Source organism: Phyllostomus discolor, chromosome 5 (assembly GCF_004126475.2).
Source record: "Phyllostomus discolor isolate MPI-MPIP mPhyDis1 chromosome 5, mPhyDis1.pri.v3, whole genome shotgun sequence".
NCBI classification, from domain to species: Eukaryota; Metazoa; Chordata; class Mammalia; order Chiroptera; family Phyllostomidae; genus Phyllostomus; species Phyllostomus discolor.
Genome location: NC_040907.2, coordinates 19853943 through 20139094, shown reverse-complemented (window position 1 = coordinate 20139094; position 285152 = coordinate 19853943). Strand labels below are relative to the sequence as shown.

The 285152-nt window shown below is 48.5% G+C and overlaps 6 protein-coding genes and 1 long non-coding RNA gene across 9 annotated transcripts; 3 read left to right on the top strand and 4 right to left on the bottom strand.

The window, feature by feature from the left end:
- Window positions 1–1499: 1499 nt before the first annotated feature.
- On the bottom strand, window positions 1500–19168 carry LOC118500555. Its single transcript, XR_004903121.1, has 3 exons — window positions 18479–19168; window positions 14637–14640; window positions 1500–1511 (listed from the first exon to the last, which is right to left on the bottom strand). It is a non-coding gene; the product is annotated as an uncharacterized LOC118500555 (long non-coding RNA).
- LOC114496890 (antizyme inhibitor 2-like) lies at window positions 4389–14940 on the bottom strand. Its single transcript, XM_036025671.1, has 10 exons — window positions 14849–14940; window positions 13776–13959; window positions 13096–13269; window positions 12442–12614; window positions 11715–11849; window positions 10913–11078; window positions 10257–10404; window positions 6045–6145; window positions 4934–5151; window positions 4389–4455 (listed from the first exon to the last, which is right to left on the bottom strand). The coding sequence occupies exons 2-10, from the start codon at window positions 13911–13913 to the stop codon at window positions 4431–4433; spliced, it is 1278 nt and encodes a 425-aa protein (XP_035881564.1). The 5' UTR covers window positions 13914–13959; window positions 14849–14940; the 3' UTR covers window positions 4389–4430.
- A 15227-nt stretch (window positions 19169–34395) lies between the features above and the next one.
- Window positions 34396–52327, bottom strand: SERINC2 (serine incorporator 2). The gene is made up of 10 exons (XM_028512124.2): window positions 52187–52327; window positions 43842–44003; window positions 42868–43058; window positions 42349–42428; window positions 41741–41878; window positions 40420–40589; window positions 38669–38759; window positions 38220–38349; window positions 35903–36109; window positions 34396–34971 (listed from the first exon to the last, which is right to left on the bottom strand). Exons 1-10 carry the CDS (start codon window positions 52223–52225, stop codon window positions 34836–34838), a joined length of 1344 nt encoding a protein of 447 aa, XP_028367925.1. The 5' UTR covers window positions 52226–52327; the 3' UTR covers window positions 34396–34835.
- Window positions 52328–78034: 25707 nt separating this feature from the next.
- Window positions 78035–84895, top strand: FABP3 (fatty acid binding protein 3). The gene is made up of 4 exons (XM_028511990.2): window positions 78035–78198; window positions 81066–81238; window positions 83118–83219; window positions 84615–84895. The coding sequence occupies exons 1-4, from the start codon at window positions 78126–78128 to the stop codon at window positions 84666–84668; spliced, it is 402 nt and encodes a 133-aa protein (XP_028367791.1). The 5' UTR covers window positions 78035–78125; the 3' UTR covers window positions 84669–84895.
- A 680-nt stretch (window positions 84896–85575) lies between these two features.
- Window positions 85576–139228, bottom strand: ZCCHC17 (zinc finger CCHC-type containing 17). 2 transcript variants are annotated; one of them, XM_028511988.2, is made up of 8 exons: window positions 139112–139228; window positions 128327–128447; window positions 120862–120919; window positions 109429–109529; window positions 107916–108007; window positions 100880–100980; window positions 98885–99027; window positions 85576–86537 (listed from the first exon to the last, which is right to left on the bottom strand). In XM_028511988.2, exons 2-8 carry the CDS (start codon window positions 128390–128392, stop codon window positions 86376–86378), a joined length of 723 nt encoding a protein of 240 aa, XP_028367789.1. In that variant the 5' UTR covers window positions 128393–128447; window positions 139112–139228; the 3' UTR covers window positions 85576–86375. The 2 variants fall into 2 exon arrangements, with proteins under 2 accessions (XP_028367789.1, XP_035881563.1); XM_036025670.1 differs by lacking the exon at window positions 128327–128447 and having other exon boundaries at window positions 139112–139193.
- Window positions 139229–139387: 159 nt separating this feature from the next.
- Window positions 139388–166824, top strand: SNRNP40 (small nuclear ribonucleoprotein U5 subunit 40). The gene is made up of 10 exons (XM_028513973.2): window positions 139388–139576; window positions 141739–141868; window positions 143188–143281; window positions 144459–144624; window positions 151229–151351; window positions 157855–157975; window positions 159914–159996; window positions 161601–161662; window positions 165499–165602; window positions 166327–166824. The coding sequence occupies exons 1-10, from the start codon at window positions 139433–139435 to the stop codon at window positions 166374–166376; spliced, it is 1077 nt and encodes a 358-aa protein (XP_028369774.1). The 5' UTR covers window positions 139388–139432; the 3' UTR covers window positions 166377–166824.
- A 9499-nt stretch (window positions 166825–176323) lies between these two features.
- Window positions 176324–219003, top strand: NKAIN1 (sodium/potassium transporting ATPase interacting 1). 2 transcript variants are annotated; one of them, XM_036025668.1, is made up of 7 exons: window positions 176334–176709; window positions 211511–211648; window positions 213470–213550; window positions 215052–215249; window positions 216155–216215; window positions 216809–216890; window positions 217035–219003. In XM_036025668.1, the coding sequence occupies exons 1-7, from the start codon at window positions 176656–176658 to the stop codon at window positions 217042–217044; spliced, it is 624 nt and encodes a 207-aa protein (XP_035881561.1). In that variant the 5' UTR covers window positions 176334–176655; the 3' UTR covers window positions 217045–219003. The 2 variants fall into 2 exon arrangements, with proteins under 2 accessions (XP_035881562.1, XP_035881561.1); XM_036025669.1 differs by lacking the exon at window positions 216155–216215 and having other exon boundaries at window positions 176324–176709.
- The last annotated feature ends 66149 nt before the right edge of the window (window positions 219004–285152 follow it).

The window sequence follows — 285152 nt, the reverse complement described above, 5'->3', positions numbered from 1 at the left end:
CGCCTCCCAGCCGTTGGGCCCCAACTCAAACGTCATCTCCCCGCCGACCCACCGCTCTCCCCACTCGCTCTCTGTTCTAGTTCCTTCACAGCGTCTCTCACCTTTACCGTTATGTGGCTTATTGTTTCGTATCTGTCCCCTCCGCCTCTCCCCCAGAGCAATGGCAGCTCTGGAAGAGCCAGGGTCTCCTCGGTCTTATTCTGAGTGTCTACAACAGTGTCCACACGGCACCGGCTTCCCGTGAATATTTATTGAATGACTGGACAATTGAATGGGTAGAGCAGGCAAGTGCAGGTGGAGTTTTGGAGTCTCCTCTCTGGAATTCCATCTCCTCATTTGTCAAAAGGGGCGAGAAGACTGGCCCTTTTCAACCGTGCGTCGTGGGCCCCAGGCAGTATTCTTAGCTAAGCAAAACCAAGTTCTTTTGGGGTGCAATACTTATAGTGACCAGTAGGTGGCAGCAAGACACTATGGTTGAATCATGACAAAGCCTGGGCCACAGGGGTCACAAAACACCTGAAGTTTAATCTCCCAACAGCGGAGCTTGTTTATTTTCGACATCTGAAATGCAAGACTTTCTTAAACACAGTGCCCAGTGGCCCTGCTGCCCAGAAAGGAGAACAATGAACTGACGTTTGAGTTTGAATCCCATCTTGGCCTCTTACTGGCTAGTGACCCGGGTAATTCACTTCTATGAGGGGAGGCCATCAGGATCTCACAGGGTGATTTATGAAGACCCAGCAGGTAAAGAATATGGCAGGACAGCTTGCGGGTCAAGAAAAGGCCTTCAGGACTGCAGGGAGCTCAGAGCCTTGGGGGGGGGGAGCCACAGGTGGAGCTTTGGCCCCAGGAGCTCTTCACTGGAAGCAGCCTCCTCCTCCCTCGACTCTCCCCACCCCCACCCACCCCCACCCATTCTGCACCTGCACCCAGCAGCTGTACGTTGAGCAGACTCACGCTAAACTGACATCGCAAACCTCAAGAGGGCACCTGGGCAGGCAATGGGACCCCATTTACCTGGTCTGTTCAGTCTCCCAACCTTGTGATTTTCCCTCTAGGGAAACAGGCCTCTCCTCGAAACACTGAGAACGCCTCCTGCCTCCTTCCACTTGGCCCTGTTTCCCCTTCCACTGAGAAGAGAAACGACTGGGAGAGGACCCCACATTCTCCCCCCAGCCTGTGCCTGTGTGCCCTGCCTCCCTCCGCGCCCCCCCTCCCCCCCGCCCAGTGTCTGCAGGCACTGCCCCAGCTCCCGTCTGTGGCACGGCCTCCCCTCGCACACAGGACACGGACCCCTCCCACTCACCCAAGGATTTTTCTCTTAGGACTCTCTCCTCTCTCATCTGCGTGGTAATTATCTCCTCTGTTACTCAGCCCCATGATCTACAAACAAGACCTAATATTTCTTCTCTCAAACCCTGGTGACCCTACAAAAACACCTTCCACCACCCTCTCATTTCCTGTTCCCCCCACAGCACAGCTCCCAGGGAGAGGAGCCCACCCTCCACCGCCTCCCCTCCCCACCATCCTCTCCGGACCCTGCTTCCAGCAGCCCTCCCCCGCAATGAAGCCCCATGGGGAGGATTGCCAGTGGCCACAATTTTCCCAGCTCTGTTCTCAACCTTGACCTCCACACACACACACAGTTGAAGGTTTCCTCCTCCCTGAAACATTTCTTCTCTTAGTTTCTGTGAGTGGTATCATTTCTGTAGACTCTCGTGCCCTGACTAGGTTGGGCTGGGCAGCCCTGGAAATGTAATGTCCATCCAGTGGGATGACCCGCAGGTTCACACCTCCCTCCCATGTTCATACATCTCTCCCATGTTCACAACTGTCCTTAATGATCATGCCTCTCCCCCGTGTTCACGCCTCTCCCCCATGATCATGCCTCTCCATGTTCATGCCTCTCCATGTTCATGCCTCTCCCCCGTGTTCATGCCTCTCCCCTGTGTTCATGCCTCCCCCGTGTTCCTATCCAACACTTGCCCTGGAACCCGGAAGAGTTCACATCTGACTCCATCTGGCAGTCAGACAGGCTTGTCAAACCTGCCTCGTCTAAACCGAGCTCTCAATTTGAACCCCCTAACCTGCTCCCCCCCACAGCGTCCCCACTTGTGGGCTGCTCTGACCAAAAGCCCTGGAGTCGTCCCTGACTCCTCTCCGCCCATACCCCACAGCCACCCCCTCAGCGAATTCACTTGACCTAATCCTTATAGCCTTTCTTGAGCCTCAGCCTCTTACCACCCACACCATGACCACCCAGCATTCACGGGGGCTGGCAGGAGCCCCTCAGGTTCTCCGGGCATCCTCTCATTCACTCACCTGTTCAAACTCACCTGTTCAAACCCTTTCAGACCCTCCTGCTCCCTCGGAAGAGTCCAGGCCCTGACTCACCGGGAGGCTGGAGAACACCAGCCCCCGGACCCGCTCCTCCCTCATCTCTAAAGCCTCCTCGCCCTCACGCCGCTCACCGCACGGTGGTGCCCTTGCATTTTCTGAAACACTCTCCATCCCTGACCTTTGGGCCGGCGGTTTCCAGTGCTGGAACTCTGCCTCAGCTGACCACACAGCTCCCTTCCAGCCTCTGCTCACCCCCCAACTTCTTGGGGAGGGCCCCACCCCGTCCCTCTGCCAAAAATAGCACCTTCCTCTATTCTTTCCTATCCCCTTGCTGTGTTTTAGTTTTTCTTCACAACACTTGTTGCTTCCACTTTATTTTATCACTTATGTTCACTTCTGCTCTGATTTTCACTACTGGAAGCTAAGCTCCGTGAGTGTGGGCTCTGCACATCTTACTCATCGCGTGTCGCCTTGCCTAGAATAATGCCATCACAGACTAGGCTCTCACATCTGACCGTATGAATGGAAGAAAGGTTAGATGAATGGATGAATGGATCAACTGATGGGTCGGTGGATGGATGGATGGGTGCGTGGGTGGATGGGCGGATCACAGAAGGATGGAAAGGTTGATGAATAGAGGGATGGATGGGTATTGACAATTCTACAGGACAGCACCCGTAGAGCACAACAAAACACTCCAATGACTCTTGCATATGAACATAACTTTATGTTTCCCTAAAGCCCATGCGTATTTGTGCTTCCAGAGACCTCTGAGGGGGCAGGAGTGGCTGTTGTTTCCACCCCAGCGTTTCTGGATGCGGGAGCAGAGGAGTGAGTCACACAGGATCCGATGGCCGTCGGAGCCCTCTGGCTTCCTCAGGGGGCGTCTGGAGCTCACCCCTTCTCGGCACGAGGATGCTGGAAACACCTCTGATCGTGGCTGAGTTGTGGAGGCAGCATTCAGATTGGGGGTGCTGGCTGGTGGATGGCGGGGACCATTTGCAGAAGGAGGTGATTGGACGGGTGAAATCCGGTGAAGTCTGAGAAGGACGCGGGACGCGGGACTCGGGACGAGAGTGGCTTTGGCCGCTGGGCCCGCTCCACCCCTGCTCGCTGCAGAAACATGGCTAGTGGTATAGTGTGTCCCTACCCCCCTCTGCCAGTGTCCCTGCCTGTAGAGCACATTCTCTTCCTCCAGCTCAGAATTCCCCACACACCGTTTCTGTGGGTGTAGTGTCCTTGGGCAACAGACACACAGTAGCATCTGCCTCATTTGGGAGTTGGGTGTTTCTACTCCTCATCCTCCCACCTCCCCAACTGGGGGTTTGCTAAGGCCAAGGCCAGGGCAGACACCCACACGCCTGGCCTGTTAGCTGCGTGGCCAGATGTGACGCATGCTCCCCGAGGATGCTCAGACTGAGGGGTCAGCGGGCGGTCTCTGAGCAGGAGGGGCCCAGGGCCAGGCCAGCCTGGGGCAGGCGGGGTTCTGGACACGAGCATTTTCATGACCTGACTGAAGCCCCCCAACAGTCTGCCAGGACGGCACCAAGGTCATTCTCATGGCTGACTGACAGCGTCCGTCAACCGTTGATGGAGACACCGAGGCTTTCCCCACACTGTCCATTGGTGGCAGAGCCTGGATTCGCTCTGGACCAGACCTCAAAGCCAGTACCACTAGAACGGGGGCCTCTGGTTCACATAAACCTTTCTGGAATGACACAGGGTCACTAACTGGATAAAAGGAAGGATGAAAAAATCTCAAGGCAGTGGCCAAGGCAGGTTGCTTGGCATTCTGGGATACGGTCTTCACAGGGCATGTGTCCTCACGAGACTGGTTTCTCAGCTCTCCCCCACCCCAGGGCCTGGGGGTGGGAGCAGCGAGGGAGGGAGGGGGGCTGCCCTGAAGAGCTAGCCTATGCTTCAGACCGACTTTGGGAGAAAAAGCCGTTTTGAATCTGAAACATTGTCTCATTATTTCAGAAGCACCCGAACCTTTGCTCCCCACATGTTACTCTTCCCACCCCCCACCCCACCCCCAGGCTGTCCCACACGGGTGCACCTGGAGCAGGTCTGTTCCGCCACGTCCCAGTTTAAGGTGCTGTCTCCAGCAGGCTCCTGTGGAAAGGTTGTACCAGTGAAGGGGTGTTCTAGAGCCCTCCCCACAACCTGGGGGGCGTGAGCCTACGTAGGGTCCCCTACGGTGGCTGACAGGGACCCTTGGGCAGAGGCCGTGAGGGAGTCTGAGGCTGGTAGGGAAGGGACGCCTGAGGAGGGAACTGGGGAACAGCCACAAACGCCAGAGCAGAGCAGGGGCGTGGCCAAGAGCTGAGCCATAGCTCTGCCTGCTCCGGGCACAGAGGGGCCTCTTCTTCAGAGCTGTCAGAGCCACCCAGGTGGGCTGCCGTGGACTTATCTGGGTGGTGGGTGTAACGGGGTCAGCCCCATAGTCAGTGTCAGTGTCAGTCAGGCCTTTACTGGGGCCAGTGGGGGGAGCCAGGTATTTCGTGGACCTGGGAACCCAGAGCACAGCCACCAGATCCCCGCGCCCAGCTCAGGTCCTGGTGAGAGCCTCCTTCCCCCTGCGCCCAGACACCTGAACTCGGGTCCCATGGCGTAGCAGATGGAGGCGGGCAGGAAGCCATTGAAGGTAGAGCTCATGACCCAAGTGTAGGCGCCCATGGAGGGGAAGATGAGCCAGTCGCCCACATCCAGTTCGGGCAGCTGCACCTCCTGCTTGGAGAGCTTGTCAAAGGCATCGCACGTGGGGCCATAGAGGATGCAGGGGAAGAGGGGCGGCTTCGAGCCGAGCTCCTGCAGGGACACGTGGATGGGGGACCAGAGAACGGAGAGCTCCTCCCCCCAGCCCATCCTCCAAGAGCATGCCCTAGGCCAGCAGAGCACCCCAAGGCAGAAGTGGGAAGGCACCAGCAAGGACGCTGTCAGTCACCATCCCAACAACTAGTGAGCAGTCCCTGCGAGCCAGCCTCTGTTCTTGACCCTTCCCTCCCTCATGGAGCTTGTTCGTGACATCCCTTCGAGTGACACATTCTAGCCTTGCCAAGTTACATGGCAGACACAGACGGGGCCTCAGCTTCCCATCTATAAAACTGAAAGATTTTAGTCAACAATCACTCCAAACACTGGGCCCCAAACTCAGCTGCACGCTGGAGTCACACTGGAGGAGTTTTAACACAGGACTGATGTCACGTCCCAACCCATGAGAATGTGAGGTGTTGACGGTCCGGGGCATGGCCTAGGCTCAGGGTCTTTGAAGACTTCCCAGATGAATCTACTGGGAAGCACTGTTGGAGAATCTCTGTTTCCCAGGTCTTCTGCATCTCCTACATCCCAGGATGCTGCTAAACACCCACGCACAGAGTGGGTACGGAGAGATCACACGGGAGCCCAGAGGCAAACAGTTGGCACGCACACCTGCATAGAACCATGTACCTGTCCCCACACCCACCTGCACAGGTGCAAATCAGCGTGCTCACACACAAAAGAGATATACATGCAAATGCAAACAGGCACACCCATGCACAACCTTGTACAAGCACGTGGTGTGACCATCTGCAGAGCAATTTGTAAATGAAGACCCTGCGCCTCTCTGCCTCACAGAGGGATCCCTGCCTCATGGGGAAGCGGGCTGAACTCGGTGCTCTCAGGGTCTGAGGGGTGCCAGAGCCACACAAGGGCCCCCTTACCTTCACCACTATTGGTGTCCTGGGGACCGGCTCCCTGATGCAGGCTCGGAAGATGCCGTAGTGGCCATCGTTGAGATAATACAACAGTTTCCGGCGGCCTCCTGGGAGCGGGGAGAGGGCAGGGCTGAGGAGTGCTCAGTGGGGTCTCAACACTGACCATCAACACTGAGCCCAGCACCCTTGGGAGCAGCCCAGACACCCTTCCTGGCACCAGGTAACCTGTGTGCCCTGATCTGGGACCCTTTCCTGATCCTGTGCAAGGCTGGGGCCTGGTCCCTGGGCTCTCAGTGCCTCGCTGCCTCCCACCCCACCCCACCCCACAGGGGTGCTGCCGCTGCGGCAGCTACCACTACTGATAGAGCTAATGTGCCACGAACTACAGCTGGGCATTGTTCCGGCCTGGCTGCGCGTGTTAAATTATTTAATCCTCCAAACCACACTCTGAGTAAGGACAATGAACACCACTGTATCAGTGGGGAAACTGAGTCTTGCCAGAAGTCACACAGGAGAATTCAGCAGGCGGGAATTGGTCCCTGGTCTAGTCCCAGGTCCTCTGTCCTCACTTTCGACTGGGTTCTGTGTAGGGCAAAATCAGGAGCAAAATGCCTTTTTGTGGTATATTTCCATTATGGGTGCCCCTTAGAGATGTGCTAATTTATCCGTTTTTTTCCTCAAAGGGCTGCCTGGTTACCCATATTGTTTGTTTTCTTCATCCTGATGCTCTGGCATCTGGGGCCTCGCTGACCCTGGACACTCTGCTCCTCCCAGTAAGAGACACGCCTGCAGGTGTCCCTCCACATGCAAACCAGCTAATCCAGAGTCCGTTCCTGCCAACCACCCCCTTTACAGCACTCTCATGGGGTCAACCACACTCACCCTCCCCTAGTTATCCCAGGGCCAGGGACCAGGCACCCACGGCGGTCCTTACGGCCCAGAACCCACCATGATTGCTCAAACCAGCCAACCCCAAACCTGCCTACGTGGTTTTCCCTGCCTCACTCATTCCTTTCCTTAAACCCACAGTGCGGCCTCTCGCCCACCCAGCCCCTTGTCCTGCCTCCTGACCCACCCTGGTGCTTCCCCATGAGGCCTGTGTAGCATGCCATAACTCCTGTTCCCAGGGAAATCTTCTTTTAAGGCAGTAGTTTCTGTGTCTGCCTGTCTCATGTGACCTGAGCAAAGTGAATCCAGTTGCACTGAACACAGTGCCCAACTCTAACAAGCAGCATAGAGCATGGGTGTCACCTCCTTCCTTCTAAATGCTCTGCCTCTGTTGATGCTGCCGCGGTGAATGCGTGGCGGCTCCTCCCAAGCTCCGTCACACTCCTGACGCACACTGAGCCGAGGCTTGCCTGCGACCCCAGGTTCTTCGGACACAGACTACCACCAAGGCAATTTCTAAACAACCACTCTTAGTCTGTCCTTAGAACATTGATTTCTTCCAGCCAAGACGGAGGCATAAGTAGATACACTTTGCTTCCTTGCACAACCAGCGGAAGGACAACAACAAATTGAAAAAACAAGAAATAACCAGAACTGCCAGAAAACCGAACTGTATGGAAATCCGGCAACAAAGAGTTAAAGAAGAAATATTCATCCAGACCAGTGGGAGGGGCAGAGACGGGCAGCCAGGGCAGAGAGGACATGCGGCAAGGCAGCGGCTGGTGATCGGGGTGGTCCCACAATCACATGCGGATTAACTGGGAGGAACAACTGGGGAGTGAGACAGCTTATGCAACCCAGGGTTCCAGTGTGGGGAAATAAAGCCTCAAAACCTCTGACTGCAAAAACCAGTGGAGGTTATGGCAGCAGGAGAAACTCCCAGCCTCACAGGAGAGTTCATTGGAGAGACCCACCAGGTACATAGAACGTACACAAACCCACCCACCCGAGAAACAGCACTAGAAGGGCCCAGTTTGCTTGTGGGTAGCAGGGGAAGTGAATGAATGTCTGCCAAGAGCTGAGCAAACAGCACCGTTCCCTCTTGGGCCCATCCCCCACTTATAGACCCACAATGTAGCCACATGGTTTGCCCCACCCTGGTGAATACCTAAGGCTCCACACCTTACTACAGAACAAGTGCGCCAAGACCAAAATATATGGCACAAATGAAAGAACAGATCAAAGCTCCAAAAACAGAACTAAGTGATGAAGAAATGGCCAACCTATCAGATGCAGAGTTCAAAACACTAGTAATCAGGATGCTCACAGAAATGGTTGAGTATGGTCGCAGAATAGAGGGAAAAGTGAAGGCATTGCAAAGTGAAATAAAAAAAAGTATACAGGGAAGCAACAGCGAAGGGAAGGGAACCAGGGCTCAAACCAATGATTTGGAACAAAAGGAAGAAATAAACATTCAACCAGAAAAGAATGAAGAAACAAGAATTCAGAAAAATGAGGAGAGGCTTAGGAACCTCCAGGACAACTTTAGATGTTTCAACATCCAAATCATAGAGGTGCCAGAAGGGGAAGAGGAAGAGCAAGAAATTGAAAACTTATTTGAAAAAATAATGAAGGAAAACTTCCCCAATCTGACCAAGGAAACAGACTTCTAGGAAGTCCAGGGAGCTCAGAGAGTCCCCAAAAAGTTAGACCCAAGGAAGCACACACCAAGGCACATCATAATTACATTACCCAAGATGAAAGAGAAGGAGAGAATCTTAAAAGCAGCAGGAGAAAAGGAGAGAGATACCTACAAAGGAGTTTCCATTTAGATGCCCAGATCGTTCTGAATATTCATCTTCTCTTCTTGGGTCTCCCCGCACCATCCTCTCCCTGGTGCTGGTCACCCCCGTCCTCGGCTCTCTCAACAGCTGTCACTGGTCCTGCTTCTTGCGCCCCCAGCCCCCGTTGTCCCTCAGCCAGCTGGCCGTGGGTGTTAGTCACACCGGCCGAGGCTGGGCGCTCAGCTCCGCCTGGCACGTCAGCCGACATGAGGGCACCAGCCCTGCAGTCAAACCGACCTGCGCTCAGTGGCGCCACCAGCCGGCGCTGCTGCCTCGAACAAGTCACTGCCTCCCCCCCAGCGTCAGAATCTCCGCCCCTGAAATGGGCACGGCACAGACCCCTCCAAGATTGCTGAGCGGAAAGGGCGTTAGATAGTAATTTCTCACCCAATAGATCCTTCATCATAGGCAGCTCTTGTTATTATGAAAATAAAAATGATAAGGCCCAAACACCTATGAATTAGACTTTTGTTAAGTGATGACTGAAATCCTATGGCCCACATCACAATACTCTCCAGTGGGACGCTTTGTGAGGAAAGGACATTCGTGAGCCCACGTGCCTTTAGGATTAGAAAGGTATGGGACGGGCACTTGTCAAAAGGACAAGGAAGCAGATTGAAAGGATTCGGAAGTCCTTACATGTCTGTCATCACAAAGCTGCAAAGAGTAAAGAGCGCTAACCCAGAGGGCGGGTCTCTCCGTGTTTTCCATCTCACCACGGCCTGGAGTTTCTGGCTGGCTCCCTTGGTGAGACCCGCAGCCCCCACAGCACAACAGCACGACAGCACACAACCAACATACTCTCCTGCCATGGCTCACCTCGATGGTCAAAATGTTTCCTGTTACCTACAAGTGTCCCCCTTAACCTCCAGGCCATGACACAGACAATAACGCCTTCATACATCTGTTGTACGGTTAGTATCTGCCCACTACATTTTTGGTTATAAAAGTTTGCTCCTGCCCTGGCTGGCGTGGCTCAGTGGACTGAGCACCGGATTGTGAAGCAAAGGGTCGCTGCCGGTTCCATTCCCAGGCACATGCCTGGGTTGTGGGCCAGGTACCCAGTAGGGGGCGCATGAGGGGCAACCACACATTGATGTTTCTCTCTCTCTCTTCCTTTCACCCTTCCATATACATACATGCATACATACAAAACATCTTTAAAGAAAGGTTACTGCTGTTAGAAATGCGAGCCTGGGGAAATCCGGGCTCACGCCTGCGCAGTGGCATCTGTGCCCCTGTGAGCTGTGCCCGAGACTCCCCCTTCACACTCCAGTTGTGAAGTCTTTGTCCCTCATTGTCCCCCTTCTGGTCTGAGAACAACAAAATACTAGCAATGACCAGTTCTTGTCTGTAGCGAATTCGAAGCTTGTTTCTCCGCCAGTGAGGAGCCCAGGGGTGGGATCCGGACCCTCTGCCCACGCTCCACCCTGGGGCCTGGGAACCCTGGACAGGGCCCTCCCCGCCCTGGCCCGGCCCCGCCCACCGGCCTCCAGCACGGCCTTCTTGCCGACGATGTTGACTGCTGCCGTGCACACAGACGCTGCGTAGAAGCGGCCGGGCTCCGCGATGACCTCAACGCCGGTCCCCTCGGGGAAGTCCCGGGCCAGGGCGGCACGGATCACTCCCGCCATCTACAGAGACAGACCCAGACTGTGTGAGGCCGGTTCCTATGCAGGTTCTTTACCCGCCTCATCTCCTGGCACTCCTGTGGGAAGGTACCATCACCCCCATTTTACTGGAGGGAAACAGGTGGAAAGGGCAGCCCAGAGGGATGCTGCCCGAGGGCACACGGCAAGTGCGTGGGCTGCAGTGCCCTGGGAGTTTGAACTTGGAGCCGTCCACATCAACACATGGTCGGCAAGAGGGACTGTGCCCTGGGCGTGGGGGCCACAGTGAGTGAACGTCTCTCTGAGGGCGGCTCTAGCGAAGACAGTAACCAGCAGGTCTAGGGAAAGGCACAGAGCCACCACGCCCGCCCCCCCCCCCCATGCCCATATGTGCGCACAGGCCCTGTACAGAGTGAGAGACCGCTCAGCAAAACCAGCCCCAGCTACCTGCAGGCACACGACTCGGTTACAAGAGCTCCCTGTACACAAACCCCACTCTGTCCCTAGACTCCCTCTCCTCCTCCCCTCTTACCTCCTCAAACACAGGCTCCAAGCCCTCTGCTCCTGGGAACCCCCCTCCAATATCCAAGAGGTTCATTTCGTGCCCGACCCCACGGCCCATCTCGAAGATGCGCCGGCAGTCGGCAATGGCCTTTTCGAAGACAAGGGCGTTCTGGCAGCTTGAGCCCACGTGGAAGCTGAACACATGTCGAGTGAGCGGTGGGAAACACACAAGGAGACGCAAGGTCAGGAGGGAGGGACGCGCATTCAGGAACACCCACACGGGGACAGTGAGGAGCCTGCACGGGTAGGGAGGCTGCGACACCAGTGACTGCCCTGGAGCTCGTGGACACCCAAGGAAACTGCAACCGTGGCTACGCACGTGGGGCCCCAGCGACACCCCCACACGACAGTTCTTGAGTTGGGGCTCTTGTGCCTGTGCGGTGGTCACCACTCTTAGCTGCCCCCTCCCAAAGCCTTAAGGCTGGGGATCCCTGCCTTAATTAAAAATCATGACATTCTCTCATCATGGGCTTTTTCTGCATTAATCTTTTCAAAATACTGTATTAAAATGTTATTCACCTTGAGTGTGAAGTTCTTTTGCATCCCATTAAATTTTGCACCCACAGCCAGCAGGGCTCACCCGCCCCACCCTCATAGCAGGTGACGGCCCCCTCCTTTGCTGAGGACACAGGAGGAAGCAACAGAAGCAACAGGAGGCCTGGTCAGAGAGGCCTCGCTGGCCGAGGGCCCAGAGTGAGTCAAAGGCGTGGACAGGAGGTGCAGTGCAGACCAAGACCCGCCTCCCAGGCGGAGAAGGCCAGTGCTCTTACCTGGCTCCGACCACAGCCAACCCCAGGTCTCGGGCCACCTTGAGCAAATGTTCACACATGTCCAGCCTGGCCCCAAACTTGGTGCTCAGAGGGAAGATGCTGCTGCTGTCCTCAGTCCAGAGCCGGAGGACCAGCCTGGGAGAGGGGCATTCTTAGACATGAGCCCCGAAGCCTGGGTGCTTTGCTGTCCCCCAACCAAACGCCCTCCACCCTCCCACCCACCCCTGTCTAGTTCCTCTGGACACTCCAGCCGCCGACCCCAAGGAGGAAACACACCACTACTTAGAGACTTCAGCCCACACAAGAAGGAGCAGGAAAATGATGTAATTATGAGCATCCCTTCGGCGGATCTGCTGTTAGGGGATCGGAAATGTTAGACAGCTTCCCCAAGGACATGCCGAAGTGACAGACAGGTCAGAAACGTGAGCCCCGGTCTCCCTGCCCCCGGCCTCTCCAATGAGGTTGCCTGACCCCAGACCTCCTAACGCCAGGCTCCGCTCAGTGTCTGTGCAGACACAGGCCATGTTTACTTGACACCAATGGGCAGCAGGGAAGGCATTGGCCACCTAACCCAAATTCCGGTACTTCGCCACTTGGGCCTCTCCTGGCCACTGCCCCTAACGGCCTTCATCTCGTTGGTGAGGCCAGGTCAGTTGCCAGAGCCCCAGGCTTGCTGTCCCTTGCTCCACCTATCCCCTCCTGCCTGTGGCGACCCTGCCGGTCTCACCTGGCCCCGGGGTGGTGCTGGGCCACCTTGGCCAGCTCCTCCTCACTGTCGAAGGTCAGGAGCTGCACCCCGTGGCAGGCAGCATACTGGAGGCTGGAGATGGACTTGCAGGGGTTGGCGTAGATGATGCGTGAGGGGGCCACACCCAGGCCCAGAACCTGCTCCAGCTCCACCTGGCACGGCGACAGCCACAGTGAGCCACTGCCTTCCTGCTCCCCCGTACTTTGCATACAGGAGCCGAGGCATGAGGGGCGGTCTTTGACGGAGCCCCTGCTATGCCCCTGGCACAGCGCTGGGCACACCCTGTGCTATTTAAGCTTCTAGACAGCTCTAAGGAACATCGAGTTGACCCCTTTTAGAGACAAAGAAACTGAGGTGCAGGTGAAACGACTGGACCAGTGGGGTCTGTAGCTGAAAACACGTGTTCCTTCCACTCACGAGCTCACACTGACTGCCCATGCCACCTAGACCCGTGGACGGTTGACCACTGTTAGTTCATTCATTTATTCTTTTGCCAACAACTGAGCACCATGCACATCTACCATGGTTTCGGGGCAGTGGTCTCCACTCCAGGACCCCTGGCAATCGGCCTTTCTTCCCCCCAAGAAGCATCAGGCCTTTGAATGAGGCTAGTGGCAGTGGGCCCAGGCTCACCTGGCTGGCACAGTCGAAGCCGGTGCCCAGGGCAGCCAGGACGCGCAGCACCCAGGGGCTGCTGTTGCACTTCATGGCGTAGAAGGGCAAGACCCTCGGCAGGGCCTGGCAGAAGGTCTGATGGCGGCCGGCCAGCACACCCAGGTCGGCCACCATGAAGGGGTCCCTGTGGTGCTGCCGAGGCAGGGAGAGAAGGAGGGAAGGCTGGGCACTGCGTCATCTCACTGAATCCTCACAGAGTCCCCCCGCGGTAAGCGCTATTATTGCCAGTGTAGGAAAAAGGAAGCTAGGGTTCTGAAATATGATTCATTTCTTCAGGTACATGGCAAAGGTAGGGTGTGAGCCCTAATCTTCTGACAACAGGGAGACCAGCGGGCAACAATCTTTGTGGACCGAAACGGCGGCCAGGACAGCGTCCACCCTCCTCCGGGTAGCCTGGCATGGGGTGAAACCCTAAGTGGCGACTGGGGCCTAGAACGGGACGTAAGAACTGTTCCACGATTCCCAGAGAACGGAGCCTTGGAGTAGGACCTAGCAAGCTGACTTATAACACCACAAACAGAAGGCCTTACTTTGTGTTCACGTAAGTGGCCACTGAGACACACCCTCTCCACTCTCTACTGCCCCACCCCCTTCCCTCCCCGGCCCTCCACTCCCCTCCCCTCCCCTGCACTCCATACCGAATCGGAGAGCTCCCGGATCTTCTTGCAGACCACCTCCCGGGCGGACTCCCCAGGCCCCAGCTGGATGATCTCTGTCGGCCAGGTGCTTCCGGCAGGCCCTGCACTCTCCTGCGGGTCCACGGGCAGGGCACTCATCTCGGACACTCCACCAGAGCCCTCTGCCAGGCGCAGTACCAGCTTTCTGGAAAGGACTTGCCTTGAGGACCAGCACACCCCCTCCCCCATTTCCTCGCTGTCCCCCGAGCCAGTGTTCCCAGGCCAGTAAGTCCATTTGGCCACCTAGAGCCCTATAGAGCCCTCGCAAACCTTCCCGTCTGTAGGATGGGCCGCCTGGGCCAGCCAGCATCAGCGACCTAACGCGGGACCAAGCAAGATGCTCAAAAGGTGCACACATAATAGATGGTTCACATCCTTTTCCAGGCTGCTTCACGCACGCGTGCCCATTGACAGATGAGAAAAGTGGCCCTTGAGGGCAGAGTGCAAGATCTTTACATCAGAGGGCTGGCTGGGATCTGGGGGATAATCTAATCCAACATCCCCCTTTTCTCACGGGGACAAATGACCCAGAGAGAAGAAAGACTTGCCCAAGGTCGCCAAGGGGTTGGTGGCAGAGCTAGAACTGGTGCCTGGGCTCTGTAGAGCAGCCGCTGGACCTAAGCAAGGCTGGCCCCCATCCCTGAGACTGAAGTGAGGGCAGCCTGCCGCCGGAGTCCTTCTGCTTCAGCAGCTGGGGGCGTCCGTGGCCTCCACTCCACACCCAGGCTACCTGGTGCCGATGGTGACCTGCTTCCACAGGCACAGCTCAGAACGCCGGGACCTATGGCATCCTGGGCTTCCAGTGAACCCCTGTGTTAGAACAGAACTCAGCCCAGATCTCAGGCCCAGAGAAAGGACCTCTGGAGTTTGCTCCCCCAAACCTTGGTCAACCCTGACCGCTCAGCCCAAACCTCCCAGGCCCTTGGTGGCCCACACAGTAGGCCCAAGGGTGAAGTCAGACTCCTGTTGTAAGAGAACACCAGCCACAACCAGAGTAGAGGGACACCAGAAACCCTGTCACCCACCCATCTCACCTCAAAGATATAACAGCCCTGGGGCTCACAGATCTTCAGACAGTTCCGCAAAGCAGGAGTGGAGCTGTGAGTGGAACCCAACCTCCGACTGCAGCCGCCCCGAGCAGGAGATGGTGTCCCCTGTGGCGTGTCTCTGCCTCCACCGCACTTTTAATGCCTGGCTGGGAGTTTCTCTGATTGGGAAAGTGAGCCTTTTGCGTCATCACTTGGTGCTCAGTAACACCCCCCACCATCCCTCCCCACAGGGGAGGCCATCCCCTATGACCTGCTGGCCCATCCAGGATCAAGCCACCACCTCGGGGCACCCCACCTCTGGGGTGACACTGTGGCGACACTGTGGCTACTGTAGGCTCGAACCCCACCCAGAGCCTCCTGTTCCTGTTTCTGGAAGGGAGATCAGCAGGCATGTGCGGCTGTCCTGGCCCTGCTTCTCGGTCAGCCCTGCCCCGTGTCTTCCTGCCTGGGGCCTCCAGCCTGATCCCCTCCCAGCAGGGGCCAGTGTTGCACCCACCACCATCCTCAGGCTCTGGGGGCTTGAAAGGGAGTGGCAGCAGGAAGGGCCTGGATTGGAGGGAGGGGCTCGAGAAACCTGGTGCAAATCCCGTAACCTTCGGGGGCCTCATAAATCCCATCTGAGAATGATGGGAGGGGGGAAGCATGAGCAAGGGAAGGCCTTCCGGTCTACGATCCCAAACAAAATGGTAAAGTCCACGACTGTCATGGACCCACGCCAACACCTGTCCACGGTGGTTCACGCAGCCTGACTTCTCTAGCTCTGTCTCGTAGGTGTGTAAGATTTTGGGTAGATGGTCTCCTGGGCCTCCATTTCATCATCTGCCAGATGGGGACAGCGTCCACAACACCTCACAGGTGGTGGTGAGGACAACATAAGATGAAACAAGATAGCACCTGTGAAGAACTTAGCCACGGGCCAGCATGTGCTAGCAGTCACACGGAGACAGCGGCAGCCGCCGTGACCGAGCCCTGAGTAAGCGCAGGCACGATGCTCTGTGCTTCACGTGGGCAACTCAGTTTGTCCTCGCAACAGCGGTGGTGATCAGGGAGGCTCTACCAGGGCCAGGCGCACGGTCTGTGGGAGTCAGGACGGAATGATTGATTCTACGTTAGACAGGCAGCCTGCAAGGAATTGCTACACTAGCCCCAGGACAAGCACGGTGTCGGGATTAAGGGTGGACAAGAAGCTTCGGCTGAGTCACTGGCCCAGCGGGGGAGCTGCTGCCAACCGGCCCTGCCCCAAGAAGCTGCGGGGCCCCGTGTCTGACCCCAACTTCTTGAGTCCAGGCAAATCCGTGCACCCAGCAGCAGTGGGGTCCCAACCAGACCCCACCCCCTGAAGCCCCAAGCCAGGGCAAGTCACCTACCCCAGGGCTTCCCACAACGATGGGCACACAGGGGAGGCTCAGACTCCGCGGATGTGTGACCGTCAGAGCCTTATCCGAGCCAGAAGGCACCTGGACTCCTGCTCATCCTCCCCTCCCACCCAGCAGACGGGAGAGCTGACAGGTGCGGAGAGGAGAACAGGGCTGCGGCTCCTCCAGCAAGTCGGTGGTGGGCCTGGCCGTTGCCCACCCCAGCACACGGCAGATCCTGAGTCAGTTCTGGTTCTGGTCCTGCTGTCCTGGAGCAGGGATTGGCCTTTCCCCATATGGAAGTTTAAATATTTCTATGGGTTTAAGTATTTCATTAGAAGCCTCCCAAATGGGAAAGTCACCTGTACCCTATTAGTCCGTGGGGCTGGGCTGCACCCTCCCCTCTTCCTGTGCCCCTCCCCCCACCTGTGCTCCCCTCTTATAGTCACTCCTTCTCTGTGCCAGCTGTCAGGGGTCACCCTGTTACCTGCTGACCCCTCCTAACTGCCTTTACCAAACCGGGAAGCCCTCCGCCTTCAGGCTGGCCCCCTCCCTGTGGGCCCCCAGCTGTCCTGGCCTTGCCTGGGGAGGGGGTGTCAGAAAACTGCAGGCGGAGTCTCTGGGCCTGCCCAGGCCAGGGTGGGGAGGGCCTAAAAGTTTCAGGGACAGAGCCCAGGTGCTCAGCCCTTCCACCCTGGGGCAGCTTGAGGAAGAAGACACTGTGTCCCTTGAATTCAAAAAGGCATTTGGGGGTACAAATTAGCTTAGGAGGGATATCGGTTAGGGTGGTGATGAATACAGTGTCATTATTGAATGCTTACTCACTACCAAGTACCATGCTAGGTATCAAAACACTCACAAAACCTGTGGGTGTAGTTAAAGTATCTTACAGGTAATGAAATCACAATGCTGAGAGGCAGGTAATAATAGAATCTACTTAAAAGGATCGTGGAGAATGAATGAGATAATGTGTGTAGAGCCCATATCTAATACCGTCATGTCACTGGTTAAGAACTCATTAAACTAGTTCCTGATAATAAGGGCATTATAAGGGACTTAGATTTTTAAACTTTTGTCTTAAACCAGGGATTTTTAAACATTTTGTCTTAAAAACTAAAATGCAGACTTATAGGAAATATGTGTCATATGTTATGGATACCTAGCATCTCTGAACACCCCTCCTCTAAGTCCCTCCCCCCAGCCCCTGCCACGGCGTGGAAGCAACACACCAGCCTTCCCAGACTGCTTTGCAGCCAGCATGTGTGAGAAGGTGGCCCGGGCTCCATCGGAGTCATCTGAAGGCATGAGCACCAGCTGATACTATAAAAGTGACTGTAGCAGGCGTGTGGGTAGTGGTGAAATAGTAGTTAATAAAGTTCTTGCATGTTCTCATCTCGAATGAACTTCTCATCGGAAGGAAGGCTTTTGAGACCAAATGTTTGCTGCCATAGCATGGCACGAAAGGCAAGGACTGGGGGCAGAGCGACTGCTAACTGTCCTGCAGGATTTAGAGACATAAAAAGGTAAGCTCAGAGCCATATGTTATTGGCACAAGATAGAGCCAAAGAATCAGGAACTTTCTACGGCTGAACTATGAAGAATCTGTCATCTCTTGCCACTGAAGAGATAAAGAAGCCAATAACTAAAACTAAAATCAAACTTTAAGAATACAAGTTGCCACACCTTACTTTGCATGCACACAAACACACACGACATCAAATGGTCAACAAGCACATGAAAATATACTCAACGTCATTAGTCATCAGAGAAATGCACAATAAAACCACAGTGAGACACCGCGCACCCTCACCAGCACGGGGAACGGTAAAGAGGTGGGCAATGCCGAGTGTGTTGGCGGAAGCAGAGCAGCTGGAATCCCCATCCCTTCTGCTGGCGGTGTAAGTGGTAAGGCCACTTGGGGAACCTCTTTGGCAATATTTACTAAAGCGGAACATATCCTTAACCTATGCTCAGCAATTCCACTTCTGAGTCTTGAAGTTCTGTCCGGAAGAAGTCCAGCCACTATTATCAATAACGAGAACGGCTTGCACGACATCAGTGTAACCTGGCAGCCAAGGAGAGTGGACTGGAATGTACAGGTATGAACAGTGATGACTTCACTGTGCTAGTCAGTGGGGGACGGTAGATGTCATTGAGTGAGCATGTGTGCTGTGTGGCCGTCACATTCAAAATGACTGAGTGAGTAGAGCAATGAATCCACATCAAATTTTGTGTTATGCTTAAGCATTCCTCCGAGGACACTACTTGGATGATTTAGAAGGCTTTTGGAGATAATGCAATGAGTGCAGGGCAAATACAAGTGTGGCGCAAATGCTTCAACTGTGGTCAAGAATCTGTTGAAAGTGATCCATATTCTGGAAGGCCTGTGACAAGCAAAATGCCTGAGAATGTTGAATGTATACTGGCTGCCATCCACAAATATCGGCAACTGACAGCCCAAGAACTAGGAGCTGATCTGGGGACTCCAAAGTCTGCTGTGCCTGAGATTTTGAGGCAGGATCTTGGCATGAAACATGTCGTGGCAAAATTCATCCCGCGTCTTCTGCTACCAGAGCAGAAGGAACATCGTGCTGCAGTTGGGAGAACTGTGTGAGGTCCCAAGGTGCTGACTTTGAAGGAGACTGAGGCGTCATTGTTCTATGTATCTTCTTCAGTGTCTCTATTTTTCATATTACGTGGCTGAATACGTCCTGGACAGACCTCGTATACCCAAGAGAAGTAAGAAAGACCCAACAGAAATATGTCCACCAAAGACAGGTGCAAATGTTCATAGCAACTTTATTTACCATATCCCCAAAGTGGGCACAATCCAAAAGTCCATCAATCATGGAATTAATAAAAAAATTCAGCCCTGGCCATTGTAGCTCAGTGGAATGAGAGCAAGCCTGCAAACCAAAAGATTGCTGGTTTGATTCCCAGTCAGGGCACGTGCCTGGCTTGTGGGCCAGGTCCCCAGTAAGGAGTGCATAAGAGACAACCACACATTGATATTTCCTCCCCCTCTCTTTCTCCCGTCCTTTTCCTCTCTCTAAAAATAAATAAATAAAATCTTTAATAATAATAAGGCGGACTTCCAGCCAAGACGGAGGCATTGGTAGATACATCGTGCCTCCTCGCATAACCAAAATAAGGACAACAATAATTTAGAAACAAAAAACAACCAGTACTGACAGAAAATTGAACTGTATGGAAGTCCGACAACCAAGGAGTTAAAGTAGACACATGCATCCAGACTGGTAGGAGGGGCAGAGACGGGTGGCCAGGCAGAGAGGGGTTGAGGCAAAGTGGTGGCTGGCAGACCAGGTGGTCCCACATTCATGCACAGAGAAACCAGGCAAAACTGGGAAGCAAGACAGGCTGCTCAACCCAGGATCCCAGTGCAGGAAAATAAAGCCTCAAAACACCGATTGAAAACTCCTGTGGGGGTTGAGATGCCAGGAGGAACTCCCAGCCTCACAGGAGAGTTCGTTGGAGAGACCCACAGGGTCCTAGAATGGGTACAAACCCACCCACCCAGGAATCAGCACCAGAAGGGCCCAGTTTGCTTGGGGGAGACGGGAAGTGACTGAAATCTGGCAAAGAGCAGAGCAATCACCATTGTTCCCTTTTAGACCCCTCCCCCACATACTGTGTCACAACCCAGTGACTGGGTTGCCCTGCCCTGGTGAACACCTAAGGCTCTGCCCCTCACTATGTAACAGGTGCGTCAAGACAAAAAAAAAAAGGGACCCAAATGAAAGAACAGATCAAAACTCCAGAAACAGAACTAAGTGATGAAGAGATAGCTGACTTATCAGATGCGCAGTTGAAAGCACTGGTGGTCAGGATGCTCACAGAATTGGTTGAACTTGGCCACAAATTAGATGAAAAAATGAAGGCTACGCTAAGTGAAATAAAGGAAAATGTACAGGGAACCAATAGTGATGGGAAGGAAACTGGGACTCAAATCAATGAAGTGGACCAGAAGGAAGAAAGAAACATCCAACCAGAAAAGAATGAAGAAACAAGAATTCAAAAAAAAAAATGAGGAGAGCTTAGGAACCTCCAGGACATCTTCAAACATTCCAACATCTGAATTATGGGGGCACCAGAAGGAGAAGAGGAAGAGCAACAAGTGGAAAAGGTATATGAACAAATAATAAAGGAGAACTTCCCCAATCTGACAAAGGAAATAGACTTCTAGGAAGTCCAGAGAGCTCAGAGAGTTCCAAAGAAGTTGGACCCAAGGAGGAACACACCAAGGCACATCATAATTACATTACCCAAGATTAAAATGAAGGAGAGAGGGGGGTGGGCTGGGATGGGAGTAAAAGACAGAAAACTGTACTTGAACAACAATTTAAAATTTAAAAAAATGAACATGAAAAAAAAATGAAAAAGAGAATCCTAGAAGCAGCAAGAGATAAGGAGCAAGCAAGTAACCTACAAAGGAGTTCCCATCAGACTGTCAGCTGATTTCTCAAAAGAGACCTTACAGGCAAGTAGAAGCTGGAAAGAAGTATTGTGAGACATGAAAGGCAAGGACCTACATCCAAGATTGCTCTATCCAGCAAAGCTTTCATTTAGAATGGAAGGGCAGATAAAGTACTTCCCAAATAAGGTCAAGTTAAAGGAATTCATCATTACCAAGCCCTTATTATATGAAATGTTAAAGGGACTTATCTAAGAAAAAGAAAATAAAAAACATGTACAGTAAAATGACAGCAAACTCACAGTTACTAACAAGCACACCTAAAACAAAAAACAACTAGAACAGGAACCGAACCACAGAAATGGAGATCACATGGAGGGTTAGCAACAGGAGAGTGGGAGGAGCAGAGAGGGGGGAAAGGTAGCATAGATGGTAGGTAGAAAATAGACAGGGGAAAATAGACTATGGGAAATGTAGAAGCTAAAGAACTTATAAGTATGACACATGGACATGAACTAAAGTGGGGGAATGTGGGTGGGAGAGGGGGTGCAGGGTGGAGGGGAGTAAAGGGGGGAATGGGACAACTGCAGTAACATAATCAATAAAATATATTTTAATAATAATAATAATACTATCAGAGCTGGGAAGAGCTCAAAGATAGTGAAAATCAGGGGTCCTTAAAACTGTTTGAGGTCAGAGCTTTGAGGACCCAACAAAGTGTGTGAACCCTTACTCCAGAAGAACACATCTCTAAATGACAGATCAAGGTTAAGAACCACTCATAGAGCCTAGATCCTCTCATTTATCAATGGAACTTGAATGAGATGTAGACAAAAGGGCACAAGGAAGACCTGCCACTTGGTTAATCTGCTCATCAAGCGTGAGGGAGGCACCTGCCACCTTCCACGTACAGGACATGGAACGGTTAACGGCTCCTCCTTGGTGGTATTCCAGGCGCCCATGGCCTCCAGGATGGCTGGTTGAAGAGCCGAAGGCCTCCGAACACGAAGGGGTAAGTGGGACACTGAGCCTTTCAGCAAAGGGCTGAGAAGGGAGGGCAGACTGCTGGGGCCATAGGAGAAGTCTGGGACAGGGCAGCAAGCACAGCGCTTCTGAGGTGGGGAGACGAACACAGAGAGGCGGAGGCCGCGTGCCGAGGAAGGGCCCTGGCAGTGTGGAGAGACGGTGAAGCTTCAGTGACATTCGGGAACCAGCCCCGGGTGGGTCTGCAGTCATTACGTGTCTCATCGTTCAGGTCACTGCTGGTGCGGGTCATGCTTCCTGCAGTTGAAGTCTTCTTATCTAATGTACTCAGCGAACTTAACAAGAAGTCAACTCATAATGATGTGTAAGGGGATTAGTCAAAACAGAACGGCACAAAGGTATATTTCGTAAATACGGAGGAAGCTCAAGAAGCAGCTTGCCTCTGGGTAGAGAGCGTGGGTGAAGGTTCTCAATCTTGACCGCACTCTAGAATCACCCCAGGCGCTATTAACCATCCTAATGCCCGGCCCCTCTCCAACCCAGTTACATCAGCACCTATGGGTGGGAGGGAGGGTGTTTTTTAAAATGTCCCACAGTGTGCAGGCAAGTTTAAAAACCGTCACCCCAGGGAATGAGGACTGTGAGGCAGTTATCCATTGATTTCATTAGGTCTTTCAGTACAATTTCTTTTTAGTTGTATATCTGTATTACTTTCATTTAAATTTTTTGAAAAAGCAAAGAAAAGTAAAAATGAGTGTACTGCAAAGAGTAAAAATTCCCCTTCCCCACGGCAGCCCTTTGGAAATCTGCAGATGGACTCACATCACCCCAGCCAGCTGTCCCCTAGGTCAAACGCCCCCAAGCCCCACCACCCCGCCTCCTCCTTCTCCCCTGGAAGGATATGAATCATGCCCAAGGTCATGAAGAAAGGTGGTGTCGCAACCCTGAGTCACACTCCTTTGACACACAACAGAACAGGGACGCCCTCAGGGTGAGGCCTGTACCCCTGAAAACACTGTGACTCCAGTTACAGGACCGGCCTTTCAAGGGGGCTGGAGACAAAGTCACCCCAGAGGGGACACACCACACTCACCCCTGCCTGGGCGTCCCACTGGAACAGAGTCGCTCACCCAACCCCACCCCGAGCGGGACTCGTGTCCTGGCCTTGCTGGGGCCTGGTGCTGCTGACTTCCGCGTCAGCAAACATGAGACATTACAGCTTTGTGCCAGGGCCTGGGGTGCAGGGTCAGGTGGCGAGGAATGAATGGAATTGGCTGAAGCAGACCCAAGTCAAAGATGTCCACGTTTGCCCTGGCCAGGCAGTTCACCTGGTTAGAGCGTCGGCCCGATACGCCAAGGTTGCAGGCTTGATCCCCACATACAGGAATCGACCAATGAGTGCATAAATAAGTGGATCAACACATCAATGTTTCTCTCTCTCTCTTTTCAATCAATAAATTTTAAACTTTTTTTAAAAAAGATGAACACACTCATTGAGCAGTGGGGGGCAGGGGATTATTGTCTCTATTTTAGGAATCAGCATATTGAAGTTCAAAAATGTAGATGAGTTGCCCGTGGTGCCACAGCTGCGGTGGAGTGTGGCGGTGAAGTTCATCGACTCTGCAGCCAAGGTTTGTGCCAGCTCTGCTGCCAATCTGAGCAAGTACCTGACCTTTCTGTGCCGCTGTCAAATGGGGGTACTTACAGATGCTACCTCTTAAGGCTGTGGAGAGGACTGAATGAGCCGGCACACATGAAGGACCAAGGACGGGACCTGGCTTCACTGCCGTCTCCCCGTAACTCCCTCCCAGCCCAGGGTGCCTCTGACACGGGTGTTCGGACACAGCAAGAGAGGTCCAGATACAGGGAAGCAGAAGCAGCCCTCGTTCACAGTCTGGAAAGAACAGAGAAGGGTTCTGCCTCCACCTGATCTGCTGACACAGCAAGATCCAGTCAGCTACGCAGCTCACAGAGAAGGCAGACCATCAACCCCAGATCGCTCTTCTGAAACAGCGTGGACTGAAATGGGCTGAAACGTTTGTTTGGGTTTTTTTTGAGACCTCTTTGGTGCAAAGTCCAAACAGGCAGCCTCCAGGTCAGGGCCCCTTGGCCAGACGGGGCTCACGTCTCAAAAGGAGGTCAGGAAGGAGGAAGTCTGGCAGCGGGCAATGCTCTTACGACCTGGCCACGGGTCAAGACCATGAAAAGTTACAGTCACTCTCATCCTGCGACAACTATGGCCCACCCGTGTGACAACCAAATGACACAGCTGCAAATGGCAACGCCAGCATTTAACCCAGGCTTGCCTGACACCAGAACTTACCCTGTTAGGAGGCAGAGAGCAGGTGTGGCCTGGCCTTCAGTGTGGGGCCCTGGGCTGGAGTCCCTCCACGCCCCTCAGCTGTGTGCTCTTGGCCCTCCCACTCCTGCCTGCTCATCTCCAGAGAGGAGAGGAGAGCAAGAGCCTTGAAGACAGTCTCTGGGTTTAAAACTAGAGCATCTCTTTTCCTCCCACAGTAAAGTAGCTCGCCACTATTTTGGCTCGTGCAAAGAGTGCATGCCCATTGTGATCAATTTAAACAATATGGAACGTTAAAGGAAAGCAAGTAAAAAACACCTGAAATCTCTTCCCCCATGAAAACTCTTTATGTTTTGGGAGCAGCCCTACATATATCTATTTATGAATGTAACAAACCCAGGTACTTAATATTTCATCACTAGAACTGAATGCATTCTGCATCATGATTATATGTGTATACAAATTTTGCCTTTTGTTTAATAAAAACAGGATCATATTTAAAATATACATTTCTCTGCGTCTTGCTAGTCTCGCAATACAGCATGGAAATTCCTCCCAATCAACAGATCTAGCTCTGACTTAATTGTTTTTTAACTCCTGCTTAATGTTCCACGGTAAGGAGAGGCCATCGTTCAGCTCCGCTCATCTCTCTGGATGAGCACGTGTCTTGTTTCTAGCTGTACTGCCATGAGCAGCGCTGCCAACAATGACTTTTTGTACTTAATTCCTTACTGTTCTTTTTTCAATATATGTTATTGATTATGCTATTACAGTTGTGCCATGTTTTCTCCCCTCCACTCCCCTCCACCCTGCACCGCCCCTCCCACCAGCATTTCCCCCTTAGTTCATGTCCCCGGGTTGTGCATATAAGTTCTTTGGCTTCTCTATTTCCTATTTTTAACCTCCCCCTGTCTACTTTGTATCTACCACTTATGCTTCTTATTCCCTGTACCTTTCCCCTCATTCTCCCCCTTTCTCCTCCCTGCTGATAACCCTCCACGTGATTCTGTGGAGGGATTTCTGTGATTCTGTTCCTGTTTGCATTGTTGGCTTAGTTTGTTTTGTTTTTGTTTTTGTTTTGGGGTTCAGTTGTTGATAGTTCTGAGTTTGTTGTCATCTTACTATTCATAGTTTTGGTCATTTTCTTTTTCTTAGATTAGCATTTCATACAATAAGGGCTTGGTGATGATGAACTCCTTGAACTTGACCTTATCTGGGAAACACTTTCCCTGCCCTTCCATTCTAAATGAAAGCTTTGCTGGATAGAGTCATCTTGGATGCAGGTTCTTGCCTTTCATGACTTGGAATACTTCTTTCCAGCCCCTTCTTGCCTGTAAGGTTTCTTTTGAGAAATAAGCTGATACTCTTATGGGAACTCCTTTGTAGATAACTCTCTCCTTTGCTCTTGCTGCTTTGAAGATTCTGTCCTTCTCTTTCATCTTGGGTAATGTACTTATGATGTGCCTTGGTGTATCCTTCCTTGGGTCTAACTTCTTTGGGACTCTCAAAGCTTCCCAGATTTCCTGGAAGTCTATTTTCTTTGCCAGATTGGGGAAGTTCTCCTTCATTACTTTTCAAATAAGTGTTCAATTTCTTGCTCGTCCTCTTAACTTTCTGGCACCCCTGTGATTCAGATGTTGGAACGTTTAAAGTTGTCCTGCAGGTTCCTAAGCCTCCTCATTTTTTTTGAATTCTTGTTTCTTCATTCTGTTCTGGTTGAATGTTTATTTCATCCTTTTGTTGCAAATCGTTGACTTGAGTCCTGGTTTCCCTCCCTTCACTGTTGCTTCCCTGTATACTTTTCTTTATTTCACTTTGCAATGCCTTCACTTTTTCCTCTATTCTGTGACTATACTCAACCATTTCTGTGAGCATCCTGATTACCAGTGTTTTAAATTCTGCATCTGATAGGTTGGCTATCTCTTCATTGCTTAGTTCTGTTTTTGGAGCTTTGATCTGTTCTTTCATTAGGGCCATATTTTTTTTGTCTCCTCACAGCTGTTATGTTGTTAGGGGCAGAGCCTTAGGTATTCACCAGGGTGGGGCAAACCATGTGGCTACATTGCGGGTCTATATGTGGGGGAGGGGTCCAAGAGGGAACAGTGCCGCTTGCTCGGCTCTCAGCTGGCTTTAGTCACTTCCCCCACTACCTATAAGCAAATTGGGCCCTTCTGGTGCTGATTCCCAGTGGGTGGGTTTGTGTATATTCTAGGACCCTGTGGGTCTCTCCAATGAACTCTCTTGTGAGGCTGGTAGTTTCTCCTACTGCCATAACTCACAGGTTTTTACAGTCAGAGGTTTTGAGGCTTTATTTCCTCATGCTGGAACCCTGGGCTATGCAGTCTATCTCACTGCCCACTTGTTCTTTCTGGTTATTCACACGCAAATGTGGGACCACCTGGTCCGCCAGCCGCCGCCTTGACCACCCAGTCCTCCAGCCACTGCCTTGCTGTGGGTCCTCTCCACCCTGTCTGTCCATCTCTGCCCCTCTTACCTATCTGAATGAATATTTCTTCTTTAATTCCTCAGTTGTCAGACTTCCCTACAGTTCAAATTTCTGTCAGTTCTGATTATTTTTGTTTGTTTGTTTTTAAATTTGTTGTTTTCCTTCTTTTGGTTGTGCAAGGAGGCAAAGTGTATCTACCCATGCCTCCATCTTGGCTGGAAGTCCCATTCTGAGCTCCTTGGGTTGTAAGGAAACCACCTCCATGCTAACAGACTCAAAGGGGATTTCTTGGCAGAAAGTGAGGCACCTCAAGGTGCCTCAAGAGCAACTAAGAACTGGAAGGCTGACAGGAGCTGAGGTGGCTACCTCTCTCATTTGTATCTTCATTCTGGCTTCACTTTGAAGTGGAAGCCAAGGCCCAGGTGGAGCATGGCTTGTTTAGGGCCAGCAGGCCATTAGGAGCAGCGCCACATCGGGGACAGGGGGCCCTCAGTGCCGGGGCTCCCGAGGTTGGAAGCTGATGTTGGCTGCTGGGCTCTGGCTGTGACGTGTGCCCTGACCAACCAGGAAGCCCTCAGGCTGTCAGTGGCTCAACTCAGGCCCACAGTGGCATCCGGTTCCTCCCCAGTCCCTGAGAGCCCTGAGAGGTTTTGTGGAATCTACAGCTATACAGCTTGGGGGACTTCTTTAAGGTTTAAAGAAAGAAACACAAAATTGCTCTGAGGGCCATCCCCAGGCCTGGAAAGGGGCTTAACAGACTGAAAGGCCTGGCGGTTAGGGTTTCATTGCCCCTGGTCTATGAGCAGCCAGAAGCAGAGCTCCCCGGAGCATTCTCTGCACGCTGCTGCCCCCTTGAGGCCATCTGTGGTTTTAGGGCGGGATCCTCAGGCCCCAGGATGAGAACCCGGAGCTAAGTGGGAGGGAGGCTAGGAGAATGTGAGACAGTGGAGGCAGAAAGCCTTGAGGGTAGACTGCCTCCGACTGTGTGACCAGAGCTCGAGAGAGGAGTCGGAGTCACTGGGGGAGAGGCCATTCCTGCAGAGCAGGAGCAGACGCCAGACAGCCCTGGTCTGAGAAGTCAGCTCCAGCCCCACAGGCTTCCTTCCCGTTCTAGAATATTCTAAACCTCTCCACACCTCAGGGCCCATGCAGTAGCTCTCCTCTGTGTCTTGAATGCCTTCTCCAGCCCTTCCCATGGATGGTTTCTCATCTTTCAGGTCCCAAGACACTGGGGGCCTGATTTAACGCCCCCCCCCCAAGGGACCAAGTCCACAAATAGCTCTCAATGTGCAGGGCTGCCACCCTTGGCGGGCTGCAGATGAAGCTGGTGATCAGCACATCTGGAGGGTGGCTTCCCTTTTTCCATCCAGATGTTCGGGGCCCTGACAGTCCACCTGCCACCTGACTTCTGGGCCACAGGAAAGCCCCCGGCCCCTGCCCTCTCTGTGAAGGATCAGAGGCCTGTCGCAGAGGGGCCAGGGGGACGGGCCCCCGCGGGAATCAGCTGAGGAGCCCGACCACGAAGGGACTGCCTGAGCCAGCTGCACGGCTTCCAGGCCTCTCCCTTCCTCCGGGGCCTTCTCCTCAGGACATCCCGCCTGCGGTGCCCCATCACTCACTCAGAGAGCACTTCTCGGCTGAGGGCGATTTTGCCCCCGGGGGACATCAGGCAGCGTCTGGGAATACTCTCGGTCATCACAACGGGAGGGAGCTGCCGGCATCTTGTGGAAAGTGGGCCCGGATGCTGCCAAACATCTTACAGTGCACAGTTCGGTCCCCAAACCAAGAATTCTCAACGGTGGAGGTCCGGGCTCTTTCACGTGTCACTCCAAGCCCTTCCCACCTCCTGCTCCCCACCTGAAGCCTCCAGGTTGGTCTGGGTGGGGTCCCCTGCACAAGCCACTGTCCTTCAGCCTCTGCAGCTCTGCACGCCTATTCCACCCCCATCCATACTCCCCACAACCCAGCTCTATGCCTCTGCCAATGGCACCACCTCCAAGAAGTCTTCCCTGATCACTTGCCCACAGATTCTCCAGCTCTGTGGGCAGGCACCGATGTCACTGATGTCATGTGCAGGTGAGACTGAGAGGCACCCTTGAGAGTCACAGAGTCTGGAGTTTGCAGGGCAGCTTCCTGGCCCGGGCAGCCTGCAAACAGGTTCTACTCGGCCTGCACAGGGATTTTTCTTTTTAACCTTGAATCAGTCTCCAACATGGAAACATCAAAGCCCGTGTTCCCTGCTTCTCTAAACATCCGAAGAGCCGCTGCCAGAGCCCACGTTCCTTCAAGGCAACAATCAGCGGAAATGGAGAGCAGTCACCAGAGTGGACCCGGCACGGACTCCCCAGGCCATTGTGGGTCCGGCCTCCCACCACCCACACTCACAGGACCCGTCTGGGCCCTGGAGGCCCTGGAGTTTGAGATGTCCAAGTCAGTCCACACCCCCTACACACCCTTCAGCTTATAAAGGGAAACTGAGGCCCAAGAGAGAAGAAGCCTGTCCAAGGTCACACAGCCAGTTCGTGGCTGCGCATGCATGAGGGTCCAGGGGCCTGCTTCCCACGGGGCCACTTCTGTGTACCACACTGACCTTCCAGGAATGTTGCATCATCTCAGAGCTTGAAGGGGCCCTAAGGATGCGGTGTGGGGACAGCCAAGGTGCCATTCGCTTCCCTCAGAACCACTCCTGCATTGGCACAAGCCAGGCAGGGCACCTCTGAGCTCCTCCCCAAACCGGCATTCCGGGCTCCGACAGCTGGACTCCGCCTGTGCTGGCAGCAAGCTCCACGTCCGATGCACAGCTGGTAAGAAGGCACTCGGCTGTGGGCCGGACAGTGTCTGTAGATATCAACGCCCTTGATCCCTCAACCAGCCTGTCAGAGGTGGCCGTGGGGCCCATTTATTAGAGGAGGAAACTGAGGTTCGAAGAGGTTAAGCAAGTAGCCCAAGGTTGCTGAGCTGGTAACTGTGAGGCCAGGATTCGCACACGGGGTCTGGGTCGAGGCTGTGTGCACCGAATAGCAACTCCCCTCTGGAGGCTGAGCTCTTGCCACAGCCCCGCCTGCCCGCCTGCGGCAGGAAGCAGGTGCAGCCAGGTCTAGGCACTTGCAGCAGCCCACCACGGCATGTGGATTTAGGCTCTTTTTGAGGAAGCCCTTCCAGGCTCCTGAGAGAAGTGTTAACCACAGCCCATGAGTCACCCTGGGAGGAAGGCGCCTGGGCCCGGGGGAGCTGGGTATGGCTTGGAGTTGTGGGGTGGGGCCCGGGGCTTGAGACCCCAGCCTTCAGCCACTGAGACAGGGTGACCTCTGGCCCTGGGGGCAGAAGGGGCCTGTCACTCACCCAGAGTCAAGGCTGCACACCGAGGGGGTGCATACCAGCCTCCAAAGTGGAGCCACTGGGCCTGCTCCCCTCGGGCTGCCCCACAAGAGACTGGACCAGACAATCCCCGCTATTCATTAGCACAAAGCCTCAGGTTTTCCCAGTGGGGAGAGGCAGTGGTTCCCCAGAACTGTCAACTAAGAGGACTCCCTCTGTTGCGCGTGGGTCACTGGCCAGCAGTGACCACGGAACACTGTGGATGGCTCGCCGAAAAACACGCGAGAAAAAACAACATGCACAGAGACAAACTAGTTTCTATGGGGAAGTAGGGACAAAATGGCCACCCCCCTAGTGGGGAGCGCCCCAATTTACCGTCCATACCTGCTTTTATTGGGCTCATTTTGCATAATAATTCAGGTAAAGCACAGTACTTATCAGGGGGGAGTAAGGAACTATAGAAAACAAGGAACTCTGCTGGTCTATTGAGTCGGGGTCAAAGAGCTGTAAGACTTTGAGGAACAAACTTCCTCCTTGGACCCCTCTCATTCAACTGAGAGCATTCTAAACAAAGAAGGTTTCACAGTAATTTACATGTTCTTTCTTAGGCCTGATCACCCGGGGAATCCGCCCTTTTCAGCACAGAGCTGCACCACCCTGTCATTGTTTCAGGCTTAGCACAGGAACTAAGGCAATAAGGAGATTTTCTCCCAGACGATGAGAACTCAGGCTATGTCAAAGCTGGGGAGTGAGGGTCCGTCACCCTCTTTTGCTGCAGCCCCCCAAGTCCTTCTTTTGGGGGGCCTCCCAAAGTGATCGTGCCTGGCTTAGGTTGTTCCCCCCCATGGGGAATCTTACCCATCTTTGGCTAACCGACCAAGCTTTTTGGGGTTCAGTTATGAATAAAGCAGCAGAAGCAGCATTCCTGCCAGGGAGATAAGCTTTTGTCTCCTTGCTGGCTTATGGTTCCAAGGGCGTTCCCTTAGCCTTAGCCTAGGCGGGGGTTTCAGCTTCTGATACCAGTCAGGGCGGTTCCCAACATCCCTCCACCCTCCTCCCTCCCATTGGAGGCACGAAGGGAGATTCCCACTTGTGAGCCCGGCCCCACGGTGGGAAGAGCTGGAGCTGTGCCTGCAGCCCGGCCCCGGTCCCGGCAGCGTCCCGGTCCCATGTCTCCCGAGATTCCTGGCTCCCAAAGCACTTTCCCACCTGGGGTTCCATTTGTACTGGTTGACCTTGTAGCTGCTATTTTGTCCCATTTTTCAGAGGCAGAAACTAAGCTTCCGAGAGGATGAGAGTTACGTTCTCTTGCAACAAGAACCCCTGCTTCCACCTCTGCTCCCCCATGGAGGCTGCTACTGGTCCCCTCCCCGCAGTCAGCAGAGCAGGAGGCTGAGACCCAACACGCAGGATCCCACAGAAAGGTGGCGAGCAGTGGCCGTCTAGTTGGAGGGGGCTCAGGAGATCAGGGGCCACTCACGCACACTCATGCACACTCATGCACACTCACAGGCGCACGGTCTCCCTGGGCCTGCCTCGCATTCACCACATGGTAGATAGCCAGGGCGGTGGTGGCGATGCGCATGTTGAAGCAGCAGCAAGTCTAGTGGGTGGCCATACTGGGGGCCATGGTGCCACTGTCCCCTCCTCCGAGGCACTGAGGGAGAAGAAGCCCGGCTCCTGGAGCAGGATGGAAAAGGGGAAGCTGCCCTCCTCACTTCCTTCCTGCCCCTCAGACAGACAGCGGCAAGGCTGTCACAAGTGGGGCAGGGCTGCTGGGATGGGCCACGGCCTGCCTGGGAGCACCGCAGCTGGCCCTCTGCCACTGCCAGCAGGGGCTTCCCAGGGAGACAGACCCGTGCACCATCCTCGCCTGCCTCCCGTGTGCCGGGGCTGGGGGCTAAGCAGTTCCTGGATGCTCACCGCCACCCTTGGGAGCAGGGATTGTTACCAAACCCACTTCCACACAGAGAAACAGAGGTCCAGAAAGATCAAGGTGTTCACCCAAAATCACACAGTAGTTAGTGCTGGTGGCAGCATTCAAACCCAGGAGGGATTCTTCTGGAAGAAAATCCATTGAGGAAAAGCGAGAGTTCAGGGACGTGAAGGTTTCTCATTGGCTGAGTTGCTAGGATAGTCAAATTATTGTTGGAGATACAATGTACATCTATTCCTGTTGGGATCTGTAACTGATAATTCTTTGCTACTGACCATTCTATTGGGGTAATTGACAAAAATTTTCCTGCAATTGACATGCAGTGGTACTGTGTGAGAGCTCCCCCTGCTGGCCTTCCAACTCCACTGTGGTGAGGTTTCCCTTTATTAATTTTCACACCCTACGAGATACAACCCAGCTTATGTCTCCCCCTTCCCCTGTTAAGCTGTCCTGTCCACTCTTCCTCAAACATTCCAAGCCCCTTCCGGTGTCAGGGCCTCTGCACTTGCTTGGACTCCTTTTCCCCAAGCTGTCCTATGGCTGGTTCCTCCCTCAGGTCTCAGCTCAAACGTCCCATCAAAGAGGCTTCCCCTAACCACCCCGTGCCCACAGAAACCTTCCCAATGCTCCATCCCTTTGTGTCCTATTGCCACAATGCTTTTCATGACCTGAAATTACCTTATTTATTATTCTGTTGACCTGCTTAATGTGTCTCTCCTTAATATTTACTGAGCTCCTACTCCAACCCATCACGTGAATGGCTGTTATCTCCAGCACTGAGAGCTCACGCATGTCCACCAAATATTTGTTGAGAGGATGTGAATAGAATCCAGACTTTGAGAGAACAAACATTGATCAGATGTCAAGTGCCGGGGTCACAGGAAAAACACGCTCATAACAGAGGACTCAGTCCAGCTTAGGGGTCAGGAATCTGAGCTAAGATCTGAAGGGTGTAGGTGCAGAGGACAGAACACACTGCTCTACTGGTTTAAGCAGGAGGAAATGTGTTGTTGCATGTTACATGTTATAAACAATCGGAAGACCTGAAAGAAACAAATTTAAGGTTGAGCTCTCAGGAGCATCTCCCAATACCACACCGCAGACGAGGGCTGCCCAGGGAGCTGCCCGCTGACGCCGCCAGGAGCAGGGAGAGCCCCACCCGCCACAACCGAGGGACACCACCAGCCCTGCCTCTTATCCTCCCGAGCCTGGTGCCCATTCCCTGGAATTGGCGGCAGAAAAACACAAGCGTCAGCACACAGTCCTTGTCTGCAGAATCTCGCCCCTTCCAAAGGTCGTGGAAGTTTCTCCAATTGGCTGAACCTCACACCCAGAACTGAAAGGGAGTCTGGGAACTACGGTTTCTGCTTTCTAACCCCCGCAGGCAGGCGCCGAGAGGAGGGGTGAGTGGGTATCGACTGGCAGCCCATTGCATGCGTCCTCATGTGCCTGCATGTATGTGCTTGCACACGTGTGCCTATGCGTGTGTTCTGTACATATTTGCACGTCTGCATTTGTGCTCACCTGTGTACATGCTAGTGTACATGTGTGTACATGTGTGAAGGGGGGTAGCTGGGGGAGTAGTGGGCCATCAAGACTAGAGAGAAGGCCTTATCACAAAGACCATCATGGACTCGTCCTCTGTGACGACCTGGACCAGAGCGCTGAAGGCCGTGCAACCAAGGTGGGCAAACAGGCTTTAACTGTCGGACAGTCTAATCCTACTGCCTTCGTTTCCCAATACACAAAACAAGGCCAGTGGAGGTATGTCCCTTGCCCGAGGTCACATTGCAAGTGATGGCATCGTCCTAAATCCCAGCCAGGTCCCCCGGGGCGAGGTTCATGTTTTCCTCTTGATACGTGACCAGGCTCCCAGGGAGAGTTTTACAGGAGGGATCCTCCCACTCTGGGCAACCAGCCCGCTGCCTGCTTTACAGGACTTGTCTCTGGGCATTCGGCAACGTGTGCCCACGTGCTTGAATAACGGCAAACATTTATAGACGCCTGCCCCATGCCAGGCAGTATGGCCTGCGGTCAGTCATCACAACATCAGGACCAGGCTCGGGGCCCTAGCCAGGGGCCCGTGCGCCCCCCACCCCCACATCGCTGTGTCCCTTCAGAGATGGGGAAGCTGCTTCCTCTGAGCCCATGGCACTCTGGGAGGGGTGACATTTTTCCCATCTGACGAATGGGGAGCCAGGGCCCAGGGGCAGGGGGCACTTGCCAGAGCCCCACCGGAGCACCCCCAACCCCCACCTCGGCCTCGCAGGTGGATCCAGGCCAACTTGGCCCCTCCCCAGCTGGCTCTCCCCCTTTCCCCAAGGCACCTGGCCCAGAGCAGGCACTAATGTCTGTGACGGGAAGAAGAGGAGAACGGTGACAAGCTCCTAGGCAGGACCCTGGAGGCAAGTCGGAGGTGGGCAGGACCTCAGGGCAGACGCTGGGAAGATGGCTCTGAAGACGCGGCCCCCCCCGCTCCGCTCTGGCTCCGGCCTCCCCGCCGTTCACGTGGCCACGGATCCAGGTCCCCCTTTCCCGACCCCTTGAGTCTCTTTATTCAGAGACCCCCCCCTTCCTCTACGGGCTCTATAGTCCCCGTCCCCAGGCCCCCAGGACCCAGAGGACACAGCCCAGGCCTCTCTGCCTGGCCCTCGAGGCCCCTGGTGGTCTGGCCCCTCAGCCCTGACATTCCGTCCCCAGCCAGCCGCCACACCGGCCCCACGTCGGCAGGGACCGCACTGAGGGTGAGGGGCAGAGGACGTGAGGCACACGCTGCGGCTTCTTTATTGGGCAAAGTCTCAGAGACTCTGTAAGGCACGGACTCGAGGAAGGCGAGGGGCGCTCTGGGGACGTGGTCGGAACGCCAGTGCCCGGAGCTGGGCGTCCGCTGCGGGGAGTGCTCCTGAAGCATCTCCTTCGGGTCCCTCTCCTGGGGCGCCGGGAACAAGGGGCCTTGTCCCCCAAGAAGGTGAGCGTAGGTAGGTGACGGGGGCAAAGGGAAGGAAGAGGAAGCCCCGCAGTCTGGGGGCAGCAGAGGGTGAGGCTCGGGCATGGGCCTGAGGCTCCCACCCCTGAAGGCACTAAGAAGGTGGCGCCCAGCTGAAGCGCAAGTGCTGGCGGTGGGCGGGACGGGGCGGGGCAGCCCGGCCGACTGTCCCCGGTCCCCGAGGCACCAGGTGGGCAGGCGGCAGGGGCCGCCGTCTCAGCTGAAGTCACGGTTGGGCAGGAGGAGGGGGGCGACCAGGGTCCACAGGTAGAGGAGCAGCCCGGCCCAGCTGGCACAGATCTTCACCCACACGGCCGTCCAGGTGCTGATCATCCTCCGCGCCTCGCCGGGTCTGGAACGAACCACCGTCCCGGTGAGCCCGGTCCCCCAACCTGACCTCCGCCCTGGCCCTGACTTTATGGTCCAGCCGTGACCCCGACTTCAACTTTGGTTCTCATCCTGTAACTCCAGTCCCCGTCTCTGGTGGTTTTGACACTTGACCTTAAGACTCTAAACATAACTCTTGACCTTGTACCACAGACCTGACCCTGCCTGACCTCAGTTCCAACCTTGACCTCAGTCCTTGACTCTACTATTGTGACCTGACTCTGGTCCCTGACTTTGGAACCCTAGGGCTCTCGGCCTTACACCTGACCTCTGATCTGGACTCTGACCCTCAACGCTCTAACCCCGTTTCTGACCCTTGATCTTAGGACTACAGTTTTGATATCTGACCTCAATTCTGACCCTTAACCCTGTGACCCCAGTCCTGGCCCCTGGCCTTGTTCTTAGCCCCTTGACTTGGCCATTTCAATCCTGGCTTTCTGGCCTCCTAACCCCAATTTTAATTACGTGATCAAATTTGTGACTTTATATCTGGCCCAATTCCAACTCTTGGCTTCATTATTCCTATTCTTAGCCCTGTGGCTTTGACTCTGACCTCTGCACCCTGATCCTAACCCGCCAACCATGAATCCCAGAGCTAACCCCACAAGCCACATCGCCACGCCTGCTCTGCAAACCCGGTCTGCCCTGCACAGGCCCAGCCCCACCTCCTGTGATCCCCACTCTTCTGGAACTTCTGAAGGTGCCAGGAGCTGAGCTGTCACTGGCAAGGAAACCGGGTCATGCATGGGGCAGGTGCCACGGAGGGTCCTAGATAGGCTCCTCCATGCCCAAGCCGTGAGTGGGCATCAGGAAAACCCCAGTGAGGAGCCAGAAGAGAGGAGATGTGCGCCCCCCTGCCCCCCGCCAAGGCACCTGCCCAGCCAGGCTGCACGCACCTGTACCAGTTGGTGAGCGTCATCATGGTGTGCAGGGAGGCCAGCACCAGGCAGAAGTGGAAGAAGGAGTAGCTGTAGGTGACGCCGTCCTGCTCATTGTCATAGGCCCGGCCCGCCTCCTCCTGCTGCTGCGTGGCCTCTGCTATAGGCGGGCACTCCTCAGTCCGCATCAGGCTGTTCACCTGCCAGTGGTCCGAGGAGCGAACACTGCGGGGGGGGGAGGGGGACAGTCAGGGCTGTAGCCTCCGAGACGGGAGGCATGCAGCGCCAGGGGGCCTCCTGAGCCAGGCCCTGGAGGTGACAACAGTGGGCACAACGGTCCAGAGCCCTGGGGACCCGTGACCCGGTGGCTGGTCCTGTGCCCAGGAGCTAACGAACTGCTTTGGTGCTCAGCTCTACCCCTGCTCCCGTTATGAACTTGGGCACGACATGCAACCTCTCCGAGCCTCTGATTCCTTGTCTCTGCAAACCAGGTACAAGAGCTCCTCCCTTACAGGGCTGCTGGGAAGACTAACGGAATAATGATGTAAAGTCCCTAGCACGGTGCCTGGTACCGAGTACAAATAAATAAATAAACCACCACTGTTACTCTGGTTGTTCATTTGCCAGGACTGCAAAGCACCATGCCAGGTACTACAATTATTAATAATGTTAATAATTAACACTACTCGTTTGCTGTTAAGTTTGTTTTCCTTTTATTAGTTTTAGGTAAGTTGTTTTACCAGTTACCTCCCCTCCGTGTCTATAATTTTTAAAAGAATAAGAGTAATGACTTTTCAGTCACTGCTCTTCTATAATGAGGTCTGACGTTGGGAACAGTTAACAGTCTGAGGCACACATACAATTTGAAGGTCAAACTTGCTGAGCTGCAGTTGACCCCACTCACCAAAAAACTGTGTACGTGTGAGCTCACACCTGGGCGATCTCACTGGGTGAAAGTTGCTCATGCTCCTTTGCCTGCTGTGTTTTAAGAGCTAGGAACGCACAGGCCCCCACCCCCACCCCCGCCCCCGCCAGGCTCCCAGAGGTGCTGGCCGGTGACCTCAGGCCAGAGAGGTGTGAGTATGAGAAGCATCAGGAAGCTCAGGAAGCCTGGGGGGGCAGGGGCTGGGGCGGGACGGCATGCTCCAGCCCATGGCCACTGGGTGCTCGCAGCCTCAGACAGTGGCCCCTCAACACTGAGCCTCATTTCCTGCTGGGATCCAGGTGATGGGGCCTTTCCAGACTGAAAATGGAATCAAATGAGGAGACGAAGGCCAAAGATGTTTGTAAACTGCCCAGACTTGACTTGGAGAAAATGTTCTTAAAAAGACCCAAACAAAACAAAACGTGAAACAGCCTCAGAACGTTCCAGCCCCGGGCCTGGAGGCGGGGGTGGTGCCCCTGGAGGAGCTGGGCAGAGGCGCCCTCCGGGGAGCGAGGGGCAGACAGCGGAAGCAGCCCTGGAGAAGGGCTGGGCCCCGGGGAGGCAGCGCGGCGTCTGCCCGATTCGGGATAAACAGAGCGGCACCGGAGAGTTCCACGGAGCGACGCTCACAAAACAGCCGCTCCCACCCAGCCGTGCAGAGGTTCACAGTGATTTGCAATAACAGCAGACAACTTATTTGGTGCCTGCTACTCGTCAAGCTCTCTCTAAGTCCCTTCTACCACATTCTAACTCACCCATAACCCTACAACAATCCAATGAAGTAGGTGCTATTTTTATCCCTATTTTACAGACAAGGAAACTGAGGCACAGGAAAGTTAAGTGGCTTTTACAAGGTCACTCGGCTAGTAAGTGGCAGTGCCGGGTTCATGCGCAGGCAGCCAGGTTCCAGAGTTCACGCCGATAGGCACTTGCTGAGATGCCCCTTGAAAACAAGTTGTCACGTGATCTTAACAATGAGCGGCTCTCTCTCGGGTGAGATCGTGGGGTTCCAGCCACCTTGGACATTGGAGGTTATCATCCTCCTTTTACTAAGGAGGAAACTGAAGCTCAGAAAGGTGAAGCCACTTAGCCCAAGGCCGCACAGCAGGTGAGTGACAGAGCCTGGACCCACTGGCCCCAGTCCAGCTCTGTCCCTGACCCCACGACTGCTGGCACCCAACTGAGCTGAGGCATATAGCAGCAGCCCAGTGTGCAGGAAAGGGCCCTGGGTCAGCAGGCAGGGCTCCGCCCTGCCCCGGCCACCCAGTCACACTGCGTCCTCTGAGGGGCTTCCTTTCCCCTCCAGCACAACACAAGGGCTGGGCACGCTGCTTCCAGCCTGGTGTCTGGGCTCCCGCATCCTCCCCTCACCCCCAGCTCTGGGTCCCCAGCAGCCAGACCCCCGCATACCTGATGAATAAGGTGCACAGGATGAAGACGATGAGACCCACGATGCTTGGCGCATCCCACCACTGGGTCACGTAGCCCTCGGGGCCTGTCAGGGCCGTCCCATTGTCAAAGTGGGGGTTGCATTTCTGGTCTGGGGATAGGAGCACAGTCACCGTCAGGCCACGCGGGCCAGGTCTGAGGGCCAGTTAGCCCCGAGGAGGGCCAGCCCGAATGGACAGGCGGACAGACACACAGCCCACCACCCCAGTCCCAGCAACAGATAGTGTTCGGCAGACACAATGAGACACAGCTCCAGAGACAGACGGGGTCCTCCCGCATCCCTGACAGACTAAGCCTCAGCGTGGGCTGGGCTGGGGTGTCCCCGTCACCGGTGAGGCCCCCAGCCCCCTAGAGGGCTGTTCTAGCCCAAGAACAAGGCCAGGCCTCCTCAAGCCCGGGCCCGTACTCACCAGGGACGTTGGACAGGGCCAGCCAGGTGACGAACATGGTGTAGAGCGTGACAGCGGAGGCCTGCAGCAGGCCCGAGTTGGGCTGGGCTTCCTGGTGAGAGCAGTCCCTCAGTAGGAGCCCTGCCAGGCTCGGGGACACCCCCACTCAGCCAGTGAGGGGACCTCAGAAGCCCCCACCTCCCTAGGGCCAGGCATGCCGCAGCCTTTGGGAAGACGCACCACCCAGGCCACCCACTGTCCACCTCGCCTACCCAGAGGTGGAGTCCTAATTCTTTCTCCTAACAGGTCACCCCCTTGCTTCTCTGCTGAGAACCCTGCAAGGGGGGCACCCCTCCACCCTCTGAACTAAAGCCCTCCCTGACTTGTCCCACCTTCATCTCCACCTGACCCCCACCCACCTGTGCTCCTCCCTGCTGACAACACCCGGCCTCAGTGGTCTCCCTGCCGTCTGTGGAATGTGCTGCACCCTCTCCCACCTCGGGGCCCTTGTTCTCACCGCGCCCTCTGCCTGACACGCTCCATCCCATATCTCTGCACGGGCAGCCCCTCTTTGGCTTTCAGGCCTCAGCGCAAACAGGACCCCCACAAGGCCCTGAAAACCCTGCCCAGGGCAGCCCCGGTGCCGCCTGCCTTCGAACCCACCCCCTCTTTGTTTCCCGCACAACACTCATCCCAAGCCACCTTCCTCTGCCTTCCTCTGCCTGGTCTACTGATTATTCTCCCCCACCCTTCGCCACACGCACACTTGAAAATACGGATCTAAACTCTGCAACGGCCCAGGCTCTGGAGCCAGTCTGCCTGGGTTCGGTCCTGGCTCCCCCCACCCCTACAGCCGTGTGACCTTGGGCAAGTCTCCTTCCTCCCCTAAGCCTCCGTCTCCTTGTCGGTAAAGTGGGGCCAATGACGGTGCGAGGACCACACGACACGACAGAGGCTATTAACTGGTAGCTGGTATGCTTACTCTTCCTCCTCTTCCTCACAGCTGTATCCCCAATATCGGAAAGGGCGCTCGGCATGCAGTAAGTGCTCACGAGGTACTTGCTGCACGAATACTGATTGCTGTGTGACCTGAAACGGAGGCATCACCCTCTCTGGACTCCAACTTTCTTGATGGGAAATGAAGGCTCTGAGCAGACAGAAGGTTCCAAAACTTTCTGCTAAAGACCCCCCCCAAAGACTTCCTAAGCTGCCTTTGAAACCCCTGGTGGGCTGAGATCCCGAACTGAAAAGAACCACTGATCTGAAGGCTTTCTTTCTGAAGAAAACAATTACTTGGGAACCCCAGACAGTCTGCAAGTGGAAACTGTGGAATTACACTGCCTAACGCCACCTCTTCAGGTGTCTAGGAATCATTGCTCAGTGACCCTCCCTAACATTCTCCCAATTTGCATAAAAATAACAATAAGGATAACAATAGCCAATGTCTGGTGGGTATGGATAGGACAGGCACTGTTCTGGGTGTTCACAAATATGATCTCAATCCTGAGAGCAAGTCCACACAGCAGGTGTTATGATCCCCATTTTACATCCCGGAAGAGAGAGGCACAAAGGGATTGAAGCCCTTCCCCCCAAGCCACCTCGCATGTGGACGTGAGAGCCAAGGCTGCACCCCGGGGAGGCTGATGGGGGAGTCCACACCCTCAGCAAAGCCTCTGTGACCAGCAGCTCTGCCCCGGGACTCCAGGTTCCCGCAGGACGTCCGCCCACCCCAGCGGGCCTGGTTCCAGGCCCTGCAGAGACCGGGAGCTCACCTGGACCTTGGGCAGGACGGAGATGATGGAGACGCAGACACAGAGGGTGAGGTTGAGGCTGATGAAGGCCTTGCCCTCGGAGCAGGCGCCGGGCTGGGTGTAGTAAATGAAGAGCAGGGTCACGGCCGCGATAGACAGCGAGTAGAAGAGCAGGGTGAAGGAGAAGAGGCCTGGCAGGAGGGCGGCAAGCGGGGCGGTCAGGAGGCACAGGGACACCCGCTCCCTCCGGGGCGCTTGTCGGGCAACCCTGTCTTGAGCCTCAGCTTTGTCGTCCAAGGAGTGACACCCGTGTCTCCTGAACTTGCATTACCCACCGACACCTTTGCGAGTTTTTGCCCCATCCGGAACTAAAATGATTCACTCTTCATAAATAGAGTAACTGTGCAAATAAAAGCCATGAAAACAAAACAGCCCAAACTGAACTGGAGGGGTGGTGGTCTGCTGTCGGAGACCGTCCGGAGGCGGGAAAACCAACCGGCGCCTCGGTGAGCCTTTCTTTTTGCAGGACCGAGAAGAAGGGAGAGAGAATTGGGCAGGGCCCCTTTCTGCCAGTGGCGTTTCTTTCCTTTCAGATTACAGAGGTAACTCTTTTCTAATATTTTTTTTATTCTTAGAGAGGGGGAAGGGAGAAAGAGAGGGAGAGCAACATCAGTGTGTGAGAAACATCGGTTGCCTCTTGCACGCCCCCTACTGGGGGCCTGGCCCATAACCCAGGCGTATGCCCTGACTGGGAATCAAACTGTTGACCTTTAGCTCCCCAGGCTGGTGCTCAATCCACTGAGCCACACCAGCCAGTGCTGCCACTGGGGTTTCAATGACCAAGCGTCATTTGAAGTTTGGTCTAGGCTGGCTGTGCAGGGCATATTCTGCAGGAACTGCTGAACCAGACTCCTCCGAGGCCTCTCCAGTTTCTCTCTCCTCTGACCCCCAGAAGTCACCCCGGAATCAGCTGCCCCTGCTCACACCCACCCCCTCCCTCCCGGTTCAATGTCTGCACTGAGGCGGGGGCTGCTTGAGATGTGCTCCAGGATTTCATCAAGATTCAAAGATCAGCCCTGGCTGGCGTAGCTCAGTGGATTGAGCGCGGGCTGCGAACCAAGGCATTGCAGGTTCGACTCCCAGTCAGGGCACATGCCTGGGCTGTGGGCCAAGTCCCCAGTGGGGGCCACATGAGAGGCAGCCACACATTGATGTTTCTCTCTCTTTCTCCCTCCCTTCCAGTCTCTAAGAATAAATAAATAAAATATTTTTTAAAAAAGATTCAAAGATCCCCGATTCCTCCAGTAGCTCAGGCCCGCCCGAGGCCGGCGGCGGCACTGACCTGCATACCAGGCGCGGGAGTCGCGCTCCTCGGCATTGCCCAGCCAGTGCTGGTTCCAGGAGTGCGCAAAGTCGATGAGCAGCGTCAGCTGGATGAGGATGAAGATGAAGGAGCCCACGACGCCGAAGTAGAACCAGACTGGACGGGGAGAGAGGGGGAGAGAAGGGGAGAGAGGCGAGCTGGTCCGGCCATGGGGCAAAGCCTGAGCTCCAGGGCTCCAGACCCACCAGGCTCCCTGGGATTCCCGGGGCAGGCCCCTCCCACACACATCGACCAATCAGTGTTCGTGTGTGCCACGCCCTGCACCGGGACCGAGAAAAAGCAAAGTCCTTGCTCTCAGAGAGCCCCTAGCCCTGCACCGAGACAGAGTGTGGCAGGGAATGGCTCAGGGGAGAAGCAGGTCCCCTCGAGCCCCTCCCCACCCCGAAGTTGCCCAAAGGCCATACGGCCAAGCACCAGAGCACCGTGTCCTGACTCGGCACTGAGGACCCAGTCAACAGCCTGGGGTCTGGGTCCAGGGGCCAAGGGCAGCCCCCACCAGTTCTCCTCCCTCAGGAAGCCCACATGCCTCCTGGCAGCCTCCAGCCCTCCCCCCCAAGACCACCTACTGTTGGAGAAGGAGCCGTCGGGGATGTAGAAGGCGCCAACGGTGATGCCCACAAAGATCAGGAACTTAAAGAACCAAAACCTGTGGGGCAGGGTGAGGACAGGCGGGAGCTGAGCAGGGCTGGAGGGACAGGCCCGACCCCGAGAACCTCACCCCGCAAAGAGCAAGAACTGGGAGAGGCAAAGAGGGACTTTTCTGATGGTCTGCTCGGCACAGGAAGTCTGTCCCGGCCTTAGAAAAAGCCCCAAAGGGCAGAGGGAAGGACCTAGTAAGGCCAAGGGTGGTCACCAGGGTTCTGGCCCCTACTGTGTCCCTAAATGCTGTGTGGCCATGGCTTGTTGTTGCCCTTTCTGAGCTTTACTTCCTCATCTGGGAATTGGAAAAAGCTAAAGGAGCTGACCGCCGTGCTGCGCCTTCCTGCCTCCTGAGTGTGAGGGGAGGATCTGGAGGTGTCTGAGAACCGGCAGGGGGCGGATGAGACACCGCTGCGGGAGGGCCGGAGGCAGGCGGCCGCCCTCACCCGTTCTGGATGGCGGCCCTGGGGTCGCGGCTGCTGCGCACGAAGAGCATGAGCAGCGTGAAGAGGAAGAAGAAGGCTGCTGTGGCGAAGCACATGCGGTAGACAGCGCGCTGGCCCAGCAGGGAGCTGCAGTCGATGTGGCTCAGCCGGACGAGGGGGGTCCGGGCCCCCTCCTCACACGCCCAGGGCAGCTGCGGAGACAGACACAGCAGCTTGATGGCCCCGCCCCACCCCCGGAGGCCCGATGCTGCCCAGGCCTGCCCGGAGGGAGGCTCCCCAGCAGGGCCTGGGGCTGGACGGAGCCGGCCTCCCACTTCTGGGGCTGAAGTCCTAGGGGTGCCCTCCTCACCCCCTGAGCAGACAGCCGGTCCAGTTACATCTTGTCACTATTGGTCTAGTCCCTTGTCATCACGCCCACGGCCCCAGGAATGCATGGCAGTGTCTAACGCATGATTTCCCAAAGGGCCCTCCACCCCACACCTACACCAGAAGCCCCTGAGACTCTGGGGAAAACCAAGACTCTGAGGCCCCTCTCCTACAGAACCAGTCTCTAAGGCAGGTCTGAGACTCTGCATTTCCACACCGCCCCCCCCAGGGGACCCATACCTTCATGCACCCTAAAATGTCACAGCCCCTGGCCTCAGTGTTCCACCGGATCTCTGCTGGGCCATCTGTGACCCCCCACACTGGGCGTGGGCATTAAAGAGGGGAGAGCTTGCCCGGGCCAGTGTCTTAGGGCAGTAATGGTTAACGTGATTTTCCAAGGGGACCATGGCTTACAGGAACCAGGAATCCCATGTGAGGCTCAAACCCTCCTTCCCGTGTGAAGAAACGCACGGGAACCCTCCCACCCACCTCTTCTTGACCCACTGGGCCCCCAAGCCTGGGCCCCCCAGCAGCGGAGCCTTCACCAGAGGCCAGGTCCCACGGGCTGCTCCCCCAGCACACCCTACCCCCACCGCTGGGCTACGCACCTTGTGGAGCTGACTCTCCACGCCGGGACTCAGCATGATGATGGACACCAGCACGCCCAGGAAGAGGAAGAATGTGAAGATGAGGCGGCTGACGGTGGAGTTGCGGCTGGAGGGGCAGCAGCCACACAGGATGCAGGGGGCAGAGCCGCAGAGGCAGGACGCCTGTGGGGAGGGCAGGGACAGCACCCTTACTCTCTGCCTCCTTTCCCCATCCTCGCCCAGGCTCACAGCACCCACCGATGCCCATGCGACGCCTCCAGATGTGCACCAAGCCCGCCTGTCCGGCAGCAGGCAAGTGTGATCCCGCTTAACGCTCCAGCCTGAGGGGGAGGCTGAGGAAACCAAGCTGGGAAGAAGCTGGGTCACACGCGGTCATGCAGCCAGCAGGAGAAGAACCCAGATTCAGACCTGGACCTATCTCGGGCGTCACCGTGGCTCCAGAGAGAAAGGGTTGGGCCACACCGTTGGTCACTTACAGGGAATCAGAGCAGTAAAAAAATAAAAATAAATGTTTAGAAATCCAGAAGGCTAACTCCATCACTGATTAGCTGTGTGAGCTTTCACAGCGCAGTCAACCTCTCTGAACCTCAGTTTCCTCTTCTACAAAACAGGAAGCAGAAGGGGACCTACTTCCCACACGGCAGTTGTGAGAATGAAATAGAAGTTTTAACTGGTCACCTCCTCTGCTCCCTTTCCCTTCCTCGCTTCGTTTTTCTCCACAGAACTTACCTGACTACCATCTGTTAAGATTCACATTTTACTTGTGTGTGTCTGCCTCCTGTTTCTGGCAGGTAAGCGCCCCCCAAGGAGGGATTTTTGTCTCTTCTGCTCACTGGGGTATTCCCAGAAATCGGAACAGTGTCCAGCACAGAGTAGGGGCTCAGTGACTATCTAAAGTGTTTGGTGTAGCACCAGACACGTGTTAAGGCCTCGGGAAAGAGCAGGAAAGTGCACGATGAACACCTGTGCAATGAATGAATGAATGAAATAAAGAATTGTGAGCAGCTGGGGTTTCCCGCTCTGGGCCTGGACTGGTTTGGGACTGCGGTGGTGGCGGTCTAACCCTTTCCCTGTCCGGGCTCCGCTGCCCAAGCTGGCAGCTGCCCCTTCCCAGCCTGGGGCTGACGGACACCATTCAGGGGCTGGGGATGCCACAGCATCCATAGCCGGCACCCCGACAAGAGCCTCACCTCTCTGGGAGCTGGGTCACCAGCCCAGCCTTTGAGGAAAAGGGCCCACTTCCAGTTACACCTGCTAAACTGTTTACCTTCCCACAAACAGCGCCAACTCCTCACCCAGGTATTTAGGAGCCTAGACAGCAAAGAGTCTAGAAAGGCACAAGCCCCGCCCTCGGGGAGTCTCCTAGGGCAGGAGCGACACTAACAAAGCATCACACCCGTCACGGTAAGTGCTAGGAAGAGAACCTGTGTGCTGCCAGGAGTGGCTGATGTGGGGGCCTTGTTTAGGTTGGGGGTGGCGTCACTTCCATGAAGAAGTGACAGTTTAGCTGAGCGCTGAAGGACGAGGATGCACTCTCCTGACCGAGGCGAAGAAAGAGGGCCCCGGACAGAGGGGACAGAGCCTGAGGTGGCTCTGGGGCAGGCAGGAATGAAAAGAAGGACCTTGTGGCTAAAGCTTCACGACAGGCAGCGAGCAGTGAGGGGCGAGGGCAGCCAGGCTGGCAGGACCTGGCAGCCACGCGCTAAACCCCAGTGTTCACCCGAACAGCAGGGAGAACCGCTCAGCGGTTTGAAGCCAGGACGGACCGGAACAGCCTTATGCTGAACCATCAGGTTTGTGGAAAATGGGCTGAAAGGGGACCTTGCCCTTCTGAGACCCAGCACCCTGCTCTCTGGGCTGGTCACAAGGCGTAAGGCACACACACTCTGCTTGAGAGGTATCCCTCCGCCTTCCTGTTCCCCCCTCCCGCCCCCCGAGTGGGAAGGCCCCTGCAACTGCTCCTTCTCACCAGCTCTCAGCTGCAACACCAAGGACATGAATGCTACATGAAATGTTTGCAAAAAGAAATCCTCCCTCATGGGCCAAATGGTAACGGTTCACCCACCCAGCACCTTGCAGCCCCCACCCTGAGCCCTGGCTCCTGTCACGGCCACTGTTTGGAGGTGAGGACACAAGCAAATGCCATGAAAGAGTTTTATAAACCGCGCAGAGCATTCCGGTTATCAGACAGGGCTGGCTCTCAGTTCCCACTTTACAGATGAGGAAACTGAGATCGGAGAGGTTACAAAACTCACCACACAGCAAGGGGACAGCGGTGCTGAGAGCCCAGTCATGACCGCGAGTGACAGCTTCCCTGGGTGACAGCTGCTCGGTCCCAGGCACCGTGGTGAGCACCCTAGCTACACAGAGCCTCGCCGACACTAGGGTGCAAGGGCGTTGGAACCTCCCATTTACAGATGGGGAAACTGAGGCTCAGAGGTAACGTGACCGAGGTCACACGGGAAGGAAGCCGAGGAGCTGGGATTCAGCTCAGGTCTACCTGCACCAAGGGCTCACTAATGCCCTGATTTAACTGAACGGTCTGGTTTGATTTTAAAAGATTCCAGTCAGGAAAACAGCACCGCCGACGCCAGAGAAAACCAAGGGAGGTGGACGGGCGCTGACCTCAGGAGCCAGCTGCCCACGTGCCCGGGGCAGGGCCCAGCTCCGGCTTGTTACTATTTCAACTGAGGACATTTGAGATGCAAGAAAAATGCCCTGCTGCAGTCAGGGAGCCTGGCCTTTCAATGCACTCTGCTTTTTAGAGATCAAAATCCAGGTGTTCCTGACACCCGAAACCTCCAGATTTGCAAGGGCCCAGCCAGTAGCCAGACAGACCAGGTCCAGAGGAGAACACACGGCAGCTCCCAGCTGCTTCCGGAGCCGCCTAGGAGCACTCACGCACCCTGACAGTCCTCCACCTCTGTCTGGAGCGGCTCCTCCAAGAGCCTCTTCCCACAGAAGTACCGGCGGTGGGAGGAAGGGCAGACGCGGGCACGCCGGTACACCCCGAGGCCACTGCGGCACTGTTCACACCAGGAAAATAAAAGGGGGAAACTGGAAACAGATGCCCAGCAATGCACTGTGGTGCTCCCTAAGAGGGACACGTCTGCTAAATGGAGCAGAGAGGGGAGTAACACTTAAGTGGGTGCACGTAACTCAATGTAATGAAATTACACCCCAATACAGTTGGTTTTATTATTTAAAAATAAAAGTGTTCAATTAAGGAAGAAACAGTAAGATAGACACAAAGCTCTAGATGTTAGGAGCTTATTAGAATCTCAAGAATCTGCGGATGCCCGAAATGCCCAGGGACCAGTGGTGGCCCATGTACTCCATGGATGTCACAGAGGCGGGAAAGATGAAGGTCACCAGGCTGCAGAGCAACCTAGACTAATGCTTACGATGCTACGTGCAAGGCTGCGGCCGAATGTAACACTTCCCCCACCAAACGCACTCAGGGGAAAGGCAGCAATGCAAAAGCACCAGAACAATGCTAGCCTTAGCACCAGCCAGACTCTCTGAATGGAGAACTGAGAACTGAGGAAGCTCTGGGTCTTAGAGTCTTCCAGCTGCAAGGCTGCTTGGTCTCAACCAGTCCGGCCTCTCTCTAATGCAGGATCACCAGTAAGGCAGCTAGCCAGCTCTCCTCCGCTGCTTGCCTACTGTCAACGACAGGGAGCTCACTACCTTCCAAGCCAAGGAAGACAGCTCTGGAGCCATGCTTGGTTTGGTATGGTGGAAACAGGCTGTCACTGAGTCATTCCCCCTCTCCTCGTTGTTGCCAGAGCCAGGGACATAGAACCACTTCTGGGGCACTGGGTGGGTGGGGTAGGCAGCTGAGGGCTGGGGCCACAGTTTAAAGCTGTTTTGTCTAAAACGAACTGGCCCTCCATTCCTGGGTCACACTCAAGAGAACCGAAGGCGGGGACTCGTCGGACAGATATCCGTGCCCCATGTTCACAGCAGCACGATTCACAAAAACCGAACGGTGGAAGCAAGCCAAGTGTCCACTGGGCGCTGGATGCGGTAGATACATACAATGGAATATTATTCAGCCTTAACAAGGAACAAAATTCTCACAACCTGCTACAACATGGACGAACCTTGAGGGCATTATGCTAAGTCAAATAAGCCAATCGCAAAAATATAAATACCGTGTGACTCCACTTACGTGAGGTACCTAGAGCCGTCAGACTCATAAGACAGAAAGTGGAGAGGCGGTTACCAGGGCGGGAAGGAGGAATCCTTACTTAAAGCGTCGGGAGTCTCGCTTCGGGGGGAGGTGAGAAGGTGCTGGAGGGGAAGGCCGCGAGGGCTGCACGGCAGCGCGCCGTGCACCTGAGGCTCCCAAGCTGCGCGCTCATGGCGCTGACAACGGCGCCCTTTGGGTTATGTGCGTTTTACTACAGCAAAAGAATAAAAGGAGGGGGCAGAGAGCTTTCGAAGGAAGACTAGTGAGTGAGCCAAGTGAGGAAGGGAAGGGTATTCCTACAAAGGGAACAATGCAAGCAAAGCTGAGAGGAACCTTGTATTTTCCGGGTAGCAATAAAAGTAACTGGAAGAGTGAGGCCCAGGGCCCCCACAGGCCAGGCCGAGGAGTCTGAGTTTCCTCCCGAAGGCGAGGGGGGAGCGCTGCTGAAGAGGTACAACATCCGATTTGCATTTTGGAAATATCACTGGGCCGCAGGATGGAGGACAGATCAAGGCAGTGGGGCGAGGTGTGTTTGGGAACTGGGTGGGGTGTGGGGGGGGGGGCGGGAGCCAGGGCTTGTTTTCGGTAACCCAGAGAACTGACACCGAGGAGGGGGTCAGATTCCAGAATTCTCCCTGTGTGCCCTAGCCGATAATATCTGCCCCTTCTGACAGTGCCACTCACTGAGACTGATGTCACTAGGCTGGATTTTTGTCAGATATCTGTTTTCATATATATCCTGCTTCTTAAAATCACAAGCTCCTTGAAGACTAAAAAAAAAGGCAAAGTAGCAAATTTTAGGTTATGTCTATTTTGCCATAATTAAACAAAAATCGGGTCCCAGCCAGGGCGGAGTGCACTGCGGAGACTTTGAGAACTGCCCCATCGTCATTGGCCGGGCCAGCCCAGACCCGCACAAAACGCAGGGAGGAGAACTCGGCCCCAAACGACTCCAGCACAGTTACTTTTTCGCTAAGAATGGAGAGAGGGCCTAGAGTCTTGGCTCTGCCACCAAGGTGCAATGTGACCTCAGACAAGTCTCCTTTCTCCTCCGTGGGACTCGGTCTCTCCATTCATCACATGGGCTCCTGGGCAGAGCAGGAAAGTGGTTCAGAGCCCAGGCTGGACTTCCGCAGCCTTGGTTGCACGGGCTTCACTGCTTCCTTAAACGTCCTCTAGAGAAATCTACCACGCGGAGGTGTCGCAGAGCGGCTGCTGTGTGCCAGCTTCACGCTAACGACGTTGGCATGTTCGTCTCGGTCCCACTGGATCCCCACCATGTGCTGAGAGGCAGGTGCCATTGTTCTCTCCATTTTACAAACAAGGGGGGAGGAAGTGCCCGCCCACGTCCTGGAGCTGAGAGGAGGCCAAGCCAGGACCTGAGTCCAGCCAGTCTGACCCAAAGGTCTTCCACACTCCGGTACACAGGGCAGGCCTCACTAAACACATATTTGCTCACCATCTGCTGTGCCGTGTGCCGGCTTGCCTGGTGATTCCCACTCGCTGTGGGGCCCATCCATCTTACCTCGTCCAGGCCAGGACTCACCTTCGGCCCAGTACAAATGCCGGTGCAAATGCCTCCTGCTGGAAGGGTACAAAAGTCTCCCCCCACCCCACTAAGGACGCCTGAAAACCCCGTACCGGAGCTCCCCTCCTGTCTGGCAAACCTCCATCGAAACAGGTTGTGATGGGTGTCCGGTGTGTGGCAGAATAGACATAACGTAAAATTTACTATTTTAACTTTTTTTCTTCAAGGATCTCATAGTATATTTCAAGAACCACGATAGATATGAAAATGGATGGCTAACAAACACAGCCCTGATGGCATCAATTGCAACGAGTGGCACTGTCAGAGGGAATAAATACCGGCCAGCACACACAATGAGAAGTCTAGAATCTGACTTTCCCCTGGTCCCAGTTCCTTGGATCTAGCTTCCTCGTCTGTGGAATGGGCACAGTATGAACTGCCTCACTGGGGTCCTTGGAAGGTTTAGGTGCAGAGATACATATAAAGCACTTGCTGCGGTGCTGGGCCTGTGCCGCCCCTGGACAGCTCTGGGCAGTGGGCGCGGGGCACACAGAGAGGATGCCATGAGCGGTGGCCTCCGTTGGCAATGCCACTTGTCGAATGGGATAACCACCTCACAGGGCTGAGGGGACCGCAGGTGTGAGGAGCTCAGCACAGTGCCTGGTGTGTGGGAAGAGCACAGGAAATGTCCGAGGCCACTGAAAGGAGGTCGCTGGCCGACAGCAGACAGTCGCTAAGTGAAACCCTGTTCTTCCCAGGGCCAGCCCTCTCTCCCAGGCACCTGGGGTGGGGGAAGAAGCGTGGGTTACAAATCGGATTTTAACCCTGACTGCAGTGCTCCGTCCTGTCGCTGTGCACCCTTCGGTGGTCGGCTGCCCTCTCTGTACTTCAATCTCCTCCTCCGTGAACTGAGGTTTGCGACAGGCCTGTCAGGTGCCTTCTGGCCTCAGCACGGTAAGATTCGATGAGTCAGAAGCACTTGGCTCCAGAGGAAATTCTCCACCCACATTTCCAAGATGATAATAACCATAGCTCCCATTTAGAGAGCGTGCCATTATTTGGGCGGGGCACTTTTTAATCTTCCCAACAGCAGCATGACGGAGGCAGGTGGGGAGACAGAGGCACAGGGCATGGACGGGCCTCCCCTCAACGCCCCTGCCCCCAGGCCAGCCCAGCCAGATGGCTATCTGGTCCACTCCAGGGAAACTCTCCCTCCCCAACCAGGAAGCAAATTCTTCCTGGCCAGAGACCCAGCCCAAACCTTCACTTCACTGGACAGGGAGGCATCTCAGGGACCAGCTCTTGATTTCTCCTCCACATGAGCACACACACACACACACACACACACACACTTCACAGATGGGGAAACAGAGGGCCAGAGAGGACAAGGGACTGTCCAGAGACCCAGTCTGCAGCCTCTCTGTTCACATATCATTCTCAAGAAATGGCTGTGAAGTAAATCTCTACATCCCCCAGCTCTCGCCCCTACCCACCCCCCATCCTAACACACACAAAGGAAAGCAAGTTCTAAGACTCGGCGGCCACAGACCCCCCTCTTCCTCTCCGCTCCTCTTTGTGTGGGGCAGAGGGGGAGGGGCTGCCTGAATGAGCCTCGGATTTAATGAGGGGAAAAGGAAAAGAAGGGGCCTCTCATCTGGGGTCTGGCTGAAGCTCCGCCCCTATGCTGGCTGTGGCCCCAAAACGGAGACTGACTGCCCACCGGGCCCCGAGCCTGGCGACCAGGTACTCCCTCCTCCACAGCCCCCAACCTCCCTCAACTCTCGGGCCTTCCAACCCTGAACTGGCCCAGGTGGCGGCGGCAACCCTAACAGAACTCACTCAGGGGCGTTTTAGGGAGGCGGGCAGGGGCTTCCTCCCCACTCCCCACTCCCCACTCCGCACTGCCCATTTCGGCCAGGGGCCCAGAAGGGAAGGGTCTGGAGAAGCGCCCAGGAGTTAGCCAATGGGATGAGGCAGAGACCAGGACGCAAAGAGACCGATGGGACGGGCGGACAAATGGACAGACACCGAACTGTGGACAATGACAGATGGAGAAGCTACGGAGGGACAAAGACAGCCAGACAAATGAACGGACAGAGACAGATATCAAGCGAATACAAATGGACAAACTGAGGCAGACGGGATGGGGCAGACAGACTGACGGAGAGATTGCCAGAGACAGGGACAGAGAAGGACCCGCGACAGGGAGGTCCAGGGACCAGACAGGCCACGCACACAAAGAGCGTCTGGGAGAGGGACCAGAAAACGCGCACTTCGAGGACGTCTCGAAGTTGCGCGCGGTGGGGCCACAACGCCCACCCCGGGCTTTGGGCCTCAGTCTCCCCAGTTCCTGGGAGGAGCGCCCGCAGAGGGCACTCCCCTCCCCCGCCCCGGCATTCCCCAAACCCTCCCCCGCGGTAACCGGAGCCTGGGACAGCAGCTGTCCCCGGCGCCTGCGGCCAAGGGCTGGGGTTGGGGGTGAGAGTGGGGGAATCGAGGGGCGCGGAGGCAGGGTGCGGGTCCACAAAGACTAGTTTGGAGGAAGGAAAACGAAGAAACTGGAGGAAGAAGACAGGACGAAAGTGAGCAGGCGGAGCGCGGCGGGTGCGGGTGGGGACTCACGCAGCTGAGCACGGAGCAGGCGCCCAGGCAGGCCCCCATGACGGCGGCGGCGGCTCGGGCGCGGGGCGCGGGGCGTGGGGCGCGGTGGAGGGGTGCGGGCCGCGGGATCCGGTCGGACTTCGGGAGTCCCGGCCTGGCCCCGCCCCCGCCCCATGGCCCCGCCCCGGCCCCGCCCCACCTGCCAAAGCCGCTCACCGTTTTCCGGCGGCGCTTGGGGCCTCCAGAGACTTACCTAGGTCAGGTGCACTGGGCGGGACCTGCGGGGAAAGTGGGTGGAGCGGCTGTGCGAGCCGCGCTACCGAACCAGATTCTGTCGGGGGCTCGTGTCCTGGTCCCAAGTGAAGGTTTGGGACCTGGGTTCGAGCCTCACGAGGCCACAGTGTGAACTCACAACACTGTCCCCCCTGCAGGGGTCAGAGGCCGAGAGGTGGTCACCCCTGACTCCTCCGCACTTGGCGCAGAGCCTCTGCCCAATGCATCGGAGTCGGAAGATAAATGATTGGATGGAGAAACAAAGTCACTTCACCTCTCTGAGCCCGGTTCTCCATCTGTAAAGTTAGGATACCTGTCACAGGGCCGTTACAACACAGAGCAGATGCTTGACAAATGTGAGCTCCCCGCCGTTCCGGTTTCATCTAAGACCCTTGGCCTTGCACACTTCCAGCTGCCCTCCCCTCCGCCCACCTGTACAGCAAGCTCTGCTGACTCCTGGAAGCCGCGGGTCGCACATGCGCCCCAGGCCACCCTGTTCAGTGGCTAGCCCTCCGCAGGACGCCCAAACCCTGGCCCCCAGCTAAGAAGGTCAGAAAGGGCGAGTGGGTCACATTCCTGGCAGACCATCCAGCCCCGAAGGGACAGGTGGCAGGGACCCAGAAACTCGTGCGGTAATGACTCAAGGCTGGCCCTGCAGCCCTCTCCTCGCTGGACTCCACACGAGATATGTTAGGAAAGGAAATCTGGACTCTGCACAGATGGCCCCAGGACTGAAGACCCAGGGGACGCCAGGTTTAACCATCAGCTGTGCCAGGACTTGCCCGCAAGTGCTCCCCACGCCTCTGCTCCCCCAGCCTGTGCCCACGTGATGTCCTTCTCCCGGAAAGTTCTTTTCCTCCTCATCCCCGTGTCTGCCCTCTGAAGCCTTGCTCACATATCCGGTACCTTCCCGGTGACGAGAACCACCGGCGCCACCTCCAAAACTCTATCTGGCCCTGTGAGGAATGCGCATTCCTCCCACTGCCCCACGTTTCCGCAACATGAGCCGCAGGGGTGGCCTCACGAGGAATGCAAGTTACCACAAAGCTGCACCACGTACCGAACTCTTTCTCCGACACGGTCCCACTCCACCCCGCGGTAGCCCTGAAAGCAGGCTCATTGCCCATCTGACTCCGGGTTACAGGCGAGGAAACTGGGGCCCCAGGAAGTGAAGCGGCATGGCCGTGCGCCAGCGGAGCGCCGGGGGAACACTGCCCGTGAGGCTGCTGTTGTCGTCGTGTGGTTGCTCAAGGCCACACTGCTCAGACAGCCAGAGCTAGAAGACCCCCAGCCACCTGGATCTCACACCCGAGGCCTGTCCCCGACATCTCGCTGCCTGGCTTGGAAAGCGGAGGTGACAATAGCCAGTCCACCTCTTTTTCTGTCCAGTGGCACGTGCGGCCCTTCCCTGGTCCGAGGCCCTTCGGAGGCTCTGAGCCGCCCGGGTCTGTCGGGTTCACCTCTGACACTGAGGCAGTACACGCTTGCTGAGTAAGTGAACATCTGAACTTTTACCTTAAGCCCAGTCTCCTCATCCTGCCGGACTGACCGACCCAGAAACAGCCCATGCAAGGTCTCCTCCCACCTAGCAGTCTCCTGTGCCCGGAATGCCACCAAGCAGGCTCCTCACAGCCTCGCCCCAGAGTCAACTCCTTCTGACACTTCTGTCCTAAGGGCCGAATTTTCCGTCCCTCAGCCCCTCCCTTTCCCATGAGCTGGTCAAGTAGAAAGCGCCCGAGACCGAAGCAGGGCAGCACCAGAGACTCCTGTTCCGTCACAGCCTCCGGTGACCTCGGGCCACTTCACCTCCTTGTGCCTCCGCCCCCTCCCCTGGCCCGGGGTGGTTATCCTGCTCACCCTCGCAGAGCAGCCGTGAGCACCGCCAGCGCATCCTAAGGAGTAGGCAGTTATGTGACACGGGCGAGGGACTGGCTCAAGTGCAGAGAAGACAGCCCTCTCTGGTTTCAGGTGGGAACTCTCCAGGGCAGGGTGACGGACTGCCACTGTCCTGGCCCCACCCTGCCCAGGACGAGGTGACAGAGACTCTCACATCCCCCACCTTGTGTCGCCCCACGTGCAGGGGCAGGCCTGCTCCGCGGATACTCACTGTGTGGCCTTGTCCCGGCGGCTCACCCTCTTTCAGCCTCATGTTTCTCATCTGGAAAATGGAGATAATCATTTTTGCTCTGGGTATGTCAGGGGACCTTTGAGGAGATGAAGTGAGGTGCTAGGCAAAGAAGGGTCATTTCCCTGTGTCCTGAGCAGCCTTCCTCCCAGACTTGAACCTCCCGCCTGGGGCCGCAATCGCTGCCTCTCACCCCTCCAAAGGCAAGATCGCCATCAGTGACTGTGTGTTCCCGGAAAGTCACCCAGCCTCTCTGAGCCTCACTGAGGGTCGAGACTCACTGCGGTTCTTCCAGCCGTGCATCGCCTTGCAAACTACATCCGGTGAGAGCAACATGCAGGGGCCCCTTGGTCCATACCCCGGTGCCTATTGCCCAGCCCTTACAGAGGCTCAGCTCTCCAGGGCCCAAAGGAAGCAGGCTCTGGCTTCTTAGGCCAGTCACTCCAAGGGTTCTTTATTTAATCTGTTCTCACTGGGCCTCAGTTTTCAAATCTGTAATATGGGTGCAACCCCCTCCTCCAGCCCCCAGTGACCCTCAGTAGTCGCAACCCATTCTTGCCCCATCCCTTCTCACCATCCTCCCATCCATGGGGACTCAGATGGACTCTGGCTCTGAGGCTCCTGTGCCCTGGGCTCCACTCTCCGCACTGGCCTCCACTTCCCACTTCTGACACATTTACCGAGCAGGGCTGAAATTATCCCTTATGAATATGCATGTGGGATAATGAGGGCTTGGGATAGGGGGAGGATCTGGGAGAGGCGGTCACAGAAGCACCATCCACCCCCACCCGCTCTCTCCATACACAGCCCCCCACCGAGTCTGCCCCCCCTCCGAAAGGGTGCATGGGAGTCTGAGGCAAAGATGATAAGACATCCACAGCAACCACTTTTAAGTGCACACAACATGCCAGGCACAACCAAGAGCATCTCCTGAAAGGTGCTTTAAAGGTGGGGACTGTTTGCCCCACTTAACAGATGAGAAAACTGATGCTCCGGGGAGTGGACTGGCCCACACGTAAATCACGTGTGGAATGTGCACAGCGGTGACGCGCAGAGCGAGGATGGAGCGCGGTGCTGTCAGACTCCAAAGCTGGCCCTGCACCCCCACTGCCCAGACGCACAGGGCCTGGCTGGGGGCCCTGAGCACACGGTCACGGGCCACACTTGAACCTCGCCGTCCAGCAGATGAGCTCACTGTGGTCTCAGGTGACATAGGCTTTGGGAAAGGACCGGGGTCCTGGAATTGACTTCATCTGGAGAGTAGGGAGAGAGGCAGACGGGTGTGCGCACAGAGTGAGTGTCCACTCGTGTGTGGACGCACACCTGGTGCGTGTGTGATGAGCGTGTCCCTGAGGCTGCCCGGTGTGTGAACCATGGTGTGGCTTTTGTTCCTTTTACACTCAACACAGAGAGGCCCACTGTGTGCCGGATGCTGGGGACACAGTGAGCAGGGCCAACACAGCCCCTGCCCGCCGGGAGGAGTGACAGTTTGGTGGGCTTTGTACCCACATGCAGGAACACTCTAGAAGGAGCCTTTGTGGGAAATTTTCTCGGTGGGACATGCTAGGAGGTGAGCAGACTGTGGTAGAGAGGAAAAAGGTGGGACAAGTGGGGTGAGGAACTGCAGGGGAGCCCCTGACATCTGCCCAGGAATGCGGGATGCAGAGTAAGGTAGGACCTGGCCCGGGCTCCCCTGGGAGGGACAGGTCTGAGGCTTCTGAAAGGACTCTGGATGCTTCCCTCACAGACGTCGAGGGTCTGCTGTGGATGCACAGGTGGGCACCGTGTGTGTGTGTGTGTGTGTGTGGCATGTGCATGTGTGCATGAATGAGCATGTGCGGTGTTTGCATACAGCTGTGCAGGGGGAGTGGACGTGTGTGAACTGGGGGACATGGGTGAGTCATACGTGGTATGCACCCCTGGGGGTTTGGCGTGTGAGTGTGTGCAGCGGAGTTTGTCGCACAGGGGAGAAGGTTGAGGGGAGGGACTGTAATACAGCCCAGGCCTCACATTCATAAGCCTCCAAAATGCAGCAAAAATGAGATGGATGGATGGATGGAAGGAAAGAAGAATGGGGAGAGGGACAGCAATGCGATACCGCAAACCCTGTACTGCAAGGTGTTCACTGTAGGTACCAGGGTTGCGGTATGGGTGTTCACCGGGCCATTCTTGCAACCTTTCTGGACGCGTGAAATTTTCCACAGCACAATGTTAAGAAATGATGTAGGGGAGGGTTGGGTGGGTGAGCTGGAATGGGAGTAGGGGGGAGAAAACTGTACTTGAACAATGATTAAAATAAAATTTAAAAAAAAACATTGAAAAGAAAAGAAATGATGTAAACTCAGGGGAGGCTAGGAGCCTAGCCCCAAAAGTCATGCACCAGACGGGAAGAATAGAAAGTTCTTCTCACAATTGTAAACTTCTACCCCATCACTGACCACACCGCACTATGAATTCACGTTTTTTTATCATTCCTCAAATCATCCTTTGAAGCCCTGAATTGCATTGCTTTTGTTTGTGAGTGTGTGTGTTAGAAGACTTTCATTTTTAAATAAAAACGTGTAAAAATACCACGATTGTGACATCTCTTCATTTTTAACCACTGGGAGCCTCAAAAACCAGAACTGGCTGTGCCTCTCTGGGCCTGTGTGAGGCCCTACTGCATGAGGTATGCGTGTGAGCGTGCACGTACCCACATGAGTACACGAGGCTGACACTCGTGCGTGAGCCACCCCAGGAGCTCCGCCTCTTCCAAGCGCCCAGTGGCCAGCACCGTTGCTGGGGTGGGAGGATGTCTCAGGGCTGAGGAAGGGTGGCCGCCAGCCCCAGGGCAGCCTTGGGGACCAAGAACTCTGTTATCTAAGGCGTGGACAAGCTCAATCAGCCAAGCAGCGTCCCTGCGTCCCTGGGCCAGCAGCGGAAGTGTAGGCGGCTGAAACTGAGGTGTTTCCTGGAGGGAGGTGAGGTGAGGCAAAGGCAGGATGTCCAGAGCCCTCCTGCAGCCCAGCAGCTCCTCCCTCCCCTCCCTTACGTGCATTACTGCCTGTCTTGTCCTGGGCATTCCTCCCCCGCCCCCACGCCCCATGCCTTTAGGCCCAACCCGTCAGTACCTGCTCATTGTACAGATGGGGAAACTGAGGTCTAGAGAGAATGGAGCTGCCCAAGCCACACAGCTAGTCAGCAGCAGAGTCACCACTGAGACCCAGCCCAGGTTCTGTCCTCCTTTCCCACTGCCCGCCATGTCTGCCCCTCCCCCCTTCAGTCACGGCAGGGGGTCCGTGCCCAGCAGGCCCGGAGGTGAGGCCCAAGGTGGCTCTCCTGCCCATGTGGGTTACACACAGGGCCCAGGGGGCCAGGTGGGCACCAGAAACAGCCCATGATTTGGGGGCAGGACCTGGCTTCTCCTCCCGGCTCTGCCCCGGATCTGGTCCAAGAGCCCCTGGCCAGCTCCCTGCCCCGCTTAGGGCCTCAGCCTCTCCATCTATAAAACATATGAGGTGAAATACAGCTGCAGCTTTCACACATTTTGAGACAGAACCCCCAAGCGACTACAAGAATTGCCGCCCTGGTCGATGCAGGAGAGGCAGGTAATCTCTGCCCACTGCCCCCTCATCTGCCCACCACCCAGAAGCTCCCCAAAGAGACTCGCACCCAACTGCAGAGCTGTGGATGAGTACCAGGCTTCAGCACAGAACTGGGGCCCACGCCTGGCTGCATGGTCCCAGGCGAGGCTCTCCAAGCCTCAGTTTACTCCCCTGTAACATGGGGGTAATACTACCAACCTCGCAGGGCTGCAAGAGGTTAAATCAGAGAACTCATGTCCAATGCTTGCCACATGGTAAGTGTATTAAAACTCCAAGGAACAGTGGCTCTTATAGCCGCAGAGAAGAACCTCCCATGAGCCCGCTGGCTTCACTGTGACTCACATCTGTTATTTCAGACCCCAGAGCCAAAGCGTTTCGGCAGCTGCTACCCCGGGTTCCACAGTCTGTCTCAGCAGGGGCTCTGGAACAGCTGGGTGTGCGCAGGCTGCTTCCAGGCCAGTTCAGGCAGGGAAGGGCAGGGCTCCCTGTAATCAGAGCAGGCCCCCCGCGGGCCCCCAGCAGGCCATCATTAGCTCCCCACACCTGCCCCGCCCCAGGCCCTGCCCGGCTGCTGAAGCCCCAGAGAGAAGGCGGCAGGTGTTTAGCCAAAGCCCTTCATTTCCGGGGCTGCTGGCTATGGGGCGACAGGAGAGGAGGGGAAGTCTGTGGGAAGCCAGGGCCACCCCCACACTGGGCAGCAATCAGCCCCGCAGAGGACAGAGACATGGGCATTGAGAGCCCTACACTGTCCCAGACACCTAACATATATCCATATGGTGGAATATTACTCAGTCTTTAAAAGGAAAGCGATTCTGACACCTGCCACACAGGGGTGACAGCCTGCGCAGGCAGATTGGCCAGACACAAAAGGACAAATACTGCGAGATTCACTCAGATGAGGTCCCACAGCAGCAAAACCCGTCGGGACAGAGTGGCAGTTCCGGGGCCTGGGGTGAACGGAAAGTGGGAAGTTACAAAAAACCAGCAAAACCCACAACCAGTATCTCCTTTCATTTCAGAGATGGGGAAACTGAGGCCGAGACAGGGGAAGGGACTGACCCTGGTATGCACGGTCGGTATTGAGAGGTGTTCCCTGGCTTTTGGCTCCTTCCCAAGCAAGCCTCACCCCAGCCCCAGCCCCCGGCCGCCGGCCACTGCAACCACCTCCTAACAGGACTGAGGCCTCCTGCCTGTTTTTTGGCATATCTACCAAAATAATTTCATTCATCTTTTGAAAAAATAACTTTACTCTGGATTTCATGTCTCCCAATTATTGTATGTGTCCCACGAGTTGGTTCAGCACAGGATCCAGCTCCCAGATTTGCACGTGGTGGGGCCTCACATGGTGGAATACACGACCTTCAGGGAATTGGGAAAGTACAGGAACACTTAAAAAGAGTAAAAAGAAATCATTGATGGATTCTGCCCCGCAACACGCTGAGATATATCTCATTCTAATCTATTTAACATTGCACATTTCCCAGAAAACAATCTACACTCGAGATAGTTCTGTGTCCCTGTCCTTTTTGGGGGGGTGGAGGGAGAGGGGGAGAGAGAGCTAGAAACAGCAATCCCTTGCCTCCCACATGTGGCCCGACCGGGAGTCAGACCCCAACCCAGTACACGTCCTGACTGGAACATCAAAATGGCAGCCTTTTGGTGGACGGGAGGACGCTGCAGCCAGCTGGGCCACCGGCCAGGGCTGTGGCCTGTGTTTTCATGTAACGTGCCACCAGGAGCATTTTTCACACCATTAAAATGTTTTCTTAATTCTGTCAGTGGACATCCTCCATTCAGAAGTCAACTTCTGCACTGGCCGGGTGGCTCAGTGGATTGAGCACTGGCCTGTGAACCAAAGGGTCCCTGGTTCAATTCCCAGTCAGGGCACGTGCCTGGGTTGCGGGCCAGGTCCCCAGGAGGGAGTATATGAGGTGCAACTACACATTAATGGATGTTTCTCTCCCTCCCTTTCTCTAAAAGTAAATAAATACTATCTTAAAAAAAGAAGAAGTCAGCTTCTTAGTAAGGCTCCTGGGACCATTGAAGCTAAATTAGCCCTCATCCCCCATCACTTTATTTTCTTCATGACATTTATCACCACCTGAAAGTGTCTTACTCCTTTACCCTCTCACTAATGTAGTGTCTGTCTGCTTATTCAACTGCCCATGTCGGGGGTTGAGCTCTGGAACCACAGCACCCCATGCAGGGCTCACTGGCACCTAGCACATGCCTCCCCCGATGAGAAACGTGTATGCACAGGGTGCAGGTGGGGTCCTAGGACCTGGGGGCACAGCAGGGAGTACAACAGACAGAGCCCTGGCCCTGCCTGGGCAGGTGCATCCCAGAGCTTCTCTCTCACACCCCCTACTAGGGGCCTGGCCCACAGCCCAGGCATGTGCCCTGACTGGGGATTGAACCAGCCACCTTTAGGTTCACAGGCTGGCGCTCAATCTACTGAGCCACACCAGCCAGGGCAAATCCACCTATTTTGAAGCGTACAATCCAGTGGTTTTTAGCACACTCACAGGGCTGAGCGACCACCACCACCACCAACTCCAGGTCGTTTTCAGCACCCCCAAAAGAGACTTTGCACCCATTAGGCAGTCACTCCTCTCCTCTCCCTCCACGGCCTGGCAACCACTAATCTACTCCTGTCTCTATGAATTAGCCTGTTCTGCACATTTCATATAATGTAATTGTACGGTGTGACATTTTTTGCCATCTTTCACTTAACATATTTTTAAGGCTCATCCATGGCATAGTATGTATCAGTGTTTCATTCCTTTTTATTATCAAGTAATATTTTATTATATAAATATAGCACATTTTGCTTCTTCATTCACCAGTTGATGGACATTCAGGTTGGCAGTGTGTGGACATCACCTCCTCCTGGATGCCTCCCAGGCTCACCCGCCACCACACAGGTCTGATGGAATCACTCGTTTACAGGGACAGTGTCATGGGCATGCGACCTCTGCAGAAGGGCCCCCGTACTCAGGAAGTGCCCTCGACTGGTAAGATCCTCTGCTGTTGCTCTGTTGTTTCGAAATGCTTAATAATTTTTCACAGGGGCCTTGCATTTTTATTTTGCACTGGGACCTGCCAATTATGTAGTTAGTCCTGCTTTTTTACTTTCTGCCTCTCACACAGGACAACGCTCTCCTTGACCCAGGGTCTGTCTTCCCCCCACCCCTACCCTGTGCTCCCAGTGCCTGGCAGAAGCACTGAATGAATGAATGAATGACCAAAATGTATGAATGAAATTAATGAATAGGTAAAAAGGAAGAAAGGGAGGGACAGAGGGAGAAAGAAAGGGAGAGAAAAAGCAAAATGGAAAGGAATCAATCTGCTCCACCTTGAAGCAGGACGTAGGAGGAACTTCCAACGCCAAGGAAAGTTGGAAGGCCAGCCCGAGCAGAGCGAGCGGTGCGGGCGAAGGCATCCATCTGTGCAAATTGCTCATGGGCTGGACCAGGAAGCCGGGCACTGCGGCTGCACTGGCCTCCGCCGAACCCCCAGGATCTGGGGGAAGGGTAGGCGTAGGGGCAATGTCTGGTCTCCGGAAAGAGCCGGGGGCAGGGAGAAAGCCCTGGCATCCAGAGAGGGGGTGCTTATTAGTGTCTTCAGAGGGGCCTTTCCTGTCAGAGGTCGCGAGAGGTTAGGCCAGGAAGTTAAGGGGAGCCAATGGGACAGCTTGGCACAGAGCCAGGCCATCAAGGTTGGGTGACCTCAACGACGCCAATCAAAGTGCCTTTGCCACCGCTGGGCCAGATCTCAGGACCTCTGACTCAGGGGTCAGCCCTTCCTGTCTTCCACCCCACCCAGCACTCCCCCCCCCGCCCCCCCCCCCCCCCCCCCGCCACCCCGTGGCCCCATTTTTCCCGGAAGCTGGGTGGTCCTCAGGGCACCAGGCGCAATGAGAGGTTACAAGAGGCCCCAGCAGTGGGCGCCCCAGCTGCCCGCAGGGGCGGAGAGATAATGACCTCTTTGGGTTTACGGGCATAGGGCTCAGCCCTACCCAGCTCAGGGAAGGAGACCCAGAGGTCTGCCCGCCGCGCCGCCCTCGGAGTTTTACACCGCCGGTCGGGTGCCTGGGCTCCTTTGCTCACCTCCTACCCGTCTCCCTCCTTCATTTCCTGCCCCCTCCCCACGGCAGCTCTCTTTCCAGTCCCGGGAGAATCGAGTCCACTCTTACCTCGGGGCCTCCTCATCGCTGCCCTCTCTGCCTGCCCTGCTCATCCCGCAGAACTGGGCACAGGGCCTTCTGATCCCTGGGCCTGTCTCCGCTCACAAGCGGCGGGCACCGCCTCCTCCTCCTCCAGGAAACGCTCTGCACACTCCTCAGCGGGACGCAGGGCCGGCCCTTCTCTACCCGATGACCGTGTTTCAGGTTCAGACCACCGGGGGCAGAATCCCACCCCTACTATCTACCAGCCTGGGCAAGTCGCCGCACCTCTCTGTGCCTCTACTTCCTCGCCTGTACAATGGGGATAATAGCAGCACTCGCATCATCGCGTTGTTGGAAGGTGTGAATGAAATGACCCAGGACCTGGCGCGGAGTAGAGCTCCCTCCACCGTAGCCATTACAACCAGCCCAAGTGCCGCTCCAGCTCCCCCCCCCCCCCCCCCCCCCCCGCCCCCAGGGGAGCGACTGCGTCAGCTGGCTCACAGCTGCAACCTGAAGGCCCGGAGCAGTGCTTGGTGCACAGAAGGCGCCCAGAAACACTACTGATGCAGCTGATCTGCTCCTGTCTCTCCTGGGGTTTTGACCTTTTGCTTCTCTCCCCCCTCCCAATACAAGCGGATGGGCAGACCAGAGGCCTCCCCAGGCTGGAGGGGGAAGATGGATGGAGCTGGTGGTAAGGGTCCTGTGGACAGCAGCCAGAGCCCAGAGGGGGCCCATTAGAATGACCCCAAACCACAGTGGGACCCCCCAGTTCAGCAGAAAGGTACCTGGTCCTGCAGGGTAACCCGGAAGTGGAGAACAGTGGCCACGAGGGCCATTCAAAGCAAAAGGAAGAGGGGAGGGTGGGGTGGAAGTGGAAGAGGATATGGGGGATAAATGGTAATGGAAAATGCAATAAAAATGAACTATTAAAAAAAGCAAAAGGAACAATAGTGTCACCAAAGCGACCCATATGGACACATGACTGGGAAAACATGGGCCCACCCGAGCCCTCGAGCTACATAAAGCCATCTGCTCCCCAACCCACACACACCCTGGCCTGGAGACAAAGAAGGCTGTTTGTTACCCCCGCAGGTTGTGGTGCGGTGCGCACACACCAGGTTTGCTCACCTGAGTGGGGCCTCTCTGAGCCTCAGTTCTGCCCCCAGGAGGCTGGCGCGGGCTTCCGTCCTAATAAAAAGCTCCCAGTGACTTGATTGGCCATCTCATTTAACCCTCTCAGCAACCCCCTGAGAGAAGTGTCCGCCTTACAGGTAAGGAGAGGAGCCACGGAGGGATGTGAACCGGGTCTGAGGCTGAGTAGCTGACTGGAGCCCCCTCGTCTAACCCAGGCCCACCCTCTTCTCCACACAAACAAAGCCAGAGCCCAGAGGAGTAAGCACAAACAAAGCCGGTGAGCAGACAGCACAGAAATGTTTCCTAAGCCTCAAAGACCTGTGATGACAGGGGGCAGCAGGGAAGGGGGGGCGCTGGACAGAACAGGGAGAGGCAGGGTGCGGCTCCGCACTGTTGGGTGTCCCAGGCTGAGGTGCAACGTCGCCCCAGCCAGGGTGTACGGGTCAAGTGCCAGATCTGCCTCTGGCTCTCAGGGTGATCTCGGCAAGGCCCCCTCCTCCCAGCGCCTGGTCTGTCCTGTCTGGCCCACGTATAGCTAAACCAAGGCTGGCAGGCAGTTCAGCGAGCTGACCGCTCTCCTATGTGGGCTCCGAAGTGCCCCCTCGTGGACAAATCGGTGCATTCCTCCATCAGTTCTGAGACAGGAGACCCCTCCTGAGTCCGGACCCCTGACCCTGAGGGCAAGTCTCATTGCCAAGCCCCAAGAGGAAGGGGAAGGTCGTGAGGAGATCTGGGTTTGCCGGGAGAATTCCCAGGCCCCTCACCTGCTGAGCTTGCGCCCACCTTCCTCTCTAGGCCCGTTTCCCTGTCTCTGCGAAGGGACTTTACTAACTCCCTTATTGGAGGCGTCAAGCTTGGTTTCCATCCTATTCATAAGCGGCGGGAGCTTAGGCAAGTGCTCGCCCTTCCCTGGGCCTCAGTTAGTATCTGATGGGACCCAATGGGCTCAGACTCTTCTGGCTCTGACCGTCAGGCGTCCCAGTGGGAACTGTGTCTCCAGGGAGATCAAGAGGAGAAGGTAGGGGCCTTGAGGGAAGGACTGGGTCAAACTCATCGCATGGAGTTGAACATACATTCGGGATTTTTAACCTGACATATGTACTGAGAAAACACTCGGTGCCAGGAAGTGACCTGCGAGGAGGATGAGGAGTATGAGCACTGCGTTTGTTAAAGCTGAGCAGTTTTTCCTACCGCATCGACTTAAGCAACAGTGTTGCTCTCAGTGGCAATTCGACCTCTCCCTGGAAAAGAGGACAAGCCCGTTGTAATGTGGATAGAAAAGTCTAGCGAACCAGAAGGGCTGCCCCTTCCTGCTTGGGTGCCTGAGGTGAACACAGGTAACTAACTACTGGCCGTGATGAGTGGGGTGAGTCTTGGCCACAGAGGGAGGCCAAGGGTCAGGATGTCCGCTGAGCGCTTCATCATAGAAGACAACAATCTCACATTCGGTGCGGAGGAACCAACACGGCCATGCCAAAATACCAGGGTGATGTGTCCTGACCTTGAAGTTGATAGAGTCACTGCTTCAGGTTCCTTCCTCTGCTCCCAGGCACAGACCAGCTCAAACTTTTCCAGGAAAATGGTTTCGCCGCTGTCTTTCCGGTCTCGGGGCTTCTGGTTGACAAGAGGTCCACGAGACAACTCGGGGTGGGGACAAGCCCGACAGTGCGCAGAGCCGGCTCTCACCGGCTCACACCGGCTCCCCAGAGCCGGTTGCAGAAGTTTCAGAAACTTCGCACACCCATCATTGGATAGTCATTCTTAGAGATGAAATTGCGTTAATCCACAATTAAATAAATTATAGTAACACAAAGATACTACTCAACACTCCTCGCTTCCTGGAGGTTTTACTGCTCCCTATTCTTCTGAGGTCGCGTGCATCTGTTGTGCCTGCACAGTGGGACCTCGACACACCGCGGGCTCCGCGCGGGTCTTCCCAGCTCCGTGTTCAGAGCTTGATGTGTTTGGTTGACTTTGCAGGCTAAAGGAAGTGATGGATTAAAAAAAAAACAACAACATAAAAAAAGAAAGTGATGGATGAAAGTTAGTAGTGCAGACTGAATTGAGGAGCTGAAACCGAAAGCGGCTGCAATTGAATGCGCACGCGGGGAGGAAAGCGAGAAACAGCGCGGCGGGAGAGCGAGCCGAGGCCAGAACCCGGAGGCGCGCACTGGGGAAGCAGTCAGCAGACTGGAATGCGGCTCCATTTCAAACTGTTGTCGACTTACAACCCGAGGTTAACTGCAGATACAAGAATTTGGCAAATTGTGTGCTCCACATCCTTTAATTATGTCAGTACAGTTTATAATAAACATGTGCACATCTGTAATGTATGCATCTGGATTTCTGAAGAACCAGCGGCCAAACATCTGCCAGCATACCACAGGACAAATGAAAGTGGGTGTTTTTTTTTTTTTAGATTTTATTTTTTTTATTTTTAGAGAGAAAGGAAGGGAGGGAAAAAGAGAGGGAGAGAAACATTAATATACATTGATTGGTTGCCTCTCACACGTCCCCTATTGGGGACCCAGCTCGCAACCCAGGCACGTGCCCTGACTGGGAATTGAACCAGTGACCCTTTGGTTCACAGGCCGGCACTCAATCCACACTAAGCTGCACCAGCCAGGGCTGAAAGTTTAATAAAGTCCTTTTCAAAGCATTTTTTTTCTTGGAAAAGCCCTCTTCCCCGGGTGAAGTGTTTTCAGGACAAAGTGACAGAGGACTTCATGCTTCCATCGGGGACATTCCCAGGACACAGCTCCGTGCTTTGGGGTACCTCACTGTCAGCAATGCCAATAAAACCAACACACTCAGGGGCTTTGTGGTGCTTTCTTTCCTTTGACATTTTCCAGTGTGACTGCCTTACAGAAGGCTATGGACTGCAAGTAGTAGCAATGTATCAGACCACCTGAAACAGAAGCAGGACTTATCGGAAGGGTGAATGAAGGATGCCCAAGGAAAAGCAACCATGACCGTAGCCCAGAGCACAAGCAACTCCCCACTCCCTCTGTAGTGCCAATAGCAGTGAAAGTGAAGGCAGCAGCTTACAGTCAACAAGTTGACCTGGGACTAGCCAGACCCACAATCCCCAGACAAAGGATCTGGTTGGCCCGCTTGGGTCAGGTGGGCATTTCTCGACCAAATCTCGTGGTTCCCCTCAGCCCCCTACTCCAAGCTCTGCTAAGCACCCAGAGGACCTGGAATCTGAAGACCTGGGGTGGGACCTCTGTGTCTTCCTGGGTAGGTTGTGGTGCCCCTTCCCAGGAATAGAAGGGCACCTGGAGGGGGACCCTGCCTACACTTTGCCAAAGCTGCTTTGACACCCAAGCCCCCCATCACCTTGTCCCTGCCCCTAGGCTGCAGGACGACCAGGCAGGGGCGGGTCAACCGGGGGCGGGGCGGAGCCTGGCCCAGAGAGCCATTCAAGCCGCAGGACCACACAAGCAGGTTCCAGGCCTGGCTTCCATTAGTACAGCTCCCTTTTATTTGTTTCGTCCCCTGGACTTTCACCTAAGAATTTGTTTGAAGACAGAATTCTCTGGTGCAAATATAGTTCTCAAACCACAACCCTCCCACCCCCCACCCACACACACACAATACTTCAGTGGGGAGACCTCTCCAGAGGGCTAGTGGTTTGCCCCAGGTCAGAGAGCAAGGCAATGAGAAAGGCCTGCCTGGGGCCCGGTCTCCAGCCGCCCAGATGCATTCCCTTTTCCCCAAAGCTGCCTTTCAGATCTTTCCCTAAGCAGGACCTGGATGGGGGGCTTCAGGAAGGCCCAGGCAGGTGGCGACCCTGGGGTTCAACCAACAAACTCTGACAGCCAACCTGGGGGCTTATGCCGTGCCCAGCGAAGGGAACAAAGGGGTGAATGATGCACAGCACCTGCCCTCAGCAAGCTCCCCATCTGGGCCTGACTATGAGAAAAATGGATTCGATCAAATCTAACTCTAAACACCTCCTTTCTCACATTAACTTGGTATTTTCCCTGTCCGTGAGCCCTGTCTTACAGCTCTGCCTTTTTCCTGAAGTTGCTTTCTCTTCCTCCCCACTCCTCCCTCCCACCCTAGTCCTCTAGGCCCTTCCCCTCTCCTTCCCGTATTAGCCGTCTTATCTCACCCTGTTTCAAAGCCAGTAGGCTGGGAAAAGGCCAAATGAAGAAGATAGGATAGAGCAAGTCGCTTAGCAGGACGGAGCTGCGATGCTCTCCCTCCCCACGAGGGGGCGCGCTGTCATCTGCTGCGACCCAGCTCCTGCCGGCGCTCAACTCTACAGTCGTCGCAACCCAATTCCAGGGCCGGGACTAACATCTAATCTCTGTGATCACGTCGCGGAAGGCAGGATAAACGGTCCCCAGCTTCCAGATAGGAAGGCCCAGGTTCAGAGACAGGCAGTGGTGTCTGGAGGCCTGGGGTCACACAGCAGCCAGTTTGTGCCTGGCTTCAAGTGCTCTTGACTCAGAACTGACCTCCTCCTCCTGGTCCTGGGAGAGGGGTTGTCCTGGGAGAGGAGGGGCTATGGGCGGGGCTGCCTCTGAAACGCCAGGCCCAGGGGTATTTTTCTTGGGCCGCTTATTCTTGCACTCCTTCCAAAATCGACCTTTCTTCTCCTAGGACCAACTCTCCCCGCCCCAGTCCCCCATGCCCTACTCCCAGCGTCCTTTGCCTCAGCTAAACCCTCGGTTTAAGGGATGGGCTAAGTAGTCCTGGCTGCCGTAGCCGCACCCAACCCTCATACGGGCGCCTCAGCTCCGCCAGGGACTCAGGTAGAAAGTGCCCCAGAACAGCCCCTTCTTTCCGAGGGTAAAGACAGCCCTGAGACTCAGTACATGCCAGGCCCTCCCCTACGTCTTGGTGTGTCAGCTCACCGTACTGTCAGACGAGGCACCGAGGCACAGGGAGAGTGAGTGACCTCATATAGCTGGTGAGTGTGGTAAGGCAGGACTTAAACTCAGGAAATCGGATTTCAGAGAGACTTGTAACCACTGTGTTAGAGACTTCCATTCTCTCCATTTTCCTAGGCTAACAGCCAGTCCAGAATAATGACCATGTTTCCCAATCTCGCTTGCAGCTAGATGTGGCCGTACACCTAATTTCTGGCCAAGGGAAAGACCTGTGCAGCTGCCAGGTCATGCCTTTAATTAGGACAGGTGTGCCCCTCCCCGCTGCCGTTCCTGCTGGCTGCAGGCTTGGGCGCGCGGACTGGGACAGCTGCCACGGCCTCCTAACCAGCCTCCTCCGCACGACAGCCCGAGAGCTCCTACCAGAATGCAAGTCAGATCAGGTCACTGCCCTGCCCTCAGCCCTCAGTGACTCCGCAGACTCCGCATTGCCTCCGGGAGACAGGCAAGGTCTTCTCCTGTCTGATCTTAAACTGTCTTCCCAGTCCCATCCCTTGCCACTTTCATCCTCTGCCTTCATCATAGGTCAATCATCAGGAAAACCGCTTCCACCCTGGAGGTTGTGGCTCAGTAAACAGAGTGCTGGCCTGCAACTCGAAAGGTCGCAGGTTCAATTCCCAGTCAGGGCACGTGCCTGGGTTGCGGGTCAGGTCCCCAGTTGGGAGCATGTGAAAGGCAGCTGACCTACTGATGTTTCTGTCTCTCTCTTTCTAACCCCCTTCTCCTCTTTCTCTAAAAATAAATAAATAAAATCTAAAAAGCAATTTAGAAAATTTCTTCTTTCCTTAACAATGCTTTCCCCCTCTGCCTTCCCAATTTCTCTTCCCAAATCGGGAGGACTCCTATGTGTCCTTCAAGCCCCAGGCCAAAAGCATATCTACTGTGTGAAGTCTTTCCTGACTCTCCTTGCAGGCCCAGCAGCACCCTCCTCTGGTCTTCTATGGTCTGCACACAGCCCTCTGGGGTAGTGATAGCCTTTCTGTATTGACATGGTCTGGAGACGCACGCACCTCCCCCATCTCTGTAAGGGTGGGAACCAAGTCTGGGTCATCTGTGGGTTATCAGTACCCTGTACGGGGCCAGGCACCAAGCCAGGGGCAGTCAAGTTCAATGAGTGATAGGGAATGTGTGTGTATGTGTGCGTGCGTGCGCATGTTTCCTGACTTGGCTGGAGTTTCAGGCCAAGGAGACAGAGAGGACATCTAGAAATAACCTCATTCTGGGCCCTAGACCAGGCCTGCTGCCCAGGTAGACTGACCCTGAGCGAGAGGGCAGGAGCCCAGGACGGGTGGCTGGACACGAAGAGGTGTGGCTCAGGCCGGCTGTGGCCCTGCTGCCCTCTGGGGTCTGCGAGCCAGACTGCTGGCAGTCAGTCCTGGCGCTCAAACCTCGATGACCTCAGTGACCAGTGAGTATTTCAGGCCGGGGCTGAGTGTCACCTGCTCCCTTGGCCCCACAGCTTATAGGGCAAAGGGGAGGCTGCCAGTCTACCCATTTGAGGAGGGGGCAGGGCTGGGGCAGGGGCACTGGAAAAGTTTGTTCTTTCTCCGTTCCGGCCCCACCTCACCCTCTTCCCCACTTGGAAGTTCTTTTCCTGAGTCACCAACTGCCAAAGCTTAAAGGATTAAAGAGACCATCTGGCCAACCCCCTACCAGGCCAATGGAAACACTGGAGTGAAGAGATAGCCCCAAGGTCACGGAGCAAGGCAGGGTGAAGACTCTCGCGGGGAAAGGCAACGTGGAACAGTGGTGAGCCGCACAAGGTCTAGAGATGCTGGGTCGAAAGCCCGGCTCTCACCTATCCACTGGGGATGGGGACAATAGTACCTGCCCCGCTGGGCTATTTTCAGGGTTAGATGAGGATGATGAGACAGAAAGCTGCTGAGTCCGGCCTGGCACTTGACAAGTGCCGTACTGAAGTCAGCGATCATTTTCTGTGCCACGCTTCGCGGCATACAAGGCTTCTCCACACCTGCCATCTCTTTTGGTCCTTCCGACAACCCTGAGAGGTGGGCATCACTATCCCCTTCACACAGAGGAGGAGACGGGCACAGAGAGCTTGACTGGCCAAGTTCACACAGCTGCCACCGTGTCTCCCAACTGCCCTGCCGGTGGTCTCCCCACCTGCTCTCCTCTGCCGCCACTGACGGCTCCTACACCGGCTCATCAAACGGGGAGGGGACCTGAGCGCACACAGCCAGCCAGCCCTCGGGTCCTGAGGCCGCCCCGAGCCCTTCTTACCCCCGCACTGATGGCCCCATTGCCGAGAGGGTAGTTTTATCCCGCTGACACCATCCCTTCTGGACTCTGATTCCGTTCTTCAGTATCTTGATCTCCCCACCTCCCACCCCCAGGGGGGAGATCTCCCAGCATAGGTTCCCGTCCGGGTCCGCCCCCAGCCCACCCAGTCCTTCCTGCACATGACTCCTTCCTTTTCCTGTCCAGTGTCTCTGTTCACTGGAGAGCCCAGGGGTGCTGCTCCCAACCAACCCACAGGCGGCCCCCAAATCCCAGGCCCCTGAAACAGATCAAGCCAGGCTAACAGCTTTGGCTCTGTACCTGCTTCCTGGAACACACCTGGCCCCAGACTCCTGAGGCCGAGGTCCGCTCCCTGCCAGGCCCCCTGTCGTCGCTTGCCAACTTCCCTCACCTAAGGACCCGGAGTGGTCACCTGTCCACAGCCAACCTGGCTCATTAGGCCTCCTGGAAGTCTTCCCAGAATCTTCAGCAGGCTGTTCCTGAATGAAGTGTACTCTGGGGAGTGACTGTTGAATCATTGGTTCTAATTATACTTTACTTAATCTAATATTATTTGTATTCTTGCACAGGCAAATTTTTCATTTGATAGAGCAGTAGTTCGGGGAACACACCGGAAGCAGCTCCAAGTCTGGGATCTGGTTTGATGGCTTCCTGGGAAACAGCCCTGCCCCCAGAGAGAGCTGCCACAGAGAGCTGGAGGCGGCTGTCCCCACAGAGCGCCTGTGTGGGGGTCTAGCAGCAGCTACTCATATGCCTTTGACCGCAGAGCAGTCCTCTCCTCTGTCCTGGCGGGGCGTCCTCTTCACACATGGAGTGGTGAGGGAGGAAGGGGACACCCCCGTAGCGGGTCAGCCCAGCCAAATGAACCCTGGCCGTCAGTGGGGTGACACTGTCTCAGCCGGGTCGCCCTCACGCCCTCAGAGCACCCACTGAGATGCATGCTACACCCACTGCTGGGAAGGCAGCTCCGCCTGGGGCCGCTGGGGCCCCACTGCACGCCGGAAGTGGCCCCGTCCACGGCCCACGTGGATGGAGTGGAAAGGAGGCCGTGAGACAGGATACTTAGGCCGGAGGAAAGCTGAGAATAGGTGGCAGAATTTTCAAACAGAGAGAACACTGAGAGGACCAGTGGCTTTCTTTGCTCCAGAGAGACTGCCCGTCCTCTCCCCAGATCCGTGCCAGGCCCTGTGGACACAGCACAGAGTCGCAGGGACTGGGTCCTGGTATGATAGGAAAGACAGACTCTGAGACCAAAGGACCGCAGGAGAGCAGGGGAAGTGCTGTGATAAGGAAGGTGGGGCTTGCAGGAGGAAGGAGTCGGGGCTGGGGTGGAAGAGTATTTATTCTAAGCAAACAGGGAGTGAGAAATACCGTGCTCCTCCATGGCACTAAGAGGGGGGCGAGTGCAGTGTGGAGAGCTTAGAGAGGGGAGGGGGACCAGAACTGGAGGGCCATGAGGCAAGGGATGGGGGTCTTGCTCTTGTGCTGAGGACCACCGGCAGCCAGGGAAGGAGGCTGAGGAGAGAAACAATCAACCTTTGTACTGCACTCCTAGGCTTATCCTACTTTATCTTCCCAGAGTCCTTGGGCAGCTGGCTGGGTTTTTTGCAGGAAAAGAAACTGAGATCCATCCTGGCTGGTGTGGGTCAGTGGACTGAGTGCCAGCCTGCAAACCAAAGGGTTGCAGGTTCAATTCCCAGTCAGGACACACGGCTGGGTTGATAGCTAGGCCCCCAGCAGGGTGTGTGTGAGAAGCAACCACACATTGATGTTTCTCTTCCTCTCTCTCTCTCTCCCTTACCCTCTCTCTAAAAACAGATAAAATTTTTAGGAAAAGAAATTGAGATCCAGAGAGGTCCTGACTTGCCCAAGGACACCACTGGTATATAAGTAACAGAGGCAGGATTTGGAACCCAGGTACGTCTTGTTCCAGAGGCCCACACACTACAGATGTGGAGAGATTCATTCATTCATTCATTCAACACTCATTCACGCCTACTATCTGCCAGGTACTCTTCCAGGAGGCATGTTCCGGTAATAAAGCAGACTGACACAACAGATAAGCCAAGGCTAAAGAGTTTGGGCTTTCTTCTTTCAGCAGCAGGTAGGACAGCTGGTTTCCGGAAGGCAGAGGAGGCTGCCCCTCCACTCCGAGCTGCACCCCCACCTCCCGTCCAGGGAGGGCCATTGTTGTCCTTCCAGGGAGCGTTCTGTTCTCCCACCGTCAGCAGCTTCTTGGAAGCAAACCCGTGTTGAATACACCTCTGTCTTTTGCCATCCTCTGTCCTCTCAGACCCAGGGTATCTGGAACTCTTGGGGAACAAGGAAGCGGTTTCCGAGTGGCAGAAAGAACACTCCATTCCCCCCGCCGTGGCTGCGGCCTCCCGCGCTGTGAGCTCAGGGGGGTTCTGCCAGGAAAGGGGTTCTCTGGAAAGTCATCTCACAGGGCCATCTGGGCGTACATTCCAAACTGGCCAAGTCACGGGGTGGTCGGGCCCCAGGCCTACGCCTTCTGTAGTAAACGGTTTATCTTCTTCGCCTTAAGCAAGCCTTCTCCTTTGTTGCGGCGTCTAGACCAATGAATGCCTCCTTGAAATGCCCCCTTTCAGGCCCTCAGTCTAATGCAGGACCACCCTCCAGACCCCTACTTCTATTGCATGACCACCTTCAAGAAATCACATAATCTTTTTTTAAAAGATTTTATTTATTTATTTTTAGAGCGAGGGGAAGGGAGGGAGAGAGAGAGGGAAAACAACATCAATGTGTGGTTGCCTCTCACGTAGGCCCCACCGGGGACCTGGCCTGCAACCCGGGCACGTGCCCTGACTGGGAATTGAACTGGGAACCCTTTGGCTCACAGCCCACACTCAATCCACTGAGCTACACCAGCCAGGGCAGCAATCACATAATCTTAACTATTTTGCAATCCCATCCCCGTCTTGGTTTCTCCCACCTTCATGTAATCTTCCTTATGTTCCTTCCTTAACCTCAAACGCACAGAAGAAAGTGCAAATTTATTCTCAAAAGCACTTAGTCTGTGGAAATCTTGCTCCCAGGTCATAGCACATAAGCCCCTTTTTCAGGCCCTCTCTCTCAGGGCTATAAAGCATGACTAACCCTAACTGTTTTATCCTCAGAACTAGGAAATTACTGAAAATTCCCTGAAGGCGCAGAGGCTCTGGGAACTTATGAAACAGGACACACCAGACCACAAGAACCACTGGACCCTGCACCCAGAGATAACGTGGAAACAGGCTGCAGCCCAACTGAAACACCCTGCTCCACGCCCAGCCCTCGAACTGATTGAAAACTCCCAGCCCCGGCGCCTCACCGTGCCTGTCCGTGCACGTCTCCGCACCAGCCCTTTCCCTCCCTTGGGAAAGTGAAAATAAAAAAACTTTGCTCTTGGCACTTTCCTCTCTTTGTGAATTCTTTCACAGCCCGCATCACCGACCACCCTAACACCAGGCGTATCCTCTGTTTGGCTCAAATAAATGTTTGTAAAAACTCTCTACAGGTTTGGCCGGTTCTCACGTTGAGGGAGGGCGGGGGCCCCAGCTCCCCCACTTGCACTGGGTCCCCTCAGAGCCCAGTGCAGTGCCTGGGCACAGGAGGCGCTCTGCTGAGATTGGTGGAAGTGAAGAATTATTTAAAATTATTGAGCGGGAGAGGAAGGGAGCGATGAGGACACTTCTCTGCAGTATCTGAAGGCACTCAGGGACCTCAGTGAGGAGGAGGAATACGTGGCTCATTCTCGCGCACCTCTGGGACGAATGCCCTGGGAAGGAGACCCAAAAGGGAGAAGGGGAGCTCCATTCGTTGAGCTTTAGTGTATGTTAGACTTTCCACGGTATCTCTCTTCATTGTCATACCAGCCCGGGGAAGAAGATGGCCTTCCTCCCTCTGGGGGGAGAGGAGACTCAGGAGGGGGAAGGGACTTGCGTGGGTCTCTAGCTAGTAAGTGGGGGACTTGGGACTCAGAACCAGGCCTCTTTCCAAAGATACCGCTTCTGGGTACACCACGAACCAAGGGAGGGTTTAAAGGGTGACGGTTCCGTGGCAGGCAGAGACACAGAGCCCCCACCACCATTAGCAGCCAAAGAGAAAAATCCCCGGTTTCAGGCACTCAGGGGTGGGGTGCGATGGCCAGCATTCACAGGCTTCGGCCCTGAAGAGGCAAAGGGTGTCTCCACGTCCCTGGGTCCCTGGGTCGGTGCAGCCTCCAGCTCAGCTTCTCGAGCCTTCTGGCATCTTTCCCTGCGCCAGCAGCACATTCCACAGTGGAGGTGTCCGGATGGCAGGGAGGATCCAGGGAACAGCGGAAGGTGCTGAGTAGGCCTCCCTCTCCTCCCTCCTATGGCCCCATGGATCACCCGGTGCTGCCAGCCCTTCTCATTGGCTCTCTCCTGGCTACTCATCTCTCCTCCTCCCCATCTTTGCAGCCTGTGGTTGCCTCGGAAACAGAGAACAGTGACATCACCATAGGGCGAGGGCTGGGGAAATGCTGCTCTTTCTTGTTAGGGGTTGGTCCTGCTGCCTGCCAGATGTTATATGCACGTTTGGACCTGTCAGGGCAAGAGAGAGGAGCTGGAAATGGGACAGGGTTCGTGTGCCCTCTCTTTGCCTCTCTCACCCCAGATGAAGTGAGCACAACAGGGCAAGGAGGATACAGGTAATCAGAGGGATGAGCAGAAGACTGTACATACTTAAGCAGGAAGATGAGAGCCAGGTGGAAAGGCGATAGGGTGCAGCTGAGGAGTCAGCTTTGGTGACTCAGGTCTGAGCGCGGTGGGGAGACGGGTGCAGGGCAGCGAGAACAGTGGGTCTCGGATTTGTCTTGAGTTCCTCAAAGCACCATGCCTTCAACATAAGCGGGGCCCAAAAGAGGGAGCAAAGGGGCTTTCTGGCAGTGTCCCCCTCAACCTATCTCGAAGACCTCTCTCGCCCCTTCCTCACAGCTGCAGCATTTTCTAATCCTGTCTCAGAAATAAGAAAATTGAGGATTAGAGAAGCAAAGCAATCTGCCTTGGGTGGAGTCGCAGGTGAGGGACAGAGCTGTGACCAGGTCCTAGGACCCCTGTACTATCCATGGAGATAATAATAACGGCAGCAGCCCTGGACAGTGTGGCTCAGTGGATTGAGCACCAGCCTGCGGACCAAAGGGTCTCCGGTTTGATGCCCAGTCAGAGCCCATGCCAGGGCTGCATGAGGGTCAGGTCTCCGGTGTGTGTGTTGGGCGGGGGGGGGGGGGTGAGAGGCAACCACACATTGATGTTTCTCTCCCTCTTTCTCCTTCCCCATCTCTAAAAATAAATAAATGAAATCTTAAAAAAATAATAGCAGCAGCAGCAGCTGCAGGAGTGAACCTAATTTATGAAGTCTACCACGCTCAACATTTTAAACACTTTATCTCATGTGATCTCCAAATACCTTTGTGGGGTCAATACTGTCACCACCTCCGTTTTCAAGGTGAAACAAAGACTTGGGGCGGCCTAAGTGAACTGCCCGCAGCCACACGGCTGGGACCCAATGGGACCGGAGCTGGAACACAAGTTTGCCTGCCTGCCCCAGCTCGCCACCTCTGCAGCAGAAGGACCTTGCAGGGAGGCAGCTCTGGGCCCCTGTCTCCAGCCACCCAGTCTTGGAAAGAGGAGGCCCTGTGTCTACAGGCTGTGACCTTGAGTTAGAAACCATCCCACATCCCCACCCCCACCCGGCAACTGCTCTGGCAGTTAGGTCCCCAGGGCTCCATGCCCAGCCCTGAGGCCTGTCCCTGCAGTTTTGGCAGAAATAGGCCCCTCAGTCTTCTGGCAGGGGGACTTATCCAAAATAACCAAGACCTTGGGAGAGAGAGGGCTCTTCCTCCGTGGCCTCCTTCCCGGACAGAGGAAAAAGAGGTGAGGGCAGATGCTCTCTATTTCCACATGGAGGAACAGAGGTCCAGCGTGGGGGGTGGAGGGGGGGTTCGGGGGGGGGCTGCCACACTGTAAATGTGTGGCAGAGGGGGCAGGAGCCCAGGGCTGCAGGACCTGCAGCTCCTGCCTGTCCCCCTGGGCGGACTCCTACTGGCTGAAGTTCAGCTGGGCACCACTCCCTTGCGCAGGGCCACCTGTGGGGAATTTGCTTACACTCACTTCCTCTGGGAAGTCTCCCCTGAGCCCCTGGATCAGGCGAGGCCTCCCCCGAAAGCCACCACGGTAGTTTTGTGTCTGCCCACCCGAAGGTGAGCTCTGTGGGTGTGTCTTATTTATGGCTGTCTCTCCAGAGCCTGGCTCAGGGCCCGGCACAAGGCGGGTGCTTTCATAACTGAAATGAATGGCTCCCCTAAGCTTTGGTTTGCAAATCTGTAAAGCAGGGTTAATGATAACACCTACATCATGGATTTTGTTGTTAAAGTTCAACAAGAGAATGTAGTTAATGCCCTCAGCAGGCAGTAAATGTCAATTACGAGGTGAACGTTATTATTGACAGTGCTTTGTGAATTGTAATGAGTCAAACACTGAGCCATCTCCTTAAAGGAGGTGACTGACCGCTTGCTGGTGTGCGGAAGTCGGAGAAAGGGCAGCGGGTGGGGGCTGCAGCAGCCAGGCAGGTGAGGGACAGAACTTCTGAAGGAGGATGAGGGGGAAGGACCGCAGCAAATGCCCAGAGCTGTGCATGGAGATCAGAGAAGCCTGGAGCATTGGCAGGGTGTGTGGGGAGCTGGACTGCTGGGCAGACAGGCGCGCAGCAGACATTCCTCCGGGAGGGGCCAGCACATGTGGGGAGGGCGTGCTGGGTAGGGTCACACTTTCCTGGGAGCAGACAGAAGGCACAGGGGCGGTTTAGCCACCGAGGGTGCCCCTGGTAACCTCCCGGCCAGTGGTCCTTGGGTAGTGGCCAAAGAACCAGCTAGACCAGGTTTGCAATCTGGGTTCCAATTCACCCTCTCTCTTCGTGCGACCTTGTCAGTTCCCCTCTTAGTTACTCTCCTGTAAAAGCGGGGCCAAGACGCCTGCTCCGTGAAGAGTCAGCCAGAGGTGTGCCGGCGTGGTCATCAGACCAAGGGCAAGTTTCCCTTCTGCTCTAGGGTCTCTCATCTCTGCTCTAACCCCAAGCTAGGGAGAGACTGGGGGATGGAAGACGGCCGTGGCGTGCGCCACAGCTCGCCGGCTCAGAGCCCCCAGCAGCTTCCTTCTCGGATTCCGAAGAAGGCCTGGAGGCCAAGGAAGGGAGCCGCTCCTGCCAGCCCGGAGCAAGGGCCTCGTAGGCCAGGCACCACGCTGACGCAGGATAGCCTGGCACCACTTGCTGTCCCCTCCACCTCGGCGGGCTGGGGGATGGGCAGCCACCCTCTGGAGGGTGAGTAGCAAGCTCGGGGCTTCCTATTTCGGAAGCGGAAGGCGGGGAGGTGTGGGCCACGCCTCCTCACGTGATGCGTGAGCTATTTAAAGCCGCCGCGGGCTGGGAGGCGCGGATCGCGGAGTCCTCCCTTGCTAGCTTAGTCGCTTCTTCTTTCTTAGCTTAGCCCAGCCTCATCATGGTGGACGCCTTTGCAGGCACCTGGAAGCTAGTGGACAGCAAGAATTTCGATGACTACATGAAGTCACTCGGTGAGCAGGGCTTGGGATGCTAGGCGGCGGTGGGGCTGGCCGCGTGCCTAGCTGGCGCGGCGCTCCCTCTCTGGCTGGTACCCTGCACGCTTGCAGCATCCCTCCCGATCAAGGTTGGGGATAAGGGTTGCGGGAAAGGCGGCAGCCTGGGCTAGGCATCCGCGGCCTGTTGGGAGGGGTCTTTCATGGCCTGAACCTGGCAAGAAGGATTCTCAGATGGGGAGGCTTAAGGAGGTAGATGTGCTGGTCCTGTGGGGGTTGAGAGGTGCTTTCCAGGAAGAGGGGTGTATGTTCTGGAGGGTTTGGGTAAAAAGAGAGCATTGATCCAAGAAGGTGGGAGGCTAGCCAGGGGAGGACGAGAGCAGCAGCACCCGTGGTTTAGGAATTGAAAATTGTGAACACAGGGAGGAATGGGCTGTATGGGGAGTGTACTCTGGCTTACAGAATTGGGGGATTCCCAGCAGGAGCCAGATGGAAGAGTGGGTGACCCCAGCGATGGGATATTATGAGGAGGTGAGTTAGGAGTCCACACAGTTAGCAACAACCTCTGCTTCTCTGTGTTGGGTTAGGGGAAGGGATTTCCCCTGGAGGACACCCTCGTTCTCACCAGCCAGTCTCTGACCTTGTCCTGCAGTGGTTTGTAATGAGCCTTTAATCACAGTGGTAAGGTGGGACAAGAGGCCCCGACATCAGCTACAGCCCAAGGCATAGCTACTCACTAGGGAAGGGTGCAGTGGAAACTGGGCGTCCAGGGCGCAACAAAGGGGCCCAGAGCAAGGCCAAGACTTGTTAAGAGCAGGGAGGGTCTTTGGTCGAGGAGGGTGTGGTGTTGGGATGCAGAAGGATAAAAACTCAAAGAATCTTATAGGTGAAGTCCTTGGAGATCCCCATACCTTGCTTAGTTCAACAGATGGGGAAACTGAGACCCAAAGAAAGTAGAAACTTGTCATAAAAATTCCACAGCAGAACAGAAAACCTAGATTTCTCAATCTGCAACCCAGATCGGTTTCCATACGGGCGCTGTGGGTGGGAGTTATTGGAACTGCTTATCTAATGAGTGTCCTCAGCCCTTCCCCTCTTGGTACGAGCTCTGTGCTTGGATGGAGAGGGTGGTAGCCTGGCTTGGAACCCCCAGCTCCGGGATTACCCTGGATCTCCTGGCTGGCACAGGGAAAGCGTTCCCTTCCTTCCTCCCAGGGAAGGCGGGCTGGATTGCGGCAGATATCCGAAGGAGGGGGGAAGATCCACTCCAGGCACCTCTCACCTCTATTCCTAACCCTTTCCTGAAATAGGGACCACAAGCATTGGCTCTTGAGGTCTTAGGCTGGGCACTATGTCCAGCGACTCCTGGGCAGCTGTTGGGAAAGGTGGAATGCCCAGGGCTAGTTGTGCCTCTCACAGCAGACATTCCAACTCAAGACTGGTTCCCTGAATGAGCTGCAACGTCCTCACCACCCTTGCTTCCTTGTCTTGCCCCAACTTGGGCTAGGGGGCTGAGAGGCCACCCAACCTGCTTTTCTGGTCCAACAGAAGGGGTGAGGCCCACGGGGAAGAAAGCCCCTCCTCAGCTCTCAGTAAACAGCTTCGACTTCATTTCCAAGTAGAACCCACGTCTCCTCAAGCCCCCTAAATTCTGTCAGCCCAGTTTCATTCTCAGCTTCTCCCTCACTCTCCAGAGAATTCCTTCCTCAAACACTCCACCCCTCCAGGTGGGTCCTAAGCAAACAGAACTCCCGGTGCCAGATCTCTGCTGGCAGATCTCTGCTGGTGTGTGGGGTGGAACTGGCCGCACTCACTCTGACAGTTGAGGGGTAAGGCCAAAGTCCTTCACTGGCCAGGCGGGATGGGCCAGCTGCTTGTGCCCTTCGTTTTAGGTCAACAGGTCTCAGGGGGGAAAGGCAGTACCAGTGAGCACAGGCACACATCACAGGAGGCAGGATGGCCCAGTGGAAACAGCAAAGAGTTTTGGAGCCTAGGTTCAAATCTAGGCCAATCACTTACTCTCTGACTTTGGGAAAGTTGCTTTACCTTCTGAGCCCCTGTAAAATGGGGATAATAAAAACCGCCACCGTTAACGGCTTTTATGAGCATTTCAAGTACAATAACCCATGGAGGGCATGGGCTGGCTGCCAACAAGCACTATGGGGACGTTATGCACACCACCTCACTCCACTGGGCCGTTCCTGCTTCACCTCTGCCCTGGAGGGTAGCTCAGCATAGGCTCCTGGGGGCAGAGGGGCCAGGCAGTCTTGGGAGGTTGGAAGCAGAGGGGCAGACCACAGGGACACGCCTGAGACTGCCTAAGAGCTCCTCGTTCCCCACCCTTGCAGGACACTTCGGGCTGTGCCCAGCACCCAGGCAAGCCATGTTTGGGTTGGGAGTCCCCATGGGCCTTAGACTAGGAGCCAGCAGACCTGGATTCGAGTCCTGACCGCACCACCACTGTGGGCCTCTCCTGTATCTGTGCAGTGAGGCAGACACGCCCTTCTGCCCACCTCCTAAGTCTGCGATAAGCACCAGTGTGTCTTGGGGTAAAATTTCCAAAGTGGAACACTCTTCTCCCAAGGCCTTGTAAGGCAAAACCCACATTTCTTTACTTAGCCTGTGGTTGAAAACTGCCCAGGTGTCCTGGGAGGGAGCCCTGTGCTCCAGCCATGAGACAAGATAGCTGAGCAGTTAAGTGAGCTCTGCAGTCAGCCAATTCAGATTTGGGACCCTGGCTTCAACTCTTATCTCAACTTTTGCATCTGTCCCCTTGCATGTGGTCTCGTCCTCTTCTCCCCTTTCCCACAGCCAGCCTGAGTTGTCCATTGAGCTCCTTGTACCCTGCCTCTGCTCCATACTCATAACCTTCCCTCTGCCCTCAGGTGTGGGTTTTGCTACCAGGCAGGTGGCCAATATGACCAAGCCTACGACAGTCATCGAAATAAATGGGGACACTATCACCATAAAAACCCAAAGCACCTTCAAGACTACAGAGGTCAGCTTCAAGCTGGGCGTGGAGTTTGATGAGACAACAGCCGATGACAGGAAGGTCAAGGTGAGTAAAGGGGACATGGGTGATCGAGGATGTTGAGACTCTGAAGGGGAATAAACTGGCAGTCTTACATCCTATTATTGCACCCTGAGGGGCAGGCGATTATGGGGGATTGAAATAAAATAAGGGCCATAGCAGGAACAGTGCTGAAATGCCCCAGTGCTAAACGCACGTTGGTCCTGTCCTCTCGTTTTCCTCCTCCTTTCTTGAGAAGCATGTACCAGCTGCCCCTGGGAGTGGCCTGCAGAGAGCCGGGATGTTCTGACTTGTGTCTACGCCAGTTCTGGCTGGAGGGTCACTGCATGGCATGCAGTAACTCTGGGTTTCTTCCCCCTACCATAGATGGGGAACTGGTACCGGCCATGGCCATTACCTCAGGTGTTTCAGGAACACCTGAAGGCCCAGAAGTCCGGGCCCTCCACTGAGTGAGCAGGTCATCCTGGCCTCCAGCAACAAAGGATGCAACTGGGGATAAGGAGCTGAGACCCACTCAGATGCCTCCTCTTCTCCAGTTTCCACCTCCCAGACGTGGCCAGTGACCCTGAGGAAGTGTTCCCAGTGCTGCCAGTCCACAGGCAGGATAAGCTGTGGTCTGCACAGGACTTTGTCTTGGGTGTGTTTGTAGAGTCTTCCAACCAAGCCTTAGTCCACCTCCTTCCAGGGATGAAGAGGGCGCCTACCTCCAGCTCAGGGCTTGTCACCCTGCAGTGGCTTTCTTGGCAACTTGCTCTGGCCTCCCTGGGCAAGGAACGTGAGAACAAAGGGGATTTGATCTCTACAGGATGCCCCACCGGACCCTACCCTTCAGTGCTTCAGCTGTTTCCTCCTCCTCGCAGCTGCCCCTAGGAAGGACAGGGAGTGTCTGGGCTCTTCTTTGTGGAGGAAACCGATGCCCAGCCCAGGAGCACACGGGAGGCTGGCAGCAGACAGCTTGGCTGGTGCCCAAAGATGGCAGCCTACCTGGGAAAGAAACAGCTGCCCCGAACACATGCTTGTACCTCCTTGAACTAGCCCACCCTTCTTGAGGGGCAAAACTCCCAACTAAACAAGTTTCCTGGGATGCCAGGCTAAAAATAATTTGCTGCGAGTGGGCAAAAACTAAGGGACTAGGAGTAAGGTGGCGCTAAGGATACATCACCTCCCAGCCCCAAACACATGTATACAACTGCCTCAGATTCTTCCACTGAACTCTGCTGTCAGGGCCCCTTAGAGCCCCCAGATTCCTAGAGGAGGGACCTGGGAGAGCTGCCAGGTGAGAACCAGCTGATACAGGCTGGCAGCACCCAGAAGACTAAATGGGCATTTGGCCAGAGCCATGGAACAATCCAAGGGCACCCCGACCCAGGACCTGGCAGTTGCTGCCCACTTGTCAGCTGAAGGGGTCATATGATGTGACCAAGAGCGGTAGGAACACAGGGAGGGAAGTCTAATTTTCCAACACCCCCTCCATCATCCTCATGGGTCTTTCAGACATCATGTGTGATCACCACTAGACAGGAGCCTCAGGACTCCTCACCAGTCTGTCCCAGGGATATAGGTAGGCACATGCCCCTTGTATCTTAGGGGCACCGAGGCTGTGGCATCACTCAACTCGAGTACAGGTTAAATGTCCATCTTGAAGGCTGGTGGTGCTTCTGAGAGCCAGGCTGCCTGTCTCTTCCTACTTGTCTAACACCTGAAGGCCCCTACCCCAGACAGGTAGCGGTGGAGCAGAGGCTGGAAGTGATCTGGACATCGTGCAGGGCTAGGCTGGAGGTGGGCTGCCTGAGCTCGGGGCCTAGCACCATCATTAGTTTGGGCCAGAGGCCCAGGGACCAGACCCCATCATGCTGTCTCAATCCTGGCTCAGATCACATCTCTGGCCTCCACCCTCTTTCCACAGTCGACTGTGACACTGGATGGAGGCAAACTTATCCACGTGCAGAAATGGGATGGGCAAGAAACAACACTTGTACGGGAGCTCGTTGATGGAAAACTCATCCTGGTAAGACGGACAGATTTGGAGCTTCACCCAGTTGATTACTACTGCTGCGCCTTCAGCCAAGCTTGTTGTAAAAAGCCGAAGTTTTCCCCTGGCCATGCTGGGAGCTGGGACAGTGGGGAGTGGAGGACAGGCGGGGGTGGCGTTAGGTGGGAACTTTCTGTGTAGGGCTTTGGACTCACATCTCAGGCCTAGGTTTCAATCTGAACTTACAGGCCGTGTGACTTTGGACAAGTCACCTTCAAGTCCTCCAAGTCAAAACAGGTCCCAGAAACCACCTCTGCAGGGCTGCTGGGACGTCTGAAGGACAGTGGGTGAAAAGCATACATAAGGCGTCACTGACATGGGAGGAAGACAGCAGGCGCTCCACAGCCTTAGTCTCCTCCTGTGCTGCCACCTTGCCTCACCCCAGAGGGGAAAACAGGCCCGGGTCTGATCCCGAGTCCCTAAGAAAGGCTCCCACCTTCCACAGCATCCCCTTTTCCCTCCTCCCTGGGCACTGCCACCACGTGTGAAGCCCATAGACAGTGACGGGCTGGGGCACCGACGTGACTGCACAGTCCTTTCCTCATTCCAGCCCCAGCTGCTCTGAGTGCCTTTCACGCCTGGCCTACCGCAGTGCCTGGATAGAGCTGGACAGGAAGTGACGACCGTGCTGGCAGATCTGTTTAGGGACAAACCTGGGGACTCCACTCAGAGAATGTAGGCTTGACTGAACACCCCCAGGCCCAGGGGGAAGACGGCAGCCATCTACCCCCTAATTCCGCAGGGCCTCAGGTTTCCACTCCAGCATCTCCACGGCAGACCTTCTTGGGTCAGTGTGACCTGCTCGCTGCATTCTTGCACTCACAGAGCAGAGGTCCCTGCAGAGTTAGGGACAAGGTGACTGCTTTCAGTAGAAATGAGATATGCAGGGCCAAATACTCACTGGGCGATCGGCTGTGGCAAGACCATGGGGCTGGCTCTATGTCACCAGGCTGGATGCTCTGGGCCTACCCCAAGTAAGGGAAGGAAAGGAGAGTTGGTGGCCTAGCACAGTCCTTCCCTGGGAGTCTCTGGATATTTGTATTCAGCTACATGTCTACTACATGCTAGGTGCATCTCAGGCATTAGGGGTGAAGGGAGAAGAATGGTGCATGGGAAAGAGAAACACTCAGATCTTGACCAAGTTACTTCCTCTCTCAAGGCTCATTTTCCTCAGTATCTAAAAAGGGATTACATGCATAACTTAAAAGACCTGGTACAAGTATTGGAAAGAACAATACATGTAAAGTGCCTGGCACATAGCCAATAACTGAGGATTATTAGGATGGAGGTAGAAGGCTCCCGCCGTCAGGATGGAGAGCGGTCCCATTTGTGCCCTCAGCCCTGCCCTAACTGGACTCTCTCCCCTTCCAGACACTCACCCACGGCAACGTAGTCTGTACTCGCACCTACGAGAAAGATGCGTGACCTGCCCGCTCCTTCACTGACTGCTCCTCTGCCAACTGCCCACTGGACTCAGCACCAGATTGCCTCATTTTTTCCTCTGGCATTTTGTATAAATTCACCTCGGTTGGGGAAATTCTCCCAGGGTCAGGTGCACCATCCTGGATCCGGTTCCAGTACCATTGTGTTTGTTTTTCTAACTGCATCCAAAGAGTGTTCTAAGGTCAATAAAGCAGGGACAAGACAGCCCAGTTGCCTGTTTGCCTTTGGCGACGTGATGCCGGGAGTCTCGGTGTCCCCGTGTCAGAGTGGGCAGACACATCTGCCTGAAGGTCATGCAGGAAGAAGCACTGGAGGAGACTGAAGTGGACAGTCTCGGGGACAGTGGTAGCTGTGGCCCTGCACCACCTTACACGTACAGTAATGTAACAGCTGTACCTATACCTTGCCTTTACTTCCTCTCCAAATGGCCAAATGAGCTGGGCCAGCCTGGAATAATCAATCAGTGGCAGGGCTTCCCCAGGCCTGGCTGCTGAACTGTCGCCTCAGGCCCGGCTGTACTGAATGCCCTTGGGTCTGGATAGTCGCTCCTCTCTGTGCAATGCTGTGGTCTCCTTCCAGAACGCAGGCTCAGGACAAAGGACCCAGGCTTGCGCCATGATGGTGGGAGAAATGCCCACTGGCCAAGATGACTGCTGAGCTCCCACTCACACCCCAGGCCATTGCTCAGTTATAAATTCTCGCTGGTCCTCGAGCAGCTCTGGGAGAAGAGGTCATCTGGGCATTAAAGAAGGGGGCTTGTGAGTGATCTAAGTACCCGCTAGTACACCTGGCTCTGCACCTCAGCTGGGCCTCTCCCCACAGTCTAAGGTAACTTATTAAATGGTTTCCTGTCAATTCATGTAGACTCAGTGACTTTTAAGTCTGTAAGTTCAGTCTGGGAAGAGGCATTTTAGCAATAAGAACTTTCAGTAAGTCTAAAACCAAACACACTTCCATTTAGTGCCAGGAATTTAAGCAGAACCCAAAGTAGAACCAATTGACTCATACAGTGGTAAACACAAAGTGAAGCAATGATCTTGGCTTGAGTTCTCTGGTTTGGTGGTCTGGCAGAATGTCACACACAAGCTCAGTCACTGAACGATGGTTTTGTGGCTGCAACCACTGGCTGTCACTTCTAGCATAGTAAAATTATTACATTAGGGACATGGAAAAAGTGAACACCACTTCTTACCATATTCTCAGACTGCCAGTCTCCTACCTGCCCCAGTGCTGGTTGGGTGCAGCAGAGATCACCCACCAATCAGCCCAGGGCAAACCAACAGGGAGGGGCCAATCACTCTGTCCTCCAACTACAGCCAGACTCACCTCCACAGCTGTAACTGTGGCTCTAGCCTGGACTCCTGCACAGGAATCAGGCTCTGGCAGTGGCAGCTGGAGAGGATAATAGGACCTCCTGCTGAATAAAAGATGTTGGGTGAATGGATGGGTAAGCTGCAGGTGTCACTTGCAAATGGACCAGGAATGACAAGGAAACAACTCATTGAGGCAGATGCTTCTGACGTGTAACTCCCAAACCTGCCTGCTACTTGAGGGGAAGCCAACTCCCACGGGAGGGAAGTCATGGGGTGGGAGGCCACATTCTCACTACTGGGTCTTTTAGGAGCCAGGGCTGCAAGGCACAAGGCTCCTGGTTCCTTCTCTCAACCACCCCCTCTACTCTCTGCACCCTCACTCCTTGTGCTTCTTCTTGTGTTTCTTCTTCTTTTTCTTCTTCTTTGCTGCCTTGCTGTCTTTTGATGTGCGCCTTGCCCTCTTGCCTGTATCACTCTCAGAGTCTGAGCTGTCGGAGTCAGATGACTTCTTGTCTCTATGTTTCTTTTTCTTCTTCTCCTGGAAAGAAAATTAAACTCAACGTGGTATGTGTGTATTTGCTTTAAAAAATCATGACGTAATCCATAGGTGACCACTTAATAAATTATAAAATATTAATTAAAAATAAATTAAACCTTCAATTATCAAGAAAATGCTCAAAGCAAGTAAAAGATCAAGTCATAATACAGTGTACACTCTAGATTCTAGTGTATTTAACATACAGGTATTCATACACACATGTACACATGTGTATATATACGCCTAACACACAATGTGTATATATACGCTTATTTACGTATACCTGTATGTATTTACAATATACAGAAAACAACAGAGTATACAAAGTGGTAAGCAATATCTCAGGAATGTATTGAATAGGGAAAGATAGGATTCTTTCACTTTTTATTTCATATAATTCTGTCCACCCTGATTTTTAAAAAAGATTTTATTTATTTATTTTTAGAGAGGGAAAGGAGGGAGAAAGAGAGAGAGAGAAACATCAATGTGCGGATGCTGGGGGCTGTGGCCTGCAACCCAAGCATGTGCCCTGACTGGGAATTGAACCTGCAATGCTTTGGTTTGCAGCCTGCACTCAATCCACTGAGCTACGCCAGCCAAGTTCCAGCCTGATTTTTTAAACAAACATTTATTTTCATTTTTAAAAGCACAGATAATTAAAGCTGCAAAGAGTCCTTAAGAGATCACCTAGTCTATCCGGAGACAGCGCTTCACACGCCCAAGGTCACAGAATAAGAGTAAGAGATTTAGGACTCCTGACGCCCACTCTGGTTTCTATTAGACCCTGCTGCCAGGGTAAATGACCGCCATGAATTAATAAGACTCTACCTGCTGCCCCTGAATATTTATCATTTCTAATCTTCGCAACAACCTTACACAATTATATGATAAAGTAAAAAAGTTCAGAAAGGATTTTCTGAAAACTCCCCACACCACCTTGCTGCCAGAGTAGCAGGCACAAACTCTGGAAGGCAGATTCCCAGGCTCTGGGCAGTTTTTAAGCTTTGCATAAACCTTCTCCTTGAATTACAAATGTTTATACTGCCTTAGTGAAGTTTCTGAGAAGAAAGAGAGACTATGGGAAGAGAAAGAAACAGAGCAGAAGAGGGTGAGGCTCCTGCTCCTACAGGCTTTCAACCAGCATCCCGCAAGCTGTAAGGCTGCCAGAGTGACACACCAGGTCTTAGAAGCTGGCCGTGACAAATGGTGGACGCAACGCCGAACCAGGTATCAGACAGACCAGAGCTCTAGCTTTGCCATTTACTATTCTGTAACCCTAGGCACTTTATTTCACCATACTAAGTTTCCTCAAATGTGAAACAGAGTGACAAATAGCGCGCGCGCACGAGAGAGAGAGAGAGAGAGAGAGAGAGAGAGAGAAAGGGGGGGGGGGGGGAGGGAGAGAGAGAGAGAGAGAGAGAAGTCACACGGCTGTGGTTAAGATTTAATGAGACAACATCTGTGGCCAGAGAAGCTGACAGCCACTTGCCACAGGCAGGGCTGGGATCTGCACGTGGATCACGGGACTGGGAATCCCCTGAATCTCCCTCTGTAGCACACAGCCTCTCTATACAGTGCTGGGAGGCCTCGTGGCATGATGACCAGAACTACAATTTTGTAATAAGATAGAGGGAAGTTCAAATTCCAATTTTATCACTTAGTACCAGTGTGACTTGGAACAAGAGGCTTAACTTTTTTGAACCTTAGTGTTCTTTTCAGCAAATCGCAAATAATAACTAGCTATTTCAAAGGATGCTACGAGCATTAAACCTGAGTTCTAACTATAGTGCTTGATATATGGTAGACACTCAAGGGTCGCTATAAGTAATGTATTGTTCTCTCATTTCAGAGAACTCCAGAATGTTCTCACAACCTGGCCACACACCTATGGCAGATAAGTCAAAGTTCTGAGAGACAATTAAACCAGATATTTTTTCTTGGAGTCTTCAGTGGAGTGGAGAGAGGGGAAGCTTCCTAGGCCCACATTACCAAGCTATAGAGACCACGGCTGGGAGGAGCTGACAGTTGGCAAATTAATGGTCTGGTTAAGGTACTGCAGTTTCCTGTGGGGCAAGATCATGGAAGCCCATCACAGGCTATATGGGCTCGGGGGTCTCCCCAGGTTCTGCCCCTTAGACAAGGCAGGCTCCTGGGGAAGAAAATACACATAAATGCAGAGTCTGGCACCCATTCCCCTTAAGCCTGGCCCAGCCTGAGAAAATGAGGAAGGAAAGTAATAACACTCCTTACATCCAAGTAGCACTCCAGTTTATCAAGCTTTCTGCCTCCCTTACCTTATTATAACAATCTGGTAAGGCCAAAATTCAGGAATTTTTAGTCCCATTTTACAAATGAGAAAACGGCAACTCAGAGAAAGTACGTCAAATCAGTCAAAGCACACTACAGTGATGGCAATGTGGTCCTTTCTTACTCAGAGTTTGGCATTATTTCCATTTTGCTCTTTCTCAAAGATGCAGGCTCAGGAGAAGAAAAGAGAAAAGCAAATCACTTGAGAACCCTAGCATGCCACGATGTGTACTCTACTTAATAAGGAGACTCTTAAACCTCAATCTTGATGCAAAAGCTCTTTTGCAACCCAACCAAAGAAAATCGAGTCCTCTAGCAGATAACATCATTTTCACTGTGTGTCAAACTTTTCAGCTACAGAACCAACAACAATCACTTCAGAAGTTGTAGTTCAAAAAGAAAGTTGGGAGCTGGGGTGGAAAACAATGGACAGCCAAAGGTGAGACTACCTTCTGGTCGCCCAACTGCATTCCAGGGAGAAGAGAAGATAAAGGGGAAAGGAGTGACCGGGGTGCGAGCCCTAGGCAGACAGGCCGGGAGGGACCCAGCAAAGAAGCCATGGCTCAAAACTGCTCTCTAGGAAAAGCACACACCCCGTGCCACACCAGCCAGCCCACCGAGTTCTCTGCAGTTCTGGAACAGGAAGGCGGCAAACCGGCGTAAGAGAAAAAATCAGAAACTGAGGAAGGGGAATGACAGCAACTAACGTGTACTGAGTACATACTTTGGATGCCGAGCTAGGCACTTCTGACACGCCCCTCATCTAACCTTCACAGCAAACCTACTATGTGGGTATTACTACCCCTATACTTTCAGAAAAGAAAATTATAACTTCAGAGAGGCTGACTGAGATAAAGAGACTTGCCCGAGTCGTAGAACCTGTATTCGACTCAGGCTGGGTCCCAATGTGGATGTTCTTTTTAGCCCCGTCTGGATTACAGGTAGTATCTAACTTAGTACCTCCCAACCAAAAGGCACTGATTTGGTCAAAAAGCAATCAAGCAAACACTTACTATTTTTATTTATTCTTAAGAATTATTCTTTTTTAACTAGTTTTTTTATTTATTGATTTTAGAGAGAGAGAGAGAAACACTGACTTGTTATTCTACTTATTTATGTATTCATCAGTGCTTCTTGTATGTGCCCTGACCAGGGATTGAACCCACAACCTTGACATATCTGGGTGACGCTTTAACCAACTGAGCTATACAGCCAGGGCTAAGAATTATTTTTGAGAAATGATTGATTCTCAAGAGGTAATTTGATTCTCTAGGGTGAATTTTTAGGAAACAGGAGAGAGGGTAATTCCTGGCTAGAAGTTCCTATAGGGCACCAGTTTATCACAGATTGGAAAAGGTAAGACCACAACAAAAAAGTGTTATTAATCAACTCACAAATATTTACTGAACTTTACCACCTACAAAGCACTTTAGAGACCCATCGTTACATACAGTGTTGCTTAGGAGTGACAACACTAGGATTTCTTAATAGAATTCACACAAATAGAGAGTAGTATTGGCACTAGGAGGAGATAACATAGCAAACACACTCAGTGAGTGGAGCCTGGCACCATTCTTCCAAACCTAAGTCAAACTCATTGCAAAAGGGAGTAATAACTCCGCACAATGGCACAGTACGTTTATTCAACAAATATTTGGTGAGTACCTTCCATGAGCCAGATATATCTACTAATTAATTTGGTTTTGATAATAGCTGGATGAGGTCAGAAATTAGGGACTAGGACCCTAGGAGGAACAAACTATCTAAGCAAGGAAAAAGAGTAATTAATTAAGATACTAGACAGGCCATGGAAATGATGTAAGAACAGTACAAAAGACAGGCTATGGACATACAGGGGAAAGAAATCAGCCATGGCCGGGGAGTCTGAGGACGCTGTGTGAAGGGCATGGACGTGCTGTGGACGCCGGCTTAGCGGGTGAGCGGTGGCGGCAGTGCTGATGGGAGAAGCGGGGCGAGGCCCTTCCCGCACAGGGAGGGCAGACCGAGACAAATGCTTGACAGACCTTTCAAGAGTGACAAATTATCCCGTGTGGCTTAATCACGCACGGGATCTCATCCCTTCTCTCCTACGCAACACTGGCCCAGGAACTGTCCCTTCTCTTTTGCACCAATTCCCCCCTCTTTAACTGGCTTGTTCCTAAACAGATAAACAAACAAAAACTCTCCCGAACACTTTTAACCAGGCTGTTACCCCACCACTCTACTGAAATAGCTCTTGTCCAAGCGGCCAATGAACTCCACACGGCCAAGTCTGTGGTCAGTTCTTGGACCTCGTTTACTTATCAGCTGTATTCAACACAATCCATTTTCCTTGCAACACACTCCTCACTTCACTTCCACCACATGCTCTTACTTTTCTGCCGACTTTCCTGGCTGTTCCTTTCCAGTCTTCTTTGCTGGTTCGATCTCTAAAAGTTGGAACACTCTAGGGCTCACGTCCTTAAACCCCTTCTCTTCCCTGTATTTACTCTCCAGGTGATCTCATATATGAACTTAAATACCATCTATATGTAGATGGCTCCCAAATTTATGTCTTTTTTAGTGAAGTATACTTGACTTACAGTATTGTATTAGGTTGAGATGTACAATACAGTGATTCAATATTTATATACATTACAAAGTGATAACCATGATAAGCCCAGTTACTGTGACATGTTACATTATTATTGACTATATTCTCTCTAAATTTCTCTCTTACCCGCACTTCTTTACCTCTGAACTGTACATCCCACTGCTTCCTCGACACCTCCATGTGGATAAGCTGACAGGCTCCCAACTTCTACGCCTTGCCCCCTCCCAAACCTACTCCCCTCCAGCTTTCTTGCCCATCTTCATAGACAGCAACTCAAAACTCAGCCCCACTTCCACACTTCTGCATTCCTTCTCCTCTTAGCTCAAATCTTCCTGTTAGTCATCTTTAACTGTTCTTTTCTACTTCATGCCCAGCCACTCAACAATCACTGTCGGCTCTACCTGCAAAACAGCCACACTTCACCTCACTTCTCTGCGCTCCCTCCACTCTCACTCCAGCCTAAGCCACTGCCATCTCACCTGGATTATTAACATTGGCCACTAGCTGCTGCCACCCTTGCTTTCTAACCATCTAGTTTACAAATAGCAGCCAAAATAATTCTCTTAAACGGTAATTTAGAACATGTCATCCCTCTAGTCAAAGCCTCTAATGACATCTGTCTTGCTCTAAGTGAAAGCTGAGGTCTTCATATTCTCCTAGACAGCCCTGGGTTCCCCACACTTCCCTTCTCATTTACTTCTCTCCAGCTACACCGGCCTCCTTACCATTCCTTGAACATGCCAAGGTCACTCCCAACAGCCGGCTATTATAACCGCTGAAATGCTTTCTCTCCACTTATGAGTAGCTTGTTTTCTCACTTCCTTCAAACATTCACTCAAATGATGCTTTATGAGAAAGGCCTGCCCTTACCACCCTATCTAAAATGCCAAGTCACTTATCCCACCTGTCTCCAAACCAGTTCTCCCTGTGTCTCTACCCAAATTAATTTTCCTCCATAAAACTTGCTTTGTATTTGCTTACCAGTTTATTGTCTGTGACCCCATTAGAATGTAGGTACATGACGACATGTACCTGTCTTGTTCACTATTGTACCTGCGATGACCAGAACAGAGCTTGGCGCACAGCAGGTGCTTTTAATGAATCAGAGTGGAAGACAGTGTGTGTGCGAAGGGACTGTGAAAGATGATGCTGGGAAGTTGGACAGATTGTGAAGAGTCTTTTTTTTTTTTTTTTTGCTTAGATTGTGAAAAGTCTTAAAGGGACTTAGACTTTATTCCACAGAAGGGGAATCACCAAATGAAGGCTTCTGCACAGACTATGCTGGGCTACTCTCTGTGCTCGAGCACATGGGCCCAGGGCTGGCAATCAGAGTCTCTCTCAGATGGGCTCCAAAAGTTCTCTGGACGACAGGACAGAGCCAGCCCTGCAGCCACGGGATGACATTCCTATTTCTGTTCTCCTATATATAGTCCAGCAGAGAGTAATTATAGTAGCCATATCAAAAGGAGAAAATTACATTCTGGATCAAATATAGCTAAACTTCACTATAATCAGTGGACAGCCTGATCCTGAGGCACATGCTTCCTCATAATATAACAGTGACTCAGAAAGACCCATGATGGCACATGACTTAAGTGGAAGAGGCCAGCAAAGCACAGACCACAGGTTCACAGGAAAATTATCCAGGACTTCGTGACAAAAATCTCTATTCCTATTTTGGCCAACCACTTCATATCCCATTTCCATTTGCAACACAGTTTCTTCTTGTTCTAATTATGCCCAACAAAAATGACTTACAATCTTCAGACGAAAACTGTCACGGTACCAAATGGGTATATAGAACTAAACCAAGGCACACTCGGTTTTTGGACAAGGGCAGACATTCAGTACATGCATACTCGATAAAAAGAGTTGGGGGCTCAGGGCCAGAAGACCTCTTATTCCTGCCTCTGCTCCCTTCGTTGTTACCTACCAGCAGCAGGAGTCAGTCCCTATTACTCTCCAAACTGAGGGCAGGTCTCACTGAGCAATGGAACCCGAGGAGCTACAGACAGCAGAGATTACAGAGTCTATCTATTCAAAGGTAGCTCGTGCATGCCTATTATGTGCCAGGCATTATTTGGAACAGGTAACATCCTTTTTTTTTTTTTTAAGGATTTCATTTATTTATTTTTAAAGAGAGGGGAAGGGAGGGAGAGGGAAACATCAATGAGTGGTTGCCTCTCTAATGCCCCCTACTGAGGACCTGGCTCTAGCCCAGGCATGTGCCCTGACTGGGAATCAAACTGGCAACCCTCTGGTTCGCAGGCTGGCACACAATCCACTGAGCCACACCAGCCAGGACTGGTAACATCCTTTCTTTATCCTAGGCCATTTCTCAGTTCCCCATCATGCCTAGAATCTTCTTCTTCCTTAAAGGCTTTACATTAGGCATTCCTCCCACCAGACTGCAGAAATAAGTGGGACAAGGAAACAGTCACATGAGGAAGCAGAGATGAGACCCCAATAGTCTGTTCCTTTCTGATTCCAGTTCTGGGTGGCCCAGCCATACTTCACTTCCTATCACTGGATTTCTATGAGATCCAATAACCCTCTTGAAGTAAGTTTCTGCCCTTTACCACCATACTTTGGATGCTTATTATTCCCCTTATACTATTAGCTGCTTGAGTGCAGATGCTACATATGATCTTTATTTCATTGTGAGTTATTCATCATATACGCTTTCCACACAGTAGGCACTCCTGCTACCCACAACCCTATTCAGCAACATGGACTGTGGAAGGCATTTCCCTTCAGATGAACCTACTCGGTTCCATATTTGGCTCTCACAGTCAATTCATGCTAGAATGAGCAACTGAATCTGCCACTCTTACTCTAAAATATCCATCTCAGGTAGAAGTTTTTAGTATAGGAAAGCCAATCTCCCTTTAGAATAAAAAATTTAGAGTGTAAAGGAAACAGATAGGAGGCCTAGAATCTTGATTTATGGTTATAAACAGAAATAGATCAAAGGTAACATCAGCCCTGACTGGTTGGCTCAGTTGGTTGGAGCACCAAAAGGTTGCAGGTTCAATTCAAGGTCACGGCACATACCTAGGTTGTGGGTTTGATCCCCAGTCAGGGCAAGTACGGGAGGCAGCCAATCGATTTTTCTCTCTCACATCAATGTTTCTCTGTTTCTCTTTCTCCCTCTCTCCTTCCCCCTCCCTCTGAAAACAATAAACATATCCTTGGGTGAGAATTTAAAAAAAAAAAAAAAAAAAGATAACATCCAATGGTTGCTAAAGGTAGATGGTGACAGGGCAAAAAAAGTGCCCTATGAGTCCTGATACTCGAGCACCTAACACAATACACAACAGACCTATATGAGACACTCAATACATATTTGTTGAGTAAATAAGTAATTGAAGAGCTAGATGGATTGATGGCTGAAATGTGGTATAATGAAAAGAATACTGGGGCCCTGGCTGGGTAGCTCAGTTGCTTAGAGTATTGTCTCTGATATGCAAGGTTGCAGGTTCAATCCCCGGTCAGGGCACATACAAGAAGCAACCAGTGAATGCATAAATAAGTAGTAAAACAAATCGATGTTTCTCTTTCTCCTCTTCTCTCTTTAAAAATCAATTTAAAACAAAATAAGACAAAAAGAATATTGGGCTAGTAACCTAAAGACCTGAGTTCCTATTTCTGCGCTCTCTTAGAGTTGTATGACGTCTGGTGAGACATTTCTCTTAATCTCCACTTTCCTATATGTAAAACTGTGGGATAATAATACCCACTCTGACTACGTCATAGAATTGCATAAGGATAAAACAAAATAAAAATAGAAAAACAGTTTATAAGCTGTAAGTGCTAAACAAATATAAGACATAAAAGATAATAAAGGAATTTATAATGAATTAAAAAGATAATGAAGCTAGATTATATCTTGGGAGAAACAGTGGACACCAAGGGGGAAGTTTTAATGGTTCCAACTCCCTAGAACACTTTTTAAACAAAGAAGATTCATGAGTTATATGTTCATATACACACAAGTATTTAAAAAAATAACTAAGGTCTGATGATTGTTACTGCCACTGTTCACAGACCATTTCTCTACTAGGTGAACAGTGACAGAGAGTAGGAGAATGAGCAGGGTAATGACCAAGAAGGTCATACCTAGAAGAGCTACATATCCAGCAAATGCTTAATAAATATTTTGATAAAATGAAATATGTATGTCAAAGCAGCTTCAGAAACAAAGCAATAACTAATTGCAATAAGTGTATTAAACAATGGAAAAAACAACCTTACTACGGAAGTGAGTAGTGAGATAACTACAGAACCACTTTAGGAATATGACAAATATCATTTAGACCCTTAAAAGGTTAGAAGAAAGCTCTGGCTGGTATGGCTCAGTGGACTGAGCACCAGACTGCAAATTGAAAGGTAACAGGTTCGATTCCCAGTCAAGGCACATGCCTGGGTTGTGGGCCAGATACCTGGTTGGGGTGTGCGAGAGACAACCAACTGATGTTTCTCTGCCTCTCTTTCTCTCTCCCTCTCTTTCTCTCTCCCTTTCCCACTCTCTAAAAAATAAATAAAATAAAACAAAGTAAAAGGTTGAAAGAGGCAAGAAAAAAAAATCCCTGAAACAAACAGAATCACAGTTAAAAATCTAGCTTTACTAAAAAAGTAAAGTTACCTGTGTGCAGATATGATCTTATACACAGAAAATCCTAAAGACTCCACAAAAAAACCTGTTAGAACTATTAAATGAATTCAGCAAAGCTGCAGGACAAAAATCAGTATCCCCAAATCAGCTGTATTTCTACTATACACTAACAATGAGAAATCAAAAAATTTTTTAAGAAAACAATTCCAGTTACATCAAAGAGAACAAAACAGTTATTAGGACTAAACTTAAGCAAGGAGGCAAAAATGCTTGTATTCTGAAAACTACAAAACTGCTGAAAGAAATTAAAGACAATACAAATAAGTGGAAAAACATCTGTATTCATGGGTTGGTTAATATGTCAATAATGCACGAAGCAATCTATGGATTTGATATGACCTTATCAAAATTCCAATCACATTTTTGCAGAAATAAAAAATACGTCCTAAAATTCATATGAAATTTCAAGGGACCCCAAATACCCAAAATCATTTCTAAAAAGACCAAAGCTGAAGAAACCACATTTCCTGATTTCAAAACTTACTACAAGGTAAAAATAACCAAAATAGCGTTGTGCTAGCATAAAGACAGACATAGAGATCAACGGTATAGAGCAGAGAGCCAGAAATAAAGCCTCAGGTACATGGTCAAATGATTTGCAACAAGGGTGCCAAGACCATTCAATAGGAAAGAACAGTCTTTTCAACAAAGAGTGCTACAAAAACAGGATAGCCACATGTAAAAAAAATGAAGTTGGACCCTTACTTTACTACACACAAAAAAACAAAACAAAAATGCAATTCCTCAGCACCCACCTGATGTGATACGGTGCTGTCACTACAAATGAGCAGCGCCAAGACTATGTGACAAAAATGGAGAGATGCTTCTGACAAAGTAAACCAGCAGGAAACAAAACTGTACATATGTTTTTATTACACCTAGGTGAAGCATTTAAAACGGCTGGTAGAAAATATGCGCCACAATAATAAAAACTCTGGGAAGTAGTCAGATTATGGACTGCCTTTCCTTTGTTTTATATTTCAATAATGAGGTTACACAGTGGAAACGTCCCTTTTCCCTCTTTAAATCAACTCCTCAGATCTCTACCAGGAAGCTTCTGGAAACACTAACATCAAGAAATAAAGGCATGATAAACAAACAAAAAAAAAAGAAAGAAAGGAAAACCAACAAAAGGCAGGAGCCCTGGCCACGTGGCTCAGCCGGCTGGCGCATCATTCTGTGCACCGGGAGGCTGCGGGTTTGGCCCCCAGTCGGGGTGTGCGCAGGAGGCAGCCAGTTGATGTTCCTCTCTCACATCAGTATCTTTCTCTCTCCCTCCCTTCCCCTCTCTCTAAAATCAGTGGAAACATGTTCTTGAGTGAAGATTAAAAAAAAGAAGAAGAAATAATAAAGGTTTGTAAGGCTAAGTCCTATGTTTGGAATAAAGCAATACAGCCCTGGATGGTGTGGTTCAGTGGACTGAGCACTGGCCTGCAGACCAAAAGGTTGCCAGTTCAATTTCAGGTCAGGGCACATGCCTAGGTTGCAGGCCAGGTCCCCAGTTGGGGACATGCGAGAGGCTACTAATAGATGTTTCTCTCCCTCCTTCTCCTATCTCTAAAAATAAAAATCTTAAGAAAATAAATAAATAATTAAAGCACCGGTGTGGCCTGCAGTTGGGTGGACGTTATCCAGCAAAGCAAAAGGGTCATGGATCCTGTCCCAGGGCACATGAGAGACACAGTCATCAAAGATCAGAACGATCCCATTTTGAGCTTAGCCCAAAGTCACATAGCTAGTAAGTAGCACAGAAGGGCCTCAAACCTAAGTCCAATGGACTCCAGGCCAAAGTGTGAGGTAGCTGTGGGATATTAGTTAGGGATGCGGAAGGCACCAAGGCAGCCAAAGTCCTAGAAAGGATGTGATCTCCCAGGGAGAGAACACGCAGACCAATAAATTGTTATTCATATACTTGGCTAATTCTTACAGTGTTAAAATAGGCCTTTTCACCCATAAAACGGAGATAGTATGTAATCTGTAGATAGTGCCCACTGAGGGCAAGGACTTTATCACAATTTTTGTATTGCCAGGTTTGCAGTGCCTAGGACAAGTAGACTGCAACAAAGGTTTGCTGAAGCTTTAAATAAAACAAAACCAAACCTCAAAAATTAACTGGCCACAATTAGAAAAATACTACACAACATGAGAACCACGATTTTCTGACCAAAGTATAGCATAAATTTTTCCCATGTTCTCCGTGTAGTGTGTGACAAAGAACAAATGCACTGTTTTTCTGCACCAGTGTGTTTCACGAATTCTTCTGCTGTGAGTAGTACTAGGTAAGAGACAGAACTCGGTGAGACAAGACACTCTTATCCAAAGAAAACAATAAGATACGTGGCCAAAATTGAGGATGGAAGTAATCAAAACTAATAGAAAAAATATTAAATAAAACATCATACAGCCATAGGGCACAATACCATATGTTGCTCTTAAATCAAGTTTCTGAAGAACACTTAAGGATACTAGAAAATGCTTTTGATAAATATAATGAAAAGAATAGGATATAAACCATACCTAGTATGACCATAATTTTGTGTTTATATGTATATGTAGTATCATTTGTGTGTGTGTGTGTGTGTGTGTGTAAATTGTTACCTAGAAAAAAGATTAGAATATACCAAAAATACTATAAGAGTTTCCCTGGGTAGAAAGATTACAGGAGATGCTAATATTCTTTAGGTTTTTCAGTATTTCTAACATATCTGGAAAGAGTACATTTTCATTTTAAAACAAAAAACATCTGATAAACAAAAGAAAGATAGCACTCACTTTCTTTCTTTTTCTAGAATTCTTTGTGGGGTCAGGCTTCTCAAACTCTGCCGACTTTGCTTCTTCCTTCTCCTCATCTTCATCAGGTATCAGAGAGTATTTGGTCCCACCTGGCTGCATGAAACAATCCTTTGCAAAGTGGCCTGCAGAAGGGAAGCAGGAAAGGTAGAGAGGGAAGAATCAGTCTTCCTCTCAGCAGGTGGATCTTCCCCAGAGGCTCCTGGAAGGGGCTAGCTGGTTCGGCAGCTGTTACTCAGTTCGTTCAGGGCAGCTTTTGGAATCAGAGCAGATTTTCTGTCACCTCAAGAAAGCATTGCTCACTCAACCAGAGCCTGAGTAGCAGCTGGTCCTGAAGCTGTGAGAAACACTGGTGCTGCTTTGGAAATGGCAAGGATATGAGGATGCAGGCTGGTGCTGCCCTCTATTAGCAGTGGAGCTTAGCAATTTTTAAAGATGTGTTTGGAACTTACTCCTGACAACAATAGGCTGCTCCAGAGAGCAGAATGCTTAGTAGAGGGAGCCAAGTGGCAGGCCAGGGCCCTAAAGGAAGACAGCTCTAGGGCAGCTGGCAGGAAGGCAGCATCCAAGCTAGCACACAGAGACACAGGCAGTCACTAGGGGCACTCAGCATTCACAGACTGTCAGGTCTGGCAAGAGCCCTAGAGATCATCAAATCCAACACTGCATTTGCAGAGAATATGAAGGTCCAGAGTAGAGAAGTAGCTCAAGGTCACACAGCAGCAGAGCTAAAACTTACCTGGGGTCTTGTGCCTCCCTGCCCTACGCTCTTTCTATTGTGCCAAAACCAACCACCTTTGGCCCAGCCTTTGCTGACTGGGCCTAAAGTGCTATCAAAGGCCCCTTTACCAGATGCTACACAGCTGGTTTTGTCTAAGCTTGTTGTGGATCCTATCTCAGTGACACAGAGAACTGGATAAGATCATCAAAAACATACATAAACTACTCTGTAACTGAATCCAGAAGCTGGATGGTGCCTGGAAGAGGAGTACAGCATAAAATTTTCCAAATGCATGGAATGCTCCCACAACTGCCCTGAGGAGGTATTTTTTTTCTCTCAATTTTACTTTCCCTTCCTCCCTCTAGATGAATGATAAGTAGGGGCTTAAACCCCACAACCTCACCCAGGGCACAAAGGATGCTACCAGTCATTGTAGAACTATCACAAGGCTAGGTAGATGGAAGGCCAGGGAGAAGCGGTGACAAATTGAGGTCACTCTGAAAACGAGAAGTTGGCAATCCCTCTCATTATAGCTCCAGCAAGGAAGTCAGGCTGAAAGAGCTCTTTAATATTTGAGTAAGACTGGAGGAAACCTGAGGAAACAGAGCTAAAAGTAAATGACTAGCGTGTGTTCTTTATTACTACAAGGATGTTGTATTCAAAACTCTGAAGTTAAAGAGATGAACAAGAAAGGGTTTAACTTGGATCCTTAAAGAATATATTTTTAAGTGTCCCAGGTTTGATTCCCAGCCAGGGTACATGCCTGGGTTGCAGGCCATAACCCCCAGCAACCGCACACTGATGTCTGTCTGTCTGTCTGTCTGTCTCTCTCTCTCCCTTCCCTCTCTAAAAATAAATAAATAAAATCTTAAAAAAAAACACATTGTGTATAAAAAAAAAAGAGTATAGTTTTAGCTACTTAATTCTTGCAGCCGAACAACAATGGTCCTTGGAGATAACATTTAGAGCGTTAATCATAATCCAACACTCTTACCTCCCTGGCATAGCACCTGGGGCATTGCCCAGGTAGGGAGGCATCAGCTGCAGAAGGTGGGGAGAGGTGGTGATAACATAACCAGGGCCAGCAGCAGAGTTAGCATTCAGAAAAAGAAAGGAAAAGTAGCAAGCCGCGGACTCTGATGTAAGACCATCACCTGGATTAAAAACAGGGTGAATTAAACTCACTAGGCTGCTCATCCAGTAAAGGGTCTGTCTATATGGAGAGAAAGACTGAAACGGCAGAGCCTTCACCTTACCTTTACAGCCACACTTCTTGCAGGTAGTGTTCAGGACAGCCTCAAGGGTGATCTTCTGCCCAGTGTAATCCTGGAAGGACCGTCTCCGCCTCTCTTCTTGCCTGTAACGAAAAGGATACTGTGTCTGTTGGCTCTCTTAAGAGTAGTGGCCAGAGATACTACAAGGTCATGCTGTGTGTTGGTTTTTTGTCTTGCTTTTGGCAGGCAGAAGGAAGAAAGAAGGAAAGGCATTGGGCATAAGAAGATATGTGGTAAAAGCAATGGCATGACATAAGAGTTTTTTCATTCAAGACAGGCTCTGAATTGATAATTATGAATGGACTAGACTTCATCCCACTGATGAATAGAGGATAGAGACATAATTTACTCACCTCACTAAGTCTCCTACAACCGTTACAACAGGGGTATCAACTTCATTTTCACCGAGGGCCACAACAGCCTCGCAGTTGCCTTCAAAGGGCCAAATGTAATTTCAACTCCTTCACCATTAAGGAGTAGTTACATGTATATAGTCCTAAAATTATTTTGGCCCTTTGAAGGCAACCAGGAGGCTGATGTAGCCCCAGGTGAAAAAGAACATCCCTGCCTTACAAGGTCACTCGTGGGTTGAAAAGATCTTCAAAGACTTCCCAGAAAATCAAGTCCAAATTCCTTACCTTGACATTCTGCCTTTAGCCTACTTTTCCCGCCTTATTTTTACCTGTGCAATATGCTCTAGCCAAACCAGACTATTTTACGTTCTTCAGATGGTTCACTGCTTCTGCTTGCGCAGTTCTCTCTGAAACGCTCTGCCTCTCCTCCTTACTCCCACCTCCCCACACCAAACACGGTAAGGCTCAGCTGAAGTACCCCCTCTCCTGCTACCAAGTATTCTTCCCTGAGCCAGAATTCCTCTCTTTGTTCACATTCCCATAGCACATCTAAAAGTCCTAAGCTTTTGACCAAGGAATAATATACATAAAGGAAAGTGTTCCCAGCACACAGCTTGTGATTTTCACAATGTGAGCATATCCTAGTCACCAGTACTCGGATGGAGACAGAACACTCCTAGCACCTCAGAAGCCCCTCTGGTTACCGTGCCTCCCCCGGTGGTAACCACTGCTCTGATTCTACCAGCGCAGATTAGTTTTACTTATTTTTGTAAATTATATAAATGGAATCATAGGATATGGACCCTTCTGTGTCTGTTTTTTTCTTTTTCCCACTTATTTGTGAGACCCATCCACATTGTTGTATGTAGTTTTTTCTAATTTGCTATATTTTGCTGTTGATGTAAAGTACTTGAGTAATTTCTATTCTGAACAGTGCTTCTATGGACTTTCTTGCACATCTTTTGGTGAACATATATATACTACATGCATTTCTACTGGGAAATACCCAGCTCCAGGCAGCAGTGGAACTATTAGGTTATGGGCATCCGCTTTAGCAGACACTGCCAGACAGTCTTCCACAGTGTGCTTAACAACAGGCCCCCACCAGCAGAGCCTAAGCACCCCCATTATCTTAGCTCTTATTGTTTACCTTTACTGTAACACACGATACCTGCACAGAGGAGGTACTCAGAAAATGTTTCACTGAAGACTGCCGCCTTAGTCACTCTCTTTCAAACTCTACCTGTACCCTGTACCCACTTCAGTCTTAGCACATATCACACTTTATTGCACCATGTATTTACGTTTCTTCTCTAGATTATAAGCACTTTCTGCAATATTTTACTTCTTTGTTTTCCTGGCACCTTGGCCCAAGGCAAGGCAAGCAATGACTATAAATGTTGAAATTCATTTGCTCTTCACCTAAAATATTTTTTTCTTTACCTGAATCTCTTTAACTTTAAACTCTGACTTTACCTAAGATTTTTCCAACCATTCTCTGGGTCAGTACGGAGTTCAACAAAAACAGAAATATTCTGTTGAAAGAATCACATTACCTAGAGAAATGCAGGATGACAATGTCAAGGCAGAACAAAGCTTAGCCAGCATTTCCTGGGATGTGCAGGCTCCAGAGAGGCAATGGGGAGGGCAAAGCCATTCCATGTTCTTGTCCCAGTCACTATCGAAAGTTCAGCTAAAATATTATGTCTTTTATAATTCACTTTATTTTGTTAGATCTTTACACTTTTCCTCACCTTCTATACCATGTATAGGACTTCAAAGTTAAAGGTTATGCCTTATTCGTCTCTATATCTAGGCAGGCAGCAAGCATACTCCCTAGCACACCATATCCAATGGAAGGAAGTAATGGCAATGTTCTATAAAGTTATGTTTGTACTATTTACTGCTTATGTCTGCAACCAATAGCTGCCCTTCTAATGTGGCTACTGACTGAGGAACTGGATATTAAATTTTATTTACTTTTAATTAATTTATACTTACATAGCCATATGCAACTAGCTGCTACCTAGTCAGACGATACAGACAAGCATATGATTTACGTTCTGAAAATGTCTGCTCAGACCCCTAGCTTTTACCCTAGAAGAACCTTACTCAAGTGACAGGGGTCTGAGGAGTCATGTGAGAGGACCCGTTCCAAGAGTGAGGCTTGAGTACCAAAAACGAAGGCAAGGGGAGTGGACAGAGAAACAGGGAGTTACGTATCAAGAGACATAAAGTTTAATCAAGATCAGTAAGTTCTATAGGTCTAATGTATAACACTGTATCTATAGTCAACAGGACTCTATCATACACTTAAAAAGCTGTTAAACACATAGATCTGATGTTGTATTCTCACCACAATAAAATAAAATTTAAAAAATAGGGCAGGATCTTTGAAGACAGAACTTGAGCAGCCACCAATGCCATGGCTTTCAGATGTCCTTATTTGTAGAGCTGCGTTTCAAGTGGCTGTCAGTTGAAAATTAAGCCAACCCTCATTATAATCGATTCCAATATTCTGTGGATTCTAACATACTACAAACAAAATCATACCTCCTACCTAACACTCAATTCAACAAATGTGTCACTCACACATGTCTCCCTTTCTGTCCTTATTGCCATCATGCTAGTTTAAGTTTCATTACATTTTTTCTTAACATTTTTAAAATTTATTGATTTTAGAGAGGGAAGAAAAGAGAGAGCACGTGTGAACACATGAAGAGAGAGGGAGAAAGAGAAGAGAGAGAAACATTGATTTGTTGTTCCACTTATTGTTGCATTCTTTGGTTGCTTTTTGTATGTGCCCTGACCGGGGATCGAACCCGCAAACTTTGTGTATTGGAATGATGCTCTAACCCACTGAGCTACCCGGCCAGGGCTTAGGCTTCATTACATTTCAGGTAAACTGTAATAATACCTAGTCCTGGCTGTTGTGGCTCAGTGTATTGAGATCCAGCCTGAGAACCAAAGGGTGACCAGTTCGATTCCCAGTCAGGACAACACATGGCTGGGTTGTGGTATAGGTCCCCAGTAGGGGGCAACCACACACTGATGTTTCCCCCTCTTTCTCCTTCCCCTCTCTCTAAAAATAAACAAATAAAATCTTTAACAAAATGTAATAATACTTTCAATGGTCTCTCTGTGTCCAATTTTCCTCCTCCAATCCCTCCAACACAAGTAGTTGGATTAATCTTTTTTTTTCCAGCTCAATTAATAAGTGTCAAGCACCAGGGCTAGTAGTAATGATATGAGTAAGTATATTAAAATGATGGGACCTAGTCCTTTTCCTCAAGGAGCTGATAGTCTAGCAGCAGAGAGAGAGATATAAACAGATAATAATATTGCGGGGAATCATAAATGGTCTTTCTAAAGACTATACTATGCTGTCTTACCTAATTGGAAACTGACTTTAGCCCCGTTCCATTTGCAGACTCATTTATTAGATGACCTTGGTAAGTCCTTGGGGCCCGAGGAAATGAAATCTAAGATAGCTAGGCTTTGGTGGAAAATGAAAGCCAGCTGACAAACTCCGTGGCTAAAGGCAACTCGAAGATACTGAGCATAACAGGGCAAAGCCAGAGAATGGGAGACCTGGAGAGAATAGTCTGATCAGGAGTCTTTCCCATTTAAAGGCTTAAAAAAAATCCACATTCTTTGTCTGGTATCCAAAGCTCTTCACGATCTGAACCCAACATATCTTTCAAGGTTTACACTCTAGTACTTGATCAAACCCTCTCCTTTCCTTAAACAAGACTCCTGAATGTGTCATGTGCTTCTCTGCCTCACGTCTTTCCTCAAACTATTTCTTCTGCCCGGAATACCATTCCTGCCCCTCCTGCCTGACAAAATCTTATCCTTTCCTAGCAAAGGTGCCAGGAAAACAAACATAAGTAAAATGTTGCAAAAAGGGCTCATGATCTAGAGAAGAAACAAATATATGGAACAATAAAGTGTGATATGTGCTAAGACTGAAATGTGTATAGGATACAGTCAGGGAAAGAAATACAGAATGGTTAAGACCTTGGTTATTACTAGGTCTTCAAGACCTAGTTCAAATGCTACTTTTCTGATCACTGGGGCCTTAAATCAACTCTTCCTCTTCAAACTAACTCCTAGAATCCTTTTAAAAAATGTAAAAGATTTTATTAATTTTAGCGAGAGAGGGAAGAGAGAGGGAGAGCAACATCAATGTGTGGTTCCTCTCACACGTAGGGGTACTGGGGACCTGGCCCGCAACCCAGGCATGTGCCCCCGCCTGGGAATCAAACTAGCGACCTTTTGGTTTGCAGGCTGGCACGCAATCCACTGAGTCACCAGCCAGGGTGTAGAATCCTTCCTTTAAACTACTCTTTTAGCATTTATTACGTGTTGCCCTATATTAAAGTTATCTGCATAATTATTTCATTATACTAGGCAGTGAGGTCCTTACAGAAAACTTGGTATTGCCACTGTATCTCAAGTAGAATATGAACCCAGTGAGTACTTGCTGAACGAAGGAATAAATGGATGCACTAAATGGCTGCTACACATCAGGCACTACAGGAAATAAGAAAGATAAGATCCAGCTCCCATTCTCACGGCTTTATTCATTCAGAAGAAAAGGTATGATAATCACGGATATTAGAAGAAAAACAAAGAATCATAAAACAGTAACTACAAGTAGCTATTATAAATTAAGTTCTATTATAGGCTAGACAATAAGCTAGGCTCTTTACAAACAAGATTTTATTTAAATCATTCCATCATTTCTGAGATGTAGGTGTCATTACCTCCATTTTAGAGTGAAGAAGTTAGGAGTCAGAGAGACTAGGTAATCTGCTCAAGGTCATATACTACTTGGGGCAGAATTAGGACTCTTTCTGATTCAAGTCTAACTCTAAAACCTGTCATCATTCCATTATGCCATGCTTCTTTCCTGGGTGCAGCTCTAGAAATAGTTACAATAAAAGTTACTGATCAGCCCCTTGGTTATCGCTAGAAATAGCGTATATGTGGAAATATGCCCAGCATAAACCCAAGGAGCCCTTTCCCTTTCCTACTCTTATTGTTTTGAGAAAGAGAAGTAGCTCTTTTTATCTTACTTGTTTTTGTATTTTACCCTTATAGGGGTGGCTTTGAGAAATTTCATTGTTTCTTAATGAATCTTTTTAGCATAGAATTATTCAGAGCAGAAGCAATTTATTACAATGCAATCAGTAAAGGCAAGAATTAAAGAATATTTCTGAGCTGAATTATAAAAGATTTCTACGGCAAATGGAAAGTGTTTTGTCAATAACAGCCCTACAAACATGTCAATATTTACAGACCAAACTACAGAAATGTGAAAAACTCTCTAAGTCACATGCAACAGCTAGAAGCATCATGTGGTGAAAAGGGCATTAGCTTTAATGTCAGAGAAACTGAGATTAAAGATCCTAAACTGTGATAATTTGCCATATAATCACAGGCAAGTAATTACCAAGCATCAGGCTAGAAACTAGAGAGAATACTCAGTCTTTGCAGGTTGTTATGCATATTAGGTGCACTACTAATGTATAGAAACTGACTTGCATAACACCTAGCACACAGTATATATCTAATAAATATCACTTCCCTTCCTTTTAGGTAAAATTCCTTCATATCCAAAGTGATTTCACTGAGAACAATAAAGACAGGGTTTCCAAACTTTTCATCACCAAGATCCCACTCAAATAACATTTTTTTCTTGTTTTTTTTTTTAAATTAATCTGTAACATAACTGCCACTGAGAGCACCTGATTAGCACAACATAAATAATGTGGTATTTTATCATTAAAAGCAACAAAATAATACCATGGTTAACCCGAGGATAAATGTATGCTTTTGGCTGGCTTCCTCAAATACTGGAGGCAGTTCATAAACCCCCAAGACTCCTTTTCAAGGGATTGTAAGGATTGAGGGACCCCTGGTTAGAAATCACTGGCATATATATTCAAGAAATAGTTTGAGACAGATGGTAAATTCTCCATATCACCGGACATCATTCTACATAAACAGAAAATCTTCCACACCTACATTAAAGGTCAGAAGAGCCAACGAAAGTGGCTATGCTCAGAGTGCAGGGCACCCTAAGAGACAGGCATCTAAGCCCCCCTGGGTGGCTCCTAGATTGCCCTACCTTCCTCTTTGGTCTCTACCTTTCTCAGTCCCAGTGCCAGGAGAGAAGCAAATAACAGGTACTTCAGGAATGCTCGCTGGCTAACTGGTTAAAGAGCAGAAACACCTAGCTGGCGTAGCTCAGTGGATTGAGCACGGGCTGTGAACCAAAGTGTCGCAGGTTCGATTCCCAGTCAGGGTACATGCCTGGGTTGCAGGCCATGACTCCCAGCAACCGCACATTGATGTTTCTCTCTCTCTTTCTCCCTCCCTTCCCTCTCTAATAAATAAATAAAATCTTTAAAAAAAAAAAGAGCAGAAACAGAAAGAATAAGAAGACAAAACCAACAACGGAGCACTTCTGCGCTGGGAGCTCTGCATGTTAGAAGTGTCATCTATAACACTTTATACCTCTAAACACCAAGAATCATAAAGGTTATATTGCTCATCACAGTCTATAAATGGCAGGGTTCCCAGTTAGCCTGATTCACTACAGCATTCTATGGTTTGAGAGGCAGAAGAATTTTAGCCTTTCCAAACCTTTTACCTACTCAATGATAACGTTGTTGGGGTCGAGGTCTTTTCCAGTCCCTTGGTTGACAACTTTCATGGAGAGGGATACTTTTATCCTATCATTTTTCATCTGAAAAAGACAAAAGCAAAGTCACCAAAAGCTCACAGTATATTATTTAGACTTCTGATCTAGAATGATCTAAGAAACAAAGCTGCTGTCATCATAACAAACAACTCCTCTAATGGCCATGGTCCTATGCTAAAAGCGCTGGTGGCACTAATAAGCATAATAGGCAGATCCTGTGGCAGAAGAATTTTAAGAAACGTTTTTTATCTCATTCTTGTCCCTCTTGCAGGGGGGGGTGGGGGGGGACACAAAAATAGTTGCTCGGAAATCCAAGGCCTGTCGAGGTAACCCAGCGGCAAAGGAAAGCTGTTTCTTCTAGGTGAGTTCAGCGACATGATCAATGCAGAGATCCATGAACCCAGAATGGGTCTCAGAACACCCCAGGAGACCAGCTCTCCTTTTGGACTTAGTCTAGAGCTTCTGTAAACATGAACACAATCGTTAGCCACACTGGCCTTTTTTTGCTTCCTCAAGCACTTGAAGCCCTTCACTTGAGGGTTTTGCACCAGCTATGTTCTTTCCCTAGAATATTCTTACCCAACTTCTCATGACTACCTCCTTTTACTCTGGGTCTCGGCTCATATACCATCTGCTCATAAAGCCTGTTCCTGACCACTTGATCTAAATCTACCTCTCATATTGTTTGGACCCATTATAGCACTTATCGTGATTGTAATCATTTTTAATTTGTTTACTTTTTTTTGGTCTCCTCCAGTTATATTCTATGTAAGTTCTATAACAGCTGGAGTCACTTATGTCTGGTTCACTCTTGAATCCCTCAGACCGAGCACATAGTAAACACTCAAGTACTGTTGAATAACCTCTCTCGGGCCTGTCTCCCCTGCCATTCTCTGGGAGAAGAGCAGGCCTCGTGGACGTTCGTATTTCCGCTCTGCTCTACCCACCCACACACAGCCCACATGCTCTCATGTGAGCTGCTAACAGGCTCCTTCAGAGCGTTCTCACTTCCCTCGTGTTGCACGGAGCCAGGTATTAGGAAAAATGACTGTAAACTCTATGTCCTTTTTGTTTTGGTTCACACGTGGCAAGTGTGAAGTGTACGTGGCAAGAATTCTTTAAAGTTTGTGAGACAGACTATTAAAGCCTAGACCCATAGATTGACTAAGTTTCCTTCTTTCCTTTTAGTTCTTCACATCCACCATTTGGGCAAACTTCAGGGAAAGAAGTTTTATAAACGTGCACTTGTTGTACCACACTTACTGTAGTTCACACCATTCCTTCTGAGTTTGCAGAAGCGCCAGACAGAAGGTTTAAATTCAGGTCAGATTATGGTGGCAGGATTCAAAATGAGATTCTCAGCCATAGTTAACAACATATATACACTCACTATCATGAAATACCAGGAAAATCCAAGCCTTTCTTAATCCTTTCTAACCAGATGAAAAAGTTACATAGAACTTTACCTCTCGGCCAATAAGCTTCACCCATACTTTGTCTCCAACATCTACTATCTCAGAAGGCTTATCCACACGGCAGGATGACATGTGAGTTCGATGGACCAGACCTGGGCACAAGAAAAAGAAATCAAATAAAACACAAGGTACGTCTGGTGTTGTACTCTATGTCTAGATACTCTGAATAACAAAGTTAACAGTAAGATGGCAGCTGGGTCCCTGGCTGGTGTGGCTCAGTGGGCTGAGCACTGGCCTGCAAACAGAAAGGTCACCAGTTCAATTCCCCATCAGGGCACCTGCCTGGGTTGTGGGCCAGGTCCCCACTTGGGGACGTGCGAGAGGAAACCTAAAGATGCTTCTTTTTACACGTCAATATTTCTCTCCCTCTTTCTTCCTCCCTTCACCTCTCTCTAAAAAAATAAATAAAATCTTTTAAATAAAAAGAGAGATGGGAGTTGGGGATTCACTAAAAAAATGTTCATTGATTTAAAATTGCAAATTAAAACAACTTGAAATCATTTTTTATACATACTCAACTAACAAATATTCTCTAAAATAGTGCTCAATATTAGTAAAATGTAATACAATAACTATACTTGTATAATATGGTAAAAATACCAATTGGTAAAATTCTTTAAAGCACAGGGCATAGAGATGTTATACTTGTGATGCAAAAATATCATCACTGAAATTTTCCCAAAAGAAAAACCTCACAAAAATGTATGGGCATATAAAAAATACTTGCAATAGTATTACCTACAAATGTTAAAAATAAAAAAAACAACAACATTAAAATAGCCTAAGTAACCAATAATTGAAAAATAGCTTGGTAAACTATGGTAAATCTATCAAAAGCAAGAGTTAGCAGCTATTCAAATTATAGTTACAGAAGATATTTATGTAGCTGTTAAATGAAAAAGGGAAATATAAACAAAGTATAATCTTTAATCTATTAAATTAGCAAAATGTTTAGAAAATAATAATACCTTAAGTTGATGAGAATATAGTACAATAAGAAATATTGCTAGGGCTGGCATAAATTTTTAGAAATCATCTAGCAAAGGCTATCAAGAGTGATAAAATATTTAATAAAACTAATTTTTCCTGGCTGACGTAGCTCAGTGGATTGAGCGCAGGCTGCGAACCAAAGTGTCGCAGGTTTGATTCCCAGCCAGGGTACATGCCTGGGTTGCAGTCCATAACCCCAGCAACCACACATTGATGTTTCTCTCTCTCTATCTCCCTCCCTTCCCTCTCTAAAAATAAATAAATAAAATATATATAAAAAAGAGGTAGAATTGTTACTTTAAAAAAACAACTAATTTTAAAATAAGTAATAATTATTAAATAACTTAATAATGACACAATCACATATTTACTACAGATGCTCTTTTTCTGTCTGCCCAAGGTCCTTCCCTTGGAGAACACCTTCATTACACTCTCAAGTCCATGTAATTTGGTTGGAGCCGACCTGAGCCCCAACTGTGGGCCCACGCACAGGCTTAGTTAGTCAAGGTATTTCACCCTGCTGGCTACAGTAATTGATTGGTTCATGGACAGACACAAGACACTAGCTAAATTAAAACATCTTTTCCAAGACTTCTGTCAGGATTGTAAACTACAAAAAGTTAGTAATGCCCATCTTTACCACCAGGTGGCGAAAGTCAGCAAGAGGGAAGCAAAGAATATCAGGTAAACGAGACAAATCCCTGAAGATGTAAACTAATCATTGATACAGCCGTGGTGGAAGCTCGATTTATCCTGCACTCCCGGGCAAAATTAACAAAATGTTTCTCAATTGTGCTTCTGCCCTTGCACCAAGAGTTCTGGCTAATAATTAATTTGACATATAATCACTTCGGGGGCTCTATCCTAAGAAAATAATCTTGTATGTAAGAAAGCTGTATGAATCTGGGAAAACTATCAACATCAAAATATGCAATGTATTTTTAAGAGAAAAAAATTATAAACAACCTAATGTCCAACAACAGGGTAAGGATAAATGAACTATAGTATAGCCACTTGACAGCCCATTAAAAACAATGTTAAAAAATTACATTAAAACATCAATAATTCATTTTTAGTAAATATTTATTGAGTGTCTACTATGTGCCAGGTACTATGGGCAACTAGCATTTTTCCAGGTAAATAACAAAATACAATGCAAAATTGTATAATGTGATTACAAATGCTTAAAGTAGATTTTAAAAATTACAAAGAAATGATCCAAAATGCTATTAACAATGGTTAAACTAGGGCATAAAATCACAGGTTTTCTCTTTTGTTTTCAATTTTTTAAAAAATATGGCTCACTTTCCTCATTGCCTTTTTTTATGTTTTTAGATTTTATGTATTTTTAGAAAGAAGGGAAAGGAGAAAGAGAGAGGGAGAAACATCACATCAATCCACTGCCTCTCTCCTTCACCCCCAACTGGGGACCTGGCCCACAACCCAGACATGTGCCCTGAATGGGAATCAAACCTGTGACCCTTCAGTTACCATGGTTACTGGACCTCACATACCTACTTCAGCTGATTCTGGAGGTTGATGGCCTACCTCTCTGAATGACTCTGGTGCCTCCAAAGTGTTTTATACACCCCGCATTTTTAATTTTAGACCATCACACAATCTCCAAATTGGGTAAATTCCAAGGACCTGGGTTTCCTCCCACCCCCATGCTGTGATGGTGAAATGAGCAGACCAGCCTAACTGGAATGCCTGGAGAGGAAATTCAGGCGTCCTAGGGGAAAGGGAAACCTTTCACTTTGACACTTTTGGCTGCAACAGTCTTCTCATTCTAAAATTCACTTCTTTCTTCAATTGCAAATGGAAGTGGTGAAGGAAATTAATGTTGAACCTAATATACTTCCGTGAACATTTTTTTTTCTCTCCTGAAACAGAAGGTCTACTTATTGGAGTACCAAAAACAAAGAAATAATGGCCGTTACCATTTTTTGTCCTCTAGCCTGATCTCAAAGCAGGTTATTTTTTGGTCTGGTCACCTCCCTTGGTTAAACACTTCTTAAAGTATTGAATAGTTTAAAATTGGAAACAAAAGATCATGTGGTACATGTGAATGACAGAATAATGCCATTGCAATATTTACTAAAAGTATTTTAAAAATCAGAGAAATGGTTATGGTTCAATAAATATAAAAAGCTACAAAATGAATATGTAGAATATAATTTTAATCTCAATGTTTAATTTTATGTACATATGCAACTATAAAGAAACACACCAAATGTTAACAGTGCCCATCTCTGTGTGGTAGTAATATCATACAATGATCATTTTCTTTTGTATTTTTCTATAATAAGCATGCAATCATAAAATATTTTAAATGCAAAATGTAAAATGACATACACTGTAATTGAAATTATATAAAACTATGTCTCATATGGACACAAAAGGAAATATCAAAATAGTTATACTAGGATGTAGGATTTTTATAGTTGAGACATAAAGCTTATTACCAAAACGCCTTAGTTTATAGGGTGACTTAAACAAGGGAAATGGTCTAGCCCTCAGTTTTGAATGCAAATGTCAGGTACGCACTCATAAATCTAAGCCTGCTGCTCAGAGGAATGGTATGAATTAGAGATATAAATGTAGGAGTCTTCAGCATACAGATGCTTATATACTAAAATATATTAACCAGATTGTTAATTTAGTGATTGGTTCAGGGCTTGACACAATTCACTGATTTACTAACTTGTAATAGAGGATATTCTTTCCTTATACCTGGAAGATTCACAGTTCTTTTTTTCTTTCTGGCATAGCATTTTCCTTTATTTAGATTTTTACTTACGTATTTTTAAAGAGGGTAAAAGAAGGAGGAAGAGAGGGAGAGAGACAGTAATGTGTGGTTGCCTATCCTGAGTCCCGTGATGGGGACCTGGCCAGCAACCCAGGCATGTGCCCTGACTAGGAATTGAACCGAGGACCTGTCAGTTCGAAGGCCAGCACTCAATCTACTGACCACACCAGCCAGGGGTGAGATTCACAGTCTTTACCTAGGTAAACGACCCATTGCCCCAGTATCAAATACCTGAAAAATTAGACCTGTGATCAGAAACCGCTTCAACATGAAATCAGAACAGAAGTGTGACAAATATCTTGAGATATTTTTCCAGTAAGTTTAATGGACTATCACTTCCTCATAAAAGAATCCATCTCTCTAGCTCCTGTCATCGGATTCATTTCTCTCTAAATAAGACAGACAATACCAAGTTCAGATTCCGGGGCTTTCTTTTACTATGTTGTGGATGACAGCCCCTCACCTGTTCATATAATCTCCTCCTAGACAAACCATGAGACATCAATTGGATGCCAGTCTCCTAAATTACAAGTTCATTCCAGTCCCTTCTACCTGTATTTACACCCAGACTGTCCTGTTGAACTCTTGAGTGCTCCCATCTCTTCAGCCACAATTTACAGGCAATCACCCAGTGTATTTCTATCTATGGCTAATCCTATACTCTGTATGGGCGAATTATCATCATTAGTTTCATTTTTCAGAAGACAGAATTCAGAATTCTCTGAATTCTTGGTAGATAGTTCATTGTTACCCACACACCCCAACAGCTGCATTAAGCATATATGGTACAGAGCACCAAATACAACATTTGAGGTTCCCTCACTGTGCTTGGCACCTCACTAGAAACAATGTATCAACCCATTCATGTAATCTTCGCATCAACCCTGTGACCCAGGTTCACACCAGGAAATAGTCCAGAAATTGAGTAAACTGCCCAGGGTCACAGCTGATAGAGAAAGAACTACAATTCAAACACAAGTCTGTCAGGTCTCCTAAATCATACTGGTATCGCTCCATTTTTTAAATCACTGATCTGTATCATCTTTTCAATGCAAAAAGGAGAAAGATGATCTCATCTACAAACAACACAAAGGCACCTGATTCTGTTCTGGCATATGCTCCAAACAAAACAGAAACAAAAACACTTGGCTTGTCGTGCCACAGGGTAGGGAGTGCTTCAGGGTAGTTTGTGTCTGGATTTCTGACATTAAGCCATAAATGCCCAAAGGGCATATCAAGTCCATCATCATGTTCAAAAAACCCAACATGACACTTAAACAGAACAAGTCCCATCTGAGTGTCTGCTGGCAAAAGAAAAAAAAAATTCTGACAACTTGGAAAGGGCTAGCAACTCAATCACCATGGAAGAAACACAGAATTAGCCTATTACACTACCTGTAAAATTCATGTCCCAACTATATTAGCTTTAACAATTTCCTTCACAGCTTCCACTGGTAATAAAGGAAAGAGGTGAAAATTACAAACCATCAGAGGACAACTGCAGCCTAAACTGTCAAAATAAAGGACTCCCTTTACCTTTGGGGGACCTGAATTCCCTCTCCAGCCTTTGCAAGTGTTATCATCAACCAGTGGTATACGACAATGATGTATGCACAGAAGTTAAAGTGCTTTCACACCCTTTATCTTGTGGGACTAGGGATTCATCCAAACATTTACTGAACATCCACCCTATTGTAAGCAAAAATGAACCCAAGGATGAATAAAACATGATCCTGCTAGTTAAGAAGCTCTAAAATACATAGATCATTCCCATTTCACAGAAAAGGAAAATAAGGACTAAGCAATTTACTGAAGTCAAGAAGCTAGGAAATGGTGGAACTGGGACTAGAATTCAGTTATTCATTTAATGAAATTTACTAAATGCTCACCAGACCTCAGATACTATATGAGGACCTTACTCATCATTGAAGAGCTCAGTGGACTAACTACACCCTCTCATTTCATCGCACTACCTTGTCATTTGTTTACATCTCTGGATTGTGAAGAGTCTGAGAACAGCGGGCTGTGTTTTCTTATCTGTGTTCCCACCTACAGTGACTGAAAAATGGAACTCAATAATGATTTGCTAAACGGAATTTAATGTTAGATTATTTGAGCTTCTACCATAAGCAAGGCACCTTAAAAGTATGACACCAAACAATCCTTGCTGTCAAAATTTCATAGTTTAATGCTGGTAGGCAAAGGATATTAGAGGAAAAAAAGAACTTGATAAATGTATAGGGCTGCATTGCCCACTACTGTAGTCACAAGCCACATAACTGTTTTAAGTTTATATTTAAATTTAAATAACCAACATGTAAAGTCAGTAGCTACTGTACTACACAGTACAGATGTGGTATAACATAAATATATTTGGTTTTTGCCTCTAGTCCCTGCACGAAATTTCCCCAGTGATAGGAGTCTTTTTGTTTTCATGAAGAGCTCCTTCTGATCACAGCAGAACTTAAAGTAATAGGTAACTTTCGGGGGGGCCCTAGACCGTCTCTGGATGGGGCCAGTCAGCAGAACGACCAAGGGATCAGAGTCGGAACTTTCAGCCCCACAGCCCCCAGAACAGAGGGAGAGAGGCTAGAGACTGAGCTCTATAAAGTTCTTGAACAATGAAATTCAGAGAGCTTCAGTGTAGTGAACATGTCAGATTGCTGGAGGGTGGTGTGCCAGAGGGCATGGCATGGAAGCTGAGTGTGCCCCCCTCCCATAACCTGCCCTATGCATCTCTTCCATTTGACTGCTCCTGATTGTATCCTTTATAATAAACCAGCAAACGTAAGACAAATGTTTTCCTGAGTTCTGTGAGCTGCTGTATCAAATTATCAAACTCGTGGAGAGGATGGTGGGACCCCTTGATTCACAGCCAGTCTAAATTAGAAGTACCAGTGGCTTAGAATTTGCGACTGGTGTCTGTGAGTGAGAACGGCCCCCTTTACCTGTGGGATCTGACACTAACTCCAGGTAGGCAGTGTCAGAATTGAACAGTACTGTCAGACACCCGGTTGGTGTCTGGAGAACTGGTTGGTGTCAGGACACACATCAGGACAGAAACAGAACATTTCCATTAATCACAGAAAGTTCTATTTGGACAATATCATGATAGGGGAAAGAAAATCTAGTTTAGATCTTAATACTGGGAACGGAATTTCAACTCAGTAGTAAACAATTCTGAGACTAGAAGTCTGAGAAAAATAACTCAGATTAGAGTCTACCTTTCTGAACCAAAATGTTAAAATCTGGAGACCCGAGTTATTTCATAGCTCAGTCCTTTCAGGGTGGGACTTAATAATCTTCCCCTTTAAGAGCGGAGGATCTAAAATTCACTGCAGGAAAGTCAGCTGCTCAACTTATCCAATAATCCTGTAAAAGAACCAGGATTTGAACTCAGTTTCCACCTAATTATTTGGCTCCCTGAGCTCTCCCTCCGTGGCTGGTCCCACTCAGCACAGCGGGCAAACCGACAGATTCACGTGTAAGCTGGCAGCCACCTTTGGAGGTACCATCTGACAGGGCATGCACACCAGTGAGCTGACTGACTGCTGGACCTTGGTAGGCCTTTCATCCCCACGTAGTCCCCAAATTGTCACATAGATGCTCAAGTAAGGATGGGACTTTCAGATTCTGGCAGCTATGGCAAGTACACAAAGAAAATCTGTCTTCAGACCAAAAGAGGTGTATGCCCTATAGGCACCGGGATGAGTTTCCACCTCATTAAATCCCAGTCACCATAAAATGAGAAACTATTACAGATTGCTTACCGCTAGCTTGGAAACTGCTGGTAAGCCGTTTATAATGCCAAAATGCAATTTGCAGCATAGTAGTCTCCAAGGCTAGAGCATGGTTTTATTATCCAAAGATCAGCTATTGGACTTTATTTAAAATTTTTTTGTTTTAAAAATAGCAGGAAGTGTAAGTCCTTCTCCCATGCCTTCCTAAGCAAGTCGACCTCCCCAGAGGTAACTACTGTTAACGCTTTGTTGGACATTCTTTCAGACTCTCCCAAACACACAGGGGGTGGGCAAAAGTAGGCTTATAGTTGTGAGTACATGAAACTGAGTTTATTCTTATTTTATTCATTTGTATTAAAACTGTAAACCTACTATTGCCCATCCCTGTAGGCAATGATTTCTAAAATACACTGGCACATGTACACATACATTAAAAGGGGAGGGGGGGTCATGCTATACAGACTCTTTTGCAATATGCTTTTTCATTTTATTATCTTGGACATCTTTCCATTTCAGTACATTGAAAGCTACCTTGTCTCATGGATTCTGAGAAGCACTTCCCACATACACACTTTACCATCTCTGAAATTAGAATGTTTCTTATAATCCATAGTGTTTTACAACTGCCATCAGCTGGGTATCACTGTGGTAGAATTGTAGGAAAACTTTCCATTGACCTTTTCTGGTAAAATGAGGATGGCATTGGCATCCCAAGATCTTAGAATACAGTTACCATTCATTTGCACTGTCCACTGTATAGATGTATGTAATTAATTTAACACTGTATTAAAAACTAAATTCTCTGAATAATTGCTAAATTAAAGGGCAAGTATATTAAAAATATAAATAGACATTGCCAAAACATGTAACGATTTATGCTCCCAATAATAAGCAAAACTATTGCTGGAAATACCCATTTCCACTACTGGGTATTAATAGCAACCTTTAAAATACTCACTAATCTCAAAGACCTTCAGAGTGTTTTAAATCACTTTAAAAAAATTTAAGATAATTTCAGATTCACTTATAGTTGAAAGAAATATTAAAGAGACCCTGTGTTCCCTATACCCAGCTTCCTCCAAAGATAACATTTTGCAAAACCAGAGAACACTACCACGACCAGAACATCTGTATTAATATGTGATATAATAAGATATAAATATTTGGACCCTGGCTGGTGTAGCTCAGTGGATTGAGCGCCAGCCTGCGAACCCAAAAGTTGCTGGTTCAATTCCCAGTCAGGGCACATGCCTGGGTTGTAAGCCAGGCCCCCAGTTGGGGGCATGTGAGAGGCAACCAATCGATGTTTCTCTCACACATTTCTCTCTCACATCAATATTTCTCTTCCTCTCTTTCTCCTTCCCTTCCCCTCTCTCTAAAAATAAATAATTTTTTTTTAAGAAAAGACATACATATTTGGTCTTTGTTCCTGGTATAGGGCTCCTAAACTCTTGGAATTTCCTAAGCGATCAGAATGCCTTATTATAGGTCAAGCCCCTTTCAACCGTGTCCAAGTTCACACTATGAAGTAACTATTGGTGAGCCCCTAGAGAACTTCAAGATGCAGGCTGGTAAGCTTGAGAGGAACCAATCACGCAATTAGAAGGTTAGAACTTTCAGCCTTATTAACCCTGACTTTCAAAGACAAAGGAGCGGCCAGAGATTGAGTTAAATCACCAAGGTCAATGATTTAATCAATTGTGCCTATATGATAGAGCCTCCATTAAAAAAAAAACAAAAACCAAAAACCAAAACCCTAACCAATAAGGCCTGGACAGCTTCCGAGTTGTCGGATAGATACATCCCCATGCCGCTAGGATGATACACCTCAACTCGACTTGGGACTGTTTTAGACTTCGTCCTTTATACTTCCTCATTTGGTTGTTCATTTGTGTCATTTATAATAAATTTTATGAGTAAGCATAGCATTGCCTTCAGTTTTTTTGTGTTGTTTTAGAAAATTACTGAAACTTGGGAGGGTGGTATGGAAACCTTTAAATTTGTAGCCAAGTCAGACAGATGTGTGGGTAACCTTGGGGACTCAATACTGGTAACTGTGTCCACAGCCTTGTGTGACTAAGCCCTTAAACCGGTGGAGCCTGACGCCACCTTAAGGTAGTGTCAGAATTGAATTGTAGGATACATGGTTGGTATCAAAGAATCAGAGAATTGGAGAACTGGCTGTTGATTCCATACCACATGCTGGGATGGCAACAGAAAGAAATGAAGTACTGATGCACACTACAAAATGGATAAACCCTGAAAACACGCTAAGTAAAGAAGACAGCAACAAAAGACCACATGTGCAAATACATAAACACAGAAAGCAGCCCTGGCTGGTGTGGCTCAGTGGACTGAGCACCGGTCTGCAAACCAAAGGGTTGCTGGTTAGATTCCTGGTCAGGGCACATGTCTGGGTTGCCGGGCCAGGTTCCCCAGTGTGGGGTGTATGAGAGCAACCACACATTAATGTTTCTCTCCCTCTCTTTCTCTCTCCCTTCCCCTCTGTCTAAAAATAAATACAATCTTTTTTAAAAATACCTTTAACAAGAAAAGGAAAAAAAGAAAAAAGAAAGCAGGCTGCTGGTTGCCTAAAGCTGGTGAGGAAAGAGGGATGGTAATAGAAAATGTGGGGTGACTATTAATAGGTACAGAATACGTTTTTTGGGGAGATGACAAAAATGTTCTCAAATTAGACTGTAGAGATGGTTGCAAAGCTCTGCAAACACAGTAAAAACCAGTGAATTATACACTTTGGATAAAATATATGGTATGTGTTGTATTTCATTAAACTGTTTTTAAAAAGAATGTTATTATAAATGGGATAGTAAAGTGTACAATCTTTGGGATTAACCTTTTTTCACTCACCCTTTATTCTCTGGAGATTGATCCAGATTGTTGTGCATATCAGTACTTCATTTTTGTTCCTTTCCATTCCTGAGTCTTATTCCATTGTATAAATGTACCTTTGTTTTATTTTTTAAATCAATACGGAGCATAAGCACGTTTCAAGATTATTTATTGATCAACTGCTATTTTTTTCCTTGTGAAATCCCTTCATATCCTTGGTCCCTTTTCCTACTTCACCCCTTTTTTACGAGTTCTTTGTCATAGTACTAAATTCATTGTCTCAACTTCGCTTCTAATCATTTTTGCAATAAAGTTTTTGACTTTTATGCAGTCAAATGTTACTTTAATAACATCCTTATGGTTTCATTTTCCCATTAAAATCTTTAAATTATTCTAGCACAAGAAATTATGAAGTTGAGTCTTTGGATCCACTTGGAGTGTAATGCTAAAAATCAGGATGCCTGGGTTCCAGCCCTGGACATGCCATTACCTACCTAAATCACTCTGAGCAGGCTACCAGCCTGTAAAACTTGCCTTTTCTACTTACCACAATTGTTTTGAGAAACAAATAAGATTATAGCTGTGAAACATTCTTCAAAAATGTTCAACAAATGCCTATCAATATATGAAGAAAATTTAAAGCATTATATATAACATATATATTTGTGTTAGTTATAATACTAGTACTTCCTTTCCATGTCCCATAACTAAAAAACTCACAATGTTAGCCTTAGAAAGTAAGTAGCTTCCTTTCCCCCAAACCCGAAGACCCAAGAGGTCAAGTGACTTGCCTAGGGTCACATGTGAAATTTGGGGAAGAGCTGGCTCCAGAAGTAAGCCCGAGCAGCTATACCCCAAACCTCCCTCCATGTCAGAGAATGCCATTCTTCTGATTTAAGACCTGCTAAAAATTACCTGCCATCACTTGTCTGTATTCATATCTCTAAACAAAAGAAAACTACTGCCTAAAAACAAAGACCAACTAGGATGTGGTGGTGGAATGGGAAGGCTGAATTGCACATTATAGGTTCCCACCTTGCTTCCGACAGCCTGGGATTTTGATAAAGGCTCCATAGTCTGTCACCATAGCAACCTACAAAGACAAAAAAGGAAAAGTATAAAAGAATCAATGTCATATACATGAGACTCTCTTTTGTAGCACTTAACCTATACTCTGAATTTCTACTTGTTATTTGACTGCTTCTCTCTGTCTGCTGCCAAACAGTGATGTTTTGTCAAAGTCTTTCTATTCTTTTTAAAATTGAGACTAACAGGCATGTGTGAACCCATTAAAAACATTGCTGAGAGTGGACTATTGTCAGATGGTATGGCAGTACCCAGGAATGCCAAATCCACCTACTGAACTCTTCAAAGGAATACATGAACAAAAGGAACAAACAGCAGAAATTCAGGTAATAAAGCTACACTTTGCCCTAGCTAGGATTGAGGCCTCCAATCCCAACACAGAGAACTTCAACAGTTTGGGACAGATCAGGTAGGACATCCCTTTCTCCTAAACTTCAAATCAAAGCCGACTCTAGGTCACTTCAAACCAGACTCTGAGTTTTATCAAGACAGAGAAAAAGCCAATACACAGACATCTCACAGAAACTGAAAAGATATAATCAGAGAGAGAAAGAGTTGTCCTCAAGTCTTGTGCAGAGCTGATCTAAGATAAAGGGGGAGGGGTCTGATCAGTCTGTATGTAATATGTAATATGTAATGTTACATACGAAAGGCCCAGATCTCTTGAATTGCCAAATTATTACTCCAGACCATCCCCTCCCCTCTTTCCTCTACACCACTCCCTTCACCAGTGGATTGGGATTCCAGTTGTCACTACATACTGTATTGACCCTAAATACATTATTATTTTTGAAAAATATCCAATACCATCTTATACACATACATTTTACTATTTTCAGTGACTTCAATGAGTTGTTCACTGTTCCAGTTCACAACTACAACAAGGGGATAGAGTAGGACGATCCCTGCTGGACTGCTATGCACTAATACCAGAGGTGACCCAAAAAACGTAATTTATTTATAATAAAAAGTTGTGTATTTATTCTTACATGTTTAAACTTCAGTCAACATCAAAGTACTCTCCAAATGCTGCAATACACCTATCAAGACATTTTTTCCATTACTCAAAACAACTTTTTTTTAAAAAAAGATTTTATTTATTTATTTTTAGAAAGGGGAAGGGAGGGAGAAAGAGAGGGAAAGAAACATCAGTAAATGGTTGCCTCTTTTGCACCCCCTATGGGGGAGCTGGCCTGCAACCCAGGCATGTGCTGGGAATTGAACTGGTGACCCTTTGATTCACTGGCCAACACTCAATCCACTGAGCCGCACCAGCCAGGGCATCAAAACTGCTTTTAAACTCATAAATTTTGATGCCTTTTAGCGCTTCTGCCATTTTTTTTCACCGCTTCCACACTGGCAAAACATTTCCTTTTGAGGACTTTTTTCGTGTGTGTGTGGGAGTGGGGAGTTGGTCAGGGCTAACCAGGGTGAATAAGGAAGGTGGGGCACTGGGGTCAAGCTGTTTTTGGTCAAAAACTGCTGAACACTCAGCACAGTGTGGGCAGGTGCACTGGTTAAGTCACCCATAATCAAATGGGCAAACACAATGAAAGTCTTAAAAATTTTTTACTGAAAGCCGAACACAGCCCCTCACAACACCAGCTGGCACACTGATTCCAATGAGTTCCTGGAATACTCACCTAGGGGAAAGCCTGTACTACAAGGAGCCCACCCTCCAAAAAATAATTCTGGTTTTTTTGGGGGGGGTCCCCTTGTATATACTGAATACTTACTACATGCAAAACACTATTCAAAGTGCTTTACATAATCTCATGACACCATACAATGTTGGTACTATTAATTATATCCATCTGATTGATGACAAAACTGATGCACGGAGAGACTAAGTAACCTGACCAACGTTCAAAGCTAATAGTAACAGTGCCGGGATCTGAACCCAAGGAGCCTTAGCTCACCACAGCTGCTCGTTGGTTAGCTGTAAAATTCCAGCAGCCAAAAGCAATGTGACAGTTGATATCATCTCTGTCTCCTGGCAACAATCTGAGGAAGGATAGATGATAGGTTCCCATGCTGCAGATGAGGTGAAACAGTGGAGGTGTGGAAAGAGCACAGGCTTTGGAGCGAAAGATGTGGCTTCTAATCCCACCTCTCCCACTTCTTACCTGTGGGATGTTGAGCACAAGTCGCCATTCAGGGCCTAAGTTCCCACTGTACTCATTTTGCTGCTGCAGATAATAAATGATGTACATGAAGCACTGGCCCTGGTATCTGGCACCCAAAGTACATTCAATAAATTTTAGCTTTTTAATAATTTACAGTCCAAGACAATGAAGCACAGAAAGGTAGGAAGGCACACAGCTAACTTAGATACAAGGTAGGCACAGATCCTAGGTCCCCTGAGTCCCAGTTCAGTGTCTCCTACGTCACTAAACAGCATCACTACTCACTTCAAAATTAAGAGAAAAATTTCCATTCTCCTCATCTGTTAGTGGGAATATTAGGACAGAGCACTTGAAACAAATCTCCAAAATAGAGCACTTACAATGGGATAAGAACCAAAAAATTGAAACTTCTGTTTTACACTGATGAACATGCTATGCTAGAGTAGGGACCAGAGAGCTACCCCATCGCCCCCCCCAAAAAAAGAAACAGTACAATCAGGCAGACACTAACATTTATCTATCTATCTATCTATCATCCATTTATATTGACTTTAGAGAGGAAGGGGAAAGAAAGAAAAAGAGAAGAGTAACATTGATTTGTTGTTCCACTTATTTACGCATTCACTGGTTGCTTCTTGTATGTGCCCTGACCGGGGACTGAACCCACAACCTTGGTGTATCAGGACGATGCTCTAACCAAATGAGCTACCTGGCCAGGACCAGATACTAGCATTTAAAATCAAAGCAAGGTAGAACTGTGGGAAGGACCTTAGAGATTAGCTGGTCCAATCCTGTCATTTTTCAAATGAGAAAAGTGAAGATCAGAGACATGAAATGCTTACCCAAGTTCACAAAGCAATTTGTTCTCTGTAAGATAGGATCATATAGATAAAAAAGATGATTTTAATTAAAAATATTTATTTACTTTTGGAGAGAGCGGTGGAAGGGAGAAAGAGAGGGAGAGAAACATCAATGTGAGAGAGAAATAATGATCAGTTGCCTCTCATATGTGCTTTGACCAGGACCAAACCCATGACCCAGGCACGTGCCCTGACTGGAATCAAACCAGCAACCTTTCACTTTTGTGGGACAACACCCAACCAACTGAGTCACAGTACTCGGGGCTGATTTTAATTTTTAATTACAATAAAAGCAAATCCCTTCTTTCTGAACTAACCAAAGGTACTTTGGCTTTTGCTCCAGGGTTCTAAAAAGAGGACTAAGATGTTTCATATTGCGTAACATTATTAAAGGGCATAACTATCTAACAAACTTAAAAATAGCATCTGGAAGTAGGAGCCCAAATCACCTTGCTGTTGTAAACTACGGCAATCTCATTTTTGAACCCTGAAGCTCCAGTGTCACATTTTGATCTTTTCAGGAAATATTATGACAGACCTTCCCTTGGCCTCTCCCAAAAGGAAAGGTTAATGGGCTCCAGAACGGATGTACTCAACGGTTCAGTTAGGAAAAGGCATTCTTGCCTGCATCCAGCACCAGGTGTTTCCATCACTGTGTCTCCTAAGGTGCAGGCAGAGTTGAAATTAACAGAATGGCACCTGCTATAGATGATTACACAGTCTGCTCTGATGTCCCCAGGATAATTAGTTAAATAGCTCAGGGGAAAAAATTCAGTAATTATTGCAACTAGACTCAGGGCTTGGGTAAAATGAATTTACCATCTTCAGAGTAGAGGTTGCATTGGCCTTGAAACTAGTTATCTCCATAATGTAAATGAGCAATATGAGGCTCAGAAGCATAAGACACTTGTGCAAAGTCACAAAGTTAGAAAGCAGCATGGCTAGGCAGGGAACAGAAGTATTTTGACTTCCAGTTCAATGCATTTCCACTTTCCAGCACCAATTTCCTCTCAGCATTTCTTTGGCTATGGCTAGGCTAAGCCAAATCCCAATTCCCACTGCTATGCCTGTGTCCCCTACCATGCTTAATAGAGAGGAGAAGGATGAATAATGGCTTCTCAGCTATTCGGTCACTGGGCCCCTCTGCCCTCCTGGGCCTGCTAAAGACAAGAACTGCTAGCATCAGGGCAGCACCGCCCGTCAGTGACAATGGGACCTAAGAGACTTAGGATCAATTTAAATCAAACATTTACTGAGCACCTATATGGAAGATGCTATGCCAAGTACTTTGAAATAAAAACAACTTTAAAAAAAGAGATGCCCAGACTATTTTAAAATGAATTTGAACTAGTTGCCAAGATACATGAGACAACCATGGCCTCTGCTCTCCAGTAACTCACAGGCTGGTGGAGGAGATATACACATATACAAGTAACAACAATACAAGACAGACTGTAGTTAATGCCATAACAGAGATACAAATAAATGACTGTGGAACAACCAGATTTATCATCTAACTTCCTTCTACACTTCAATTCAGTTAAGAGTTCTCTCACGAGTCTTTCAGTTCTCCATGCATTTACGCACAGTTAACCCCAGCTACAGTGTAGCAGAAAGCAGACTTGGAGAGAGCACTTCAGAAACCCAGCTTTGCCACTTATTAACCATTTGGACATAACTTCTGAGAAGAGTTTCCTTATCCAGAAAAGGGGTTAACAATTTCTTAGGAGAGAGAATGACAAAATGTATCAAAATGCTGATTTACATTAGGCTTACAAAACCTTTTGTTTTTAAGATTTTATTTACTCATTTTTAGAGAGGGAAGGGAGGGAGATAGAGATAGAGATAGAGATAGAGAGAGAGAGAGAGAGAGAGAGAGAGAGAGAGAGACATCAATGTGCGGTTGCTGGGGGTCATGGCCTGCAATCCAGGAACGCACCCTGGCTGGCTGGGAATCGAACCTGCGACACTTTGGTTCACAGCCCGCGCTCAATCCACTGAGCTACACCAGCCAGGGCTTAAAACCTTTTTTTTTTATTTTAATGTAACCACATCTTCTTTGTGAATATTAGATACTCATTAAATGTTTGTTCGGATGAATATTTTGAAAAGTTTATTTCCAATTTATCATAAAATTTCTCTGTCCCTAATTCTGGTAACTTCTAAACCATTATTTTTCAAAATGTGCTCCTGAAATACTAAGCTGGAACCATGAAGTTCTCTCTGAACGTTAGTCTAGCCCATCCATCCTGACAGTAAAATATAAAGCCTACCCTAATACAAGCCCCATCTCATATAAGAAAAAGCTGTAGGTCAAGAGCCACCTCGCCATAAATCCGAGTCAGTCTGTCGAGGGCAGAGGACTCCCTTTTGTGTAACAGCTGACAAGTCAGGACTTCGTGATCAGAAAAATCCGTTTCATCTCTAATATTACCACTTCCTTTCCTGAGCCCTGGTACGTTGACCTTTAGGGACACTATGGGCCTTAAAGGACAAAGGCTCTAAGAGCAGAGTTGTTTGCTATTTGTTAGAATCTATCACCCTTTGTATCATGACTGTTACACTACAAGTTGGGACCAACTTAACAGAATCCAAGAGCCACAATTATCTATAACCAATTGGCAGTCACAAAGTGGGTCTTCAAAGGCCTCACATTATTAGGAGGTGAAAATTTATCAACCACAAAGCAGGCAAAAATGCTATAAAAATGATAGTTAAAATACTACAGTTATTCATAAGACACTGAAAACAATTTTTTGGCTTTATGTTTGCTTCAAGAGAAGAGAGATAGAGTGATAACATTAATGAATTCCTGCCTTGTCTCAGACATTGTGTTTTTATAGATGACAGCTTATTTAAGCTTCATGGCAATCCTTTGGAAGTAGTTCTCTCAATTTAATAAATAAGAAAGCCAATGCCCAGGCTGGTGTGACTCAGTGGATTGAGTGCTGGCCTGTGAACCAAATGGTCGCCAGTTCAATTCCTAGTCTAATGCACATGCCTGGGTTGTGGGCCAGGTCCCCAGGAGGGGACATGCAAAAACCAACCACACACTGATGTTTCTCTCCCTCTCATTAATAAATAAATAAATAAAATCAGCTCTGGCTGGTGTAGCTCAGTGGATTGAGCATGGGCCTGTGAACCAAAGGATTGCTGGTTCAATTCCCAGTCAGGGCACGTGCCTGGGTTGTGGGCCAGGTCCCCAGTAGGGGTTGCGTGAGAGCCAACCACACATAGATGTTTGTTTCTTTCTCTCCCTCCCTTCCCTTCTCTCTAAAAATAAATAAATAAAATCTAAAAAGGAAAAAGAAAAAAGAAAACTAAGGCTCAAATGACCAAGTGACAGTGTGAAGGATCACACAGTAAGTAAAAAGCTAGGACTGGAGTCTAGGTTTTGTCTTATTCAAAAGCCTTTACTCTAAAAACAAATACAGTGCTTTGTCCCTCAAAGTCTGACCATTCACTCAGTCTTCAAGAAATGCTGAGAACCTATCACTTTCTACCCACCTAACGGGGGTTTAGACAACACTAAACAAAACAGACAGGGCTCTGCCTTCATGGAGTTAGCTTAGTGTCATGTGAGGAAAAAAGACATGTTAAACAAGTACACAGATAAACACAGGATAAATCTATTTACTTAGGTAAAAAAAAAAATCTCTTGAGATGACACTACATCTAACACCTAAGAGAGAAGTTGGTGGGAAAGTGTGGCTAGAGGCAAAAGCATGCACTAGTCCTGAGAAGGAAGCAAACTCAGAATGTTCCGAGCTGTAAGGAGAACAGAGTGGCTAGGAATGAGTACAGCAGGACAGAACAACACTGTCAGACTAGGTAGAGGCTACGTTATACAGGGTCACAAAAACAAGTCTAGATGTATTCAAGGGTAGTCAGAAGCCTAGAAAGCAGCACTGTCCGAATCTGTTTTTAAAGTGTTAATTCTGGCTATGATGTAAAGAACAGATGGCAGAGGGCCTACGATAAAAGTAGAGTTCCTAGTAGTGGCCAGGGAAGAGATGGAGAGCCTGAACAGTGTGCCACAGCAAAGAACCATACAGGCCAGATATGTATCTGGGAAGTAGAAATGATAGGATTTGATAATGGGCTCCAGAGGGAGGGAAAATCAAGATCAATTCAAGAGAAAAAAAAATCAAGGATGATGTCCAAATTTCTAGCGTGAGCACCTGAATAGTTCAAAACATAAATCAGAGATGCTGTGAGTTATCCGAATGAGGATGTCAAGTATGCAGCTAGAAGTCTGGAGCTTGGAAGGGGCACAGGTGATAGCCAGATGCTCCACTAGCCCTTCCCATATAAACTATAATGTTCACGATATTCTCAAATGGACAGGAGCTCCAAACCCAGCGGCTTTTCACCCTCAATCTATGCTTAACAAAAAATAGGTAAGTTTTCAAAGACAAAAAAATATACCTCTCCTTGGAAGATAGTGTAGAGAGCAGGCAAGTTCTCCATGGTCTCGGGTCTTCCTGAATTCATCCTTAGTGTTCTATGGCTCCTCCATATCTCTTCTGCTAACGCTAATTCAAGTGTTCTGCCACAAAGAAAGAAACCAGACAACAATGTGAGAGACATCTGTATTAAGGAAGAAAACTGCAGACAATCCAGGCTACAGAATAATTAATATAGGTCTAACACCATGTGCTTTCACCTAAATCTCTTTTGTCTATTCCATTTGTGGGGAGTTTTGGAAACCTTGATCTTATTTCTTTTCAATTTGTTACTTACCCAAGGGCATTAATCTACTGTTGTCTCTTGTGTTTTAATTGCTACTGTTGGTATTCTTTTGCCAAGGGAAGGTTTGTGGGGGAGGGCAGTATAAATGGATCTTTAAAAAAGGAAAACTGTAGTAATAAGAGCTAACATTTATCAAGCACTTACTATGTCCAGGCACTCATTTAATTCTCAAAAGCAGCAAGATAGAGGTTGTATTATTATCATGTTATGCAGATGAGAAAATCAAAGCTTCCAGAGATCAAATTACTATGCCTATGTCAAAAAGCCAGAAAATGGCCCTGGCTGGCATAGCTCAGTGGATTGAGCGCGGCTGCGAACCAAAGTGTCGCAGGTTCGATTCCCAGTCAGGGCACATGCATGGGTTGCAGGCCATGACCCCCAGCAACTGCACATTAATGTTTCTCTCACATTAATGTTTCTCTCTCTCTCTCTCTATCTCCCTCCCTTCCCTATCTAAAAATAAATAAATAAAATCTTTAAAAAAAAAAAAGCCAGAAAATGGTAGAGTCAAACTCTGGCTGATACCAGAGACCACACTTTTAATCACTATGCTAGGTGTTAAATCTGAAATGACTTCAAAAGAGAAAGAATAGTTTACTTTTCCTGATAAAATTAAAAACATACATGCTCATTTTATAAGGTTAGATAGTACATTAATAATGAAGAAAATAATTTATAATTCAATTTTATTTATATCCTTTTATACTTTTATATATATATAGTGTTTTTTAATGGAATTGTGAAATCATTAATCATTAACAGCCATTTTCTTAACATATTTGAGCAATTCTTACATACATGCAAATATACACATACTTATTTTTTTAATGCCTACATAATAACCCATTGTTAGAGATACCAAATTCATGTAACTATTTATGGATCATGTTAAAATACAGATTACAATTCTGAGGTGGTACCTGAGACTGTATACGTCTAACAAGCTCCTAAATGATAGTTATTCTGCCTTGAGAACAAGTCTTACTGCTTTGGAGTTGAATGGGCCTTCCTTAGAGGTGCTCTTGCCCAGCTCCCTGGTTTTAAACAGAGAGGAAATTAGCAATCTAGGGGCTCTCAACCATGCCCCTTTACTCTGCTGGACAGATCACTGCCACATAAAGATACATCTAACAATACCATCCACGGTTCTTTTTTTTCCTCCCAATTATACTTGGCACCATTAACACTTGAGACTATTTTCCTTAAGTTTTCATAAACAAATACTTTCTTCTCTCCTCAACTCTAACTGCCACCACTCACTTTCAGATGATGACTTAGGGTCCTGTTTTTTAACTCTTCCTGATTTACAATCATCATCCATTAACTAAACTGTCTTGCTTGAAACGGAAATAAAAGCAAATCCTGTCAGCCTTCCAAATCCTGGTTCTAGTATCACCCAATGCCCAGGAACATCCCTGTCCTTGAGTTCCCTAAGACAACCTTGTATCCTTATCAAAAACTTGCCCTTTCTGGGTTAGGTCAGCCAGAGGTGTGTATAATTACTCTACAAATAGTGCACAGACAGAATGCAAGCAGATTTGTCAGTTCTTAAGAAACAGCTGATAAGCAAGTTAAATCCAAGTACCACAGCTTGGTTGAATCCTTCCTTCCATTTCCTAGCTATGCAGTCTCAACTCTAGTCCTTCCCTTCCCTCTGCCCAGCATCTCTCACATCACATTCTAGAACAGAAGTCATTAATCTGAGGTCAAGGGTTCTGTCAAAAAAACTTTCTGCCCTGGCTATTGTAGCTCAGTGGATTGAGCGTGGGCTACAAACCAGTCAGGGCACATGCCTGGGTTGTGGGCCAGGCCCCCAGTGGGGGCCATGTGAGAAGCAACCACACAATGATGTTTCTCTCCCTCTTTCTCCCTTCCTTCCCCTCTCTAAAAATAAATAAATAAAACATTTTTTAAAAATTAAAAATAAAAATATAGTATTTTTTTTTTTAAAAATCATCCCTCCAACTTGTAAAGCATTAGTGAGGTACAGGATCCAGAGGCAGCAGCAGGTGGGATATCTAAATGAGCTCAAATACATGTATCTCAGTCTCACCTGTTCCTCTGACAGGTTGTGGAAAGAACAGTAACAGTGGAAACAGTCTTAAGCTGTTTCTTGTTTATTTCTGCTGGGATGAGAATATGAGCAGCTAAGTTTAAAGTTCTCTTGTTTGCTCCTTCTGTAGAAGAGTAGCCTGAGAAATCCTATGCAATTCTTTTATTTTTTTAAAGATTTTATTTATTTACTTTTAGAGAGGGAAGGGAGGGAGAAAGAGAGAGAGAGAGAGAAACATCAATGTGCGGTTGCTTGGGGCTATGGCCTGCAACCCAGGCATGTGCCCTGACTGGGAATCGAACCTGCGATTCTTTGGTTATCAGTCCACGCTCAATCCACTGAACTACACCAGCCGGGGCTATGCAATTCTTTAAGAAGGAAACCAGCAGCATTTTTGAGGGAAGCCCTGAAATGTAACAATATATGTTTACAATTCAGGAAAGTAGAGGGTTGTCATTTTTTTTAATGGGATTACAATTTTTTTTCATACTATGTTCTGTAGTATTAGGATTCTATGATGGTTATTCAGAAGCTCCTTAGGAAATTCAGCTTTATTTTTAAAAAGTCAATTCTGAAAAATCTAGGGGGCATAGGGCTCAGGAGAGCCAAAGAGGTAGGGGTCTAGGCCAACCAACCAGAAGAGAGCCTCTACATCAAAGGTGCAAGGAGTAGAATCTCGAAGAAACCAGAACTGAGGGAGGTCCCGCTTAAAGTATTTGGAAAGCTGGATGGCTCAGTTGATTCGAGTATCATCCCGATACACCAAGGTTGTGGGTTCAATCCCTAGTCAGGACACATACAAGAATCAACCAATGAATGTATAAATAAGTAGAACAACATGAATCGATGTTTTTCTCTCTCTCAAGTCAATCAATCAATAAGTAAGTAAATAAATAAACAGAATTTAAAAAGGGGGAAAATAAAAAAAATAGGCATAGGTCAATTATTACTGATTCACACTTGCCTTCCCAGCCTTGGGTGGGCTATGGTAGCAAGTAGAGGTTACAGGAGGAGGAACTATTTTTAACAGTATATTCTGCTTTGATCCAGCTTACCTATTAAGCTTCTGTGTTAAGATTTTATTTGGGGGAAATAAAGTTGTTTTGTTTTAAAAAAGGTTTATAATAGTCCTGACCAGTGTGGCTCAGTTGGTTGGGAGACATCCCATGAAGTGAAAGGTCGCTGGTTTAATTCCTGGTCAGGGCACAAGTCTGGGATGTGGGTTTGGTCCCTGGCTGGGGCATATGTGAGAGGCAACCAATTGATGTTTCTCTCCCTTTTTCCCTCACTTCCCTTCTCTTTAAAAACAAATAAATAAAATATTTTTTAAAAAAAAGGTTTATAAAACACTGAAATACAGTCCAGGCAGATCGGATCATATCTATAGACTTAAAAAAGCAAGTAAATTGACAAAGATTGAGATGCACCATTTGGTGTTGCTTTGCAATAGTTCCAGAAACAGAACATCTTCCTTAAGCACTTCATTTTACTTGAATGTTTTAAACTATAATATGTAGGAAAGCAATAAGGACCCAATTACTGGGCATTCCCTTCCCAAAGCAAGGGGCAGAGTAAGCAAAGAATGAATAGTAGGTATAATGGGAATGGTGGCAGAGAATAAAGCCAAAGTCTAGGTTGGATGAGGAGGACATCTGCAAAGAAGGGCAACCCAGTGTGGGGAGGAATGGAGTGATGAGGTCATCCATACATCGGGCAGTCTGGAACAGCAAATCAGTAACCAAGCACAGAGAAGCAGGACCTGAGTAAGGCAATGCTAATTTTCCGATTTTAGTAGTTACATTGTGGTTATACAGAAGAATGTCCTAGTTTGTAGGAAACCTAAAGTATTCAGGGGGGATGGGACATTAGGTCAACAACTGAACTCTCAAATGATTCATAAAAAATGTTATTTGTAATGTACTTCCATAATTTTGTGATTGTTTCAAAGTTTTTTGTAATGTGCGTGCAACTGGAAGAAAAATGACTACATCCTGTCCCCCCTCTTCTCAAGCAAAGAGAAGTTCATAGAACAATATTAAATTGATAAGGTATATCACAGCCCCTTTGGAATATCATTTCATGTGCGCACTTACTGATCTGGCCAAGGTTTTTGTTGTTTTGTTTGGATTTAGATTTGTTACTGTTACTTAACAGTACTAACTGGATAGAACCCTGAGCATTAAAAGGAATTTTAATCCATCTTTAACCTATGTACATGAATTGAGATAAGTTGGTAAGTAAAAATACTGGGATATGAGCAGAAACAGAATGCCTACAGAATCTGCATTCTCAACCACCATTCTACACCGCCTCAAAAAGAATTCACACTCCACACCTAAACTTCATAGCATATAGCTCTAACACCAACTAGGTCCCAATGAGGAGCAATCAAGAGGGCATCATTCACAGAGGAGGCAACAATGAGCCAGGTCTGGATCCATTCATCCAAACATGTATCCAGGACCATTTCTCATTTGGTTTTGTGTTCCCAATGCCTGGTAAACAGTTAAGTACCCAAAGTTTTCTTGAACGAGTGAGCAGAGCCTTACTATGTGCCAAACCAAGGTAGAAAAAGAAGGAAGAAAGCATTCTGGTCTAAAGAATGTAGAAGAAGCCACTGAGTTCCATACAATATGCTGGACAGATCAGAAGATGGGAGACTTTCAAAACCCAAACTAGTGGTCCAACCTTCCTCCTTCCCGCCCAATTTCTAGAGTAATTAATTATCTTAGAGTGATGCTACTTCTTTCCTGAACCCTAGTCATGGATCTGTTAGAAAATGGTCAAAATTGCAGGAAAGAGAAAGAATAGTAAAAAGGTTTTTAAAAATATGCACATGCATACACACACTCACACACACACACACACACACACACACAAATGGACTCAAACTATGAAAGCTGAAAGGAATTATGGAGCTCATTCAGCCCATGACTTCCTATTTAACTGAAAATAAACTAACAGAGATCAAGTAACTTGGTAATGGTTGCTCACGGTGAGCCATGCTGGTACAGGGCTCCAAGGCCAATACTTAACTTGACTACTCCACACTGTTCTTTCCGTCAATAGTCCTGAAAATCCTTTCCAAGTCCCTAATAATAATTACTAATTTTTGAGTGCTTCCTATTTGCTAAGTATTAACCTAAAAGCTTTACTTGTCTTAACTAATTTAATTCCCTTTTTGACTACTCCACGAAACAGGCAATTTTTGTTGCCATTTTATAGACGAAAAAACCAAGACACAGAGAGGCTAAGTAACTATCTTGAAATCACAAAAACTATGAATGACACAGATGAAATTAAAATTCTATTTACAAACATTTTTTAACCTTTTAAAAGATTTTATTTATTTACTTTTTGAGAGAGAGGAAGAGAGGGAGAAAGAGAAAAACAGTATATGCAAGAGATACATAGATCTGTTGCCTCTAGCACGCCCCCAAATGGGGACCTGGCCCCCAACCCAGGCATGTGCCCTGACTGGAAACTGAACCAGAGACCTTTCAGTTTGCAAGCCGGTGCTCAATTCATGGAGCCATACCTACCAGGACTTTCCCTTTTTAGATTATGAAAGTCTTCTGAGCATGCCCTTATCTTGCACATCAGCATACCCCTCAAATCTCCAGTGCCTAGCACAGTGTAAAGCACATATACATTTAAAACTGTCTACTCAAATACTGAAGTACTTAATTTTACCCTATTTTAAATTGAATTAAATTCAGCACATGTTTAAATTCAGCACATGTACTGATGTTTATATATCAGGCCCTGTGCTAGCACTTCATAAACCTCCCTTCAATCCTTAAAACAAGTCTACAAAGTAGATGTCCCTGTATTACAACAGTGAATTTACTGGTCCAAAATCATAGCTAGAAAGAGACAAATCTTAGGCCATTCCAAGGGCCATTTACACTTACCACTAAACCACCCTTTTCAACATAGGCCCTGTCCTCAAAGACCTCCTAGTCTTGTAGGGATAATGGTGACCAATTCAATGCATATGATCACAGCTAAAATAGTCACTAGGTTCAAAATACTAAGAAAAAAAAAAAGAGAAGAAGGGCCTGGGAGAAGCAGGGAGGTTTGAAAGGTGACGACTTTTTATTAAGAATAAATGAAAGGCCCTGACTGGCCCTACCTGAGACTGCAGGTTCAGTCCCTGGCAGGGCATGTACAGGACAACTGATGGATATTTCTCTCTCATAGAGATGTTTTTCTCCCTCTCTTTCTCCTTCCATATCCCTCTCTCTAAAAGTAAATGAGTAAAATCTTAAAAAAGAAAAAAAAGGAAAGAAAATCCTGTAGCACAGAACACTGTTCTTTGACCTTATTAGAACACTTGCCTGTTGTGTTTTCTTCCAATCCGTCCTCTCATCTTTTTCTTCACTTTCCTCACTATCCAGATTAGATTCCACAGTCTATTATTCAAACAATAGTGACCTTGACCTCCCTTTAATTCTGTCTCTACAGTTCACCTATACACCACAACCCTTACACTAGTGCAGACATTAGAATCCATTCTAGCTAGGTAAGGCAGAAAGGGACTTACTGCCAGTTTATTATGTATCTTATAGAATACTACAAGAGCTATAGAGACAAGCTCTGGTAGAACTTTCAGGAACAATCCATAACCCACAAGAAAAAAAAGTCTTTGCCAAAATCAAGAAAGTCACGTCTACCATTGCAGAAAGTCACTAAACTAAAACGCTGTTGACTAAGAAACTCACTGCTTCTGCTACAGTACTTGCCAGAGAACTGGATGCCTCTCACCCTTCTCTGCACACTTCACTCAGTTCCACATTCAATCCCCATCTAAGGTGTAAAGGAGGCCCAGAGATCTTTTTTTTTTCCAAAACAACAGATTTTTTAATAATATATTTTGTTGATTATGCTATTACAGTTGTCCCATCCACCCCCCGCCACTTTATTCCCCTCTGCCCTGCACACCCCCTCCTACCCACATCCCCCCCACCTTTAGTTCATGTCCATAGATCATACAGATAAGTTCTTTGGCTTCTACATTTCCTATACTGTTCTTAACCTCCCCCTGTCTATTTTCTACCTACCATTTATGCTACTTATTCTCTGTACCCCCCTCTTCCCCTCCCCTGCTGATAATCCTCCACATGCTCTCCATTTCTGTGGTTCTGTTCGTGTTCTAGTTGTTTACTTAGTTTGCTTTTGTTTTTCTTTTCAGTGTAGTTGTCAATAACTGTGAATTAGTTGTCATTTTACTGTTCATATTTTTTTATCTTCCTTTTCTTAGATAAATCCCTTTAACATGTCATATAATAAGGGCTTGGTGATGATGAACTCCTTTAACTTGACCTTATCTGAGAAGCACTTTATCTGCCTTTCCATTCTAAATGAAAGCTTTGCTGGATAGAGTAATCTTGGATGTAGGTCCTTGCCTTTCATGACTTGGAATAGTTCTTTCCAGCCCCTTCTTGCCTATAAGGTCTCTTTTGAGAAATCAGCTGACAGTCTTATGGAAACTCCTTTGTAGTTAACTGTTTCCTTTTCTCTTGCTGCTTCTAGGATTCTCTCCTTCATTTTAATCTTGGCTAATGTAATTATGATGTGCCTTGGTGTGTTCCCCCTTGGGTCCAATTTTGTTGGAACACTGACCTTCCTGGACTTCCTGGAAGTCTCTTTCCTTTGCCAGATTGGGGAATTTCTCCTTCATTATTTGTTCAAACAAGTTTTCAATTTCTTGCTCTTCCTCCTCTCCTTCTGGTACCCCTATGATTGGGATGTTGGAACGTTTAAAGATGTCCTGGATATTCCTAAGCCTCTCCTCATTTTTTTGAATTCTTGTTTCTTCATTCTTTTCTGGTTGGATGTTTCTTTCCTTCTGAGGAAGGAAGATCTGAGTCCCAGTTTCCTTCCCATCACTGTTGGATCCCTGTACATTTTCCTTTATTTCACTCAGCGTAGCCTTCATTGTTTCATCTAATTTGCTACCAAATTCAACCAATTCTGTGGGCATCCTGATTACCAGTGTTTTGAACTGTGCATCTGATAGGCTGGCTATCGCTTCCTCGCTTAGTTGTATTTTTTCTGTAGCTTTGATCTGTTCTTCCATTTGGGCCATTTTTTTTTTTTGTCTTGGCACACCTGAGCCACAAAAGGTTAAGTGCCTAAGACAGGTTCTACTGAAAGGGCTGATGTGCAAGACTGACTTAGAACGTACAGGTAAAAATGTTGGAATAACTCATCCCAGTGTAAAAAATCTACCCGCATCCACACCACTGCAGTTCCTTAGAAGAAAGTATGTTCTCGGTGGGAGGCAACACAGCTCTTTTCTTTCCAAATTTTCCGCCTGCTACATTCCTTCCCTCCAGCCCCAGAGATCATTTTTAGTGTCCCTGAATTTTCAGTAAGAGAAAGCACATTAGAGATGGGAATGTGTGTTAAGCAAACCAAATCCACAGTCCTTGCCATACATGGATAAATTTTCTCTAAGACTTCACAAAATAGCCTGATATTGCTGGGGGGGCGGGGGGGGAATCATGATCTCCAACTTCAAATGGGCTCTTAATTTCTGCAATATCTACATTTCTCTGGTAAACTACTCCCCCACACTCTATGATTTCCAAATCTTCTGCAATCTTCTAAAATCTCTGACCTCCTCTCACTCTAAGTATTTCCACCTTATACTTTATAGAGAAAATAATGGTCATGAGAAAAGAACTCATTTTACTAATACCAAACATATAAACAACCTATATCTATTGCCTTCATTTCCTTCTTCCTCTCTGTTAAATGGAGAAGTTGTCCATCTTCCCCAGTTTGCTCCCTCTAACTACACTTTGGATCCCATCCATTACCATGTACTCAATTTCTTCATCACCCTCTCAACTGGATCTGTGGTGACCCCTCGTCTCCTTTACCTCCCACACCCCCTCCTCTCCTTTACAAATTCCAGGCCCGGTTCCTGGCTTCTAAGACAGCATTCCTCTGACCCTGCTCTCCAGCTCCTTCTCTGTCTCCTGTAGGCTCACGCTCCTGTTCTTGGCCATTAATTATTAGAACTAATCAAGGTCCTGACTTAGGTGATCTTACTCACATTTATGGCTCAACCACCATCAAATACAAATGACTCCCAAATTTATATTTCAAAAAAATATACATTTTTTCTAATTTCCAATGCCATATTTCAAACTGCCTTCTGGATGTCAAGATGACCTGCCCCTTCCCACACACCCCCCCAAAATGACCCCATTGCCATAGGCCAGAAACCTAGGAGTTACAATGAAGTCCTCACTCTTCACTCCTTGACTCCAATCCATCACCAAATGCTATTGATTTTACCTCCTATGAATCTCTGGAATCTGTCCAACTCTCTGCAGTTCCACCAATAACTCAGTCCTCACTGCCAACAGCTCTCACCTAAGTGCATCTATCTCTCTTTCTGTTTACTACTGAGTCCCTGAGGGATCAAGCCCTCTCCCTCTCTGCACCTCCTCATCAAAAATAAACCAAAAACAAACAAACACCTCATCAGTCTTCTAGTAAAACCTACAAAGTCCTGTAAGGTCTGACCTCAACCTGCCTCTGGCTCCATCACTTGTACCATACCCCTCTTCATTCTCTGCATACCGGTCATACTGCCCCCTGGGCTTTTTAGCCATTTTCCTCCCATTGTCCCAGCGCCTCTGCACACATTGTTCTTTGTGGAATGGTTGGCCTCCCTTCATCTACCTAATGGAATTCTCCCTGAAGGTATCACTTCAGGCGTCTTTCCTCAGGTAAGTCTTCCTGCTTATTTCAGCACTCAGAACATCAGGGGCCTGCCTCTCTTAAGTCGCACTTGTTTTTCATTTCTTAGTGAGATACTTTGTTGAACATCTGTTTTCTCCACCAGATTCAACCCCCTGAGGTCAGAGACCATGTTTGGCCCACAATGTATCTTCCAAGCTTTGCACAGTTAAATATCGGTTGGACCACTAAGAAAAGGCCTAGTTCACAGGTATGAGTCCAAGTTTCTCAACGAGACTGCCCTGGAGAGGCAGGAGTCACACATTCCCCTCATCTTTCTCTCTCTCACAGGGGCACAGAGCAGGCCCAGTAAAAGGCTTCCAGAAACAAGTCGGCCTCCTCAGACAGGACCCTAGTGAAGGCTGGGACACGGGCCTTTTCTCCCTGGGGGCTCCTGGCACACGGATGGACACGGTAGGCGCTCCGTGAAGTCAGCCGTCGAGGGCCCCAGGAAACCACAGAGACCCCAAAGCTCTGCTCCAGCCTAGAAAGGGAACCCAAGCTACCGCGTACCCGAGCTAGGATATCTGGGCCCACCACCAGCCCTTGCGATTAAAACTTCAGTTGAGAAGGGCCAGGCTCACCCGACACAACCGAGGGACCGCCCCCAGATTCCGCAGCCGCCCGCCCCCGACCTCCCCGATACCTACCAGGCGTCAGGTCCAGGTCTCCTAGCCGCAGCATTGCGCGAAACGCCAAAACCCAGTCAGCGCGCTTCCACCCACAAGACACAGCGTGCCCAGGCGGGACTCCACCTCGATCCACCAATCCTGGAACCGTACTCTCGTGACATCAGAAAGAGTTGACCAGTAACAAGCGACCATCTAGGGGGCGTTGCACGGGGGAGTATTGGAAGCTGATTGGTTTCTCCAAGCCGGAAGTTCTAGGGGAAGGACTAAGTCGGAACCAATCGTGTGGTGCTTGAGAGTGTCAGCGCGGTTCGTAGCGGCGCTGAGGAGAGGGCTGCCGCCATGATAGAACAACAGAAGCGCAAGGGTCCAGAGTTGCCGCTGGTTCCAGTCAAGAGGCAGCGGCATGAGTTGCTTTTGGGAGCGGCGGGGTCTGGCCCCGGAGCGGGACAGCAGCAGGCGGCGCCGGGCGCCTTGCTGCAAGCGGTGAGTGAAGTAACAGGCGGCCTTCGGCCCTCAGCCCATCTTCCTCTCTTCTCTAAGCGCTGTCTCGGGTGATCCCGCAACGGCCCTTTCCCTGCACTGCAGGGCGGAACGGGAATGTCTACCTGGAGTTAAAGCAGAAAAACACTGTAAAATCGACTAACAACCTGCGGATACTCCATACGTTTCCCTGTTTGATGCCCGTTCTCAGCGTCTCGACCTCCCTGTGAGGTGGCGTTGGAATTCAATTTAAGGACATCGAGCCCCAAATCGACACCACAGTTTGTGCATCCTAAATCTTCCGGGGATTCGGCATAGATTAAACATTCAGAAAAGGGTGTAGAGTGGGTGGATGGGTAATGAATGAGTGAGGAAGATTGAATGAATGAATGAAGGAAGGAAGGGAATTAATGATACTAGCTCGCTTTGGGGCGGGGCAAGTTGCTTTTCTCTTTATTTCTTGAATTGTTAACAACAACGGAGGAATAGCATTCATTGAGCCTTTGTAGTAAGTGCCTTTTTCAAATGAAAACGCCATTAATCTTACAGAGTTAGGAAGTGTTATCCACTTTGTATATGGAAAAACAAACTTAATCTAGTAGTGATAGAAACAGATTTTAAACCCAGAACTTGTGTTCTTTACCGCATTTCTTGTAAGAAGTATTGATCACACCTTTCCTGTGCTGTTAGGCTCAGATAAAGAAATACGTGTCCTCTCTCTCAGCTCCTCAAGGAAATCCGGCAGGCACCGTTTTCAAAATATATCTGCAGTTGCTAGCACTTCCACCACCTCCGTCTTAGCTCCTCTTCCAAGCTATTATTACCTCCCCTGGCGTATTTGCAGTGAGGTCCTCTGGTATTCCTGTCTCTGCTCTTGGGTGGTCAGTCCGTTCTCAGTCCAGCCAAAGGAATCCTAAACTCCTGATTGTTACTCTCTGCTGAAAACTTTTGACGACTCTCCACTTCACTCACTCTCAAACCAAAATCCTTACAACCTTTTGTCCTTTTTGCCGTTTCCTCTCTCATCTGCCATTTTTCCATTGCTCACGCTTGTTGTAGTCACACTGGTTTTCATGCTCCTGCCTGAAATCCTTTGCATTTGCTGCTCCTTTTGCTAGAATACTCTTTTTCCAAATGTTCAGGTGGTTTGCACACTCAGCTCCTCCAAATCTTTGTTCAAATATCACTTTTAATTAGGGCTTTCCTGACCCCCTTTAAATTGTAGTACCCCATGCTCACTAGCTCACATTGCTGCTTTGTTTTTCTTCATAGCACATACCTCCATCTATATGTTTTACTTGTTTTCTCTCCCTCTCTCTGCTTCCCACTAGAACGCAAACTGTTTATTTTCCCAGTGTCTGGCACATATTTTTTTAAGTAAATGAATAAATTGGAAACTACAAAAGAGCTTTGGGAATTACTGATAATGTACATACTTGTTCATCTATCTGACAAGTAAGAATATCAGCCCAGGTTTCAGCGTATTGCCCAAGCCTAGACTTAGCGTCAAGACCATAGTGAAAAGGACTATGGTCTATTTCCCCAATAATCTGTACCCCGCAATGCTGTTGGGAGCTCAGTTCAATTGTGCATTCGTTAAATGAGCTGGAGATTGGGGAAATAGTGTTGAGCGCCACAGCCAGGATCCCTGCAGTTTCAGAGCTTTTCTAGTGAGGAAGAAGACGAAATACGTAAACAAGCACAGAAGGAGGGTAATTTCAGCTGATGTGAGTGCTGTGAAGGTATACAGTAGGGTGAGAGGGATACAGAGGGGAGGTTGGTGCTGCCTTCATTGAAGTGGCTGAGGAAAGACTTTCTGAACAGGAAACATTTGAAAGGAGCTGAACACGGGAAAATGTAGGGGAGGGGGATTCCTGTCTGGGGCAACCAGTGTGAAGATCCTGAGGCAGAAACAAGTTTAACATGTTGGAGCAGTTCAAGGTTAGCTACAGGGCAGGGGCTGAGTGAGGGAAAAGCACAGGTAGTAGAAGGGGCCGGCACTGGAAACTTGAGCAGGAGAGTATCAAAAGGGAGGCACACTTTATGTGAGAAGAGTTGTAGTTCTCACTGTTCCCCTTGTCTTTTCCCTGCCACCCCCACCCCCAGTTTTTCAGCTTCCTTTGCAGGTATGCGATAACTACTCTGTATGACTCTTTTTTGTTCAGGGGCCTCCAAGGTGTTCCTCCCTTCAAGCGCCAATCATGCTTCTCTCAGGACATGAAGGGGAAGTGTACTGCTGCAAATTTCACCCCAGTGGATCCACCTTGGCATCTGCAGGATTTGACCGACTGATATGTAAGGCATAGTTTTTTTTTATTTGGAGCAATTACTCTCCGCCGAATAATGATTTTTTTTTTAAATTTTAATCATTGTTCAAGTACAGTTTTCTCCCCCATGATTATTTTTTAAAGTCTTTGGTGCCACAATAAGTATCAGTCTGATCACATAACAAACCGCTGGCTAACATGTTAAAATAGGGTCATGAAAATGCCAAACAGTCTTGGTTGTAGAACTCGGGGTCCGACTGGTAAAAACAGAAGGAATTCTGTTACTAGTTGGAAAGTGAATTGCTCTACTTTGAGAACATCTTCCTCAGGGAGGCAGATCTTGAGCTGGTTTAGCAAGATAATAATTCCAGGTTTAACAAGTTAATGGGAATGGTGAAGAGAGAAATAACTTCTTTTCCCCAAAGGTGAGAGGGCCCTCCTGATTCTCAGAATCTTAGTATATGGGAAGGAGAGGAAGATCTTAAAAGGGGCAGCTCACTTGGTCAGTCTACCTATACATCATTAGGATCTGCTGCCAGATTCTCAGCTTCTAGTTAGGAACACCCATTTTTGAGAAAGAAGTAGAAAGAAATCACTTTAGGGGAGTTGTGAGGAAAAAGTGACAAAGAAGGCAACAAAAACCTCTGACTTATTTCTTCCGGCATCATTTGCCGCATTGTGAGATGAAGTGAGTCCTTCTGCTCTTTGCACCTCAGGGTGGATGATACTGTTTAAGTATTGTAGTTTAGGTGTTCACTATTTTGATTCAGGTGTTGTAATTCTGTGATCCTTAAACTTTCCAGTGGCCAGCATCTGGAAGGCTTGGGCATCTTTGCAGAACATCCTTGAATTATTGATATGCTTCATTTTATCCAACAAGCTAGAAATCATTTTATTAGCAAAAAGAAAAAACTACTGTATATATGTACCTTATTATGGATGGGGGTGCTCCTTAATAATTCTCATTAAACTTACTCCTTGCCAGAGCAAGCGCTCTGAGGACAGTAACTATGTCTATTCATTTACCTCATTTTACCCCAGCACCTGGTATGTTATAGGTACTTCCTACATGTGAACTGAGTAATTGAGTAATTGTAGTATAGTTATTGCTATATGGCCTTCAAGTCATTGGCAGCTTCCTAGGTTTTCCATAAGTGCCACTGTAAGAGACAAGCAATAGTGAGTGTCAACTTTATAAATATTACAGTAAAATAACTGAAGACTTAAAAAATTATATCCACTAAGTAACTTACCTTATGAAATATTAAAATAAAGTACCCTTTCCATGGCCAGTACTAAATTTTTTTTTGCTTGGTAATGCTCACAGAACCCCTGTCTCCCTAACAGTGTTGTGGAATGTCTACGGTGACTGTGATAACTATGCAACATTGAAGGGACACAGTGGAGCAGTGATGGAACTGCATTATAACACAGATGGCAGGTGAGTGGTCCGCATGGTGGAATGACAGCTGCCGCTTCTGCTAACTCTTCTCGGCATCCTTTCACCTTTCATCCGAGAGTTTTCTCTCTCAGGAGACCATGCTGTGAAAAACTGCTGCGTTTGGGCAGTTACTTTATTTTGTCACTGTCACTCCAAGTAAGGTGTTTACTGTTGCATATAGGCATTTATCAGTACATCACCTCTGTCATCTAACATATCAACATCTCAAACAAACTTGTTTTCTTAAGACATTAATTTTATGTAGAAATTAGCTATTTTATTATAAAAGTAATAAAATACTATTTTGAGAAACTTAAAAAAAACTACAGAAAAATGAAAAAAATAAACCATGTTCCTACCAGTTCAAAGATAATCACTGTTAAAATTATGATACATTTTTCTCAAGCCTTTTTCCTACTCAAAATTGTGTGGTTTTTATGAGCTACATTTACAATCTTGTTGTTGATTTTTCCCTTTATTTGCTTTAACATATCTGTCATAACATACTATTTATTGCGAACACTTTAATGATTGCATAATTTCAGAATAACCATGGATAACATAGGAATGTGTTTATACAAAGGTAATTGATTCCATCGGGTATTTCAGTAAACATTCATTGTTTTACACCTTTGACCTTTAAAACCTTAGGGTTCCCTGAATCAACTGGTGCACAGCCTTGTGTACACTTTTCCTATTAATATTTAAGTAAAAGAAGCCTTCTAAAATAATTATAACTTAGGAATTATCCTTAGACAAAATTAAAACTTTGATTTTTAGAGAAAGGGTTGGAGTGGCTGAACCATTGGGTTAGGAATTTCTAGTCTCTCTTACTTTTGCAGCATGGAGTGATTAAACACTTCCGGGCGGGAGGTTGTCTTATGTGTAGAGTGTTATCTATCACAAAGGAGGAAAATATTGAGAAAACTACTGTATTAAATGTGTACTGTATCATTGGGAACTGATGGAAGGACAACTTTTGTATGAAGGGAGACCTCCTAACTGGGGCAGCAGTAGGATTTTAGTGGTAAGGTGAGGCAGGTGTTGCAGCATCATGTGCCTGTCAGAGGACAACATGTCAATGATCGTAAAGAATTTGGTACATTTTGGTAAGTGGGAAAGATAGATTGCTGATGTATGTATTCACTTATTTTTTTTCTTTTTCCTTACCTTCTAGTATGCTCTTCTCAGCATCCACAGATAAAACTGTGGCAGTGTGGGATAGTGAAACAGGCGAGAGGGTTAAAAGGCTGAAGGGACACACTTCATTTGTGAACTCCTGTTACCCGGCCAGGAGGGGCCCCCAGCTTGTCTGCACTGGCAGTGATGATGGCACAGTTAAGGTGGGTGCTGTTGTCTCTCTGAGTGTTGCCATTTCTGAGGTGACATAATGGGAACCTTGTCTTGCCTTATCTGTCTGCATCCTCCTCACCACAACTTTGTTTTAGCAGTTGTTTCTCGAAACAGACACTTTAAGTCTCCTACAGAATAATATTTGAACCATATCAGACCATGTAACTTGGAATAAAACACCTCCTGAATTGGATTCTTGGCCTGGCTGTTTACTTAACTGTGTGATCTTAGGCAGTTCGCTTTTCTTATCTTCAGTTTCCCAGTCTTTCCAACAGTGACAGTAGTATATGTGTTGTGAAATTTGTCAGTATTTAAAAATGTCAGCACATGGTTTAGTAACCCAGGATGGGATCGTAAAGGTCATGTAGTCCAATGATTTTTACCCTGTGTGCATATCAGAATCAGTCTAAGACCCTATTAAAAAAATACCTAGATTCTTGTTCAGTAGGTCTGAAATGAGATTTTTTAAAAATTAAGACTTTTATTTTTAGAGCAGTTTTAGTTTTACAGCAAAATAAGAGGGCAGGTAGAGATTTCCCCTGTACCCACCGACCACATTTGCACAGCCTCCCACACCAGAGTGGTACGTTTGTTCCGACTGGTGAACCTACAGTGGCACATCATGTTTACCCGAAGTCCACAGCTTCCAGTAGGGTTCACTTTTAGTGTTGTACACTCAGTGGGTTTGGACAAATGTATAACAACATGAATTCATCAGTATGGCATTATACAGAGTGTTTTCACTGCATTAAAAATTCTCTGTGCTCTGCTTATTCATCCCTTCCAAGCCCTGGCAACCACTGATCATTTTACCATCTCCATAATTGTGTCTTTTCCAGAATGCTATATAGTTAGAATTATACAGTATATAGCTTTTTCAGATTCACTTCTTTCTCTTAGTAATGTGTATTTAAGATTCCTCTATGTCTTTTCATGGCTTGATAACTCGTTTCTTTTTAGTGCTAAATAACATTCTGTTATTTATGTATTCCCAACTGAAGGACATCTTGATTGCTTCCAAGAGTTGGCAGTTATGAATAAAGCTGCTGTAAACATTCATGTGCAGGTTGTGTGGATGTACATTTTTGGTTCTTGTGGATAAATGCCACGGAGTGCAATTGCTGGAATGTATGATACGAGTATATAGTTTGTAAGAAGCTGTGGGTCTGTCTTCCAGAGTGATTGTCTCATTTGCAAATGAGCAAGAGTCCTTGTTGTTCCACCACATCCTCATCAGCATTTGGTGTCCAGTTTCAGATTTTGGCTTCTCTAATACGCGTGTAGTGGTATCTCGTCATTTTAATCTGACATATGCTGTGGAGCATCTTTTCATATGCTTATCATCTGTACATCTTTTCTGGTGAGGTATCTGTTAAGATCTTTAACTCGTTTTTTAAATCAGGCTGTTTTCTTATAGTTGAGCTTTAAAAGTTCTTTGTATATTTTGTTGTTTTTGGTTTTTTATTTTTATTTATTTATTTTTAGAGAAACATCAATATGTGGTTGCCTCTTGCACACTCCCTACTGGGGACCAGCCCTCAACCCAGGCATGTGCCCTGGCTGGGAATTGAACCAGCAACCCTTTGGTTCGCAGGCCAGCACTTAATCCACTGAGCTATACCAGCCAGGGCTCTTTGTATATTTTGAATAACAGTCTTTTATCAGATGTGTCTTTTGCAAATATTTTTTTCTCAGTCTATGCTTGACTTCTCATTCTTTTGATACCATCTTTCATAGAGCAGAAGTTTTTAGTTTCAGTGAAGTCCGGCGTATCAATTATTTCTTTCATAGATTATGCCTTCAGTATAGTCTCTAAAAAGGCATTGCCGTACCCACAGTTGTCTAGGTTTTCTCCTATGGTACATTCTAAGAGTTTCATATTTTATGTTTTACATTTAGATCTGTGATCCATCTTGAGTTAATTTTTGTGAAGGGCATCAGGGCTGTGTTTAGATCCATTCTTTTGACATTTGAATGTCCAGTTGCCAAGCACCGTTTGCAGAAGGAACTATCTTTGTTCCATTGTGTTACCTTTACTCCTTTGTCAAAGATCAGTTGACTATTAATGGGTGTCTATTTCTGAGCTCTGTTCTCTTCCATTGACTTTTTTCTCTGTTTTTCCACTAGTGCCACACTGTCTTGATTATGTAGCTTTATAGTAAGTCTAGAAGTTAGGTAGTCTCAGTCCTTCAACTTAGTTGTTCTCCTTCCATATTGTGTTGGCAATTTGAGGTCTTTTGACCCCATATAAACTTTAGAATTGGTTGGTTGACTTCCACAAAATAACTTGCTAAAATTTTGGTTTGAATTGCATTTAATCTATGGATCAAATTGGAAGAACTGACATCTTGACAATATTGAGTCTTTCTGTCCATGAACATGGAATATCTCGCCATTTATTTAGTTCATTGGTTTCATTCATGAGAGTTTTGATGTGTTCCTCTATAGATTTTGCACATATCTTGTTAAATTTATACTTAAGTATTTCTCTTTTTATGGATGCTAATGTAAGTGGTATTCTGTTTTTAAGAATCAGAATTTAAATGTGTCCTTAAAATGATTTGATGTAGTAGGTCTCTGACATTGTGGAAGCCATTGATCTTGTCCAGAAGTCTCTTTTTACAAATGATGAGAATGAGGCCTAGAATTAGTAGCTTATTTCAAAGGCACAGGAGGATACACTGCTTTATAGTACAAAACATTTTATTCTTTCTTTGGCACTAATTTTGGACTCTGATATATAAATGATTAAATAGGGAGGGACTTCAAAGGAATACCTCTGAGAAACCACCCTAAACTTGTGATTGTTTCTTTTTAAAATGAATTTGCTTTTTTCCTGTAATTAAGGGTGGTAACACTGGCATCTGCTTTGAGATGCTTTTCTACTAAATGGTTTTCAAAATAAATCTAATTGCTTGGGGCCCCTTGATGCTTGGCTAGGAGGAGAGTCTGGTTTAGGATTGGCTTCAAAAGCCAGAGCTCTTAACCTGGGTGTATTATATATAGTTGGAGATTTTTGACAGTAGCTGATTGGATAATTGGCATTTCAAAGGGCAGTTAGAGATGAGAGTGCCCTGATGAATTTTGTTTACAAACTTTTAATGAAGCCCTGATATAATAAACAACTAGGAACCTATTTTTACTTATTTCTGCCTTTCCTTCCTTTGCTTTTCTCTCACTTTTTTTTAAAGATGTTTTTAAAATTTATTTTTGGAGAGAGGGAAAGGGAAAGAGAAAGAGGAGAAGAGGGAGAGAAACATCAGTGTGCAGTTACCTCTCACATAACCCTCATTGGGGACCTGGCCCACAACCCAGGCATGTGCCCTGACTGGGAATCAAACTGGTGGTCCTTTGGTTCACAGGTCGGCACTCAATCCACTGAGCCACACCAGTCAGGAATTTCTCAGTTTCTTTCATTTTGTCTTTCCTTTATCTCTGTCTTCATGTTTATCTTTTTTAGCTTTTTTGTTTTCTGTCACCCTCCATTGTAAATATATGTCTGTTTTTTCTAGCCTTTCTTTTCTTCAGTTTTTTGCTTCTCTTCTCCTGTAATTAAACATGATTTGAAGTAACTACTGTAACTTTATTGGTCAAGGTAGTATTTTTTTTTCCAATTTTTAAATTGAATTTATTGGTGTCACATGGGTTAATAAAATTATATCTATTTTAAGTGTAATTTTTTTTATTTTAATCATTGTTCAAGTACAGTTTTCTCCCTTGTACTCCCATTCCAGCCAACCCACCCAACCCTCCCCACTTCCCTCCCATTACCACCCTCCCCCTAGTTTTTGTCCATGTGTCCTTTAAATTTGTTCCTGTAAAGCCTTTTCATTCTCCCCTGAAATTCCCTCTTCTCTCCCCTCTGGTCACTGTCAGCCTGACCTCTATTTCAGTGTCTTTGGTTATATTTTGCTTGTTTCTTTGTTTTGTTGATTAGGTTCCTATTAAAAGTGAGATCATATGGTATTTGTCTTTCACTGCCTGGCTTGTTTCACTTAGCATAATGCTTTCCAGCTCCATCCAAGCTAGGTAGTATTTTTTTATTTAATGCACAGTGTGTCACATTACCTGAAGATGACTGCTTTTTAACCAGTTCCTTATTTTAAATTTCCATATATTTATAATTCTTCATCAAACCATTTTTTTCATAGACTTTTTAGTTGTCAAGTTGGAATGCTTCAATGTTACTATTTTCTGTTACTAGGTTTAAAAGCACAGGAATTTAATAACTTCTGCTTATCTAAGGGGAAAACCATCACACATTTTACTTGTGAGAGTGCTCAGTAGGAAGCCACGGTTTCAGTAACTTTCATTTTCAGTCTAGAAGTAATATCCTGGGTATTATCCATACCCAGTAGTTTTTAAGTTGTTTTTAGTAATTCATTCTTCTAATAAAGCAATCAGGTGAAATCATGTGTGTATGTAGATAAATTGTTCCCTTTCACAAACAGCTCAGTTCTAGCTTTATTACATAGACCAAAGCAGGGAACGTGTTTGGGTGAGAGGTGGGGAGTGGACCAGAGTGGTCCAGAGTAGTGTATCAGAGCCAAGGAGAGAGCATCTACAGAGGATGAGGACAGTCGAGTGTAGGGCGACAGAGACTGAGTGGGATAAGGAGGCGTCCACACAACACATAATAGGTATCTCAGTGGGGAACTGGGGGCAGTGGGGGTGGGGGGAGAAAGTGGGCACTGCCCAGGCTGGAGAGTCAGTGCCCTACTGGGGTAAAAGGATCATCTACATGTTGGTTGAGGAGACAATATGGGGTTCAGCGCTGAGCTAAGGATGGCCACAAAGGGTGGGAACAGTTCAGGTAGGGAGTCTGCGGCTAAGCGGGATGAAGATGGCATCCCTGGGGAAGGGGGGCTTAGAGACGGGTATTAGAGCCTGAGCAGAGTGAAGAGAATGTTCGTTCACACAGAAGGGTGACCCGAATGGCGTCCACAGAGTCAACCGAGAATAGGAATCACAGTTCAAACAGGAAAAGGGGGAAATCCATGCAGGGAAGGGTAGAAAAGGATATGGGAGGTTGGTTACATACAGGAAGCTTGATCAAATAAGTAAATATAAATATAATGGGAGATAGATTTCTTACTGTTAGAGAAAGGAGTTACCAATCCTGAGAGAGAAAACTAAAATACATTTTGTGTTGGTGTCACACTGAAAGTATCACTGTGAACTCAGGACATTTAATATATAAACAGGTAGGTATAGGGAAAAACAGAGGTAGATGTGTGTGTATACCTATTATATATTCTAACTATCCACTGAGGGAGTTTAGGAATCACAACACCCAGAACAATGAGCATTATCTACTGCCCAGATCTTGGCTTTAAATACCATTTTGCTACTAAAAGGAACCAGGGCTCGTTATTGCAGGACTGGGCAGGAAAGCACTAGATCGGGGTGTCAAACTCAGTTTCACCAGGGGCCACATCAGCCTCGTGGTTGCCTTCAAAGGGCCAAAATAATTTAAAAACTGTATAAATGTAACTACTCCTCACCAGTTAAGGAGTTGAAATTACATTCGGCCCTTTGAAGGCAACCGTGAGGCTGATGTGGACCCTGGTGAAATTGAGTTTGACATCCCTGTACCTTGAACTTTGTATGCAAGAAAGTTTGTCAAAAGAACATCTTAATCAAATGATCAAATTGAACTTTATTAGCAATGGAACAAATCAAAATTGTTAGTCACTCAATAGGGTAAAATGAAAATGCAGCATCATTTAAATATATTTCTGCCAAAGATGCATAACTTAAATCTAATCATAAGTAAATATCAGACAAACCCAAACTAAAGGACATTCTAAATAATCTGCTTTTATAGAGGACAGCCTTTTAATTATGCAGTTTTTGCTGATATAATTCCCTCTATATGTTTTTTTAAATTTCATTTTAATTGTTGTTCAAGTACAATTTTCTATCTTTTACTCCCAGCCCAGCCCACCCACCCAACCTTCCCCACCTCCCTCCCTCCCTCTATATATATATATTTTTAAGATTTTAATTTGTTTGTTTGTTTGTTTGTTTGTTTTTAGAGCGAGGGGAAGGGAGGGAACGAGAGAGAAACATCAGTGTGTGGTTGGTTGCCTCTCACTTGGCCTCCACTGGGGACCTGGCCTGCAACCTAGGCATGTGCCCTGACTGGGAATCAAACTGGTGACCCTTTGGTTTGCAGCCCGTGCACAATCCACTGAGCTACACCAGCCAGAGCATCCCTCTCTATATATTTTTTAATGTAAGTTGCAGCCTACTAATAAGTTAGGATCTCCTGTTTGAAAACACTGGTCTGAGATTCTTGCTGTGCTAAGGATATATGAATGTGCAGGTAGAGGATTTCATTAACTATATATATTTAAATTTTAACAAAGGATTCTGAAAATATAACCAAAGTGATTTGTTTCACCAACTTTCTGATACGCTGGCAAAATTGTGGCCATTTCTCATCATGTTACTAGGTTACCCAGAGAAGTTTTGGAATTGGGTGCTAATAGAAACGGGTTCACCTCGGTCAAGTCCTTGGGCCAAGGAGTGTATTATGCAATTACTTGTTGGAGTATTGTTAACATAGACTCTCCTCCTCTTCTGCTTCAGCTTTGGGACATCCGGAAGAAAGCAGCCATTCAGACATTTCAGAATACCTATCAGGTATTAGCTGTGACCTTCAATGACACAAGTGACCAGATTATTTCTGGTGGAATAGACAATGATATCAAGGTATGTTGGCTGTTTATGTTACGTTTCCCTTTCATTGTCTTTACTCACAGAAGTGAATCTTTTCAGACTTCTGAGACTGTGGTAGCTTACACTTAATACCAGTGAAAAGGAAGATAGTTCTTGTTTTCTTTCTGTCCTATCCTGATTGACTTCCTAAGGCAAGGGTTGCTCAAGTAAGTACTCTCAGGGACCAGGCAGTTAATGGGAAGTGTGGGGTCCCTGTGGGGGCACTCTGAAAATGAAGAGTGCACTTCCTGCCTAAAGACATGCAAAACCTCTTTTTTTTTTTTTTTTTTTTTTTTTTTAGACTTTGCTGGCCTAATAAGATAGCAGTGAGTCAGTTAGGGTGATTCTCTACCCTGATCTCTCAGTGTGTTCTTCTTTCCGAAAGGAAGTTGTGGAGAGTCTACAAGTAAGAATGAGAGAAGAATGGCATCGGAGAGAGGGACAGTAGACTGTGCAGCAGTACAGTGTAGTCCATTCGTTTAAGACTTGGGTTCTAATTCCAGTTCCACCACTTTCTAACTTTTTGTGACATCAGGCAAGTCCTTTAACTTCTTTAAGTGTCTGTTTTTCCCTTATGTGTATCAGGGGTAATAATGACATATCTACCTCAAGGTTGTTGTGAGGAATCTTCTCTCAAGTCTGCATTCTCTTGTTACTGTTCTGTCCGCCTTCGCCTTCATGGCCTTTTTGAAGGATGATATGATGGTGATGATAATGTCATCACCTAACACTTCCACAGTGCTTACTTTCTGTCAAGTGTTCATAGAGCTTCATGTTATTCATTGATTTAATAGTCCACAACAACACTATAAAATAAGTACATTAATGTCATTTTATAGATGAAGGTACTGAGCCAAGAGAGAGGCAGCAACCTAACCCAAGGTTATAGAGCTAATAGCAATGGGACCTCAAGAGTTTTTGGTTCCAGGTCCTGCTCTTAGCATCTGTGGGAACCCCCCTGAAGATTCCCTACACTCGCAGCCTTAAATCCCCACCTCCCTTTCATTCCTCAGTTCCTTATCTCCTGATCACTCCTCAGCATATCCACTGATGTCTCCATTGTCGTTGATGCTGTTCTCCTCAAGGTCACCAGTGATCTCTAAATCCAGTAAACCTGCCCTTTGCTGGTGGTCGGAGCATTGTCCCCACACACCAAAGGTTGTGGGTTTGATTCTCCTTCAGGGCACGTACCTAGGTTGCAGATTCGATCCCTGGTTGGGGCATGTACAGGAGGCAACAGATCCATGTTTCTCTCAATTCAGTGTTTCTCCCTCTCTTCTTTCCCTTCTCTAAATTCAATAAACATATCAAATAAGGATTCTTTTTTAATTTAAGCTCTAAAAAATAAATCCAGTACATTCTTCTAGTCTTTTTTTAATTCAACTGGCTGTGACAACATAATCTCCTACCCCTCTGACATACTCTTCCCAAATACTTCTGTGAGCTAGTCTTGCTGTGCATTCTTTAAATACCACTCTTCACAGTGATTTCCTAGGTGCTCTTTTCATTGCACCCCTTTTTCCTGAAAAGTTCTCATCTACTTCCATGACCTTGTCACCTCTAGGCTGATGACTGTATTCCCAGAGCAGCTCTTCAGCTTCAGACCCCTGCATACAACCAGCTACTCGGCGTCCCCACTCAGATGTCTCATAAGTACTTCAGAATTCACCATTTCAAGAATTCAACCTTTCCACCATATAACAATATGGGAAGTGTGGAATTAGAGCATGGGAACTTAATTAGACCGTCTTAATAGCTAATGCATTATTTCCCAGAGTGAGGTTTGGGAGCCCACTAGCATTAGAATCGCTAGAAGCCTTCTTATACACATGAAAGTAGGTTAATGTCATTAAGTTACGATAATTTTTGTACTTTTAAAATTATCACTAGTATTACTGTTAGTACTTAGATTTACATACAGTGAGATTAACTTTTTTCAGTGTACAGGTCTATGAATTTTAATACTGCATAGATTTGTGCAACTACCATAAGCAGGGTATAGAGCAACTTTGGTCACCCCCAGAACTTCACAGTGCTCCTCTCTGTCCACTCCTCTCCACACCGCTAACCCCTACCAACCATTGACCTGTTCTCTGTCCTGTAGTTTTTCTGCAATGTCACATAAGTGGAATCATGTCAGATGTAACCTTTGGTACCAGTCTTGGGGAATTAATTGTTTGACAAATCACTGTATTCCTTATGACATTCGGAGATGATCCTGAAAGAACCTAGTTTTTGTTTGCTTCTCAGTCTCTTTGACACAACCACCTATTCTAAGAAAGGGAACAGGAGCCCCATTTTAAAATCTGAGGGGAACACGTTCCATGTGTGCTTGTGAACTCAGTGGACTGAGGCCCAGCCTAAGAACCAGGGGGCTGCCTGTTTGATTCCCAGTCCAGGGCGCATGCCTGGGTTCCTCGCCAGGTCCCTGGTGAGGGGCGTGTGAAAGGAAATGACATATTGAAGTTTATCTCCCCCTATCTGCATCCCTTCCCCTTTCTAAAAATAAATTCTTAAAAATTAAAAAAGATCTATTTTGCTTAAATAGGTGCCCTACTCACACTTTTCGTGTGGCAAACCCCAAATACATTTTGGCCTTGCACAAACACTATGTGCAGGCCTTAATGGGGAGAGTCTGAAATAGCACTCAAGTGCTATAAGAGATGGTGAATTGCATTCTCTTAGTTGTTACAAAACTAAAGATTTCAGCAGTGCCTTCTCTGAAACAGGAACAACAGCTTGAATTTTTAAAAAAAAAAATCAGCCTTTTAAAATTTTCCTGATTATTGATCCAGTACACATCTTGATGGGGAAAAATGACTGTATGTAAAGTGTGTTGGATCCCACAAATGAATGAGCTATTGATGAGGAAATGGAGTTGTCTGCCTTGTGTTGCTTTGACATATAACACCAAATTCATTTCTGTATGAGGAAAAAGTGTCTTGCCTAAAGGGACAGCAATTTTTTTTTTACTTAGAAAAACTATTGGTAAATGGCAATATTAAATCAAATCTGGAGGAAATTATGTGTGATACCAATGACCCTAATGAAATTGCTATTCTTTTCTTCTTGTTGTTGGTATTTGTTGTTGTTGTTGTTTAGAGAAAGACAGGGAGAGGGAGAGAAACATTAGTGTATAGTCACCTCTCCCGCAGCCCCCACCGGGGACCCAGGGGTGTGCCCTGACTGGGACTCTAACTGGCAACCCTTTGGTTCATAGACCAGCACTCAGTCCACTGAGCCACAACAGTCGGAGTGCTATTCTTTTTCTTTTCTCTTTTCTTTTTTTAATATTTTATTTATTTATTTTAGATAGAGGGGAAGGGAAGGAGAAAGAGAGGGAGAAAAACATCAGTGTGTGGTTGCCTTTCTCATGCTCCACACCAGGGAACCTGGCCTACAACCCAGGCATGTGCCCCAACTGGAAATCAAACTGGCGATCCTTTGTATTGCAGGTCAGTGCTCAATCCACTGAGCCACACCAGCTGGGCCTGTTCTTTTTCTATATGACATTTCAGACCCTTTCTCTTAGCTTCAATATAGTTTTCACATAGTTATAGTCTATGTAAATATACATACTCTTTTTGTATTTCCCATATTTGCTTAATAACTTTAGAATTATCTTTAGGAGTTGCTTAATGAAAGCTACCAATTATTGAGGGCCTTCTATGTGCCAGGCACATGTCACTAAGCATTGTATCCTCACACAACCACAAGGAGTAAATGTTGCTGTTCCCATTTTACAGACCAGAAACAGGGTCAGAAAGGGTTAGTGGCCAAAACGTATAACTCTTTTTTTTTTTAAATATATTTTATTGATTATGCTATTACAGTTGTCCCATTTCCCCCCTTCTCTCCCCTCCCCCCTGTACCCCCCTCCCACCCACATTTCCCCCTTTAGTTCATGTCCATGTGTCATACTTATGAGTTCTTTAGTTTCTACATTTCCCGTACTATTCTTGCCCTCCCCCTATCTCTTTTCAACCTACATTCTATGCTACTTATTCTCTATACCTTTTCCCCCTCTCTCCTCCTCCCACCCCCCTGCTGCTAACCCTCCATGTGCCCTCCATTTCTGTGGTTCTGTTCCTGTTCTAATTGTTTACTTAGTTTCTTTTGGTTTTGCTTTAGGTATGGTTGTTGATATTTGTGAGTTTGCTGTCCTTTTACTATACATGTCTTTTCTTTATCTTCTTTTCTTAGATAAGTCCCTTTAGCATTTCATAAAATAAGGGCTTGGTGATGATGAACTCCTTTAACTTGACCTTATCTGAGAAGCACTTTATCTGCCCTTCCATTCTAAATGAGAGCTTTGCTGGATAGAGCAATCTGGGATGTAGGTCCTTGTCTTTCATGACTTGGAATATTTCTTTCCAGCCCCTTCTTGCCTGTAAGGTCTCTTTGGAGAAATCAGCTGACAGTCTGATGGGAACTCCTTTGTAGGTGACTGTCCCCTTACCTCTTGCTGCTTCTAGGATTCTCTCCTTCGTTTTTACCTTGGCTAATGTAATTATGATGTGCCTTGGTGTGTTTCTTCTTGGGTCCAACTTCTTTGGGGCTCTCTGAGCTTCTTGGATTTCTTGGAAGACTGTTCCCTTTGCCAGATTGGGGAAGTTCTCCTTTATTATTTGTTCAAATACATGCTCAATCTGTTGCTTTTCCCCTTCTGATTCTGGTACCCCTATAATTCGGATATTGGAACGTTTAAAGGTGTCTTGGATGCTCTTAATCTTTTCCTCAATTTTTTGAATTCTTATTTCATCATGCTTTCCTGCTTGGTTGATTCTATCTTCCTTCTGGTCCACTGTATTGTTTTGAGACTCATATTTCTTCCTTTCACTATTGGCTCTCCTCCGCATGTCTTCCTGCATCTGTTTTATGGTAATCTGCAGTCTTTCATCCAGATTTCGTCCAAAATCCACCAGTTCTGTGAGCTTTCTGATCACCAGTGTTTTGAACTGCGCATCTGATAGATTGGCTAATTCTTGGTCGCTCAAAAGGATGAGTCCTGGGGGACTGATCTGCTCTGTTGAAAACATGGTTGGTTTGTTTTTTTTCCCCTGTCTCTCCTTTTTTTTTTTTTTTCCCCCCGGTCTGGTTGCTCTTGTTACGGTGGGGGGCGGACCCTTAGGTGCTCACCGGGGCTGGGCACCCCGGTTGTTATATGTGGGGGCGGGGCGGGAGAAAACAATGGCGGTAGTTCCGTTCTCCTGGACTCAGACCCTTGTCTGGGCTTCCGGGCCTCGAGTTCTGCCCTGGTCCACAATCGCTGCCCCTCTGGGTCTGCCAGCCGCAGCTTGCGTACTCAGGGATCACTGCTGCCTTCTTACGCGCCTGATGGCTTTTGCGCCGATTTCGCGCCAAACCTTCCCCCGACCTCCGCGCGCGCCGCCTACCCGAGCCAGCCCCTCGCCCGCCGGTTCGTCTTCTCCTACCAGTCCGGATGAACGCGTCTACTTCAACTTCTTGGCTGCCCGACTTCCATTCAGATAAATCCTCTGCCGGATCTGGGTGTTATTCTGATAGTAAATTATTGTTGTAAATTATTGGTTTTCTAATCTTGGTTGTACAAGGAGGTACGGTGTGTCCACCTATTCCTCCATCTTGCTGGAAGTACGTATAACTCTTAAGTAACAAAAACTGGTTTAGTCTGATTCTAAATTTCTGCTCTTTCCACTCTGCTGTCCTACCTGTAGCATGAGAACTCACAGTGTTGCAATGTGTTCGTGACCCATAACTTAATAAACTATATTTTTTTGTTTGACATTAGGTTATTTTCAGCTGAAGTGTGTGTGTAGATATATATTATGACATTAAATGAAAAAATTTAAGCCTCTATTTTTGCATATTATCTGTTATATACAATGTACTTGCAATCATAATGCCTTATTATATAACATGTCTACTTTTATATAGTTATAATAGTATATTTTTATTTGCTAAGAATCATAGTTTAAGCATTTTAAATGCTACTTAGTTTTTTTAGTTATGATTAGAAAATACTTCCATAAATTCCATTATTTTTTGTTAAACTTTTTTTTTTAGGATTTTATTTTATTTATTTTTTAGAGAGGGAAGGGAGGGAGAAAGAGAAAGAGAGAAACATCAATGTGCAGTTACTGGGGGTCATAGCCTGCAACCCAGGCATGTACCCTGACTGGGAATCAAACCTGCAACACTTCTGTTCACAGCCTGCGCTCAATCCACTGAGCTACGCCAGCCAGGGCTAAACTTTATCTTAATATTTGACATTAATATGTTTGTATCTGTCTAATCAAATATATGTAGTAACTTTGACTCCCTTTTTAGAAAGAGGAAAGTTTTTGTTAGGAAAGTTTTACTTTATCACAAAATCCTGTATTTTGTGGTAAAGTAATTCTTGGTCCTGAGCCAGATTCAGAAGGGATACCAATTTCTCCAGGCAATTGGCTCCTTAGCAATTTTATTCCTTTGCTGTTCACGACTTGATTTCTGAGAGCACCTTTTTTGTTTTGCAGGTCTGGGACCTGCGCCAAAACAAGCTGACCTACACCATGAGAGGCCATGCAGACTCGGTGACTGGCCTGAGTTTGAGTTCTGAAGGCTCTTATCTCCTGTCCAATGCAATGGATAATACAGGTGACTTTGGAAAGGAAAGCGCTTCAAATACCCGGTCTCTGTGGACCCTAAAGAAAAGTGGCCAATTGGGTGCTAGAAACGTGCTGGGATAAATGGGGGCCCAAGTAAAGAGTTAGGACAGCTCACAGATTTTCGCCAGGGCACTTAGGAGGACGTGTAATAGAAGGCATGTGGAAGAGATGGTCCAGAAGCCAGGATTCCAGTCCCAGATCCGCCACCTAATCCCTGAGCAACTTTGCTCATGACATTTCTCCTCTCTGGGCATTGGTTTCTACATTGATTTTTTTTTTAAAAAAAGAGGACTGGTCTTTTCTTTTTAAGGCCTATTTTAGCTCTGGTATGCTGTGAATCCAAGGCTGTGGATTCAAGCAGGACACAAGAAATTCTTGATGATTCTTTATTGAGAAAGATGAGAGTCTGGAGATCCATCCAAGGCAGTTCTCAGGCATTTTCAAAGAGCACCAAATTCAGATGATCGATAGACCTATTGGATCTCAGTTGTGCTCTTTTGGCCATTATGTCTTCCTTTCCCATTCCAAAGCATTGGTGTGACAACAGGTCTTCATGAAAACATCTCAACGTTCTGAATTTACACAAACACACACTCTTTTCTTTGTTTATAAGTTGTTGGGTGAGAGGATGGGTGTAGCAGAAAAGGAAGACGACTTGTTGGATGATATGCTTAATATCTTTGGAAATGTCCCTCTGGTATATGAGTTCATAGGCTTGTCAGGAGCTAAAGAGTTTTCACTGACATTTTGTGATAAAATCAGTGGGCGTTCATTAAATACTTGCTGAACAAATGAGCATTCTTTGCCTTCTGTCTGTATTGTCAGCTCTGTAGCAAACCTTTATGCATAGTTTTGCCTTTTTATACCTCTGATTTCAAGGACTGTTTTGTGGTGCTTTTGTTTTGTTTTGTTTTATTTTTACACTTAAAATGACAGCTATAGCCACTGCTCACTGTGGGTGTATGTTCACCCACACTGCTCACATATGTTCTGATTTTGATGGATTTACCGTTGACTAATTCTAGCATTGTTCACAATAAGGAAAGATGAGCTTCCCAAAATGGTTATTAAAATAAGGAGAAAAGGAATTTCTTGGTATGGCTATATAATAAAATTATAAATTATTTATTTTTGTTAATTGCCTCCAATCTTTTAGAGCCCTTTCACATGTATCGTCTTACTTGATTTTTAAATACTCTTGCTAAAAAAAAGAAAAAAAGAAAAAATGGTACTATTCTCTTCTTATAGAGACCAAAACACAAAGGATCTCGCTATTTAACTGATACCACCACATATATATATATATATATATATATATATATATATATGCTAAAATTAGAATCACAGTTCACTTTTTTATTCTTGATATAGGTGCGTGCACTCTCTCTTTCTTTCTCCCCCCCCCATATGTGTGTGGAGATATATATATATATATATATATACACATCTGACCTTGTTCAACTTTAGACTGTCAGGTGCCCCTCTGAGCAAAATTAGAAAAGGTTATTCCTGAGTTTGATTTTTACAGACTGAATGTCTCAGCAGTCAGTGATGGTTAGATTGCCATATCAAAGCTTTGCTAGATGTAACTCTTTGGATTGGCAGAGGAATCATTTGCAAAGTGTTTTGTTGAAATTAATGTTAAACCCAGCTACTCTTTGTTGCAGGTCCCCAGCATTGTGTTTGACATTTTTCCTTCCTGTCCCCTCTGGTTTCCTCTGTGCCCTTAGGCCCAGTTAGTGGGACTTGAATGAATTTTTTATTCCTCTTAAAAAAAGCCTTCACAGGTTCCAGTGTACCATGTTGACCTTTTCCACACTCTCCCCCCAGGAGACAGCGTCTGTTGTTGTCAGGATACTGATTTCAACTGGGTTCTCAGGAGGCCTCGGGCTGATAACTGTTTTGCTCTGTTTATTCGAATTTGCAGTGCGGGTCTGGGATGTCCGACCATTTGCTCCCAAAGAGAGATGTGTAAAGATATTTCAAGGAAATGTGCACAACTTTGAAAAGGTGAGTTCCGCACAGCAAAGGAGTTCTACTGTCCATTTGAGTCAAGGAAATACTGAAAAGAGTGCTGAGGTGCAGTGCCTACATACATCAAATCATCATGCTGTACACCTAAAACTAGTACAGTATTACGTCAGTCTTATCTCAGTTTAAATTAAAAAAGAGAGATGGTGCTGAGGATAGTGATCAGTAGCTCCACTAAGAAGAACTGCATTCCGGTAACACTGTTCTCCATCAAAACTGCTCTTGCTAGAAACAAAACTAATAGATGGACAGGCTAGAAGGTAGTCGCGTAGATGAGTAGTCATGGGGCCAACCCGCCAGTGTAGGACTTCCAACTTCAAAGAGAGACTCACGCCTATGTTTTTAATTCTTTGGTAACCTTGACCCTCTTAGGTTAGTGTTCCAAATGGGACCCAAGCTCCCATGGCTATTACCCAGACCACCTCTCTCCCCCTCCCAGGGACCAGCCACTAGAGCCCAGAGAATACTATATTTTACTGTGTATAATGTGCACTTTTTGGCCCAAATATTTGAGGGAAAAATAAGGATGCCCATTATACATAGGTAGTACCTGAAATACCTTGTATCTGTTCTTATGTTTTGTAATTATTTGTTACACAAAATTTCTTGTACCATAATATGTTCAAAAATAAATTCTAAAATTCCTTTATAATACAAAAAACAAGTATTTAAATATAGATGAATAAAAACTTGAGTTAAAAAATTAAAACGAAAGGTTTTTTTCCTGAAAATTTGGGCCAAAAACGTAGGTGTACATTATACATGCGAGCACACTATACATGGCAAAATACAGTATGTCTCTCCTCAGCAAGCACCATGGCCCAAATTTTTTCTAAATTCTTAAATCCCACGCCAGCTCTTTTCTTTTTTTTTTTTTAAGGTTTGTTTTGTTTTGTTTTTTGTTGTTGGTTGGGGTTTTTTGTTGTTGTTTTTTTTTTTTTTTAAGATTTTATTGATTTTTAGAGAGAAATGAAGGAAAGAAAGAGGGAGAGAAACATCACTATGTGGTTACCTCTCATGCTCCCCCTACTGGGGACCCGGCCCTTAACCCAGGCATGTGCCCTGACTGGGAAACTGAACCAGCAAACCTTTGGTTCGCAGCCTGTGCTCAATCCACTGAGCTACACCAGCCAGGGCATCCCAGGTCAGCTCTTGAATGCAGCTTTCCCCCAGGTACTTTGATAAGAGAGACTAATGGTTTTCTTTTGAGATCCCATTGAGATTGTTACACTTTATAAATCAAGTCTTTTGTTGTTGTTGAATTTCTTTTTCTTCAAGATAATCAGAATTTTTAATGAGGATGGGGGTAAATGGAACAAAGGGAGCCTCCATTTTGTAGATAGAACAAAATTTTATTGCCAGGTCCACTCTACTGTAAATTAAGCATTTTCTGCAGTTGGTTTTTATATTGTGAAAAAGTATGCTATATTGGGTTACAGAATATAAAATAATTGCTAATCATCTTTCTGGGAGGGGAATTAAAACTCTGCTTAAGAAGTTTGAAATCAATGATTCTGTAGTCTAATAAAGAGGAGTTTGGTACATTAGTGTCTTCATTAAATTCCTGTTTGTTATCATTTTAGAATCTTCTGAGATGTTCTTGGTCACCTGATGGAAGCAAGATAGCAGCTGGCTCCGCCGACAGGTAGGGATTACTGGGCAAGGGGTAAAGAGCGGTGGAGCTCTGCAGGTATCATGTTTAATGCATTGAGTGCGGACTCAGAGCTGGAGAAGACATACAATTATAGCTGTAGTCGGAGATGCAGCCGAGTGCACTGTGTAGAGTTTAAAGGTCATATCAGACAAACACACTGATTCTACCCACTTTGGATACATTTTACACCTGGAGGGTAAACAATTTCTTTGATTTTGTTGCATTCCTTTTGCCACCACAATAAACTTCAGACTCATAATCTGACTCCAGTGTTTTTTTTTTATCACATTCTTCTGCCATGCCCCAGTTTATTTAAACACCTATTGTGTACCCTCCTCGCCTGCCATCACCACAGTGCTCACCCACTCGGAGCATCCCCTGTTCCACATCCTCTGTGCCCCCAGGCTTCCTTCTCCTCCCTCCTCTTCTCCATATTCAGACCCCGCTCTCTGGTGATCACCTTTCTCTGTTATGTCCGTAACTTTTCCTGGCCGTCCCTCTCCCTTAACTCTTGGGCATGACTAATTTCTCTGTTTCGTGCTGTAGTCACACTGTGTACACCTAACTTTTGTTAGCATTTATTACACCTTATTGTCAGACAGACAGTGGAGCACCCCCTGTACAGTGTTTGCTCATAGAGGTCCGAGAATGAGTCTTAGCCTTATTCTGAGCACTCAGTGAGTATTATATGAATGAATTCCTGGTTCAAGGATGGCAGTCAAATTTTACCCTGCATATATATGGTGACCTATACTTGGGAGGGGGTCAGAGGTCGAATAGGGGTGTCCAAGTGCCCAGGCTGTTGGGCCATAGATGTGGAATGGCAAAGAATGAGGAAGCCCTCTGGTGACAAACTTTGGGTTTGGCTCCCATCTTTTTTTCCCCTGCAGAGATTTTTTTGCTGCCCTGCTGAAACAAGCACCATCCCACAGATATGAGCCTTCCCTAGACTCTCAGTGTGTTCCAGGGTCTCCTCCTATTTGGGGGCCTAGCACAGCCACAGAGAAGCCTCATTTGGTCTGTCCCACATCTTTCTATTTGTGAGCATACCTGAAATTCCAGAGTGGGCTTTTGTTTCCTGGCAAGGTTAATGCAGGAAAAACGAACAAGTGTTTGACTATCTTCTGGGGGAAGGAGGAGGTCCGGGTGATGGTTTGAGGCCCGGTGGTTTAGAGCACTTCCTTAAAGCGGAATCTAGGAGATTTTCTGTTGTCAAGCTGCTGAAGATCTTAAACAGGTCCACAGCAGAAGGTGTCTTGCATTCTGACAGAATAAGAACCATCCTAAAGTATTTTTACATTATTTTCAGTAGAGATATTGTGTCTTTCCTATGTGATCAAGTTTTTAAGTGACGTTCGCCTAAGCTCTTCTCCTGAGCAGTTTGTTTCTGACATTGGCACAGACTTCAGTGTCCTCTCTTCCCTCTTCTCCCTCTTTTTCTTTAAGCCTTACATGTAGAAGCATGGCTCTGACCTGGGGAAAGTCTGCTTGTCTACCTGCTGGGAGTTGGCCAGATATCACAAGCCTCCTCTCCAATTAGCCCGAAGTCAGCATGCAGCTCTGTTACATAAAGAGCGGGTTCCTGCCGAATGTTGCCATGCCAAAGTAGCTATAGGACATGGAACCTCTCTAAATTTAGTATCTAATTGGCAGCCATGGAGAGCGAGGCCTTGAAGTAAACCTTTAAAGATCTGGGGTTCTGCTGGCCTTCATGTGCCTGGGAAATGTAATCTTCCTTCTCAGAAAACTGCTTTTCAGCTTGGCCTGGATTTGGCCAGTTTTTTCTCTCTACTTGAAAATCATCTACCTCCTCATGTTCAGACTTAAAACCTTTCAAAACTGCTGTCATGACGGAGGTAGGCGGGTGGGGGTGGAAGAGGGTATAAGGGTGATAAATGGTAATTGAAAAAATACAATAAAAAATAAACTATTTTTTTAAGTTCTATCATATTTTTTTAGGTCAATATCATAGACTACAGGAAGACTGGCCAGTCTTTCTACTATGAATGATTTATTCAACCTCTTGATTTTATATGATTCTGCTTGATAATGAGTGTATTTGTCATGGCAATAGCTATCGTTAGTTGTGTGTGCCAGGCACTTGGCATACATTATCTTACTGTTTCTTTCAGCCAAACTGTGAGATCGGCATCGTTTCCATCCTTACAACTAAGGAAAGGACAGCTCAGAGAAGTTATATAAATGATTGTCTAAGATTACTTAGGTATTAAATAGTTGCATTGAGACTTGAACCCAGGTCTTTCTGACTCCAGAACTCAGACACTTTGACCATTTTAGACCAAAAGTGTTTATTGGGTTGGCCAAAAAGTTTGTTTCGTTTTTTTCCCTATGATGGCCCTAGTAGCACTTAGTTGTCTTTAACTTCATTTGAAACAATTTTGTTAGATTGTATTGTGACAGTTATCGTATCAGTGTGTATTAAAAAAAAAACAAATTGGTGAATTTTTGTGCAGCCATTTTGATATTGAAGGTGGAAGGAAATAAGCAACATTTTCAACATTGTGCTTTATTATTTCAAAAAAGGTAAAAATACAACTGAAACACAAAAATAGTTTGTGCAGTGTGTGGAGAAGGTGCTATGCCTGATTGAGTGTGTCAGAAGTGGTTTGTGAAGTTTCTTGGTGCTGTTGACGTGATGGCCAAGAATTCTTTGCTGCAGGGCTGTGTTATATATTAGAAGATGCTGAGCAGCATTCCTGGCCTCTGCCCACTAGAAGTCAGTAGTGGGAGATATCCGACATACTCAAAATACCAACTCAATAAAGTTATTGGTGAAAATGAAAACTGTCTTTTATTTTTGGAATAAGCTAAATGGACTTTTTAGCCAACTCAATACTATGACATCAGAACTAGGCATTTTATTATAGTCAAGTATTGGTGAGTGTATCCTTTTAGCTAGCTGTTGCCCAAACAAAACTAATGTGTTAATAAATAATGTATGCAACCTGTTTGAAAACCATGAGTCCTTTAAATTTACCAACATTATCTTTGTGGGGTCATATGAAGACAATATCTCTTTATTTACCTTTATTTAGCTTAAAATGATCCAAGCAAGATTGAGGGTCAGAGGAACTTTGTTTGGGGGAGGTGGGGGGACAAGGTGTGTGAGGGTGGTAAGACAAAGAGTACTGGGATATCCTAAGAATTCTGATTTTAGTTCTGCCACTGATGAATTGTGTCACCTTGGAAAAGTCCACTGTCCCATGGTTTTCTTACTGTAAAATGAGTTCAGACTACCTGATTTCTCTTGGCCCCTTCCCATGCTAGAATTTAGTATTCTTTCACTGCAAGATTTGGGTCAAGTGTATATTTGGGTTATGTTTATATAGCACAGATTTCCTGTTCTTTCTCTGGCTCTGTGATTTGAATATTGTATTAGAAGTTTAGGTGCCTCTACAACCTAGGTTCCCAACCTACCATGAATTGGGTTACCTTTAAGACATTCCTGGGTGCATATGATGTTAACTACAGCCTAATTATATGGGGTGCTCTTTGAGGAAGATTTCTGTATGGGGTCTATCGGGAAAACTCTTTCTCCTCCATGTTCTTTTCTATTTCATAAGCTTGTGTTTGAAAATACCAGTCATCCTGATATTTTTGGCTCTTTCTAGTTCTCCATTCAGTTGCTCAAGGGTAGGTCCATGCCTTATTCAAAGTCTTTATTCTTAATTTCTAAAAGTCAGAACACAGTTCAATAAATATGGGTGAGTAAATAGTTGTTACATCCATTCCCCTTAGAAAGCCATACTTCTCCCCTATCCTCAGCTCTGAAAGGCCTTAACTTTTTTCTTCATGATCCCTTGCAGGTTTGTGTATGTATGGGATACCACAAGCAGGAGGATTTTGTACAAGTTGCCCGGCCACGCTGGCTCCATCAATGAAGTGGCTTTCCACCCCGACGAGCCCATCAGTAAGTCTGTCCAGACTGTGGAAAGGGAAGCTATCAGAATCCCCCAAAGGGGGCCCTGAGAATACAGAGGCAGGTGTGGCTGTCCATTTTCTGTGTGTCCATGCACACTTTCTGCGTGGCTGTCATTACAGTCTCACCGTTGTAAGTGGTGGGGTAAGAGCAGTGTTTCATTTTCTTCTCAGTCTCAGAGCGATCTTGGGTGGTCTCGTTCTTTTGAGTTTATTTGTTTCGAGTCTGTTTCAATTAAGTATTTGGATAAAAGAATGATATTTTTTAATATTCAAATTTGAATTGTAACAACTCACGTTTTATTGGCTAGCCACTCATTTTGTAAACTAAATAATGGGCCTTGAAATTAGGGAGAAAATGTGGCTTTCTCTAGGGCTAAGCACACTTCGAAAATGACTAGCATCGACACTGATTCTTCTCTGGAGTGACTGAGATGATCTTTATCCCATGGTGTGACTGACAGGACACATCAGGATTTGGAGCCTGATAATGTTATTTCCTGTGGCACAGTCCACCCGGGGGTCCTGCAAGGACGTGGGTTGAAAGCCAGGCTACAATTACCCATGAATAGTGTTTAGGAGGAGGGGGATTTAAGCTAAATCTGATTGCTCTTTTATACCAAAATTGGCTCTTGAAATAAGAGCCCTTGAACACCAACCAAGTCTCCTTGAGCCTACATTGTGACCGGTTACTCTTCTCTGTTCTTTCACCTCAGTTCTCTCCGCGTCCAGCGACAAGAGACTGTACATGGGGGAGATTCAGTGAGGATGGGGATGAGGAGTGGACGACTGCAGGGCCTCTGGACCTCAGGCTGCGTCCGCGGCGCTGGGTGGCGCCCAGGCAGGCACCCTCCCTTCAGGTGAAGACCGGGAAACTGGAAGGAGGCGGCCGTGTTCCAACCACCACGTGTATCTCATTTCACCGGGATGAACAAGGCAAGCGTACAGTGGCCTCTTCAAAAACCACCTGCCAGGTTTCAGGGACTGTTTGTTTGTTTGTTTGTTTCTTCACTTTTTTTTCTTTTTAATATTCCTTCAAAGGAACAGACATTGGTTGGTGTGCAGCTTCCTGTTTTCTAATCCAGACTGAAGACAGACTGTGACTGAAATGTGGGTTGGTTTTTTTTTTCTTAATTCAATGACTGGCTTGTATATTTTCTTTCTCTATTTCTCTGAGTCATTTTGTATTAAAAGCCAAATAGATGCCTTTTTACTAGAGTGTGCAGACTGGATTTATTGTTGTCCGTCCTTTGCTTGATCACTGTAAATCTGAGCGGGGCATGGTGTGGACAGGTGGAATAATTCAGTTAGACTTCCAAAAAGCTGTTTGTTGGGATGTTTTGGGCTCCCCCTGCCTTTATGTGTTTGTAGATTTACTCACTCTTGTGAAAATGACAGAATAGTGATCAGTAACGAACACTGCTACCCTGTTGGAACCATGGCAGTGAAGAGGTGATAAGCAAGGTCTGAAAGAACCTTGTTTCCTTTTACCTGATCTTTAATGAATGGGGTCTGTCCATTCTCCCTCCTTCCTGCCCCCCAAAAAAAATCCAAGCCAAAACCCCGTGCTTTTCTGAGCAGTGTTTGCTAGACTCAGGGTTCCTGCAGTGGGCAGCCTGGGGGGGAGTCTCACCGGGCGGAAATGACACTGGCTGAGAGTCTGCATCAAATCAGCTCAAAGGGGATGTGAGAGTTTGGTATAACTGGGCCATGACATCGAGACTAGTTTATGCTTCTGCTTATTTGTCTCTCTCGCCTAAATTGACAGCAGTATTAAGAAATGCTGTTTATTGTCTTCTATCCCCGAGACAGGTTACTGTCTCCCTGGATCATGGGGTGACCGTGCCGAGCACACACCAGCACTGGTGGATTCCACGTGACACTGGGGAGTGGAGCGTGTCTTTTCTGAAATCTCATATCTCAACACAGAGGTCTTCACACCTCCAGCCTGTTCTAAATACATTTGTTTATGCTTTTAGCTCACAAACCTGAATCTTCTTAAATTATACGAGAGAGAGGATGGTAAAGTGAGCACATGCCCAATATTTAACATTGATGAAGGAACTAACAGGATGCTGAAGCTGTCAGATCAGTTACTTTTCATACAGTGAATAAAACTTTAATAAAGACCACTGGAAATAGCAGTTGATTGTGCCTGGGAGAATTGAGAAAGTTTCCCAGATCATGTGATTGTTGCTCATATTGGGACTTAAAAAGTGAGGGGGCTTTGCCAGGCGGACTAGGAACATGCTCATTGAACTTCAGCATTGTTACAGGTGGGGGGCGGCAGGTGGTAAAGTTGCAGACTTCATTAGGAGCCAAATCCTGAGTTTCCTGAAGTGTATTCCACAGAACGCTGTCCCCGGTACACTAGCAACCTTGGGGTGTAAAGATTTCATGCTCAAATAAATCTGAAGAAGCCTGGGTTAAGTATGGTGAAACAGATTACTACAGAACTGTTCAGAGCCTTTAATACACAAAGTATAGTGGAATCTTCTAAGAGAATGGTGACTCAGATTTCAGGCCTGGGCAGTAATTATCAATATGTGATTATGCCTATAACAAGGAGAGGTTTAGCCAAAGATGTTTGGCAAGCTGCTCGTCACACCTCGCGCACTATCACGGGTTACTCCCTGGTCCCTGTGAAGGCCCACGTACCTCACAGTCCAGTACCCTCTGCTCACCCATCTTTCTTGGCATGGGATAAAATAAGGCTTGAACCTTGACATTGCACTTTTAAAAGCCTAATTAATAATACCTTCAGAAGTTGGCAGTGATTGGGTAGAACAAAGGCCCTGGAGATGGCAAGGGCTTCCCTCCAGCCTTAGCCTCTTCACTCCTGCCAAGTGCCTACAGAGGCTGGGGAGAGGCCATTAGCAGGAAACAGCACCACTTAGCATGTGAAGGAAATAGAGGCCCTAGCCTGGGGAATAAAGAGTCGAGTATAAAATATCCCCAGAGGGTGCGAATTGTATTCTCACTTTGGGAGAGATAGATTGCTCCCGAATGAGTAATGGCATCTCTGGTTTTCAGTTAATTTCCCTTTATGACTTCTACCGTCTCTAGCACTTAATACTGTTGGCATTTAAAAGAGCCGAGGGTTTTTTTTTTCCCACTGGTTGGTTGAGTTTTGTGGACAGAATTGGCAGGCGGATTTGGACAGGTCAGGGCCTTTGTCAGAGCTGCTGCACGGTGCAGCTACGAGGTACTGGTTTCTCACGGGCAGCCCTAGAGCCTGCTTCCCGTCGGTACCCCCAGGTGTGTGCTGGGAGACAGGTGCGAGAGAACGCGGGCAACTTTGGGCTGCAGGCGGGGAGCCTGAGGGAAAAGCTGTCGGGCCATCTGAGTTAGGACAAGACTGCTCCTTCCAAGAGACTTCAGGGTTTGACAGCTGTGTCCCGGGACAGAGGGAGGGGCCAGACTTAAAAGACAGCCCCCATTCCTGTGGAGCCAACTGGAGCCCAGTCTGAGTTCCGAGCCTGCCGTCTGCTCATGGTCTCTACCTCGACCCAAATGATCTTTCTCCCGAAAGGGCGCCCGCCCTCTCTGCAGCCAGCCCTGAGCTATCCTGACTCTTCCCTCCTTTCAGGCTTCGACTTCTTTTCCTCACTTGCCTCTGAAGCCCCCTAGACTCTTAGAGTCTTCTTTAACTTTTGTCCTCTACACCAGTAGTTCTTAAAACTGGTCAATTTTGCCACTCAAGGGACACGTGGCAGCATCTGGGGACACACTTGATTACAACTGGCGAGATGCCGTGCACCTGTAGCGGGTTGATGCCGTGCACCTGTAGCGGGTTGAGGCCAAAGGTGCTCCGAAGTGTCATGGGTGGGGCTGTTGAGACGCCCTGCTCTAGAACGGTGGTGCTCTAGGGTGGTCTCTGGAACAGCAGCAGCAGCGGCGGCATCACCTGAGAACTTGATAGAAATGCATATTTTAGACCCCCACCTGAGACCTACTGAATCAGGAACTCTGGGGAAAGGAGGTATTCGGCCATCTGGTTTAACAAGTCCTCCGGGTGATTCTGATACAAGTGTGAGGACCACTGCTCTTCAGGATCAGAAAGTTTTCCTCTTTCCCAGGAGAGCCACGAAGGTGCCTCCCGTTGGCTCATGAATAGCCGTCCTTACCTATTCCGCTGTTCTTTTTGGCTCGGTGCTGTGGGTGTGATCTCACTGGATTGTCACACACAGGTCAACAGGTCCAAGAAGTAACACTCAAGACCCAGCGACCAAAACGGCGATCACCAGAATGTAGGCCTTCACGGCTGTCAGCCCTAGAATGCACACAGAGTCGCCTGGGGAGCCTTTAGAAATCCAGATGTTTGGCTCATACCCCCCCAGACCAATTAAATCAGAATCCCTAGGGTGAAAATCAGTGTTTTTTAAAGCTTCCTTAAGTAATTGCCATGTGTAATCAAGGTGGAGGACACCAATTTAGCCACGGCTATGACTATAGCCAAGAGGGCGGTAGAAAGCCAGGTTGACTTCCCCTGCCACCCCTTGGCTCTCAAGGAAACCACTGCTCAATCCCATGTTCTGTGTGAGCCAAGGACACGTCTCCCAAAGCCCATGGCTGAGCTAAGTCTTAGGAGCTCAACCAAAAAGCAGAGACTGATTCACTGGTCATCTCTGCCTGGTGGGACTCTGGGGTTTTGTGCGGGGGGGGGGGGGGGGGGGGGGGGCGGTTGAAGACTGCTGACCTTCCCTGAAAGCCCCAGCCAAAGGTGCTAGGGCGGGGAAAGTCCTTAGGTCATCTAGTCCAACCTCCTCCTACAGAAGGGGAGACGGTGTAGATACAGCTCTGCCAAGGTCACATGGTGGATGTAAGTTAGTGGTCTTGCTTATTTAGGGAGCATTCATTCAACACGCCCCTATGGCAGACCCTGTGCTGGGCTCCGAGATTACAGACCGGGTCCTAGCCCCTTTGGGGGCTCACAGAGCAGAATGGTGGGGAGAACAAAACTGAGGGCTCCTCACGCTTCTCCATCAAGTGTCCTTACTTGGCAGAGGAGAAGGGGAGCAGAGGGAGGGACTCCTGAAATTAATAACTTTGAAATTTTACCATGAATTTGTAAAATGTATGATTCTCCTGCCCTACAACTTTGTTTTGTCTTTGGAAATTTTTCAATCATAATTATCTATATACATACAGCCGCTGACGTGTAACAGGTCGACGTCACAATGGTACAAGAGCAATACATATTCAGTGGAAAATATACGGTGGATTGTGACTTTCGATCTCTTCCCGTGCTAGCGATGTGTGGTAAGATACTCTCTCAAGACGCCGGGCAGGGTCAGCGGCCACTGCTCCCAGACCAGCTGCGCAATCACAGGGGTAAACTACTGATGCTCCACGGGGCAGCATTAAATACACTTCGGACTCAATGATATTTTCAACGTGCGGCGGGTTAAAACCCATCCGTCCCTTCCGCCTGGATTCAGTGATCTCATACGCGCATGTACTGGTCAGTATCCATCATTTCCAGTGACTGTTGAAAGTAGGGTGGTGACAGGGTTCTTTACTCCCAAATACTTCTAAATACTCCAGCAGGTCTCTCCTCAGCACATTCTCTTTTATAACCACGACACCATCACCACACCTAAGGAAATTAGCGTCGATTCCGTAACGCCAGCACCACTGAATGATCCTGTTAGAACTTCCTCAGTATCAAAAACGTCTTCAAAGCATTTTTCAATCTGGAATCCACCCAGTTGCACGCATTTGGTATTCTGTCTCTCTGATGTCTCATCATCTAAAATAGGCCCCCTACCTCTTTTCCCAGTGAAATCAGCTATTTAAATATATGTGTTTCGTGTGCTGCTCCATGAAAAATAGTTGTGCTTGTTTTACAGTAATAAGTGTTTTAAGTCACTGAACGCCAAATAAGAAGCAACACTCCAGAAGGATGTGCCACATCTATCTGTGCTTTGTGTCTTCTCACGTACACGGTTTAGTGACATACAGATAAGCAATTCAAACACGATCCAACGCATGCTTGCTGTCAGAGGGGTGCCGGCGAACCAGGAGGTGGTACCAGAGGAGCGATTAGAGAAAATACTTTACTACAGAACTGACACTTAAAGTGAATCCTAAAGGAGGACTGGAAATTGGGAAGAAGGGAGGGAGGTTGGAGGGGGGAAATACAGATTTGGGGGCGGGAAAAACAGGGATGAGAAACGAGGGCGCGCAGAGATCAAACCGGGTGCCTTCAAACACGACACAGCGCGCAGTGGTAACGACACCCTGGAGGAACCACAGATGAGTGGGAACCTTGAAGAACGTGGCAGCCTGACTGCAAAGGGTCTTCACAGCCAGGCCGGCAGCTTTGTGTTTTGTCCTGTGGGAAGGGAGCCAGCAGAGTTTTCCTGGTTGTGGTCAGAGGGCCACACCCGAGGACGCTTTGATCCCGAGGACCCACTGAGAAGAGCATTGTGGGGAACGGTTGTAGGAACTAGGGAGCTAGATGCGATTGCTGTCTTTAAACATCAGGTTATCCGGGAAAAGAGACAACGTTCATGCTGGGAGGCCTCAAAGTGCAGAGCCAAGACGAAGTGTTAGAAGGCAGAGTCACACCCACAGAGAGCCCGGCCCCGTCAGAGGTGTCTGCAGAGTGGACACAGCGTCCCTCCCCTCTGGACATGTGTGAGCAGAAGCTGCATGACCATTTGATGGGAGGGCCTGTGTTGTATTGACGTAGAGGGTTAGAGCTGCTCGTCGGAATTCCTGAGGAGCATGTTTTTAAAATACCCGTCATCAGGTCCCGACTCCAGAGTTTTTGCCTTAGCTGGGCTCGTGTGGGGCCCTGATTCGGGTGCAGGTCTGTACACTGACATGTGGGAGCCGGTCCGTTAGAGGACCTCTGTGGTCTTTTCCTTAGACTCTAAGATGGTGATTTTAGTATTAAATGAATTGGTTGGCTGTGAGAGGACGCCTGGGTGAGGACTTGGGGAAAATAAGGGGTGGGGAGCCAGCAGGGGGGTTGAGAACCCTACAAGGGCACTTGGGACCCTCTGGAAGGACCCGGCCTTAGCTGCTTTTCTCTCCCCGGTTGGCCCTTGGACAAGCCCAGTGCAGCGTATCAAGGGCCCGATGAGTTGCAGGAGCAATTGGAGGGGACCACTTGCCACCTCTCAGTGTCCCCAGCTGAGCTGGCCTGAGGGCAGCATTTAACTGACAGCCTGTGTGGCCTCCAAGAACTGGCGCAAAGGGAGATGGGTCTCGGCTGTCAGAAGATTCCGTGCTAGGAAATCTGGACCCCACGGGCCCAGGGGAGGAGAGGGAACTTTCCACAAGTGTTATTGCCATCCGAGCTGGTCAGGCCCTGGCTGGTGTGCGGCTCAGTGGGCTGAGTGGTGGCCTGCAAACCAAAAGGTTGACAGTTCGATTCCCAGTCAGGGCACATGCCTGGGTTTCAGACCAGGTCCCCAGTTGGGGGCGGCATGTGAGAGGCAACCAATCAACGTGTCTCTTGAACATCCATGTTTCTCAACCTCTCTATCTCCCTCCCTTCCCCCCTCTCTAAAAATAAATAAATAAAATCTTTAAAAAAAAAGGAAAGAAAGAAAAACACTCCAGAAACTATAATTAGTGAGCACATTCTGTCCTCTAACTTGGAAGAGGGAGAAATAGGTTGAACATTTTGACTGTCTTATGAGCAAACTTTCTCAAAAGCTTTCAGTGTTTTAACTCCCAGAGGGACAAAAGTTCAAACACTGACCCACCTTGGTTTAGGTCAAGGAAGGGACTTCTGCACAGCCCACGAATCTCATCACTTCGGCAGCTCGTACTGCGCCTCTCTAGAGCTGACCATGATTCTGCCTTCTCACTCAGGAGGCGTGGGCATGTTCTGAATCATCTCCGTCCTGTGTTACTAAAACCTGCTTCATTTTCCCTACAACCTTTCCCTGATTGAGGGATGAGTCATCCTTTATGGGGACTCACAAGCACCTGGCCCCCGACATCATCCCCAGCTCCAGAACCTCTCCAACATCTTGCTAAGACAGTTCCATCCGTTCCTGTAATTAGATCACCCTCCCACTTTGAACCCCAGAATTCCAGGGGTAAGAGGACGCAAGATACACTGGGGCCTGGGGCTGGGAAGATCATTCATTCACCACATGTTTGCTGACTCCGGACATGATCCTGGCCCTGTAGGATGTGGAGGTAATTTACAACACAGTCGCTGTCCTCGTGGAGCTCACAGTCTACCGGGGGAAATAAACAAAGTCAGACAAGTACAGTAAATCTCAGTAAAAGCTATAACAAAGGTATCACAAACCACGCGTGAGCCCAAAGGGAGGGCACTTCTCCCAGATCACAGTGATAAGGAAGGCCTCAGGGAGGAAGTGACAGTTGAGCTGAGATTTGAAATTTCAATAGGAACTCTTGTCTGAAGAATTCCTATTTCAGGAAGACTTGTGATAGGTGGGAGTGATGTGGGGCCAGAGGCTAGTTCTGCTGAGGTCAGCCAGGCCACCCCTGGTCCCACAGAACAGACTTAAGAGTGAGTCAGCCAGGCCTTGGAACAGGTGTCCCAGGCACACGATGCAGCCACAAACCTGGCGAGGGCTAGTCTAGTCGCAGCCCCAGCGGAATCCACTGCGATTATAAGGATTAAATGAGACAATGTATGTGAAGTGCCTAGCTTAGCAAGAGTGCTCAGTAAATGGTAGCTGTGGTTGTTGCTATTGAACCGCATTGATAGCATCGCAGAGGCAATCGGCAGAAGCTCCCTCTGGAGGATGCCCCACGGAGGGCCTGGTAGTGGACTGTTACATCCCAGCTGATCCTTTGTGGGCTGGCGGATCTTCTTTTGTGGAAATGAGCTCTTTGGAGAATCTGACGAAAGCTGTGAACCCTCTCCCCAGAAAAAGGCACATCTGCTCACAGGAAGCTTTGCAGATTATTTTAGGGACTTCACAGACTCCTGGGAGCCTGCTAGTCATGGAACCTGGTTGGACACAGCTGTTTCTCGCCCAAGCATGGCTGAGAAAAGTTCCCACTATGATCTCACCTTGTTATTCCAAGTGAAAGCCTCAGCCCATGTTGTTGCAATTCTGTGAGTATCCTGTATGCTTTAAAACACCAGGCGGCACGCAAAGGGATGGGTGGAGGAGGGAGACCAGTGAAGAGACCATTTTAATAGCCCAGGGAGAAGATGGGGCTGGCTTTGGTCCTGCAAGGCCCTCCCTGTGCTCGGTGTCATGCTCTGCCCTGTCATCATTCTGAATTTGGTAACAAGGAGCCTTGCATTTTTATTCTGCACTGTACCCCACAAATCATGTAGCCAGTCCTAGGAAGAAGATAATAATGCATTTGAGCGCTTACTATGTAAGCAGCTTACAAGTGGCAGTGCTGGATCTGGAACCCAGGCTGTTTGGGTCCAAACCGTGGTGTTAGTATTATACTGCCTTCTGAGACGAGAGGACGGGTGAGAGTAGGGAGGAACGGCAAGAATAAGAAACATCTGGCTCTGTTTCTTCTTCTGCCAGAGTACTAGTCTCCACTCATCTGCCTCTCCTTCTCTCCTCTTACCTTCTCGAGTATCAGTGTCATCTCCTCAGGGAGGTCCTTCCTGGTCTCCAGACCTGATTTATGCCCCTTCAGTCTCTCTTTACTCCTTACTACCCTTGAAGGTGCCCATCAGAATTCATCATTATGTATTTATTTATGTGTTTTCTTGTTTTAAGGACAATTCCTCACTAGAATGTTCTCTCAGTAACTGCAGAGACCAGTGCGTCCCCTTCTCACCAGTGGAGAGCCTGGCACATAGTAGGTATTTCATAAATACTAGCTGGAAGGTACCGTTCACAGGTCAGATGGGAGAGAGAAGCTTGGAGGGAGGATGAGGGACTCCCACCTGAGTGATGCTGATCACCAAGAGACTAGGAGACGTTAGGCACGGGGCAGGGATGATGATGAGATGGACCTGAGGCGTGTTTGAGCGTTGAGTGCCTCCCCAGGGCGTCTTGGAGAGAGCCATCTTCTGCTGGCAAGCCCTTCCCGACTCCCTTGTCCACTGCAGCCTGGGTTAGGGGCTGGGCACAGCCGCCCCCCTGGGCAGACCCGCCCCTAGGAGCCTGACTGGGAAGCTCCCGCCGTGGGTTCTGGAACGGCAGGGCTCACCTCTGGATCCCGGACCTCCCAGGATGTGCATGTAGTCCGGGCTCAAGAAATGCTAGTAGAAGAAGACAAGGAAGGAAGAGAATGTCACCAGGCATTGGGGAGGGAAGCTGGGATGCGGAGCAGCGGTCCGGGAACTGGAGTGGAAGCGGAGGGCCAGGGTTTGAACACTAAGCCCTGAGAGACGGGACGGACAGTTTGGTGCTGGAGCAAGCGAGTGCTTTGTTCGCGTAAATGCGTTTCGTCTTCGCGGCAGCCCTGAAGCAGACGTGATTATTCCTACTTTGTTTAAGAACGCTGAAGCCCAGAGAGGTGACGCGATTTGCCCAAGGTCACACCGAGTGAGCAAGCGGGGAAGTTCGGGTTTGACCGAAGGCTGTCAGCCTCCAAGCCTGTACTCTTCCCACTTCACTCCCGGCCGCATCCCCTCAACTCTCCACTTCCCTACCCCTTCCTACCTCCCTTCCACTCCCGAGGCCGCCCCGCCCCACCTCTCCCCTCCCACCCTCCCTCTCGGTGTCGGCGGCGGCAGCGGCGGAGCCACGTGGTGGGGCCGGGAAGCGGCGGCCGCGGAGCGCCCGGGCGGCTGCCCCAGCTGGGCAGTGCTGCTCTGCGCCGCGCTGCGCTCGGTGCCTTCGCTCCGCGCTCCGCGCCAGCCGCCCCGGGGCAGGAGGCGCGCCGGGCTGCCGGCCGGTCAGACAAAGAAGGCGCGGCTCGGCACAGCCAGCGCGCGGGTGGAAGGACCATGGACTCAGAGCGCAGGCGGCCCGCCTCAGCCCTGAGGACCCGGCGCTCCCGGGCCCGGCCCTAGGCGCCCGGCCCCGCCGCCCGGGGCGCCCAGAGGGAAGAACGCGGAGCCCGCGCGGTGCGGAGGACGAGCGAGAGGGGCGCCGCGGCGGACGGCCTGCGCGGCCCCTGGAGCCATGGGCAAGTGCAGCGGGCGCTGCACGCTCGTCGCCTTCTGCTGCCTGCAGCTGGTGAGCGCCGCGCTCCCGGGCGGCCGGAGCAGGGTGGGGCGCGGTGGGGCGGGGTCCCAGGGCGTGCGGGTTGGGTGCTGTGTCCCTGTGTGTGTGTCTGGTGAGAGTGCCGGGGTAGGGTGGGGGGGTCTGGAGTCAGGGAAAGGACGGGCGGAGCCTGCTCCTGCTGGCCGTGCAGTCTCTTTGTGTGCGCTTCTCGCCCGCCCGGCGCTCCCCAGTCCCGGAGTGCGCCCTGTGCGCGAGTCCCGGGCCCGACTCGCGCCTGGGGCTCCACGCATCTGGCCCACCCTGTACCGGGGGCCTCCTGTTGGGAGGTGCGCTGTGGGACTGTGGCTGGTTGGGGCGGGGTGTGTGCCCGGGGCTGGTTTATGGATCCGCTGAGATCCCCGCCGTTTGTTTTCCTCTAGATCACTGGTTTGCGTGGGTCTCCCTTCCTCTGGGTTTCTGCCTCTTGGTCTCCGCCCCTGTGAGTGTTTCTCACAAAAGTCTCTGCCCCTGTGTGTGTCTCTCTCGGGTTTCTCTTCGGTTTGTCTCTAGATCTCTGACCATTTCTGGTCCGTGTTCATCCGTCTGTGCTGGGATCTTGTTGGGATACTAGACTCCAGGAACCGTTCACTCCTTTGTGCTGTTTCTGCCTCCCTTCACCCTCCTGATTGGGCAGGCCCGCGAATGGAGAGCCACCTCCCTGGAAAGGGTCACAAGGAGCTGCCCGGTACTGAGCCAGTCTGACCAAACCGGGTGCTGGACTGTCCTCCTGCTCTGGCTGTGGCCACTGCGGCCGAGGGCGTTCCATCAGTGGTCAGTTCCACCAGAGCATCCCGGGTGAGGGCCGGCAGAGCAGCTCCGCTGCCCGGGCTGGCGCTGATGGCAGTGGGGATACTGGGGTGCTCTAGGGTGCTCTGGGGAGGACGGGAGCATCTGAGGACACTAGCCTAACCCCGGCCTGGGGAACTCAGGCTCTTGTCTCAGGGAAGCCAGGGGAGTGAATTCAGAAGCTGAACGGGACCAACTGCCCTTCAACTCAGTCTCTGGCAGGTGGATTTGGGAAGGTGGTTAAGGAGAGGCCGGGGTCACCTGCCTTCCCTACAGCGGAGGCTCAACCACAAGAGGTTTTGGAAGCTGTGTGCTCCTCTAGGCAGAGATGCATGGGGACCTCCTTGGGCAAAGCTCTCGAGCCTGAGTGTGAGTTGTGCCTGCCTCCGTGATCTGAGTCTCCCCTTTCCCTGCACCGTTGCCCCTGCTCCACCATAGGTGCCTGCAGTAACCCAGAGTGAAGCGGTGAGCCTGGGTGTGCAGACCTCCCCATTCATCTTGCCTCTCCCCTCTTGGGGACACCAGCCCCAGACCTGCCGTCCGCAGACCTGCCCTCTTGGGCAGCGGTAGAAACAGCCCAGCCTAGATGATCTAGCCCTGCTCCCAGCTGTGGGACGCAGGCAGGTGACTCCCCCTCCCTGGGCTGCCTTGGTCCACCTCTCTGTAAATTGCTCATCCTTGAGGGTTACAGAGGAGATTAATTAAGATCGTGTAGAATGGAAACTCCAGAAGGGTAGAAATGATCTGTTTTGTTCCCTGCTAAATCCCCAGCAGCTGGAACAGTGCCTGGCACTCCATTAATATTTGTAAAATAAATGAATGAATCAGTTATTTTGGCAACTCCTGGCTCACAGCAGAAACGCCTTTCTTTATGTACTACTTTGAGGAACATAAAATGCCAAGAAGTGCTGAAACAGAGGATCCTTTTTTTCCTGCGTTCATTTTTAAATTTTCAGCTGGGACTTTCCTTTATTAGAAAAGTAATATACACATGTCGTAAAAGTGAATAAATCCATAAGTAAATCGAACAGAGCAGAAGATAAAGCTAAGTTTCCCTCTGTGCCCAGCTCCATGCCCCAAAGGAAAGCACCATTAATAGCTTGCCCCGTGCTCCTTCTGTTACTGATAATAACAAGAGGTAGCTTTAGGGAGCACTTACTAGGTGCTGGGCACCCTCGTAAGCACTTTTCCTTGTAAATCCTCATGGTGGCCCTATAAAGTAATTCGCCCAAAGTTCTACAGTTAGGAGCCAGGCTTTGCAGCCAGGCAGCTGACCAGCATCCTCTGTTGCCTTCTTAATTATAAAGCAAGTAGCTCTGGCCCTGATTAAGTCAGGGGTCCCAGGGGACGTGCTTGCTACTCTCTATAGAGAGATGAAGGTGGCGGGTGGAGGCAACCTCCCTGCCTCCATAGCTCTCACCAGCTAAGTAAACCCACCCTTCCATATCGAGGGTTCACCAGCACAAGGGGTTCTGGACTTAGATGTGACCTGGCTGGGACTCTGAATCTCCTATGTCTTGGCTGGGCAGCTTTGGACAGCTTGAGAAGGTTGCAGGAGATACCTTGGGGAAGGGCTCGAAAGAGGGACTTGAAAATTGGCCTCTTGGCTCCGTTGCTCTGTGTGGGCTGACTGCAGAGTGGGTCCCTTCCGTGGTCAGCCCCAGGAGCCTCTGCTACCTGGCAGCTTCCGTCATGTGCTCCCGGATGCTGGAATTCACCAGCCTGACGTCATCCCAGGGAGAAGGGAGCCTATTTTGTCATCCAGTGGAAAGGAACTGAGAAGGAAGAGGCTGTTGGTTTCTTGACTGAAAACTTTATGAAAGGAACTATGTCATTTTCCTTTCTTGAATGGGGTTTGATCATTACGGTAAAACCATCCAGTTCTAAACATTCTTCTGCCACTGGGGTAGACTTGTTCTGGGGGAGGGAGCAGGGTGTGAGGGTGTACTGGAGAGGAGGAGAAGCAGGTGGGGACCGTCCCATTCCGGTGAACTAGGATCGGGACAAGGCTCTGGAGTCTGACAAGTCAGACCTGGGTCTGAGTCCTGACTGTCACTTTCTAGTCCTGTGGTCCTGGGCAAGTTGCTTACTCTCACTGAGCCACAGTTTTGTCCTCTGTTAAAGGAAGATAATGTTCCCAGTTCTTAGGGTTGTGCGGATTAAATGCTTCTCATGAACTTAGCAGTGTGCCAGGCACAGAACAAGATTCAGTGAACAGTAGCATCTTAATCGTGCCATACCGTGGAATGTTCTCCTGGAGGTGCGGCCCACGTACCCGGCGGCCCCTGGCACTCTTCCTTCGGGGCGCACAGCAAGTCCTGGGCCCCGAGCTGAGAGGCAGGAGGCCTGGAGTTCAAGCCTGGTTCTGCCACTGACATCCTGTGAACTTGGGCAATTCTTCTCCGCACTGCAAGCCTCGGTTTTTCCATTTGTGAAATGGGAAGAACCATTAGTCTGTGCCGCCAGGGCCCTGCCCGCTCTGCCCACCTGGGCCTCAGGGATGAGGTCTGGGCTGGCCTGGAGGTTCCGTTCTGTAGACTCTCTTAGGTCCCTTGCTCTCCTGGCTTCTACTTGATGTATGATCTCGACATTATTAATGCCATCCACACCCTGATTTTTATGTGTTCCCCTTTGCCCTCTCCTGTCCAGACCCTGCCCTTCTTTCCTCGTCCACCTCCTTCCTGAAACCTCACAGGCCGCTCTATTCTTCCCGTAAGAGGATGCACCGAGGAGATTCACCCAAGGGAGTCATCATCAATTTCTTCATCATTGCCATTATTACTCCTATTTCTGGAGTCCTGTGCTAAGCACTTTATATGCATTACCTCATTTAACCAAATGAGCTTACATATATAAAGTGCTTGGCAGAGCGCCTGGGACATGTTCAACACTCACTCAGGGTGAGCTGTTTTACTGTTTTTATCCTTCTTATATTTGATTCCACACAATGGGAGAGATGTGATTCTCCCCCTTTTCAGGGGATGAAATTGAGGCTCAGAGGGGCGGTGAGCTTTGCCCAGGACCACTGAGCTAGTCAGTGGCAGAACCAGGAGGCGGGCACCCTTCTGTCTGCACAGGGCCGCCCTCTCCGCCCTGTGCCACTCTGCGGCTCTCATTTAAGCAGTGTGTGACCTCAGACGAGTCTGTGCGTTGCTTCAAGCCTCAGTTTCCTCATCTGAAAATGGAAATGATACAATTTCAATAGGATCGTGCACACACCTGGCACCGGGAGCCGGTGAGTGCCCAGCAATACATCACTGCCATGGTTGTTCTTGTCCCAGCTCTCTGTGACCTTGGACGTGCGCATTCACTCCTCCGGACCCCAGTGTCTTCCTCTGCCAACGAGAGTCCTCCCTGCCTCTCAGCTGCAAAAAGGGCTTAGCCAGGTGCCATATACATAGTGAGTACCCAGAAAAATGTCGGTTTTCATTCTCTTCCCTCCTGAAATGCTCTTTGCTTTCTGGAAGGTGGTGGGTGAGGGGGAAAATATGTAGCTTCCTGCTGAGCTGCGAGTAATGGTGTGAAACGTGGTCAACCTGATTGATGTCGTTATTAGCCACAGTGATGGTGAAGACTGGAGGGAGACAGCTCCTGTGGGGGCCTGAGCTCTGAAGCAGCTGCGCCTGCAAGCTCATGGCTTTCTGGGGAGCGGCTGGCTCTGCTGTGGGTGCTTCAGGCTTCAGAGCCAGGAGCATGAAATTGTCCGGGCCACTGACCCCTTTAGACAGGTGGGGGCTGGGTGGTCAACTCCCTTTTGCAGGTGAACAGACTGAGGCCAAACAGCTCTCAAGACCCTTGGGATGTTGGCAGAGCAGGAAGGAATGGAGAAGGGGACCTCCAGGGCATGGGGCGATGGCCCTGCTTCTCCTTTGTGGAGGTGGGTGGGTGATTTTGAGATAAGCTGCCCATAAATGGCAGCTGCTGTGAAAGTTGGCACAGGGGTTAGGAGCAATACCTCTCGGGTCAGACCACCATCGCTGCCTTGATTTGCGACTTCCGGAAAATCCCTTACCTTTTCTGAGCCTCTGCCTCTCTCCTATAAAGTGGTCAGAACAGCAGCCCCTACCCCATGGCAGTTTGGGGTTCCATGGGACAGTGCCCAAAGAGCACAGTGCCTAGCCGGGGGGATATACTGCTGGTGGCTAGCTCTTATTTGCCTTGAGGTTTGGACAAGTCACTTCTGTCCCCGTATCTGTGTGGATTAAGGATTTAGTGGTCATCCCCATGAGCTCTTCAAGTATTAATTTCTTTTTTAAAAAAACATGTTATTTATTTATTTTTAGAGAGAAAGGAAGGGAGGGAGAAAGAGAGGGAAAGGAACACTGATTAGTTGCCTCCTGCACACCCCCAACCAGTGACCACGCCTGCAACCCAGGCATGTGCCCTGACCGGGAATCGAACCAGTGACCTTTCAGTTTGCCGGATGACGCCCGACCCACTGAACCACAACAGTTAGGGCAAGTCTTAGTTTCTTTATATGAAAAGAAATGTATGATTCAGCGGTAACTAATAATAACAAAAACAACAGTAACAATAAACAACTTTTTAAATTTGGTGTCTGCTAGGAGCTAGGCACTGTGGTAAGCACTTTGCATACCTGTCCCTTGTTACTGTCTGGCTTATTCATGGCCACATATATGGTTAAGGACAGAATGAGGATTCAAACCCAGATCTAGGGCTCCTAGCTTTGACCTTGCATGGCCCATTTCTCCCCCTAGAAGGTGGTGGGCATGCTGGATGTGGAAGCCAATGGAGAAATCTGAATCCTTCCTCAGCCACTAGGGGTTGTTACTAGATGTCAGATATTCTGAGTTGCTTGTTCAAATGTTCCACCAACCCCCACACCATACCCATTTCTAGTCATCCCAAAGCCTGTGTTGGGTTTAAGGAAACTGTGATGCAGGTTGAGAAAAAGTTACCCAGGGCCCTGGCTGGTGTGGCTCAGTGGATTGAGCACCAGCCTGCAAACCAAAGGGTCACTGGTTGGACTCCCAGTCTAGGGCACATGCCTGGGTTGCGGGCCAGGTCCCCAGTAGGTGTGTGCAAGAGACGACCACACATTGATGCTTCTCTGCCTCTCTTTCTCCCTCCCTTCCCCTCTGTCTAAATAAATAAAATCTTAAAAAAAAAAAAGAAAGAGAAAAAGTTACCCAGGGAAGAAATTAACCTGTATTGAAGACTTATCAGCCTTCATGGATATGGTTTTTATACCTATTCACTGATGGGTATACTGAGGCTCAGAAGAAGGAAATCACTTGTTACCAAGGAAACAGATACAGTATAGATAGGCCTCAGATGAGTGACCAAGGGGTACGGATTTGAGCAGCTGTACAATCTGAACCAAGCTGCAATCGTTGAAGTCCCTTCTTTCCTCTAGTTTCAGGGAGGGGTGAGTGCTGGAGAGCAGGCTGAGAGCAGAGATGTGTTTTGTTTTGTTTTGTTTTGTTTCAAAGCTGGTTCTGGGCCACAGGGAGTGGAGCCGCCTTAGCCCTGGGAATCCCAGTGCCACTGCCGCTGGCCTCCCTCCTCCATCTGGAAAGGCAGGGGGACGGTGATTCGGAGACCGAGGGAGAGTCTCAGGCAGCAAGCGGGTCTCCCTGAGACGCATGCTTCTGCCAGCAAACACCGAGGTTTCAGGAGGTCTGCTCTGTAGTTGCAGGTTTTAACGGGTTGCCATGGCCTCCTGACCCCTGCCTCTCAAAGCGGCTGGCGAATCCTGGGGCAGGAGGTTGATGAGGAAGAACTTGCGCTTTGGCGTCAGGCTGGGGTTTGAGTTCCATCTCTGCCTCTTTGTAGCCGGGTGACCTCAGGCAGGACACTTAACCTCTCTGAGCTTCCACCTGCGTTTCTCTAAATCAGGATAATAATCATCTGCCTCAGAGAGTTGTAGGAAGCTCCTCTGAGGTAAGATATGCTGAGTATGCCCTGGCCGATACAAGTTGTGGGTTCCATCCCTGATCAGGTTACATATAAGAATCAACTAATGAATGCATAAATAAGTGGAACAACAAATCGATATTTCTTTCTCTTTAAAAAAATATATATGCTGAGTAGGAGCTCATAAAAGGTTTATTATACTCTTGAATGTCCCAGAAATGAGAAAGCAGGTTCTATGAATCTGAATACTGTGAGGGTAGGAAATGGGACACGGTGGCCTGGTGGCCTTGGCCTTGACTGCCCCTTGGTCTTCTCTTCCATAACATGGGGACTGTATTGAGAGTGACCTGAGATAATGCAGGGAGGGCCCAGGCACAGAGCCCGGCGCTCACTCAGAGGGAATCGGAGAGAAAGGTTTGACCCCTGTGTTCCCCTCTGTAAAGGGAGAAGCTTAGCCTCCAGCTCTGAGTCATCGGTGAGTTCTGGCCTTCCCCGTGGAGATCACAAGATCAGAGCGGCTGCCTCGCTGGCCCACCCTGCTGCCGACAGCAGTGACTGGTGGGAGTACCAGGCTCTGGGGAGAGGAGGAGAGTCTGCCTTGGTTGGCCTGCTCCAGGCTTTGCATCTGGGTGTCAGGTTGTCAGGGACTCAGGTGACACCTTTCCACTTTCTGTGTGAATGAATGTTCACACTGGCCCCATCCCAAATGCCCACATGGTATGTTTGGTAGTAAAATAAAGTCTCAGGCCACAGAGCGCCTGGTCACCACAGGTGAGCTTCCTGAACTCCAGGAAAGCTACATACTTTTGGGTCAAAGAGTAAGAATTGCCACCAGCCATCCCTATCGGGCATTGCATTCAGCAAATATTGGTGAAGAACCCACAGAGTCCCGGACACAGTCCTAAGTGCCGATTCGCCTTAGGGTGCAGGATATGCTGCAAGCCAAAAATCCCACGGTTCTCGTACCCACTTGCTGTGCAGCTTTGAGCTGGCTCCACCTCTCTCGGAGCCTTGTTTTCTCCAGTCTGTGATGCCGTGCCGTGGAGGAGAGAGTGTGATAGCGGTTTTCACACTGGCTACAGAGGCTCTGCAGTAGAGGACTGGTGATCAGGTGAGGAGTCCCCTGTCCCTTGCAGTGGTGAAGAACTTGTATATGGGTTGGATGACCACTCGGACACATGATGGATCTCATGGATCCCTTGGAGCCTCCAGATGTGATTCTGAGTCCTGAGAGAACAGTGACAATAGCGTAAAATGGTATTTAGTATGAATAATTAAAATTGTGAGCATTTTTGTGCTGTAACCAAGTGCCTTTGCCTTAAGCATGCTCCTACCCCCACCCCCACCCCCAAATCACAAAACCCGGCACAGGAAGTGGGGGAAATGGGAATCTATAGGCATTTTTCCCAATGACTGCTCTGGCTGCCCTTTGACCTGGAAGGGAAGGCAGCCCTGAGGTTTTCAGGTTAGGGATAGTTCCAAGGCTCTTTTTTTTTGGGAGGGGGGTAAATTCTGCAGCCCCAGCCTGAACCAGAGATGTGGGTTTTCAATTACACAATTAAATGCACAATTAGACATAATTACCAGTGCTCAGAGCCCGAGACTGCTCATAATAGGCGTGTAATCTACTGCAGCCTCTGTTTATACTACTCAGCGCGCTCCCTAATGATGCCAGGATGCCTTCACACTGCACTGTTGCCATGGAGATGAGCCCGCCACCACCACCATGCCTGGCTGACAAATGGTGTTCTGGTCCGGGTCTCTGGGTTGTTTCTGAGGCCTCTGCAGCCAGCCAGGTGGGCTGGGAAGGTGGGTCAGTCCTCCCTCCCTTCTGACACACCCCACTGGCTTGAGCCAGCCTCGGAGCCGCCAGGGAGGACAGGAGAGGGCAGCCTCAGCCTCCCCCCACCTCCTGGAGTCCTCAAGCCTGGAGTAGGATGGCCCAGGTGCAGTGACAGGTCTTGTGGTCATCGCGCCAGCTGAGGTCCGGATGGGCCTTGCATATAGCTGGTTGCCACATAGGCCTGGGTCTGCCGTGAACCGGCCCTGGGACCTCGGACAAGTCCTCACCCCTCTTTGGGGCTCTGTTTCCCCATATGTGAAATGAACTGCAGGGTCTCTGCATGTGGTGCCACCTAGTAGAGGAGATTCTTCGAGCGCTTGCGGCACACTGCCTGCTGCTGTAAGGGCCTCACCTGTGGTGGCTCACTCACCCTCACCACGCCCCTCTTTTGTAGAGGCGGAGCCTGATGCTGCTGGCAGTCTGACTCGAGGCCGCCACTCGCACCATCTAACGTAGGGCCTCACACAGGTCATCTCGTATCCGCCTCGCAGCCGCCCCAGAGGTGAACCGTTGTTATGCCTGTGTCATGGGTGAGGGCTCTGAGGTTCAGAGAACTGAGGTCATTTGCTGAAAATCACACAACAGTGCAGTGGCAGAACAGGTTCTGCTTAATGCCAAAGCCAAGATTCCTAACTTTGGCTTCTTAGTGAAGTCAGGAAGGGGTAAACAGATTTCCTTCCATAAGCACATACCAAGGATGACCATTATCCCACCTGGTCTGGCCACAGCTGCTGAGGAAGCAGAGAAACCTGAGGTCCCCCAGACCCAGCACACTGCTTTGACCTTGAAGAACTTCTGGCCTCATTCTAACTGCCCTGGGTGAACCTTCATAACATATAGTCTGTCATTCCCATTTAACAGATAAAGCAACTGAGGCTCAAGAAGCTCAAGGGCATTGCCCAGGGCCTCACAGCTGGCGAGTGGCGGAGCAGGGATCCTCGCCCAGAGCCCCTGCTCTCTCCTACCGGGTGTCCGCCAGCATGGAGATGTGGGTGCGCCCCCTGCCACTTCCCTGGAGCTCCCAGCTGCTTGGCTGGTTCTTAGAGAATAAGGCATCCGGACCAAAGGGCGATCAGAGGGTAAGGGGGACAGTGCCCACCTGGCCCTGCTCAGGGTTCTGTCCAGTTGGATGATCCCCCCTTTTACACCCTGGTGTCTTGGTTTTCTGAGAGGGGCTGCCAGACACTACCACTGCCCCTGCTCTGTGCAGCCGGGAGAACTAGGAAATACCCAAGGCCATGGTGCGAGTCAGTGGCAGAGTTGGGACTGCGACCCAGAACCAACTTAGGGCACTTGTTAGCTTCATTTCACACCCCCACCCGTCCTTTGGAGAGAGAGGCTTGGGGACTGTGGTGTGCATGTTTGTGTTTCCATGTATGTACTCAAAACTGCACACAGCTCCGTGCCTGGGCGTTTGTGGGGCAGACACCAGCACGTTGAGATTTGTGGATCAATAAACATCCCTTCCCACTTCCTCCCTCTTCATTTATTCATGAACTCTGAACTCCTTGGCTCCAGAGAAACTGCCTGGAAGAAAGCAATTAGAGCATAATTAGAATCACTTCTATTATCAACTCTCAGCAGGAGGGGAAGGGAGGCTGCTAGAGCATGGGGGTGGCCCCCAGAGTTCCCTCCAGTCCCAGCTCCAGCAGCTGCCCATTTAGCTTCTGCTCACCCCCTGGCGCTCAGCCTCCCTGAAGTCCTGGGCACCAGTCCACCTGCAGCAGGAAATGAGGATCTCACCCCCAGGGGTATCCAAGCGCTTGATAAGGCTAGGGAGGAGGGCTTTCTGCTCGCATACTACCTTAGAGTAGATGACTTCTAAGTCCCTTCTGTGCTGAGCTTGGGTGGTCCCGGCCAGGGCCTGGGCTGGGCACTGCAGGAAAACTAAGAAGCTCATGGCTCCTGCTTTCTCGAAAACATCCCTGTGTGGGATTGCAGTGAGTGACAACTGCAATGACAACAGGAAATGTAAATTACCAGGAGGGAGCAGTTTACCAGACAGGACTCCATGCATGGCCAGGTGATTAGTGTAGTAATAACAGCACCAGCAGTCCGTGTTTATGGACTGTTTCTGACCCCGTAGCCACTGCTCTTCCCCACCACGTGTCCCACCAGCTGAGAGAGGTCACCCAGGAGCCCTGTCGGTCCCTTCTCCCTGAGAAAGAGGAAGACAAAAGACGCAGGGAGGTGTCAGGCACTGTGTTTCTCACTTCAGATGAATTTCCTCGATCGGGCAAGACCCCTGAGTGGTAGATACTAGTGTTTTCCCCGATGTACAGGTGAGGAATCGGGCTCAGGAAGTGGCAAAGCCCGCCCAAGGTTATGCAGTGTTGGTCCGGGACTCAAACCCAGGCCTCCCGGACTCTAGAAGCCTCATGCTTTGTGCTCCTCCAGGTTGGAGAGGGCACTTTGCTCTCTTCTGAGCTGCCGTTTGGGCCTGAGCTTCCTTGTTGGGCTGTTGAATGTGCCCCGAGTGTCCGTCTCCTGGCGGCAGGTGACACATTGAATCCTCTTGTTCCTCCTTTTCTCACTGTGTCAGCTGAAGAGAGTGGGAGAGGCCCGCCACTGATCTGGGTCACCGCCCCCAGACTGGAGTCCGTGCCCCCAGAACCAGCCTGGCAACGGAAAGGGGAGGCCTGGCAGCTGAGGGTCTCGGGCCCCTTGAGAGAAGGTCGCCATGGATACAGGAGCCCCTGCTGTAACCAAGGAGATAGCCCCCAGCCCTTAGGCTGTGACGAGGAAGGCATGGCTTCATGATGGGAAACTGCCCCCCACCCTCGAGGGGGCCCAAATGGACAGAGGAGGGGGTGAAGGGCAAACATAGTCAGAGGGGGGCTGTGGGGCCAGTGGGGCTCCCTCTTGGGAGTGGGGACGGGTACCTGGGAACAACCAGGCTTCCTTCTTCTCTTACCCTGCCCCACCTGAGGGGACGTTGCCATGATAACCAGTTCCCCTTCGCTGACCCTCTGTAAGGAGCTGTCCCGTTTCTCCCAGTGACAGGTGGTTACCCTGGCAACAGGCCCTGTGCCCAGCAGGGGTCTCTGACTTCCCAGTGGCCCTTTCCCTCACTGCTGCAGGCAGCAGCTCTGTCCAGTTGGAGGGTAAGTCCAAGCGGGGCCAGCTTTCAGCTGTGGGCCTTTACCAGCCCCTCCGGGGCAGCCCAGTGATCTTGACCCAGTGCAGTCCTGATGTTCTGGCCTGACCCCCGCCCGGTTTATGGCCTGTCTATGGCTCCTCCTTGCCTTCAGGGGGAGGGCTACCTGGGGGTAGGGGTGGGATCTCACACTTGAGCGTGCATCAGAATCAGCCAGAGGGCTTATTAAAATACATTTTTGGGCCTTGCCCCATGTTTCTGATTTAGTCTGTCTGAGGATTTGCCTTTCTAACAAGTTCTGAGGTGCTGCTGATGCTCTGGTGTGGGGATCACACCCTGAGAATTAGTGGTATAACCATTGGGCCACCGGGCTGCCCAGCTGGCCCGCCAACCCTGACACTAACCACCTCCAGTCCCTGAGCTCCGGCCACCAGCTGCGCCTCACACTTCGGTGCCTTTGCACCTGCTGTTCTGGCCTCCGGAAGTCCTTCCCCCTCTGCATCTCTTTAAGGCTGGCTGGCCCATTATTTCCTCTCTGGAGCTTCTCTGTGTTCTATAGCCCTACCACACCTTGACGTCTCCCTGTGGGCTCTGGCTACATCCTGTCCCCACTGACTCTGTGATGGCAGGCACCACATGCTTGGAATTCATTCCTGTTCCCACATGGACTCTCCCTCCCTTGACTGAGTTCTCTGAGGCCCAGAGAGATGTCCGGGCCACCTGACCCTCAGAAGTCCCTCAGTGAATGTGTGGAGCTTGAACGAACCCCACGAGCAGACAGAAAACGCAGGTGAAGGGTCACAAAGCCTTGTTTACCCAGCCGGCCAGGCGTTCGTTGTTGCTTACTCTGGACCAGGTGCTGTGCTAGGTGCTGGGCACTCAGTGGTGTGGGGGGCATGGGTCCTGCGCCTGTGAGCTCAGGTGCTATCAGCGATCCAGTTGCGACGCGGCCAGTGCTGCACAGGAGAAGAGGCGGTGCAGGATCTGGGTGTGACGGAGAGGGCTTCTCAGAGACGGTGGTCCGTGCGGAGCGGAGCAGTCTACACGCAGAGCACGGACGGACCTGTGCGCAGACCTTGCTGCACTGGCTCCTCACCGCAGCCCTGCCAGGCAGAACTGTCATCCTCGTTTTACAGATGAGCCGATGGGACCCGAGAGGGGAATTCACTGGGCCACGTGGCAGGTCTGTGGTTTGCAGGATTCCAACGCCAAATCCCAAGCTCGCTCTGTCCCCCCACCCCCACCCCCGGTGCAGCCTGCAGTGCCCAGGCACCTGTGAGGCCTGAGACGCTGGTTTGGGAACCTGTCTTCAGTGAGGATTTACCAGTTTCCTCGTGGCATATCCCACAGTCCCCTGTCCAGTCAGCCCCAAGCCCGCCTTCAGGACCTGCCAGGGCTCCTTCTGAGGACAGCCTGGGTGGCTGGTGTGCACATCCCCGCCCATGGACAAAAAGCGGCTGTGGGGGAGAGGGGCAGGTGTGGGTGTTGGCCACGTGTGTGTCCAGACCTGTGTGTGAGGCCCCCGCCCAGAAGGAAGCTGGAAGAGGCTACACTGTCTTCTAGTACAGAACTCGAAGGAGTCAGAGAAATTTAAATTCACAGCCTGGCCTTCCACACCGTTACATCTGGGGAGAAGACAACATATTTAATTGAAGAGTTTGTTAGCTTAGCTTGTAACTTAAATATTTAGACATGCTTGTTTCGGCCCTGGAGACCCCCGTGTTACAGAGAAGGGTCTGGCCGCGGTGTGGGGTGCAGGCAGGGGCTTCCAGGTACCTGAGCAGCCTCTGGTGGTTCTGGCTGCTCCAGCCTGTCACTGCTTGTCTGCTGTCAGCGGCCCCGTGCGCCATCTGAGTAGGCTGCTGTCCCCAAGCTGCCACAAGCTGTCATCCCCAAGATAGGCCACCAGGGATGCAGGGATCCCCCACTAAAGTGAGAGGCCGTCTGGGGGCCATCCTGGCCATCACACTGTGGTCGTCAGCTGTGGCAGGCTGGGCTGGTTGCCCCCACCCCGGGCCTGATGGGACAGGATTGGAGTGGGAGGGAGAGGGTCGAGCTTTATTGAGGCCTGCCCCAGGCGATGATGAGACACCCTGTTTCTGCTACTCCTTGGGAGTGTGAGCTCAGTCAGGTTGCTCAGCCTCTCTGAGCCGAGTTTTTTCCTCTGTAAAAGGCCTCTTAGGGCTACTGAGCAAACTCAGTGACAGAACCCATGAAAAGCACTTGGCATAGCCCCTGGCCCTTCGCCAATGCTTAGGACGGGGTAGCTGCTGTAATCACGGCTAACAGGAGCCACGAGCTGGCCCTTGGAAGGTGGTGCGTGTAGAAGCCACACAGTCAGGACTGTTTGCCGAGCGGGAAGCTCCCAGGCAGAAGATTCTGGACTTCGGAAGCCAGGAGGGTCCCCAGAGAACATCCCTCCAACCCCTTGTTTGAACAGACAGGTCCACAGAGGCTCAGGGAGGCCATGGGGCCTATTGGGCCCAACCCCTAGGCCCGGCATCAGGGCCCTTCGTGGACTGTTCTAGGGAGTGGACTGATGCCGTTTCTGGAAAGGACGGCAGTTGGGTGTGTGATTTCAGACAAAAATACCCTGAGCAAAAATAAACACCCCCAGGTGGGTGGGAGTGGTCCACTCCTCTGCTCCCTTCTGGGCAGCCACGGCAGGTCTGCAGCTAGAGCCCTCCTCCCCCATGGTCTCCAGGTTTCCAGGCAGATGGTGAGGGGGCAGTGGCAAAGGGACCCATCAGTCCAGGGAGTGCCACTAATGTCGTGATGCCACATGCATTCCCAGGAGATGGGGCTCGGACCCCACTCTGACACCTGGTAACCTCAAGAAAAGGCGTCACTCTCCCGCTCTGGAAAATGGGGACACCGCTCCCCCAGCAGGGTAGTAAGTCCGTTCCTCGTGGACACTGGGGCCAGAAGACCTGGTTCAAACCCCTAGCATCCATGTGACCTTGGGCAGTTCTCTTCCACAGGCTTCGGTTTCCCAGGCGGGAAGCCAGGATGACCTCAGCCTCTACCTGGCATGTTTTCTGTGAGGATTAAATGAATCAAAGCCTGCTAAGCAGTCAAGAGATACTCGGCATGTAATGTGTTAGCTGTTATCTCTGGTGATCAAACAAAAGGCCACCCACCTGTAAAGCGCCATGCTCAGCATATTCACATAGTAGGCACTTATGAACTGTTTCTTCCTTTTCCTTCCTCCTGTGAACCCCAGGCCTGGAGATCAGGCAGGGACCCCGTTCTCAGGAGGGGCCCTCCCTCCACCCTCCGCACACCTCTTCCTCCAGCAGGCTCTGGCCCAGGGCCAGGAAATGATTGCAGGAGTCAGCTCCACTCCCTCCTCCCAGCTCCTCTGCCCTCCCTGTAATCTTCAGCCAGCCTGGGGGCAGAGGCAGGGGAGGGGAGGCTGCAGTATCTGGTGAGAGCCTGGGCTCTGGGGTCATACCCTCCTGGGTTTGCCACAGCTCTGCCCCCTCTCCGGCTCTGAGATCTTAGGCTGCGCTCCTCCCTCTAGAACTGGGGCGGCGACCCCTCCCTCGCTCGTGGTTGAGGACTAAATGAGATGACGCACATGAAGCACTAGGCGCAGAGCTGAAACAGTAAGTGCGCACAAAATATTAGCCGTCGTCATTAATACCAGCATTAAAGTTCAGAGGCAGGCATTTTGAAGGGAAATACTTCAGCCCAGTCCCCGGGGAGGGGGCACCCTCTCAGGGGCCAGGGCTGGATCCTGAGTAGGGCCTCTCCTTCACCCCTTCTTACTGCCCTGGCTCTCCCTGGTCCCAATGAGCCCTCCCCCGTCCTCCTTTGGGCTGGACCAGAAAGAGCAGCCCTATGCCCCCGAACTGGTAGATGACCAGGAAAGAAAGAGGAAGACAAGATGGAGAAATGAGCCCTGGCTGGTGTAGCTCAGTGGATTGAGTGCGGTCCATAAACCAAAGGGTCACCAGTTCGATTCCCAGTCAGGGCATATGCCTGGGTTGCTGGCCAGATCCCCAGTAGGGGGTGTGTAGGAGGCAAGCACACATTGATGTTTCTCTCCCTCTCTTTCTCCTCCTTCCCCTCTCTCTAAAAATAACTAAATATCTTTTAAAAATTAAAAAAGGATGGAGAGATGACACTCCTTCCATTCATGTATCCCTTTGTGCCCCGGGTGAAGTAGAGCAGGAGACCTGCACACGTGAGCCGACCTTTACCACACCGGAGAGCAAGGGCCATGTCAAGGAACAGGTACCACGCTGGCAGGCCCCAGCTTCACCTCTCTGAACCTCAGTGTCTTTCTCTGTCCAATGGGGCTAATAATCCCACCTTACAGTGGCAGCGTAAACCACAAACTGGGCCGTGAGGGCCTGTTTAGATGCCCGTAGCTGTGTGATTCTCCACTGGAAGGGGAAGCGGGGAAGCTGGGATGGGAGCCAAGGATGGGAGGATAATGGAAGGGGAATCTGGAAGCCCCAGGGGAGGAGCTCCTGATGCCCACCACTGTTGCTAGGCAGACTTCCCCACCTGGCCTTTAGTCAGGGAAGCCAGAAGTGTTTGCTGTTGCCATAGCAAAGGGGCTGGTTTTCAGCAGTATTTCCTTCTTGGGAGCTTCGGTACAGGAGGTGCCACTAAATAAGTCAGGGAATTGGATTTTTCCCTCTCTCTCTATCAGGTCACAGCAAGAGTGACTCACCCCAGAGAAGGGGCCTCCCAGCTCATTTCCAGATGTTGACCGGAAGCACTGACCTGACACCTCTGGTTTGATGCTCAAGGGCCTGGCGCCCCCTCTCCAGCGGTCAGCTGTCTTCCTGCTCAGCCTCCGACCCTGCCACATTGGCATCTGGCCATGGGTCGCACCCTTCCCTCTGTGGCCCCTCTCCCTCCCATTTCCCCTGACCTAGCCACTGGGATCTTTTCTGGATTTTTCTACTGGCCAAGCTCCCTCCCACCACAGGAACTTGGCACAAGCTCTTTCCTCGTCCCCAACCTTTTCTCCTGGATAACCCCTCTTCCTTCAGATCGCTTCCTCTGGAACGTCTTCCTTGACCAGTTTCATCACGGCTCTCATCCTTGGCGCCTCTCCTTCCGAGCAGTCGGTGCAACAGTATTTTGTTTTGCGTGTGTGTGTGTGTGTGTGTGTGGTTTCCTCTCCCCCGCCCCCACCGAATGAAAGCCCCACGAAGACAAGAGCTGTGTCTGGGATTTTTCTCCTCTTCTTTTCCCCTTCCTTCTCCTCCTCTTCCTTCTCCTTATTCTTTTTTTTAATTACTTTATTGTTGTTCATCCTTATTCTTTATTGAGGTATGATTTATATACCATAAAATTCACCGTTTAAAAGTATAGACGTCAGCGGTTTCTAGTATGCACACAGAATATGTGCAACCATCACCACTATCGAACTCCAGAACATCTTCATCCTCCAAAAAAAGCGTCAAACCCACCCACTGCAGTCTCTGCCCTTTCCCTCCTGCCAGCCTGTGGCCACCACGAGTCTGCTCGCCGTGTCCCTGGGTCTGCCTGTTCGGACATCGTGTGGAGGTGTGAGCACGCAACCTGTGGTCCTCTCTGACCGACTTCTTTCTCGTAGCATGGGGTTTTTAAGATTCACTCGTGTTGCAGCATGTGGCGGTACTCCGTTCCTTTTTGCGGCTAACAGTCCATGTGTGGACAGGCCACAGTTTGTCTGTCCATTAGCCCGTCGTTCCCACCTTTTGGCTGCTATTAGTTATTAATAACTAATAATGCCGCTTCGAACACCCCTGGGGCAGTTCCGTGTGAACTGTTTTCAGTTCTCAGGCATCTACTCGAAACGCAGCTGCTGGGTCCTGTGATCACTGTGTTTAATTTTTCGAGGAACCGGCCTGGATTCCGCAGCGGCTGCGCCATTCCATGTTCCCACCAGCAGTGCGTGAGGGTCCGCTTTCTGTACGTTCCCTCCCAGATCTGCCGTTATCTGCCTTTTTTCTCTTAGCTATCCTCCTTGGTGTACAATAGTATCTGTGGTTTTGATTTTTATTTCCCTGTTGACTAATGATGTTGAGTACTCCTTTACGCACTTATCGGCCATTTGTGTATCTTCTTTGGAGACGTTTCTATTCCAATCTTTTGCCCATTTTTTTTTAAGATTTTATTTATTTATTTTTAGAGAGGGAAAGGAGGGAGATAGAGAGGGAGAGAAACATCAATGTGCGGTTGCTGGGGGTTATGGCCTGCAACCCAGGCATGTACCCTGGCTGGGAATCGAACCTGGGACACACTTTGCCCATTTTTTAATTGGGTTGTTCATTAGTTTATTGTCAAGGTGTAAGAGTTGGTGTATATTCTGGATTCTAGACCCTTATCACATCTATGACTTGCAAATATTTTCTCCCATTCCGTGGGTTGGCTTTTTACTGTCTTGATAGTATCCTTTGATGTTCAAGTTTTCATTTTGACGATGTCCAATTTATCCAGTTTTTCTTTGGCTGCTTGTGTTTTTGGTATCATATCTAAGACATGACACATTTTGCCGGGTATAATGCATGCCCGTGTTTTTTTGGCCCAGACTTTCAAGAAAAAAAATCTTTCGTGTTAATTTTTAAATTCAATTATTTATTTATTTATTTATATTTAGATACTTGTTTTTTGTGTTATAAAGGAATTTAGTTTTGAACATATGGTACAAGAAATTTTATGTAACAATTATAAAATGTATGAACAGATACGAGGTACAAGAAATTTTAAAAAGAATGAAAAACATTTACATAGATACAGAGTTAGTATTGCCCATGTATAATGCACATCCTTCCTTTTCCCTCAAAAATTTGGGCAAAAAAAGTATGCATTATACACGGCAGAACATAGTATACTTATTGCAAGGTCCCTCAGATTTATGCTTATGGGCTCTTCTAAGAGTTTTATAGTTGTAGCTCTTACAATAGGTCTGCAATCCATTTTGAGTTAGCTTTTCTATGTGGTGTGAGGCAGGGGTCCAACCCAATTCTTTTGCATGTGGATCCACAGATGTCGCAGCACGGTTTGCAGGAAAGACTGCTTTCTGCATTGAGCTGTCTCGGCACCCTTGTTGAAAATCAATGAACTCCAAATATACGGGTTTATTGTTGGACTCTCAATTCTGTCCCGTTAATCTATATACCTAACCTTATATGTCCATACCATACTCTCGTGATTACTGCAGTGCCATATATGTTTGGAATTCAAGAAATATAAGGCCTCACTCTGGCGGATGTAACTCAGTGGATTGAGCGCTGGCTGTGAACCAAAGCATCGCAGGTTCGATTCCCAGTCAGGGCACATGCCTGGGTTGCAGGCCACAGCCCTCAGCTACCACACATTGATGTTTCTCTCTCTCTCTCTCTTTCTCCCTCCCTTCCCTCTCTAAAAATAAGGAAATAAAATCTTTTAAAAAAATTACTGAAGACTCCAAAGAATTAAAAATAAAGAAAAGAAATATAAGGCCTCTAACTTTATTCTTTTTCAGGTTTATTTTGGCTATTCTGGGTCCCTTGTGTTTCTATACAAATTTTAGGACCAGCTTAACCATTTCTGCAAAGGAAAAAAAAATGTAGTTGGAATTTTAACTACATTTGTATTGAATCTATGAGATCAATTTGGGAATACTGCCAACTTAACAGTATTAAGTGTTCCAATCCATGAAAACTGACTGCCTTTCTATCTATTTAATTTCTTTCAACAATATCTATAGTTTTGGGCGTGTGAATCTTTTACCTCCTTGGTTAAATTTATCCTAAGCACTTCATTCTTTTTGATGCTGTTGTGAAGGGAATTTTCTTAAATCAATTTTGGACTGTTTATTGCTAATATATAGAAATACAACTGATTTTTGAGTGTTAATCTTAGATCTTGCAACATTGCTGATTTAACTTAGTAGCTTTAAGTTTTTTATAGATTCTTTAGGGTTGTCTATGTACAAGATCATGTCATCTGCATATCTAGTGTTACTTCTTCCTTTCCAATCCAGATGCCTTTGATTGATTTCTTTTTCTTGCCTAATTGTCAATACAATTAGACTTCAATACAATGCTGGATAGAAATGAGGAGAGTGGATAGTCTTGCCTTGTTCCTGAATTTAGGGGAAGCATGTTCAGACTTTTCACCATCGAATACGACATTGACTGTTGGTATTTCAGACATGCCCTTAACCAGTTTGAAAAAGTTCCCTCTGTTCCCATTTTGTTGAGTGTTTTTATCATGAAAGGGGCTGGGTCTGATTTTGCTTTTGCTCACCACTGTAGCTCCAATATCTAGTATTGTGGCTACTAATGGCCAGTAGAGCCAGTCTTCTCAAGACCTTTCCTACAGTGACTCCCACTGGCCATGTCCTTGACCTCGGGCTTGGATCCTTTCTTTTCACTCCTCTCAGCCTTACTCTGGCCTCGGCTTAAGTTCTAGTGTAAGCTGAGCCGCTTACTAGCCGTGTGGCCTGTAGGTGGTGGGGACAGGATTCTCACCCAGTCTGATAGCATCTCAGATTGCAGATCCTGCACCTGCCAGGTTGGGGGTGGACATTAAGCGACAGGATACATACAGATGCTGTGCATCTGTGCGGAGCATCGATCCTATCCTGATTTCCAGGGAAACTAACTGAAGAGGAGGCTCTGTTTCATAGTAGAATGCTGGATGCATGTCTGTTTCAGATAAGACAGACTCGCAGAAGAGTCCTCTCTTGCAGCTAGCTGTTGAGGGTGCTCAGGTGGGGAGGGGGTGGGGCCTGAACACTGCTGCGCTGCTACTTTGGGCCCAGGTGGAACAGGAAGTGGGAGCCCTGGGGGTATCCCCTATGAGGGGGCAACCTGATGGTTTCTTGATCTCAGTTGTCCTATTGGATACACCCTTAACCCAGAAGGCAAAAAGGGCAGGGATTACAGTTCTCATTTTACAGGTAAGGAAACGGAAGCCCTAAAAGGTCACGCAATTTGCCTGAGGTCTCAGCAACATAATTCTGAGTCCGACAGGCCGTCCCAGACCCACACCAGAGCCCAGTAAGGAAGAGCCGGGGAAAGTCAGCAGAGTTTGGTAGGGCAGCACCTGGTCCGGTGTCTGCTGGAGCGTCTCTGCTACAGGCCCGGGCCGACTGCGACCAAAGGCTGGCAGGCATGAGAGAGCCCCGGTCAGCTTCCAGGGAGCTCTGGGAGGGAGCCCTGAGGCCCAGAAAACTGTGTCCCCATGTGAGAGGTCTCCACAGGTGATGGAAAGCAGGTAGACCGCCCTGCTTGGGGAGATAGCAAAAGGGCTGCAGGAAAACCCCTGTCTGTGTTGTTTCATGAGCGAGGAAGAAAGGCCTTCAGAAAAAGAGACCTTCCCCAGCGAAGGAAGCCGGGAGCAAGAAAGCTTCAGCGGCGGCTGAGCTAGGTCAGGGCACAGGTCTCCAGGAGCACGGAGTGGAGAGTGGCTTGTAGAGGGGGGGACAATTGGACTCAGCTGATGAGAGAATGGCATTGGTCAGGTGCCCCTTCTGGGCCAAGTGCCATATTTTTGCATCCTTTAATGTCAACTGCCAAAGGTAGGTTTCATCTTTTCCTTGATATAGATGAGGAAACTGAGGCTCAGGGGTGGTTTAGAAAGTTGCTGGCAGTCACATGGCTAGTAAAGGGTGGATTTGAACAGAACACGTCTCAGCACCATCGATGGCACTAGTAGATTCCCTGGGAGGGTTGCTGGTTTCAGCAGGAAGGGGGTCAGGCCACAGTCAGGATGCTGTGTGGGCCCAGCAGCCAATGGTGGGCCAGAGAGCTAATGGGGAAATGTAGGGTGGTGGTGGGCAGGCGTCAGAGCCCACAGGTCTGTGTTCGAATCCTGCCTCTGCCACACACCTGCTGTGTGACCTAGGGTCTGTTATTCTGCTCCCTGGGCCTCTGTTTCCACATGTGGAAAAAACACCGCTCAAGAGTGGAGAGGAGGAAGTGAAGTGGACACAGCCCACACAGGGCAGGTCCCCAAAGGGAGGTCCTTGCTGTCTGGGCCTGTGCAACGCTGACACTTGAAGTCCATCATCTGTGCCCCCAGTGGAGGGGTGTGCCGTGAATGCTTGTGGGTGAAGAAGGAGAGAAAGGGCAGAGGAGGGCCCAGCTGGAGGTGGGGGCAAGTCCTACCAGCCCCCAAAGGGGCCTGCATACCAGGACAGCTGTGTCTCTTCTCCTTCAGAAATGGTCCTCTGTGGGGATGCAGGCCCAGAATCTTCACTGTGGGTGACATCATCAAAGCTGACGTGGCTCCTACCCATGGCTCCAGGCAGAGTCCTGAGCACTGTACACACATTCTCTCATTTAGGCCTCACAACAACCCCATGAGATAGTTACTATTTTTGTTATCCCCATTTTATATATGGAGGCATTAAAGCACAGAGAGGCTAAGTGCCTTGCTGAAGGTCACACAGCTAATAAGTATTAAAGGTAGCATTCGAGCCCTGATAGCCTGGCTCCTAGGCCACACTTTTAACCACTACACTGTATAGCTTCTCAGAAAAGCAGTAGAATCTGACCTTGGTATGAAACCAAGGACTTAATAATTACCCTAGTAATGTGGGCACAGTACTTTACAGTTTCAAAAGGACATTAGGGTATATACATTGCTTTCGTGGTTGTGATCTTATTTGATCTCCAGTTTCTCTGTGAAGAAGACAGGACGTTATTATCCTGTCTTTGCCAGTGAGAAATCAAGATGCGGAGAGGGAAAGTGGCTCGTCCGATTAACGATCCTTTACTGAACACTCGCTATATGCAAAGTCCTGTACTCACATTACCTCACTGAATCCTCACACAGCCCCAGGTATTGTCAGTAGTAATATTCCCATTTTACAGATGAGGAAACTGAGGCTTCGGGAAATGACTTTCCCAGATCCAAAGTGGGTAGGCGAGAGCTGGGACTCCATCCCCGGTCTGCCTGACTCCCAGAGCCCGAGCTGCTAACTACTGGGCTCAGACCTCAGTCCCACGCTGGGCAGATGTTAACACCTGATTGTTTTTCTCCACCTTCTGGGTTTTTCTACCCCAACTCCATCCTTATAGCCACCCCTGAAACTCTCAATGCCTCCTTAATTAATTCTCCCTGCCTGCTCCATTAAGATGCTTTCCGCTGTCCTGACTGATGTGGCTCAGTGGGTTGGGCATCATCCTGTGAACTGAAAGGCCATGGGTTCGATTCCCCGTCAGGGCACATGCCTGGGTTGCTGGCCAGTCCCTAGTTTGGGGCATGCATGCAAAGGGCAACCAGTCAATGTTTCTTTTGCACAATGATGTTCATCTCCCTCTTTCTCCCTCCCTTCCCCTCTCTCTAAAGATAGATAAAATCTTAAAGAAAAAAAAAAGATGCTTTCTACCCTGAATTTTTGGCTTAATTATATGGTGTCATTGATGCTACTTAATGGAGAGATCTGATTCATCACCTTCCTATTTCTCCAAATGTCCATTTGTCTGTAGCCAGCATCTCCTGGGAGTGCCTGGTTTTTGCTGGGTTTTCCTTGCCCGGATTATCCCCGCATCCCGTCTCAAATGCTCTTCTTGGAGGGCACCCTTTTCCCAGGCCTTCACTGCCCACTGCAGAGCCTGCTGGGAGTCTCGGTCTCTGGGGCCTGCGACTGGGGACGCCCCGACAGCTTGGACATGGAGGTGTGGGCAGAGGTAGAGTGGACACTGCCGGGAAGGTGGGAGTCCTGGGGAGTGGTGCCCTGAGCAAGGAAGGCCTGGGCGCCTCCACCTGACGTCCCACCTCCAACCTGTCCTCCACTCCCCCACCCCCTGGCCAGTGAGCACCACAGCTGCGGTGCCTAGCTCCCGTGTCCCTCTGCTGAAACCTTCCCCAGCTCCTAGGGGCCAGTGGGATAAAGCTTTGAGTCTGTGGCCTGCCACAGGTCCTCGCCACCCTGCCACCCCTCACGTCATTCATTCAGAGTCACCCCCAGGCCCCCAAGTTGTCCGTACCCTACCACGTCTGGGGTGACCAACTTGTCCCAGTTTTCTTAGGACTTTTGATTTCTTTTTAAATTGACTTGAAATAGAGAAAGAGAAAAAAACACATCGATTTGTTGTTCCACGTATGCATTCATTGGCTACTTCTTATGTGTGCCCTGACCAAGGATGGAACCCACAACCTTGGCGTATCAGGATGATGCTCTAACCAGCTGAGCTACCTGGCCAGGGTTTTGCCTGGCACTCTGGGTTTTATCCTTTAAAGTGGTGCACCCCAAGAAACTCCACAGTCCCAGGCAAATCCGGACTGTCGGTCACCTCGTTCATACCTCAGGGTTTTGTCCATGCTCACTTGTTCCCTAGTGATTTCTTCTTTACTTTGCTTTCTCATGAAAGTGTTACCCCTCCATGTAAAACCTTATAGAAATATCTCTGACCGATTTTCACACACACACACCCCTCACCCACTCTCCACAGTTAACCGTTTCTTATGCACAGAAATAGGACCCTACTACCCTGGTGGCCCCGTGGCCTGCCTTTTCACTCTGCCCACCTGGGCCCTCTTTCCAACCCCCGTTGTAATTGGCTGCGTTGCGTTCCGTCCTGTGGAGGTGCCATCATTTACTGTGAGTCCTTCTTAGGGACATCCACAGTGTTTCCAGTGTTTCATTATTACAGTCAGTTCAAGGCCAAATTTAAATATCACCTCCACTATAAACCCTTCCTTGACCTTCTGGGTCGTCTCGGGTTTTTTTTTCTCTCATTACTGTCATTACTGTAATAATAATAGTTAATATTTATGGAGCGCTTACTCTGTCAGGGACTTGGCGTATATTATCTCATTTAATTTTCACACCAACTCGAGGAATTGTGAACGTTTATCCACATTTGGAGAGACTGGGACTCACCTGGATGATGAACCCAAGCGGTCCAACTCCAGAGCACCCCCTCTGCTCCCATCCCCCTCAACTCCTCTCGTGGCCTCCAAAGGGCGCACTGGCTGGGCGCTGCAGGTCAGATGCCCCTGCTCCCTGTACAGCACAAGGGCTGCCCAAGGCATGAGGAAAGGCCAAAGCTGGTAGCCTCCAGCTTCTAATCCACTTCCTGCCAGAGCCCGGACATTAATGGGGGGTAGGGCCTGGGTGGAGGAGGGTGGCGTGGTTGCCCCAGATCCAAGGTGCAGGCTCTGCTGGGCTCCTGCTGGCTTTGTTGGGCCTATGGGAGGAGGCTGCCCGCAGGCAGAAAGCAAGGAGCTCCAGGAGTGGGGATTGGGAGTTGGTGGGGGCAGAGCAGGGCCTGGGTTTCGGAATACTGGAGAAGACCCCTCAGTTTTCTGAACACCTATGAGGAGTAGGCATCCTGTCCCCTCCCGCAGAGGAGGAGACCAAGTCACAGAGAGTCTCTGGCCTGCAGGTCCTTCTCGGCACTGCCCACGCCGCCTCCCTCTGTGCCGCCTGTGGCCAGATGGTGCATGAGGAGATAAGCCCTGTGAGATGGAGGGACCCTTTGATTTTTTTAGGCTGACCTTGGTATCACCCTGGGCCGTGGGGCCCAGGGTTTATGTAAATTAATGTAGATATATGCTAATTAGACCACTACCAATCCCTTCTTTCTAATGGAGCTGCCAGTTCAGAGGTTCAGTAGGATAGATCTGCCCAGAAGGGGCCTGAGGAGCCCTCCAGCTGGGGATGGGTCAGCAGTCACTGCAGTGGGGTTGCCATGGAAACTGAGGCCAAGCCCTGCTGGCTGCCTCCTGACAGGACCAGGGCTGGCCAGACCAGCCCTCTGAGACAGTCCGGGGCCTCCCTAACAGCTCCAAGCTGGTCTCTGAGGACTAATTACCCGGAAGGTGGGGACCAGCTGCTCCCTGGCTCCCCAGGCCCCACCGAGGTAGAGGGCTGGGCCATAGCGGGAGAGTGTGAGGAAAGACAGATGGCAGTGTGGGAGCTTGGGGGAATGGCGAGCTGTGCTGAGGAGGAGGGAGCAGCGCTGTAAGGGGTGAGACTCCCAAATGCCAGGGCATGCAAACAGGCTCCAGGGCAGTCTCAGGGAGCCGTGTGGTAAGGAAGAGCCAGAGCTTGGCCCCAGATGAACTGTTGGGGCCTCAGCTGTTCTGCATGTCCTCAGGTGGGCCCCTTCTCTTCTTGGGGCCTGTCTGTCAATGGGGGTAGGAGTGGGAGATGTGATTTGCGTATGAGGGGCTCTATATAGTGGGTGCTCAATAAATGAGTCTACAATTCTAAGACCCATTGAGAGAGGGTATTAATTTTCTTCAGGGAGAATTTGTTTTGTTTACTAATGAGAAACAACAGTTTTCCTTCTTCTCGCCCTCTTCTGCTTCCCCTGCTGTCTGGGCTGCGGCAGGTGTCGTGGTACATGCCCTGAGGGACAGGCGGGACTGCCATCCATGAGGACAGGAGCTGGTTGTCACTATTCACCACTGAGCTCTCAGCACTTAGCCTACGAAAGGCACTTGAGAGCTGTTTGCGGAATGAACGAATGAACAGATGGGAAGCAGTCAGAACAGTGTCTGGCACTAATTGGAGATTAATAAATATTAGCTGTTCCATCACTGCCCACGGGAGGCTGGGCTGGGTGACCACGAGAGGCGCTCGATCCGGAGCAGGTCCCGCCCCACTTCCGCTCTGTCCCTTCCTGTGCCCCCGACTCTGGAGAGATGGCTGGCAGGTGGGAAGAGCAGTGGGTGCAGAGACAAGGACTCACCTCTGGGCTCTGCCTCTTCCTGTCTGGGTGATTTCAGGAGACTCAGGTGACCGCCGAGCCCCTTCTGTGAGAGGGGAAGCTTCGTACTGAGGCGGCTGCACTGGGCTGTGGGGAGAAGCCACCCGTGGCCGGTAGAACCTGGAGGCAGGTGGCGATGGGTCTGGGCACCATCAGGCAGAGGGGACACAGAGCTGTGAGGACTCCGGCAGAACCTGGGGACAGTCTGTACCAGGGCCAACAGAAACAGCTTCTGAGGGAAAGGGCCGTTCGGCTCTCAGCAGAGGTCATGGGACCCGAAGGCCCGTCCCCCTGCAGGCACCACCAGGCCTGGAGAGTGGTATGGAGCTCCAGATGCCCCCACGGTACAGATGAGGACACTGAGGCTCAGAGGAGGAGTCCTCAGATCCTCGGAGCCACACCAGCACCTCTTCTACATGGTTTATGCGATGAATCAACATTTAAAAAAGCTTTTTGAAAAAACATAACTTTTGCCCTAACTGGTGTGGCTCAGTTGGTTGGGCATTGTATTGCAAACCAAGAGGTCACTGGTTCGATTCCCAGTCAGGGCACGTGCCTGGATTGCGGGTGTGAGAGAAGCAATTGATCAGTGTTTCTCTTACATGTTGTCTCTCTCCCTCTCTTTCTCCCTCCCTTCCCCTCTGTCTAAAAATCAATACATAAAATCATTAAAAAAAAAAACTAACTTTGCCCTGGCTGGTATGGCTCAGTGGATTAAGCACTGGCCTGCGAACCAAAGGGTCTCCAGTTCGATTCCCAGTTGGGGCACATGCCTGGGTTGTGAGCCAGAAACAACCACACACTGATGTTTCTCTCCCTCGCTTTGTCCTTCCCATCCCCTCTGTCTAAAAATAAATAAACAAAAAATCTTAAAAAAAAACATAACTCTGTTGTAAAAAACATTTCCTAAATACAGGGGAAAGTGCATATCTTTAAAAGTAAAAGTCTCCCCAGCTCCCTATGCCCTCTCCCTAGAGAGAACTAACTCATCACCATTTGCTGTGTTTCCCTGGCTCTGGACTCTGCATTTACAGTCACACACATTGCGTCTCTCTTGCTTCTTTTGGCCTCTTTTTTTTTTTTACACAAATGGAATCATATTGTTCTGCAACTTGTTTTTTTTTTTTCACTTAACAGTTATTGCTTTGGCCATTTTCCAGCAGGATCCAGGCTGGGACAGACAGAGCAGGGCTGTGGGAGCTGGAGAACAATGGGAGAGAGAGAGATAGAGAGAGAGAGAGAGAGAGAGAGGTGGGAAACCCAGCAAAGAAATCCCGGTCATCGACTCCCAGAGAGAGGACTGTGGCATCTGTCTCCAGGCTTGAACTCCCTGAGGCAGCAGCCACCCTAACCTGTTCATGACCACATACCCTGCCCAAGGCCTGGCGCATAGCAGGTGCTCAAGAAACATTTTGCTCCATGAACTGCGTCCCTGCGAAGCCCATCTCCCCTGGCCCTGACCGAGACTCCCTGGCCTCCGTGACCGTGTTCCTTTCAGTCTCTCACTGGGTGTTCATTTCAGCTCCTGCTCCAAGGGCATTGGCCCCAGATGGACCCTGGAGGTGGGGGCACAGCTCGGGAGGGACCAGGAGACCCTCCCCTTAGACGAGTCACTGCCCCTTTCTGCTGTCGGTTTGCTCAGCTCCCTAATGAGGGGGTTGGGCCGGCAGATCTCCAGGGGTCCGCCCAGCTCTGTGTCTGTGGCTTCAATCCCACTCCCTCATTTCACGGATGAGGGGCTGAGTCGAGTTTAATTTTGTCAGCTGCCTCAGAAATCCATTGGGAAAAGGGGGGGCTTCAGTTTGGGGATGCAGAAGAGACTGTGCCATATACTGAGCACCGACCATGGGCCAGGCCACGGGCTGAGAGCTTTACATGTGCTGCCCGAATGCTTAGGACATTTATAGGCTCAGAGAGGGTGAGAACCTACCCCGGTCACACCAGGACTGAGCTGGAGATGGAGCCCAGGTCTGCCTGATCCCAAATGGGGACCTCTGCCCAGCTCAGCCCTCTGTGAACTGAAGTCACTTAAAAAGATAGTACCCGGCTGGACCAAACCATTCTCTAGGGATGTCAAGGGCCTCTCCCTCATCATTTCCCAGGCAGCCTGACTTCTGTGTCTAAGTCCCGCGGTGACGGGCCTGGAGTTTTGGCCAGGAAAGTAGTTGACTCGCAGGATTGGCTGGCGAGGGCTTGGGCACAAGAGACTTCTGATGAGTTTTGTGGCCCCAAGCCCTACCCCCTCCCTGCCCTCTCCCCCAGCCAGCTTCCTGGGGCTGGGGTGGGCCCATCTCCGTTATTCATTCCTTGCCCCCCACCTGGTGCTGGGCTCCTGGGTTGGCGTCTAGACAGACAAGAGCATCCTACTGAGAACAGAGGCAGCCCTGACTCTGGGCTGGAGGTTCCCATGGCAACTGCATCCCCCTCAGCTGGCAGCTACCAGATAAATAAATAATCAGGGTGGGGGTGGGGAGGGGAGGGAAGGGGGAGGGGCAGCAGGGGAGCCTCAAGGAGGCTTCACTCTGGAAAGAGAAGGGTGGGTTAGGCTTGAAGTGAAAGGGGAGAGGGCGCCGGTGCTGGCATGGCAATGGCCCATGAGAGAAGATGGTGGAGGGAGAAAAGCGGCCGGGCGTGGGACAGGTTCAGCAGATCGGAGAGCCAGGACCTGACGGCAGGCCCAGCGTGGAAGTGAGGGAGCAGCGGGGAAACCAGGACCTAGAGTTGAGCTCTCTAGCTCATGCAGCTGGCCACATCACGGAACCCAAAGACACTGGAAATGGACCGGGTTTGGGCATGTGAAGTTCATGATGAGCCATCCAATGGGTAGTTGGTTATGAAGGGGCTGGAGGCGGAAACATGAGCAGGTCGTCAGTGGCGCTTGGGTAGGTGTGTGATTGCTGAGACTAGGGAAGCGTGAAGAAGGGCCAGGTGTCTGATATTTAGGGGCTGGAGTGCACAGGACTGCAGAGAGTGAGTTTCACTGTAGCGCCTGCAGGGTGCCGGGCACGGCCTTAGCCACTAGACACACAGAAATCCCTGCTCTCATGGAGTTTGCCTTCTAAGGCAGGAAATATACAGTATATAAGCCGTGGGTAGCATGTTCATCAACGATAAGTGCCATGGAAAAAATAAACCAAGTGGGGAGGCAGGGAGTTCTGCATATAATTTTAAATAACACACTCCTCACAACTGTATGAGGAAGGTGTTATGAATCACGCCCATTTTGTTGGTAAGTAAACTGAGGCACAGGGAGGTTAAGTGACTCTCCCTAACAGAGTTGTATAAAAATCAGTGGCACCAAGATTCTAGCCCTGGCTCTGCTCCTAGCCTCTGGACCAAACTGCAGAAGCAAGCGGGCAGGGGAGCGGGTGGCAGGGAGGCCGTGGCGACCTTTAGACAAGAGCGTTGAGACAGATAACGCAGGAGCTGGGCCAGGGTGAGAGGACAGTTGTTTGTCTGCGCATTTAATAGGAAAGGCTTGAGCACATTTAGGAGCCAGTGGGCAGGGAGGGGCTGAGTTTACAGGAGAGAAGGAGCGGTGGATGGTGTGGACACCTGAGAAGATGGAAGGTAGGGTTTGGAGTGCAGGAGGAGGAACTGACCTCGGTTAGGAGGGTCAGTGCCTTAAATAGAGCAGGTTAGGCAGGTGGAGACAGGTCCTCCCTAGAGGGTTGAGGACGGTGAGATCTGAAGATAGTCCTTGAGGACAGGGAGTTCCCCAGAGAAGGCCAGTAGGCTGGTGGGACAGCATCGGGCGCCTCTTGAGGTCGGTGATTACAGATCTACAGCGGACCCAGCCTGCCTTCTTGCAGCGGCTTTGGCCAACGGAGCTTGGTTGCTTTGCAAGCAAAGAGAGCTATTCATTGAGTGTCTCGAGATGTGGGAGTTCCCTGACACGTGGGATGAAAAGGCAGAGGAGTACGAGAGTTTGGGTTGCAGGCAAAGGTGATGTTGAAAGAGCGATTGTGCGGTTAAGAGTTCGAGTGTGAAGAATCGGGGGATGGGACAGAGTAGAGGGGTGGGGTTGGGGGCTGATGCAGCAGGTGGGGCCTGTCTTTGTGAAGGACGTTGGGGAGCCAGCGGGGTGGTCTGAGCAGAGCTGTTGAACTGGTGACTTTGGAGGCAGGGTAGTTACAGTTGATGACACAGTCCGAGGGGTGATGACAGATGAGGAGGAATGGAGGGAAAGGCCATGGGAGAGGCGTTCGAGAGACTGAGAGATTGGGGTGCTGGATGGAGTGGCCCCAGATGTCAGAGTCAACCAGAATGATGCGTGGATGAAACTCGCTTTCAAAGAAGGGACAAGACCCAGAGCCCAGTGGCTGAGGAGGCCAGTGGTGGAAGAGGGTGGCAAGGCCACAGAGCTGCACGGCTCTGCAAACAGCTTGGGGACCGCAGAGGATACCAGCCTCACGTTTGGGCTTGGGGAACATGGGGTGAGAGAGGAGAAACAGAGTCACTTGAGCAGACCTGAGAAAAAGCAGCATGCTTAGGTGCAGCGTGTGAGGGGCTGGGGACCCCTCAGGGAGGGGCCTGAAGCCACAGGGACACTGCTGCGGGCGGGCGGCCGGGTCAGAGGAAGCAGCACAGAGCCTTGTGGGGACGCAGGGTAGAGAGGACCGCGGGGCAGCCGTGTGGGACTCACTCTGTGGGTAGGACCCAGAGAGGCTCTTGTTCTCATCTGTCACCCTGGGACCATGTTCTGGGGACCCATTGTGCTTGTCTGCCATATGGTCTGGCTGGGGACTTGGTGGACTCCAAGACTACAGGGGTGACCCCACACTCTCCGGGCTGCCTCTATAGTGGAGCAGCCCGCCCAGATTCGTACTTTGAAAAAGGTCCTCCACAGGGGTGGCGGCCAGCCTCCGGCTCCCAGAAGCCGGGGAGGAGCTGCACCATCGGTTGCCCACAGAAGCTGCTGTGCCAGCCCACTTTGGAGACAGACTCGAGAGGCTAGAGCTTGACTTGGCTTGCAGGCTGACCAGGCAAAAATGTGCTCTGCGTTGATTTTGTCCCTCAGTGTGCGTGCACTTCACATTTTTGCGAGGGTTTCTGTTGTCTCCACACAGTTCCTGTCGTCAAAGGGAATAAGGCTCGCCAAGGCCGTCAGGACCAACAATTGCCACAGCCCTCAGATACCACTTCTCAGGGGGCGCAACCAGATGGGGCGTTATTCCCCCTACTTTGTTGTTCTTCCCGGTTTTCGTTAATTAGCTGCCTATCATGCAGCACAGCAGGAGTTTGGGAATATTTGATTATTTGTGAGACAATGAATCTCAATTTTACATATACCATGTATACACATGCACAATACATACCACACATGTATATGTCCATATGAGTCTATACACATACTTCAGTCTGTCTCTCTGCATTCCCTTCCCATCGGAGGGAGAGGGGACCTCGTTCGGGCCTGGGTTATATGCCGGTGGCACCAGTTTGTGACTGTCCACTTTTCCATCCATCTCCTCTGCTGCTGGACCCTGAGTTGCCGAAGGGCAGGGGCCATGGCTTCATCACATCTGCACCCGGGGCTAGCACAGGGCCTGCCACCGACCAGACGTCCCGTGACTGAGCGGCGGACGGGCCCGGGTGGACGCGGCCTGGGAGGTGTCGGAGGTCGGACGAGGGGCGTGCTTGGGGAGGAGAGGAACCAGTGAGGGCGCGGTGTGTGGAGGCGGAGGGTCAGCCTCGAGGGGCAAGAGCAGCCGTGGGTCCTATTCGGTGGGAAGAGATGGGCCGGTGAAGAGGCCTTCCCAGGAAAGGAGGGAATGGTGCTGCATTCTGAAGACCAAGGAGGACTTGGATATAGGAAGAGGGGGATGAAAGCGGGTCTTCAACTGTTATTTAAGTGACTTGGGGGCAGGGGCTGACCTGGAGTAAAGGATTGAACCCGACCCTAATAAACCTTCAATACCAAACTACGAAGCTTTGACTATTTATTTGTCTTCTACTAATTAGCACTGCTCATTAAGTCTAATTGTCTGATAGTTTATGTGATGTCTTCACATCCTCACAACACCTTCTTGGGGGAGGGACTGTCTTCCCTGTCTATAGTTGAAGAAATAGGCTCAGAGAGGGAAAGTAATTTGCCCTGAGTCACACAGCAGGGCTACAATTTGAACCTGAGATTTAGTGACTCCAAAACTTCTCTTTTTTTGGTGGGGGGGGTGACTATTTCACGCTGCTCACTCCATCAGTGAGGTCCTGGAGAACGCAGAGGAGGGCTGAGCAGGGCCCGCGGGCGTGGGGGTGGTGTCGTGTTTTATAGGCAGGCATATCCAGGCAGAGGGTCCCCCAGCTACACTGTGAGCCGGGGCAACTCCGTCTCAGCCCTTATCCTCTGATGGCTCCTTGCCAAGACCAGGTGCCAGCCGAGGTGAGAGCATCCAGCCGGACCCCAAACCACCAGGCTCCCTGAGGTCTAGCAGAGTCAGGGTAGAAAGGAAGAAGGAAGGAGGGCAGGAGCTTTGGCAGGGGGAGCAGCCTGGGGAGTTTCTCCCCCAAGGTCGGCAGGCCATTGGAGTCAAAACCAGAAGGGCTGTTAGAGGTCATATGTCCAGCAACCTCTGTGTATAGAAGACCCAGCAGGAAGGTGGCCTACCCAAGGTCACCTGTGGTCAATGTCCGACTCTCACTGGAAATACACCTCTTAACTCCCAGGCCACTGCCACCTGGGAAAGGTTGTGTATTGGTGCCAAGATGAGACGGGTGGCAGGGAAAGGCAGAATGGTTGCCTGGCTCTGCCACCAACCTGCTGTGTGACCTTGGGCAAGTTGCTTCCCCCCTCTGAGCCCCCTGGTCTCTTTCTCCAAAATGAGATAATGATCTCAGCTCTGCCTTTCTGCCAAGGAGTATCCAGTGAGGGATGAACTTGGAACGCTCTTTACAATCTGCAGGGCTCAGGGATGGAAGTCACCAACAAGAGACATGCTGGCGCCACGTGGGTGGGTGCCAGGGTTGAGCCTGCAGCTTCCTGGGCCTCTGCCCAGCCTTGCCATCTGTGTAGTAGCATCAGCTCCACCCTCTCCTGCCTCCCTGCCAGGAAACAAGCTTCTGGGGTCTTTCTACTTGGACAGAGTCTTCCTCTTCTCCCCACCCGGACCTTTCCTTCTCCCCTTCTATTTTAGGCAAGACTCTTGGTGGCAAGTGACAGAAATCACAAGTACAGAGAGGGACAATCGTTTCAGTCATAGCTGGATCCTTAATGACGTCACTGGGAACGCTCTCCCCACTTGCTCACCGTCCTTCCTCACTCTCTCTCCGTCCTCAGCTTTGGTGACTCACAGGAGCGGGGCACACAGTGCACACCCGTCTCCGAACAGATCAGCGTGTGTGGAGTGTTTGGTTAGGCTTTGGTCACAAGCCCACTATGGAAGCTGGAAGTGGGCTGAGCTCCACCCAAGCCACGTGGCCTGTGAGGGAGGCAGCCTCCAAAACAGAGACATGGGTTCTGCCGGTTAAGATCGATGAGTGCCCTTGGCACCTTGTTCCTAAATGTATCAGCTGGAAGATTGAACCAGGGGCTGCTAGAAAGGGAGTGTTGATTGCATCGTGTATCAGTTAGCTTTTGCTGCATAACAGATCACTCCAAAATGTATTAAAAGAACCATTTTATTCAGCTCATGATTCTGTGGGTCAGCTGGGAGATTTTTCTGGGCTGGGCTGTGTGTCTGTGCTCCGCTGGTGGGTCGGCTAGCACCTGAATGAGCCGCTATGGCCTTACTACAGTGGTTGACTGGTGGCCAGCAGGGGTGCCTCGGTGCCCCTCCATGTAGCCTTTTGTAATCCAGCAGATCGCCTCTGTGTTACAAGTGTAGCAAGTGTGCAAGCTCCAGTGCACAAGCATGTTTCAAGCCTTCACTTGCTTGGAGTTTGCTTAGTTCCTGTTGGATAAAGCAAGTCACATGACCAGGGACAGCATTAGTGTGGCTGGGTTCTGCCAAAGAGCGTGGAAACAGGAAGAATTTGAAGACAATTTTGCAATCTCCCTAACAGCTCCCTCAGGGAAGGAAAGTAAAAAATAAATCTTTCTGTGGCCCACACATCCCATAGGCCCAGGCAACCTCCAGAGACCAGGAGCCTTGGAAGCGGTGACTCAGACCTAGTGGCTTCCCCCGGGCCTCCAGGGCCAGGGCTCAGCCCTTGCCCAGGGCTGGAGGAGGGGTCTGGATCCTGACTCCACCCACTGAGAGCCCCACATTAGGAAGGTGCCAGAGGGAAGGGCCTCTTGGCAAGGATGCAGGTGTTCTGAACCCTGGCTCCCATCTTCCTTCAGCGCTCCCCAAAGTCATGATCAGGGCTCAGTCCCCCGCCACCCCACAGACTTGCCCCACCTCCCAGCATCCATTTGCTACTGCGGGGCTGGGATGGCTCTGAGATTTGTGCGCAATCAGGCCGTGGTGCCCCATTGCTGCTATAACTGATGCAACCTCCTCCACAAGGTCAAGGAGGAGTCCCCGTCCTTCCCTTTTAGGGGGTGAGGTGGCCTCAGTCTGCTCTTTCTCACAGGTGGCGGCGCTGGAGCGGCAGATCTTTGACTTCCTGGGCTACCAGTGGGCTCCCATCCTGGCCAACTTCCTGCACATCATGGCCGTCATCCTGGGCATCTTCGGCACGGTGCAGTACCGCTCCCGGTACCTCATTCTGGTACGGCTCACATGGCCCCTCCCCAGCCACCCCTTCTCCTCGCTCCCCCACATTGCCCCCTTGCCCAAAGCTACAACTGCCTCCCACCCTGGATGCCCAGACCCTGCTCTGTTTTGCCACCAGCCCTGTGGGTATGATGCCCAAATGCCAAGGCTTCTTTGTTCAGAGGAGACAAGGTGGATATTTGTCCTAAAGAATTTCCTAGGGAAAAAATCCAAATATTAACACGATATATTATTAAGTGAGTGCCTACTATGGGTCACACACTCTGCTAAGAGTCTCACGTGTTTTATTGGATCTTTACCACAGCTCTGCAAGGTGTATCGTACCATCTCCATTCCCTAGATGAGGAAATGAGTCTCAGAAAGGCTTCGTCACTTCCTAAGGTCACACAGCTGATCGGTGGCAGAGCCTGGACTAGAGCATCCGATCCAGAGTGAAGACTCCTGCCACGCCGCCGGGAGGGAGGGGCCTTGTCTTGTTTAGTTCCTCAGGTCGTTTCAGGAACGCTTGGCTTTTGTCCGTTGTTTTCATCGAGAATATGGTCCAGCCCCGGCTGGTGTGGCTCAGTGGTTGAGCGCCAGACTGCAAACCGGAAGGCTGCTGGTCTGATTCCTTGTCAGGGCCCATGCTGGGGTTGCGGGCCAGGTCCCCACTTGGGGTGTGCAAGAGGCAGCCGATTGATATTGCTCTCACACATTGATGTTTCTCTCCTTCCCTTTCTCTCTGTCTAAAAATAAATAAATAAAATCTTAAAAAACAAACAAACAAACAAACAAAAAAAGAATATGGTCTAGCCCTACCCAGGTGGCTTAGTTGGTTGGAGCATTATCCTGTACACCAAAAAGGTTGTGGGTTCGATCCCTGGTCAGGGCGCGTAAGGAAGGCACCTGATCTGTGTTTCTCTCTCACATGGCTGTTTCTCTTTCTCTCTTCCACTCTCTCTAAAATCAATAAATATGGTGAGGATTTAAAAAATATATATGGTCAACAGTGGCTTTGGGGTCAGTACCTGCACACCCATCGCAAGAGTGGAAGGTGTCCCTGGCTCCTTCCACCTGCTTCCTTTTTCTAAGCCCTGGTCCTTGATGGTCTCGGTCAAACTCCTATTTTCAGCTCCCCCTTGTCCATTCCTCAGTGGAATGAGTGATCCTTCCTTAGTGATCCATTCCCTCTCCTGAGGGAAAAGGCTTTTTATGTTTACTACAGAAATGCTTGAACCCTACAGTAACAAAGATGCACAGTGTCCCGCTACCACCTAAAACCACTAGCATCCCATTAGGGCTTCTGCCCACCTGCCACGGGTGCGGCTCCCAGAAGCCTTTCCAGAGTTTTCTCTCATCTGAGTGAGATTCAAGAATGCTTCCCCCCAGTTCTCCCGAAGCCCCAGGCACCCGTGTAGACAGCCCTGTCTGCCAAGTGGCAGCCACTGGAATTGCAGGCATAGCGCTCAGATGGAAACAGTTTTTCTCCAGCTCTTTGCCTTGTCTAGGGGCCACTATTCTCTGCCGAGCAGGTAGTATTAACTACCTGAGGACTTGGTTTGCATGCCAGCCCTATCTCTTTCTAGCTGTGTGATCTTGGGAAAGAGACCCTTTCTAGGCCTTAAAGTAGTCATGTCTGAAGAGAGTACATTGCCTTCCCTGCAGAGTTGCTGTAAAGGCTGGAAGGGTATAAAAATTGTTCTCAGTGCTCCATGAGTGACGTATGGTCATAACTTCCCCTGCAAATGTCTTCTCAGTCCATCAGCTCTGTTTCCACGCACATACCCCAAACCCACTCCCCCAGGCCCCACCCTGACGGCACCTCTGTTTTCCCCAGTATGCAGCCTGGCTAGTGCTTTGGGTCGGCTGGAATGCATTTATCATCTGCTTCTACCTGGAGGTTGGACAGCTGTCCCAGGTAAGCCTCAGGCCTGGCAGTGCCAGAGGGCAGAGCCTGACCTTTCCCATCTCCCACCCTAAGGGCTCCCAGGGTGGTGTGGGTCTGGGGGTATCATTTCTTGAACAAATCTCCTTCTACATGTCCAAATAATCTGTGTTCCATCCCCCAACCCATGGTTTTGTTTCTGGCCCCCTCTGCACTTCTCAGACACAAATGATGATGGAGCGGATAAGGGTGAAGATCAGTCTGTGTGAAGATGGGCTGGGGTCCCACTTGATAACAGGCTCAGTAGAGCCCTGGCTGGTGTGGCTCAGTGGATTGAGTGCTGGCCTGCGAACCAAAGGGTCGCTGGTTCAATTACCAGTCAGGGCACGTGCCTGGATTGCGGGCCAGGTCCCCAGTAGGGGATGCACACGAGAGGCAACCACACATTGATGTGTTTTTTTTCCCTCTCTCCCTCCCTTCCTTTCTTTAAAAATAAATAAATAAAATCTTAAAAAAAAAAAAACACAAGCTCAGTAGAAACCAACAGTCTGTGGTGGCCCAGAAAGCTACTGTAAGGCCCCATGCACGTTCAGGGAACATCCCGCACACTTTCTACTGTTTAGACCACAGAGATTTGAGTCCGGTGCCAAACAATATCTTTCAGAAAAGAAAGAGAGTAGGGAGAGTTTGTTCAGGAAAAACTGAACAGACCATGTCACATGGAGAAATATCGAAGGAAGGAGTGTTTAGCTCTGAGATGAGCAAGCCCAGGGAGCACAACTTCCATCTTTAGATATAAAGAAGGCAGCAGATAGGAATGAGAGCGTTGGGTTTGTGGTTTGACCCTAGCAGATTCAAATCCCAGCTCTCACGTGTCTAGCTGTGTGACTGTGGGCAAGTGCTTTACCCTCCCTGAGCTTCATTCCTCATCTAGTAAGTGCGGATCAGGACAACTCCAGCTTCCTTTGGTTGCTGAGGGGTTAAACGAGATCACGCATCTCAGCGCTCGACACCTGTCAGCACACAGTGGAGGTTTGTCAGCAGCCTGTGTGAGCGAACTGACCAATGAACGCATGGGTGCACACCACCCATAGCGACTTCGGATCCAGGCCAGCCCTTTCTGCATTTCAAATGGGGAGACTGAGGACCAAAGAGGGAAGAAGTTTGCCCAGGGTCACATATACAGAGAGCATTGGAGAGGCTGAATGGGCTGTCAAAGGGACTGTATTGAAGATTTCAGCAATGGCTGGAAAATTGCACCTGGTCACTGTGAACGTCCTTTGAAGCCCTGAAGTTCTGGGGTTCCTATGAGTACCACCAGCCCCTTCTGTCGTTGATGAGTGAGGCCTGCGTGGTCATCGGGCGTCACCTACTGGCCAGATGTGGATCTGCAGAGGGAGACTCCCCATCCACCCCATGCCCTCCACAAATCAAGCCAGGGGAGTCCAGATGTTAAGTAGTCTTTATATACAGTCTCCTGGGACCTGGGGAGGATCCCCCACCCCAGCTCAGTATTCTAGGCCTCTGCCCCCAGGACCGGGACTTCATCATGACCTTCAACACATCCCTACACCGCTCCTGGTGGATGGAGAACGGGCCAGGCTGCCTGGTGACACCTGTCCTGAACTCCCGCCTGGCCCTGGAGGACCACCATGTCATCTCCGTCACTGGCTGCCTGCTTGACTATCCCTACATTGAAGCCCTCAGCAGCGCCCTGCAGATCTTCCTGGCTGTGAGTCTTCCTGTCCCCCCACCTCACAACACCCCCAAAAGTGGAATCTGCAAACCCCTTTGTTTAGCCCTAGTTAAGAAGGACCGAACCTAGGTCTTCCAGCCTGCATGTGCTTCTGCCTGACTGTTTCTGTACCCTGTACCTCCTCCCTTCACCCTTGCCCCAGCCCCCTTCCGGGAGTGAGCAGACTTAATGAATAGGATGAGGCATCAAACCACGAGTCAGCACTGGGTTTAAATCTCCAGTATGCCCACTGTGTGGCCTTGCCATCTCCAAGTGGGTTTCCTTAGTCAAAAAAAAAAGGAATTACAGGTCCTGGCCGGGTACCTCAGTTGGTTAAAGCATTGTCTCAATATGCCAAGGTTGTGGGTTCAACCCCCAGTCAGGACACATACAAGAATCAACCACTGAAGGCATAAATAAGTGGAACAACAAATTTATGTTTCTCTTTTTAAAATCAATTAAAAAAATAAAATATGCTTACCGTGTATTACAAAAAGGGGGGATGACTATATCAACCAAAAGGAGTTGTAAAAATACAGTAAGAATGGCTCCAAGGTAATAATAGTTCTCATTTCTAGAAGGGCCAGCCCTTTGCATATACAAAGGCACTTTACACATACAAAGTCACATGATTCTCTTTCCTCTTAACAAGCCAGTAAGGTGCCCAGATCCAGCTGGGGAAACTGAGGCTCCAAGAGGTCAAAGAATTAGTTGTCCAAAGTTCACACTTCCAGAACGGAGATTGGAACCAAGTATGTTTGACTTTAAGGCCCAGTCGTTAACTGGAAGTCGTTACAGGTTTGCCTTCATCTTAGTGCACCCTGTCCCTCCAGCCCGGATAGGCAGGGCCCGGCAGAAGGTGCAGGAAGAGCTTCCCTCTCCTCCTGCTCTTTCTCCCTCAGCTGTTCGGCTTTGTGTTCGCCTGCTACGTGAGCAAAGTGTTCCTGGAGGAGGAGGACAGCTGTGAGTGGGCGGCGCCCCTAGGGACGCGGTAAAACCTGGCCGTGAGCCTCCGCGCTCCTTCAGCACCCTGGACAGGGCCCCGAACGGCGTCAGTGGGAGGGAACCCTTGGACGGCCATTCAGGGAGGGAAGAAGCGGCGGCAGGGGTGGGTGAGGGTTTGCATAGCCAGCCTATTCCCGGCTGAGGCCCAGAAGTCCTAGAGTCCAGTTCAAGGTCCCAGCCCCGCCCTCTACCCGCCTCTCATATGCCCTGCCCTTTGCAGAGGCTCCACTGGACTGGTCCTTGTGAGGCACGGACCAATCCCAGGGTTTCCACTCCTCCATCCCCTTAAGTGGCTCGAGCCCTCCCCCCAACAGACTTCTCCCTTAAGGCTGTCCCGCCCCCCATTCTCTCTATCCTTCTAGGGTCTAGGCTGGGAACTGGCCGAGCTCCTCCTTGTCCCCGCCTACCTAGGCCCATCCCTCAGGCAGTAAAGCCTACCCCTAAGGCCCTTAATTTGGTATACCTCCAGATTCTTCCCTTTAAAAGACCAAGCCTCGTAACTCTCCCGCAGCAGGCTCATTCCTAACCATGTGCCACCTCCCCTTCTGCAGTTGACTTCATCGGTGGCTTTGATTCCTACGGATACCAGGCGCCCCAGAAGACGTCGCATTTACAACTGCAGCCTCTGTACACGTGGGTCAAAGCGCTGGGCAGGACGGGGTGGGGGACTTGGGCGTTAGTATCGGAAAAAGGGGAGGGGGATGGGAAGAGCAGCCAGGACAATCTGCTCCCTTATTTTAGGGGTCAACTTTCCTAACCTGCCTTTGTTTCCTGCAGGTCGGGGTAGTTTCTGCCCCGCGCCCACCCCAGCGCCGCGTGCTTTGTGGCTAGACTGACAGCTGTGGCCAGGAGCTCCGGCCAAGATGGCAGGCGCGCCCCCTGGTGGTTTGCGAGCCGACTGCAGCTTGCGTGGCTTGATCTAGGTCTACTGCGGACTTGGACTTGGCCCTTCACAGCCTGGACTTCAGGGGTGGGGCGGGGTGGGACAAGGGAGGGGAATCTGGAGGTTTATATTTTTTTTTTAATCTCAGCCTTGGCGTGGGCTGGGGCCTCCCTCCCTTCTCCAGCCTCTCCCTTTCAACCGTCACGCAGCATCTGTCCACCGCCCAAGAGTAAAGGCGGGCTGGACAGACTCATCCCATGTCACCACGCCCACTCACCAGCTCTGAGCGAGGCTACCGGACACTAGGAGCAGGAGTCCTGGGTTCCGGTCGCAGCTTCACCACTGACTCTGTGTGACATCTGGCAAGGCTCTTGCCCTCTTTGGTCCTCAGTTTCCCCACCTCAAATGATTAAAATCACCCCTTAGCAGATGGAGCTCTTTCCAGCCTTCTCTCTCATTTGATTCTCACGTACCTGGGTTAGGCTAGGATTACCATCCTTATAATTCCCATTTTGCAGATAAGGAAACTGAGGCCCAGAGATGTGAAGTGATTTGCTTTGAGGCCACACAACTAGGCTTTTGGCGGAGGCAGGCCTTGAATACAGTGAACTTTCTGTAGTTTCAGCCTCCAAAACCCAGTGTCTGGTCTCTGAATTCCATTTTCAAGCCCCTTTCTAGTTTGGGCACTCTAGAACCCATGTGACCTACACCACATTTACACGTCACTGCCACCACTTGCCAATGTCTCTCTTAAAGCAATACACCCGTTCTCTTGTTGGGAACCAGACATACAGAGCCCAGAGCCCTGAATCCAGCCTGACCCACAGGGAAGCCTTCCTGGGCTAGGCTTCTGTCCACCCTTGGCAGACATTTCTAGCTCCAGGAAAGGGGGTCTGCAACTAAGTCTCCACACCTCCTTCCATGTCCCTGAAGCTGCTACCCCCATGATCCCATACCCCCTCAGCAGCTCCACCAACCCCTGACAGCTCCATCTACCTGGTCATTTGGAAGACCTATGGTTTAAGAGGGGAGAAGGGCTGGTCAGAACGGCTGGTCACCCGTGCTCACAGATCACTAGTATTTATGACCACTCCGATGTCCGGGAGTTCTGAAGATGCAGAACAGAGGTGCGGGGCACGGTGAGGGGTCAGAAGGGCCAGCACCCTTCCTTGAGAGCAAGTAGAAATGAGAGCTCATTCTCCCCACCTGCTTCCACAGACATCCCTTAGCCTCCTCTGCCCCCTCTGCCCTGGCTGGTGAGTCCAAGGGCAGGAGGGTCCGGCCTCAGCTTCCCAGTCTGTGAAACAGGAGAGGCCCTGGGTGAGGAAGGAGGGTGGGAGGCATCAGGGAACCGGAGGGAAGTGCAAACAGTGTGCACACCTGGGCCGACCATGGTGGCTACTTTGTTCGTGCTCTCCACCCTCCAGTCTAGTATTCCCTGCTGTTTAAGGCCGAGACATCCTAAGCTCAGACCGCACCCCACCATTCCAACCGCAGTTCTGTGCCTGGGAGCCAGCCCCAGGCGCTCCTCCAGTCACCAAGGCACCTCCGTTAACCGACGGCTGCAGCTCGAGGCACGGACAATTCCCTTCAGGCCTGGCTGCTGCCCTACCACCCAGCCAACTCCCGCCTCCAGCCCTCCCTTCCCCCACCCGCAGCCAGCTGTCATCTCACACCCACTCCCCAAACCCCCTTCTACTCAAGGGGTTTAGCCACTGGTGCTTTGAAAGCCTTTTGTTTTTATAAGACGGTTTTTGGTTTTTGCAAGGCAGCCAAGTTCTCCTGGGGGCCTTGCACGGCAGGGAGTGTTCCCCTGGTTTCTGTGCAGGTGGGTTGATTAAAGATGGTGTTTTCTTCTCTATCTTCCTGTCCTCCTGCCCTGTGAGTCAGCAGGGTCCCTGCATGAGGGTGGGCAGGGGCTGGAAGTCAATGTCACTGTCACTATCAAACATTCTTGGGGCACTGGCCTGTTCCTCTGGTTGGCTGTGTAGCTTTGGGCAAGTTACTCTCCTCTTTCCTGGTCCATAAAATGCAGAGGCAGGACGGAGTCAGTGGATTCCCAGGGTTTTCCAATCCCTTGGAGAGCGTTCTATTTTTTTTTTTCTGGTGAAGTACATTTTCAGTTTATGTTTCCAAATATCCTTTGCTTCTTGACCCTACCCTCTTCCTGACAATGCAGCTCCTGACTGCAGACCGTGCTTCAGAAAGATCCTGGGCCCCACCTGGGGCATCCTGGATCCTTTCCGGGGATACACTAGGGTCAGTATTTTGAATTTTTAAGATTTTACTTTTGTGGACAGGTAATATGTATGTATGGTACAGAATTCAGAAAGCTGCAAGGGGTTACATTCTCTTGTTTTTATAGCTTTCCAAAGATAGTCAATTTAAAAAAAAAATTTATCTATTGCTCTTAGAAAAAGAAACATCAATTTGTTGTTCCACTTATTTGTTATTCCCACATCCATTGGTTGCCGTCTGTGCCCTCACCAGGGATTGAACCTGCAACCTTGGCAATTTGGGATGATGCTGTAACCAACTGAGCTATCAGCCAGGGTGATAGTCAATTTTTTTAAATATATAAGTACTTGTTTTCCCCCCTTTTTTTCACACAAGTGACAACATATTCTACTCATTTTTCAACTCCCTGTTTTTTTCACTTTCTGAATCTTGGAAGTCTTCCCCCAGTAATACACACACACCTGTCTCCCCTTCTACCACGGGGATTTGGTAGAACTGGGGTATGTAGAGATCCCCAGGTGATCCTTATGTAGCTAGGGACTAAGAACCAGGGCTTCTACAAAAGGATGCCCCAGGCCCACTGTGCAAACTTCTGTGGAGCCCTCCTGGCCATGGAGTCCAGAGGAAAAGAAATCACAGACACTACCTGCAAGGAGCTTACGGTCTAGAGGGGAGCCCACAGGATGGGTGGGCAGAAGAGTGAGTGCTGTTAGCAGGCGGCCTATACCAAGGACAGCAGAGGAAAGGCAGTTGTGCATAGGAGCTTGGGGGAGAGATGACCCAGGTGTCCTGGACAGGGGAGCTGTGGAGGGAGGACACACCGGATCTGGGGCAAGACCAGCCAGAGACTGACTGGTTGGAGGAAGCTTCCATGGGGAATGTTTTTGTTTCCTATTGCTGTCATAGATGACCACAGTTTTAGTGTCTTTTTAAAAACACAAATGCATCACCTTACAGAAGTTCAAATGAGTGTCACCGGGCTAAAATCAAGACACCTGGAGGGCCGCATTTCTTTCCCGAGGCCCTGGAGAGAATGCCCTTCCTCACCCTTTCCAGCATCTGGAGGCTGTGCTCATTTCTGGACTGTGGCCAGCCTTCCTTCACCTTCAAAGCCAGCAGTGTTGCATCTGCCTGACCCTCCTTCCATCATCGTGTCTCTCTAAGCACAGCTGGGAAAGGCTCCCCACTTTTGAGGTCTTGTGGTGTGGCATTGGACTGGGCCCACCCGCCCCGTCCAGGAAAGTCTCCAAGTCCTTGGTCACATCTGTAAAGTCCCTTCTGCCACGTAACACATTCACACGCTCCAAGGATTAGATTGTGGAGCTAATCCTCGAATAAATGTTGGGAGCTACCATGTTATTCTGCCTTCCGCAGGGAAGTTGTGCCCAGGTTATAGCGGCCCTGAATGTCAAACCAGGGTGCATCAGCCTGATGTGGGGACTTGAAAGACTTTGAATAGAAGCTGCCCAATTACAGCTCTCCCTCAGAGGGAACTGGTGGGGCTAGAGAGGCAGGCTGGAGGAGGAAAGCAGGAAGCAGTGTTCTTTTTGCAAGAGGCCTAGGGTTTCTCACTTCGCTGTGTAGATGCGTGTTATTTGGGACATGTGTGACCATGAACTCGGCGTGAACTCGGAAGGGCTAGTACAGTAATGAAGGACATGAAATGCGGAAGTCAAGCATCCCTGGGTCCAAATTTATCACTCTGGAACCGGCTGAGCTGGTCTTTCCTCCAAGCCCAGGGAAGCTCCCCCAGCTCCTGCCACCCCGGGGGCCATCTCCCAGCAACCTCTGCCCACTGGAAACGCCCAGATAGGGCAGGCCTTCTTCAGCAGCTGCTCATTGAGGAGGGGGCCACGGCAGTCTTTGAAGCAATAGGATCTTAATTCTCCAAGGTGCGTTTGACAAGCACAATGGTCCACTGGGGTTTATAGACATACTTCGAGTTTTCTTCAACTTTTTGGAATCGGGTCTTGCGGTTTCTAAGCAGATCAGCAGTGAGGGAGGGCCTGATGCCAAGGCCTAGCTGCCTTGTGTGATTCATTACTCCACAGGCTGCCTGGGCTGGTCAGTGTCTCTCAGGCTTGCAGGCGTGAGGATCCCTTAGAATGCAAATTTCTGAACCTAACACCTGGGCAATGACAGGAATCTGTGTTTGGGGTTCTTGTTTTTTTTTTTTTTTTTTTTCACATATGCCTCCAGGTGATCCAGTGTAGGTAAATCCTAGGCCCAGGGAGAGAGGCAAGCAAACATTTTTGAATCTTCCTTTATGCCTGTGTCATGGCGGCCGCACCAAGTTAAGGCTGTCAGCTCCCTCGTATCAGAGCTAGATCTCAGTTCTCTCCCCAAAGTTCCATTTCATTTGTTAACAGATGTTTTTTAAAACTCTCCCAAGTTGAAGATTTTTACTTTTAGAGAGAGGGGAAAGAAGGGAGAAGAGAGAAGCATCAGTGTGTGGTTGCCTCTTGTGTGGCCCCCACGGGGGACCTGGTCCGCAACCCAGGCATGTGCCCTGACTGGGAATCGAACCAGCCACCCTTTGGTTTGCAGGCTGGCATTCAGTCCACTGAGCCACACCATCCAGGGCTGTTAACAGATGTTTTTAATGGGTTGCACATTTGAAAGGCTGTGATCCACTCTTAAACATTGACATAAGTTCATCACTAAGTTAGTTTGGGCAAAGGCAGGACCATGCTCTGCCTTTCCCTCCCAGCCTCCAGCACCAGCAGGAGGTGAGTGCACCTCCGATTTGCCCCCACAGCCACCTGAGCTGTGGGCCCTGCCCTGCCCTAGGCCTGGGTCCCAGTGACTCAGCATTTCCAGAATCAGACTGGGCAGGCCCAGACAGACCTGAGCTGCAGAGAGAGCCCTGTGCAGGCTGTCCAGTACCTAAATCCCACCTCTTCCGCTGCCCCACCCACTGGGGACCTGGGGTAGCTCCTCCCACCTCTGGCCTTGGTGAGAGGAGAGGGCTGAGCTTTGCATGATGACGCCTTTCCTGCTGACATTCTGAGAAAGGGCTTCTCAACCCTAATGCACTTGGGATGCCTTTTTAAAAATACAGGTTTCTGGGCTCCACTCACATACCAGGTTCTAATTCATTGCGACCCAAGCACCTGAATTAATTCTTTAACTATATTAAGCATCTGCTATGTGCCAAGAATTGGGGATACAACAGTGAACAAGACAGAAAGTAGTCCCTGCTCTCAAGGAAGAAATCTAATGGGAGGAACCACAGTAGAGTGTACCACCCAAGTGCCAGTAACACAAGGCGGGGAAGGGAGTGCAGGGTAGAAATCGATTCTAGTTATAAATTGGACTTCAGGTCACTTAGGGAAGGTCTCACTAAGAAGGATTTTTGATGAGAGACCTGAAGAAGGTGAGGTAGAAAGCAAAGGGAACAGCAAGTGCAAAGGCCCTGAGGTGGGAGCACACCTGGATATTGGAGAAAAGCAAGCGGGCCAGTGTGGTTTAAAGTAAGGAAGAGGGCCCTGGCTGGCATAGCTCAGTGAATTGAGCGCGGACTGCGAACCAGGCATTGCAGGTTCAATTCCCAGTCAGGGCAGATGCCTGGGTTGCAGGCCACGGCCTCCAGCAACAGCACATTGATGTTTCTCTCCTTCTCTCTTTCTTTCTCTCTCCCGTCCCTCTCTAAAAAAAATTAAAATAAAATTTATTTAAAAAATAAAGGAAGGAAGAGGGAGGCTGGTAGGAGATCAAATGGGAGAGGCAGGGAGGGGAAGGCATGTCAGACACTTAAAGGGCCTCATACAGGTCAGCCTTTAATCTGAGTGCGATGGGGAACCACAGGAGGAAGAGAGCACAGTGCTGGGGGAATCCCTTTGGACATGGCATGGAGCGTAGGCAGTAGGACGTCAGGGCTGACAGAGGGAGACCAAGTCCAACGCCACCAAGATCATCCAGGTGACAGGGGCTGGTGGTTGCATCAGGGTGGCGGCAGTGGAGGACTTGAGAAGTGGCTGGATTCCAATCAGTCCGTGGGTAAGACCAACAGGATCTGCCGGTGGGCTGGATGTGGGACGTGAGTGAGAGAGAGGAACCAAAGAGGACCCCATGCTTTCTGGCCGGAGCAAGTGGGATGGGGGTGATAGCAGCAGAAGGCTGGGAGCCGATTTCGACATTTGGGTTTTGGACATGTTACATTGGAGATGCCTGCTAGACATTCAAGAGGAGGTGTTAAGAGACAGCTGAGAGGTGTGGACTAACAATAATGAGTGAGGACTCCCCAGTGTTGGGGTGGGGCTTCAAGTCCTCGCAGTGGGTGGAGTCGTCCAGCAGGGGATGCAGACAGGGACGAGGGCTGAAGACCAGTGCCAGGCACTTCCACAGTCACAGCTGGAGCACATCAGGGGGAGCCAGCAGAGAAGGCTGAGGCCAGGAACCAAGCTGCTGATAAGAACTAGCATTTCCGAGTCATTGCTCACTTTACTGAGAATTTCATTCTGTGTCAAGAAACACTCGCTGAGCACCTCCTAGGTTCCAGACACTGTTCTAGACACTGAAGCTACAGCAACGAATGAGACAGACTAGGCCCTGGCTTTCTCTCTTACGGCTTATCTTCTAGGCGGAATTGGCATGCATTTTCTTTTTCAGTCTTCCTAACGATCCAAAAAAAGTAAATTCTATTACCACCACCTTACACAGACGGAGCCAGGAAAGCAGGGAGAGGCTGGGTCATGCATCCAAAGTTACGCAGCCAGCACACAGCAGTAGGTGTTTAAACCCAGCCACTCTGACCCCTGGGCTCATTCTCTCGCCATGGAGCACACCGCCTCACGGGAATTCTGACGCCCAGCCAGGGCTGAGAACCACTGCTCTAGGACTTGGCAAGAAAACCTAGTGGCTTAAATAAACATTGTCTCAGTTCCTGTAGGTCAGAAATTTGGAAGTGGCCTCGCTGGGTGGTGCTGGCCAGGGTCTCTCGTGAGCTTGCTCTGAAGACCTAGGCCAAGGCTGCAGATGTATGAAGGCTTGGCTGAATTGGAGATTCCACCCACAAGATTGCTCAATCACATGGCTGGTGACAGGGAGCCTGGGAGCCTTTGCACATAGACCTCTCCATTGGGCTGCTCGACCGTGCTCAGCCAGCCTGCCCCAGCTCAAGTGATGGGAGGGAATGAGAGAGAGGAAGATGGGGAAGACCGAGTCTTGAAAGTCACACACCATCACGGCCACCACATTCTGTTCGTCAGGAGTGAGTCACTACGTCCAGTCCACACCGAAGGGGTTAGCATTTCATCTCCACCTTTTGAGGGGAGGATTGTCCAAGAATTTGTGGACATACTTTAAAACCCCTACAGGGACTCTGATGATTGTTATACACTCATGTTATTTTTAAGAAACCAAACAGGTGCTTAGAAGAAGTAGATGGTCAGTTTCCTTCCTTCCACGCTTCCTTGTGACCGTCTGCATTCAAAAGCTCAAAACCAGGAACACCGGGGAAAAGCAAATATGATCTGCTTGCTGGCAGGGAGTGCAGTGCCTGGGACACAGCGGACGCTGGGTAAATACCCGTGGAAGAAGCCTGCTGGAGGACCTCATACAACCAGGCCCAATGGGCTCATTCCACGGATATTCATTGCTGCTCCCACATGTCTGTGTTCTGGTGCTGGGGTGCCAAGATAGATCTGACCAGTCCCTGTTCCTGGGGGGAGCCCTCAGGCTGGATGGGGGGATATTTAATACAAAAAAATGTAATACCACAAAAGTATCGTGGCAGAGCAGATGTGGTAATGGCAGTATGACCTGTGGCAGAGGTGAAGAATTGTGGCGGAAGCAGAGGAGAAGAGGACAATCAAAGGAGGCTTCACAGAAGAGGCGGCACTTGAACTGAGACTTGAACAATAAAAAGGAGACAGGTATTTGGAAAACAAGTGCAGAGGGAACAGCATTCCAGGCCAAAACAAGCAAACGGACAAACAAAAAGCAAAACCCCCAGTTTGTTCAAAGGCAGAAAAGTGTAAGAGAGCCTAACATGTTTGGGGAATTTCATATTTAGAAGGAACCTTGATATTCTGTAAGGGAACCCACATTGCTGCTTGCATCTCCTAATAATAGTAATAGCCAGCACTGTCAGGGTGCCTGCCATCTGCCGGGCACTGCGCTGAACAGTGGGGATGGACGTCAGATCTGATCCTCACAGCCATTCTACAAGGTGATTCCTATTACTGTCTCCAGTTCATAGGCGAGGAGACCAAGACTCAGAGTAGTGCCACGCCCAGGTTTGCACATTGAGTAAGTTGCAGGGCTGGGACTTAGGCTCTTTCTGACATACGAGCCTGTGTTTTTAATATCTGTGTTGTTCTACATCTGCATTGGTAAGTGGTCACGCAACGTTCACTTGCACACTTGGCGTGACAAGAAGCACACCGCCTCTCTGGCTGTGCAGAGAGGGCTCACACGGGGGCTGTGGTGTCTTTCACACTCACTCCAGTCCTGCAAGGGCCACCAGTCTAGTTAAAGTGAGCGAGTGATAGAAAGATAGGCATTACCTTGTGTTTCGAGCCAACAAGCATTGAGTGGCCATCAGTCCAATACCGCCTGCCCAGAGGGCTCTGGTTAGAGGCGGCACAGTCAGCGCCCGGTTAGGACAGATGGTGGCTGTAGGGGCTACCAGGAGGAGCAACTGTCCCGGGTGAGAGGACTCAGGGTGGGCCTCCTGGAGTGACCCAGAGGGCAGCGCATGCAACTCTCTCAATCCGAATTTCTCAAACAGCATTGTTCCCATTTTGGGTTAGATAATTCCTGGCTGGGGGGTGGCTGCCCTTTGCTCTGCACGATGTTTAGCAGTAACCCTAGGCTCTACCCACGAGATGCACGCTGCCCCCAGTAGTGACCATCAAAAATGTCCCTGGATATTGCCAGATGTCCCTGAAGAGCAACATCACCCCCAGTAAGAACCACTGCTCTACGCAGAGGAAATAAAGTAAGGAAAGTCGTCAAGGCAGACGAGCGAAACTTCGGGTAAAGTCTCAGGCCTCCTTGTTCGCATCTGTAAAATGACATAACATTTCAAAGTATTATTGTGGTAATCAATGAGAACTCCTGTAAAGTGCCTGGCACATAGGAGACCCCAATAAATGTTAGTTCCTTTACTGAGTAGTACAAGTATGACAGCCACTGACCCCCGTCTCACCAAACCACGGGCCACTCCCAAGACTGTGATCTTGAGACTCCGAACTCGGGCCTCTGTGTCCTCTGCCCGTACAATGGCATTGGGGTGGAGAGAGGAATGAAACTAGATCTGTGGCTCGCAACTTTTAAACTTGCTGTCCCCATCCAGGTCCCATTTTAGAAAACAGAACACTGATTAATTATTAATTTGTTTCCCACTTGCCAAGACAGCTGTCCCGACTGCCTGGGGCAGGACTCACCACGTGACCTTCTGGGAAGGTGGCGATCCCGGCCCAGAATAGAGACTCTTCTGTCGGCTTGAGTGGCCGCTTCTCACTTACACACGGGTTGGTCCTCTGGCCTTCAGAAATAGCACGGCCACACAAGGAGCCCATTCTGCCATTGGAGACTCCCGAATACAAGATGAAGAATCACAGATCTGTGGGTGATTTCTGAGAGAGCAGGGACGCCAGAGCCCGCAACACCAGCACCAAGAGTCCCGTGGCTGCGGTGCCAGGCACTGGGCTAGAGGTTTCCCGTAGGCCGCTGGCTCATTCACAGATACTGTCACAGTTTCCCAGACAAGGAAACTGAGGTTCAGAATGATGTCACCTACTGAGGACACTGACTTCCAAACCCTCTCACCCTCTAGGTGAACACACCTTGTATGTGTCTGTGTCTGTGTCTGTCTTCTTGGTATCCCAGCCTGGTGTGCAGGGAGGGTCCTAGGTGTGACTGCAGGTCTATGAGGATGAGGGGAAGTCAAGCCTGAGGGCCCAGCAGGGCAGGTTGCTCCCGACAGGAGGAAAAGAATCGACATTAAACACTCATGAGTCCTTACAATGTGCCAGAATTACATAACTCTCTTAATCTTCATGACCCTGTAAAGCAACTGCTGTGTTCCCCATTTTATAGATGAGGAAACGGAGGCATAGGGAAATTAAGATTTCATAGGCGGTAAAGTGGGAAGACGATGCCCGATTGCTGAGCACCTGGCTGGGCCCTTTTCAGCAGTGACACAGTTCATCCTGCCCGCCGTACCCAGCAGAGGTACAGCCCGTTTCCCCATTACTGTCTCTGCCTTGTTTTCACACTCTTCATCTTGTTCTTCAGTATCTCACTCGAACGCCTTCCATCAGAACACTGAGGAACGTGGTTGTCACAGCGACACCTGCTGGCTGGTGTTGCATCTGTGAGGCTCCCAACACCTAGACTCAGAGACCACCAGACTTCCTATCCAGGGTGTCCTCCTGCATGCCTGGCCATCCTGCTACCCAGCCAGTGCCCTTCCTCTCCCTCTCCTTTCTTGGTCTCAGTCTCAGAGAGGTCCTAGGCTCTGGAGTTGGACAGACTAGGGCCTGTGTCCTGGCTCTACCACTTGGCCAAGTGTTACAATTTTTTAGAAGCTTCATTTCTCTGTAGCTTCATTTGTAAAATGTCTTACCAGGCATGGTCCTGTGAGAATCATGGGTGGTAGTTAAGGTAAAATATGAAGTGTGAGTTCACTTCCCCTAGCTTCCAGGGGAGTAGAGGAGCCTGGGGGAGGCGGGAGGAATGTTTGGATGCAGGACTGTGTCCTCTGTCTGACTAGGGCCAGAGTGTAATACCATAGGGTTCGACTCCAGTCTCTGAACCCCAGAATCCCTGCCCTTCCCTGGCCCCTCACCCCTCCTGAAAGAGGACAGCCCCTAGAGCACCATGGATGGGGATACAAAGTTTCAGGGTCCTGAGAAGAGGGTAGGTGGGGAGTTGGAGTTGAGATAGAACACGGGAATGACAGGAGGGTGAGTCCTTGTCTCAGTGTAATGAGTCGCTTTAGGCAGGTTATCCTTCTGCTCTGAGCCCCAATATTCCCACCTCTGAAATGACCCCAATCATGTGTATCTTTGGGCCACAGACGTTAAGAGTAAGGGCTTTGGAAATTGTAAAGGCTGTAAACAGGGGAAGAACTCATTATAATTTGGGTGGCCTGAGGCCTCCTTCCCAGACCGAATTCTGGAGCCATCTGGAAGGACCTAAGTCTCAGATCTGATCTCCAGAAATGGCTTATCGAGGAGGCTTCCCAGGCCTGGGACAGCTCTGGAGGCTGCTTAGATTTTCCTGCCAGACCCCGCCTCCTCCACTAGCCTCTGCAGCCCCAGCCTGCCCTCCTGGGCTGGCAATGGGCAATGGTCCCGGCTCACTGTCACAGAACTTGGCCCTGAGAACCAGCCACCCTCTCCTGCCTTCTTCCATTCTACAATCTGCTCACCCTCCCTGCAGCCTTTGCCCGGAGACGCCAGGAAATCTCTCCAAGCCTCCGCTGGACAAGAACTCCCATTGCCTAAAGGTGGAAACAGAGCCGCAGGAAGGAAAAGGAATTGTTCCAGGTCTGGGGTCTATCGTCTCTCCCTCCCCTGTGTCCTGCAGGGACTGACCAGGGGTCTGGACCTTATGGGCGGGCACGATACTGCCGGGGGCGCACCTTAGATATCCAGCCTGGTCCTGTTGGTGCTCAACAGGTGTTTGTTGAGTAAGTGAATGAGTGAATGAATTAATGAAGGCATGAAAGAATAGCAGGTAGGTACTTGGGATCCTGAAACCTTTTTACAATGGAGGAAACTGAGGCATCCTGAAGCAAAGTGCCTGTTCCCTCACCAGGTCACACAGCAGAGACTGGACTCTAAAGTTCTTGCTCTCCCACCTGTGAAGTTTCTGCCTCCTCACCTGAGCCCTGCAGCATTTCACGCTCTCCACAGGCATAGCAAGAATTGGCCTAATTCCCTGGGTTTTAGGGCACCTGGGCTCCCCACACCCCCAACTTCTTCTCCCTAGTATACAAGACCACTTCTGGGTAGGGAGCACTTAAGCCCCTCCCCCAGGGTTAATGGACAGGTGCTAGTGGACCACCCACCCAGTCTCATGGGGTCACCACCACCATGACATCTTTGGGGGCCTCTAACCCCCCTGACTCAGCCAGGCCACAGTTTCATAGCTGGAGCTGTTTGCCCCAAGGACACATCACTGCCTCTCTCTCAGCCTCTGTTTCACCTATGTAAAATGCAAACCCAGTACCCCTGTGTGTGTGTGCTGCTCGGGGTTTGTAAAGAGCCAGGCACCACTGAGCTCAATTTGTTGTGCCCTTCCTGCCCCACATCATCAGTGTGAGGCTAATCAACACCTTCTAGGTGAGGCCTAGGCCATGCATGGACCACTAACCGCCAACCAGGGAGAGGTGGTCACTGCCTGTCCCTCCAGCCACAACTCTGCCAGAGTACAAGTAGGCTCCCTGCTCTCCTCTTCCCACCAGAGTATCCTTCACCTGCCCTGCCGAGTCCTGGTGGTTGCCCAGCCCGCACCCTGAGTCTGGCTCCCCAAAGGACTTGTTCCATCTGTTCTGGTTACCTAGTGCTGTATAACTAACCAACCCGAAACGCAGTAGCTTAAGACATTTCAATACATCTCACAAGTCTGTGGACCAGGAATTCAGGCAGGGCTTAGCTGGGTCATTCTGCTCCATATGGTATCAACGGGGTCACCTCACCTGGCCATGTTTAGTGGATGGCTGGTCTGGTTGAAGAGGCCAAGACGTCCACGAGGCTTCACTCACAAGCCTGGTGCCTTGGTGACATCTGCAACAAGACATAGCTCAGCTGGACCCCTCTCCGTGTAATCTCAGTGTCGTCCCAAACGGTCTCAGACTTCAGGTTTAAGTGCTTCTGCCACTTCCTAGCTCGTTAGCATGGGCACGCTACAAAAGCTCTTCTGAGCCTCAGCTCTCTCAGCGGTAAAACAGGGATGATATTATTTCCTATATTGGGGGGGTTCATTTGTGGAATAAATGGAAATGTCTGAAGTATGAAGTATTAGTACAGCTATGAAGGCAGTTCTCCCTAGCAAGTACAAAATACATTAGTTACGGGAATAACAACAAGCCTTCCTCTTCATTTCCATTCTCTCAACCCATGTCCAAAAGACCCGGCGAAACAAGACCGGTCATCGTCGTATCACAACAGGAAGCAGAGTCCGGGCAGGGGAACGACTCGCACCCCGGCTGGCTGCGCCGGCAGGCGGGGCTGCGGAGCGAGCCGGGAATTGCAGCCACCAGGAGCTACCGCACGCTCACACTCTGCGGCCCGCCTCCCGCCCTCCCGCTGCGCCAGGTCCGGCTCCCTCCCCCACACACCCCGCCCCAGCTCCGGCTCCGCCCTTTCCAGCTGCTCAGTTTCCCCCCTTATCTTCTCCCGGGCCCGCCGCTCCTCTTCCTCTTCTTCCTTCTCTTCCAGAGCTCAGGCCCCGCCTCCATCCCCACCCCTGCTTGTCTCCTGACCCGCTCCGGGCTCCGGTGCGCCCGGGTGCCCCTTCCCAGCCCCACCTAGCCCAGGGGATCGGCCCGGTCCTTCGCTACGCCAGCGCCCCTCCTGTTCCCTCTCTCACCTACTGGCGCGAGACCCCGCCGCTCCCCAGTCCCAGGCTTGAGCCCCGCCCCCGCCCCCTCGAATCGGGCCCGCACCCTCAACCCCCGAGACTCTTTGTTCTGGAGCAGACGTGCGGCTGGCCTGGGAGCCGCTGACTCAGCTGAGTGGAACCACACTTTGGCGCCCCTAACCCCACCCCACTCTCTCTGGAGACCTGGAGGCTGGCGCCTGGGGAGGTGGGAGGGGCGAGCTCAACAGCCTAGCCCTTCTTTTGTTCTGTAGAGCATTCCTTTGCTCCAGCCCCCGCAACCTGGACAGACTGCGGTTAAGGTTTCAGGTTCTGTTTCGGAAGCCGACACCGAAAATGTAGCACAAAAGCCTGGCTCCTGCCACGTCCTAGTAGTTGGCCTTGAGCAAGTCCTCTGACCTCCCCGAATCTCAGTTTCTTCACTTGCAAAATGGGAGCCAACATGCTGATATCGAAGGGTCATTGTGACAGTTAATGCAAAAACGAATAGGGAAGCTGCAGGTATAAAGGGAACGTTTGTTCACCCTCCTCCATCATCCTACTCTGCAGGGATAACTTGTCTCTTCCTGAAGACACACCTCACGGTCTCCTCATCTCTCCAGCACACCCGCACCCTGGTGGAGGTATCCTGTTGCACATATCCAATAATGTGCAGTAATTTCCTCTATTCAAATACTTTTTTACAAAAAATTAAAGTATAAATTTCGTTCAACGAAATGCACAGAACTTAAACATGCAGCTCTATGAGCTTTGACGAATGAAAACACCCCTGCAACTCACACTTCCGTGAAGACTTAGGTCATGTCCAGCGACACACACCGTTCGCCGAGTTCCTTCTCCACGCATCGCACCCCCTGGCAAGACAGCCCCTGTTCCCGCTGCTGCCACCCCAAGAAGTTTTGTTTGTTCTATAACTTAATATAATGCAAAGCACACAATCTGTTTTTTTTTTAATCTGGCTTCTTTAATTCAACATAATGTCTTTGTTATTCACTCATATTATTGTGTGTATTAGCAAATTTTAAAAATTGAGTAGCATTTCATTCTATATAACTATACCATAATTTGTTTTCTGTTGATGGAGGTTAGGGTTATTTTCATTTTGGGGGCTAGTATTAAGCTATGAACATACTCACACAAATCTGTGTCCATGACTTTTTATTTCTCTTGGGTAAAGGAGTGGAATTCCTGGGTCATAGGGTAGTTGTATGTTTAATTTTCTAAGAAACCATCGAAGAGTTCTCTAAAGTGGTTGCAACACTTTACATCCTCACAGGTAATATGAGAATTTCAGTAATTCCACATCCTCTTGAGGGGGTGGCATGACCAATCTTTTTACTGTAGCTATTCTAATGGGTGTAGTGTATCTCCTTATGGCATTACTTTTAAAATAATGAATCAATATTCTTAAAAAATGATTGATACTAGTACACAATTCTAAAGATACAACAGGCTATTCAGTAAAGGAGTGGCCCAACTTCCAGTCAAGATGGAGATGTAGGTAGACACACTTTGTCTCCTTGCACAACTGCAAGGAGAATTGCAACTAAACTCAAAACAAACAACAACAACAAAAACACCCAGAACTGCTGGAAAATCAAACTGTATGGAAGTCAGACAACCAAGGATTTGAAAAAGACACATTCATCCAGGCGGGCAGGAGGGGCAGAGCCGGGGTGGAGAAGATCTGTGCGGCATGGAGAGGCAGTGCCAATGGAGGAATGGGTGGTCCCACGTTCAGGCATGGTGGATACAATTCAGAAGGGATACCTTGGGAGCAAGCAATCCCAGCCCCAGCCCAGACCACACAGCCCGGGGTTCCAGTGCCAGGAAGATAAAGCCTCAAAACAGCTGGCTGTAATAACCAGTAGGGTTTGGCTCTGGCTAGTGTAGCTCAGTGGACTGAGTACCAGCCTGAGAAACAAAGAGTCGCTGGCTCAATTCCCAGTCAAGGTATATGCCTGGGTTGCCAGCCAGGTCCTCAGTAGGGGGCATGCAAAAGGCAACCAAATGTTGATGTTTCTCTCCCCCTATTTCTCCTTCCCAACTTTTATCTAAAAAGTAAATTAAAAATTTTTTTAATGTTAAAAAAAAACCAGTAGGATTTGGGGCAGTGGAAGAAAGTGCCAGGTTCTCAGCATAGTCTGTTTAAAGGGCCTGCACAATCCTAGAACATACGCAAACCCACCTTCTCTGGGAATCATCATCAGGGCAGCAATTAGGAGGGCACCAGTTGCATACGGGAAGTGGGTGAAGTGACTCGAAACAGGGTGAGTGCTGGGCAAGCCTCCAGGGTCCAGGCAGGGTCATTGTCCCCTTTCTGACCCTCCTCACCACACAGCACCAGAAAGCAGTGAGGTGTGTTGTCCTACCCTGGAAAATACCTAAGGCTCTGCTCCTTACACTTTAACTGGTAGACTAAGACAGGGAGTCAAAGCAGTTCTACCCAATGCACAGAAATAAACAAAGGGAGGCTGCCAAGTTGAGGAGACAAAGAAATATGGCCCAAATGAAAGAACAGAACAACCTCACCCCCAAAAAATCAGGTGCAGAGTTCAAAATGGTGATGAGGATGCTGAGAAATCATTGAGTACAGCAAAAACATAAGGGAAGAAATAAAGGCTACACTAAGTGAAATATACAGAAATCCACAGGGAACCAACAGTGAAGGGAAGGAAGCTGGGATTCAAATCAATAATTTGGAACATAAGGAAGAAATAAACACTCAGCCAAAACAGTATGAAGAAACAAGAATTCAGAAAAAGGAGGAGAATATAAGAAGACTCTGGGACATTTCCAAAAGTGACAACACCCAAATCATAGGGGTGCCAGAAGGAGAAGAGGAAGAGCAAGACATTGAAAACTTGTGGGGGGGCTCTGCCCACAGGTCCCCCCCACACACACACTGGGCCACCACAGATGAGACTAAGTCTACCAAGACATAATCTGCTTGGGGAGGAAAGGTGGGAAGAAGGACCAAGGGCCTTTTCCTGGATGGGCTTTTATTGAGTTTGTTTGCACAAGAATACAGGTGAAGCTCATTAATCATTGTTAGGCAGTAAGGATCAAACAATAGATAACAAAGAACTCTGAGGGCCTATTTTGAGTCAGGGTCAGATAGCTAAAGAGCTGTCAAACTTTGAGGAACAAACTCACTTCTTGCTTGGACCCTTATCATTTAATTGACAGCATTCTAAACAAAGCAGGTTTCACAGGATTTTACACATTCTTTCTTAGGCCTGATTGCCCAGGTAACCCACCCCTTCCATCAAAGGCTGCACCACCCTCTGTCATTGTTTCAGGCTTAAGTCAGGCAGGGGATGTAAGGCAGCCAAGAGATTAGGAGACTTCTTGCAGACAGAATGAGGAATCAGTCTTTGTCAAAGCCGAGGGGCAAGGGTCCATCACGGACCCAAGGAGGGTCCTTCCTTGGGGACCTCCCATGTGATTGTGCCTGTCTTAGGTCATTCCCCCTTGGGGAATCTTATCTGTCATTGGCTAACCGACCAAGCATTGGGGGCCAGTTATGGATGAAGTAAAAGGAGCAGAAGCGGTGCTCCTGCCAGGGAGATAAGCTTTGTCTCCTTAGTGGCTTACTGTCCAAGGTCACTCCCTCAGCCTTAGACTTGGCAGGGGTTATAGCTTCTGAAACCAGGCAGGGCGGTTCTCAACAAAAACTTATTTGAAAAAATAATGAAAGAAAACTTTCTTAATTTGGCGAAGGAAATTGACATACAAGTCCATGAAGCACAGAGTCCCAAACAAGTTGGACCCAAAGAGAACCACACCAAGACACATAATTAAAATGCCAAAGTTTAGAGATCAAGAGAGAATCTTAAAAGCCGCAAGAGAAAAGGATATAGTTACCTACAAAGGAGTTCCCATAAGACTGTCAGCTGATTTCTCAAAAGAAATTTTGCAGGCAAGGAGGGACAGGCAAGAAATATTCAAAGTCATGAAAATCAAGGACCTACAACCAAGATTACTCTATCCAGCAAAGCTATCATTTAGAATGGAAGTGCTTCCCAGACAAGGTAAAGTTAAAGGAATTCATCATCACCAAGCCATTATTACATGAAATGTTAAAGGGACTTATTTAAGAATAATATGAAAACTATAAATATTAAAATGACATCAAACTCACAGCTATCAACAACTGAATCTAAAAAAACAAAAACAAAACAAACTAAGCAAACAACTAGAATAGGAACAGAACCACAGACATGGATCATTTGGAGCGTTATCAGTGAGGAGGGGGCAGGGAAGAATGGGGGAAAAGGTGCAGGGATTAAGAAGCATAATTGGTAGCTACAAAATAGACAGGGGGATGTTGAGAATAGTATAGGAAATGGAGAAGTCAGAGAACTTAAATGCATGACCCGTGGACATGAACTAGGAGGGCTGGGATTGCTAGAGGGAAGGGGAGTACTGGACAAGGGGGGCAAAGAGGGAAAAATGGGACAACTGTAATAGCATAATCAATAAAGTATATATTTTTTAAAAGAAGTGACCCAGGCCACTCAATTTTTCTTGCTAGAAGGTATTAACTTTTATGAGTGGCTTGTGACTCCATGAAATTTCTTTTTTTATTGTCATTTTTCTCCTCAGATATAAGCCCCAGAAGGAGAGGAACCACCTACTGTATTCACAGCTGCGATCCGAGCTCCTCTCCAATGCTAATGAAAGCCCAATAAATACTGTTGAATGAATGCCAGACACTGTTCTAGATATATCCTGTAACCTATTCCATTATCACATGTTTGATTCAAAAGAGTAGCAGGGTTCCCTATGGACAGAGCCTGCAATTGAGTGATATTAATAAAAATTTGTTGCATGAATGAATGTTGATGAAAGAGATCCCCAGGGGCATTCTTGCAGGCAATGCAAGCTGGCTTTTTTCTTTCTTTTTTTTTTTTCCCCCAAACACTTCTTATGTCAGGCACTGGGCAAACCCAGAAAATAGACATCTGTCATCTTTGCTGCCCAGCATAACTTCACCCTCTGGTAACAGGACCTCGCATTTTCTCTGGGGAATCTGACTTCCTTCACTGAGCTCTCACTTCCATTAGCTCCAGGTGGGCATGTGACTCCAGCCTAACCAATCAGATCATCTCAACTCCTGACAACAGTGATTGGTTCCAGGATGCACCCCAGTGCGATTTAGAACAATGATAGCTAACCCTAGACTTGTGTCCCAACTGTTGGGCAAGAGAGCTCTCTTTTTTCTACTGGACTTGGAATTGTGAGGATGGAAGCCTGGGAGAGATGAGATCATGGGAATTGAGTTATTCATGAAGTTAGGGGGCAAGTCACAGGGGTCAGTTCTTTGCCGAGGGACCTTCTCGCCTCCCAAAGTGGGAAGAAGGCCAGTGCAATAGAGTGGGAGAGGCAAGAAGAAATGAGTTCTGGGAGTCAAGCAAAGGCCAGTTTTGAGGGGCCTGGTGGGCCATAGAGAGGGGGTTGGATTTTACTCCGAGAAACTATTGCTTCTCAAGCGCCCCCTACTGGAGACCTGGCCCACAACCCAGGTATGTGCCCTGACTGAGAGTCAAACCGGCGACCCTTTGGTTCACAGGCTGAGACTCAGTTCACTGATCCACACCAGCCAGGGGTACCTATTAAATTGTTTAATATTGTAATGGACATTGTTGCTCAATCCAGGTTTTCTGGGACCTCCTTTATCTTTTCTGTGTGACCCTCACCTGGTTTGGGGGCTGGTGATTTAGTTCCAAAGGCCCACCCTGAAGAGCCTCCTTCAGAAGACTGGACTGCTGGTGCTGCAGTGCCCTACAGAAAGCTGGAAGTACCTGGTGTCTAAGTTCCAGCCCCGGCCCCCACCCCGCCCCCACCCGCTGGGCACGCTTTAGCCAGTGACTGATCTGAATGGAATGGAAGCCCAGCTCCCTTGCCTCAGACTCCAGACAACTCGGTATTTCCACTCCGGAATTCCCGGTAGGATCAGGCAGTTGTTGCAGCCCCCTCAGGATTTTATCTGAAATCACATTCGTGTTTGCCCTTTCCGGTCCTGCTTCCCACACTCCCTTCCCAGGGTCTCCTGGGAGTGCTTCCCTAATAAATCACCTGGACAAGAATCTTCATCTTGGCTTCTGCTTCTGGAAAAAACAACGTGTTTGTTTATTTGCTTTTACTAAAACAGGACGTCTTTATTTATTTATTTGGTCATCTGTTTAATTAAAGAAGCAATACAATCACTTTATTGTAACTGTAATTTAAAAAAAATACTGAGCACACATTGCTTCTTGGTCTTTTGGCTCAGATCAAGTGTAGTAAAAAACCGAGCACAAAGCGGTGTTTAATCTCACCGACCGCACGCCCACTGCTCCCTGAGAGGGCAAACCGAGCTATTAATTACACGGGTGTCCTTTCGGGCCTCCGATTACGTGTGTTTTGGTTGCTTGTTTTTTCATAACTGAGATAGCTCTGTGTGTTTCACTTGGCAACCTGCCTTTTTTTCTTTAAGCATCTGTCCTGAATGTTTTTCCATGTCAGCACATCTAGCCCTGCCTCCGGGGTGACCTTCCTAAGCCGCCTGTGACATTATGCTGCTCCCCTGCTTAGGGCCCTTGCAGAAATGCTTCCCACTGCACTTGAAATAAAATCAAACCGCTTACCATTGCTACCAGTGCAGCCTGCTTTGGCCCCGCCCACCACTTGTCTCATCTCTCACTCACCTGCTCTAGCACAGTACACTCTCCAGCCACACCGGATGCCCCTTAGTCACTTGCCTTTGCCCTATTCTTAATTGCCTCAGGACCTTTACATAATCCATTTCTTCTTTCTAGAATATTCTTCCCCCTCCCACTTTGCCTAGCTAACTCCTACTTATCTCTGAAGTCCCTGCAGAAAAGGCTTCCCTGAGGCCCCAGGCTGGGTGACATCCCTTGTCATACCTCTTTACAGCGGGCAGTATTTTACCTTTGGGGCATTTGTAAATAACTAATTAGTCTTGTCATTAGTTCCCATTGGTAAGTATGCTCCTAATTAATGGACGAAGCATCCATGCGACTATCATTTCCTTTTCTCTCTCCAACTGGAATGCAAGCTCCACAAGAAGAGACCCTCTTCTGCCTTGTCCCTCCACATCCCTAGTGGCCAGCACAGTCCCAAGCAAGGATGAGAGGCTCAGCGAACAGTCGGTACCTAAGGGACAGGGAGACCTGGAAAGATGCTGTCAGGCAGCTTCTGTTGCCCTCTCTCTGAGGCAGTGCTGCCTCTCGTCTCTGCTTTGCTCTTAGGCCTCCTGGGTTTGCCTCTCTCTAGACCAGCATCCGCCACTCGCAGTTAGTGGCTGCCCTCCCATCGCCTCAGCCTGCGCACAGTTTGAGCCTCCGCACGGTCTGACCCTCCAGCAGGACCTTGGTGCCCTGGCACCCTCCACCAGGGACCCATCCCAGCCGTTCCTCCCTGGCCTCTGGCCAGGGCAGCAGCAGGAAGGACTGTGGGAACAGGGGCAGGTTAGGTGAGAGGGAGAAGTTGAAAGTGGCAGGAAATCTTGACTGGCATTTTGTCACAAATGTAAAAGGAACTAAAAATACAGTTTTTACCCCCTGGTTTAAAAAACTGAGATGGCAACTGCTTCTTCCTAGATAAAACTGTAAGTTGCTTCTACACACTCATAGAGCCACTTGGGGCTGCCTGTCTGGGCCCCGATGCTCTGGGAACTGACCCTGACCATGGAGAAGGGTGTGTGTGATCTGGCCCCAGCGATCATAGCTGATGTGGTCCAGGGGGAACACGTGACTCAAATTGGGCCAATCAGAGTTCTTGTGCTGAGAATCGAATTTGCCACAGAGGTCCAGAACTGACCCAGCAATTTACCACCAGATGCAGAGAAAGTGAGAAGAAGGAGGAGAAGAAAGAAGAAGGAGAGCTCAGGCTGCGGAGAGAAACGAAGGACACAGACTTTCATCTGTTCGATAAATATGTGTTGAGCAACCACAGGTCAGGCAACAGTGTGTGCTGGAGAGGTGCCCGTGAACCATGAAAGCAAACCCCTGCTCTCTCTTAGAGAGGACAGAAAGAGTAAACAAGAGAAATAAGAGAAATAAAGTTAGATGGTGATAGGAGCTAAGGAGAAAAAAAATAAAGCTGAGAAGTGGGACAGGAGAGGGGAAGGATTGAAATGCTAGCTGAGGTGTTCAGGAAATCTTCACGAAGACAGTCCTATTTGGGCCGGGGGGGAATGAAGTCCCTATTTGGGAAAAGATCTGAAGAAAGAGAGGAAGCAAGTCACGTAGCCCCTGAGTGAAGAACAATCCAGCGATAGGAAACAGTAAGAGCAGAGGCCAATGAGGTGGGCGTGTGTCTGGTGACCACTGTGGCAGGGACAGAGTGGAAGGAGGAGGGGAGTGTGAGACAAAGTCAGAGAAGCCGCCGGGGCTGGGTCTGCAGAGTGAGAATGCATAGGGAAGTTCTGAGCAGAGGAGTTACGTGATCTGACTTGCCCGCTAAAGCGTGATCAGTCAGGTGGCTGCAGGGGCCAAAGCAGGGAGCCCTGTTAGAAGGCCACCGCAAGGCGCCAGGCACACAGTGAGGGTGGCTTGGATCAGAAACAGCAGTTGGTGAGAAGGGTCAGGTTCTGGGTATATTTTGAAAGTAAAGCCAGCAGAAATTACTGATAGATTGCAAAGAGGCGTGGAAAACCAGAGAAAAGAATGACTCCAGGAGTGACTTGCAGAGGAGATGGGGCCCGCATGCCTGCCAGGGGACAGCTGCAAACAGAGGAGTGGCCTCGCTGCTTTCTGGGTCCAGCTGCCTGCCCGCCTGCCTGCACGGCTTGCTCCGGGAACTGGGCACGGGCTCTCCAACAAGCCCTCTCACTTTCTGCTTAGGCCGGTTGGAATGGGTGTCTATTAGGAGCAACTGAAAGACACCCCCCTGCTGATTCCCCCTCCATTTCTCATGTTGGTGGCCTGAAACCTTGTCATTCTTGATATGCATGTCTGTCTCTACTGTTGGACCGTGAGCTCCCTGAAGGCAGGGTCTTTGTTGTCCGTATCTGCTTTCTCAGGAACCACCACGTTATTGCTGCCAGTTGAGACAAATCAAGTCAAATGAAATGCTGCTGTAGGGGTCTCCAACCTTTTGGCATCTCTGGGCCACACTGGAAGAAGAAGAGTTGTCTTGGGCCACACATTAAATACACAAACACTAGCACCAATGAAAACTGATGAGCAAAAAAAAAACAGGTTTTAAGTAAACTTTTGATTTTGTGTTGGGCTGTGTTCATAGCCACCCTGGGCTGCCTGCGGCTGGCAGGCCCCAGGTTGGACACCCTGGCGCTGAGAGTAACAGACTCAGAAACAGAAAACAACCTGTGTGGAAGCACCTCGTTCCCACCCCAACCAAAGCAACTCCACTTTTTCTCTTTAATGTACTGGACTTCCATGGGGTTTCCCACTGAAAAATAGTACAGGTCCTCTGGGTTTACAAAAAAGTTGGAAAAAAATCAGTTTATTTCTAGTTAAATATGGCAGACTATACAGACACTTCTCACTGAAACAAGGATAAAGGTGGTCGAGGGAACTCTAAAGCTGGCCAGGGCGCAGTGAGGAACCACCTGATGTGACGGCTGTGAACGCCCGGAGTGCAGGAGGTGGTAAAACAGGTGGCCTGGCCTATGGGTGGGGTGGGGCCAGACTGAGGACTCGTTGACACTGTTGTGGGAGAGGGAGACCCGCAGATCCCTCTCCTGCTCCACACACTGCCAACACGCCATTTTCTACCTCAGTTTCCCCAAGCTGAATTTTGCCTTGGATTTATGAACATTTTCAATACCAGTGAGTTATTTTCATGTTGCTTTTGAAATTGTGGATTAAGTTCAATTAGTTTCTCAAAAATGTGTCAAATGAATAAAACCTTTTAGAAAGGAAAATAACCTTCAATGCTTTGGAAAAGTAAAAATTACTGATAAACCGTATTTATCTAAGCCATAAACTTGTCCCTCAGAAGCACGTGTACTTGAACATAAAATACTGTATCAGAAGTGATATTCTGACCTTAAACAGAAGAGATCGTAGCAGCTAGTATTACTCGGAGCCATTGTTTTTGATAACCTCATTTAATGCGGGATTCGGACCCACAGGCAAAGATCTACGTGCTTACATAGGGAAGCTTTTGTACCAATAAGACAAGTATTTCCTGACTCTACGGTTTCCTAGAATGAATTCTTGATGTACAGCCGCATACCTTCCTGACCGCGCCCTCATACTCAGACTTTCGTTGTTTCCAAAATGCCTCCTGTGTTTCCAAGTATTTGTTGCCACTTTGAATATTGTGCCCCCAGCAGATTGGCTTGGAACTTTGGATGTTCTTTCAGACATTTCTCTTTGGGAATTCCAAAAGTTACTAAGGCCTGGAGGGTCATCAATCTACAATAAAAGCTTTACGGTACCTAACAGTTTCCTAGACTGAAGCTAAATCATCTGACACATGTACGTGCCCACTAATGGCACAGTGTTGGTCTAAGGCGGCACCTTTCCCATTTCCGCCGCTTCCAAATGTGGCGTTTCTTTTGGTCCAAGATGCAGTGTTGACTGGCTCCTTGTAAGCCAGTAAAATCAGCGCTTGGGCGACTGCACAAAGACATCTTGGTTTTAGCTGTTAATTGTGTGCAGCTGAAAACCGGCTTCTTGAGCCGGACCTGATACTGTGAAAATCAATCTCATAAAAAGAACTTTGTTCTTTATTTTGCACGTGGGGATGCTTTAAAAAGTTCAGACCTTTTTTCTGTGTCAAATGATGTTTTACATATAAAACAGCTCTCGGAGTTAAGGTTATGATAACAGCAGTGGAAATTAGAACAGAAGAGTTGGATATAAAGTTAAGGGACTGTCACAGAAGGCAGAGCAGAATGACAAGGAGATGGAAAATAAAAGAGAAGTTATCAGAAAACTAAAGGGCCAGCCTAGGACTGCGTTTCGGGAGTTTCAGAGAGAACAGAGGAAATAAGGAAGGAAATCCTAAAAACAAAACAAAAAAAATTTCAAGAACTCTGAAGAACATTCATTACCATAGTGAGCTACCCTGAGTTCCCAGAAAATGAGATGGAACTCGATCCATGCCAAGGTACATCGGCAGGAAATTTTAGAACAATAGGCACAAAAAGAAGATCTTACAAAATTCTGAAGAGAAAAACAAGTTTCCCACAGGCATGAGCATGCGCATGCACACACACAGAGTCCAGTTGTGATGTTAGATCTTGAGAAACAGAGGACATTGACTCTGTCCCTGTGCAAAAAGCAGTATGTGTAAGGATGTACTATTTGGGGTGTAGTCTGTTGTTTTGTCCACCCAGATCGATGCCTCATTCTCTTGGGAGATGGTCCTGTCCCTCTCTCCCCCTCAAACGAGGTCTGTCCAGATGGCACCCAGCCATGTCGTATGAAAGATAGAGACATTTATTGAAGAAGATTCAAGATACAAGAAACATTGTACACAGAACAATGATGCCTTGGCCCCTTTCAAAGTAGGCACCTTGAGACCTCACACAGCTCCTCCAGTCGCCATCAGCTGCCCTGTTGTATTTTCCTGAATCTCACCGATGGTTCGAAGTCTCTTCCCTTTCAAAGGTGATTTTAGTCTTGGGAAAAGTCAGAAGTTGCAGGGCACCAAATCTGGGCTGTAGGGGGGCTGAGTCACCTGCGTGATTTGATGTTTTGCCAAAAAACTCTACACGAGACATGATTCATGAGCGGGCATGTTGTCGTGATGAAGCTGACAATCACTAGCTGCCCATAGCTGCAGCCTTCTGAATCATCTGCATAGTTTCCGTGGAGAAATGTTCAAGCCTTAATGCAAAATCTGATGCAGATCCATTGCTCTGCTCACTCAGTCATTTTGAATGGGATGACCACACAGTACACATGCTCACTCAATGGTGTCTACTGCACCCATGGGCTAGTACAGTGAAGTCATCATTGTTCACGCATGTGCATTCCAGTCCACTTTCCTTGGCTGCCAGGTTACAATGATGTTGCACAAACCATTCTTTTTTTTTTTTTTTAAGATTTTATTTATTTATTTTTAGGGAGGGAGGGGAGGGGGAGAGAGAGAGAGAGAGAGAGAGAGGGAAACATCAATGTGCGGTTGTTGGGGGTTATGGCCTGCAACCCAGGAATGTACCCTGGCTGGGAATCGAACCTGGGACACTTTGGTTCCCAGCCCGCGCTCAATCCACTGAGCTACGCCAGCCAGGGCTTGCACAAACCATTCTTGTTATATTAACAATGGCTGGACTTTTTCCAGACAGACCTCATATACCTTGTGTTTCAAATGGGTGCTCCCCAGGCTTATGGGCCCCCACCTCTCTGGCCATGTGACATTTATCAGAGCTTCCCAGATGATTATTAAACTCAGAGCCAGAGAGAATGACTGCCTTCCTGCTAGGTGGTAAGAATGGGAGCTTCTATAGCTGCTGGACACCAGGACTCCAGTATATATCAGAGACAGTGCAGTTCAGACAGAGAGGCAGAGATGTGACTGTGCCAAGGACTCAGCACTGTCTGAGTCCTTGGGTCCAGCTTCCCCGAAACCAGTGCAAGCTAGCTCCCTGCACTTTCCGTCATGATGTGAGTCTCCAAAACAAAAGTGGAAACATTTGTCATTTGAAACAAAGACTTGCGCTGAATGCAAAAATGTAAGAGAGCAACTGCACTTATGTGTATAATAATTAATCATTATAACGGACACGTACAGAGACATCAAGCAGTGTGCAAATACTTTTAGTGCAGTATCTCATTCAATCTTTGCAACAGCCCCTTGAATGAGGAAACTGAGGACAGAGCAGGTGAGCTACTTTTTCGTGGTCTGGGATTAAAATTCAAGCACTTAAGAGACCACCAGACACCCTCCCCTCAGTGGGACATTCCTGCCCACACTTCTCCTCTTCTTCCTCCCTCCAGGCCACCTTGCCACCTTGCTTCTGTTGAGTGCTTCCTCCTTAGTTGCCTGACAAAATCCTACTCACCCTTCAAGATCCACTCACACGGGCCCTGCCCTGTCCCATCATGAACGCTTCATCCTCAAAGGTGGATTCTTCCCTAGCCTCTTCTGTGTCCTCACTGCATAAGCAAAATACTATGAAATTAAGGGCACAGACTCTGTTCAGAGCCTCTACCACTTTCTTGCTTGGACAAGGAAGGATCTTAACACATCTGGACTTCAGTTTCCTTCCCTGTAAAATGTGTTGAACTAGCACTGCCTTATAGGATTTTTGTGAGGATTATATTATTTAATACATACAAGTGACAAGTTCTTAAAACACTACCTGCTTTATAGTGATCAAATAAGTGTTAACAATTGTGATTATTAACATATAATCTTGCCATCAAGCAAGTGACACTAAGCCTTATATTCTTTTTTAAACAAATACAATATTTTATTTATTTTTAAAAGATTTTATTTGTTTATTTTTTAAACAAATAAAAATAAACAAATTTAATGAAGGAAGGGAAGGGGAAGGAAGAGGGAAAAAGAAGGAGAGAAACATCCATCGGCTACCTCTTGTGTACCCCAAATCGGGGACCTGGCCTGCAACCCTGACTGGGAATTGAACTGGTGACCTTCTAGGTCACAGGCCAGTGCTCAGTCCACTGAGCCACACCAGCCAGGGCAAATCTTAGATTCTTTATAAGGTGGGAATAACAACAGCCCAGCCTCATAGAGTTGTCATGAGATTCAGATCAGCTACCACTTGTTAAGCACCTGGCATTATCATCATCATCACACTACAAACAGGAGCCGCTGCCGCCAGCAGTTGATGTCTCTGTCTATTTTGAGAGTTTTCACGGTGTACTTTCAGTGGCTGTCTCCCTCCCTGCCCACCCCCACCCCCACCCCCGCCCCGCCCCCAGGCATTGGCATCTCGTGGGCAGATACCCTATGTGATGATCCAAGTGGCTGCTCACTCAAGACTCCTCTCTGGCTTCCAACTGATTGGCTTCCCACTTAGAAGCTAAACATTTAAGTCTGGTTAGGTTCTTTCAAAAATAGTTCCTGGCTACATATGAAATACACAGAGCCAGTCTCCTTATAAAAAAATGTATACATTATAGCCAAGGCTAACCTCGTGCTGATCCCAGCCCTTTCGGAGGTTACCACTGCTATCTGTCAGTTGGTGACTTATTTTTATTGAAGCTGCTCAGCCTTTGGCTCATGTCAGCCGTCAGTCTGAAGGTCCATGTCTGTCTTCTCTTCTGGAAAAATCCTCAGGCCTCATTTCTTCAAGTACTGCCTCACTGCCACGCGCCCCCTTCTCAACTCCTGGAATGCTTGTTAGATGCTTGCAGTCTGGCCTCCACTGCACTTTTTGCCTCTCTTTTCCTTCCTTTCTTTCCCTTCTGGGTCAGGGTCTCAGTGTTATTTTTATTTCCCCCCTGAAATGTGTGTGTGTTATAACAGAGCAATGAAGAATGCTTTCGAGCTGACTGACAGTTCACATAGTCTAATACTTCACAACAATTTTAGAAAGTACATGCTATTATGTAATAGAGAAGGTTTTATAAAGAGACAAATGTTAAAAGTGAAATGTAGTTGTAATCCTTTTAAAAATCTCGTCCTTTTTGAAAGACCGATGGTGAATTAAAATTTTAAAAGTACTGGGGTAAAATGTTTTTCACCAAGAAATTATGAGAACCATTTGCTAGCATTCGTGTTTTAAGTGCCTCCAGTAAAATATTATGAGGTGAAACAACTTTTCAACGGCAGGTAATCACATTCGGCTGGTGGATGTTCATTGGATTTAGCCCAAAGGGAAGGAAGGATGAAATGGGCCATTTTATACACAGCCAGGCAAGCCCTCTTTGTCCAGCTCGCTGATCCTCAGGCCACCCCGCAGGTGCCTGGCACACGCACTGACCCCTTTGCCTCACTTCAGACCCCGGGGCCCTAAGGGTGACGTAGCAGCTGCTCAGATTGCAGTCAAGAGCCCCCTGATGGGCAGGGCCTGAAAGCCAGCCAGCACCCACGGCTTTCCCCAGGAGCAGAGCAACTTCTGCAGCAAATGAAACCACTTGCCGAGACCTCTTCAACCTGTGACCCATGTACAATCTTTTTATTGCTCTTCCTGTTTACTAATTATGACTGTAATTTGTGTCGAGTACTTTTTTCCATACATGCTCAATGTATCAAATTTTTTAATTTTGGGGGAAAGATTTTATTTACTTATTTTTAGAGAGAGGGGAAGGGAAGGAAGAAGAGAGGGAGAGAAACATCAGTGTATGGTTGCCTCTCATGTGTCCCCCACTGGGAACCTGTTTCACAGCCCAGGCATGTGCCCTGACTGGGAATCGAACTGGCAACCCTTTGGTTTGCAGGCCTGTGCTCAGTCCACTGAGCTATACCAGCCAGGGCCTCAATATTTCTATGTCTCAACAACAGAGAATGCTGGCTGTACCCAGTGCCTTGGGTTATCTTTTGTTTCTTTTACTGTACTTTGTTTTGTTAGCCATCAGAATGTTTTGGGGCAGAAAGAGAAACTGGGAAGTGGATTGTAACCCACACAGTTCTTAAGCTGAGTAACTTCTGATAACACAAGGTCTAATTCAGCTTGCCCCTGGAGGAAATTCAAGCAACTTGGTGCTTATTCAGGCTTTCATATCATGGTGTCGATTTCTAGCCTAAATTGTAACTCTCAACACACATGTGCTTTCAAAGGAAAAATAAAAGCAAGTCACTTAAAAATATTACTTTCTGATATGTCACTTGATGGGCTTTTGTAGCAGATTGACTATTGAAAATTCTATTTGGGTTATTTTTGAAACAGATAAATTGAAAGTGTGTTTACCAACAAAATTAAATCAGTATGTGTGGCCAACTTGCCTACAAGTGTCTTATTTCAAAGGCGTAGTGAATTTATATTCTGTAGTATTCCATCCACAAGTCGAGTTGTTTTTATTAGGAATTGTGTTTTGTAGATCCAGAGCATCACCAACCATGTCCTTGAGTAAGAAGTGTGGTTTCCTGGCATCGGTCAGCCCAAAAACCCCTGTTCAGCTACTTCCCCCAAATGAGTACTAAGTAATTTTTATTACTTCCCCAGAAAATTAGGGAAACACTTATAAACACACTGTTCTTACAGATAAAAAGAGATAACAACTTTCTTTACAATTCTTTACTGTAAAAAAATTTTAAGTTCTCTGTAACTAGATGTTTAGACATTTCTATATTATTTGCTCACTCACAGGAGACAGCTAAGTGAAACCCACGTTAGACTCTTTCAAAAGCTAAACCTTAATATTAAACTCTGTTGCCCATCTTCTGGTATCCAGATTAAAATGTGCAGAATTGAAGTGGGAACACGATATAAAAGAATTTGTACTTGCTGGGGTCTTAGGCCGACTATCTTCTGAATGGCAGGAGAAGGGGTTTCTGCTCATCTTACTAATTACTTTCATTTCTGCTGCTTTCGGGCTTGTATGTGGCACTTTGGGGGCTAGGAAAGGAGATAAAAAGAGGGCAGATCTTACTGGTTTATATTTGAGAGAAAGTTTCTAATATTCTTTTTTTCCCCTCTTCTGTTAATGTTGTAGGACAGGTTTCCTTTGGGCTTCCTAAGCCTTTGGGATCTTGGCAATGGTTTCCAGTCAGATCACAGATGCCAATGGGTCAGGGAGGGTCAAATTCAGCACAGGACATGGGCACTGGCCGTAGGAATCCAGGAAGCAGGAAGGCATTGCTTAATAGTCTTCAAAGGCATGCTTGGGTTGATTACCACGTCTGTTGGATAAACTCGGTCCAATAGCTAGCTCTGCAGGGTGAGATTTTCCAGCTGAGTCACATGGCCTGGTTTTAGTGTCCTTTGACTAATGGAATCCATGACGAAACTCTGACTTCCGCTCCCCTCAGCAGGTGGTCGTGGAGCGCTGGCCCGCTGGAAGGACGTTAGGTGGTGTGCAATGATGCCCACCAACCCAGTGCCCTTGCCTGAGCCCAGCACCCTACAGTCCCTGTGATCAGCAGCTGCCTGGACACTTCGGTGCTGGAGAGAGAGACTCAGGCCACCTCTAGGCGAGGCCAGAGGGAGGCTTTCAGCCTGGCCAAGCGAGCCTGCTCACTCACCTCCTTCTCGTATCCTCATAGCCACTTGTTAATTTGTACGCTTCTTAGAGTCACTTGCAATCTGTAACTATCCTCCCTTCCCCTCCTTTTTTGTTCCAGTTTTTAATGGAGGCACAATTTCCACAGGACGCAATCCTCAGCTCGTGAGCGTACAGTGAGTTGAGTTTCGACAAAGGCATACACACCTCTGTAACCCTCACCCTTGTCAAGATAGAGAATATTTACATCACCTAGAAAGGTTCCTCATGCCCATCCCTGTTACTGTCCCGGCCTTCATCTCAGGCAACCAGTACCTCCCTGATGAAAAAGCGCAGGAAGAGTTTGGTATTGTGATTTTTGCACATAGTGTTATATCATAAGAATTGTTCATGGTAATAGATGGGAGGAAGTCATATTGACTGATTGTCCAGCACTTCATGAATATTATCTTATTTATTTCTCACAACGACTGTATCAGGTATCAATATCCTGATTTTACGGGTGAGGCTCTGAGGCTCAGTTTGGTAAAGCAGTTTAATCGGTAGCTTGGGTCATAGGTGGCAAGACTGCTGTTGGGAACAAAGGCTCTGAGACTCCCAAGTTTCTGCTCCATTGTGCTCACGTTGCCCCTGCGAGTGGCATTTTTTAAAATGCCAAAGTGGGATGGAGACAAGGCGACCTACGAGGTGTCAGAAGCCTGGTAGCATGCCCTCGGGAAAGGCCCTGAGTTCACCTCGGGGTGCTGGAGTCTGCTCACCTCTGCTCCTGACTGCACAAGGTTCAATTTCCAAGTCGATGTGGAGCTGGAAATGAGCTTGAAATCAGCCACCGTAAGAGTATTTGCACCAAGGAAATCAACAAGTGTTACAAACCAGAGCTGTCTTTTCACCCAACAGCGGGTGGTTTGGCAATTACCAGCACACCACTGGTGACATCCGTCATGCTGACTACCCTTTTCTGTGCAGAATCATTGATGGTCAGATAAATCTGCCTAAAAAACGGAGTGACAAAGGCACGGGAGATGAGCGTCTGATCCAAGGTTTGGTAGTCCACTAAATGAGCAACCTTCAGTTCATTTGCTCAAGGTCGCTGTAAACAAGGGGAGGGGCAAGCCAAGACATCAAGTTAGGGTCCTGATAGCACCTCTAGCTGGGGCTTTGTGGCTATTCCAGGCTGTGGGGCAGCACCAGAATAGTGCGAGACCAGGCAGGTTTTAATGGTCTCTTAGCCATCAGTAATGTAGTAGCCTGCCTGGTGAGAGAGACCTTAAGTTTTGATTTGGCAAGAGAAGCTGGTACTTTTTAATTGCTTGCTTCTCAGAACACAGAAAGTCACTTAGGGGCTGAGCCGTCCAGAGAAGGATTCCTGGAGTGACCCCTGTTACTGATATGAAGAGAAGGCTGGTTTTCCTGCTATCTGTGTGTTTATGTATGTATGTGTGTGAATGTACTCTTTGTGGCCTGACATGGGACCCTCTCCAAACTGGTGTCTGGGTGGAGATGGGAGGACAGAAGGAAATCTGCATTCTGGGGACGATCAGACTGAGACCCCATCCCCTTCCCTTTGAAGGTCAGTGTGATTACACTCTCTTCAAGGAATAACGTGTCTTCTCTCTTTCTATTTCTGGAATTCCTAGTACTTGGATGTTGTTCTTCTGAGCTCATCTCTGTCTGTTTCCTCTGAGATTTGAAGTTCACTTAGACAAATTAGAAAATACAGGCTTGCCCTGGCCGGTGTGGATGGTAGTGGAATGAGTGCCGGCCTGCAAACTGAAAGGCTGCCGGTTCGATTCCCAATCAGGGCTCATGCTTGGGTTGTGGGCCAGGTCCCCAGTTGGGGGCATGCAAGTGGCAACCAATAAATGTTTCTTTCCTTGTCTTTCCCCCTCCCTTCACCTCTGTCTTAAAAACAAATAGAATCTTCAAAAACAAAGAGAGCCCCGGCTGGTGTAGCTCAGTGGATTGAACGCAGGCTGCGAACCAAAGTGTTGCAGGTTTGATTCCCAGTCAGGGTACACGCCTGGGTTGCAGGCCATGACCCCCAGCAACTGCACATTGATGTTTCTGTTTCTCTCTCTCTCTCTCTCTCTCTCTCTCTGTCTCTCTCTCCCCCTCCCCTCTCTAAAAATAAATAAATAAAAATCTTTAAAAAAGAGAGAGAGAGAAAAAAGAACATACCGGCTCCCCCAACTTATTTTTTCTAATTATTTATTGAGAGTACAAAGAAAAACAATTGATTTGGTCATATTTACCTTGTAGTCACCCTCCTTACTAAACTGTATTGGTTTCCTAGGGCTGCCAGGACAAACGCCATGACAGACTTGGTGGCTTAAAACAGAAATTTCCTTTCTCAGAATTGTAGAGGCCAGAAGTCCAGACTCAAGGTGGCAGGGCCACGCCCTGCGGGGGGTGGTCCTTACTTGCCTCTTCTTGCTGGTGGCCCCAGGTGTCCCTCAGTGTGTGGCGGAGTAACTCTGGCCTCTGCCTCTGTCTCCGCACGGCCTTCTGCTCTTCTTTGTCCGTCTCTGCTCTGTGAGTCTCTTGTAAGGACATTTTTCATTGGATTTAGGGCCTACCGAGATAATCCAGGATGGCCTTGGCTCAATATCCTTAACTTAAGTTCATTTGCAAAAACTTTTTTTCCAAATAAGGTCACATTCATGGTTCCCAGGAGGTGGACATATTTTCTGAAGGAGCTACCGTTCCACCTACTGCAGGTAGTTTGGTGTGGGATTTTTTTTTCTTCAACTAGAGTTTATTGGGTTTTCTTAAGTAAATAAAAGTATCAGTCAGCATTCATTAAATCAACAAATACTATTGAACAGCTCCTATGGGCTAAGGACTACTATGGGTCCAGGGTTCTAGGTGCTGGGAACACACTAAGAAACAAAACATATAAAAATCCTTGACCTTATAGAGCAATAGTCTAGTGAGGAGAGACAGAGAATCACAAATAATAAATATAAAATAAATCAGGATGATAAAACTTCTAGAAGAAAAGTAAAACAAGCTTAGGGACAAAGAGCGGTAGAAGGGTTATTTCAGTTACATTTTTGGGGAAAGGCCACTGTGATCAGCTGACACTTGAGAAGTGATTTGAATCATGTGAGTCACTGGAAGGGCGTTCTTGGCAAAGGTAAAGGTCCCGGCGTGAGTGTGCACTTGATGTGTTTTGGAGATAAAGAGTTAGGTAGAAAAGCAACAAGTGTTCAAAGCATTGGTCTGAATGCTGAGTGGGGAATAGACGATGAGGGCGGAGCCAAGGGAGAAGCCATTAGGAGCCAAATTAAATAACCCAAGAGAAAGATGATGGTGGCTTGCACTGACGCGGTGACTGTGGGGGTGTAAGAGGTGTCCACATTAGCCACACATTGATGTTTCTCTCCCTCTCTTTCTCCCTCGTTCCCCTTTCTATAAATAAACAAACAAGCAAATGAATGGAAGTGCCCACATTAGGCCCTGGCCAGGTGGCTCAGTTGGTTAGAGCACCATCCCGATTACACCAAGGTTGTGGGTTCAATCTCCGGCCAGGGTCAGGGCACATACAAGAATCGATCTATGAATGCATAAATAAGTGGGGCAACACACTGACGCTTCTCTGTTCCTCTCTCTCTCAAATCAATTTTTTAAAAAGGGTCCAAATTAGAGATATACTTTAAAGACAGCTGCCAGCGTTGCTGAGGGATTGGAGAGGGGAGACACAGAGAAGGAGAAGGATCGAGAAGGGTGCGATATTTTTGTCCTGAACAGCTGGATGAATGGAGCTGTCACTGATGAGATGGGGACGGCTGGGAGAGGAGCAGGCTTTGCAAGAAAATTCAAGATTCCATTTTGATTAGGTTACGTTCATGGTACTTATTTGGACTGCCAAGTGGAAAAGTTCATCCTGCAGTGGAATTCCTTGTCTGGAGGGCAGCGGGGAAGGCGGGGGGAGGCCAGAGCTGCAGCTGGCAGCATAGAAATGGAACTTAAACCCGTGGAATTCAATGACATCACCTAGGAGGGGAAGGTAGATAAGAAGGGGTCCAAGGGCTGAGTCACTGGGAATTCCAACATGTAGAGGTTAGAAAAGGAGGGAGGATTTGTCAAAGAATGCAGAGGAATAAAGCCAGAGAGGCGGGAGGACCAAGAGTGTGAGGTCCCAGAAGCTAAATGAAGAAAGGGTTTCTGGGAGGAGGGAGTGGTCAGCTGGGCCCGATGCTGTCCGCTGGGCAAGTAAAAGGGGGCTGAGACTTGACCGCTGGATTTAGCAGCCTGAGGGTCACCGGGGACCTTGGTTCGGTGGAGGCGTGGGACCAAAAGCCTGACTGGAATAGATTTACGAGATAACAGGAGGGAAAAGAGTGGAGACAATAAGATTAGAAAAATTATTTTGAGACGTTTTGTTCTAAGGGGACCAGAGAAGTGGTGTGGAAGCCTCAAGGGATCTGGAAATAATAATTTTATCCTTTCTGCTGGGGGGAAGGGGTGTAAGGGGACTAAATGGTAATGGAAAAAATAAAAATAAAATAAAATGAAAAAATAATTTTATCCTTTCTTTCCCAACATTTATACTGATTATTTCATTTCATTACCTAACTGAATTGGGTAAAACCTCTGAAAACAATGTTGAATAGTAACATGTAAGCAGACATCCCTATGTTTTGCCAGTTTCGATAGAAATAGTTTTAGGATCAACCATTTAAAATGCTGCTTGCTGTTGAGTTTTGAAAAATAGGTCGTTGGGCTTTAAAACATAATATTTAAGTAGTTTTTATTTATTTATATTTAAAAGGGTGAATGAGGTACAACAGAGATAAAATACAATGCTCAAAACTTAAATGTAGCCCTAGTGGGTGCGGCTCAGTGAATTGAGTGCCGGTCTGTGAACCCGTGGTCGCTGGTTCGATTTTCAGTCAGGGAATGTACCTGGTTTGCGGGCCAGGTCCCCTATTGGGGGTGTGCAAGAGGCAACCAACAGATGTTTCTCTCCCTCTCTTTCTCCCTCCCTTCCCCTCTCTCTAAAAATAAATAAATAAAAACCTTTACAAAATACATTTAAAAAGATTTTACTTATTTATTTTTAGAGAGAGGGGAAGGGAGGGAGAAAAAGAGGGAGAGAAACAGCAATGTGTGGTCTATCTAGTGTTTCCTCATGACTCGGTTCAGGCTGGGCATTTTTAGCAGGAATGTCACAGAAGTGAGCTGTGTCCCCGATGCTTAGTACCCTGACAAACTGTCAGCTGTCCCAATCACGGTGACTTTAGCTTTGACCATTTGATGAAGTTGGTGTCCTCCTAGATTCTTTACTGCAAAATTACTGTTTTTCAATTTGTAATTAATAAATATTTGTGGGCTCTGGCTGGCATAGCTTAGTGGATTGAGCTCGGGCTGGGAACCAAAGTGTCGCAGGTTTGATTCCCAGTCAGGGCACATGCCTGGGTTGTAGGCCATGACCTCCAGCAATCGCACATTGATGTTGCTCTCTCTCTCTCTTTCACCCTCCCTTCCCTCTCTAAAAATAATAAATAAAATCTTTAAAAAAATAAAAAAATAAATATTTGTGGGACCTTACTGTGAGACCACTTAAATATCTTGTTCCTCATTGAACATCTGGCTTCACACCTTTTAAAAAAATACTAGAGCTTAGCCCTGACTGATGTAGCTCAGTGGGTCTGGTGTCGTAGTGCAAAGCGAACTGTTGCCTGTTTGATGTCAGGTGGCCTGGGGTGTAGGTCGGGGACACGTGCGGAAGGCGGCCAATTGATGTTTCTCTCCCTCTCTTTCTCCCTTCCTTCCTCTTTCTCTCAAAATAAATAAATAAAATCTTTTAAAAAAATAATACAACTTCGAGAACTCTCCAATCTCTTTTTGATGTTGGTGATTCAAGTTGTCTATTCTTTGGTCAGCTCTCAAATTTTCTGCCTGTCTTCTTAGTTCTCCATTCTGGGAAATTTTATCAGTCCTCCAACTGCATTAAAAAAAAACAACACAACAACCTTAACCAGTATTAATGCCGATAAGTCTTTTCTTGTTCTCTGTTCATTAAAAGCATGTTATTGCTGTTTAATGGATCACAACAACCTCAGATTTCTCTAAGATACTAACTGGGTCCCCTGAATTGTCTTTTTACCTTCGAGGTCTTCTTTTCCTGCTTGCACAGCTTGATCGTCCGCTCCTCCATGCCTGGCTTTCCTCAGAAGGCTGGCAAGCCTGGTCACGTGTGCATTTCTGAGAAGGTGGCAATGTGAAGGCTCTCGGGGACTTGTGTGAACTTGCTGGAGGTCTTCTGACCGAAGGCTCAGGTCTGGGCAGTGGGAGGGGTCGTCGTGGCTGGAAGAGCTCTAAAGGAGAGATGTTATGGGACAGCAGCTTCCAGCCTAGTTATCTCCACTGCTGTAGAGAAGAGCCCTCCCCTGCCGCTCTGGGTCGTGGAAGGGCCGTGGCTGGGACGTTCAGTCAGTCCCCACATTTATAGCCGTTTGTGATCCCAGCCCTTAATCCCAATTCTCCTTTCCAGCCAGGAACTGCTTTAGAATTCCGTGAGAAAAATAGGTTCTCTCTCTTTCTGTAGCCCCCTCCTCACACATGCAAACTGGCTGTTTTCCGCAGTGTGTTTCATCGGGTAACTCTTTGCCATCATTTTCCATCACCCCGAAGTCTGTTGAAACCTCTAGTTCACTGATAAATGAATCCCCCCTCTTCAAAGGCAGACATACAGTTTTTAAATACTCGTAGTTGATTCTCCAGACAGAACACAATGCTTGGGTCAGGTCGCCATCCTAAACCACAGCCCCTCCAGTTACTCTTTAATAAATTCCCTTTACTGATTAAGCTACGTGAAATTTGCATCTGTTCCTTGTAACTAAAACACTTTTAGGATAGAGGGGCATTGTCACTATTTATCTCTTTACTCTGGACCTAGTGTCTCCACCCATCCCCTCAGCCTTTCTGCAAATTGACCAAAATACAATTAACGCAGTCAATGTACTCCCTGATTCTCAGACTCGAGTGTCTGGAGGAGTCGGGCTGATAGCATCAATGAGTGAAGCTGGCCAGATGGGGGCTGGGGCAAACGGAGGGTTTGTGTCGCTGAGAGGGGCAGCTGTCACGAGACAGCTCTTAAGATCTCTGACGTGTGCATGTGTGACCAGAGTCACCAGGCCTTCTGTTTTTGTTGTTTTCGTTTTTATTTTGTTTTATTTGTTTGTTTTCAGGTCTCCTGATTTTTAGGAGAAGCTTAGAATCTACACTTGATGAAAAAATTCCAGGTTTTTAAATGTTGACAACTAATTTTAAAACATTTAAATAACTATTTTGGCCAAAGAAAACATGCTCTGAGGCCACATTTGTTACTTCTGATTCACTTACTCCCTCAGGTGCCTAATCACATCTGATTTATGGGTCCCTTTTATTACTTCTCCTGATGACAATCTTACTGTGTATTTACCGTGGTGCTAAGTGGTTATGGGCATAACTGTATTTCATCATCACAGCAACCCTGGGAAGTAGGTATCACTTTTCCATTTTATAGGTGGGGGTGTCTAGGCAGCAAGGTCACTCCTTTCGGAGCACAGCTCTGAAACCCTGAAGTATTTATTCGGCTTCCTATTATCCTCGGGATTAAAAACTGAACTTAAGATTCCTTAGGTGGACTTACAAGGGACTTTCACACTCGGATCCCTCCCCTCTCTCACCTTGCGGGACACGCTGGGCTCCAGCAATGTGGGGAAGTTTTCTCAGTCCCTGCAAACGTGGCAATTCTGTTCTTAATATTATATATAAAGTTCTGGTTTTAAATGCAAATCTAAGAGCATTGAATTCTTATGCAGAATCACCAAATTGCTGTTATTTATGTTTTACAGCTTGTACAAACATATGCATTTAACAAAACAATAGAAGTGCTGTACCAAATTCACTCAACTGCCTTTTTATTTTTACTTTTATTTATTGAATTTAGAGAAAGAAAGGAATGAAGAAAGAGAAACATTGATTTGTTGTTCCACTTACTTATACATTCACTGAGTGATTCTCATATGTGTCCATACTGGGGTTCAAACCGGGAACCTTGGCAGAGCAGGGTGATGTTCTAACCAATTAGCCACCAGGCCAGGGCCTCATTCAGCTGCTTTTATTTCACTTCTTGATATGCACACATTCTATCAACATGGCTTACTGATGAATAAGAAAGGAAATGAAACAATGATTACTACTACAAATAATGTTAATCTTAATCATCACCACTGCTAATAATTATTCATGGGAAATAATAATTGATGAATATGAAATAAAATGAACTATGGGTTGCCCTCTCTCCGAATAAGTGTCTGGTTAATACAGAAATGTAACATGAATAAGAAAGGATATGATAGGGTCCCCTGGCCATTTGTGTTTCTTAGAATGCCATTGTCTTCTTTCTGCATTTGCTGAAAGTTCTGGTTTGAATAGGAACTATGACCCCTAGGGGTTAGGGCTCTACTCACTCGGGAGGAGGTGTAAACTCGCTTTGCTCTTGCTTGGAGTCTCCCTGAACTCCTGACAGCCCGGGTCGACTAGCACTCTGGGCTCGCAGCCTCCCGAACACTCAATGCAAATGGGGGCCGCAAGGAGTGGCAGTCACAGCATGCTTATCTGTCCTGTTCTTGCGCAGGCTTCACCATCCTCTTAGATTTCTTATCCAGCACAAGTTCAAAGGTGAAATTATCAAGAATTTCAAGCCCTGGCTGGGTAGCTCAGCTGGTTGGAACAACATCCCAGTGCACCAAGGTTGCAGGTTGAGTCCCCAAGTCAGGGCATGTTCAAGCATCAACCACTGAAGACATCAATACATGGAACAATGAATCAATGTCTGTCTCTCTTTTTCTCCCTCCCTTCTTCTCAATCTCTCCTTTCCTCTCTCAAATAAATAAGTAAATAAATAAAAATAAAGTAAAATAATAAAGGGTTTCAAGGTGGTGGCAACAGAGCATTAAACCAAGCCTGGGGCGCTTCTGAGGGTGGGGTTTTGTGATACTGTAGTGTTCATACACCTGAATTGCCCCTATCTGGAGATTCCCCAATTATTGTGGTTCTTTTAAGAATTTGAGGCACTTAGCACCTCTTTGTCCCACTTCAGGGTCAAATCCCAAACCTGGTACACCAGAAAAATTTCCATGCAATTCCTGCCGTACTTGCTTGGCAGAGTCTGCTGATTGTCCTCTGTTCTCTGATAATAGAATTCCTAATATTGACTGTGCACAAAGCCACCTAGAATGGAGAATACATTTCCCAGAGTTCCTTGCACCGAATGTGACACATGATGATACTCTGGCCAATGAGATGGAAGTAGAAGTGTTCTATTCTTTTTTTTTTAAATTATTTTATTGTTGTCTGCATTTACCCCTCTATTAAGAATAATGTTCTAGCCCTGGCTGGCATAGATCAGTGGATTGAGCACGGGCTGGGAACCAAAGTGTCCCAGGTTTGATTCCCAGCCAGGGTACATGCCTGGGTTGCAGGCCATAACTCCCAGCAACTGCACATTGATGTTTCTCTCTCTCTCTCTCCCTCTCTCCCTCCCTTCCCCTTCTAAAAATAAGTAAATAAAATCTTAAAAAAAAAGAATAGTGTTCTATTCTTAAGAGACTCTTCATAAGAGTTAAGTGTCTTAAGAGTGAACTCTTCTTAAGAGATTCTGGACATCATCTTCCTTGGCCGATGTGGCTCAGTGGACTGGACACTGGCCTGCAAACCAAATGGTTACTGGTTCGATTCCCAGTCAGGGCACATGCCTGGGTTGTGGAACAGGTCCCCAGTAGGGGGTGCATGACAGGCAACCACACATTGATGTTTCACCCTTTTTCCCACCTTTCCCCTGTCTCTAAAAATAAATAACTAGATAAAACCTTTTTAAAAAGAAAAGGTAAAAATGAGGTGAGGAAATAGAGGGCCAGAGCAGTTGATTAACCTGCCCAAAATCACACTGGGTACCTGGTAGGAAGCCATTTGATTCCAGGTCTACCTGCCCTCCAGAGTCTATTCGCCTAACACTCTAACCCACTGACCAGGCTAACTCTCAGGCAGCCCTCTTGGGGACTGACACTATTGAATGTTTTGCATTTCACCCCAAACACTTATTGCTTTGGTTTTTTTGCCACCCTGGCTGGTATGGCTTTTGCCAATCTGTTTCTTCTGCCCAGAATAACTCACCCACCCCTCCTTACCTTGCCTTCTCAGCCTGGTGAACGCCAACCCATCTTTCAAAACTCAGCACATGCCCTGGCTGGTGTAGCTCAGTGGATTGAGCGTGGTCTGCAAACCAAAAGTTTGCTGGTTTGATTCCCAGTCAGGACACACGCCTGGGCTGTGGGCCAGGTACCCAGTGGGCGGTGCATGAGAGGCAACCACCCATTCATGTTTCTCTCCGTCTCTTTCTCTTCCCCTTCCCCTCTCTAAAAACAAAACAAAACAAAACTCCAGGCATGTGTCACCTGCACCTTCCAGGAAGGACTGATCTTTCTTCTTCTTCTTTTTTTTAAAAAATATTTTATTTATTTATTTCTAGAGAGAGGAGAAAGGAGGGAGAAAGAGAGAGAGAGAAACATCAATGTGTGGTTGTCTTTCATGTGCCCCCATACTGGGGACCTGGCCCGCAACCCCGGCATGTGCCCTGACTGGGAATCTAACCAGCGGCCCTTTGGTTCGGAGGCCGGTGCTCAGTCCACTGAGCCACACCAGCCAGGGCCTTTCCTTCTTCTTTGCTCCTACTACACTCCATACAGATTTCGATCAACCTACAGATAATCTTTTACTGTACTATAAATCACAACAGATTCAGGTGTGCCCCCCTTGTGATGGAGACGTGGGCTAGAACTGGGTTTTATTTATCTCTGAATTCCAAGGACCAGGAACATAATAAGTGACTGAAATATTTGTTGCATTGCTAGGGCCCCGATTGCAATTTATAGATGAGGAAACTGATCTTAAGGTTAAGTGTTGTTGTATACTTAACTAGTGTACAACTAGTCTAGCAACTAGTTGGGGCTAGAACACAGGTCTCCTGGCCTCAACTTTGTATCAGTTTGCTGGGGCTGCCATAACAAAGTACCTCAAAGTGGCTGGTTTAAGCAACAGAAGTATTTTCTGACAGTTTTGGAGGCCAGAAATCTGCGACCCCGGCATCAACAGGCCTGGTTGCATCGTAAGGCCGTGAGGAAGAATTTGTTCGTGCCTCTTTCCTGGCTTCCGGTGGCTTGCAGGCAATCTTCAGTGATAGCTGCCTTATAGAATCATCACCCCAAGCTCTTCCTTCACCTTCATAGGGTGTTCTCCCTGCATGCACACTTGTCTCCACGTTTCTCATTGTAACTTGACTCCCTCTGTAACAAGAGCCTATGTCCAGAGAAGGTCACATTTTGAGGTACCGGGCATGGGGTCTTCAACATACAAATCTTAGGAGGACACAATTTAACCCACAACAGTTTCCCAACTGCACAATTGAGGGCCTCTGCCTGGATGGTTGTCAAGGTCACTTCTGTCTCCATACCCGGGAAGAGGAAGTGGCTGGCCCAAGGCCACATAAACAGTGGCTGGAGCTGGGATTCCAAACCAGGTCGGCCTGACTCCAAACCCTGAGCTTTTAATCCAGCACAGATTTACGGTGCCCAGTTCACAGGGAGGGAGCCTTCCTTCAATGGCACACGTACCTCTGTTCCGGGGTCGGCACGCAGCCCTGTCTCTTGCCTCTGCAGCTGTTCTCGGCCTCCTCCCTCGGCCATTCCTCCAGTGGAGCTTTCTGTCCCATTCTGAGTGGCAGCAGTGTGGCCCTGGGCAGGAGCCCAGCAGCTGTCTGTCTGTCCTACCCTCAGACCCAGCGGGGAAACAGTGAAGCCCAGAGCGTCTCCATAAATACTTGTTTTATGAATGTGCGCTGGGTACACGAGGCTGGTGTGCTGAAATCCTCAGACTGGCTGCCAGGAAATCCACCTGGAGAAGGGAATCTGGGCCTCACCCTCCAGGGACCCTCTCAGCCTCTTCCAGCACGGAGCCTGTGGAGTGGATGTGATGACTGAGGAGCCGTCTGTATGGGTGGGCCCCCAGCCGCCCTCAGAGACTCCCAAACATCCCGGGGCAATGCTGCCAGAATCATAGGTGTGACCTGGGTCACTAACCATCTCTAACCATGGGTCTGTCTTACCATCTGCAACAGAAGAAACAAAAATAATTCTCTTATTGCTGTAACAAATAGCTAACAGTCACTGACTCTTCCTAGGGATCAGGAATAATATACTAAACCTGGGGTTGGCAAACTTTTTCTGTGAAGGGCCAGATAGTAAACATTTTAAGATATGCAGGCAAAGAGCCAAAATGGAAGCTATCATATAGGTACTTCTATAAGAGAAATCAAATTTCCACTAATTTTTTGATGGAATTAAAATGCAAAAACCATTTTCAGCTCAGGAGCTGCGTAAAAATCCACAGCAGACCAGATCTGGCCTATGGGCTATGATTGGCAACCTCTGTTCTAAACACATTGTATAATGAATGGCTCATGAACCTTCACGTGAATAGGACGAGGTATGTGCTGCCCTTATCCTGGTTTTAGATGAGGAAACTGAGCCCCAGAAAGGCTAAGCAACTTGCCCAAATTCATGTAATTATCAACTGGTGGAGCTGGAATTTGAACCCAGGCAATCGTTTCTGGAGTTTGCAGACTGAATCCTTTGTTGTCCAAAACCTGATGCACATGCAGGACTTGGCACATGTATATATGATCGCTCCTCTTTCTCCTCCCAGGGGTGCCAGCCCAGTAAAAGCATATTTCCAATACAAGATAATAAGCACCAAGAGAGAGAAAAGCACAAGGGACTCAGGGAGCAGGAGGTTCCCCAACACTTCCAGTTTCATGCTCATCGCCTCCCCGTAACCCTGTGACTCAGGGAGGGCAGATTTTACCATCTTTATTTTACAGAAGCAAAGTGGAAACTCAGAGAGGTGAGGTGATTTGCCCAACTTCACACAGCACGTGTGTGGCACAGATAGGACTAGGGCTCTGTCTCCTGAACTTTGTCTAGGGTGCATGCCCCGATCACGATGCCTTTCAGGAAAGCTCAGTCCAGGTCTGCAACCTCCTCTGCTGGTGACCACATTACCCAGGACCTGGCCCTTCAGAGAACACCATGTGTGATCCTGGCTTATGTACCAAATCCCAGGGCAGAATGTCAGAATCCCTGGAGGGTCCAAAGTGACACGCCCAAGAGAAACCATCAGGGGACCCACCCACTTCTAGGGGTCCCCTGAGGGCCGGGCATTGCTGGCTGCTTGGCACCCAGTATTCCACTGAATTCCACAAAAGATGCCAGGACCTTCATTTGCTGATCTGCAGGTGCTACAGTGAGTCTCAGTGAAAGGAGCTGAAGCTCTGGGACCAGACAGATGCTCCTGCCAATCCTGGCGCAACCACTTACCAGCTGTGACCTTGATCAAGTTGCTGTGCCTCCCTGGGCCTCAGTTTCCTCACCTGGAAGATGGGACAATAAAGCCTATCTTCGACAGCTGGTTGGAAGAATCCAAAATAATATTTGTATGTCAAATTGCTTTCAGTGTTTATCACTAAGGGGCAGGACTATGGGGGATAGGAATGTTTCCTAGACTCCAAAAATCGTAAATATTTTATAATAGTCATTTATTACTTGATGAGTAGGAAAGCACACAGGGATGAATGCCATATATAAACATATACAGGCTAAGTGCATATAACAAGTTCTCAATTCACTTGTTTGGGTATTTATTCAATGAACACGCTGGGGGCACCTACTGTCTGTCTACCTGGCTACATGAACTTGTACCTGGGATCTGAGCCCTGCACAAGTTCCCAGTGTGACTCACTGGGCGAGGGTGGGAACAAAACACTGTGTGCAGGTGACAGGGCCAGCTGGGGAGCGTGAGCCTCTAACTGTCAGTAAGTGTGACGGAACAAAGGGTAGGCTTTAAGGATTAGCAGAGCTTGCCAGAGGGCAGCCGGGAAGGTAGGTTCCCACAGCTAGCAGTGGTTTTTTTCCCCCTCGCAGGATTATAAGGAAAAGAGTTCTTTGTTTGAGGATGGCTCACCTAGTGTCAACCTCTGTAGCAGGGAAGTCAGGGCCGCAATGTCTAAGTCCCAGCAAGTCCCTCACGGTTGGGAGGGGCAGCTCTCAGAGAGGGGCTGGATGGCGGCCCAGGTGGAGTCCAGCTTCCTACAGATTTAACTGTTACACCTAAAACCATCCAAGTCCAGGAAGAAAGCATGTGAATAATGTTAATAGTGTGGGGTTGAGGAAGGTGTTCCAACAAACACGAAAACAGAAGCCATGATGTAAAAGATTAATTTAATGAGGGAAAAAAATGGAAACTTCTGCATTGCAAGAGTCCAAAACTAAGTTTAAAAACATGACAGATTGGGAGTAAATATTTATAAAATATATATGATATACACAGTTTAAGCCCAGCTCACCTAAGCACAAATGACTTAATAAAAAATAAAGACCACAAATAGGTAAATCACAAAAGAAATGGCTGAGGATCGTAAGATGTTTAAAACCCCTGCTATAAAAGATTATGAAAAAAATCCAACAAAAGAGTATAATTTTTTCACCTATCAGACTGCCAAACTGAAAAAGGGTGACAGTCTGGGTGACAGTGGAACGTCTGTGTGTGTGCACCCCTGTACTTTACAAATGGACTTGAAGTTGGGCAGCTACTATAGAGAGGAATTTCCCTGTATGTATTGACACTTGGGTTATTTGCTTTCTCCCCCCAAAATGTAAGATCCACAAAGGTGGCAAGGAACTTGTCTGTCATAGCCACTGTTATTTTACCAGTACCTGCAAGAATTCATGGCATAATACACCTCTGATAAATACTTAACTTACTCAATGAAAGGTCACATTTCATTCGGCACAGAAATTCTGTTCTGGGAAAATCCATCATTAAAAAATACTTTTGTCCCTGCTCGGGTAGCTCAGTTGGTTAGAGCATTGTTGTCCCGATACACCAAGGTTGTGGGTTTGATCCCCATTCAGGGCACATACAGGGATCAAGCAATGACTACGTAAGTGAGCAAGTCAATGTCTCTCTCTCTCTGTCTCTCTCTAAAAATCAATCAATAAATTTTTTTAAATGTGCTTAAAATTCATGTTTCTCTCCCTCTCTTCTTCCCTTCCCCATCTCTCTAAAAATAAATGAATAAAATCAAGGATTTTATTTGGGGAAGGCAGGGAGAAAGAGAGGGAGTGAAACAGCAATGTGTGGCTGCCTCTAGCACACCCCATACTGGGGACCTGGCCTGCAGCCCAGGCATGTGCCCTGACTGGGAATCAAACAGGCGATGCTTTGGTTTGCAGGCCTGCGCTCAATCCACTGAGCTACACCAGCCAGGGCTGTAAAAAATTTTTTAAAAAATAAATGAAAGAAAATGAAAGTACTAAAGAGAAGTTTTTAGCAGCTGCCTGCATCACCAGCGTCTGTTTTTTATTTTGTTATTTGGGTTTTTTTCCCTTCTCCCTTCTCTTCTTAATTAGTGTTCCCTATTCTTCATCTTCCTTTTAAAGCCACAATGATTAATATTTTTAAGTACATAAGGAATTTATCATGTTTGTGCAGCCAGGGTCAAGGTTGTGGCTGCTTCAGAATGCCAACTGGAACTGACACTGAACTATGTATGATAATGATGATGGAGCGTGTGCTAGGTTCACGGAGTCACAGGCTCTGAGCAAAGCCCTTTGCATATACCCTATCTCCAACTCTAGGAGCCTCGGGTTCTCTCAGGCAAGTACAGTCAATGCGCCTTCCTCCTGGGGGCCCTGCTTGGGCAAACCCCAGAGCTGCTATCCACTATCATAGCTGCTAGTACGACTCGAGTAACTTTAACTTTACTTTTCTCTGTAAAATGATAATAATAGCAACTCCCTCCTAGGGTTGTGGTCAAAATGAAATGAATTGCTATGCATCAGGCCTGTAAGGCAGTGCTTGACACAAACTTATACATGAGGAAATCGAGGTGAGCCATCAGGGACCCAAGTCCACACCCGTTGGCTTGGCTGCAGGGCCTGGGCGCTCAAACTCTGCAGGTCCTCCCAGTCGGCCCGTCTGGGCAGTCAGCATTTCCCTGGGGCGATGGGGCAGCCTGGGGCTGTAGAGCTGGGAGAAGTTCCCTTCTCGATCCTTCCCGTGTTTCTTCAGCTGCTGAGCACGGCAGTGGTTTCCTTAATTCAGCCGCAGGCAGCCTAAGGAAGCTAGAAGCCAGTCCTCCACACTTCAAAATCCTCAGAGTTTTCCTTTGTAAATCGTTGTAAAATGAATTTGTGCAGGACCCTGCGCGGGTCTCGGGTCACGCGCTGTGTGGGGAGGGGCTCATTTCCTTCTTGGCCTAAGGCGACTGCGACTCCCTCCTCCAGGATTCCAGCCCGGGAAAGCACGCCCAGCCGGAGCAGCGCGGGTCAGGCCCTGACCCGCCTGTTCCCACCCCCACCCCCGTACCCGACTCTGCAGTGACGGCCTGGCCGGGAAAGAAGTGAGAGGGAGCTCCACTCCCAAAGTCGCCTTGAAAATCGTGTTTTTAAACGATTTTAATTATTTTGCTTCAAAATAATGTTTTATTAGATGCTTATAGAATTAGAGCAGATGGGAAATCATTTTTCTTTTGTTTTAAATGAGGTCACGGAGGGATGTGGTCAAGCCCCAGACTTCCTATGGGCGGCCCCGACGTACACTGCCCCACCCCCACCCCAACACCCTCGCTCCTCCACGCCCCGCCCCACCCCACCCCACCCCTTCCCCAGGTGGGGCCCAGGTCTGGGACCCGGTGGTAAATCCTGCAGTGAGGTAACAGTCACAACAGTCCAGAGGCCACTGGTTGAACTGGATCTGTTCCTATTTTTACCCAGAGGCCTTTTCACACCCAGACTTTTCTAGGGCCCGGGCTCCTCCCCCATCCTCTTCCTCCTTAGAATTTTGTGTAATGCTGTAAGTCCTGGGGTTTGAATGTGTGCAGAATCTGTGTGTGCACTGGGGAAAGGAGCCTTCTACCCAACTGAAAATAAAGAATGATAAGCCACAAAATCAAAACACATGCACAAAAGACAACTTTGAAAGCAATATTTATTCTGGTTTTGCTTTGGCTTTGAAAGGTAACACATGTTCCAGACGGCAGGAAATGGAAAACACAAAATGGAAATGAAGCTACTTACCACCCCAGAGGCCAGCCAGCCTTTCTGTGAACAGTTTGTCTCTTCCTTCGGGTTACAGGACACCTGTGATGTTTGTGTACTCCGGGCTGGGTAGACAGCCCACCTGTCACTTCACACTTGTGTGATGAGGTCCCCCCTCAATCCCTGACCCGCTCTGGGAGGGTCAGCCCAGGGCTGATGGGGCTAAGGGCTGCGCTCGGACCAGCGTCGGCTTTTGTCTCTGCTGTTGCGAGCAGTAACCTGACCGGATGCCATCTGGGCTCCCTGACTCGGTGGAAAGGCTCCCAGAGAGCAGCGCCTAGGCCTTGTTTGTCTTCAGCTTCCTTTAAAACGTATTCATTCACTCACTCGTTAACCATTAACCGACTCCCACCCTGCCCGCCCCTGGGGTTTCTGAGGAAGAGCGCAGGCTAGGGACTCCCAGCCACCCTCGGCCTGCTGGGGATAGGGGGAAGAGACAATGAATGTGACCCAGGGGCACCCCAGGAATGGAGGGACAGGGAGGTGAGGAAGGAGAGAAGAAAGAAGGGCACGGAGCAGAACCCCAGGATACGATCAAACCATTTGAAAACAATATATCTTATAATAGCACTGTCACTTGGAAAATCCAAAACAAAAACTTCTTTTTAAATGCAAACTATGGAAAGTAAAATGGTCCAGAAATCTGCTGTTGAGGTTATCACAAGTCTCTTTTTGTCAGTGATCCCAAACCGGCAGGGGTGGAAGGGAGCGAGGCCGTGGCCCTTTTCAGGGGCCAATCAGGGAAAAGTGGTGTGACCTGTTTTTATTTACCCGAATGGAGAGGAGTTAAAAGTTTAACACTTGAAGGCTGGGGGAGGACCTTCCTGATTAGGAAACAGAGAATCTGGGCCCTGAGGGTCAAAGGGAGGGCACAGCAAACACGTGGCCGCACCAGGAGCTGGAGGGAGTAGGTGATGAGAAGGGTAGTGGCGAGAGACGGGACTAGGAGATTGGCTCGGCTGAAGTCTAGAACCCTGAGACCTTTCTCACCTGTGTCCCCAGGGCAATGGGAAGCTACCGAGGATATTGGCTAGAGTTTTTTGGTTAAAGGCTGCGGAATTCCACTCCAGCTATTTTAAGAAAGACCGGGGGTTCTCTTAAAGAGAGCAGGACAAACGACCAGGGGGGCCAGGGAAGAGGAAGAGGGGGTCGCAGCTATAGGAATTTGCGTGCTAGCTCTAGGGACTGAGAACAGGCTCCTTTCCTAGGCTCCCGCCGTGTACCCAGTGTTGCTCTCAGCCCTTCACGTGTACGAGCCTACTTCATCCTCAAGAGGCGAGGTCTCAGTAAGTGTGACTTGCTGTTCTGATCCCCATCGCACAGGTGAGGACACCGGGACCCAGTTATGTGACTTGCCCAAAGTCACACAGTTTAGTGAGTGGTGGAGCTGAAATTCAAATCTAAGCGCTATGGCTCCTGAGCTCACACCTGAAACCCCACCTGTAAAGCTGACTCCCACATAAATTGATTCAGCATTTCTCTGCATCTTCACTGAAGATTAAAATTCCCAGGAGAGAGAACACAACAGGCCCAGTGTGGGACTCATGCTCACCTAGGGGTGGCCCCTAGACCCAGATGCTGGGATTGTCCATTCTGTCATACCCATATGATGGAGGCCCGAGGGAAGGTGACGCCATGGCTGGAAGAGATCATGGTGCACAAATAGTCTATTCCTCTGCCAGGGAGGGGATTTAAGGAGAGAAGTTACAAATAAGGTCAGATTTGTATTCTAGGAAGATCATTGGCAACCTGGTAGAGATTGTGTTGGAGGGTCTAAGAGTGGGGGCCAGGATCCCCAAAGGGGACTTTGGTGCAGTGGCTGTGCAGGACATGCTGGCGTGTGTGAAGAAGGGAATGATTTGGTAGATGCAAGGGAAATGGTTAATGGAACAGAGAAGTTCAAGGGGAGAGGATTCAAGAGTAACTCCGAAGTTCTGACTAGAGCAAGTGGGGTGCTGGGGGTGCCAGAAGGAGTGGACATGGTGGGAAGGTATGGACCATCATGCTGAATTCAATATACCTGTGGGCCGTCAAGGTGAGACACTCAGGTGGCAGGTGGGTGTTGGGGAGAATCGGGGATTCAAGTCTCTACAGGGCTGCCCCACACTCACAGGGTGACTTTTAGAGCAGAAGCTGGCAAAGGTTTTCGTTAAAGGACCAGATAGTACCTATCTTAGGCTTTGTAGGTCACGTGGTCTTTGTTGAAACTACTAAACTGTTACTGGGGCATAGAAGCAGCCACAGACAATACTCAAACAAATGCGCACAATTGTGTCCCAACAGAATTTTATTGACACTGGAACTTGAATTTTAAATCATTCATTCGTTTGTTTATTTGTCTGTTTGTTTATAGAGAGAGAGGAAGGGAAGGAGAAAGAGAGGGAGAGAAACATCAAAGTGTGGTTGCCTCCTGGGAACCTGGCCCACAACCCAGGCATGTGCCCTAGACTGGGAATCGAACCAGAGACCCTTTGGTTTGCAGGCCCGTGCTCAATCCACTGAGTTACCCCAGCCAGAGCTGAATTTTAAATCATTTCTATGTGTCATGAAACAATATTCTTGTTTAGGTTTTCCCCTCAACCTTTTAAAAATGTTAAAAAACAGCCCTGGCAGCCCTGGCTGGCATAGCTCAGTGGATTGAGCGCGGGCTGGGAACCAAAGTGTCCCAGGTTTGATTCCCAGCCAGGGTACATGCCTGGGTTGCAGGCCATAACCCCCAGCAACCGCACATTGATGTTTCTCTCTCTCTCTCTCTCTCTTTCCCTCCCTTCCCTCTCTAAAAATAAATAAATAAAATCTTAAAAGAAAAAGCTGAAGTTTTCTAGAGTATACTTGGCATGGTAGAATCTATATCTTTATTAATATAATTAACAGTTCCTAAAATGGGCTTTGCATCTGCTTTTGAGTTTGCAGTAACATTGCATACACTTGACTTTCTCATTGTCAATTCAACATTTGAAAATTTGTGTTTAAAAATACATGCTCAAGCCCTGGCTGGTGTGGCTGAGTGGATTGAGCACTGGCCTGTGAACTGAAAGGCTGCTGGTTCAATTCCCAGTTAGGGCACATGCCTGGGTTGCAGGCCAGTCCCCAGTCGGGGGCGTGTGAAAGGTAACTAATCTATGTATCTCTGGCACTCAGATGTTTCTCTACCTCTCTTTCTCCTTTCCTTCCCATTTCTCTAAAGATAAATAAATAAAATCTAAATATATATGTATATATGTTCAAAACACTTCAACATTTCATCAAATCTGAAGTTTTGCTAGATAGTTCCCAACAATATTTTTTTTTGTTTCTGGACAATATTTTTCAAATCTGGTGCTGTCTAAAAAACTTTTTATCACATCATTTACCATCAAGTTTAAAGAACATACAAAACTGAGAAAAAAGATTTCCCTACAATTATTTTTCGTAGATCTTTTGTTATAATGCAATATAGTTTTCCATGTATTTTTGTTGCATTGCCATATTTCTGGCTCATTGGGTTATTTTTGTCTAGATTCAGTTTTTGTACATAATCTACCGAGAAGATAAAATCTTTTCATAGTCGAGTCATCTTTAAACAAAATGCCCTAAGAGGTTCACATATAGATACATTTGCATTTTGGAAATCAACAAATCTAAAAGAATTGTCATGTATTCAACAGAGCTTGCTCCTGGAGTTGTATTTAAAATAAAGGAGCAACATCTAACATTTCTTATTTTATTTAACATGATCTTATTCATTGCATCTATAATTTTAATTATTTAGTTTTATGTTTATTCCTTGTATTATGTGTAATATTATTTTGTTGTCAATGTTTACTGTTGGGAACCACCCTGCCTGGTTTCAGAAGCTGTAACCCCTGCCAAGGCTAAGGCTGAGGGAATGACCTTGGACTGTAAGCCACTAAGGAGACAAAAGCTTATCTCCCTGGCAGGAGCACTGCTTCTGCTCCTTTTACTTCATCCATAACTGGCTCCCAACACTTGGTCCGTTGGCCAATGATGCATAAGATTCCCCAAGGGGGAATGACCTAAGACAGGCACGATCACGTGGGAGGCCCCCATTCAAGGACCTTGGGGAGCTACAGCAAAAGGGGGTGGTGCAGCCCTGTGCTGGAAAGGGTGGGTTCCCCAGGCAATCAGGCCTAAGAGAGAATAGGTAAAATCCTGTGAAACTTGCTTTGTTTAGAATGCTTATTAAATGATAAGGGTCCAAGCAAGAAGTGAGTTTGTTCCTCAAAGTTTTTAAAAAATTTTTATGTTATTATTTTTTTTTAGAGAGGGAAGTGAGGGAGATAGAGAGAGAGAGAGAGAAACATCAATGTGTGGTTGCTGGGGGTCATAGCCTACAACCCAGGTATGTACCCTGGCTGGGAATCGAACCTGCGATACTTTGGTTCGCAGCCTGCGCTCAATCCACTGAGCTACACCAGCTGGGGTTGTTCCTCAGAGTTTTACAGCTTTTTAGCTATCTGACCCTGATTCAAAATAGGCCCTCAGAGTTCTTTGTTATCTATTGTTTGAGCCTTACTGCCTGACAGTGATTAATGAGCTTTATCTGTATTCCTGTGCAAATGAACCCAATAGAAGCCCATTGAGGAACAGGCTCCTGGCCCTTCTCCTTTGAGAGATTGGCCACCTTTCCTCCTCATGTCTTGGTAGACTTATTCTCATCCATGGCAGCAGGGGGGGCCCTGTGGGCGGAGCCCCCCAAAGTTTATATTCTGCATACATGTTCTGACACAATGGTATCAAATTTTGCTATGATTCCTGCCAATAAAAACCATTTGCTCCTGGCTGGTGTAGTTCAGTGGGTTGAGCATGGGCTTGTTAAGCAAAGGGTCGCTGGTTCCATTCCCAGTCAGGGCTCATGCCTGGGTTGTGGGCCAGGTCCTCAGTAGAGGGTGTTCAAGAGGCAACCACACATTGATGTTTCTCACCCTCTCTTTCTCCTTCCCTTCCTCTCTCTCTAAAAAGAAAATAAATAAAATCTTTTTAAAAAGAGATCATTTCCCATTGTTGCACTTATTGACTTTCTTGGATGTTTAGCCAGGCCCTCAGCAAAAAGTGAATCATAAGTATCACATGTTCAAAAATAGCACCCAACATTTTTTCTCATTTTCACATGGATATAATATGTTTTTGGAATCAGATTTTAATTTGGTTGGTGTGTATTTCACTTTTTTCATGTTTACTTGAAATATTCAGTAAATGCTGCCAATCTTTGCTTTCATTCTTATTCTAGTGTTGATTTGATTTTCTTTTTATCCCCAAAGACTTTACAATGTAGGCACAAATGTATAAAATATCCTTTGAGGTAGAAAAAACTATCCAGGATTTACTGATTATTTCTTTTCTCAAAATATGAGTATTAAGTATTAAAAACTTTCCATTTGTTTTCTTATCTGGACAGTGAACATCTCTTTTTGCAAATTTTATTTATATGTATTTTCTTCTTCTTCAACTGTGTTTTGTCTGGGGCCGCCTTGCCTGGGCTATAAGGCAATCTGAGATGACTGCTACTTGCAGAGGGCTTGGAGATTCTCAGGCAAAACCATCTTATGAATCTAGGCTAGCTGCTGTTAATGCTGGGCCTGGGGTCAGTTAGCAAGATGCAGGGGGACTGGGGACTCACTAAGGCCAGCTATTGCTTATTTGAGAGGATTTAGGAAGTGGTGAAGCCAAGACCAGCAATTCATGTGAAAAAGTCATGGTTAACAGATTGGGTGGGTGTGTAAGTCAGGTGGGACAGATTCTCAAGGGATCTCCAGGGTGGAGCAAACAGTGTTAGCTGTGTTGATAGAGTCTCGGATATGGCACCAGTCTACCAGCTTGTGGCTTTGTGGGGGAGGGTTCAGAAAAGGAGCAATGGCCTCCACTTGCCTGTCTGGAAGAAATCTGTTCCCCAACTCTTGCCTAGATGCCAGACACTTCAGTTCCTCCCTGTGTGCCACCGGTGCCTTCCAAGCTACTACCCAGGTGCTGGAGCTCAGAGGGAGCCAGCGTGAGTAAGTCTGTGTTTGGATTCTTTAAGGGGAACTGCTTGGGACTCCAGAAGTTTCTTCCACCGACTCAGTCCCCATAGCCAGAAGTTATCAGGACTCATCTTCTGGCACTGGAACCCTGGGCTGGGGGGCCTGATGTGGGGCTGGGACTCCTCACTCCTGTGATACCCCTCCCAAATTTTTAACCACCACATGTGAACGTGGGACCAGCCTGTTCTGTCTTTCCACCCCTCCTACCAGTCTGGATGGATGTGGTTTCTTTAATTCTGTCATTGTCAGACTTCCATTCAGCTTGGTTTCTGATGGTTCTGGGTGATGGTTGTTCTATAATTCAGTTGTAAATTTGACGTGGTTGTGTGAGGAGGCAAGCTGTGTTTACCTATGCTGTCACCTTGACTGGAAGTCCCAGACCTAGTATTTTTTTGAATTCCATCAGTATGGAGGGAGTGTAAGTGCAAGGTAAACTCACATCCCACCCCATCAGCCCATTAGTGATGTGTCAGTGCTTCGTGTTGCTAAAACTCGTGCCTCTGAAGTGATTTTTCTGGCAGTCCATCTCATTCTTCCAGAAATCCAGTCATCTAGAGGAGTCTCTACGTATGGCGGGTGGAGCCAAAACGCTTAAGACAGTGCTGCCCAGATTATTGTAGGCAACTACAGATGTATTATTCATTCATTCATTTATTTATTACATTTAAAAATTTTAAATGCTTGTATTGCATTTTTTATTACCATTTAACCTCTTTATATCCCTCTCCCCCTAAGCCCCATATACATATTTTTTTAAATGGATAAAATTTCTTTAACAGCTTTTTGATTTCTTTTTTTCTGGATCTCATGATGTTTTAAACAATGTTTTTCCAAGTACATGAAAAGGGATAATTTCATGATTTAGTATTTTATCTTATTTATAACACTTTAAAATATTATCAATGTTACATGCTAATGAACTCTAATAGTAGTTGCTATTTCTAATAATGAAACTTCCATAGCAACAGATAAACAATTGATATAATACAATTAGTTGATCATTATATAATAATCTTTAAGTTATATCTGTGTAATTCTTTATAGATTTTTAATGGGAGATTAAAAATGCTACTTATTACATAGTAATTTGTGTCATAATGAAAATATTATTAAATTTCACCAGAAACTCAACAATAACCTCATTGTACAGAAACAGCAGATTGTGTGAATTTTAAAATTTTATATATATATATATATTTAGATTTTACTTATTTATTTTCAGAGAGAGAGGAAAGGGAAGGGTAAAAAGTGGGGCCTGGGACCAAACCCACAACCCAGGCATATGCCCTGACTGGGAATAGAACCCGTGACCTTTGTGTTTGTGGGCCAACACCCCACCACATGAGCCACATTGGTCAGGGGATAAAATATGTCTTATTTGACCAAGACAATGATACCACTGGGATTTTTTTCTTTTTCTTTTTTTTAAGATTATTACTGATCAATACTGTAGTAAAAAATAGCAGCTCTTGTTTAAGTTATTTTAGATGTTACAGCAAGATTTTTTGATTACTCTAAAACATTGTATGACAACTGGTGACTTTGTTAGGAAAAGACACTTTAATATATGCTTGAGCATTATTGTAACACAAATAACTAACATAGAGTCAGCAAAATTATAATAAAACAGTTTAAAATGTTTTAAATAGCGAAGCTATCTACTGCTTGAATGACACCCCCTGAGACGCGGTGGCGTTGTGCAGTGTACAGCCTTAACAACAACAGTCAGAGGAGCTGCTATGGGGGTGACCAGATGGAGATGGTGGTTACTGCCCTGGGAGGGGACGCCAATCCCAGATGAGGGGCATTATTCTGCCCTCACCCCACAAAAACTCCTGCCAGGGAAGTGTGGAAAGAGAGGTGAGAGGGCTACATGTACAGACTGTCTACTCTCGCTTTCTCTGACCTGAAGAACTGAGCCCCACGGGCAAACCAATCCTTACCGAAGCTTTCTCCTGATTTAGCTTTCTGAAACGCAGCACCACCTTGGTTCATCTATTCCATCTCAGAGCTTTGAAGGTGCTTTTCTTCCTACTTTTTGCAAGGCCATAATGATATACCCTTGGATTGCTTCTCTAGTTATTTCTCCCTGTACCATCTTACCACTGATTGATTGATTCATTCATTCAATAAGCATACCAGACCCTGTGCTAGACTGGAGGTTTGAAGATGGGCCAATCATAGTTCCTGGTCTCTGGGCCTAATGGAAGACTCAGGCAGGTGAACTTAACTGTATTCCAGACCATGTTCTAAATACTTTACACGGGTTATCTCTTTTAATTCCTGCAACATACTCAGTGGTGGACTGGAGGAAAGAATGTGGGTAAAGGAGGTGCAATGACCTGAGGTTTCTGGACTAGATGGATGAAACAGAGAAAAGTCTAGGATGATTTTTTCTGGGCAACTGGGTGAATAGTGATGCCACTTGCAGACGTGGTGATAACCAGTAGGTTTGTGGAGGAGGAGTGAGATGATGAGTAAGGTCTAGAAAAAGTGGGTTATTATTATCTTTGGAATAGCCATGTGGAAAAGTCTGATAAACATTTGGTGGCTATGAGAGAAATCTGCACTTAACACTTAAATTTGAGCATAATTAGCATATAAGCTATAGCTGCATAAAGAGAATTATTCAAGGAAAGACTGATAAAGGAATTCAGGGTTAAAAACATGGATAACAGCAACATAAAGTATCCAGGTTTTATCTTCCAGGATTCTTCCCATGATAAATAATAGAAATCCCAATGAAACTGACTTAAGCAAAAACAAACAAACAAAAGAATTCTTGACTCAAGAAGACTGGTTTTTGGGTGTGGCTAGAAGCACGGCCTTGGTGCCCGCAGGTCACCATGTCTTGGCTTCGTTTTCCTCTGGGTTAGCTTTCTTCCCTGGAAGGCTCTTCCTGCGACACAGCGAAGATGACAATAAGCAGATCCAGACTTATATCCATAGGAAGAACACAGTCTTGATGAATAGTTCCAGCAAAAGTCCTAGCGGTGATTCTCATTGGTCTGTATGGAGTCACTGGACACGCCCCGAGCCATGACAATTTGGCCAGGCCTGAGCCACAAGCATACCCCTGTGTCGGGGGGTGAGATCAGTGTCCTCTGAGCCAAGGTGGGTGGAGGGATAGTTCCCCACAGGAAAAGGGAGCCTTTCTTATCAGTTAAAGGGGGAGATGGCTCTGATTATACAAAAGCCACTAATGCCCATTACACAGACAATGTACTTATATCCATTGTTTATAAGCCCAGGAAGGGGATGGCAAAGATCGAGGAGTAGAAGGTGCACCTGGCAGGAGATGGTATTGCTGGAAACAGGGAAAGAAAATGTTTCAAGCAGGCCACAGTCATCAGGGTCAAATGAGAGGTCAGGGAGAATGAGGACTGAGCCATATTTACTGGATTTAGCATTGAGTGATTTTTAGTTGGAGTGCTGAGAACAAAGCAAGATTTCAATGCATGAAGAATGAGTAAAAGATAAAGAAGTCGCGTCTTTATATAAACAACTGATTCAAGTACTGCAACTGTGACGGGGAAGAGGGTGATAAAGCAGTAGTCAATGGGGACTGTTGTGAGCCTGTTGAAAACGAAGACCTAGGAATAATCTGAGCATATCTCTCATTTATTGAGCACTTGCTAAGTGCCCAACATTTTGTTCTATTTGAACATCACACTTCAGCCCATGTATTTTGACTTCAGATGAGATTGTTTAGAAAGAAATAGTCTGGATGGAGACAATGGCAATCTCAAAATCTGTACCCATGTGCATGCCTCCCATCAGCTCCATAGATGAATCTTCTGTGTTCCCGTCTGAAGTCAGTTTCTCCTCTGAGTGTAAAGACCCAAGAACGTGGCTCCAGTGATCTTCCCCTCTCTCCTCCATCATCAGCTTTGCCCTCTATGGGATCACTCCTCTCAGTTTACATTCTGCCATTTCTTCCGTCTTAAGAGAAACTTCCCACCTGTTACAGCTTCTTTGAAGCCGGTCTCTTCGAAAGAGTCTGTTCACTCTCTTTAATTCCTCTGCTCTCATTCTGTTATAATCCTATTCCAATCTGGTTTTTGTCCCCAGCATTCCACGGAAACTGCTGCTCTCCTTAAGGTCACTGATGACCTCAACTTTGTTAAATGCGGTGGTTAAGTTTCACTCTTCCTCTAGTTTGACACATATGCTCACTCTTCCTTGATTTGCTTTTTCCTCTCCGTGTCTGGGACGCATTATCATCCATGGTCCCTCCCGTTTTGTGGGCTCCTTCCCTCCTCCCAGACCTCTTGAAGTAGGAGTGCTCCCAGGTTCAAGGTTGCTCTTTTTCTTCTCTGCTTTCACTCCCTTCCTAATCTCAGACAAGTGCATGATTTAAATATCATTTGTATGCCATCAACTTCCAAATTTATATTTCTAGCCCAGACCTCTTTCTTGAACTCCAAATTTACCTCTCTGTCTAGTCACCAACACTGCTTGAATCTGCTTGAATAATAAATAGACATCTCAAATTTGAAATTCTAATAGAACTCCTAATCTCTCCCTCCCCCACCCCTCAACTTCCTCATTCCATAACCTCCTGCCACAAAATGAGGACAGCTTTCCAGCACACAGGCCTTGGAATCTGCAAGTCATCTAAGTCAGCGGACCCCAGCCTTTCTGGGACTAGGGACGGGTTTTGTGGAAGACAGTTTTTCCAGGGGCTAGGGTTGGGAGTGGTTTCAAGTGCATTATCTTCAAGCTCACCTCCTGCTGTGCGGCCCGATTCCTAACAGGCCCAGGCCAGTACCACTCCATGGCCCGGGGATTGGGGACCCCTGATCTAAGTGGCATACCAAGGTTGGGGGTGGAGGGTGGGACAGACAGTGGGGAAGAAGTATTTTATAACTTTTTAGACATTGTTTAAAATTGTTGGTGTGCGATAATAATCACCAGGCCAACGTCTAGTCCATTTTATAAAGACTTGAAAATTCTCTCCAGACAACGCACACCCTTCCTTGTTTCTTATGTTGCCTAAACCCAGAGAGAGCTGTCTCATCGCCCTGAGGCCACCTTAGTGTGCTGCCTTCTTTCCTTCCTGACTCTTTCCTTTCAGTTCTCCATCCACACCTCATTCCTTTATTTAGTAAATCCTGTTAACTGTACCTTTAAAAAAATATCCAGAATCCAGCCTCTTCTTACCACTTCCACAGAGGACCCTCACCCCTTTGTCCCAACCCCTCACCCCAAGAGCCCCAACCATCTCTCGTTTTCAGGTTTACTGCAAACAGCCTGCACGGAGGTGTCTGTGCTTCTACGCCTGCCCACTGAGTCTGCTCCTGATGTGACAGCCAGAGCATTGTTTGTTTGTTTGTTTGTTTGAAATAGGAGTCACGTTGTTGGGAGGCCCCCACTCACTGACCCGCCATGGTTCCTCAGGTCAGTCTTCACAGTGACCTCTGACACAGCTCAGCCGCGTAGACCCGACCTCCTGTTCTGCTCTTTCTTCTCCCTTTTGCTCTTGCTGCCCTCACCCCAGGGCCTTTGCAAGAGCTGTCCCCCTTACCTGGACTACCCTTCCCCCTGATGTCAGCTTGGCTAACTCCCTCAAGTGTTTGTTCACAGGTCACCTCCTGTAGGAGGCCGACCGGCCCTGACCACCCACTTTAAACACTGCCATCCATGCTGCCCTCCCCACCTCAACATGCTTCCGTCCTCCTATCGGAATCCATGTTTGGTTTTTCTTTCACCTTGGGCACTTGTATTCTCTGACGTACTACATAACTTACTTATCATATTTATTACATATTGTCTTTCTCTCCATGCTAGAATGGAAGCACCCTCGGGGACAAAGATCTTTGTTTATTCATGGATGCCTCCCGAAGGTATGGCGACCCGACATTGCTCATCCCGACCAGGAGTGAAAGGACATGCTATTTTCTGGGACATCTTGAGTATAAACCAAGACTTCTCTCCAGCAAACAGGCATGTGGTCATCCTACCCAGAGGCCCAGACAGAGTCAAACGTTTCACTTGCTTGTTGGGGACCTCGGAAAGGATCCAAAGACGCCTGACAGCAGAGCTCTCCCCGTGCGGGTTTTCCCATCTCACTTCTCACCTGTTTTCACCCCGGCCGCTTTGTGAGGCGGTCTCCCCGCTGCCGCAGCCAGAAGAGATCTCTCTTTCCCCCACTCCTTCCTGCTCTTTCCCCTCCCTTTAAGGACAACCATTTAATACATATCCTTGGACTTATAATTATTATTGTAAATTAAAACAATATTTTAAAGAATGTTTTATATATTTATGTTTTGAAAGAGGGGAAGGGAGGGATAAAGAGGGAGATAAATATTGATATGGGAGAGATACATCGTTTGGTTGCCTCTCACACCCCCCCAAATGGGTTCCTGGCCTGCAACCCAGGCATGTGCCCTGACTGGGAATTGAACTGGAGACTTTTCGGTGTGCAGTCCAGCACTCAGTCCACTGGTGGAGCCATACCAACCAGAGAAAAACAATATTTTTATAATATCTTTGTGTGTTTGAGTTTAATTTCTGATAACGGGACAGTGTTTCTTACTTTAAAATTGTTGCCACAGCAGTATATTTTAAAGATCCATTCATACAGAGAAGAGACTGACAGCCATCCGAGGGGAGCAGGGTGGCGTGGCTGGGTGAAATAGGTGAAGCGAGTAAGCAAAACACAAAAACAAAACTCATTGACACAGGCAGCAGTGTGGTGATTACCAGGGGAAAGGGGGGTCGAAGGCAGGTGGAAGAGGGTTAATGGGAGTTAAATGGTGACAGAAGGAGACCAGACTTTGGATGGTGAGCACAATGCAATGTGCAGATGATGTAGTTCAGAACATGCACTTGACACCTAGATGATTTTACTGACCAAGGTAACCCCAACTAATTCAGTAAATAAAAGATCCATTCATGGTGCTGTGTGTACCGAGGCACCCCACCCCACCCCACTGAGTGCATCCCCCCCATTTCACCTTCTCACTACCCCAGTATTGTGCACTGGTAGCTAATGGTCTCTGCAGCCCCAAACAAGGCCATGACAAGCATCCTTGTGTGATGCACAGACCCTGGTAAACATTTCTTTGGAATATAAAATAAAGGTAAAGTGCTGTATGGAGGGATGGGCTTATCCCTAATCTGATCAAATTCAGATATATTGATCCCTCAAATGGCTGCAGGGCCTGATGGACCCTATATGCCTCTCTCCCTGACAACATGCAGATTCTTTGGCTTTTGATTATTTGCTTCTGTAATAGTATGAAGTGGTATCTCACCATGGTTCTAATTTGCATTTTTCAGATGACTAATAAGCCTGAGCATCGCTTCATATGCTTGTTAGCCTTTTGCTTTTCCTTTTCTGTAACTTGCCTGCTCATATATTCTCTGCCAATGTTGACTGGCAGGAATTTCTTGTTTTTTCAGTCATTGTCAGTTCTAGTCATCCTCAGTCATCACAAACATTTTCTTACACTCTGTCTTCTGTCTTTTAACTTTGTCCATTGTGTCATCTTTGAATAGAAATACTTCATTTGAATGTGATCAAAATAGTTTGTGTTATTTTTAAAAGATTTTATTTATTTAAAGAGGTTTTATTTTTAGAGAGAGAGGAAGGCAGAGAGAAAGAGAGGGAGAGAAACATCCTCTCAAGTGGGGAACCCTGCCTGAAGCCCAGTCCTGTGCCCAGCTGGAGAACTGAACTGATGACCTTTCAATCCACAGGACGATGCCCAGCCCACTGAGCCACACCAGTCAGGGCATGTTTCTTATTTTTTTAAATTATACTTTCCAGTCGGTTATTGCTGGTAGATAAAAATTGCATTGACTTTGATAGGTTGATACTCAGTAACCTTGCGGAGCTTTAAAGATCTTATTTATTTATTTCTAGAGAGAAGGGAAGGGAGGGAGAGAGAGGGAGAGAAACATCAATGTGTGGTTGCCTCTCACGCCTCCCCTACTGGGGACCTGGCCTGCAACCCAGGCACATGCCCTGACTGGGAATGGAACTGGTGACCCTTCAGTTCACAGGCCAGCACTCAGTCCACTGAGTCACACCAGCCAGGGCTCTAATAGATTCCAATAGTTTTTCCTGATGATTCTATTGGCTTTTTTAGACGGATGAGTATGGCATATGCAAGTAGTGATAATTTCATCTCTTTGCTTTGAATTTTCACCCGTCTTAAGTCTTTTTTCTTTCCCGACAGCCTTGGCCAGACCTCCCATAATATGATAAACAACAGTGGGGCCGGACATCCTGGTTTTGTTCCCATTCTAAAAGGAACATACTAAAAAGTCTCAATTAAGTGTAATATTTGCTGTTGAGTTTTATTATAAAATCTTGACCAAGTTAAGGATGTTCCCTTCTATCCTCAGTTTGCTGAGTTTAAAAAGTATTATAATAATAAGATAAACTTTATAAACTACCTTTTTTTTATCACCTGTTGAGATAATCTGTTATTTCATCATCAATCTGCTAGCACTTACTATATATCAATCACAGTTCTAAATACTTTATTATATTATTATATTTAATCATCATAACCACCCTATGAGGTAGGTACTGTTATTATCCCCACCTTTCACATGGAGAAACTGAGGCATAGGGAGGTTAGGTGATTTGGTGAAGGTCACTCAGGAAGTGATGGAACATGGGGTGTAACAGGCAGCCTGGTTTCAGAGTCCACACTCATTTTGTTGTTGTTATTTTATTTGTTTGTTGTTACTTTATTTGTTTGTTGTTTTAGAGAATTTCTATGAGTATATTTGAATCAAACTGACAACAATGCCTGGTAGCAAGATCTCAAATGCTTACCACACGTTTTTTTATCTGCATCCAAAACCATTTTTTTTCATTGCTTTTAGAGAAAGAGGGAAGGAGAGAGAAAGGGAGAGAGAGAAACATCAATGCAAGAGAGAAACGTTGAGTGGTTGCCTCCCGTAGGTGCCTTGACTGGGTATCGAACCCTCAAACTTTCAGTTAGAGGACAACACTCCAAACAACTGAGCCAGACTGACCAGGGCCTCACACCCTTAATTACTCACTGTAGTATCTGATTTTGACTTGGTTAGCTAACATTTTATTTATGTGTTTGTGTTTTCATTTATAAATGAAAATAGCTTTTCCTTTTCCTTTATTAGATTACCTTAAACTTCTTACAAAATTGAGATATAATTCACATACTGTAATGTTCAACCTTTTGAAGTACACATTTCACTGTGTTTTCGTATAGTCACAAATCTGTGCAACCGTTACCACTATCTAACTCTAGATTTCATCACCTCCAAGCGAAACCTTGGACCCATAACGGTTACTCCCTATTATTTTTCTCTGTCCCCTGTACCTATGTATCTACTTTCTGTTTCCATGGATTTCCCTAGTCAACCCTTCATATAAATGGAAGTCTACAATATTTGACTTCCTGTGGCTTCTTTTATTTAGCATAATGTTTTCAAGGTCATCCACATTTTTATGGTTGAATCATTCCATTGTATGGATATGACACATTTTGTTTATTCATTCGTCAAATACTAAGCACTTGGGTTTTTTCCAATTTGTAACTATTAATAATATTACTATGAACATTTGTGTTTGAAGTTTTTAAAAAATATTTTATTTATTTATTTTTACAGAGAGGGGAAAGGAGGGAGAAAGAGAGGGAGAGAAATATCAATGTGTAGTTGCCTCTCTCACATCCCCAACTGGGGACCTAGCCCATAATCCAAGCATGTATGGTGACTGGGAATCGAACCAGTGACCTTTCATTTCACAGGCCGGCATTCAGTCCACTGAACCACACCAGCCAGGGCTGTGTGTGTGAGTTTTTGTGTGGACATATGTTTTCAGCTCTGTTGGAATTATACCTAGGAGCAGAGTTGATGGTCATGTGATATGCTATGTTTAATTTTTTGAAGAATTTACCTTTACCCCAGATTGGAATCAAGATTGCACATGTGCTTCCACTTTCTACTAAAATGGCAAAATGGTATGGGCTGCTCTCCCTTCCCAAGTGCCCCCCTCAATAATAAACTTAAACTGAGACAGATCCAGAAGATAAGGAACCAAACGTACAGGAACCACGCCCCCCCAAGACTGTTTTTAATTGGTTTGTATACATATGCAGCTTGAGAAAGAGGGTAGCCTGGAGGGCTATGAAAGGATACACTAGCAAAAGGCAGTTTAAATTCTGCTCTTGTTTCCCCTCCAGAAACACCTTGGTTCCATTGTTCCTTAGCCACTTGCTGCAGAAATCTGGGGCCATGGCCCAGACCTATGACAGTGCTCAAATCAAGACAGAGGGGGAAGTAAAAAGAAAAGGATAGTGGGAAACAGGCGGTGCGGAGCAGCTCAGAGCACGGACTCCTCCTTTCCCACCCACTGCACCCCCCACTTGCAGTTTCAGTCTGTTTCTCAGAGGCTTGAAGGTAAAGCCCCGTGGGCTTTGTGATGTTTATCGGGACTGACTGAGCCTGGAGCTGACCTTTCACCCTTCCCCCTCTCTCAAGAAACATTTCCAGGCAGAGGAGTCAAAAACCCCAGGAGAATGTGAGCTGACAGGCTAAATTAAAAAGTTACATTATTACCTCAAAAAAAAAAAAAAAAACCACAACAAACCAGATTACCCATATTATCTGAAACAGATGTCTTAAAAATAGTCACAAAGATTTAACATAAAAAGTAAACACACCAAAGGGATAAGAAAAGTCTTAACAACACGAAAAAGAAAAAAAAATAACAACAATGAAAAAGAGCCAGGTGAAAATATTAGCCAGGAAAAAAATATAAGATATATGAAATAAAGAACATTATATGGGATAAATGGTTGATGGATATAGCTGAGGGATGAATGACTGAGATTTAAGATCAGACTTGAGGAAGACTCCAAGAAGGAAGAAGGGAAGGATAAAGTAAAGCGAAATGGAAAAAATATTGTAAAACATAGAGGAAAGAAGTAGAAGTGCCAACATTTGTAAGTTAGAAATATTAGAGAAAAAATATTTTTAAAGAAAAGACTTTTCAACATTAAATAAAATGAAAGGGCCCTGGCTGGTGTGGCTCAGTGGACTGAGCGCGAGCCTGTGAACTGGGGGGTCAGCAGTTCAATTCCCAGTCAGGGCACATGCCTGAGTTGCAGGCCAGGTCCCCAGTTGGGGGCAAGTGAGAGGCAACCACACATTGATGTTTCTCTCCTCTTTCTCCCTCCCTTTCCCTCTGTTAATAAACGAATGGAATCTTAGGGAAAAAGAGAGAAAGAAAGAAAGAAAGAAAGAAAGAAAGAAAGAAAGAAAGAAAGAAAGAAATCAAATTGAAGGGGCTCTTGAAGTGCCAAAAAGAAATTTTAAAAATCCTAAATAAGTTTTAGTAAAACTTAAGAATATTATTCCAAATGAGGAAATTGTAAAAAACTTCTAATAAAAAAAACAGAGAATTTACAAAGGGATAAGAAACAGGATTGAAATTGGACTTTTCGACTCTAACACTACAATAGTGTTATGCTGTATAGTAGTGTGGTAGATAAAAATTGATACAGGGTAACAATGGAATGAATCTTTTAAGGAACTAAAGGAAAATAATTTTGAACTATTCAAATAATCATTCACATGTGAACATGGAATAATATAATTAGTCTCAGGCATGCAAAGTATTGCCACAAAAAAGACTCACATAGAAAATGTTGTTTGGAGAGAATTCAAGAAGAAAAACAACCTAGGAGATGCTGTAAGAGATAAGAAGTAAGATTAGTCAAATTTTTTGGAAAGGCTTGCTGTAATCTTTTGTTTCACAGGCCAGCACTCAATCCACTGAGCCCACCAGCCAGGGCTGGTTTGCTGTAGTTTTAAAACAATAAAACAAAACAAAGGACTTTTTTTCTCCAAAAAAGGAAAAATTATTTTCATAGCAACCCAGAATTAAAGTTTCAGACAATATCACTATGATGAGTGAAGAGATACCAAGAAACATAAAAGTATGCTACAGTTCTCATCTTTTTAAAAACTTTTTAAAAATTGATTTTAGGGAGAGGAAGGGAGAGACAGAGACAGACAGAGGGAGAAATATCAATGCGTTGTTCCACTTATTTACATTCTTGGGTTGATCCTCATATGTGCCCTCACCAGGGATCTGACCCATAATGTTGATGTATTGGGACAATGCTCTACCAGCTGAGCTGCTGGGCCAGCACTTAAAGTTAAACAATATAGATATCAGGTTTAAAAAGAAAGAAGGGAAAACAAAGGAAAAGCAGGTTAAATTAAGTAAAACGGAAGGTGGAAATGTCTAAATATATTAATAATTGCAACAAGTTTAAAGGGACACAACTCATCAGTTAAAAGTTAGGGTCTCCCAGATCAGACTTAAAAAAAAGATGACCTTTCCAAAAAAGTAAAGAGGGGGAGGGAGGGAGGGAGGGAGAGAGAGAGAGAGAGGGAGAGAGAGAGAGAGAGAGGCTTTGGCTGGGTAGCTCAGTTGGTTGGAGCATTTTCCTGATAAACCAAGGTTGCAGGTTCTATACCTGGTCAGGGCACAAACAAGAATCAACCAATGAATGCATAAGTAAATGGAACAACAAATGAGTGTTTCTCTCCCTCTCTCTCAAACCAATTAAAAAAAAGAAAAAGAGCCCTGGCTGGCTTAGTGGATTGAGTGTGGCCTGTGAACCAAATGGTTACCAGTTCAATTTCCAATCAGGGCACTTGCCTGGGGGTCAGGTCCTCTTACCCTCTGTCTAAAAATAAATAAATAAAATTATTTACAAAAAAGAACTTTCAGGTAAATTTTATCCAAGAGTAATCTTGTATAGATAAATTTATATCAGAAAAAAAATAGACTTTAAGATAAAACCATCAGACTTCCAGCCAAGATAGAGGCATAGATAGATACACTTTGCCTCCTCACACAACCAAAAGAAGGACAACAACAAATTTAAAAACAAAAAATAATCAGAACTGCCAGACAACCAAACTGAATGGAAGTCTGACAACCAAGGAGTTAAAGCAGAAACATTCATTCAGACTGGTGGGAGGGGCACAGACGGGCAGCCTGGCAGAGAGGACATACAACAAGGTGGAGGCTGGAGGACCAGGAAGTCCCACATTTGCATGTGGATAAAGTGGGAGGAACAACTTGGGAGCGAGACAAACCATGCAACCCAGGGTTCCAGTGCAGGGAAATAGAGCCTTAAAACTTCTGACTATAAAAATCTGTGGGGGTTGTGGCAGTGGCAGAAACTTCCAGCCTCAAGGAGAGTTGGTAGGAGAGACCCACAAGGTTCTAGAATGTACACAAAGCCACCCATTGGGAATCAGCACTAGAAGGGCCCAATTTTCTTATGGGTAGCAGAGGAAGTAACTGAAAACCAGCTGACAGCCAAGCAAGCGGCATTGTTCCCTGTCGGACCTCTACCTCACATACAGCATTACAACCCAGTGAGGTGGGTTGCCCCACCCTGGTGAATACCTAAGGCTCAACCCCTTAAACATAACAGGTGCACTGAGACAAAGAAATGTGGCCCAAATGAAAAACAGATCAGAACTCCAGAAAAACAACTAAGTGACAAAGAGATAGCCAACCCATTAGATGCAGAATTCAAAATGCTGGTAAACAGGATGCTCACAGAAATCTTTGAGTATGGTCACAAAAAAGTGAAGGCTATGCAAAATGAAATAAAACAAAAAAAATATACAGGGAACCAACAATGAAGGGAAAGAAACCAGGACTCAAATCAATGATTTGGAGCAGAAGGAAGAAATAAACATTCAACCAGAAGAGAATGAAGAAACAAGAATTCAGAAAAATGAGGAGGGGCTTAGGAACCTTCAGGACAACTCTAAACATTCCAACATCAGAATCATAGGGGTACCAGAAGGCGAAGAGGAAGAGCAAGAAATTGAAATTTTATTTGAAAACATAGTGTAGGAGAACTTCCCCAATCTGGCATAGGAAATAGATTTCCAGGAAG

Excerpts from the sequence above, each read along its gene's own strand:
- LOC114496890 (XM_036025671.1), bottom strand. The coding sequence starts at position 13,913 with ATGAGTGCCCTGCCCGTGGACCCGCAGGAGAGTGCAGGGCCTGCCGGA. Across the intron at positions 13,270-13,775 it reads TCCGGGAGCTCTCCGATTCG|CACCACAGGGACCCCTTCAT; the intron begins GTATGGAGTGCA and ends CTGCCTCGGCAG. Across the intron at positions 6,146-10,256 it reads GAAGGCCGTGCTGGAGGCCG|GAGGCCGCCGGAAACTGTTG; the intron begins GTGGGCGGGGCC and ends CCCCGCTCCCAG.
- SERINC2 (XM_028512124.2), bottom strand. The coding sequence starts at position 52,225 with ATGGGGGCCTGCCTGGGCGCCTGCTCCGTGCTCAGCTGC. Across the intron at positions 38,760-40,419 it reads CCGTCCTGCCCAAGGTCCAG|GAAGCCCAGCCCAACTCGGG; the intron begins GTGAGCTCCCGG and ends TGCTCTCACCAG. Across the intron at positions 36,110-38,219 it reads CTGTGCACCTTATTCATCAG|TGTTCGCTCCTCGGACCACT; the intron begins GTATGCGGGGGT and ends CCCCCCCCGCAG.
- FABP3 (XM_028511990.2), top strand. The coding sequence starts at position 78,126 with ATGGTGGACGCCTTTGCAGGCACCTGGAAGCTAGTGGACAGCAAGAAT. Across the intron at positions 78,199-81,065 it reads TGACTACATGAAGTCACTCG|GTGTGGGTTTTGCTACCAGG; the intron begins GTGAGCAGGGCT and ends CTCTGCCCTCAG. Across the intron at positions 83,220-84,614 it reads TTGATGGAAAACTCATCCTG|ACACTCACCCACGGCAACGT; the intron begins GTAAGACGGACA and ends CTCCCCTTCCAG.
- ZCCHC17 (XM_028511988.2), bottom strand. The coding sequence starts at position 128,392 with ATGAATTCAGGAAGACCCGAGACCATGGAGAACTTGCCTGCTCTCTAC. Across the intron at positions 120,920-128,326 it reads ACACTATCTTCCAAGGAGAG|GTTGCTATGGTGACAGACTA; the intron begins GTATATTTTTTT and ends TTGTCTTTGTAG. Across the intron at positions 86,538-98,884 it reads ATTCTAGAAAAAGAAAGAAA|GAGAAGAAGAAAAAGAAACA; the intron begins GTGAGTGCTATC and ends TTTTCTTTCCAG.
- SNRNP40 (XM_028513973.2), top strand. The coding sequence starts at position 139,433 with ATGATAGAACAACAGAAGCGCAAGGGTCCAGAGTTGCCGCTGGTTCCA. Across the intron at positions 141,869-143,187 it reads AGGATTTGACCGACTGATAT|TGTTGTGGAATGTCTACGGT; the intron begins GTAAGGCATAGT and ends TCTCCCTAACAG. Across the intron at positions 157,976-159,913 it reads CAATGCAATGGATAATACAG|TGCGGGTCTGGGATGTCCGA; the intron begins GTGACTTTGGAA and ends TCGAATTTGCAG.
- NKAIN1 (XM_036025668.1), top strand. The coding sequence starts at position 176,656 with ATGGGCAAGTGCAGCGGGCGCTGCACGCTCGTCGCCTTCTGCTGCCTG. Across the intron at positions 176,710-211,510 it reads CCTTCTGCTGCCTGCAGCTG|GTGGCGGCGCTGGAGCGGCA; the intron begins GTGAGCGCCGCG and ends TCTTTCTCACAG. Across the intron at positions 215,250-216,154 it reads CCCTGCAGATCTTCCTGGCT|CTGTTCGGCTTTGTGTTCGC; the intron begins GTGAGTCTTCCT and ends TTTCTCCCTCAG.